General features: G+C 49.0%; 3 protein-coding genes and 1 long non-coding RNA gene across 9 annotated transcripts; 2 read left to right on the forward strand and 2 right to left on the reverse strand.

Moving 5' to 3' along the window:
- Nucleotides 1-29,892: 29,892 nt before the first annotated feature.
- On the forward strand, nt 29,893-210,358 carry lrp1aa (low density lipoprotein receptor-related protein 1Aa). 5 transcript variants are annotated; one of them, XM_088633603.1, is made up of 90 exons: nt 29,893-30,522; nt 58,784-58,906; nt 81,852-81,989; nt 90,703-90,822; nt 91,409-91,537; nt 92,815-93,078; nt 105,717-105,879; nt 107,014-107,236; nt 109,028-109,217; nt 109,639-109,782; nt 111,752-111,988; nt 112,720-112,900; nt 116,201-116,423; nt 117,235-117,424; nt 118,571-118,693; nt 119,342-119,482; nt 120,341-120,466; nt 121,516-121,632; nt 123,035-123,115; nt 127,950-128,117; nt 130,956-131,138; nt 131,262-131,462; nt 131,983-132,228; nt 134,249-134,446; nt 136,019-136,223; nt 137,013-137,177; nt 137,889-138,133; nt 140,069-140,200; nt 141,671-141,898; nt 142,569-142,743; nt 146,550-146,644; nt 147,188-147,337; nt 147,880-148,020; nt 149,006-149,131; nt 150,114-150,245; nt 151,281-151,415; nt 151,961-152,090; nt 152,176-152,302; nt 152,404-152,555; nt 152,785-152,909; nt 153,492-153,866; nt 160,225-160,414; nt 161,316-161,520; nt 162,235-162,427; nt 164,277-164,402; nt 165,902-166,030; nt 166,612-166,731; nt 167,176-167,289; nt 167,961-168,110; nt 168,397-168,519; nt 169,618-169,734; nt 170,887-171,015; nt 172,155-172,277; nt 173,370-173,510; nt 174,316-174,503; nt 174,867-175,050; nt 175,832-175,917; nt 176,742-176,861; nt 176,995-177,182; nt 178,471-178,676; nt 180,371-180,598; nt 181,081-181,229; nt 182,448-182,541; nt 182,736-182,852; nt 183,274-183,393; nt 183,541-183,663; nt 184,353-184,478; nt 185,026-185,142; nt 188,770-188,876; nt 189,820-189,952; nt 190,305-190,427; nt 190,696-190,818; nt 191,482-191,619; nt 192,789-192,926; nt 193,586-193,705; nt 193,791-194,059; nt 195,163-195,341; nt 195,794-195,900; nt 196,565-196,684; nt 197,286-197,462; nt 197,885-198,025; nt 199,640-199,813; nt 200,582-200,743; nt 201,163-201,346; nt 202,257-202,358; nt 203,023-203,096; nt 204,659-204,752; nt 205,124-205,162; nt 207,906-208,050; nt 208,521-210,358. In XM_088633603.1, the coding sequence occupies exons 1-90, from the start codon at nt 30,426-30,428 to the stop codon at nt 208,656-208,658; spliced, it is 13,737 nt and encodes a 4,578-aa protein (XP_088489729.1). In that variant the 5' UTR covers nt 29,893-30,425; the 3' UTR covers nt 208,659-210,358. The 5 variants fall into 5 exon arrangements, with proteins under 5 accessions (XP_088489729.1, XP_088489732.1, XP_088489731.1 ...); XM_088633606.1 differs by having other exon boundaries at nt 180,410-180,598; XM_088633604.1 differs by lacking the exon at nt 29,893-30,522 and adding an exon at nt 45,663-45,750.
- LOC148678481 (uncharacterized) lies at nt 71,352-78,457 on the reverse strand. The gene is made up of 2 exons (XR_015939179.1): nt 77,370-78,457; nt 71,352-71,911 (listed from the first exon to the last, which is right to left on the reverse strand). It is a non-coding gene; the product is annotated as an uncharacterized LOC148678481 (long non-coding RNA).
- Nucleotides 156,160-158,223, reverse strand: LOC148678482 (galanin receptor type 1). Its single transcript, XM_088633608.1, has 2 exons — nt 157,807-158,223; nt 156,160-157,289 (listed from the first exon to the last, which is right to left on the reverse strand). The coding sequence occupies exon 2, from the start codon at nt 157,244-157,246 to the stop codon at nt 156,218-156,220; it is 1,029 nt and encodes a 342-aa protein (XP_088489734.1). The 5' UTR covers nt 157,247-157,289; nt 157,807-158,223; the 3' UTR covers nt 156,160-156,217.
- A 10,746-nt stretch (nt 210,359-221,104) lies between the features above and the next one.
- Nucleotides 221,105-279,377, forward strand: nxph4 (neurexophilin 4). Of its 2 annotated transcripts, none has more exons than XM_088633609.1 (2): nt 221,105-221,854; nt 276,166-279,377. In XM_088633609.1, exons 1-2 carry the CDS (start codon nt 221,801-221,803, stop codon nt 276,979-276,981), a joined length of 870 nt encoding a protein of 289 aa, XP_088489735.1. In that variant the 5' UTR covers nt 221,105-221,800; the 3' UTR covers nt 276,982-279,377. The 2 variants fall into 2 exon arrangements, with proteins under 2 accessions (XP_088489735.1, XP_088489736.1); XM_088633610.1 differs by lacking the exon at nt 221,105-221,854 and adding an exon at nt 271,657-272,085.
- Nucleotides 279,378-285,742: the final 6,365 nt, after the last annotated feature.

Raw genomic sequence — 285,742 nt, forward strand, 5'->3', positions numbered from 1 at the left:
TATTTTTATGTTTTTTGTTCTTTTAGACATACTTTGTACCATTACCAAACCGGGAACATAAAGAGGTGGGAAGGGCTTGTTCCAGAGGCCCTCTTTTGAATAAAATGTGTTACTCTTTATTTTTATTAAGTGCCATTCATTTACACATCATGTCAAGTCGCTTTACACAAAAAAAGATAGATATGAAAGCACAGGAGTGATCTGTCTGTGAAAACCAGGAGTCAGTGTCTTTCTGTCAGTCTAGAAAGCAACATCAGAGGGAATCAGTTCAAAAAAACATGACAGTGCAGCTTGTTCCAGACACCCACCACCCTTGGTTTAAAGAGGTGCTTCCTATTTTCAGTCCTAAATGCATAAACTATACATTTCCATTTGTAACTTTGTCAGGCTTGTCTGTTTTCTTATGTCTCCCTATTTATCTGTCTGCTCGCTTATCAACGTGTGTGTGATAAGTTTAAATTTCTGTTTCTGTATCCAATATGTGTATCTATAAGCCTTTCAGGTCTGTGGTGTGCTTGAAGCGTTAGTGTCAGGCTTGCTTTAGTATGTACTGCTTTAGTGAATGTGATGAACAGTCTCAGTAAATACATTCATTATGTGAGTGGTTGGGAGGATTAAAGACAGGGTTTTGTTTTTGGAGAAAATAGAAAGGGAAAAGTGGAAGGTCAAAGTGACTCTGAAGGGGGTCCCAAGTGGTTCAGTAGAGACTGAGAGCACGAGTGGAGCCCTGTGACCCAGACATCACCGGTTCAAGCCTGGGTCAGGCCTATCGATGAAGCTTCCCCTTGTGGGGGTGCACAATCAGCAGAGCACCACCGGCAGGGGGTCTAACTGGCCAGGGCTCTCTCTGCTTGCATAGAATCGACGCCCCCCCTGCATCACCAAAACTTATCGGTGCTCCAATAGGCATGTGGCAACGTCCGAGAGAGACAAGCAGCTCCGCCAGGGGGTGCTGACTCTCCTGTCAGGGGTCATGGAAGTTGCAGTGCATCAGATGGCCTGTCAGAGGAGCATGTCGGCAGATCCTCCTTATCCCCCGTCACACAGGAGGTTCTGTCCTAAACAAGTGCCACTCCCAAAGGGGCAGAGTGGATCACGACAATAATCAGCAACGGCAATTTGATTTGTCTAATAGTGATGCTTGAATGGGAGCCATTGTATTTTCGGTTCTCTCTGAAAGTGAAGTGGATTTATTCATCTAGATTTTATTGTCATTTATTTGATCAGATAAGTTCATTAATCACACTCTGTTATTTTATAACCACAACCTGCCTGACCCTAGAGGGTTACAACAATCAATCCCAGAAATCTGACAGATGTCAGCAGCAGAGAAAACCAGGCCAACAAGCAGCGATTTATTAAATAATCCTATTTCAGGGCCTGCGCATATATGTTTTAAATTACGCTTGTTACTTAAAACATATACGCACATGGTCGGAGGTGACAATGACCACCATACCCAGCCGAAGACAGAACGCAGACAACCCACGTGTGTCCAGCATGCTCTCTGTCTCAACACATGCAAACAGCCATTAGGAAAAGGCACCAGTCCCCAGGAATTCTGTCGTATGGTGGGAAAGAGCTCAGAATTGACTTGCCACAATAATTTAAAAGAGTCCACCTTGCTTGAATATTGCTGTGGCTGATTTATTTTGGGCATTTGTAATGGTTCTCGGGGTTCCCGCCCTTGCCGATCCTGCCCTGCCAGTTCATCCCTCACTGCCTGGGCGCGAACCTGGGTCTCCGGTGTCACGCAACAGGGAACTTACCAGCTGAGCTAAAAGAGACCTCCCTCAACCTGGGCGGCTGAGATCCCTGTTATACGCAGGGGCATATATTCGTTACACATGCATCTTGAGTCATTCTGTCACATTTCCTTAAATCAGAGATTCTCAGAGGAAAAAAAAAAAACGATTCTTGCTTATTTTCTTGTAACGCAGCAAGAGGACCAGAGCTCCTGCAGCTCGCCGTGGACGTGGGGCTGGGAGAGGGGGAGTGAGAAAGCTTCTTCTGTTGGCTACATCTGTATGCCCAGAAACAGGCAGGGGGCATTTACCTGCAGACCCTCGCGTTGGGGCATCTGGCTATACAAACACAGCACAGCGTGAGCTGGGCCGGGGACCGACGCCTTTTTAACCTCATTGCACACTAGTAAGAATGCCTCGAGCAGGAAGGCTGGAAGTGAGGTGCCACAGGATGAGTGACATTTTCCACTGTGTGCATTTCAATGGAGGGTGAGCTCATGGAGAACAGGCTTGCCTCCTCTGTCACTCCGGGGGCGTGCTCCAAGTACCGGACAGGCGCTGCTGTAACTGTAGGACAGGACGTGCGCTCACTGTGACATTCGACTACGCCGTCATGTCTCTCTGGCGGTGTTATAAAAGAACCCAGATTCTGCCTTGGCCCTAGCTGCTCAGTAATCACCTCTTGTGCCTGTTTTGCAGTGCCTGGGCGGGCCAGGCCGGGGCCCGTCTGCAGAGGGACAGGTCCCATTGTCTGGGAAAACACACCCCCCATTCAGTTTTCCACAGCTGGATTACTGCCGTGGGGATTGTGTGCAGATGTGCTTGGAGGGTGGCCAGCCAGTGGCTCTCCGGCCTGCCCTGAGACAACATGTGTTCCTGGGCAGTGGGTCTGGGACTGTTTACACTGGCACTTTCACAACCTGTCTCCCCCGCAGTGGGACGCCGACTCCCCCGCCCGCGCCGGGACAGAACACAGGCTCGGCTTTCTTCTGCAGCTTGTGTGTTTACTGTAGAAGATGGAATCGCACAGAGTCACAGAGAAGTGGGCCTGGTCCATCTTTCATCCCCTACACAGTCGTCTGTTCCATCAGTTCCTCGGACGAACTGCTTTTTTGTTTCCAGTTGCTCTGGTCGCTTTCTTATTATGATTCTTCCGACATTAAAAAAAGACAATGCAGCACACATACCGCATTCCACAACAGTCCAAAACCAAGGACTCCCACAGCTCTCCTCTGAAAACGAAACAATCAATCCGCCTTGGGATTCCACGAAAGGAAAATACGAGTTTGGTTGGCCTAATTGTTCTCCGACGTCCTCTGTTTGTAAAATAACGGGCTGAATTCTTTTTTCTGGCAGCAAACAAAGGAAAAATAGCTGTCGAAGTGCTATTTTTAAACTTTCAGATCTGTATTAAAGGTGTAAAATGACCTTCCTGAATGAATCGATAATGGGTGTTGAGTGGGGACCTAGGAGGGGGCAGTTCTACCTTCACAGTTGCTTTGCTGGACAGAATCACTGGCAGAGCCCAGCTGCATCTCCTCCTGCCGTGCCTGTGCTGTATCCGAGCAGGGCAGTCTGCTCGCCATGGCAACAGCAGCAACAAACAGAGCAATAACTAGCGGAGATATTTACAACACTGAAGAGGGCCCTAATCTTTCTGTGTGGAACGTTGGCGTGGCGCACAGAATACAGTGCATGAATTTCAGTTCCCGACCAAAGGAAACGTTTCTTACCTGCCGAGGTCGGCTGTCTTCGAGAAAGCGGAAGACGCTGTCTAGCAGAAGTGCGGCGATCTCACCGCGATCTCACAGTGCCTCTCTGACGCTGGGGGAGGCACAGCCGCTAAGACCAGCAGTGTGGAGCTCACCCCAGTGTAGAGACCGGCAGTGTGAAGTTCACCCCAGTGTAGAGACCAGCAGTGTGGAGCTCACCCCAGTGTAGAGACCGGCAGTGTGGAGCTCACCCCAGTGTAGAGACCGGCAGTGTGGAGCTCACCCCAGTGTAGAGACCGGCAGTGTGGAGCTCACCCCAGTGTAGAGACCGGCAGTGTGGAGCTCACCCCAGTGTAGAGACCGGCAGTGTGGAGCTCACCCCAGTGTAGAGACCGGCAGTGTGGAGCTCACCCCAGTGTAGAGACCGGCAGTGTGGAGCTCACCCCAGTGTAGAGACCGGGAGTGTGGAGCTCACCCCAGTGTAGAGACCGGCAGTGTGGAGCTCATCCCAGTGTAGAGACCGGCAGTGTGGAGCTCACCCCAGTGTAGAGACCGGCAGTGTGGAGCTCACCCCAGTGTAGAGACCGGCAGTGTGGAGCTCATCCCAGTGTAGAGACCGGCAGTGTGGAGCTCACCCCAGTGTAGAGACCGGCAGTGTGGAGCTCATCCCAGTGTAGAGACCGGCAGTGTGGAGCTCACCCCAGTGTAGAGACCGGCAGTGTGGAGCTCACCCCAGTGTAGAGACCGGGAGTGTGGAGCTCACCCCAGTGTAGAGACCGGCAGTGTGGAGCTCACCCGAGTGTAGAGACCGGCAGTGTGGAGCCCACCCCAGTGTAGAGACCGGCAGTGTGGAGCCCACCCCAGTGTAGAGACCGGCAGTGTGGAGCTCACCCCAGTGTAGAGACCGGCAGTGTGGAGCTCACCCCAGTGTAGAGACCGGCAGTGTGGAGCTCACCCCAGTGTAGAGACCGGCAGTGTGGAGCTCACCCCAGTGTAGAGACCGGCAGTGTGGAGCTCACCCCAGTGTCGAGACCGGCAGTGTGGAGCTCACCCCAGTGTAGAGACCGGCAGTGTGGAGCTCACCCCAGTGTAGAGACCGGCTTTGTGAAGTTCACCCCAGTGTAGAGACCGGCAGTGTGGAGCTCACCCCAGTGTAGAGACCGGCAGTGTGGAGCTCACCCCAGTGTAGAGACCGGCAGTGTGGAGCTCACCCCAGTGTAGAGACCGGCAGTGTGGAGCCCACCCCAGTGTAGACACCGGCAGTGTGGAGCTCACCCCAGTGTAGAGACCGGCAGTATGGAGCCCACCTCAGTGTAGAGACCGGCAGTGTGGAGCTCACCCCAGTACAGAGACCGGCAGTGTGGAGCTCACCCCAGTGTAGAGACCGGCAGTGTGAAGTTCACCCCAGTGTAGAGACCGGCAGTGTGAAGTTCACCCCAGTGTAGAGACCGGCAGTGTGGAGCTCACCCCAGTGTAGAGACCGGCAGTGTGGAGCTCACCCCAGTATAGAGACCGGCAGTGTGGAGCTCACCCCAGTGTAGAGACCGGCAGTGTGGAGCTCACCCCAGTGTAGAGACCGGCAGTGTGGAGCTCACCCCAGTGTAGAGACCGGCAGTGTGGAGCTCACCCCAGTGTAGAGACCAGGAGTGTGAAGTTCACCCCAGTGCAGAGGCTAGATGTGATAATTTTTTAACTGTCTAAATTAGTAATTACCCAGTATTTTCCTGCTGTATCATGCCACACTTGTTTTTCATTTCCATCTGATGGCATACACACTCAGGTGATAAAAAGACCTTTGCTATTATTGCTGTTACAAATAAACCAATAATGTGCCCATTGGAAACTTTCTTTCCTCCAAGGAGATGTTATTCTGAAGCTAGCTTTAAAGACACATGCCTGACAGCAGCCTTCTTGTGCTGGAATTGAGTCGTACAGACTTCTGAGGGAACCAGTGAACGTGAGCAGATAGTCATGCATCCCCCTTCTCCTTATCTGTGGATTAATTCCTAGGAATGCAAAAGCCGGTTTTCCTCCTTCTTCCTGTTCCCTCCTCCGGCCCTCCTGAGCGGGGAGCTGCAGGACGAAGGGGAAGTGTGCTTGCCACCCTGACCTGTGAGCTGTGCTGGGCGCACATGCCTGACATGCCTCGCATTCCTTCCCACAGAGCTCCTGCCCCTCCAGCACCAGCACACAGGCCATCTGCTCAGCATGAGGCAGAGGGCGGCAGCTGCCCCAGTGGGGTCCATTTACCACCCTCCTCTCTCACCTCTACGAGTCCTGGCCTCCAACCTGCACCATGCTCTGGGACGCTCTGGTCTTCCACCATGTGGTGACTCTGAGAGCCTGCATGTAGTCATTGGTGGAGTCTTGCCATATCCTTTTGGGATCTGGGATCTTGTCCCTTTTCTCTTTTTTTCTGGGTCCCAGATCATTGTCTCCTGTGTATGAACGTTCCAGGACTGACTGGGCTGAGGAACGAGAGGATTTGGATATGTTTTGTCAGAGCATTCCATTATCTGTCCCGATCAGATCTCAGAGTCATCCGATCAGCGATTGATGGATTCTAGTTGAACCTGCACAATCTTGATCCTCCTGAGACAGAGTAAGCCACCTCTGCTCCAGCAGAATGATGTTTAACATGAGCTTAATACTTGTTTGAGTCATGAGGGACAGGCACTGTGCAAATGCTGCTATGCTTGTACGGACATTCCCAAAACTGGACATAGTGATGTAACTACTAATGTGCAAATGAAGGAACTGATTTTAAACCTCTAAAAGACCTGCTACACTTTTTCCTGCACAAAGTGATTCAAAAGTAGGTCATCCGGAAGAGCTAAGGTGTTCAGTGAGGTATTTTTCTTCCTTATTCTCCATACATGTCTGGGACACCACTGCCAGGGTTTAAAGCAGCAGAGTGAGCAGTGGTCTCTTCGGGCTGAGCTCCAGGTGACTCTGGGATTGATCCCTTCAGCATTTCGTCTCCGGAAGTGTGTGCTTTACCATGGGAAGCCAGTTGGGCTCAAATAGATAGATAAGACTTTATTGATCCCGAAGGGAAATTGATGTGTTACAGCAGTCCAGCCCAAGACAAGCAAAAAAACAGACATCAGAATAGACGAAAAATTAGAATACATACAGTCATATAAAATAAATATAAATTAAATAAATAAATACAAAGGTGTGTGCAAAATATGACCATAGTCACTGTAAAAACAATAAAATATGTGCAAAATGTGCATAGGTATATACAGATTGAGTGTCCAAAAAAAGTACAAAGGAGCAACATGCTGTCCATAGACGAGCAAATGAAGGGCTAACAGTCCTAGCCTAGGGCAGCGTTATACACCCTGACAGCCACCGGGAGGAAAGACCTGCGGAAACGTTCCCTTGAACACCGTAGCCGGAGCAGTCTGTTGCTAAAAGTGCTCCGCTGCCCAGTAACAGTCCCATGAAGCGGATGAGAGGCGTTGTACGTGATGGCTGTGAGCTTGAAATGTGCTGCTGCTGGATAAAAAGAACTTCAATCACTTGACAGTATGGAGCCATGCTGAGGCCCACTCAGGTCAGCATGACCTGAGTCTTGCCCATGGGTTTTAAGTTCTCTTTACTGCCCTGAAACGGAGAGACTTCTTCAATTTTGTGGGGTCAAGACTGTAGCTAATGTCTACATTCCCTACTCACCATTAACAATCAGGACTTTTTTATGATTAATTTAGAGATGGAAAATGTCCATACTCAAACTGACTGGCTCATCAAGGCTTATCCTAGTTTTGTAGCATTAAGTGGACAGAGTATATGACTCCCATGTGGATTGGATGACATGCTAGCACAGGGTGAGAATATAGAAACTGTCACACATGAATATGACCCATCTTTTCTGGTTAGAAATTAGCAGCTGATTGGTCCAGGGATCTCAGCTAGCTGTTTCTTGAAGGAGGGCGGGGTGTCAACTTCACTAGCTTGTTCCAGACTCCCACAACTCTTTGGGTAAAGAAGCACCTCCTGTTCTCAGTTTTAAATACACTTCTACATAGTATCTGCTGGTGTCCTCTGGAGCGTGTTTTGCTGCTAATTCAGAAGAGGTCCTCTGGAATGACTTTGCCAGTTTCTTTTGAAAATTTTAAATATTTGAATCGGGTCCCCTAAATGTGGTGTAGGATGGTTTCAGCCCAGTGCCATCTGGTTTATGGGCCCAATGCAGATCTGCTTTGCCACTCTGTTAATAATAGCTGCTACCCTGGCAATTCTAGTGCACATTTATACAGCTGGGTGGACTAAAACACCTTTCTTAAGAAGAATGTTTGAGAATGTACACTGCTGCCACAATTTAAAAGCTGTATGAATCAATTTTTCATTTAAAACACGCATTTAGACTCGTGCTTGAGATCTGCCTGTCTCGTCCCAGCTGACAAATGTAGCAGGCTGCAGTGTGTAATTTAGTCAGGGGCTAGAGAGGAAATGGCACTTTTTTTTTCATCTGTGCTCCTGCAGCCCACAGCCTGTTAGCATTCATGTGTTTGTCACAAGGTCAAGCATACCCTGCTGCACCCAGCTCTGTAATTACCCAAGTAGCAAGTAACCAGGGCCAGATGTTCTGTGCTGGCTTGATTACACTGACACCTACCCCATCGCCACCCCACCCCCTTCCTCCCACGGCTGTCTGGGCCAGGAAACGCATCCGAACTTTTAGCAGGGTTGTGTCACCCGGGGACCAATGAGCAACAGCGGAGCAGGTCCAAACGCCTTTTCATATTGCTGAAATAACGGCAGAAGTATTGTGCACATCCACATGGTGAAAATGGGCACCAGATAAAGAGAAAATGAGAATCGAGTGTGCAGTTTCTGTTAAATCCTGAAAATCTTACAAAACCTCCTACTGGATATAACGGCGTTGCACACAGGTGATAATCCATCCGTGATGAGAAAGATATTCACTCCCATTAAGCAATGATGCCCTCTCGGGGAGAGTACCGCGCAGCTCGGCCGTGTATCGTTCAGCCCGAACAGCAAGCAAGCCTGGGACAGTGTCACCCGTCCAGCACGGCCAGTGTCCCCAAGGCAGTGTGGACAGCTTGGTTTGGAAGGTAGTCAAGACCTGGGAGCAGCTGACTGTAGCCCACGCTGATGATCTCGAGCTGCCGGGTGAGGAGCGGGCCTCCTGCCTGTCTCTCTCTCGCAGGCGATGACGCACACATGCTGTGTCTCCTGCAGTGTCGGGTCTCTGGGTTGTGATGCTTTTTGCTTTTCTTCAGTTCCTCCTGACTTTGTGTCAGACTGGCGCCTCCACACTTGGTATCCAAACTGGCACGACCCTCTTTTATCCCAACAGCTTATTAAAACCCTTACACGTAACGCACAAACAGGTGTGCAGCTCCAGATTGAACAATACCCTGGTCCCAGAAAAACACATGATAAAACTCAACAGTGCTTCTTAACCTTTTCCGTCCCACAGCAGACAGATAGAAAAACACAAACCTCTCACAACACACACGTCAATTACCCGAGCACAAAATGCACAAAATGTTATTTTGGGATATGTTTAATCTGAGTTTGCCTCGAAGATGCTCTGTGTTTTCATGGCTGTCAAACTGAAAAAACTGAAGTAGTGTCTCACGTGATTCCCTCGTGAACAGGCTCAGAGCGCGGCCTCTGTCTTGCGCTTATACACCGAACTTACACCTCCACTCTGATAACTCCACACAACTGATATATATGTATATTTAGAAACAATATTTAATTTGTTGTTTGTGCTTGTGTGTGACTTTACCAACACCCCACAGTACGCTGGTTAATGGCTGAAGGCACATTGGGTGAGAAACTGATTAACCTGTTTTGTTTATTTTTAGGAACAAGTAAAGGCTTATTCCATGCTGAAAGGGAAAGAAAAGAGACACAACATTCTTCAGGTGTGAGGGAGAGAGGGAAACCAGTTAATGAAGAATGGGAGAACAAAAAAGAGGAGGCAGGGAGCGGGGGAGGTGTATCCACACTCTGAGAGAACTGGAAGAGAGGTGTGAAGTCAAAACCTGCAGATCAATAGGAGCTACTTAAACTTATTTATGTTTAACCTGACACCTTCGATCCGTTCATCCATCTGCTGTCCAGTGCAGGGTCACAGGGGAGCTTGAGGCTATCCCAGCAAGCAAAGACAGGGCTCCCCCGTGACAGGACGCCAGTCCACCACAGGGCGCACACGGACACTGACCTACTCACACTCACAGTTTTCCCAGAAGCCAACTAACCCACCAGAATGCCTCTGGACTGTGGGAGGAAACTGGAGCACCCAGAGGAAACACGAACACGAACACAGGGGGAACATGTGAACTCCACACAGACAGCACCCCTGGTCCGGAAGTGAACCCAGGGCCCCAGCGCCACAAGGCAGCAACTTAAGCTGTTAATGCATGCGGTGCGATGATAGGACACCTCTGTTACCGTGTACTGTGAAATTACTTTTTTATTCATGAGACTTAGTTTCCAGGTGGGTATTCTGTGGTCACATGGCATACGTCGTATGTCTTTAAAAATCAAGAGCTTTCGTTATGTTTTCTTATCTGTTGAAAGAGGTGGTTACGGTGTAATAGTAGCCCTTAATTTCGTAGTTCAAGACAAATGCAAAAACTGATATTAGAATGAATACTTTCAAATGAATACTCCCCGTGAATACTTTCATGTGGAATTTATTAAATTAATCAGCGTCTGAATTTAATTTGTGAATATTATTTTGGTTGTCATTACTTTGTTGTTTCGGCAAATAGGCTATGTGCATATTCAGTACTCAATATGATTTTTGTTTTTCCGTTTTCAGGTCCACTTGTCACTTTGTGGACGGTCCCTTTCTTGACGTATCATGGAATGGAATGCGCTCCTAGTGGCGGCCGACTAACTTTCTGGAAAAAAAAACGCGATTCCTTATCTTGCTGGCTTTCCTTTAAAACTGAACTCAGCAATACCCCTGCTAGAGCACTTCTGCCCTGGTTCACAGCGCTCTTTCTTCTGCTTTCTCTTCGCTTTACCAGATAACACGGTTACGACTTTATCTAACAAAGCACACAGCGCCATCTTCGGGTGTTTTTAGCATGTACCACAGAAGAAATTTCTGTGTCTGTAGAACAGTACCTTAGTACATTTTTTTATATCAGTACCACGAAATATCGGATTTATTTTTGTTACTTCTTATCCTTTTTCTTTAAAAATACTTTAGGTGTTTTAAGGTATGTTTCATGCAAATACGGGAAATAAAATGTCTGAAGATATTTACTATGATTAACATCCAGTGAGTCATCCATTTTCAATAACCAGTCCAGTACAAGGTTGCAATGAGCCAGAGTCTAATCTGGCAGGCCTTGGGCACAAGGTAGGGCACACACTGGGCGGCATGCCAGTCTGTCCCATGGTACACACACCCTCATGGAGGGCTGCGATTCAGAGATGCCAATTAAAAGGGGCCACGGGTCTTTGGAGCTGTAGGAGGGAACTGGAATGCGCTGAGAAAACACCCCCCCCCCCCATGTGGAACACATATGCAAACTCCACACGTAAGGGTAAATCAGAATTGGACCCGGCCTCTGGACTAAATGACACACTGTCCTGTCATAAGATAACATCACTTTATTGGAAGAGGTGTTAGTGAGGCCAGCAGGGGGTACTCACCCTGCGGTCCATGTGGGTCCTAATGCCCCAGTGTAGTAACTCTCTGTGGTCATTAAAAATCCCAGGGTGTTTCTCGAAAAGAGTAGGGGTGTAACCCCGGCGTCATGGCCAAATTCCCCATTGGCCCTTACCAATCATGGCCTCCTAATAATCCCCCTCTATGAATTGGCTACATTACTCTGCTCTCCTCCCCACTGATAGCTGATGTGTGGGGAGCGTTCTGGCGCACTATGGCTGCCCTCACATCATCCAGGTGGGGCTGCACACTGGTGGTGGTGGAGGGGAGTCCCCATTACCTGTAAAGCGCTTTGAGTGGAGTGTCCAGAAAAGCGCTATATAAGTGTAAGCAATTATTATTATTATTATTTATTGGCCATGTACAAGTTCTTGTATTGAGAATTTGTCTTTTCACATACCCCAGCTTGCTCTCCATGAGACACAGACAGGGAGAGAAGCTTGGGGTCAGAGCGCAGGGTCAGCCATTGTACAGCGCCCCTGGAGCAGTTGGGGTTAAGGGCCTTACTCAGGGGCCCAACGGAGTAGGATTCCTCTGCCGGCCGTGGGATTTGAACCAGCAACCTTCCAGCCACACTGCCACCAGTATAATGTACTCCGCTTCACCACACTGCCTCATGATCATCAGATCCTTTACTCAAAATCTGCTCTAGTGAAGGCAGAGGAGACAGCCGCATAACCTGGCCAGAGAGATGAATTAGGAACTGCACAAGCAGAGCGCCAGAGTTATTCCTGTGACTGGGGGCGATGAGGCTGAACTGGAAGCTCCCGGAAAACAGGCGGTTTTCAGTGCAGTGGGCAAAGGGGGGTGGCGTCCATGGACGCGGCTCATCCAGTGCCCTGCAGTGAGGCACCAGCGGGGCACTTCTCCCCTCTCGGGGGCATCAGGGAGACTCAGAGCACTGCAGCTGCAGGACTGGGGCGTTGCTGCTCCAGGGGCTGATCAAAAGGATTCGCTAGAGGGATCCTGGGTCGGAATTTCAGTCTAAGTCAGGGCTTTTGAGATTGTCTGCTTGATAGCTGCCGCCTCAGGGGACCCAGCCCACCTGTGTCTCCAGCCGCCGGGGGTGATGGGGAGGGGTTCTGTGCTTGTCAGGGCTTTGATGTTGCAGGTGACAGGTAAATCTGCCAAGGACGTCTTTTCCAAAAGAAGAGCACGTGCAGAGATGAGCTTGTGCAGCAGGAACACGTGGACAAGACACTCTTACACAGTCATGAGCTCCCCGCACAGACACACACATAAACATGCCCAGCCAGAACTCACACGCACAGTTCTGAGCGCCACAGTACACACTACTAGACTGTGTAGGTGCTTACCATAAACTCTCCTCCTGTTTTTCTGTAGTTTTTTATTTAGCCATCCATCCATTTTCTCACTGCTTTGTCCAGTACTGGGTGACAGGCAGGATCTTTAGTATTCCACGCTCCATTAAAATGATACTCCTCTTGGGGTGACAAAATAGACCTGGAAGACTTTTTGGCATCTAAGAATGTTTTTGTTTCATACTAAAAGCCATTTACACTGAGCAGAGGTCCCTACACTGCCTGTTTGTCAGGAAGTATTTTTATTTTGTTTTTGTCTTTCACAACCAGGTTGCCCCAAGGCGCTTAACAAAGCAAGTGACCGTACATGTTGTGAATACAGAACAGAAGAGACTAGGAGACAATGGAGGAGAGGAACCAAAAACTCCTTAGTAAGGAGAAAAAAACCCTCTAGCGATCCAAGGTCAACCGGCTGCCCAACCCCTTTGGGTATGCTAACATTATACAATTACAAAAAGGAAAACATGAATAAAGGCATTAATCCATCCATCATGTCTTCTGTATGTCAGTGCTCCATGCAGATCTCTGTAGAACAGCAAACTCCTCCTAAACGATAGCTATATCCACGATGTCTCGCTTGGATCCATGACATTCTGTGATTTAGGCGGGCGACTTGGATGGTAAACATCAATAACTTCCATTAGACAGACAGGTCCTTACCTCTGAGAGCCTTATAAGTAGAAGGATTTTGAAGTCCGTCCTGTACCTGACAGGAAGCCAATGAAGAGAGCTAAGTATGGGGGTTGAATGGTTGTACTTTCTGCTCCTAGTAACAATTCTAGCTGCTGCATTCTGAATTCGCTGTAAGGTGTTGAAAGGGTGGTGGGTGCTGCCTGATAGTAGGGCATTGCAGTAGTCTAACCTGCTGTATACAAGAGCATGTATTAATGTCTCTGTCTTGAGTGGAGAGAAACTGCCTTAGTTTTGCAATATTTCTTAACTGTAGGAAGCATGTTTTCGATGTAAAAGTATCTGTTTGTGGGAACACTTTGATACTAATGCATTCCCCACACACAAGCAGATGAACTTGCACAACTGAAAACACACAGATTCGTGAATAAGCATGCACTCCTCAGGCATGTATACAACATACAGAACTACCAGGCATACAGATCTATTGCTGCAGTGCCTGGTCATGTATGCAGTTATGGGCACCCTGCACAGTAACACGCACACACTCGTCTCCAGCATGTTGACACAAGCTCTGAGGAGGGAGAGGGCTTGATGTCATTACACGGGTCACAGATATGTTCCCCTCCGGAGTTTCATGCTCACTGCAAGACAAACATTCCCCAGGCCCCGAGGGGCTCCTCTGCACAGCTGCTGCCGGCTCTGTGGGCCGCGCTCCCTCTCTGCTCTGCAGCGCGGAGAGCCTACGGATGTCACGGATGTCGGAAGGGCAAACCGTGGAATGGCCAGGAGAGCAGCAGAGACCCTATGCGTAGCGGTAAAAGGGGACAACACGGAGGTTAGCCCAGGCTCAGGGGGTCAGACGATGTCGGTATAGAAACCTCTGCCCTCAGGCCACGGACAGGAGCGACCTGCTGCTAGGTGGGTCTCAGGACATCCGTACCCTCAAATGCTGAGCCAGGAGCAGAGCAGACACAGGAAGTAAATAGGCTACACAACAAGACACACCGGCAAGACATGAATAATCACAGGGAACTAGGAACAGGACAGAAGTAGAGCGCCCTCTAGGTGTACAGGGCGTGACAACGCATGCGCATAGGACGCCAGACCTGGGGGACAACCGGGGCAGAGGGAACAGCTGATGACTCGTGAGACACTTAACTGTACTTAGCGCCGGCAGCACAACCGTTACAGTATTGGATCAAAGGAAAATTCCTGGGCATGGCTGCAGGTGTTCAAACATCTTCCCAGCGCTGTAAAACGTTATCAGCCTTAGTCTCCGAGCAGCTTGAAATCTAAAGGCGTCATATTGAGCCCTGAGCGTCCATGTTGGGCCCTGTAGTCCATGCTCCACTGTTTTGAAACACGCCGGTCACTAAGCGACTGTATTGCCTCACAATGGCTTAGAGCTGGCATTGTGTTTGGTGAGAGGCGGCATCTGTGCCAGGGGCACAAGGGAGTTTCCTGGGGGAGGAAGGAAAGCAGCCGGCTCGATGTGGATTCATATATCAGTTCTGTCTCTCATGCTGTTGCTGGTACCATAACAGTGGGCCCAGTTTAGTAAGAGCTGCAGATTTCAAACCTGGGGGAGCCCAGTGAAAAAAACGCACAGTAAATCACATTTTGCTGCAGACTAGGTGTGAGTGGGGAGCTGCTAAAGCAGAAAAGCAGAAGTGATGCAGCCAGATGTGAAAGGAAATGTGGGGCACTGGCCCCCAGAGGTCCCGTGTGTCTCAGACTGGGAGGGCTGTGCTCTTGGTGGCGCTGTGTGAGTTTTAATCATGTTATGTGCTGAGGATTACATTATGAATGGAGATGTTGGCTTGTTCCAGTGTGGAGACTGAAACAGCAGAGCAGCTGAGACCAGGGTGGTTAAATATTAACACTTCAGTAAATGTTTTGAAGTTTCTGCTCTGTAATGTACATCAGGCCTACTGGTCCTACAGGTTTTCATAAGAGCTTAACTCTTAATTGACCCGTTGGCTTAATTGGACCAGTTTACCAATTTACCCCCATCCATTCAGGTGCTGCTGCTTGAACTGAGATGGAAGACCTGCAAAAACTCCAGGACTGGAAAATGCTGAGCTAGAGTAAACCATAGTATTGGAACATAAGAACATAAAAGGTTTATAAATGAGAGGACATATTTCAGCCCTTGTTTGAGTGCTATAGCAATCAACAGCATGGCTGGATTTGGCTCCACACTCTCACAATCCACTGTGCCGAGAGGTGTCCAGCTTTCCGAATACTCCTGAACGGACCTTCACCTGGTCATCCCCAGGTCCTTGTCTCAGTGCTGTTTGTGAAGATGTTCTTGAGACAGCCTGCGGAGCACTTTTCACAAGAGCAAATACCAGATTGAAATCCCCATGTCATTATCTCTGTGCACCCATGCAAAGAATAAGTTTCTTTGGTACAAAATCTAGTTCCTATACTATTCAGTAAAACGTTCCCTTCCAAAGACGATTTTATAATAATAATAATAATTAATAATTGCTTACACTTATATAGCGCTTTTCTGGACACTCCACTCAAAGCGCTTTACAGGTAATGGGGACTCCCCTCCACCACCACCAATGTGCAGCATCCACCTGGATGATGCGACGGCAGCCATAGTGCGCCAGAACGCTCACCACACATCAGCTATCGGTGGGGAGGAGAGCAGAGTAATGTAGCCAATTCATAGAGGGGGATTATTAGGAGGCCATGATGGGGTAAAGGCCAGGGGGGAAATTTGGCCAGGACACCGGGGTTACACCCCTACTCTTTTCGAGAAGCGCCCTGGGATTTTTAATGACCACAGAGAGTCAGGACCTCGGTTTTACGTCTCATCCGAAGGACGGCGCCTGTTTACAGTATAGTGTCCCCGTCACTATACTGGGGCATTAGGACCCACATGGACTGCAGGGTGAGCGCCCCCTGCTGGCCCCACTAACACCTCTTCCAGCAGCAACCTTAGTTTTTCCCAGGAGGTCTCCCATCCAGGTACTGACCAGGCTCACACCTGCTTAGCTTCAGTGGGTTGCCAGTTGTGAGTTGCAGGGTGATATGGCTGCTGACACATCTGATTTTATCTGATTCTTGCTAATTCTTTGTGCTGTGCTTCCTTCTTGTCCTGTTAAACATGAATTTAACTTTTGAAAATAATGTACTGCTTCTAGAAACAGCGGTATTTTTCCATGCATGGTTTATAGTTTTAATAGCGGTTTTAGAGTTTATTGCAATATATCATGATGGCGATTCTAGTCATTTTCACCAGGGAAAATACGAAGGCAACAGGACGCAAACTGAGCCCAATACATCAAGCAGACAACGAGACGAAAGCACGAAACACTGTGGTGAAACACTTCATTAAAACCGAGGGAGAAAGACCACAGCTCGACTGGCGAAAGACAATGTGTTTTTCTTCAGCGAGGCGTTGCGCAACCCAAGCCGAGCCCCACACAGCACACCCTGTCCCGGCCTGCTGCTGAGTCACCGAGCGCCAGTCAAAGTCTGAGTGCCATCGCAGGGTCCACATAGCCGCTGCCCTTTCTGCTGGATTAGAAACACCAGGAGCGCCGGGGTCTCGTCAGAAAACAGTTTGCAGATTCCTGAAACGGCTGCCAGAATAAATACCCCCCCCCAGCTCCCCCGATGAGACAGACCAGGCCTCCCAGTGAGCGCTTGTGAAGGATCTGATTTTTGAAGCTGGTCCAGACCCATCCATCACAAGGGGGGCTGGGGGAGCTGACGTATTGAGCAGCCGCAGCCAGCTGTAAATCATAAAGCCGCTGTTCTCCGAGGACCAGCCGTGCGCTCTGCTGTGGCTCTGAAAAAGATTTCGCATGTGCCCGAGTGATGGGGAGCCCATAGGCTGAGCTGTGTTTGCTGGCGCTCTGTGCAAATGAATGGAGGCCTAGTGGCCATCCAGTGTGAGGCTAAGAATGTTTTTTTTTTAATGCAAGGAAAGTGTCCAAGCACACAATGTTTTTTTGGTTCTGTTCTGCGTCCCCTGTGATGTTTACAAGAACAACAGCATGTTCCTGAGAAGGGAGCGCAGGCTTGAAACCACTTTTTTTTTCCCTGGTCTTTTTCTGTAGGACGTTTGATCAGCTTTCCTGACTCTCCTCCCTACTTCGTCATCTTGACATCTGCAGAGGACCCTGGGTGTCGCCTCAGCCCTGCTAGTTAGTGGTGGGCAGAGGCAGGATGGGGTGGGGGGGGTCAATGAGGGGTCTCCCCTGGGTTCTTACTCCGCATCTGAAAGGCAACGTGACCCTGACCCCCATGGCTGTGTTAGCTGTCGGATAGCTGGGGGGCCTCTCTGGTTCATCTGCTCATCCGTGCCATTTCAGTAAGGGAGGATGGAGCAGACTGTATGGTCTGTCTTCTGAGGAGGTTAACTGCGGTAAACCTGGGCCGTACTGCACTCATGTACCCGGCTCAAGTCTCTCTGTTCCAGAACGCACTGCACTGTACACCTGTCTCTTCTTCCTCATTTTACCACGAGTTCACTGCGCTTTACAGCACTTCAAACCGACAGCAAGCAGTCAGAAGGAAATGCAGCCAAGGCAATCCAGAAGCCCGGGTCTTCAGATACTGCTGTGAACATGTCAAAACAGCTGTAATGTAATAATAATAATAATAATAATAATAATAATAATAATAATAATAATAATAATAATAATAATAATGTTTCTTTATTAGCCCTATACAATTTCTTGCATTAGGAATTCATCTTTTCGCATACCCCAGCTTTTCTCCAAGGAGACACAGACACACAGACAGGGAGAGAAGCCTGGGGTCAGAGCACAGGGTCAGCCATTGTACGGCGCCCCTGGAGCAGTTGGGGTAAAGGGCCTCGCTCAGGGGCCCAACGGAGTAGGATTCCTCTGCCGGCCGCGGGATGTAGTAAGAAACTCTGCAGCTGCACATATCTGTAGGCTCCAGGTGACTGCTTCTAAACACCTAAATGCAACTTAAATGGTTCAAGCCACTTATAAAGTGTTTACAGTGTTATGTCTGAAGGTCTCACAGAACCAAACAGCACTCCTTCCAGTAGAATTGTAACGGTCTTGTTTAGCATCACCGAACCACAACCTTCCATCAACATTTGGAAATCTCATGATAGTCAGCTTACCCCCCTACTCCGTTTAAAATGGTAAGGCCACCAATGAACATGCTTTGACTTGCCCTTGATGCTGTGGAGCCTCTTGCTGGCTGCTTTTACTGGAGACAGGCCTGATTGCCGTGCTGTGATTGTGCGGTTCCGTCTCAGCAGTGCAGTGCCCTGTGTGTGGCTTTTTATCTGCAGAATATGCACCCAATGCATTGCACGCCACAGAAAAAAATTGTGCTGTTTTTAAACAGTACCATTTGCAGGTTGTGAGGTGAGGGTTAAATCATTCCCACAGTCACCTTGAGTCCCAGAGCATGCCCGTGTTTTAAATGCAAAGAGCTCTGGCAATGGTGTTATAGTAAGTGAGACGCTGGCTGGATGCAAGATGGCGGGCATGACCATGTGACTGTCTGTGCGGGATTCTGAGCGTAGGGCACATGGGCACCACAGCCAGGGTGGTTAAGATGGTGTTGGGTTATTCGCATGGCTCCTTTAAGGCTGGCGTGCGCACACACACTCACCCATGCTCCAGTAATTAGCGGAGTTGTGCAGGAGTCCCAGCTCTCCGCTGCCTGCTGCAGTCATGCCCAGAGCGAGCAAACAGAGGGAGGAGTCTGGGGGAAGGAGGAGTGGGAAAGGGCTGGGGGGGGGGGGGGTTGGAAGCTATTAGAACCAAGAAACATCTGGACTCTGGACTGCTCACTGTCAGCCCTTTGAATGTCTGCGAAAAGGAAATACAGGGGGGCAAAAGGACACTCAAACCCAAGGTGGGGGTGGGGGGGCTGCTTTTGAAATGCGGTCAAGGTCTTCTGCTGGCTGTTTCAGTCACACTTGTGATCGGGAGAGATCGGGCCCGCTGGGCCTCTGAAATGGTCTGTTCTCCATGTCTGTGTAGAATTGCTTTGAGCATCACAGTGTGTGCAAGTGTGTTTGCAACAGTGGCATCAGATGTTGGTGGGCAGTGGTGCTCCTATCTTACCCGAGGAGCGGACAGTGCTCTCAAAAAGGCCTGTATGACGCTATGAGCAGTGAGGTAGGGGCTGCCCGCTGTACATCTGGCAGAGATCAGAGACCTGTGTGCTTCTTGGCCCCATCTCAGCCCGTTTTCCCTCCTGCACCTTGTGCCTGAAGCCAGCTTATCTGGGTGTGAAAATGGCTGAAAGGGACGGGCTTGTTTGCTTTTAGAGCTCAGGCGTTAAAACGGCAAAGCCCGAGCCCCCTTCCCCCCGGCAGCACACTCTCGCTCTCTACACCCCCCTCCCTCGCCTCTTCTCTACCTCTCCGTGTGCTCCAGGCTGATGAACTGAACTCTCCATTAGCAGATTAGCCAGCACCCCTCTGAATGGCAGCTTCTCCTGCAGCCCCCAGCCGGTATGAAGAGCAGCGGCCGGGCTCTGGGCAGGCGCCCTCTGTAACGCACTGCCTTCCAGTCGCGCGGGCTCGCTTCCTCCTCAGTCTTCACTCCAGCCTGCGGGGAGTCGGGCACCCTCACCTCAGTCTGTGACCCGAAAAAGAACGAAGCTGACTGAGGGGGAAGAAAAAATCAGTGCGTTCTATACTGAGAAAAATGAAAGGAACAAAATGCCAAGATTGTCTTTTCCATATTGCTTGTATCTGATTGCTCGATTGCTCGGTTATTGGGATTTTTCTACAATATTTTCACCTTCAGAGCCATCAGGACCCCAGAAAACCTGGAAGCAACAAATAATAATAAGAATATACCTAGTTGTAAATTGCTTATAGTGTGGGAATGCATGTAGGGGGGCTTGACTCTGCTAACAGAAATTACTGTTCATAAAAACATAAGAGAAGTTACGAATGAGAGGGGGCAACTCATCCCACCTGATTTGTTTGGTAGTCAGTCGTTAATTGATCCCAGGATTTCATCATCCATCTGTTTCTTATTAGAAACCAGGGTATTGTTTTCAGCGACATGGCTGGGCAGCTTGTTCCATACTGTCGCCACCCTTTGTGTAAAGAAGTACCTTCTGTGTTTTGTAAGAGGTGTAATATACAGTATACAGGGAACTTTATAATTGCAGTGTGACTAAATATTCATCGTCACACGGGCAGAGACAGGCTTCAACAAGATAATGAATGGGTAGTGAACTGGTTATGACAGCCTCGCCTTTTGTGTCAACAGGGAGCAGACTTCCTTCTGTCTGTGACCTTTCTCGGAGGTCAGAGTTCATCGAGGCGGGTGACAGATTGGACGGGGGTTTGCGTTTTGAGATTTTGCAGTTCCTCAGCTCTGACGCTCGGAGAGCCACTTTCATTAACAAGATAGCTACCCTCAGTCCAATTGCTATGTGGTTCTTGTTTTTCGTGACCTTGAAATAAATCCATTTTTTTCCCCCGCAAGATGTTAGACTTCGAACACAGAGTAGGCAGATGAGTGATTCGGGAAGCGGAAAACAACGTCGCTATCGCGTGCCACACCTGTAGGTGAAAAACAGGTACCAGATTTTCCTTCTTCCTGTCAGCTGGCGTGCTCAAACCAAGGCTCTGTGGCTTGAAGGTTTTCACTGAGGTCACAAGTCCGACCTTGTGATATTTGGTCTTTTAGAAAGTCAAATATCCCTATGGCACCCTTATTTAAAATTTAAAATATGTAAAAAAACTGGCATATTTTCCATTTCCTCCCTTCATGCAGCACATATATTCTTAATTCATATATACACGCCAGGCAAACGGAATAAGAACAGGTCTTCTCGAGCTGTTGCCTGCTGTTGATTGTATTTCAGCTTGTTGTCATGTTTTTATGAAAATGACGCAGCATAAACAGATGTTGAAAACATGTTTCCCTGGAGTGCTGATTTCACTTCCTGGAAAACGGGTGGAAAAGCCCGCCAAAATGCTGTGACAATAAATAATACCCTTTGCAAACATCTCCCTCACACGCACAAGCTGTTAAATGACAGCCTGTTATTTCCACAAGAAATTTGTTTTTGGTAGCATGAAGAAAATATGGAGACTACCACTAAAGACCTAGTGTCTACCCTAGATGTGCAGAATTTAGTATTAGCTATACACCGACGAGTTTAACCTGTGTCCAGCGTACAGCACAAGACGTTTTTTGTGCCGTTGTTGCTTAGCGATATTGTTTCCGCTGGAACTATGCAGTAAGCTGTAGACACCACTGGGGGGCGCTCACTCATTGCGTGTTAAATCAAGGCAGCCTTTCATTTCTCTTGCCCCCTGAAACCTTCCTGAGATTTTTTCAATAACATTCCTTCCTACATCTGTGTTGTGGATGGCACGCACCAAAATTGTTGTATGCGTTATTTTGTTAGGATAATAAAAAGTACTAGCCCCGTCACAAACATCTCTCAAACTGTTAAAAGTCATTTTTAGATTTTTTACTGTGTATTTTTTTCCCTCGAAACCTTCATATTGTGGGGATAATTGCAGGGAAGCGATCCCGAGTGGGAGCAACACAATTCTCACAGCGGCCTAGAATGAAGTTTATTTATATAGACGACTGGTTTTGGGGGGGAGGGGTTCCCGAGCTGTACTGCAGCTTTGCGCCGCTGCAGCAGGACACGTTGTGCAAACGGAGACAGGCCGCCCAGGCCAGCCAGAGCCGCCCGGTTCACTGTGTGTGCTGCAGGCCTGCGGAGCTGTGGTTTCGAAACAGCGCGCAGCGCACAGCTCGGCCTGCGCTGACCCGGGAAGTGGCCAGCTGGTCGATCGCGGCGCGGTAATAATCCTAATTGGCATTCCAGGCATGGCCGCAGCTCCGTGGTCGCGGTCCAGGAGACTAGGCCTTCACGTTCCCCCGTCTGCCCGCCTGCGATGTCCCTTTTTAATCGACCCCTGCAGGCCCGGCGGGCCTCTCCTGGCCAGTTGCTGGCACGACGGGCCCAGACGTGGCAGCTCGCCCTCCCGTGGCACCCCTGCGGGCTCTCCCTGCACCCCGCTCTCGTCCCCGCGGCCGGCGCAGACCATCCAGGCCTCCGGGGGGAGGGGCACAGGGGTCCGAGGCGGGATCAAAAGTGAGTCGAAAGAAGAGCCTCCACACAGGAGCTGAATATTTCATGCCTTCTCACGCCTCTGCCATGCCGTGCTGGCGGCTCTCTCCCTCCTGCTGTAACCTAATTTTCAGCTGTCAGCTTCCACGGCAGGAGAGTGCAACACCAGTTCTCCAGGGACTCAAGGTCTTCTGCCTCCCCCTTTCATCTGAGCTTAATTGAGCTAATTACTGCGCTTTACCCTCCTCAGACAACTTTCGTGTGCCTTTTCTTTCAGAAGGGAGGCTTTTCTAGATGGTGAGAGAAACACGAGACACCTGAAAGTACAGGATCTGGGAAAAATGCAAGATGATTTATTTCTAATCATTTCTTCGGTCTTGAATTGGATGAGGTGACTTCCCCTCAGATTGAACTTCAGAGGAGCCAGCCTGTTGGCGTTCATGGACTGGCGCCTGCCATCGTACCGCGGCACACACCGGATACAGGTAAACTGCCCATTGCATTGCTGGTAGATCCATTTTGGGGTTCTATGCGCTGCAAGATCTGGCGCACACATCAGCTTCTGGACATGAAGAGTACATTCACAAAGGGTGGTGGGTGTCTGGCGCGAATTGCCCAGCCAGGCTGCCGAATCCAGTTCCCTGGGATCCTTCAACTTCAGCTTCAACACCTGGATGAGATCCCTCAATCAATCAGCCACTAGCAACCCCGAGGGAGGGGTCAAGAGACTTTAACGGCCTCTTCTGTCTGTGTTCCTGAGTACGGGTCCAACCTTACTCCCTCCACTCTGAGCAAGAAGGTTGATGTTCGTGGCTAGTGTGTTTGTCAGATTTTTGATTTGTCACCACAAATTGTGAAAAATGGGTGGTATGGTGGCATGGTATGGTATGGTATGGTTAGCATTGCTGGGACCTGGGGTTTTGTTCCTGGGTTTCTATATGCGTGGAGTTTGCATGTTATCCCATGTTCGTGTGTGTTTCCTCCGGGTGCTCTGGTTTCCTCTCACAGTCCAAAGACACACTGATGGGTTAATTGGCTTCTGGGGAAACTGGCCCTGGTGCGAGTGCGTGCTTGTACATGTTTTTCTCTACTGTGGTGGACTGGCGTCTAGTCCAGGGTGCATCCTGCCTTGATCCCATAGCTTGCTGGGATAGACTCCCGATCCCCTGCGACCCTGAATTGCAAGAAGCGGTTAGAAAATAAATAGCTGGAATGGAAAAACAAACTCTGTAGCTTGTAAAACCTTAAACATGGATTCCAGTGCCCTGCCATAGGAGCCCTATATCCGTCTCCATTTGTGTTTTCAGTGCATCATGAATTAAACCAACAGGGAGCATCCTTAGTCTGTGTGAGATCGGCAGCAGCCTGGAAATATGTGAGAGTGAGAGTGGGCAGCACTCCGAACGGGAGAGACAGAGGGAGGAGTTTCTTTCCGGTTGGAACTAATTCTGTTGATGTGGTTTTCGAAATGCCGGGCCTTCTTCGCAGCTGGTCTGTGTGCAACAGCACTCTGTATTCCTGGAAAAAATAATGGTTTCGATTAAACTGACAATACATATGAAACATGTGGATGAAGGCGCCCGCTGGATAGTACAGGATAGAATGGTTCTCACCTGCTTACCAATCACCCTTTAAAGTGGCTCCTGTTGCTCCAGGTTAACTGGCAGAAGGCTGTAGAATTTGAAAACAAGTTCAACTCAGAGCCAGTTCCCTCCACCAGCGTGCCTCCCTGGATCCTGCTTTTAACTGTGAAACACGAGGGTCCGCTTCCTTATGACATCTTCCCTGGCTTTTATCAGCCCAAGACAGGAGTCCGGGCGCAGAGTGATCATCGCACATGAGCCGATGTTTATTTGGTGCTATTATCTGTGTCCAATCTAGAGATATCAGGCCATGCCCGATTTATAAGAAAGAAAGACACAACAGCCCCAACCCAGGTGACTAAAGGGAGTAAAACTCTCAAAACACTGATGGACAACAAGTGACATATGGAAATTAAAATAATCAGTCCATTTTGCTAACGTTAGAATTTCTTTGAAAACAAGTAACCTATATTACAAAAGACGCTACACAATAACAGGAGCAGTGCGGTGGCTCTGTGTCTAAGGATCTGCGCCTGTGGCTGGAAGGTTGCCAGTTTGTATCCCGCGGCCGGCAGAGGAATCCTACTCCGCTGGGCTCCTGAGCAAGGCCCTTAACCCCAGCTGTTCCAGGGGTGCTGTGTAAATGGCTGACCCTGCACTCTGACCCCAAGCTTCTCTCCCTGTCTGTGTGTCTCATGGAGAGCAAGCTGGGGTATGCGAAAAGACAAATTCCTAATGCGAGAAATTGTATATGGCCAATAAAGTGATCTTATCTTATCTTATAACAGGGATGCTCTTGGCTATGCAGTGTTTTGTCAATTCTGTTGATAGGACTATGTTCCCACTCACGTGTGTACACACATATTCCTCTTTGCTGTAGTCCTTGACCTTTCATCTGAAATTCTTATACAAGTGTGCATTGTAGAGGTTGATATCACAATAATCACAATAATGATAATTCTAATTGTGTAATTTAATGTTTAACTAGAAGTATAACAGCAGTCAACATTTAATGGTTCTGCTAACCCTAACCCTACAGTAGCCTAAAATGGATCCTCTTTTAAACACCATTTCACCACCATTTTTCACCTGATTGAAAATGTATCTACAGAAAACAGATTACTGAATCTAATGAAAACTCTCATCTTAGATATAGACATTTAAATAAAAGAATCAATCTTCCTACTCCTTAGATCTGTTTTCCTCCCGTCACAGATGACCATGTGGCTTTAGAACATTTCTTCTCGTGCACTGGTTATCATCGCTGTCTTGCAGATTTGGGGCCCTACGTTGAGTTCCTGGGGTGTTATCTAATCGGCTACTGGGACAATAGGCCCTGGTGTGAGTGTCTGTGTCTGTGTGCCCTGTGATGGACGGGTGTCCTGTCCGGGCTTTATCCTTACTTACACCCACAGCTTACCAGGATAGGCTCCAGGACCCCCGCAATCCTTCACTGGATAAGATGACTAGAAAATGGATTTAGAACGTTTCGAATTGCCTGTTGCTCTTCACCCTGACTTTTTTGCAAAAAGTGTCATAGCACAGGGGAGCTGCTGTTAAGGGGACCGGATGTGCTTTGCCCCAGAACCTTGGTCCTGCTGGTTCTCACTGCGCCTTGCAGTGGCACCTGGATGGGCTGGAGAAGTGACGCATCGGTTACTGCCAGCAGCTGGCAGGAGCCCGGAAAGCACTAGGGGGAGCTGTTGTGGACACTGCTGTTTCCACCATCCTTTCCTGACTTCACCCTCTAGCCCTCATCTGCATCTTGGGGGCCAATAATGGAACCCAGGCTTGAAATGGTGATATACCTGGACTATAGGGCTTGACCCCCCCACTCCACAAGAGTGCGTTTACTGGCTGAGGTCATATTCATATCCATGTATCCTGCCATTGTCTGGAAACCACTTACCCCTGTGACAGTTTCTGCAGACCCGAGCCCAGAGGTATGACGCTGAAGGTAGGACTGAGAGCAGATGTGACTGCTCTCACTTTGGCCCATCTATCGCAGGGTTGTGATAAAAGGCCAATTTAAACTGCCCCCCCCATACAGTATGTGACCAGGAGACAGCATATGAATGAAGATGAGGTGCGCTTTCTTAAGAAAAAACAACTGGCGCTCTTTGAAAACCACTGCAAACGCACTGTGCTTCAAGCGATCGTTTGTGACAGGAGTCCTGTGCAGGACAGTGGGTTTCTTCTGAAAACAAAAACGCTCGAACAATGAAAAGGCTGTAAGGTGGTGTTGCTGCAGGCCCTGTGATAGCTGAACCATTACAGTCGTGTTGCTGGAGGGAAGGAGGGAGTTCCAGTCAGTCAGGGCCTGTGCCTGGTGCCATTGTTTGATCTGCGGCTCAACCCGGAGGTACAGCTTTGGGTCCCTTGCTCTATTTTTTTTATTTCCACTGTAATTCTATGTTTAACCAAAGCACGATCGTCTCGAACACCACAAATCAGCTGCTCGGGCCGCAGTGTGACTCACACCTCTCACATTGGTTGACAGCTGTTCTCGCACGGCCCCGACTCAGCGTGTTCTCTCGTGTGCAGCGTGTGGAGCTCAGCGTTCACCCTTGATGCAGAAACCCTTCATGCTCACGAATCGCTCGGGTTGGGGGTGGAATGCAAAGACAACCTGGGCTGGGAAGAGACGGAGACTGACATCAACAGGCATCTGAGATGCTGGATTGACAGCATGGGAATGAGTGTAATTACTCTCACGTCTACTCCCAAAGCCTGCCTGCCAAACCAGGATTCGAGCTGAGTTAGAAACTGCTGTTACTTCAGACGCAAAGGTTTGTTAGCCTTCACTGCACCATTTCTGTCTCGGTAGCCTCCCCCTGTCTTGCAACTCAGACCAGCCCGAGATCTTCTTTTCCCCGAAGCCTCTGCAGCGCAGTGGCTGTCAGTGTGCACGTTGGTTTCAAGAACACGGTGGACGTTTGCTTAGACAAGTTCACGCCTCTCTGTGAAACCGAGGAATGTAACGCCCCAGCCGGCCACACGTAATAATAATAATTCCTTACACTTATATGGCGCTTTAGAAGTAATGGGGAATCCCACTACCACCACCAATGTGCAGCCCCACCTGGATGATGTGACAGCAGCCATAGTGAGCCAGTCCACTCACCACAACACCCCTACTCTTTTTTAAGAAACGCCCTGGAATTTTTAATGACCACAGAGAGTCAGGAGGAGAGTTTTATGTCTCATTTGAAGGACGGCACCTTTTTACAGTATAGTGTCCCCATCACTACACTGAGGCATTAGAACCCACACAGACTGCAGATTGAGGGCCCCTTACAGGCCCCACTAACACCTCTTCCAGCACCAACCTTAGACTCCCATCCAGGTACTGGCCAGGCTCACACCAGCTGAGCTTCAGTCTTAAATTGCAGGGTGATATGGCTGCTGGCTATGGTAACAGTGAGCCAAGACCAGCCCTCTGTTCACCCAGGGTCAACTTCCCAGATCTGATGCAGAGATGCCCAACCTCCAATGCTCTTTGATCCCACAGATTGTCCTCCTGTCGGCTTTGGAGACTCTTTAAAAAACAGCAGCACTACTTCCGGGATACTGCCAGGAGATATTTGTGGCTGTCTCCCAGTGTGTGTGTTTTGAAAGGGTGTATTTAAGTAGGACACCGCTTATTAAGTGCACTGTTGTGGGTGGGTAAAGCACGCAGTCTCAAATTGAAGACTGGTGGACATTTCAGAAACGGGAGAAAAACAAATAAACATTGTGACACATACCCTTATGCTAAAAGGTTATCAGCAGAGAAACATCCTGCTGTGTGCATCCTGTGATACTCTAATGTAGTAATGCAGCAGTTAAAAAATGTAAAACACTAGGTACTGAAAGCCAGGCGAACTTGTATCTGAAATTACCATTGAAATTACTATTTGTGATAAAATCTCTAGAGCCTGATGGTATTCTGCCAGTTGTTCTAAAGGAAACAAGCTCATTCATATACAACTCTTTTAACGGGCACTCAAGACAGGGATAATGTCTGTTGAACTGAAACAGCAAAAGTCAGCCCCATGTACTATTTTGGAAACAAGGACAAAAGTGGAAACTACAGAACTACAGGAAAATGCTTTTAAAATTGAGAACAGCAGGCACTTCTTCACGCCGAGGGCAGTGGGAGTCTGGGACTTGCTGCCCAGGCATATTGCTGAAGCTGTTACCCTGGCTTCTTTAAGAAATGGCAGGAGGAGATCCTTGGATCAGTTAGGCATTAGTAAAAACAATGAGGTAGAAGCACAAAAAGGCAAACTCTTGTCTGTAACCTTTTTATGTTTTAATGCTCTCATAATATTTACCAAGATACAATTCCAAGAGAGTGGTGCCCTCAATTGCTTGCAGATGACTGGGCATAGTGAGACCCTGATGATGTGAGGGCTTTGGGTGATATCCACTGCAGAGACAGCAGTGTGGGACAAATCCACTGCAGAGACAGCAGTGTGGGAGACATCCACTGCAGAGACAGCAGTGTGGGACAAATCCATTGTAGAGACAGCAGTGTGGGAGACATTCACTGCAGAGACAGCAGTGTGGGACAAATCCACTGTAGAGACAGCAGTGTGGGAGACATCCACTGCAGAGACAGCAGTGTGGGAAAAATCCACTGCAGAGACAGCAGTGTGGGAGAAATCCACCGTAGAGACAGCAGTGTGGGAGACATCCACTGCAGAGACAGCAGTGTGGGAGACATTCACTGCAGAGACAGCACTGTGGGAGACATCCACTGTAGAGACAGCGGTGTGGGAGACATCTACTGTAGAGACAGCGGTGCCCTGTAGAGACAGCAGTGTGGGAGACATTCACTGTAGAGACAGCAGTGTGGGAGACATCCACTGCAGAGACAGCAGTGCCCTGTAGAGACAGCAGTGTGGGAGACATACACTGTAGAGACAGCAGTGTGGGAGACATCCACTGCAGAGACAGCAGTGCCCTGTAAAGACAGCAGTGTGGGAGACATTCACTGTAGAGACAGCGGTGTGGGAGACATCCACTGCAGAGACAGTAGTGTGGGAGAAATCCACTTAAATCCATGTGTGACGGTATTTCTTTTTGGGACCCTAACATTTCTATCTGGGGTCCCCCAGTAAACTAGTACTACCCTTGGGAATCTTGCACTTTACCTTCCTGACCTATTGAGAGAAAAGAGCATTTTCTATTACCACTATCCCATGTCCAGCATCATCAAAGGACAGGCAACAGCAGACATAGGAGCAGCCCTGCCCACACGAGGGCCAAAGGCCATAGTTTCTCTGAAAGTAAGGTTTCTTAATCTTTTGGAACAAATTGATAATATCAGTTGCTGATGAGCAAGTCTTCTTAATGTCTGCCTGAGACTGTGAAAGACTTTTTTCTTTGCTTTTTTGATTGATCAGCTCAGACGCTGGTCAGATAAGACACCCTGGTCCAAAGGAGGACATTCTGAAATCCCATGAAGCACGAGGCAGTGAAATATTCTTCCCAGTATTCCCGCTGATGAGCAGGATATACAGAGAGATTCTGAGCTGTACAGTTGACATTTCTGTGCAGCACCCTCTGAATTAACGTGTCTGCATACCTGCACTGGGCTATTTGAGGGCTGATCAGCACACGAACCAGGCACTGTTCTTTCACAAGAATTAAGGCACTTCTGCTTACATTTGCTGAATGTCTTCAATTTCTAAGCAGGAATAAGCGAGCCGTACAGAATACAAACTCATAAAGCACAAACCAAAATCCAACACTCATAAAATTCGTGTCGTGCTATTTTGTCCACCGTTGCAAAGTCACTTTAAACGAGTGAAAACGGAAGGAGAAATGACAGAAGGTTTGTTATGCATAAGACTCGCGCCGTGAAAGTCTCTCCCTCCCTGTGCCCCTTTCACTTCATGAAACTAAACCCATTTTGGCTCCAGTCCACGGGGCCGGCCTCTAACAGCTATGCCTGAAGCCGCCAGATCCAAAATGGGGGCAATTAGAGAGGCAGTTTCAAAAGGTTCTTGTGCGCTCGATGAAGAAAAAGGTAAAAAAAAAAACCCAGCACGCCGACCCCGGCGCGTGCGCACAGGGCGAGTGCCGCGTAGCTGCTCCTGGCTTCGGAATACCATTGGAGCGAGTGACGTCATCCCCTGCCCGCTGGGCTGTGTGGCTGCAGCGCCGCTCTTCTCCGCTCAATCCGTAACCACCAGCAACAGAGGCGGCGGTGGGGTGGTGAGGGGAGAGGAGCTTTTTAATTTTTTTTTCCTCCTGCAGACAATATCATCAACATTACAGTCACTGAGACAGAAAACAAAAACAGCCGATATCCATAGATCAGATAACGTTTCCTTTTTATTTTTCATGCGCACGATTTGGTCACTTTACTGACCACCTCAGGTCCTTTTTTTTTTTCTACGTAGATGTGGCTGCAAATCAATAAGGCTACATGATAACCACAAGACGAGCCGTAGCCTCACGGGGCTGAAGAAGCCTCGTTTGCTTTTTCAGATCAAAAAACGGCATTTAAAAAAAAAAATCTGAATATTGTCGTCGCACCTTTATTTCGAGTGTGCGTGCCGGAGGACGCCCGGAGAATCTCGTCGGGGATTCGAGTCCGGACTACAAAGCCGCGGTTCGGGAAGAACCGGAGTCTCAGCTGTGTGTTTCTTGAAATCTTTTTTCGGTTTTCTGTTAATCTGCCTTTTTTTTTTTGCACAACCATGGTGTCTCACAAGGCAGAGGCTCTGGCCACGGTGTTGCTTGTCCTGGGAATTTTGCACAGTCTGGAGGTTACGGCTCCCGCCAGAGCCGTCGATGGTAAGAAGCCGTGATTTATTTAAAAACGCTGCACCTTTCCAGACAGATGTACGCGTCTGTTTATCCGCTGCTGCCGTGGTGAACGCATTTCCGAAGTGGAAACGACGCTTTTATGTTCAGCTCTCGCTCGGTTTACCTGAATTGTCGTGCGTGCCTCGCAGCATTTCGTGAAATTGTGTGTTCCTAATGCGGGCGATTAGGGGATGGACAGTTGTTTTTTCCGCCTGTAAAAGAGACCAGGCAACGTTTTCCTCTGTGAGCCAGGTCACACGCACAGGCATCTGCCGTTAGCTCGGCTACCTGCATGCTTGTCATAAGTCCGGGTAAACGTGTGTTTTGTGCGCGTAAGTGCCTTTCCGAGAGTGAAACAAACCGTGCTCACAGGACCCCAGAACCCGTTTTTGCATGGCTTGAGATGTTGTTCTTAGAGGTAAACCGTCTCAATATACGGCTATCAGTTGGAAACAAAAGGCGGGTTAAGTGGATTTTTCTGCCGTGTGATTGCAGGCGGGGGAGGTCTCCAGAAAATGCATCAACGTGTTTTTGTTACATCTCCGCTGCTTCTCTCGCCTCAAACACAACAATGTAACATTCGCATGCACGGTTTTTCATCCTCACTGGTAGGGAATGTGAGGCGCTCTGCTGATTTTGTACCTAGCGAGAGCGTATTTCCTTGTAGCCCCCGTTTTTTAAAAATAAATTGCTTGTATAAACAGCGCCATAGAATGCAATGGGCCTGCTCCCCCTGTCTGATTAAGTAACCACAGCACACGGCTTTCTCCTGCGATCAACAGATCTCTGATGGTTTCGTGCCAGTCCTGAAATGCTTTTTTAAAAACACTTTCTCCCCCCTTTTTCGCGAGACGGCGCTAGGTGGGTTACAGTTTTCCCACCCAAAACGAAAAGGGCGCTTTTGGGAAAAGTCAAGTGCAAAGTCTCATAATAAAAAAAGTACGATCCTACTTGGATGCAGATTTTGAGGAGTGGGGAATACAACAGCACTGATTCAGAGACTGAAGGCGCAGGGGGCGGCAGGAGAGATTACGTGTGTAGTTGTGTAGCTGCCCGAGCGGTGACTGCCGTCGGAAACTTGTGCAGCTCCCGACTGCACGAGGCGAGAGAACGCGTGTTGCTGTGTGTGTTGACACAGTCGGTTTGGGGCTCCGCTCCCCTCCCGCGCTGATGGTTAATTCATAGCGTTCTTCTTACTGCCTTTGCTCACCAACCCCCCCTCCTCCTCCTCCTCCGATTTTGTGAGGGGCTCGGCGGGGAGAGGCAGTCCGGTGAGACCAGGGGGCCGCCGGAGTGTGAACGTTGCGGTTGTGCGTGTCAGGGGGACTCGACTCGCAGGGAGCTGCTCGGCTCGGCAGGGTCCTGTGAAATGCTGTGCAACAGGGAGAGGAGATTTGAAGCGGTGCCCGCCTTTTAAACTGAAGTGTGTGTTGTGTGTGTGTGTGGGGGGCTGTAGCATGCTGTGTTCCCGATGAAATGCGTTTATTCCCGAATAACGAAAAGCGTTCAAAAGTTGGCGATGCTGAATTTTGCACGTACGGTAGAATCGCGGTATTCGTATGAGCCAGGAAAGACAACCAAACGGGCTACTTCACAAACCTATCATTGCGCACAACTGTTGTTCATTATTTTTTAACTGGCTTGTTGCAGGTCAGCAACTGGCTCGTTCTTGCTTCGGACACTCTGCAGCACCTAAAGCACATCTGGAGCCAGAGTTACGAAACTCGTCCCACTGCCAGGCAGGCAGGAGGGTATTGAAAAAGCTGAATTGATTTCAGATAGCGTCGCAGATTCCGAGCTCTGGAAACAATTATGCGCGCGTCGCTCTGGGTACGTTTAGTAATGAAGGCGTGGGGCGTGTGTAGGGGAAGTGTTCGCTTAAGAAACATTTCTTTTCCTCTGTCGGCAAGTCGCGATATTGTCTGAACTTCCGAGTGAAGAGCAGCCCCCCTCCCCTCTCAGCTATTTTAATGACAATATCCCCACAATCCCTGCCATGTAATTAGCCTCACGATACCTCGTAATAAGCTACTCTAGAAACAGAAAAATACAAAGCGTTTTCTTTTGGCTTAAAGACAGGGCGCGCACAGCTGTTGAGACTTTTTCGTCCTTTCAGTTCCGACTAATGAGGTCTGAGTAACGTTCTGGAAATTCTTGGAAGCGATGCCTGTCGCTGTTCTAAGGTTGCAGGAGAGAGAATGGTATTTCCATATTTTGCTCCAAGACGTTAAGACGTATTTTGTCTGAGACATGGGGCAGGTCCTTTATTATTTTTAGTTTTTTTAAGGCGTTCAAAAATAGTGCTTGGGTACCTTTTATAGTACAAAATGTGCTGGAGCTACAGTTGCTCAACCTTAGGCCCTCGCTGCTTGCAGTCCATATTAAAGTGGAATTAATTTCGCTTCGCGTAGCCTGCCATTCATTATGCAGTGCGTTTCTGTTCCACACACTGGCCAACCCTTCAAAAATATCTTGAATAGTTTTCTAAAATGCAGAAATGAGACTTTTTTTTTTTAGGTAAAAAACAACAACCTGGGATTGTTTGTGACAGCTGTGAAGTCAGTGTATTACTACCTTGATTCTGTGTGGACTCCAACTACCTTAACAGTTTCATAGCAGGAGACTAAAGACACGTTGGAAGAGCCTGTTTTGTGTTTTTCGGTGGTCCTCTCAGCATGCTGTGCGGATGAGAGCTTGAGGGACTGTTAGAGGTTTTCTGTGTGAGGCCTTTCCCCAGCAGGGCACATGGGAGCTCAGAGGAGCGAGCTCTCGCCTGAGTGCTGGAGGGGGGATTGGGCTGTACTGCTCTGTGAGTTGAGTGTGCCCCTCCCACACACACACTCCAAACACCCGTGCGCCGCACTTTTGTGAAAATTCATTTTAAGGCCACCCACGATGAGGATGTCTCAGGCTTTATCCTGTGTAACCAACACCTCACAGTGTGTTTTGAGCTCAACAAAGGAGGCAAATAAATAGGTGTTGTCTGAGTATGGCGGGGGGTGGTGGGGTGGTTTCTTTCATTTCTGGGGGATGTGAGCGCAGTGCCACCTGTGTGACGAGCATCACAAGGCTCCCGAGCTGCCAGGCTGTCTGGGCAGGTCCTGAGAAAAGTGAAAGATCGGAAATGAAAAGCAGGCCTCTCACTCGGACAGGAGGGATGCCTACAAGTTCCACCTTCCTGCTCCTCCCTCCAGCGGGCAGCCACCAACGTTCGAATCGTCAGCCGCCGATGGGGAGGGTGAATCACTGACCGCCACTTTTAGAGCCGTTTTAGAACTGCCAGATCTGTCACAGAGGAGGGTACGGGGGTGTGGCACTCTCTCCCTGACCGGAGCTCTTCCAGGTCAGGGGTCGGGGGGGGGGTGGGGTCAAAGGTCGGGCCGATCAAAGGGTTTGGAATTTGCGCGGCTGCAGGAGGAGACCAGTTTCCTTCAGACCTTGGCAGCAGAGCCCGGGCATGAGTGGTTAACTTTTCCGCAAAATCGGAGTGCACGCTTCTGACAAAGACAGGGATGCGCTTGCAGGGTGGGGCAAAAAGAAAAATGCCACATCCACACCAAATCCTCACCATCCAAAAGCAGGAAACATGCTGAATGTTAGAGTTGTGGGATGTTGCAGTGATTTCGGGTTATAAACAGTAGACAGATGTCGACTTTGCTACTTATTGGTGTGGTTTTAAGAAAAATGACAATGCTAGGATATATTTAGTCAAATGTTCTTCTCCTCCAATCTGCATGGGAGGTGTGGGGCCTCCCGGGTTGTTGAGGGAGGTAAGGGAGGTGTTAGCGGGGCTGATGGGTGCTGAGAGGCAGGGCAGGGGTTAAATGGCTGTGGAACGCTGGCCAGGGCAGCTGTTTCCCTGCCTCTTGCAACATCTGGAAAGAGGAAGGCCGTTAATCCAGGAAGTGTCTATGGCTCTGGGGGAGGGATGCACTCCCAGACTAATTTAAAGTTTACTGCAGCGGCTCGGGGTATTTACAGGGTGGGTATGGACGCAAGCAAGGTCTGTTCTGTACTAGCTGGCTATGTGCAATGTGGAAAAGCTCAAAGAGCCTCGTATGTAAGAAGAGTCTTTAAATAAGGATAAAAGGTAATGAATTCTCTGCATACTCAGGGGATCTTATAAGCTCTTAACTTTAACCAATGTGTTCAGTTTTCTAGACATATTGGCTTTAAAAATGAATTGATTCTATTTAAAGGCCCCCCCTGCTAGATAACAAGGCAGGTCTTTAGGTAACAAGACGAGCAAACTCAGTGGAGGTGGTGGGGCGCCTCTCTGTGAAACATTTCCACAAACCAGGGGTTCACAGTTCCCCTGCTGTGGGGCTGCACTCCCGACACCTAGAGAACTGGGGAAAGGTGCTAAACAAATCTCTGTTAAGCCAATTATTTGACTGGTTAGACCTTGGAAGAGCTCGCGTGAATTGCAAACTCGCTGCTGCTTAACTTTGGGACTGGAGTTTTGCACCTCTGGTGTGACAAAGTGGGTGTTTTTGCATGGTAAGAGGTGCTGACAGTGGAGGCAAGAAAGTTCTGCATTTCATTACTACATGTCACACCGACTGTGGTGCCATCTGCACGCAGAGGCCTGGCTGGCCGCCTTCAGGTGCTGCTCTTCTCCATCGAGCGGAAGAGGGGCTCTTCTGACTGCTCCTGTCTTTGTCTGGGGTGGAGTGGGTCAGAAATGGAATGCGACGGGCAGGGTTCAAACGTGAGGCAGCACAGTGGCGCAGTGATTAGTGTTGCTGCCTCATAGCCCTGAGCCCCTGAGCTCAGTTCTGGACCTGGCGCTGGTGTGAGTGTGTGTGTGTGCCTTCTGATGGACTGGTGTCCCATCCAGGTGCACCCTGCCTTGCTCCTGTCTCTTGCTGGGATAGACTCTGGATGCCGCATGGCCCTGGATTGGATAAAATCCTTAGAAAATGGATGGATTGGTTCAGCCATGGGCTACAAAAAAGGACTAGAATGGCTGCAGTTAATCCTCGCTCCGCACAGCGAGATGTCCTTGACTGTAAACGTGGACCATTAGCGGGGTCCTGTCTTGGGAATCTTGTAGAAGTGTTTCCTGACTCTTGTAATTAGTTAATGGTCCAGGTCCCACCAGTCTGGAATTGTGTGCTATCACAATCTCTCCGCCTCACAGTGCATTTTATTACTAGAAGTGTTTCGGACTGGTGGGTTTTGTTTTTCCCCCAAGCAACTTACATTTTTACCCATTTATACGACTGGCCATTTTCTGGGAGCAGTCCGGGAGAAGGAACTTTCTCAAGGGTGCCACAGCAGTGCTCCGCTCCTGTTGATCTGAACCCCCAACCTTTCAGCTACCAGCTACAAGCAGCAAAGCAAAAAAGCAGCCAGAACTCAGTGCGAACCCAGGGGCCGCTACTGTATCCTGGGAACTACAACAAGGGGGTATTGCTCCATTTATACTACACATGAGCCGGCTTTAAGATACGAGACACAGAGCTGGCAGGCAGGCAGGCGGGCGAGCGAGCGCCAGTGGAAAACCCGAACGACAGCACAGATGTCCGAGCCCTGCCTCGGCCGGCTGGCGAGCTGGTGGCACGCGTGGTTTGAGGGCGGGCGGGGCCGGACCCAAAGCACCGGATCCGCCTGGAGAAAGTCAGGGGGCGGGTGGGGCAGCGCGCCCCAGGGTTAGCATGACTCAGCCGCAGCTTCAGCGCCGTGTGCCCTGCCAGCCGGGATGCAGCGGGGCGCCGTGGCGCAGCGACTCGGCCTAATAACAGCCCTCGCGGATCCCCGGCCCGCCGAGCGGAGGCCACACCTCCGCCCGTTGTCATCTCCCTTGCTGTTCTTAAACTTCATCAGAACCACCCCCCACCCCCTCCAGAAGGGGACTTTGTTTTGTTTGCTTGGACTTTTTGCAGCCCTGATCTTTGCTGCTATATCCGCAAGCCCCTGATCTCGTCTTTAACACCACAGTGTTGGTGGGGCACTCTTTAATGGCGGTGAAAAAGCGAACGATTTTCAAGCCGACTGGAAAGCACGTTAATCCATTATTTAGCAGCTGTTAAGCAAGACAGTAGACAAATAGCTTTTAGCCTCCCACCACCGTACTCGTATTTAACAAGGCACGGCAGTCAGACATTGCAGTTTATTGATGCCGATTGTGCGCTGTTAGTGCATGACTTTGTGAGCCGTGTGTGAGTAAGTGTGTGCTTTGTGCGGTGTCTTGGAATCTGTTTTGCACGGCTGCTCCGTTATTCTGCTAAGTTCCTTGCTGGCCTCCCCTCTGTTCCCGAGTGCGGCGGTGCGTCTCATTGTGACGTCGCAACCCGCTCTCTGAGAATATCCAGCTGCTGACATCTGGCGGCTGCCGCCCACCACCAGAGCTGAACCCTGTACCATTGTCACCCCAGACACTGGTGAGAGGCAACGGCACAAGAGCTTTTCTGTCTTTTCACTTTCTTCAATGAACAGAAATGCGCTGGGGTCAGATCCCGCCTGAAACCAAACGCAGCCGCTTTCTGTGAATTTGCTGGTGTTTACGATCTGAAGGCCGGCCAGGAAATTTTCTCTTGAGCGTGTTGTGCATTTGCAGGACTGTGCTCTCTTCTTTCTTGGCTCGGGAATCTGTTTTTGTTGTCCCAGTGTTTGTATGGAAAGCAGTCTGCTGCTTCTCTTGTTTTTTTTTTTAGCATGTTATGAATCCTCTGTCAGTGAGAGCTCGCTTGGCCAAGGGCTTGAATAACTTGATCTGCTTTGCATGACTTTGTGGCTCAGATTTGCTTTCCATTTTTTAACTGTCGTACACTGAGAGCAGTATAACAGAAAATACTGATTACATCCATTTGGATGATGTTAGGGCTTGAATTGCTTTGTTCTTTTCATAGGTGAAAATATTCCATTTCAAGACAATATATCTCCCTATTGCATTATTCTGAGCAATGCTGCATGTGATTACTAATAACTGGAACTATCTGCTATTGTCCTTCTTTTTGTCTAGTATAGACTTCTGTAGAACTAATCAATTTGAAATCTGGGATTGGCCAGCAGCCATATTATCACCCTGCAACTCGGCACACTGGCAGCACACTGAAGCTCAGCAGGTGTGAGCCTGGCCTGTACTTGGATGGGAGACCCCCTGGGAAAGCCAAGGTTGCTGCTGGAAGAAGTGTTGGTGGTCCCAGTAGGGGGCTCTCCCCCTGTGCTCTGTGTGGGTCCTAATGACCCTTTATAGTGACAGGGATACTATACTGTAAAAAGGCCCATTCTTCGGCTGAGATGTAAAACTGAGATCCTGACCGTCTGTGGTCCTGGCAAAATCTCCCATTGGCCCTTACCAATCATGGCCTCCTAATAATCCCCATCTATGAACTGGCTTCATCACTCTGTTCTCCTCCCACTGATAGCTGGTGTGTGCTGAGCATTCTGGTGCACTATGGCTGCCGTCGCATCATCCAGGTGGGGCTGCACACTGGTGGTGGTAGTGGGATTCCCCATGACCTGTAAAGCTTTGAGGGAGTGTCCAGAAAAGCGCTATATAAGTGTAAGGAATTATTATTAATTCTTTGATGCATACCAGACCCCTGGACCACACCCTTGCCCTTATTGTTTGAAATTCCAGTGCTGCTCGTGGCACTGACACTGCTAGAGTTGGTGGGCTCCATTGTCTGCTCTGATTGGCAGAAGACAGCAATGTGCCAGATGGCCACATGGCGCTAGAAACGTTTCTCTTTTGGGCATGTGGACACTGGCTCCTCTCCAGGCTGTTAGCATTTCCTCCAGATGTTTTGCGTTGAAATCAGGAGACGAATGTTCTTTAAATGTGTACGCACAGATAGAGCTGGGGTCGTTTTCCCCGTATCAGTATTTTGTTTTGTTCTGGTAGGGGGTGGCGGCTGGGGGGGCAGTCTTTGGCTTTGGAAAACATTCTCCATGTGGGCGAAGAGGTTGTGCAGCCATGGTAGGGAGTGGATCACTGGGATCCTGAAAGACTGAAGGGAGGGCTTCTCATTTAAGTACGCGTTTACCACCACTAAACAGCCTGCTGGTGCAGAAGGTAGTTCCAGCTCCACAGGAATCGATGATTAGTTTGTAGCAATCCAAATATTTCATCCAGCTGTTTCACGGTATTGATTTCAACAACATGGCGGGATAACTTGTTCCCTACTCTGACCATCCTTTGTGTAAAGAAGTGCTTCCACTGGCAGCGACTCCACTGGCAAATTTGGACAGACTACTTGTTATACATACCTGGTCCTAATATAATTTTCACACTGAAGTGGCACGATGGGATCTATTCAAAGTGTCTTGATGGTCTTGTTCTTCTTTTGGATCAGTCAGGTTCAGAGGATGGTGCACTTAATGAACCTGCAAAGTAGGATTGCGAGGTGGGCTTAGTTTAAGGACTGCTACCGGAGACGTTTGTCTTGGGGCATGCAGAGCGAACAGGAAGAGCGCACTGAGTGTCAGGATCGGGGTGGCAGGCCTGTCGTCCTCTCTGCTGCTGGATCTGGAGGCAGCACTTCAGGACGAACGGAGGGTACAGAGAGGAGCAACGCTCTTGTCATGTGATTTAGCAAAGTGATGTGAGAGGGAAGTGATTGCCAGTCAGCCAAGGGGAGAAAAGTAGGGACGAAAATCTCTCCCCAGTTAAAAATAAACCCTTCCAGAGCTTGCAAGCACTCTGGATTTCCCAAAGGTTAGCCCTAGGAGTCCGACTGCATCACTCAATGTTCCCAATTACAAATCTTGAGGTGTACACGTGGTTTTGAGACGTTCTGTTCTCTATGAAGCAGCTGGTGTTCCCTTTCGATGGTTTGTATCCCTAGAAGATAAATGTGTTGCCATTGGCTTTTCCAGCAAATCCCAGATGTCTATCCTCAATAGAGACTGCAAATGAACTAGTAGACATATCCCATCTTATCTGAACTGGAGCAGCACCACATGGCTTTATTGTACATAATTAAGTCATGAAGATCTGCCTTAAGGATGGTGTACTTTGTCAAAACTATGGAAGCAAAATCCTGTTTCTGTATTAAATCAAGAGATAAGCTTGGAGCATGATCAGAGCTGTATGGCAGTGTTGATGAGTAGATGCAGTGTGGTGGTTAGGGCTGCAGAGACTGCTCTTATACCCCTGGGCTATAAAGCATACTTTATCCCGGTCCCCACAACTCTTAACACCACAGACCAGGACAAGATCCAATTTGATGTCCTGTATATGGACTTTAACCTTGGGTGCCTTCCTAATGATCAGCCAAGGAACAGGACGTGTCCCTCCAGGCACACTCAGGTTCATCCTGGCCCCCTAAAGAGTTAATTTGCTTTAGAGAGGCTCCTCTCTCCCCCTCTGTGTTGAGACCTGCTCCTCCTAGAAGCTGTAATTACAGCCTCGTCCCGGGGGTGACGGGTTCGAAGTCTGTCTGTCGCTGTCCAGACAGTGCCAGGAGAGTCTCGCTCTCGCACTGTAATCAGCTAGAGCTGGAGACAGTGCTCTGCTGAAAACAGCTGCTCCCCTGTCTGTTTAACGAGACGCTCACCGGGCTTCCTCTGCCACAGTTTGCAGTGGAGGGATGGAGAAGTCATCTTAACAATACTGCACATGAAATCTTTGTTCAGCTGATGCGCAGACATTGGTGTTGTTTATGCACTATACAGTGTTGTTTATACATTTGTTTTGACTGTATTAAATATAGGAGGAAATTAAGAGGCAGTGATTTTTTAGACTGAGAGGAGCTGGCTGTGGTTTACACAAAGGATTGTGATTCTTTGGGACATGCTTTCTCAAGGTTCCACAAGACAAAGCTGAGCAAGATCCTTGAAAGAATTAGCCAGTAGCAATGCGCCCTTCTCATGTGCAACCTGTCTTATGTTCTGTTACAGTAAACAGGAAATTCTTTTTTTTCCCCGGACAGAATCGCAGTGTAAACACAATCCCGATGGTTATTGTTTGTTATAATGGGAGCATCCGAGGCAGCTGGGTTTCGTCTAGGTAGCGTCTTACTGCACAGCAGACCAGCTGCCCTCTCACTGTCCTGGGACCCCTGGCACAGCTGGATCTGAGCAGGGGCCTGCTGGGGCATTTCAGAGGACTGCTGGGGCCGGGAGCAGGCCTGAGCCCACTTGCAGTGGAGCAGATGTGAATGTTGTCGAGAAACAAAGAATTTAAAAGGAACGGACAGCAGGAGAGCTCATTTCAACTGGTACAACCTCTCTGTGATGCTCGGTTTTGCCTGACATTTCTATCCTGGGCACCAGTGTCCACCGTGCTGGGGCAGTCATTGGTAAGGGCCAATCGGAAATTTGGCCAGGACACCGGGGTTACGCCCCTACTCTTTTCGAGAAGCGCCCTGGGATTTTTAAAGACCACAGAGAGTCAGGACCTCGGTTTTTACGTCTCATCCAAAGGACGGCGCCTGTTTACAGTATAGTGTCCCCATCACTATACTGGAGTAATGGCGTTAATACAGTTTTGAATAAATCTGGAGATTGTCTGCGCGCTTGACTGGCGAAGAGGTCCTGATTGGGGGCGCAGAAGCCGACGTCAATACCGAAAGGCAGATGAAGGCACATGAAGGCTGTGTTGGGAGAAGCTCATGTCTTTTCTTCTTGTTTGACAATCAAAACGTCAGAAGCGTGAGTCCCGCCAGATGGCCGGGAACCTTTCTTGGTGTAAAAAGGAGGAGAAAACCCCCTCCCTGTGGTGTAGAGGGGCCAGTTACTCTGCGTGCTGAGCCTGAATGTGAATAAACAGTGGGCAGCTGCAGGCTGGGCAGTCTGCTTGACGCGATCGGATGGGCCCCGACGCCTTCGCTGGGGGGGGGACTAAGCTTTGGAGAGATCGGAGGAAAGCAGGTTGTTTGTTTTGCCACTCCTCATGTTTTCTAAGGCGCACGAGAGGAGTACCAGAACTTAGAGGAATAATATCTGAAATATAATGGTATTAACCAGCAGGAGCATTAAGAGCAGCTGTTCTGACTGATCCTTTTGCTGTTTTCCTAAAGCGCTCTGTCAGTGCAGCTGAATGCAGGCGATAGAGGAAAGCTGATGTAAGTGGCTTGATGACGTGTAATGGCATTGTTAAGCCCGCGTGCTCGGCAGTTGTTGGCTCTGGATATATAAATGCACGCCGTTTCGCTTGTCATGCTGTGGATTGTTTTTTTTTCCACACCGGTTATTCAAAAACCCGCATTCTTCCATTTTCAAGCCAAGATCGCTGGTGTTCCTGGTTTCTTTGAACACCCTGCAGCCCGCCCATGAAAATGCAACCGAGGAGTCGTTTCACAGCCCCCCCCGCCCACCGCCCGGTCTACTGGGCTCCAGTAGACCCACCCGCCAGCTGCAGAATCCCACCCCAGCACAGGGTCTGTCGGGTGCAGAAACATCTGGAATTCTGGTGGGGGGATGGGGGGAGAGTTTGTTGTACAGATTGAGCTCTAAGGCTTTCAGTTTCCAAGTCCGAGGAGTTGCGAGCTGGGTTCAGGAGTCTCTCCTGGGCAGCGGTTCTCGGGGTGCCCAGCCATCATGCGGCGCTCAACCACACAGCTGTGCAGTATCGCCACTCCTTGCTTGGCATCTGAGCACCCAATGAGCCAGTGTAAACCCAGCTCTGTTCCTCTAAATCAGTACCGCTCCGTTTGGACTAGGAGGTGTCTCCTCGTGGCAGGTGTACCACTCTCCCTGTGAAAGAAGAGGTGAAGGGTTTTACACGTCCCGCAGGAAACTGAGACAGCATCAGGCTCTGGCTCTGTATTCACACCTGGAGGGAGCCGGTCTGCTCTGCTGCAGATTTGTCTGAACGCTGGGCGGTTTCCAGGGGCACCGGCCCTGTATGAAAAAAGGGTCAGCTTTCTAGCAGTAGATCTTCCCTTCACAATGTAAGTTGAGGGGAGAGAGGGAAGAATTGTTTTGCAGCAGGGAAGGTGGAGTTGTACAGTCTCCAAACCTCCCTGCCTGGTCCTGTCGGCTGCTTCACTGGAAATGTGTTACACAGGCGACTTAAAATTACACTTCTGTTTACGTTGGGCTGTGCAGGTGTGCAGTGCCCATTGATTAATAAGGTGATTTATTTAATGGGGGGTTTTCTCATTGCAGATACCAGCACCAGCATAGTAAATGAGGTGGGGATTTCAAGTGATCATGATGGAGGTGTTGAGCAATTGGGCGGGATGATAATATTTGCAGAGATCTCGATCACTATGGTAAAGATGAGTGTCATCCCCTGAGAGAGCTTTCCAAACCATTTCCGAGAAGCACATTAAGAAGCAACCATTTGTTCCTCATTACAGGTACGCTTGGTCTGCATGTGCTGAAAGAATCTGCTTTGATTTCAAAGACTTCTGACTTGATCCCATGATATTTAACGTGAATTCCTTGAGAGCAGCACAGAAGCCTTGAGCGGTCAGATTTTCCATATCCCACTTGGCTGTTCTTTGTTTTCTGGTTGTATTTTTTTTTAATGAGCATAAAACTCCGTTCCCTTCTCCATGCAGCAAGTTGCTCTAGATGTGATTTCAGGCTTTTCAGTGGTATTAAGGTACAAGAGGTCTTTGTGGTAGGCCTCCTGGAATTGGGCACATTCTTCATGCACAGTGGACACGGGGAATGGATTCTTGTCCAAGTTTACAGCTTTCTTCCTTCTGCAAAGCAGGTGTGAGCCGGCAAGATGGGAGTCCCGCAGATCTTCTTGGATTTCTTTGTCCCACCCCTTGCCCCACGGATGCGTTAGTGCTCCGGGTCTTTGTTCCAAGTGACACAGCCGACCGTTAGCTTTTAAATCCCTACAGGCGCTGTGCCTGGCTGCAGGCTGGTTATGCACCAGGGATTCACAGAATAAGATCTGTTTTACAAGTAATCATTAGGAAAATGAAAACCTGGTCTACCAGGGTGTCCCCAAGGCTGGGATGGAATTTTCTTTTTTTCCAGCCTGTAAGCCAGGTGACCTGGCTCGAGGAAAACCAGCCTGTACTGGTTTAATGCTCTAAATCAGCCATGATCAGGGAACTGTTAGAACTACATCAATATTATTTCATTCTTTAATGAAAGTTTGCGGAGGGGAAAAAACGCTAATTGTTTCCTTTAAGGATTTACAAGTGATATTGATAGACATACTGCAGCTTCTTTAGTACAGACACAATTGTGAGGTTCCTAGCATACACTTCCAATACCATCACATGATACAACTCCAGGGTATCTGCCTTTCATGAGAGGTTTGATTTGGGCATTGTCAGCAATAACACTGATGGCTCAAGCTTTATGAAGCTGATGTTGGGAGCCTGTCTGTATAATCCACTTAAAACAATTCTGCTGCTTCCACACCTTAAAACTGACAGACACCAGTAAGGTGCAGCAACTAGCTAGCGGTGTTTGATTTGATCTGCAAGTAAATCTACATCAACGTAGCCGGGGTCGAGGATGGTGTGTGTAATCTGACCAGAGGCAACGTGTAAAAATATTAGATATTAAACAGAACAAGAAGGCCTCACACCTGAAGAAGGCTTCACAGCTGATACGTTCTTCTCTTTTCAACATGGAATAAACCTATTACTTGTTCCTTTGCAGACTACGCATGGTGGCGCGGCTACCCACCTGAACTAAATATTAAACTGTCTCTGAACCCAGAACTCTGTAGGACTTCTTGAGAAAGTGGGACGATACCGTATTTAAAACTGCAGTGGTATAAAATGTGGTATCCAACTAGGTACCAAACCAAGGGAAGGGAAGTACTTCTAGGGATCTCTAGACAGGTTTTGACTTCAATCCAGACCATCTGAGATTGTCACCAGCTTTGTCGGCTCTTCTTGAAGTTGCATTTGAATCAAACGGACTGGTGTTTGTGCGCAGTCAGTAGAAACCTTCCTTAACTCAACTGACAGGTTAATAGTATCGGATTTTATTTGACAAAACTTCCACCCGGGACAAAAGCGCAGCTGTGAAATGCGCGATGAGCTGTGCAGCCTGCCTACAGGGGTCATCTGAGGATGTGAGGACCGTCAGTCTCTCCCATGGTTTTGCTGTGATTTCCAAAGTGATTTGCAATTGACGTTTCCCCGTTCATATGCATTTCTGCTGTTAACATGCATGTTAACGAAAAATAAAGAATTCCTGGGGGTCCCGTGCGCAGAGCCAGAACAACAGCAGAGCAGTGAGCAGGCCTGCCGATCAGTGATGTGGCATTTCAGTCTCCAGTCAATGAAGCTCCTGCCAGCTCTTGTGTTTTTAAAACCACAATTGGCGGCAGCGTGCAGCGTGTTATCAGGTTACCACAGGGGTCAACAGTGCAGCCTTTGTTGTGGTTTGATGTGAAGAGGCTTTTGAGAGCATTCGGAAACACTTCCCCCCCCCCAATAGAAGTGAACAACTCCCTCAGCGGCCCCCTCCCCAGGCTGGCACTGTGTGCACGGGGGCTGTTAGTCAATAAGGAAAATGAACTTTATTGCTGTGACATGGTACACGGGTATTTACACCGCAGTTGTGCAAAATAGAAAGGTATTGCAGAATATGGGCAGTGTGGATACACTGCAAGACGCCCTAATGCACTGCTGCACAGCTCAGCACTTGACAGTGCGGTAGTGTCTTGCAGTATAGAGGGTCCCTCATGAGGAGTGGCACAGGGCTGTGTGCAGAGTTCATGCGCTGCCCCTCGGGCTGCCTGTGCCCATGCCTTGCCCTCTCCTAGTGGGAACCAGTGCTCAGAAGGCTGGATCTGCCCGGTCTGGGGATCGTGAGGAGGGGGAGTTAGGAGACGGCAGATCCCTGCTCGCGAGATCAGAAACCCCCCTCGGGGGCTTTGAATTCACTCGCTCTATTCATATTCAGATTCCTCCGTCCACGCCACCCGCGGCTTTGTAACTCGTCTTTCCAAAGAGGCAGCAGCAGCGGATCAATAATTTCCATTGGCTAATGTCTATGTATTGTGGCAGTGGGGCTATAGGACCGACAAGAAACCCGTCGTAGCAATCTGCGGCGTTTTGAATGTCTTCTGCGTCGTCAAGGAATCCGGACTCTCTTTTTTTTGAATAAAGATGCTGCCCTGCCTTTGCTGTGTGGAGGAGGAAATGGACAGAGTTCTCACATGCGTACAAAAGCAAAGTCAGCTCTCCAGCCTGTGTGTGTGATGTCACAATCGGGGCTCTGTTGAAGGCTCATTAACAACTCAATCACATTGCGTTGAGTAAATGGCCTTCTGCGGAGGGCTCTGTGCGCTTTCCCCATCGTCTCTCAGCTTCTCTGACATAGGAGATCCAAACAGTGAGTGTTTTTGGAGTTTGAACCCCCCCCTCCCCACACGAAAAACGAAACAAAGAAGAACCTGAAGTCTGTGAAGTTGTTGTGGGGGGGGGGGAGACGGGGCCGCTCCGTGGCTCCAGTTGACCGCTGGGCCAGCCCCAGGTCTGGGCTCCAGAATCTGAGCTCGGCTGGTACCACAGCCGGGGAAGCAGGCAGAAAGCGGAGGGGAAGGCCTCAGGCGATACTGGGGATTAATTTTTCGCTCTAGGCCCTGGCAGCTGCTGCGTCTTCAGGGCAAAACAACCCGGAGGGCTGCGGAGCTTGTATTGCTTTCACATATTAAAACCTGATGGTGGTTTTCAACCCCGAGCTTTCACTGCTGCTAATTTAAAACTTCCTGATGATTAATTTAAAGAGGGGGTGCGCGGGGGGTTGGAAGCCTGAGTTGTTGTTGTTTTTTGTCTTTTACAGCAGGAAATGAAAATGACCCTGAGGGTCTGCAAATGCGATGGGACTAAATGATGATAACCTCATTTTTTAAAACGGCCTCTTCGTCTGCAGGCGTTTTCTGATAGACTTGTCCGCTATCTGCGGTAAACGGCACCATGACCTTTAAAAAGAGCACATTGCAAAAAGCTTATCGACTGTTCCTGTCAAATCCTGTTTGCTGTGTAAATCAGTGACTCCTGCAGAGAAGCTGGACCAGTGTGTCCCCAAAAAACAAGATCAAATAAAGTAGGGCCGCCCTTCCAATCTTTTTCCCGTCTGAGATTTTTTTAATGCCAGCAGCTCCTTAATTGCTTTATTGAACCTGCGGATTATCCGTTTAATAATGACAGAACTGGTAGTTGTGAAATTCTGAACTGGATCGGAATATAAGGCCTACAGTTTGAGTCACTCTGAAAGAAAGGGGTTGGATGACAAGGAACTGGGCTTTTAAATGGATGTTTGACATGTTAGAGAGAGTGTTCAATGTTTTCTGTCTGTAAAAATCAATAGGTCAGTTTTATTCTTATACAGCGCCTCTCAATCAGATGGTTCTCAAGGCACTTTACATACATTATACTTAAAAATATACAGAAGCAGAAAAGGGAATACAAAAAAGATAGAAAATATGAAAACTAAATAAAAAAGAATTAAGTTAGGAATTGAATGCCAATGAGAACAAGTAAGTCTTGAGGCCAGATTGAAAACCATCAACTAGGGGGTTGATACGATCGCAGAAAGGGCTTGGTCTCCTAATGTATGATGTGAAGATGGGAAAGCTGGGAATGCTGGGGAGCCTGGAGCCAGCTGGCCACAGTGAACGAACAGGGACCTGTGGGGACAGTCACACTTGAAGGTCCACAGGAGACAGAAGGAGAATTTTAAAGTCAGTCCTGAAGGAGACTGGTAACCAGTGTGGGTCTTTGGCACCGGATAAATATTTTCAGATTGTTTAGACTTTGTTGATACGCGAGTAACACAGTTCTGGATGTATTGTAGTTTCTGAAGTCATTTCTTGGATGATTTAGCTAGCAAAGCTTTGAACTGAAATCCTTATGGGATAATTTTTTTTCAGAGAGTATTTTTTTTTACACTTTTTGTTTACATTTCCATTTTTAGGGAAACTATTTTGAATGAGGGTAGATGCTGTCAAATGCTGTACAGATAATGAGAATTGGACCAGATGTTCCCAGGTGCACAGTCTAATGATGAAGGTCTCTGGCAGAGCTCGTTGTTTCCTACCTCTCATGCTACTCGAACTGTTTTGGAGGTGCCAGAATACAGGTTTGTCATGGCCGGAATGAGGCTAGTGGGGAATCTTGAGCAGCGCGTCTGCCTTGACTGCTCCACCTGCGCAGGCTGCGTCTCTTGAAGCATGCAGCCTGCCTTGACTGCTCCACCTGCGCAGCCTGCCTTGACTGCTCTGCCTTGACTACTCCACCTATGCAGGCTGCTTCTCTTGAGGCATGCATCTGCCTTGACTGCTCCACTTGCGCAGGCTGCCTTGACTGCTCCATCTGTGCAGGCTGTGTCTCTTGAAGCATGCAGCCTGCCTTGACTGCTCCACCTGCGCAGGCTGCCTTGACTGCTCCAACTGTGCAGCCTGTGTCTCTTGAAGCATGCAGCCTGCCTTGACTGCTCCACCTGCGCAGCCTGCCTTGACTGCTCCACCTGCGCAGCCTGCCTTGACTGCTCTGCCTTGACTACTCCACCTGCGCAGGCTGCTTCTCTTGAGGCATGCATCTGCCTTAACTGCTCCACCTGCACAGGCTGCCTTGACTGCTCCATCTGTGTCTAGCCCCTTGGCTGCGCAGCATGTGCACTTTGCTGCAGCAAAATTATATATTTTCTCTGGTGTTATCATCCTTCTTTTCTTCCTGCCCTCCATATCTTTTTCTTTTCTTTTTCTGCCATTGAATAATTTGATCTGGAAATGTGTAAGGGAAAAAGAGTCCTCTTCAGAAGTAACTGGCACTGCCTTGAATCATTCGAGGGCGCTGTACTGTCCTGTACATTCCTTGTGGGTCGTATTATCTTTTCCTTGATTCAGGTGTTAGTGAACAGGAGGGAATTCCATTATGCTGTCGAGTGAATTCTGCTTTCAACGTGAACTGCAGCCACTTGGCTTCATAACTGATTTATTGGGTTTATGTGGGTAAGTCAGATTGTTATGTAAATTCATACGTCTTATTTTTTAAACCTGCAAGAAAAAGGCATTCTGAACACTGCTCTCCTGGATACTTTAATATAGTGCAGGGATGGTATCCTTTGTGTTTTATTTTCCATTGAGTTCTTTACTGTTTAATTACACCAAGCCACACAACAGCACCCAAGCCTTATCATGGCCTTGGCACACAGGCCACACAGCTGTGTGTGTTGGTGTCACGTCGCCTCCAGCTGAGACAGAGGGCCCAGACCCTGGTTAGCTTTAGGACTCTTGTACCTTTTTCCAGACAAAGCTCTATCAGGGCAGGGCTCTTCCATGTCTTCCCATGGAAATTAAAAAAAAAAAACGAATGGAATTTCCTGGTCGGAAAAAAACATAGTGAGTAGAGGGAAAAAATCCCGAAAGACACCAGCAAAGCTTGTGTCAAGGTGTGCTGTGTGTAGGGGAACAGCCCAGTCGAAGTTATATTTCTGCCATGTTTCTATGAAGCCAGTTAATAAGGTGGTAAAAGAGGGAGTGAAGAAGGGGTGAGCCCCAAGCCATTGCACGTGAAGAGTATTAACAGAGCTGTCTCGCTTCCTGGAAAAAGTGCTGAGTCACGCAACAGTAATGTCATTCTACCCAAGGGATTGTGCCCTGGTAGTCAGCAGCGCTTCAGCGAGGAAGGCCGAGATGAGCAGAGTCAGCCTGGGATCGAAGTGATCAGTCCCTCACTGTGAAGCATTCTGGCTGAGCTCAGCCACAAAGCCACAGGGTCCAAGGTCCTGCATTTCCGGTGTAAGAGTGGTAATTGTGATTCCCGGCTCCTCTTTAAAGCCTCTTCTGCTGCTGCCGACCTGAGGTCTCTCTTCTCGGAAAGAAATGCTGACTTGTTCTCAGTTTATATTGTCCTTCCGAGTGAGGCACTTGCTCAGGGCTGGCTAAGGTTGGCCAGAAAGGCCCTGTTGTGTCCGGGGAAAAGTGCTGAGTCAGGGAAAGTCAACGGGGAGCTATTCCCATGGGACGGAATGAAAGATTTATTTGTGTGGCACAGGAATCAAGGGTATGAGCTGGGGGAGCAGACTGATGGGCTTTAGGACCAGGGCAGGAGCAGGAGAAAAAAAACACTACAGAGCGCCCTGGGCCAACACGACCTTTAAAAAAAACAACCTGCTTTTAAACTGTTTTCATTCCACTTTTCAGATGGTGCCAAAGCAAAAACAATCGTAGCTAAAAAATACCCAAACAAGCCCTAGGCATGCACACAGTCAGGACAGGCTGTGTGGGCTTGTCTGCCTCTGCTGTCTGTGGAGTTAAAGTCCAGGCCGGATCTGAAGCCAGACACAGGGTGTGCACGGCGCTTAACCTTTTTCACACCCCCAGGTGTGCAGCCCGGACCGCCCCCAGTCCCGCAGGAGTGCCGGTTCTGCCCGCGACAGGCCTTGCATCCCATCATCCTCCGCCCCAGACCATCACAGAAATGCACGCAGAAAGGGCCGCGGTCCAAATGGATCGTTTTCATTCCTGTGTGCTTTTGGGAGTGACTAATTCACTTAGTAAAGTAAATACAGCCCACGATCCATTTTTGAAAAGCATGTAACCAAGATAATGATAATCGTGAAACTATCTAGGGCTTGTTTGCCTAACATATGTGACCTGATTTGCTTTAAGTCAGATAAAAAAACACAAAGCTCAGTTTACTGATAAGCCAGCCCCGAGCTCGTGGAAAGCAGCTCCCTCTAGTTGCTTGCCTGCCAGGGTTTAGTGAAATGGTTTCTGCCTCTGGAACAGAGGAAGCTCTGCCGAGAATGGAAGGCGTTGTTCACGCTGGGAACCCTCCTGCTGTGGGATCCCTCCCGATTTCTCAGCTCGGCTCGGTTCTGTGTGCCTGGACCACGAAGGCGAGCCGATCTCGTTCCTGGGGAGGCCTGTCCCGGGCCACTCTCCCTCCTGCGCGGAGACCGAGAGAGATCCGCCCGGAATCGCCCCACACAGGCCATTGAATACTCGGACGCGACTCATCCACGTCCATTTGTAAAGTTTTTGAATACAGTACTTCAAGTTTCCTGTTCTTGTTGGCACTTGACTTGCTTTAAAATGATTTGAATTATTTAGATTTAGGAATCCCTCCACTTTAATTTGATTCTAAAATAAAGAAGCTTTTGCAGGCCTTGTCTCTTAGCTAGCAGTTAACAATGCTAAGAAACGGTCTTTGGGCTGGGTAGATGTTGTAGGGGTGGATGTGTGGCCCTGACCAGCAGTACAGGGCTCGGGTACGACTCAGAGTTCAGATCAGTCTTTCGACATATTTATGGATGCAGTAGGGTGTGAAGTTCTGAGATGTGCACAGACTCCGTAGGTGTCAGGAAGGACAGGGGAGCAGCACAGCTGTTGGCTGGTCGCAGTGTAGGCTGTGAGGGGCGTGTTCCTGCAGGGTGGGAGCAGGCGGGTTTAAAGCCCTGTGCAGCGCGTGGCCAGTGGACCCGGCAGGGGTCTCCTGGACAGAGCTGTGCGGTACTTCCAGTCCTGCTGGTCTCTGAGGAGCAGTGTCCTCATCCCCGGCCTGGGCTGGGCTTCCGGCAGCGTCCCGTTTTCCCTGTCTGCATCCGTCCTTCTCAGAGGGCAAAGCCTCATTCATCGGCTGCCTGTATCCTCCAGGAGAATAGAATTCTGACTGTTGCCTGTTTCTGCTGCTTCCAGTACTTAATAGTCATTCACAGGAGTCCACTGTCTGACCCCAGAGAGGCTGATGGGAAAATGGAGCCGCCCTGCTGAGGGGATTAGAGTGAGACACTGGGGTCTGAGCATTGTGGTGTCCTGGTGGCCCAGAAATGTATGTCAAGGCCCTGATTAAGCCTTAGGTCTGCTGTTGACCCTCTGAGCAAGTTACTAAACCTCCCATGGGCTTTGGATTACTGGTCACTGAGGCGCTGTTCAGAATTTGCTCTCTAATTAGACTTGGGTGAAAGCTAAGTGGCTTTTCCCTTTCCATCGCCGTGGTCAGTATCATGGCGTCGGGCGGATCCGTGATCGGAGGCAGGAAGCCCAGCCGCGTCACGTGGTCGTTCATGAGTGTCTTACCGGTATTTGGAAAGCTGGGTGCTCTCGCTAGCCTGATAGCACAGAGCCGGCGGGATTTTGAGTCCTCTTACATGACCACACCTGGATGTGGAATGGGGTCACATGACTGGAACCGGTCTGTCTGGGATTGGAAGAGTATTTTTCCGCGGGGGCATGCAGAGATTTTTCAGTTGACGGCGTACAGTTTTATAGAACGAGCAGCAATTTCGTGTTTCGGGATGCGGAGTGGGAGTCGGCTCCACACGCGCCCGGAAAGCAGACTTGCAGCAGTCTGGTTTTCCCTTCTTTAAGGCTGTATTTAAAGGCCGTGAATAGCTTCTGTGCGCACTGCTTTTTAAACGGGATAAAGAAAAACTCCGAAATAAGCAAAATGCTAATCTTGCGAATAATAATGTGGCCTTAACGTCCTGTTCCCTGGTCTGAAAGTGCCGGTGTTTGTGTGTGTGTGAGCTGCTTTCTCTTGCCAGCAGCTGAAATAAAGCGCCTCTTCTTTCGGGCGTGTTTGTGAATTGCACTAAAATAATTCACCACTGAAGTTTGTTTGAAAAAAAAAAACGCAGTTCCTGTGGTCACTTTTAAAAAACGCAGACAGCTTGGCTGCACCTTTGGAAAACTTTTTTGGGCAGTTTAGTTTCTTTTAAATTAACAAACCTCCCCTGTCTGAGAGAACCTTTTCAGTGTGAGTCCAGGCAGTAGAGGAGGGCAGAGTTTGCTGGTGGACGTGACTGTGGGCTGGTGGTGCTGTGAAATCAGTACTCCCCACCCGAAGTGCTGACCAGAGATACTGCAGTACTTTTGCGGCTAAGAGTAATTTGGGGCCAGTGTGTGACAGCGTCAGTCCCATAGTCTGTAACGCACAAGGAGTTCTCAGCATACCCAGCCACGTTGCGGAAGCTGACACCCTGATTTCTTTCAAGAAGTGCTGGGATGAGGTCCTCTAATCAGACACACGAGCTGCATAGGTCTCTGAGATGTTTGTGAGCACAAGGGGCGTAGGAGAGGTTACAGCCGAGAGCTGGACTCTCTTGATCATTTCATTGAGTTAATAAGCTCAACACAGGGCTCATCTAGCTGTTTCTTTGAAGGATTGTAGGGAATTGGCTTCAGCCACATGTCTGGGGAGTTTGTTCCAAACCTTTGTGTCCCTTTGTTTAAAGAAGGGGCTCCAGGTGCCAACAGGGCTGGGTGGGTTGCTCCAGACTCCAACAACCCTTTGCGTAAAGCCTTAGGTGTTTAGCACAGCCCTGCAACGGATCTGACTGGTTAGTTGTGGATCCCTTGTATGTTACAAAAGCTGGGACTGATGCTGCCAAACAGTAGACCCAACTAATCTGTCCCATGGAAGGTCGTGTTGTGAGTCTTAAGGGGGTTCTAGGTTCAAATTTAGTTTTCACTTGGTTTACAGGAGGGAAAACCCTTGTTAGTGTTCATGCTGCGCAGCTTGTCTCAGATGTTGCAGAAATTAAAAAAAAATTCTTCTCCGCCCCATTCCCCGTGAGATACTTGATCAGTCCAGGACACCTGTTTCTCTCAGACGGGCCCTGATGGCGCTCCTGCAGGTCCTGCCAGCTGCCCAGGGCCCGGAATGGCTCCAGCTGCTGGCTGTTGAACCAGAACCTGCCGTGACGTCTTCCCTTCTCCCTCGGTCCATCCAATAGGAGCCCCGGTCACCAGGAGCTGCGCGGGTTTACACGCGAGGTCAGGACAGATTTAGATGGGCAGCAGTACACCACGGCTGTGTTGCACGACATCTGCAGAGATCTGGAGTGATCTGGTGATATTATACTAGTGATCCCGTGGGTGGCATGGTGGCACAGTGGTTAGCATTTCTGCCTGGCAGCGTTCAGGTCCTGGGTTCAGTTCCAGACCTGGGGGTGTTGGAGTGTGTATGTTCACCTGGCTTTCCTCTGGGTGCTCTGGTTTCCTCCGACAGTCCCAAGACAAGCCAGAAGGTAAGTTGTCTTCTGGGAAAACTGGCCCTGGTGTGAGTGAATGTGTCTCTCTCTGTGATGGACTGGCGTCCTGTCCAAGGCGTACCCTGCCTTGGACCTGTGGTTTGCTGGCATAGGCTCTGGCTCACCCGCACTCCTGTACTGGATAAAGCAGTTTGAAAATGGATGGTACTGAATCTTGTGATATAGAGTGCTATAAACAATCAGGTGCACTGACAATCAGTTGCCTGTTCAGAATGAAACCTAGCTCTGCGTCTGGTGGAAGTGTTTCTTGTAGTGTTTCATATATGTGTTTGCTTATTGGGGAGAAGCTTTACAGAGAGTCTTGATCACGAGAAGCTGTCAGTCGGGACTTGGCTTGTATCTGAGATCCAGGCTGTTGCTAACCAGTAAAGGGTTAACAGCAAAAAAAAAACCCCATCTGACTACCTTTGTGAAAAATTCATGCCATGCAAATTTCACATCTGAATGCAGCTTTGTTAAATGGCAAAGTAGTTATTTTCAGAGCGCTTGGTGCTTTCTCTTATTTCAAAATTAATCACCAAGTAGGAAATCAGATCTGTGACCTCTCTTGCGTATCAGAAAAGTAATTTGGTGCGCGGGGTGTGAAATATTCTCAGCTTTTCAGTTTTTTCCAGCCCTCCCTTCTCTGCCTTGGTGATAGATGTGGATGCTCATGTCCTGATGCAACTAGATTGTGGTACCTCAATACCCCCCCCCCTCACCCCCCGTCTCTTTCTACTGAGAATAGCAGCCCCTCCCCACTCCTGGCCCCTTCTCCTGTGATCTGTTGCAGTCAAGTGCCGCTTAGCCCCCCAGGTCTTAAGATAAAGGACAGACAGGAACTGCAGACAGTGCTTCACTCCCCAAGAAACCATGACCAGGAAGAACACCCTTAAAGCATAAGGACACGATTGGCCTGTGGGCAAACTGAAACTGTGGATGTGGCCGTGAGGATCCTGGCCTGCTGCAGACACTCTCTCGGATGGCTGATGCTTGCTCGGCTCCTGGCTGATTCGGCCGTGTTTCCGGAGAGTCTTGGATTTCACACACACACACACATGTGATGTATATAGCACAAACATGAGATGAAATGACCCAAGTTGTTGTTTTTTGTTGTTATTTTGGTTCTTGTCACTTCTCGGCCCGGAGGCCTCTGTTCATGATGGGCTTCTGATGTCTCTGCTCCTCCTTGGCTTCTGCGTAATGATATGCCGCTCTGATGCTCTCTCGGGGTCAGACACCTCCTGCTGCCCCCCCCCCACGCACTCAGGAAAAAAACTCCTGCCATGTGCGGAGCCGGTGGCCTATGTGTAGGGCCTGACTGAGAGCAACAGCCCCCTGGCACACTGGCACAGAGCTGTCAGGGCACAAGCTGCTGTCCTTTCCGGAATGTTTTGGAGCTGCAAGTACATACAAGTGATTCATTCTAAATATTTGTTTACTGATCTCCTTCTCTGATTTCTTTTTCTCTTTTTCTTTCCCAGTTGACACTTTGCATTATTTCTGATCTGTTATACTGCAGACAGAAGAGTGTAGGAGGTGAGTTTCTGGACTCATCAGTGTCAGGTCGTGGGATCAAGTCCCTGCTTCTGTTGTACCTTGCCCAGTTGTGTTAGCGGGGACCAGCATTGCTGGGGGAGCATTCTGTTCCGGGCTGCTGTCCAACATAGGAGGAAGAGTCTTGCTGTGGCTCTGATACAGACCTCACCTGTCACCTGTCTATCATTACTGCAACAGCTGCCACACTTCTACTCACCTATCAGCCAGCACTTGTTGCCTTGGTTACACAGTCAGACAGGAAGCCTGTTCCACCTGTGGGCAATTGATGTTCACTCCCCATCTCAGGTGGATCTGGCTACTTAAGGTGTGCTCTGACAGTGCTCTGGGCTCTGGGAGAGAGTTTTGTTCCTAGCTACTACCTTGGCCTTTAGTTTTGCATTCCCTGCTTTGTGGTTCTCTTTGGATTCTTAATCCTGCCTCCTTCTGCCCTCTGCTTTTGGATTCCCTTGTGTTGGCATTGCTGAACTTCTGTCTACTTCTTACCCATTTTTCAATAAATGTAATACAGGTGTTGTTCTAGTAAAAACTGATCAAGTGCACACAGGACTTTTAAGTTACTGATGTGTTCATTAGCGGGTTTAGTCTGTCCCTCGTGAAATACATTCTGTTGCTTCACCAGTAGGCGTTTGAGCTGAATTATGCTAATATAAAAGTCTTGACTGCGTGCAGAGACACACACACGTCTGTGTGATCATAAATAAGCAGAGGCATTGCAGTAGAGTAGGTCTCAGGCTTAATAGAAGCTTCTGTGTTTCTCTTAAATACTAGACCGAATGCAGCCCTTTATTTTAAATGCTGCTCCTGTTTCAAAGCTGAATAAAAGTCAAACGTTTCATTGAAATGACATTGCAGCGCAGAGCAGTAGGATTTGTGGTGTATGCATGTGTGCGATGGAGGCCTTGGGCTTGAAATCACAGCGGCAGGCAGGGCAGCTTTGGGATGTGAAGGCATGTGTGCGTTGTCCGAAATCAGGAATCCGGGAGTCGCAACTTGATCCCCTTCTCTTTTTTGAACCTCACATGAAAAATCTGGTTAAGAAAGCTTTTTTTCCCCTCAGTAATATTGCCCACATTAGGCAATTTTTCTATCAGTGTCTGATGCTGAGTGCCTGATTTTATACCATCAAGCCTTGATACTGCCATTCTCCAATCTATGGGCCTCTTAACGCTCTTCTCAACAAGTTGCAATATGTTTGAAACACTAGACCCTGGAAGCATATCACTCCTACACTTAAATTTCTTCACCGGTTGCCTATAAAGTCACGTATTCAATATAAGATCTTGTTACATTTAAGGCTTTTTCAGTGTACCTGGGACTAAATCAGCCTTTTACTGACGGTGCCTTCTCTGTCGCCACTCCATTCTTTTGAACTGCCCTTCTTTCAGCTCTTAAAGAGACCAGTTCTTTGAGCTTTTGTCAAATCAAAACTTCAAACTATGGCATGTGACTTGTCAGTGGTAGACGTGTAAAAATGTATGTGTGAAAATGCAAAAGGTGACGCCAGGGCTGGAGAGTCTCAGTGTTAGCTGTGTGTTCCGTAAGGGTGGAAAGGCACTGTACAGCAGAGGCTCATATTGGCCAGTCACTATCATTGTCGAAACATAAAGAGCAGTTACCAATGAGAGGAGGACATCTAACCTGTTTGGTAGTTATCAGCTAAGTGATCCGAGGATCTCATCCAGCCGTTTCTTGAAAGAATCCGAGGTATGGGCTCTAAGAACATGGCTGGGTAGCTTGTTCCATTCTCCCACAACCCTTTGTGTAAAGACGACCCTCCACTTATCAGTTAAATGCACATCCTTGTAATTTCTGCTTGTGTCCTCTGGTTTAGTGTTTTTCTGCGTTGACTCGAAACAGTGTCGATTCTGGGAGGTGGTTTCCTGCCTGCTTCAGCCTTCATCATTCATTCTGCCTTCTGATGAGACGTGGTTTCTGGAGGCTAGACCAAGCCTGTTCTGGAGATCTGATTCGTGTACAGCAGCAGGGGTGCAGAAAGAATAAACATTGTAGGGTGCAGATGACTTTGTCAAGTTTCCCATGGGGGTAGGGAGGAGGGGGGTGATGTGCATGTATAGTTAAATGTTCGTTCCTGTCATGTCTAGTTAAAAGTTTGTTCCTGTCATTTGAAACCTTTTTGTTATTACTCATTACTGCCTTTACTAAGTCTCAGCCTTTGCAAAATTGTTTGGGTCTGCACAAAATTTCCTTAGCTCATGGGTTTTACATCTGTGCTGCACGATGTGGTTGGTTGTGTATTTTCTGCCAGGACACCACACAGCAAGACATCCTGGCTGCAGTTCTGGTGGGCCCGATAACAGTCTAACCATCCAGCAGCTTCTAAAAAATGCCCAAGGCTGGAGTGGTGTTTGTATCATTTTCCCAAAGAGCAGATACACTTCTGTGAAAAGACACATCAGCAGTACGTGTTACACCACTGCTAGCACATGTCTAGTAGAATGAAAATTAATTTCCCCCTGTTAAATGCAGGCAGCCTCTCTAATAATAGAGTTATGTTCACTCTCACATGGTGACACTGAGTCAGACTGGAAGGTAGGTTGGAAATTAACACAAAACCCACAAAAAATTGCATCTTTGCAGCACATGATTTAGATCAGTACAAATCAAACACGCTTGATGTAGCTTGATGTGTTGCTGCATGCCTTGCACAGTTCTCCTGTGAATGTGTGGATCTGGGACCTAGGAGCACAGTCTATATTTTTAACCAACTGCCGAGGAGCGGCCTGGATTGATAGGGAGCAGATGCAGGAGAGCTCTGTCCAGGGGACACACTGGCTCTTGGTCCACAAGGAATGAAGCCAGTCTCTTCTGTGATGTGTGTCAGGGGTGTGACCAGCAGCACAGACTGTGTGACTGCACTGATCTTCTGTGGGGGTATAACTTCCTAGTAGCACCAAGATGCCATAAAAACCCTTATCATTCATCATTTTAGCGGAGACCGTAATTATAATGAGAGGCAAAATTCTCAAGCTCAGAAGGTGCTAAATTGTGGATGACGTTGAAGCAAGATGGACCTCGACAGGGAGACACAAGCTGGGTTGCAGTAGCAGGGCTGGACGAGGGGAAGACTGCAGGGCTCTTTATTTTGCCCGTTTATTTAATGTGCACTTTAACCCACATCTAAAGACAGAGAGGCCCTTGAAAAGGTCCCGCAACACTGAAGCACTCTTTTTACAGAGGGATCTTTGCATGAAATTGCAGTATGTGAGTGTGGGAGGATTAATGCTGTAGCAGGGACTGGTTTAATTACGGCTGAGGTTTCTCTGCGATCCCCGACCGCTGCCTAGTGCCCCTGTGTGGCGTGGCGATCCGCGATGGCGCGCTGCTGACGGGCTGTGTCGAGGCACCTTGATGATGTCCCTGGCGGTGGAATTGGGGGGGGGGGGACTTGCAAATAAAGGCTCGACGTCTTCCCCACCCACACCCCCCCTCCGCCCAGGCGTGGAAGAGACGCTGGCGCTGGTGATGTTTCAGTGAAAAGAAAATGGCTTCCAAGCCTGAAAACAAAATAAGGATGGATTTGCAAGGTGACCAGAAATGTTACGGAAGAGGGTCTGTGTTTTTCTGAATGCGGTCTGGCTGACTGTGGAGATCTGATGACCTGGCTTGCCCTCTGTGCAGCAGAACATGCCAGCTCCTGGGTCCTCTCTGCCTGCTGGGCACCCTGGGGTGGCTAAGCCAGGCCCTGTTCACAGGGTGTGGGGGTGGGGGTGGGGGGGGATCTGCGAGCACGGCTTGAGGGTCGGCCCGCCGCCTCTGCTGTCCCTGCGGCTCACTCTCCTCTCCTCTTTCTCCTCCTCTCGCCCAGCGCCGAAGACCTGCAGCCCCAAGCAGTTCGTGTGCAAGGACAAGATCACCTGCATCTCCAAGGGCTGGCGGTGCGACGGGGAGAAGGACTGTCCGGACGGCTCCGACGAGTCCCCCGACGTCTGTGAGTGCCGAGCTTCCTCTCTCGGGCCTGGCGGGTACTACCAGGCAAATCTGTGGTGCAGAAACTGAACCCCTTCCTCTGCTGAACGCCTCCAGCCCTCCCGAGGCAGTTTCCATCTGGATGCCCTTAAACATCTTATATTTACATTATATCATACACAGAAAAGTATAGACAGTACAGGCCTGGAAGGGCAACATTGCACAGGCAGCATTATAAGCTGGAAAGTATAGACAAGTCAGGCTGGGTTGAGGCCTTGAATTCGCTTTATTATCTTCACGTGTCCCTCGTCACTATCTCATGCAATAACTAGGTGCACGAGAATGCGGCTGTGTTCGTTCACCCGTTGCCACTGATGTACGTCTAGTATTGCGCCCACGAATGGCCTTATCTCCGCTGAACTGCGTCTGTTTTATTTTTATACAATAAAAACATAAACGTGTTAAGTGAGCCATTGAATGGTGAAAGGGGAGGGCGCCCGTAGCTCCCTGTCTAGAACCCTGGCCTTTCCAGCTCAAGACCGAGCTCGACGAGTGTCCTCTCCGCTCGAGCGGCGCCAGGCTCCGGGCGTTTCCGCGCCCCAGCCGAGGTGGCTGAGCAGGGTGCAGGGTGGGGGCGCAGGAGAAGGGAGACGTTGCTGTAACATTCTGGGGCACCTATGTAAACGCTGGGGCACGACCCGGCTGTTGGCGTCCCATAGGTGCTTGTTCCCGTTGGCTTTGTCTGGCGTGACCTAATCTGTGCTGGATTGACGTTGCCGGGTGGCCTTGAGCAGAGGCCAGCCTGCCTGGCGAACGCTCGCCTTTCAACGCCCAGTCAATGTCTTGCTTGGACGAGCTTCCCTTCGCCTCCTCTGCCTGCAGACCCTGTCTCACACCGTGTCTGCAGTGTTCATCCCCGAAGCAGGTTGTAAATATCCCTGAGCCCATCTCCTCTTCAGTGTTGCGCTTGTGCCTCCAGGGTTGAATGTATTTGAGGTTTGGTCAGGAGCAGAATACCCCAGTCCTGTGATTCCCCCCCCCATTAACACATAGACTGATTCAGGGCTGTTTTGCCCATTTCAGTGAACAACATTAGTACTTTCCCTGTAGTCTTGTTTACCCAGCGTTGTTAAGTGTCATGAAAGTCTCAGGAAATAAAAATCTGCTACAACCTTTCTTTAAAGCGAGATTCTTGCCAAATCTTGAAAACGAATCCTGTTGGCTTCTTTGTTAGTGTTACGGGAAAACATGTCAGTGGCACAGTGGCATAACATTTTGCATTACTGCCTCACAGCTTCAGGGCACCGGGCTTGATTCTTGCTTTGTGTGTCTGTCTGCGTGGAGTTTGCATGTTGTCACGTTTGCAGGGGATTTTGCTGGGGGATCCAGTTTCCTCTCCCATACCGGTGCAGTGCAGGCTGGGGTTGTTTTTTGCTTGGTTGCCCTCACTCTTTTTTTGAAACGGGAATTATATTCCCTGTGTGTGTTGGGGAGGTCTTTTGCAATTCATCATGAAAAAAGTGAACATGAAACCAGCAGTGCTTTGGCCTCTGTTGTTTGCTCATCCCAGCTTCGATACAGGAGAAAAAAAGTTTTGATGGTGTGTGTGCGAGTCTGCAGTCGCCTGCGCTCTGCAGGCCTTCAGGGACTCTTGCTCTTGTGTATTGTCTCGCAGTGCTAGCGGTAGTTAATTCACTTCTGGGTGAATTATATACTTTGAAAAAAGTGTGAAATATGATGTCAGGTGGCTTCAATCCAGGATCATAGCAGTCATTACAGGGCAGAAAAATCCTGAAAAAATATAATTACAGGTCTGTATATTCTGCAGTGACAGTAAATGAATAACACTGTATGGTAAAAAAAAACAGTTCTTTTTCTGTCCGTGAGGCTACTACCAATAAGATTCCAGTTTAATAGAGATGTTCTGTCTCACTGACTCCGCTGTCTAAAGCGCTCTCTCTCTCTGCGCCTCTCCTTCTCTCTCACACAGTGTCTGCCTCAGTCCTGCTCAGACTAACCTCTTTCATAGCCCAATTTTTTCATCTTTTTGAAATTAGGAAGCTTTTGTACTTTTACCCCCCTCCCCACCCCCCTCCCAAAAGAGCTTGTGTATCCGAATGTGTTTGGTAGCTGGTAAATAAGGGCTTTCTTCATTTGCTGTGTGTTTATTTGTAGTCTTGGGATGCCCCTTTGTAGTTACCATTTAACCAGTTTTATTTCCCAGTGAAAAACACTCAGAGTCGGCTCATTACAAAACAAACGAGCTGCTGTTGATGTAAAATTTCAGTTGCTACATGTTGTCGCCCCATCAGTCCCCCAGGAGACCTTTAAAGGTGATGCTGATCACTAATCCTTATAATAATAATAATAATTACCCACACCAGAGCAGTTTGGGGTATATCTGCCAGGACATAAGCAGAGATCTTCAGACAAACAGTCTGTGCTACACCAGAATGGAAATGATGGAGTATACAGCAATCCGGAGGGAACCTCACAGTTAAAGCCCCCTGGTGTGTTTGCTGGAGTGACCCCAAAAATGCATCTCTCAGGGACTCCTGCAGCATGTTTGCCCACAGGAGCGTAAACACTGTGTGGCTGATCATTAACCAGGAGGAGGAGGATTCCAGTGTTTTTCTATACTTGTGTAAGAGGCTGACCTTCGGAATGGGATCAGTGTAAACCTTTGCTAACATCAAAGAAATCGGCTTTGCTGACAAAACAAGAGCTAAAAGGCACAGGGGGAGGGTTAAATTTAGGAATACCACACTAGCAATGCAGTTGCTATAATGCTTCAACAGAAAGAGAACAAACACAGTAAAGCTCCATGCCAGATTTTGTGGAGCATTTTGGGCAAATTGTACTGACGCAGAAGGAAGCACCTCGTTGTGTCTGTGGACGTTTGCTAAGAAAAATAATAGGAACTGCAAACCAGTGATGAACTGGCATATATAAGAGTTTGTACCAGATTAAAACCTGAAATGGATCAGACTGCCGTGCAATAGGAGTCTGGCCTGTTTCCCTGGAAAAGCAGTGAAGGTAATGAATGAAGTCTACTGCTTCTTTACAGTGGCAAGATCCCTTACATCCCAGATCCTGTAAAACTGAGCGTAATTCGATTTAGTCACTGATGAATGAAGCTTGTTCAATTTGTATGAAGAAACAATTCCACTTTTCATCTTGCCAGGCCCTTAAGGAACAGAGACGCCATTAGTTCCTCGCTCATCTTACTTAGTGTTGTAATTTCTTGATTTGAAAGTTGTTACTGGAGTGAAAGAGATTTGTCAGGCTCGTTTGCAGAAAAGCTAACTGCTTCCACCCAGAAGAGAACTGGAAGGCAGGCCTACCAAAAACTGGAATGGACAAAGCATCGCTCCCTTGTATGAAATAATGAAAAGCAGTCATAAACCTTACAGCACGGCTGGGAGGATGTGCTTCAGAGCCACACGATACTGTTTCCCCGGCACCAGCTAATGCTGAGTTCATTCCGCGAAGCAGTAAAAAAAAAACCTGAAGCTCACTCAGTCTAGACACAGAGGGGAGCAGCGTAGATCCGTGTCAGTCTGGAAGTTATTAAAAGCTGGCTCGCAGGAATGGAGAAACCTGCTGTTTTTCACCATTTCAGCTTTTCCCGGTAGAGGACTGCATTTTTTGGAGTCCTGACGGGCTTTATCTATCCCGGGAAAAAAGAACCAGACACATTCAGCTTGGAGGAGAGCCCTGCAGCTGTGCTCCAGCTTTTGAACCCCAGTATTACTGTTGGGGTATCCCATCCCAGAGAGCTGGGGCATCTGAGTACACGTTCATTTCAGTGCTCGCTGTACGATTGCTTACGATCTGCTAAAAGTCCAGAAAATAAAGAATCTCAAGGGTCCATCCCGATTCTATAATTCCTCCTGCTCTGCCATTTCCTTTTCCAAGAGTGGAAAACAACTTCCCACCATTTGCGAGCCCGGTTCTGGCCCAGACTGATCCGGATCGGGCTCTCGTTGTCTTTCGAGTCTCTGATGGGGACAGTTTGACCAAAAAGAACCCCTCCCTTTTTTCCAGTCACAGAGACCCCCGGGGGGTTTGAAAACTTTTTTTTGTGAGGTTTTTATAGCAGGGGCTGATGTCTTTCTGCATTAGGAGAAGCTCACAGTTGTGCCTGTTGTGCCTGTTGTAAAGGCTGGTACTAGAGAACAGACTGCCTTTGGGGAGGTGATGCAGGCGTGTTACGTTCTTGTTAAAACAAGGCCCTCCCCTCAAAAATAATAAATAACTGGCACTGCAAGGCATTTCTAGCTCTTCCCTGGAATTTCAGACTTGGCTGTCGGTCACTCAGTAGTTATGCATCCTTCTGTAAGAATAAACCCGTCTGTTTCAGACTGAAAGCTTCGAGAAGTTCGGGGAGGTGCTCACCCTTTGCTGCAAGGGTGAAACGAGTTGTTGTGGTCTTTTTTTATCATCGTCACCGACACCACCACCCCACACCAGTACACAGGAGCGACTCAAAGACTCCAGTTATACAAGACGGGATGTCTTTGGAAGGTGGAAAGACGCCTGTGCAAACATGCTGCATGCAGACTCCACACAGAAGGTGCTCTTCTACGGATATCGGGACCCAGGAGCTGTGAGGCTGCACTGCTCATTGCTACGCCTCCGTGCCTCCTGTATAATATTATTGACATTAAACATTAATGACTATGTTCATTAATATACGGTCATTAATCAAGACAGGAGCCCAGCAGCGAAACTAGTCTTTTACACTGCGTCAAGGATATGAGTCTGTTGAAAAGATCATCGCCGTGGTTTGCTTCTTTAGCTTTCACAATACAAAATGGAAAGACAGCCACGAGCTTCCACCCAGCCCGGCAGTGCAGGTGAGAACGTGGCCACCTGTCAGACAGAAGCCAGTCAAACCAGAGAGCCGTCCTGTTTTTAATCCCGCGCTGGGAGAACGAAAACAGCAATCACTCCCCTCCCACCCACGGATAACGACAGATCCCTTGGCCGAATTCCCACTGTGGCTGATTAAACCAGTGATAATAGCTATAGTAACAATAACACAAAGATGTGCATCATAGGAATACCTCATTTCCTCAGGACTTATAGAACGAGGTCTGCTGGTTTTACACATCTGGCAGAAAGCTCTGTGGCTAAGGATCTGCGCCTGTGGCCGGAAGGTTGCCGGTTCGTACCCTGCGGCCGGCAGAGGAATCCTACTCCGTTGGGCCCCTGAGCAAGGCCCTTCACCCCAACTGCTCCAGGGGCGCCATATATAAATGGCTGACCCTGCGCTCTGACCCCCAGCTTCTCTGTGTGTCTCATGGAGAGCAAGCTGGGGTATGCGAAAAGACAAATTCCCAACACAAGAAATTGTGTATGGCCAATAAAGTGATCTTAATTTTCACCACAGAGGTGAGTGTCCAGGAGGGTGCTGTCATTGCAGTTGCACAGAGCTGTCCGCTTTCACACGGTGATGTGCATTCCTCCAGCCCACTGTCCTGGGCGTGTGCGACTGGGCCCTTGCTGTGTTTGCCTCTGCGGCTCCATCTGCGCTGGGGAGGGGCGCGTCGTACAGCCCTGTCGGGGTCATCTCAAGCCTGAGACATTAGAAACCGCAGCAAGGCAGGGCCTGGGTTCTCTCGCAGACCCTCCACGATTGCAAATTGTGAGACCTCAAGCCTGTTTGGTTCCAGGTAGTTAACTGGCCCGAGGATCTTGCCAAGCAAGCGTTTGTTTTTTTTATAAAAGCCTGGATTTAAGCTTCGGCAACGTGGCTTTGCAGCTTGTTCCACGCTCCTCCAACCCTTAGGGTAAAGAAGTGCCTCCTGCTCTCGGTTTTACATGCATGTCAGCTTTGTTTTCACTTGTTTGTATGGTATATGTTATGGTTGATATGTCACTGTTGGTTTTGTCAAGGCCTGGGGGGATTTTGTATCCTGAGTAATCGGGTTCCAATTTAGTTTTCTTTGTTGGAGGCTAAAAATCTTTAGTTCAGTTGCCCGTCTGAGTAGGCTATTCCTCTAATCCCTGGAATGTCTTTTTTGTATGGTGACCAAATTTTACAGTTCCGCAAATAAGTACTACACGTCTACCAACACATCCTAACATCTCCTTTTTCTTGCTTCAGTAAGTGGTCCTTGTACAGATCCCTGTGGTACTCTGTCAGTTACGTCACCCTGGCTCTGAGAATTCACCCTTTATCACTGTCACATTAACCAGTTCTCAATCTAATTATACATATCACCCCGAATGTCTGCTGCCTGTCATTTGAGAATGAGTTATGACTACTTTATCTAAAACCTTCTGAAATCTGAATTCCCCATGTTCCCTTTATACCCATTACTGTTTTTACTTGTTCAAAATCTTTAACCAGCTGGTAAACAAGGCAATCTGTGATGAATCTCCCTGGAATCCTGCTGCCATACACCTTGTTAAGTCCTGATTATTGTTTCTATAACCTGCGGTAGAAGACATTTTGGCCTGAAATTACCTGGTTCAGTTTTGTCAGCCTTTTCATGGATGGAAGCTACATTAGCGATTTTCCAGACACCGGGTGTCGCCCCCTGTCCTCGTCCTCGAAAGAATTTTGCTGCCAGTCTGCGAATAACACCTCTTGTTTATTTATTTGCGATTGCTCGAATCCCAGGCACTGTTTATCCTAAGTGTCTCTTGGTTGCAGCCGTTTTGTGGACTAATCATATTTAATTACATGACATCGCCTCTCTCTCTCTCTCTCTCTGCCTCGATTTATCTTCTCATTGCGTGGATGTTAGTGAGACAGGCCTATCTGCCAGTCTGCTTCTGCCAGCAGGTCTAACTGCTGCAATAAAATCTGTCCTACAGAGCTGGGTGAGGACTGAGGTGCCCTTAAACTCCATTTGTCTTCACTTACAGAAATGCGTAATGGAAAGAAATGTGGCCATGAGGTGCAATTCCAATTGATTTGCTTCAAAAGCTCGAAGAGGGAGTGCAGCAGCCTTTTCTGGACTTAAAAATCCAGGGAATTAGCTGGTTGTTCTTTTTACTGTCAGCGTGAGCTCCCGTTGCTTTTTTGGAGAGTTACTGCGATCTCCTCTTCTTTTTCTCTTAAAGGGGAAGAAGAATGTTTTTTTTTTTTACTTGAATTTGCCTGGGCTACCAGCTGCCTTTTAACTTTCCCCCTCCTGTCAGAAAAAAACCCCAAAGAAAGAATTCAGGGTTCCCAGATGTGAAAACTGCCTGCAGATGATTTTTCGCGAGCGGGAGAGGCCTTTTCTAAGACGGTTCCTCCTCTTGCAGAGCTCCAGATCCCTGCTCGCACAGGAAGTATTGCAGACGCAGTTTAAAAAAAAAAAAGTGAATAGAAAACCTGCTATTGAAATTCCTCGTCATTAGCTCTCCAACTTCGGTTGTTTGTCAGCGGCGCGGGGATAAAGGAGCAGATTTTAATGTGCTACAGGCTGTGTTTCAGCAGGGAAGCTGAACTTCTTTTGTGAAAATCCAGGCCAGCCACGCAAGGAGCTCAAAATCTTTTTTTTTTCTTTGCTTTAGTTTTCGTACTCTGTGAATCCAAGGAGCAGAACCACTTTCAACACTGCTGCTGGATAATTTGAGTACCTACAAGGAGTGGCTCTCATTATTCCATTATTAACAACTGTAAATGCAATAACCTTGGTGGGTATCATACCTGAATATTAAGTCTACGGTATTCTTACTTTTTATTTTTTGTGTTTTAAATTCAGAGTATTTTGGGGGAGTAATGACTCTTTTAGATCTGAATTGTCCCTTTCGTTATTGAAACACTTGTATATTTGGTTCATGGAAAGTCCGGTAATTTACTTGCAAGACTTACTTTTTGATTTCGTGATGTTTTGTATATTTTACGGTCTTCTTCCTCTTCCCCCTTATGCTCAGAGGTTAGAGGTATAAACTAGCACCTGGCTAAGTCTGTTTGAGGCACAGCTTGTGTCCAGAATGTGCAGAATAACCGTACCCAATAAATAACAACAAGTTAAAACACTGTTCTCTGAGTATGCCTCAGACACGACCCCACAGAGAGAACAGGTCTCCTGTTGTTTGTTGCTCAGGTCCAGGATGGAGGCCTGACAGGAAGACGTCAGCCATTCCCAATAGATTTTTGTGATTTTCCTCCCACTGCATGATTTTCTCCAATGAATGGAGCCTCTCTGCGAGCCGCATCACGCAGCTCCCCAACTATTAAACCTCCGGTTTTGTTCCTGAATCTAACCGTGTCGGAGTAGGCCTTCTGGGGAGAGCATGATAAGCCATTTCAGTCTCGGCCTCCGTAACAGTTAACCTAATAAACAGGAGAAAAAATGTCGCCAACAGGCGCAATTCCATTGTTATCCCAACAAAAGACAAGCAGTTCAGTCAGCCGGGGTTTTTTCTGATTCACACAACAATACCGACTGAAATACTGTCGTATTATTATATTTGTATAAAATGGCATCCTTAAAGTCAGTCGTGTGTTACACCAATAGAGTGGGGAACTGGTTTTTGGATGATAAATAACAAAAGAAGAAAGATCCCTGATGCAGGTGAGGGTACAGAATGATGTGACTTCGGACTTTACGGTGTAACGGGCCCCATTCACCTGTAAGGCTGTGTTGGTCTGCTATGCTGTACAGCAGCTGAGGTGCTTGGGACACAGATGTGGACTTGAACACACCTGGAGGCAGAGCCTCTGTGTTAACCCTCTGCATGTGATGTCTGGTGCTGTCCCAGGGTATGTTCCTGATCTAGGAGGTATGTAACAAATGTTAGTTGTTCTTTCTAAATTGAAAAGACAAATAAACCTTCTCATTGTAGGAGAACGGAAGAGAAATTTCTTCTTTTTTTTAATGAAAAGAGCTGTTTTATACAGAAGTGCATTGCTACCACCAAGGAAAAAACATATTTTGTATGTTATCTTGTAATTATGAGCAAATCTTATTAGGTACAATATTTCTTGTTTAAGTATACATGCGAATGTCTGCATGCTTTTTCTGATTGTGTTCACATTAACTTGAACTTTATTGCCATATGTAACTGGTACAATGGAATTCTTTCTTACAGAAAGTCTCTCGATTGTTAAAACAAGTGCAAAAACACAAAGTGCAGACAGTGTGTCAAGACAATATACAAACAAACAGTAGACAATGTACAAGTAAACAAGTAAACAGTTTGAATGTAAACAATACAGACGTGTAAACAATGACTGGAGATGTGCAATAAATAAGAACTCATAATGAGGTAGGGTATATTAGGGTATACATTAGGGTAAGAAGTGTAACATTTTGATTATGGATAAACCCCAGTCGAAAGTTAGTCCTTGCGCATTCTGTGGCGTTGGACACCCCACAGTTCCTTGATGGTAACAATTCACCTCTGTATTTTAACACCAGATGGGAAAAGGTGAAAGGTAGCAGTAGCAAGGTGGAAGACACAGAGGGCTGCATTGTAATACAGGTTGGGACAGGATGGTAAATGGAGCCCAGAGAGCCTGTCGAGTAGCAGCCGTTAGAAACCGTGGGAGGATTAGGTACAGGTACAGGCACAGGCAGGGGCTGGGCTTAAGTCTTCACAGTCAGCTCCCTCCACCATGACCTAAACCATGGCTTAAACCGCAGGGCTGAAGTATTGTCTGCGTTTAGCGTGTAGCACAAGGCTGGTCATTGCCCTTTCTGCAGGGGGTATCCCCTTCCTAGAGAGCGGTCCTTTCACTGTCAGTTCATGTGATTCCCCCGCCAGTTCAATCTCAATGCTTCTAGCCAGCATCCCAGTCTTGGCAGATGTCTCCTGACCTCAAGCCACTGAGGGATCGCTTTTTTGAAGAAATAAACTCACCTGAGGCAGGATGACTTATTGAAAAATGATCCAGAGCCGCAGTGGGGGGCTTGCTTTGACTCGGGCCCGGCAGTAATAGTACGGACCAGGTTTTAAAAAAAGAACTGAGGAAAGAGAGCCCTGTCCGTCTGTAATATTTTGTCTTTGACACCCAGTGGGAAAGAGGGATAGTGCTCTGTGCCATCTGGCTAGGCTAGTTTATATTGGTCAAGCTGGATGGCTTCTGAAGCTCTCCTAAACTGGTCCCTCCGGGTGATAAGTACTGAGAGCAAACAGGTGAGGAATTACTGCTGAGCCTTGGCGTGAGGCTTGGTGAGCTGTGGTCATCATGTAGTGTGAGACCCTGCTCATGGAGAGTCTGTCCAGTCGTGTTCTTGGCTTGGTGAGCTGTGGTCATCATGTAGTGTGAGACCCTGCCCATGGAGAGTCTGTCCAGTCTTGTCCTTGGCTTGGTGAGCTGTGCTCATCATGTAGTGTGAGACCCTGCCCATGAAGAGTCTGTCCAGTCTTGTCCTTGGCTTGGTGAGCTGTGGTCATCATGTAGTGTGAGACCCTGCCCATGGAGAGTCTGTCCAGTCTTGTCCTTGGCTTGATGAGCTGTGCTCATCATGTAGTGTGAGACCCTGCCCATGGAGAGTCTGTCCAGTCTTGTCCTTGGCTTGATGAGCTGTGGTCTATTCTTGTTTGCTAGTTTTCTTCTTGGTCCAGCCTTCCGCAGAGCAGCTTAGTGCAGCCTGGAGTGCAGCAGCTGACTCTGCTCATCTCCCAGTGTTGGCTTGTTTGGAGCTTTTCTGTTGGCTGACTAGTGGACAAACAGCAGCCGCTGACCAAGAGAATCTCGAATTAGCCAAGGAGGGGGGAAGGGGGCAGCACTAGTTCCTCTCAAGAAAATACTCTTCAGTATTTGTCATGCCCTACAGAGGGGAAAGGTGTGTGTGGCATGTAACCCCCTTGGCGACATGTGGAGTTTTCAGTGTGAGTGAAATCAGAAACCGTCTTGTGATTGTTTACTGTATTGAGTGTGTATGTGTGTCAGGGAGTAGCTGATAAAATTCACGAAAGCAGAGAAATTTGATGCAGCAGTGGCTGACACTGAAGCGATGATTCAGATGGAACTGAGGTGCTGCAGGGGTGGTGTGTGTGTGTGTGTGAGGGGGTGTTAATTTGCTTTCCTGTTTTGTTTCTTCCTCCAGCTTGCCTGAATAGCACTAGCCAGCCTGGGTTTTGTTTCCAAAAAGCACTGAGTTTCCTTTACCTTAGAATGTGCCAATGACCTACTTTACTGCGAGCCAGCGAGGGAAGTTACTTCACAATCCTGGCGTTGCAAAGGGAGTTTTTGATTCTCTCTATGCAAATTCAATTATATATTAATTGCATTATTTTATTTAGTCTTTTATCTTCCCCCCCCCTCCCTTTCTCCCCAGAAATGCTCTTTCTTTCATGGCAGGATTTCTTCTCTCAGACCAGTTTTTCCATATGGATTTTCTGGAGGGGAGGTTGTGTTTTCATGGTGAGGCTCCATAGGAGGCTCTGCCTGCTGGCGAGCTTGAATCTGCTGTTGTGTGGAGCGACTGGTGATAGAAGGCCGAAGCTCGGAGCCTTGCAGAAGGCCGACGGCCCGCTCTTGTTTTTCCAGGTTTAGCTGGGGCTGGATTTTGGTTGCCTGAGCTGAGACCAGGTAGGGTCAGTGACGAGGAGTAAGACGTAGTGCGTTTGGGGTGGCACGGTGGCGTGGTGTTTTGCATCACAATCTCACAGCGCTGGGTCCTTGGTCCAGCTCCAGGCCAGGGGTGCTGTCTGTGTGGAGTTCATATGTTCTCCCTGTGTTAGTGTGGGTTTCCTCCCACTGCCAAAATGCTAGTAGGCTAATTGGCTTCTGGGAAAATTGACACACGTGTGTGTGTGTGTGTCTGTCTGTGTGTGTGTGTATGTCTGTGTGTGCCCTGTGATGAGGGTGTATCTTGTCTTGCACCTTTTGCTTGCTGGGGTAGGCTCCAGCTCCCCCTGTACTGGATATAATGGGTGGACGGACAAGAAGTTTGGTGAGAGAACAGGATGCCTCTAATTGATGGAAATGTAGGTAGTGTGGGATTGTGAATAAAGAAGGAACATACTCTTGAAATTGGAAGACCTTATGCTCTCCTCACCGAGGTGCTGCACTGTAGCCCGATGACATTGCATTGCTGCAGCTCAGTAAGGCTGGGCCTGGTCAGTTCTGGGGTGGGAGACTTAGTGCTGTAGGAGGTGCCATCTTTCGGATATGATGTTAAACAGAGGTAATGGCACCTTGGTCATTAGAGATCCCATGGCACTGTTCAAGGAGCAGGGTGGTAAACAACTCGAACATGCAAATGGTTATAAACTGCCAGATGGGCCAAATAGCCTCCTTATTTGTAAATGTTTGGCTGCTGTGGAGTGGGGCTGCTGCTGCAGAATGGCTGCTGTGTGGAATCCAGCCGATCTTTGAAACTTTCTTTCCTATTCCCAGTCCTTCCATTACTCATAGCCGGTTCATCCTGTGGAGTTGGGGCCTCAAACCCTTGACCAGAGAGCATGCAGACTCCACACAGAAGGCACTGCAGCTCTATAGTTGAACCACAGACCCAAGAGCTGTGAGGCAGCAGCAGGCCATTGTGTCACACCAATTCAGCCTGTAGTACAGTATTAAATTAGGTTTTATTTCAAATACATTTTTCAAAGAATTCAAAGCACTGTACAGTAGGGCCACCTTCATCAAATCAGAAAAAATAAACATGGCAAGTTTGTTGTAGCTCTTTGGTGGGTCAACACCGGAGACTTGTAGTCAAGCACAGTCTTACCCTGAGAGTGGACTGCTGTTATCCTGCAGGAGTTGGTCAGTCCTATAGACAACAATCCCACCCATTTATCTGCACAGAGCAGACATGGCCTGGAAGGAAAGAGTTACGGTTCAAGTAAGGAAAAAAGGAAAAACAGTTCCCTGGAACATGTTTAACTGGAAACATTTGGATGCAGGGCAAAAAAGGAATTGGAAACTATTCCCTGGGCCTACTCTGAATCTGAACAGAATTTTCGGAGTGTGGTATTTGCTCAGCGTCGATGATTAATCTCAGTGCTTCAGCGCCGCATGCTCGCTGGGTCTCTCAGTCAGCAGGGTGGATTGCGGCTGTCCGAGGTCCTTCTGCTTCACAGACGAGCCCGAGGGAAGGAACTGGAAAAGTTAAGAGGTAGCCCAGGTCTAGAAAGTGGAAAATCAATAGTTCGGTTCAAGCTTTATTATGCTTTGGGGGACATTTCCTTTACAGCACAGTCCAGAACAACAATAACAACAAGGAAGACAAACATTACCAACAGAGAAGACGGTAAAATGCTGTGACAGGAGATGAGAGGGTTACTTTACATTGTTTGAGAGTGATTATTGCAGTGGGAATGAAAGACTTCCTGAGCCTGTTACTTTTACACCTGCAGACACAGAGGCGTCTCCCAGGTGGGAGCAGTGGGAATTCACAATGGAGGGGGTGAGACACGCGCTCCATAATGCTCTCAGCTTCTTTATGACCTTTTGTTTGTAGGGGATATTTAGGTTGATTTGATTGGCCCCCAATTATTTCACTGCTTGCTTTCATTGAATTTTCCCAGCCTTTTAAAAATAACGATACTGATGTTGGTGGCAAACGAAACAGCATGTTAAGACACTTTCAACAAATGACTTCTAGGAAAGTGTTAAAATAGTTCTATCTTGAGTTTCCTCAGACAAACGTCTGTGTGGGCCTTTTTTATAAACCCTGTAACAACATATGTCCTGTCTTAGGTTTTTCTGTCTCACCCGTCCCAGGTGCTTGTAGCATTATGTAGTTACTGACGATGTCCACAGGCTGACTGTTAAGTGCAGCCAACAGGTTGGAGGGGTGTTGCATCTTTCCTAAAATCAGTGACTAGTTCCTTTGTTTTCAAGGCATTTAACTTCAAAGAGAACTCATCATTTGGAATGGGCCCATGATGATTTTCTGGGTGCTTTAATAAGATGGCCAGGGCTGTGTCATCAGTATATTGAATGAGATGTCTCTCTGTATGTTCACTGTTAATATCATTAGTGTACTAAATGTACAGCAGGGGGAACATCACACAGGCCCGGTGGAGTGTAGCGAATGTCAGATAACCATTTCCCCCATCTGTCCTCCTGAGCCCTGTTTGTTAAGAAGTTTAGGACCCGTTTCATCAAGTTACTCTTTAAACTGCAGCTCTTCAAGAGTGTCTGTGCAGGTTATGAAAATAATGATTTTCATCCTCATAAACGCGCTCTCGGGGATGAAGCAGGCGGCCTGGGAGGTACTGCTGCCACTTCGCAGCTACAGGGTCCTGGGTTCGATCCCGGATGTGGAGTTGGCATGCTCTTCCCTGTGTCCTTGAGGACTGATGGGTGGGATTTGCAGGATGGGGTAAAGTGGAGTTGAGGGGCTTCTGGACTGTGGGACAACTCCTGCCTCTGGTCAACTCCTGCCAGCGTGTGAGTCTGCTGCCTGAGCCCAGGGCCCCTGGGGGCTCTCTGCCTTGCTTGGGTCAGCTGGGATTTTCACAGCATGTGCCACCCTGGCACTGGAGCCCTGCCCAGCGGTCTGTCTGCCCTCCCTCACCTTTTCGATCCTTATCTCTAACCCTCCTGCCCTCTCCAAGGCCGAGCTCCTCCTCCCTGTGCTTTAATCTCTTTGCCGTTTCATCTCCCTAAAGGTGGCAGCCCTTGCATTGTCTCCGTGCAGCCTGCTCGCAGTTCTTTCTTTTCTCCCATGTGTCTGTGCCCTCCTCTCCTCCTTCCTCCTGTGTGCCCCGCTGCTCGCTCACGATCTGCCCTCCTCATCCTCTTGCGTGCTCCTTCGGTCACTCCATCTGTGGGGCAGGCACCGGGTGAGAGTCTGGGGCTGGTGGATTCAGCACGGTGTCATGCAGGACACGTGGGGCCCCGGAGCACTCCAGAGAACAGCCGAACACTTTTAAAAGTCTCTGAAGGGGTGAGGGAAGAAGGGACGCAGCTGGGAGTTGGGGTGGTCATCAGCTGTTGGCCAAGAAAGCGAACCAAATCTACAAACTTTTAAAGGGGAATCTCAGTCCCAATTTTTCAGACCCGTTATTAAATCTCAGTAAGAACATAAATTAATTGATGCTATAGAAAAAAATGATTGATTTCGAATTATGCACAAAATCGTGAACTTAGTGGAAGTACTGCAAGTCGCCAAGTTGTTACGAACTGTTATCCACAAATTGAGACGTGACGTGGCCCTTCCTGCTCACTAGTTACTGTAGTGAGTAATGGAATGTGATGTACGAGCGAATAAGTACAGGTTGTGCAGCAGATATTTCACCGCAGAAATGTTCCAATGTGATCTGCATGCAGAGTTGACAGGTTACTGGAAATGTTGTCGCCTTGTTCCGAGTCGCAGAACAGGGGGCTGCACATACCTGTAAATGTCAGCTATTTTGTGATGTAAATTGGAGCTTCTACAAGTTACTGTGTACATCTCACTTTTATCGTGGTTTGAAATGCGCTCATCAAAGCTCATTCTTTCTAACCCCAAAATGTGAAGATAGCGCTGCAGTTCCCCTGTATGTTCTCTCCAAAACATCTGCTTTGAAACCATTTCCACTTGTAATCCCCCCCCCCCCCAACCCACGGGTGTAGAGGAGGACATGTGAGCTTTTTTGGGATTTGCTTCAGACTGCTTCTAATCTGTCACCAGCTTCATTGGGGATCCCTGTCTGTTGGGGTTCAACTGATAAAAAAACATATGCACTTTTCAAGGGGTCCTCCACTCTATTCCCAATCCTTCCATTACTCGTAGCCGCTTTCATACTGCTCTACTAAGCTTCTGGTTCAATAAAAAGGGAGCAGCTTCAGGATGCTGTTGGAAGAGGGGTGCCTCTGCCAGAACCGGCTGGTGCTGGCTCCGATATCACTCTTGGTTGTGGAACTGGCTGGTCCCCTGGGTCTCTGTGTGCCTCCGGCCCTGTTGCTCAGTGGGTCCAACGCTTCAAAACAGGAAATATGCCGGTGGAGATGCGAGCAGATTTAGTGCTTTTTACCAAGAGGGGGTGCTTGCTTGCCTTCCCGAATCAGTTTCGGACCTGTCGCAGTCAGTTTTCGCCACTCCCGGGAGTCCAGGGAGAGGAGAGCTCAGACAGGATCAGCACCAGCGCAGACAGGAGAGCGCCGCTGCACTCACTGCCTGCAGAGCTCAGGCCACTCCCTGCCCAGGCCTGCAGACTGCAGGTGCGGCGGGGCTCTGCTTCCGGGAGCTCTCGGAGCCGGCCTGCAGCTCGCCCGCTTCTGGGAAGCAAGACCCGTGAAGAGGAAATCGTGTCTTGCCAAGCAAGGAAAAAAAAAAACCCCACACACTTTCAAAAACCGTCACTTAAATAAGAAGCAAAACAGCCGCCCGTCCTTCAGGCTGCGCAAGCAAGCAAAGAGGTGGAAAAAAATAATTTGTTACACAGTGGAACATTTTCATTAGCTCTTGACAGCAGTTAAATCAGATTTCGAATCTGTGCGGACCCCCGAAGCTGGAGGATAAATGTCCTCCTTTATACCAAGGAGCAGAGCGTGGCAGGGAATTAAAATTGAAGGTCATTATATAACCACAACAGTGACCCCAGGGGAGGAAGGAGAAGGAGGCGGTGGGGGTGTGGCCTGTCTGCTAGCCAGGACCAGATGCAGGAGGCCCTGATGGCCATGCCGAGATGAGATATTAACCCTGTTCTGGTCCGGTGGGCTCATTCCCTGCTCCAGTAATCCCTGTCTTTGTCAGCTCAAACACTACTATTGCTCCCTGGGTCTTGGCCAGAAGAATAGAGAGAGGCTTTATTGAGAAAAGAGATTGCTTTTGGAATGGATATTACTTTTGTCAGGGTTTCAGAACTATTGAACTATTGCTCTTGTTCTTTATGCTGTTTCCTCCCTGTCCTCCTGTCCATATTTATTTAGCGGGATAATTACAATCCAGGCCTTTATAGCTGACAATGCGCAGTTGTTTTAGTAGTGCTTCAAAGTCGCAATCTCTCGCACATGGCTTTGTGGCCCAATTTCTCCCAGGGTGCCCATCTTGACACATGATAAGATCCTGGCTAATGTACTTGATGTGAGACTCGAGATACAATTTTAATTAATGAAAAATATTTTTTTTTAATTTAGAGATTAAAACAAAACCATTTTACATATAAACCACCATTATTCAGCCTTACTTTTACAGTACACTTTCGACTGTACATCACAACAGAAAATGGTCTATTCCTGTTTGTTTCCCTAGTGTTTTACGATTATATAACTTTTAAACAAAAATATATACATCCAAAATGAGGACGATGTATACATTTATGTATAATACAGGGTGTATAACGCTGCCCTAGGCTAGGACTGTTAGCCCTTCAGTTGCTCGTCTATGGACAGCATGTTGCTCCATTGTACTTTTTGGACAATCAGTCTGTATAAACCTATGCACATTTTGCACACATTATATTGTTTTTACAGTGACTATGATCATCACATTTTGCACACACTTATGTATTTATTTATTTTGATTTATTTTGTTGTCTTTTGTTTTATAACTATTCTGATGTCTGTTTTTGCTTGTCTTGGGCTGGACTGCTGTGACACATCAGTTTCCCTACGGGATTAATAAAGTATTATCTATCTATCAATATGAAGAGGGAGGAGACTATATAAATGTACCTTATTGAAATGATGATTTCTAAGGGTGTAGAAAGTGAATGACATAAATGCAGTTGGCCCACGAGAAGGAACTCCTTATTCTTTTTTTTCCCCCACTAAGCTGCCTGAAGCTTTGACTTCCAGTCTCTTGATTTGTAAGTCATGATCAATACACGCCCCACCAGTAGCGAACAGTGTTTTGCCAGAGTGGAGCCAGCACCCCTAGATCAATAGATTTAGAACTGGTTGGTTCTTGTTGAGCACCACAGGATCAATCCAGTGACTGCACGCCGTGCTGGAGGAGCGCTGTGCGTATTACCGAGGAAAGGTAGCGAGACGACCTTACCAAGGCTCTCCCCAGCATTTATTATCACCATTAAGTGATCAGCGAGTTCATTAGAATAATACAATTATCATGATTAGCCGCACTAATAGGTTTTCAGGATGTAATTTACTGTATTCTGTGATGCATGAAACGTTCCCCCTCGTACCCTCTCTGCAGAGAGGGCTTTGCCCACTGTGCTTTGTGTCTTAATAACCTGCTTCTGCTGCACTGCTAGGCAAGGGTGAAATTAAAAGGCTGGATATGACACAAATTTGAAGGGAAAAAGTGAAACTGTAAATCTGAGGGTTGTGAAAGTATTATAATTTTCTCTGTACAGTTCTGAGATCTTAGTTTAAGTGGCGGTGAAATAATGGGAACGCAGAAATAGCTGAACCTGTAAAGCCTGTTTCAGCGGGTGGATGAGCAGAGACTTGCTTTATGATCGCTGAGAAGCTGGCTGGTGGTTTGGACGTACAGTAATGTGGTATGAAGTCAGCACCGACCCACTGGAGATCAAAGTGATCTTCTGCATTTATCAGTAGTGCAGAGCACGGGACTTGTGTTCTGTATTACTAACTGCTAACTTATCTGAGTGACGGTTTTATGTTGCCAGGTATGTTGCTGGTGCCGTTCGGGTGATGTGTCTCGCTCCAGGGAAAGAGAGCAGTGTCTTACCTGGGATTTGATCCCACGGTCTTCAAGCGAGTCCAAAGCCCACAGCATTCCTCCACAGTTCCAGCCCCCTGTGCTCACAGTCAGCACTGCAGATGGCTTGTTCCTTCTGCCGGTACGCGTTGAGGCTCAGTGCTTGGGTCAGGAACAGCCTCCAGCAAACACAGTTCCATCTCCTACCAGCTGTCACTGTCATGTGACTCCTGGCCATTGGCTACCCAGCAGGTTTTGAATCATGTTCATAAGAACATAAAAAAAGAAAGGCAAGAAGCTTGAGGGGGCTGTTTGACTCTTCTGCCTCTTTGCTCGGCAGTGGGGGACCAATTTGACAAGTCGGCATCAGTTTGTTCCAGATCCCCCACACTTCGTTTCCACTCGATTTCCTCTTGTGTGCCATGGTTCGTGTTTCACTGTGGATCCCGAAGAAGTCCACTGGGTTGGCTTGATCAATTCTCAACCTCTGAGAATTTGGACCACTTCCAAAGTCAAGATCAGGAAGACTCTTGTACCTCTCCTCTGTGATGGCTGACATGGCAGCCTGGTTCTTTCTAATTGTGGCCTGCTCATATTTGCTGTGCTTAGGAAATTGGCACTTACTGTACAATAAGGTTATTGTCCAGGACAGTGCAAATCCCTTCTTGTGCAGTTTTTAAAACCGTGATAGTTACCTGTATAATCGACGTGCAGACAGTGCATTCAGGGAATAATCCCGGGGGAAGGCGTCTGTTTTTTTTCCTTAAAAGCCTGTTTATAATTTGCTTGTGTTTATTGTAAATACATGAGCTTCCCGTGAATCTGTGAAGAGCCTTGTACTGAGTCATTTTTCAGCAGCTTGTCCGTTGATGTGGTTGTGAAACCGATGCGGTCGTAGATTCCGGACAGTCCAGTCCCTGGAGTTTGCAGGCAGCCGTGACTGCTTTGACGGCATGGCGTTGAGACAGGACGCTCTCCAAGAAGCAGGCTTCTCTCTCTGCTGTCCTGCCTGCCCTGTTTTTCCGATTGCCCTAACCCCTTCCCAGTGCTGAGTCGTGCTAGGCGTGTTCAGACGCACCCCGGGCTGCAAGAGGAGGCTATTTTCTGCTCCGTCAGTCTCCCAGGAGCACAGGGGTGTGTGTGCGCAATTGCTAGGGCAGCCATTCCTCTCCAGGCCAGCCCCATGCATGGGATTTGGTGACAGCGCAGGAAGGAATAGGCTGCCATGTGTCTCAATGAGCCGTCGCTAATAGAGAGACAATGATTTCCTGAAAACCAGAAGGGGTCACAAGGGCAGTGGAAATGTGCTGCTGCCTTTCCCCCAGAACACGAAACGGTCTTTGTTTCGCTGCAGTCTTGTTCAAGCTCGCTTGTGCACCTCCTGTGCCGCGTTTTGTAGTGTTCCGGTCCCCTGTTTCGGGAGCGCCGTGTGAGCAGTCCGCTGCTACCTGCTCTGGGGCTCCTGAGTGTGCCACCTGGCCTCCACACGGGCCGTGTTTTCAATTGGCAGCAGTGCAGATTGGGGATTGCTGAAGTGCTTGTGAGGCGCGAGAGGATTGGGTTTCTGTTCTTCCTGTCTCTGGGCCAGTAAGTGATGTCACCCTGGGGGGTGGGGGATGTGAAAATCTGTGCAGGGCTCTCCTTGGGCAGGTGCCGCTTGCCATGCTGCTGTGGAAAGTGGTGGGAATATCACTGGATTTGCTGGGACAGGTGTCTGGGCTCCCCCACACCCCCAGATGGCTCTTTGCAGGCCTGCCAGGGCAGGGATAAAAACACCAAGCTGATCCAGATAGGTTGAATGGGAAAACAGGGTCCCATTGGAGCCTGGTCATGGGGTACAGTCAGCCCTGTCAACAAACAGATGCCCCTTCTCACCATATTGGGCACATTTATAACCCCACCAATTGTGTGGAGAGTTACGTATGGAAATAAGTACCTCTTACGTAAATGCACCTGTGTATGTTGTGAATTATATGTTACAAATAGCACGTTTTCCCCTCCATTAGTGTGATGCTAATGGCACTTTAAAGGTGAAGAGTAACGAAAGATACATGTGGGAAGCCCTGTGGCACCGATATGAATCATGCAGAATCAGCAGAAGAGCAGACGCCTCTCTTCCCAGAAACCGCGGATGAACTGAAGGAACCCACTCCTGGCAGGAACATTTTTAATTTTCTGTTTTATTTATTTAACCCCCCCCCACGCTCCATAGGAACAACTTAGACGGGTTAATTCAAATGAGACTCCAGAGCCGGAAATAATATTGAGCTAGATTAAATAAGTCCCAGCAGTTAGAGAGCTCTCAGTGATTTTGCGCCTGTACTATAGCAGCTTAGTGGCAGTAAGATTGTTTGGCAATTCGTTCTGTAGTGAGAATGTCACTCATGCTTCTCGTGGATACTTACTGCCTGCTCGTTTGAGTTTGTTAATCAGCTTTTACGGCACACAGGCCTCCTTGTTTTCTGTGCTGCTTTTGTTTTTACACTTTAATGCTTCTTTAAAGCATCCTGTCTGAAACTGCAGAGGCGGATAACTGTAATTATCATAACTGCATAACACAGTAAACCCCTCTCCACACCAAAAAAATATCTAAAACATGAAGGTCTTTGTAAGAAAGCACAGAATCTAAATTGTACATTGCTCCCCAGTCACAATTGTTGTGGTTCCAAATAAGAACTCCAAGCAGCTGTTAAGACCAGACTTGCATTGTCAAGAGAACCACCGTTGTCAGGTATTCTCAGCAAGCAAGAGAGCAGAGCGATCTTCTGAAAAATGCCATGTTTGTTTATGAATGTGGTTTGTGGCGCTTGTACAGTTTCTAAAAGCCATGGGATTAGTCTTCTGTTGAGAACTCCTTTGTTCTCTCACTCTGACCTGTGTGCTGAAGCCAGTGACAGCGCCCCCTACTGGCTGTGAGCTACCATGCAGTCCCCCCCCCCAAAAAAAATAAAAATGCATCTGTTTGGAGGACTGGAGGAGAAACTCCCTGCAGCGTTGATGTCGTTACTGCACTTCAGTTCGGCAGTGATTAAAGGGGTGGGGTGGTGAGGCGGTTTTCAAAAGCTGCGCGGTCTGCCTCCCAGTTGTGTTTACCCGGTGATGGTGTGGGTGTGGTTTTGGCAAGCTCGACAGTCGGCGCAGCTCCTGTTAGACCTGATCGTATCTCGGTGTAGAGAGCCGTGCCAGTGGCAGAACAAGGTGGAGCGCCGGCGCGGCGTTCTAGACATCGGTTAACGCTGGCCCTCCTCCAGATCGCTCAGATAGCGGCTGACTCATGTTGCTGCTAGCAGACAAGATCAAGGGCCGCATCCCCTCCCCCCGCCTCAGGTGCCTTCGCTGGGCTCTGAAATGCACTCCACCCTGGCAGCCGTCTCGGCGGCTGGCTGGTACGGTTTTGCGCGGTGGCAGGGCCCGTGAGCTCCCGATAGCTTTCGTGGTTTTGTCTTGTGATTCTTCTTGTGCACAGCAGCAGCGCCCGGCTGGGAGGTGCAGAAAAAGCCCCCAGCAGACCCTTGGTGCATGTGATTCAGGGCTATAGTAAACTAAGGCAGTCCTGAAAAAGCACAAAAAGGATGTCCACACCTTTGCAGCCAGAATGTTTTGATGGTAATAAAAGCATGCACTGTTATTCTTCTCTGTATTTTTCTTTAAAAAAGTATTATTCATAACCAAAATTGCATGCCCTGTCTTCTATTTATTCACTGTGGGCAAAGGCCTTTATCCAGGCCGACCTCTGCAGAGAGTAAGCTCTGTCCCTGACTGTGTGATCGCAGAGGATTTGCACTGCCTTTGTGGAGGAGACTTGTCTTGGGCTGGTCAGGAAAGCACAACACCAGGACTCATGTAGATGCAGTCAGTTAAGGACAAGTCACCTAGGTCTCGTTCAGGACAGGCTGTGCCCTTCTGGAGAGGCTCAATGAGTGAGAGCAGCCAAGCACCTGGACTCGTCAGGTCTGTGTTATTGCTTGGATATAAAAGAAACGTGGGCATCACACAAGGCGTTTGAAGGCTACATCACAACTGACCGGTAATGCTCAGACTGGCAGTGATTGATGAGCTCGTTCTCGGCGCATGGCCGTTATGATGCTTTTCCACTGCGTTGTTTGTTTTGCATTACAGGCAGAGGGAGTGTTTTCTGCTGTCTCTTCTCTGAGCTCCAAACTTGTGTACTCTGAGAAACCACCGAAGTGTTTGGAAGTATTTCCTTTGAGCCCGAGTGAAAAATGAGACTTCGGAGTTGTTGTTTTTTTTGACTGCTTTGAAGAAACTCGAAAGTCACATTTTTCCTCGGAGAACAAGCAGAGACCCGATTCGTAGATTCCCCCTGTGTCTCAGATGATGGGCAGACCCGGAAGGACTGTGTTTGGTTTCCATGCTTTTGTAGGCTGTTGCAGGTTTGCCCTAGCATTGCAGGCAAAAAAAAAACATGATAGTGATGCCAGATCTCGATAAAATCACTTTTCTCGCGCTGCAGGCCGATTCCTTCCTGATCCGCTCGACTGTGTCTTGCAGGTCCCCACAGCCGGGTGTCCAAGTGCCCTCCCAACGAGTACCAGTGCCTGGGCACGGAGCTGTGCATCCACCTCAGCAAGCTGTGCAACGGGGTCCACGACTGCTCCGACGGCTGGGACGAGGGGCCACACTGCCGAGGTAGGGCTGACGGGCGAGGGCGAGGGCGTGGCCATGGGTAGAGACAAGGGCAAGGGCTGTTTCCAGATACATGCCAGGTTTCTCCACCTGTGTGTGAGGAAAGAAATCGTTCTTGTTTGGCTTGATTCGGGCACAGCTGTTTTGATTGCCAGTTTTATTTTGTCAGTGCACTGGTGGGTTGGGGCACTGGTTTATCAGTGTAGTAGTGGACTGGGGCACTGGTGGATTGGGGCACTGGTGGATTGGGGCACTGGTTTGTCGGCGCACTGGTGGATTGGGGCACTGGTTTGTCGGGCACTGGTTCGTCGGCGCACTGGTGGATTGGGGCACTGGTTCGTTGGCGCACTGGTGGATTGGGGCACTGGTTCGCCGGTGCACTGGTTTGTTGTTGCACCGGTAGATTGGGGCACTGTTTTTTTGGATGTGGGTACAGGGTTAAATGGTCTGTTACAAAATTGTTACCTGTATTTTAATTTCCAGTGAGTGGATGGGGGATTAACTATTAGAGACAGTTCTGGGTGAAAAACCAGCTGAAAAAACCTGATCCTTTTGGTGTCTCAGGAGATTGTGAAGCTGTGAAACCTGCCAATTTGTGGAGGGCTTTCAGCCAAAGCACATTTTATTCATATCCCAGAAACAATTATCGGTTTACAGATCCCTTCTGATGTATTCATACCTGTGATGAAATAGGATAAAAAAACATAACAGAATGAGTTCCAGATTTAATGGTATATCTTTCCTAAAACAATTCTAAAAATGACTGTATTGTAAGTAGAATAGGCTTGCACAGAGTAAGGTTATGATTGATTAAATTTCAGCAAACAAGAGTCACATGTTTTCACGACTCTCTTTATTTCTGTGAATTCAATTGAACAGAAACTAACGTACTCTCTGGAACAATGTAGAGGCCTCAGAGGAGTTCCTGTTTCCCTGGGGTATAAAAGGAGGTGACACACAAGACGCGCATGTCATCATGGCTGAGGTCGAAGTACTCTCCAGAGACTGCATACAAATGATCACTGTCGTCCCCCAAAGCTGGTGTCCAGGGAATCTGGTCCTAGTTTCTGTTATGTTTTTGAGTTGCCTTCTCTGGCGTTTTGAACATCAAAATCGAATCTCGGTCATGTTCTTTTGCATTGTAGGTTAAAAAGATGGAGTAATTTTTTTAGTAAAAAAAAGAGTACCAAAGCAACTAGTACTTTGTGGCAGCGATCAGTCAGCAGTTTGATAAGGGGTGGTCTATATGTAGGCTTTCTCAGCAGAGTGAACCTAGCACTCTGTAGGGCAGGTGTTGTGTCCGTAGAACAGGGTTTTACAGGAGAGACTTCAATTGATTGGGCTGTCTTTATTTTCTGAAGTGTCTTACTAGGCAAGTGCATCCCTAGAAGAGCTTACAGAGTGTATAAATCAGACGTCACCGGCAATCAATCAACCAGTCATATAAAGCACCCAAATCCCTGGGCTGTTGTAGTGCAACGCACCTTGCTGCTGACTTTTGCATAAAATGTTTCTGGACTTTTTTAGAAGGGGCTGAAATGGATTTTTGGTTTCTAGCTTTGTTTGGGAATCAAGGCGTTTTAAAGCAAAGCAGAACGGCGCTCTTGAGTTTAAAGAGCCAGGCAGGTAGTGGTAACATTAACCCCATCTTGTGCCGCGTGGGCGTGTGGGAGTGAGCCCTTGAGCCCCAAGGACGGCGGTCGGACCGTGTGGAAATGTTGCAGGCTCGTGTGCGTGGAGCGTGGCGGGCTGCACAGCTCTCAGAAGGTGTTTCCTGATGGGAATCCGAGTTTCCCGTGGAGCTCCTAGGCAGTCGGACTCGGATTTCCAGCGGCGACGCTTTCCTGTGAGCTGTCAGAGACTCCTTCAGGGTGGGGGGGTGGGGTGGGGGTTGATTCACTGCCACTGACCGTGGCGCAGCCGATGGGGGTGTGCGTAAACCGCTCCACCCCGGCGTGTATGGACAGGTAGCGGGAGAGGAAATGGGGTGACTGCAGACAATGGGAGACGCAGGGGCAGACAGCCTGGCTCTTGAGCTTCACCTTTGGAAGCAGAGGTTGAAGGGAAATAGCTGCAGGCTAGTACTTCATTCCTGACTTGCAGTGAAGACGCTGTTCCGAGGAATGAATGACTCCTAGCCTGAGCACCCGAGGGCTGCAGGGAGCCTGATACTAAACTCCACCACGCTGTTTTGCCAGTGTCCAGTTTTTTTAGTTTGTATGTTGCATTTTTTCCCATCACTTCAGAAGTGTACGAAGGTTGCAGGCAGGAGGAGAGGGGCGTTGGGGGATCTGCAGGTCTGTGTAAAACGAGTGCGGCGAGGCTGGTAGGTCTCCGTCTGAAAGCCCCGTTGACGTTTTCCAGCCTGCAGGAAGGTGAGCTGGGAACAAGGCTGCAGCGCAGGAAGGTCCACATCGGTGTGGTTTGGAAAGCGTCGCAGCTGAGGTCTGACCGGGAGACCGAAGCTAAAAACGCACATTCCAGTGGACAGCAGGGGCAGGGGGGAAGGACAGAGAGAACGGAAACATCCTTCTTTTGGGTGTAAGCAAGGAGGCGGCAGGGGGCCTGCCGAGAGAGCACGACAGAGCTGAGCCTAAACGAAGTCCGTGTCACCTTTCGATGCCACTGTTCAAACCAGGATCAACCAGTGCAACTCCCACCAGCTCAGGGTTCCTGATCATGGAACCGGGTTTGAAAGAGGTCTGTGAGCTAATTGGCGGCATCGGTTAAGCTGCATTCAAAAGGAAGAGCTGCCTGGTGCTGTGTAGTCTGAGAGCTCATTGTTTAGACACATGTCTGTTCAGACAATACCAGCTGTGTGTCAGCTTCTAATATTTACAGTGCTTCAAGCCTGATTGTGTTTCAGACAGTACAGGCACTGCAAAGGCAGGCAGAACATGATACGGAGCAGGAAACGGGGGAGGAATATGCATTTATTGTCATTGCTTTTATTTGTCTGTAATTTTTTCCCGATCTGCTTCCAGTTCTCTTGACACCATGATAGATAGCTCAGCAGCACTGAACCCGTCGACTTGAAAGCCAACATTGAGCAAGTTCTTGTGTTGATGATTATACCGCGTGGTAGGGTATGATGTATTACAAGAAGCTGCGTGAGTCAGAGATCAGAAAAAATCATTTAAAAAAAAAAAAGAAGGCCGTAAAAGAGAAGCCAAATTGTTTTGCGTGGCGTGCTGTATTACAGCCCATTTGTGAGACTGAGACCGCGGTGTGCACGCCACAGACCTGGCTGACAAGGCCCTGTCCTCCCGCGTGTCTGTTTCGGCTCATCCCAGCTGGGGCAGGAGCGCTCCCCTTCTCCGCCGTGCTTCTTCGGCGCTCTGCTGAAGGATGAGAAAGTTCAAGCCTTTGCAGATGTGGAAATGGCGCTGCCATTGGTGGATTCTTGCCCCCCAAGCCAGCGTTATTCCTGGGCTTAGTGTGAATGCTAGGAGCACAGGAGCAGCGGTCAGTGGTGTGGGGAGAACAGCCCAGGGAGATCAAGGAAAAAGATAAAGGAAGATTTTAGTCTGACATGGTCCAACCACTTTTGACCAGTCTGTTTCATATACATGTTTTTTTCCGTCTAGTAACATGGTTGCTAGAGAACTAACCAACACCCCCCTCCATAGTTGCGAGTTATGAGCTGCTTCAGGTGTTGTGCATCACAGGACCTGATCTGATCTAGCTCAGGTCAGTGTCTGTTTCCTGTTTTGAGTGTACCTCCGAGGTGTGTGAAGATAAGACAGCGTTGCTTCTTTGTCACATCCGTTGATGTGCGCTGGGCCCCCGTCCGCTGGATGTTGCGCGACTCCTGTCTCCTCGGGGATGCGGGAGCGAAGTAGGTTGAAGGGAGCGAATCTGTAAGATCTGTTTCTCGCAGAGTCCTCTCCTTGTCACTCCGCGCGGAGATGCGTGTTAGCACGCCGCCGCTGAAATATTTATAAGGAGCGGCAAATGTGGGAGGAAGCATCAAATTTTTATAACATCTCACTGCCAGGCTTTGAATTTGTTCCAAGTTTGGTCTGCTGCCATTCCATTGCAGATTCCCATCGTTTCTCCCCCCCCATGTTATTCCTTGCGGCTCTGGGCTCAATTACTTCTTGATGCAAGTTAAAGTGACTTACCCTGTTTGTAAGAGCAGGGGTGTTAATCCTGGTGTTCTAGCTATATTTCACTTCAGGCTCGAGCAGTTTGGCCTGCCTGAAGTTCTCCCTTAATTATACTGAGACAATTTCAGCTGCTCTGTGTCTCCCAGGTGGGGCTACTGGTGCAGACCGGCTGCTGTGTGTCTCCCAGCTTGGGCTGCCGGTTCAGAATGGCCTCTGTGTGTCTCCCAGGTGGGACTGCTGGTTCAGAACGGCTGCTGTGTGTCTCCCAGGTGGGGCTGCTGGTTCAGAATAGCCTCTGTGTGTCTCCCAGCTTGGGCTGCCGGTTCAGAATGGCCTCTGTGTGTCTCCCAGGTGGGGCTGCTGGTTCAGAACGGCTGCTGTGTGTCTCCCAGGTGGGGCGGCTGGTTCAGAATAGCCTCTGTGTGTCTCCCAGGTGGGACTGCTGGTTCAGAATGGTCACTGTGTGTCTCCCAGGGGGGGCTGCCGGTTCAGAATGGTCACTGTGTCTCCCAGGTGGGGCTGCTGGTTCAGAATGGTCACTGTGTCTCCCAGGTGGGGCTGCCGGTTCAGAATGGCCTCTGTGTATCTCCCAGGTGGGGCTGCCGGTTCAGAATGGTCACTGTGTCTCCCAGGTGGGGCTGCCGGTTCAGAATGGCCTCTGTGTATCTCCCAGGTGGGGCTGCCGGTTCAGAATGGTCACTGTGTCTCCCAGGTGTGGGTGTTCTTTCATGTGTGTCTGAAAATCAAGGAGTGTCTTAACTTGTACACGCAGGCTGCTTGATTACACCTGTGTGAATATGAATAGGAAGAGATTGAGATGTATGAGACTGTGTATTAGGATCAGTGTTGGAATCCAGCTCCTGTCCATTTTGCTGCACCATGAGGTAACAAAGTATCTCTAGGGTATCTCAAAATCGGCTCGCTGAACTCTTGGGTTTCCCTTCAGAAGAGAAAATTAAGGAATGCAAGCTCGTTCTGTTTTAGTGAAGTTCTGTTTTTTCACTCTTGGTGTTGAGAAACCTGCTTTGTAAAGAAGAGCTGTTTTTTAGTCAATTCTTTTAGCCATTCCTGTGATAAAGGAATTTTCTCATTGTGTCTGGTAACAAATATGTGCTGGCAGTTCAGATATGAATCACTGTAAATCTGCTGATGTAGGGGAAGAGTTTGTTTTTAGGGAAGTCTAAAATGGTTGTGGTGATATGATAAAGTCTGGTCGGTTGTATATTGTGACATATTTAGAGGACTGGATTGCTGTAGGAATGGGAACCGTTCACAAACGCAGAACCTAAACCTTTGTGTTTTTACTTGAGCGCTGGACAAGGCAGGGAGTGAAGAGCAGGGAGTGTGGAGCTGGCCTCTCAGGGATCAGATCCCTGACCCTGGCCAGCCAGGGTTCGTGCTCTGAACAGCAGGCATTCCTGATTTCCTGATGGGAAATGTGCGTGCCATGTCATTTGTACTGTTCGCAAACACACTTTGTCCTCTAGTACGGAAACATAATTAGCATTCATTTTCATGAGGTAATTTTAAAAATGCTCTGTTTTTTAATATACCTACAGATACCTACTCCTGAGTTCTAAAGCTTGTAATATCACAAGAGAGGTTGCAAAAGACAGGAGGAAACTGAGCTCGTCTAACCAGTTACTAGTTAGAAGCAAACTGATCCAAGGATCTCATCCAGCCAGGCTTGAAAGAAGCTGCAAATTCATGGCTGGGTCGCTTGTGCCAGACTCCCACCACAATGTCCTGATTAGAGCATCTCATCCAGCTATTAAAAGAAACAAGAGTACCGGATTCAGCCACATGGCTGGAGGGATTGTTCCAGGCTCCCACCACTCTCCATGTAAAGCAGTGCCTCCAGTCCGGTACGTAGGATCACATCTAGCTGTTTCTTGAAAGAAGCCAGGCTACCTCCTTCAACAACCAGGCCTGGTGACTAGTTTGAGGCTCATGTGACATTCAGGGCTTTTTGTGTAGCAGCTCCAAACAAGACTTGTTTGCGTGCAAATTCACCACCTGTCTCTTGCGCGGGGAGCTCGGGGGGGGGGAGAAGGGTTAAGCAGGGAAGGGAAGTCCGGCAGGAGTGCCAGTGGGGGAAGGAGGGAGGCCCTGCTCTGCGGCGTCCCTTGGCACAGGCTGGCGGTGGGTCTCGGGAGCTGATTCGATACGGGCGCAGCTCTGGCCTGCGGGACCGCGCTCAGAGCTGCCTCACAAAGACCCCATTGTGCGTCAGAGCAGGCTTGGCTTTGTGTAATGAGGACCCTTCACTGCATAAAACTGTGCTAAACCCAATTCGTTATCCGCTAATTGATCAATTGAACTCCTTATCAAGGTTTTTTTTAAATCCTGCAGCACTTGCTCAGTGCCATGCTTCTGTAACATGTTTCGTGTGTGCGTGTGTGCACTTTTTTGTGTGTTTTTTCTTCCTTTTCTCTGGGTCCCTGAGCTGTCGAGGCCGTTTTTCCATCTGTCTTAGAGCCCCACATTCTGACATCTGCCCCTGACATCAGTAGAAAAGGCAGATAAGCGAGATTAGCTGCAGCTCTTCCGGTGGAATGTTCTCTGTTTTCAGCCGAATTAACTCTTTCCCACAGCACCTGTGCATTTATCTGTGTTGGTCTCTCCTTGTCTCCTGTTTGTCTGTTCATCTTCCCTCCCATCCTTCTATCTTTGTATTTTCACATTTCAGCGTCTCTGTTTGTCTGTTTTGCACCAGCCTTTCTGTCTAGGTTTTTCTGGATCACTTTGTTTCTGTCTCTCTGTGTTTATCTGGATTTGTCTCCGCGTTCGTAAACACGCCCGACGCCCCCTCCCAATATCATTTAATCCACAGCCCTTTGGTAGCACGTCCATATTCATTGCTGTTTTCGAAACTGGAAATCACCGTCGCACCTCAGTGATCAGCGAACACAATCTGTGATTGTGTGCGCTTGTGCGCCCAGGGGAACTCATCTGAACCGTGATTTGGAAGTCAGGGGTTGTTGAAATGCGTTTCTCAGGCTGCGGCGGGCCGTGTTTTGTCTTGGCTGGTGTTATTGTTGTAGGGCAGCGTCGCAGGAGGAACGTGTTCAAGGTTGTTCTCGCCGCCGGAGCAGCCTGGTTCATGAGAACATGACAAGGGCCCGATGGTCACCTCCTCATTTGCAACCCGTCTTCCTCGGTTGGTGCAGCAGCTGGGTGAATCTAAAGCTTCACCCCACTGCTGCCCGAAGGAGCCAGGAGCTTGGGCCTCAGCCAGCTGCCAGGGATGTCTGCTGTACACACAACGTTTTTTATTGTCTAAGTTGACTCCCTGTCAGTCTCCAGTTGTGACCCTGTGTCCTGGATTCACTAGGATAGTCCCCTGGGTTAATCTCCTGGATCAGCACTCCTCCTCGCAGCTTCCTTTGTTCTAGACTGAAGAGATGTAGCTCCCTCTGTCTGCATACGTCAATCCCTAGAGATGAGGAATCCCATTGGGCTGCTTTCTTGGAACTCCTTTCTTAAGATAAACAGAATTGCTTTTTCCGTCAAATATTCTGATGCAAGTTCTCATATACGCGGACGGCGATGATAAAGAAAAATAATGCGGGACAAATTAAATGATGTGTGAAAAATCAAATGATGGGGGAGATTTCCCAAATTCAAATCTGGGGCGGAATGCTCTCGAGCTTTGGGAACTAGTTTCAAACCCTATCGCATGCTTTCTTTATCGTGCAGCATCGCTCTCAGTAGGGCTCGTAAACCAAAAACAAGGACAGAGGGGAAAGGCAAGTCAAGAGAAGTGTCTGATAGTTAAAAATCGAGATTTTAAGGGGTGGAGGACAGTGAACAGGTTTGGCACATATATATGGCAAGAATGAATCTTCGATCCGTGCAATAAGTGACAGACAGAAGGCTATGCACAAGAGCTGTGCATTTGCTGTTCATTCCTTTCCCTGCATTTTATTATTATGACATTTTATTTAATCTGTTTTATATAGCGTATAGTTGTGTTATTGCTGTATTGCCGTTTTCATATTAATTAAACTACATAAATAGTTTAATAGGGCGTTGCCCCTTTCTCTCTGGTTTATGCATTTAAGTGCATCTGGAAACACACCTCCAGTTTCCATTTTCCTCTAAAAGGGCCGCTGAGGTTTGTGTCATCCAGACCGCGTGGTAGATGAGGTGGGATTCCACCTGAGCTACAGTTGCAGTACTGAGGCATCTGAGCCTCAGTTCGCTGGAAAGCAGTGTTGCCAGTCTTCAGTTTTCAGCAGGGTTCAGAGTACTGCCAGGGTTGTGGTCAGATCATCAGGGCAGACCCTGGACCCCAAATTTGTTTTGTGCCTCCAAACGGAGGTCCAGGAGCTTAGCTACAGTATAATGGTGAAGACTATACGTGCTTGCAGAAGAAATTGAACGATGATCAGTTTCACAACGGGATGCATGAACTTCTAAACGCTGCTCTGCGACACTAATGAAGACAGGTAACACAAATTGTTTCCTGCTAGCTAGTGATAAGTGCAGTTGTTGTAATTGTTCTGTTTGTGAAGAATACTGCACTTGATGTTGTTAAGAGGAGATCATTTGTCCTCTAGCAAGAAGCAAGAGTCATTTTCTCACTCTTGTGTGTTGCTTTGCAGAGTTTGCCCTGAACTGCACGCACTTCGGGTGCCAGTACAACTGCTCGGTGACACAGAATGGACCGGCATGCTACTGCAAAAGCGGGTTCGAAATCGACGCAGACGGACGGACCTGCAGAGGTGAGCTGGGACAAGGGCCGCCTACTGGCCGGTCTGCATGACAGCGTGGCGAAGGAGGGGAACTTCATGCTACAGACTTCATTTTCTTCTGTCTCTCTTCTGGACTTCATTTCCTTTTTTCTGAATATTCCCTCTTCCTTCCCTCTGTCTTCCCCTGTTTCTTTTAAGAGCAGTCTGTCTTTCTCCAATGTTCGCTTGTTTCATATTATCCATCCATTATGGCTTAGGCAGCTTGTTCCAGACCTCCACAACCTTTTGCGTATGGAAGTGACTCCTGGCCTCAATCCTAAATTCCCATCCTCCTGGGTTCCCCTTGTCTCTTTGGGTTAAAGCTTCACTTGCATTGGTCCTGTAGGTTGACTGTCAGCAGCCTTTCAGGATTTGAAAAGCTTGTGGGCATGTCCTTCTGGTATCGGCTTCCACCACATGGCTGAAGGGTTGTGCCACGTTCCCACCACCCTTTGTGTAAAGTAGTCCCTCCTGTCCTGATTGGAGATTTGAAACGCTTGTGTCATGTCCCCCAGGTAGTTTCCTCTGTGAGTCAGATGTCACTGTTAACAGTAGCGTGGGCTGTGTCGATTTGCAGATTCCGATGAGTGTGCCGTGTATGGGACCTGCAGTCAAACGTGCACCAACAGCGAGGGCTCCTACACCTGCAGCTGTGTGGAGGGTTACCTGCTGCAGCCAGACAACCGCTCCTGCAAGGCCAAAAACGGTAGCTCCCTCTGCCTCACTGCAGCACACCTGCACACACACACACACACACACACACACACACACACACACACACACACACACACACCTGCAGTCAAGCGTGAGAACTGAAGTCCCCTTTCCCAAATGAGTTCTTTCCATCAAGTGCCACAGCTCAATGTGTACACTCTGCCTATGGAAGACCACATTGGAATTAATGATCCCCTTGAGTTCTTGCGTGTTTACCATCCTCAAGACATCACTGAAATGTCAGTGAAATGATTTGTCATGTTTTCCTTTCAGTCCTCCGGACATCAGCGTCTAAAGTAACACTTATTAACAAAAAAGCACCAATCACTGTAAAAATGCATAAAAGTTCATATTAAATGCAAAAAAAAAATCTACAAAAAATCGAGTTGTATTAAAATATGTAAAGTATATTTTATGAGTGACAGATTATGTGCATGCTTTCTTACTAACATTCCAGGTGCACCATCAGTTTAAAAGTAAAAATTCCGACATGCTGTCATGTTTATCTAAGAAATCCTGGGTGATTCCTGGTCTTCCCTGAATTTCCGTCTCTGGCATCAGGCTGTGTCTGATGCACCATGCATGAGTTTTGGTCGTCTACGAGATTGCCACTCAGAGTGAAACAGGAACCCCATTTAGTCATAGTTTTGCAATCAGGTATTCGAGCGCTGTTTGTGGTGGATTTCAGGCTTGTTTAATATAAGCCAATAGACCAAAATAGCACTGGAAAAAAACAAGTGAGATGCACATTTTTTTGTTTGGCCATTTTCGCAAAGCAGTTTAAAAAAAAAACATATGATAGACTTACTGCTTTCAGCGATTGAAATGGTAATGAGCAAAATTCTTGGCATCAGGTAAAGATAATGAAAATTAAATCCTGCTCGGCCCATACAAAACTAAGTGGATACCAGAATGAGTCGGAATGAATATGTAGTGGGAAACAAAGTTGTTGGGTATCAATATGATAAAGTATAAGAAAGAAAAGAATCAGTATAAGAAAGTCAGTATACAGTATAAGAAAAAAAAGAATCAATTTCATGCACGTTGATGTAGGAACAGGGAGTATCATTTAAGATCTTGTCATCAGAGATTGCAAAAAATAAGGAGATGAATGTATCTGGTATCATAAAGGGAGGTCTTTCTCTGTGATGAATCTCGGAACAGAAAATCAGGATTTGGCCGGGTCGTGGGTGCAGTTTTTGTGTTATCCCAAATCCTTAGTCGCCCATCCCTTTCCCTCTTCCTGTCTCTCCGTGGTGGCGCCTGCAGAGCCGGTGGACAGGCTTCCCGTGCTCCTCATAGCCAACTCCCAGAACATCCAGGCCACCTCCCTGAGCGGCACCCCGCTGCACAACCTGCTGTCCGCCAGCACCAAGCAGACCACGGCCATGGACTTCAGCTACGCGGAGGAGACGGTCTGCTGGATCCACGTGGGCGACGCGCCCGCCAGCACGCAGCTCAAGTGCGCCAAGATCCCCAACCTGAAGGGCTTCACGGACGAGAGGGTGGTCAACATCTCCCTGAGCCTGCACCGTGAGTACCCCCCTCCGTCGCCCACGGAGCGCCCCCTGCAGGGCGGTGCAGACCCTTTTCTAACCGCGGGGCCGTGGCGGGGCCGTGGGGGGAGCCGGAGCCTATCCCAGCAAGCGAAAGTGGGGCGCAAAGTGGGGTACACCCCAAACAGGATATCAGAGGGCACACGCAGACACAGACGCGCGTACACGCTCACACGAGAGAAAAGTCTTGCCAGAAGCCAATTAACCTGCCAGCACGTCTTTGGACAGTTGGAGGAAACCAAAGCACTGAAAGGAAACGCACACAAACATGGGGAGAACATACGAACTCCACACAGACAGCACCTATAGAATTGAACCCAGGGCCTCAGCATTGCAGGGTGTCTACTGTGCCACCCCAACATATATAGGAAGAAAAAACTTATAGGGTTCTTTTTTGATAGCCTGGGTGATGCTCAAAAGTGAAAAATCAGAATTTAAATTTTTTTACATTACATTCATCTACGAACTGCTGGGAAGACATTGCTGAAAGCATAGCTGCACAGTTGAAGGGTGGTATTATGTACTATGCTGAATTTGTTTCACCAACTCTTTTATCCAGTGTGTTTTACACTTGCTAACATGTATACAACTGAGTAGTTTACAAGAGCTAATCTGTACAGTACCTTGCTTAAGGGTACAACAGCACTGTCTCGCCTGGGATTCGAACCCACAACCTTCTAGCTCCTAGTCTTCTAGTCCAGAACCTTGCTACTGCACCACAGTGCTTCTCTGTGTCTGTAAGATGTCTGCATGCCTGGAAAAAGAGACACCTTTATTTCAATAGCTACACATCTTAATAGTGCTCTTTTGTTCTCAAGGATGACTGTGGCCATACAGTGCAAGTGTACTCTCATTGAAATGTACAGTATAATATTACATCTAATCTCGCTTCAGAATGTGGATGCCAGCAGGTATTTGTTCCTGATGGATTTAATTGTTTTTAAATGCTGTGCATTGGAGCACAAGTGAAACCATATCCTTGCATGGAAAGTGACCCGGAGAGGGTGGTCACTGTTTGGGACAGTTGGTGTTAATAGCTGTTGAGTCTCAGCCTCTGCTAACAGGGAGAGAGTTCAGGATCATCCTTGCAGAGGCTTTAGAATGGGGATTTGCAAACGTTGCCCCTGTATTGTGCAAACAGCTGTGTGATTTACAAGTAGCCACGGACATCAACACATCTCAGGGCCATCTTTCTGCAAGAGCATCATAACTTTTCCAGCCTCCGTTGTATAGATGAAAGCACATGCAGAATCGTTCGTTCAAGTGCTCTCGAAGATGCTTAATAAGAACACATGCTGCTCTAATCAACACCAGACCAGCTGCAGGCCAGTCGACCAGATCTTGTTTTATTATTATGGTGCTGAAGGAGGACTGTCTTGGTGCACTTTGCAGTGAGTCACAGCAGGACCTGGTGGTGAACTTTTAGGAAAGCAATCTAGAAATGTGCATAGGTTTCTAAAGGCAGTTGCACAATAGGCATGAAAAAGTGAAGTGATCTGACGTAACCTGTATTGACTAAGCAAAGATGCTGACCTTTTTTTTCCCAATTTGCCTGAACTTCTGGATTCTCAAAGGCTTGACACGGAGCCACAGCAAAACCTCTTTTCTTTACTGCAGGAACCTGATTGAACTGAAGTGATTTAATAAAAGAAGATAGAAATAATGTTGTGATAGTCGGTCCCACATGAACCAATTGAACAAGAGCATAAGAAGCCTTGAAACCAATTAAAAGAAAACCGAACTGGTCAACTCTGAGGCAAGCTATCAAGTATAAGAATCAGAAAATACAGTGTCAGCTTTAGCAGAATAAATCCTGTTTTATGGGCTTGTTTTGTAGCCCTGTGGTCGCTTTGCTGGTGTTTTAAGTTCTGCCCAAACAGTGCTGTCTCTCTGCGGGCACAGCATTCCTCTGTGCTCCAGACAGGGGGTTGGAGACGCTGTGCCCGGTCACTTAGCCAGCGTCAGGGAATCAAAAACAAGGCAGATGGGATCTTCTGCAAGTTGAACTCTGTCCCTGCCCGTCGTCTCCAGCCCCACGGAGATGCTGCACAGAAACAGCAGTCGACAAAGCCGTTTGCCCTCTGCTCAAGGAGCAGAAAGCGATCGTGCTGGCAGCCTTGAGCCTCTGTAACAGGAGGCTGAAAAGAAGACACAAAAAAACCCATGCAGACCGTGGGCGGGGTGCTGCTGTGTACGGGGGGGATTGAGGGCGATCCGGGCTGGAGCGGGCCACACTCTTTCTCTTGGATCTGTCGTCGGAGCCTTTAAAGATCTTGAGGGGTGAGCAGAGGCGTCAAATACTGGTTCAAGGTAATGTCAATACACTCCGACAGATAACGGAGCCTCGATCCAGCCCGTCTCGCCTTCCTCCTGCTCCCTCTCGCCGACAACAACCCCTTGTCCTGTAGAACCACTCCCTTTCCAAATCCCAAATCCCACACCCCCAATCCTTATCCTTCTGCTGGAGAGTTGCCAACCACCTCTCCCATCCCCGTTCCTCTCGCCTTTGTTATTTGGAAATCAGAAGGGCCGGAGCCCAGTGGAGCAGAATCCGAGATAGGCGTCCTGCCGCTGGCTTAATTAATTGCCTTGTTAAACGGTTATTAAAGCACTTTACTGAGATTCCCCCCCCCCCCCCCCCCCTCCCCAGTCTAACACAGTGCCATGAGGTTAAAGCTCCAGCCGGTGGAGTTTGCTGACTCCGGCTGGAGGAATGTGCAGGAAATTCCTTTGGTTTCACTGGGACCCTCGTGCCGCCCCTCGCGTTAGCAGCGAGAGGCCGGGGGCCGACGGGAGGCCTGTTTAATAGACCATTAGGTATGCACAAGTCAGGGTATTGCCTTTCGGGGCACTGCCAATAGGAAATAATGAAGTGAAGTCGATCGTGAGGTTAGAAGGGTTCGGCTCTTCTGTGTGTTCAGTGGGAGGCCAGCAGCCTTCTCTTTTCGGTGTCTTCTTTGCACGGGTTTCCTGTTGGAAGCATGTCTTCCCTGTCTCTCTGCTCTAGAGGAGTAGCCCTTCTGCTTTAGAGTCAGGGAAGGTTGACCTGCACCAGCTTGAAAATGCTCAGAGGTTTTGCCTGCAGCATTACTGCCTGGCAAAAAGTGCCCCGCCATCGCAGGCCATTAGCTGCTTTCATTTTTTTTTAAGTGCAACCTACATTGTAAGTGTGGTGCTTGGGATGCACCAGAGTGAAGAGCCCGTCTCGCCCCGTTGGAAAATAATCTGAGGCTCCCAGCAGCTCGAGCTCTCCCTGATGGCGAGAGCGGAGGTGTGGGGCAGTCAGTTGCTCACCGAACCAGAGCATCAGACGGGAGCAGCTAGAGCAAGCGGGGCACTGCCGTCTCTGCAAAACCCGCTTGGAGTAAACAGGAGGAGGAATGGTGCATGTTTCAGCTCTCGCCAGAATCCGACGTTCTCTCAGAAACTCGTTGCCCCTCTTCCGGCCCCGTGAAGAATTGACCTCTTCCAAATCGGAGGATTATTGTTCAAGCGCCGTTCTTGGCTGGGTTTGGATGCAGGATGTGATGTTCGGCGCTGATTTACAGCCATATATCTGCAGAGCAGATGAGCCTTCCAGATGTGGCTGCAACTGTCTTGCAAAGAAAGTGTAAGGGGAAACTGTGATTTCAGGCCCCCCGTTTCAAAAGCCTCGGTGTGGATGGAAAACAAGATCTCTTCCATCTATTTTTCATGTCTAGCAAAACTAAATTGAAAGCCTAAGTGGAGAAGAGGCTGACAGTGGGAATTGGGCACATCCGTCTCTCCGAGCCTAGCAGGAGAGATTCTGGTCACCAGAGGCTCTTTAATTATGCATTGCTCTTCATGGCTTTCTTGCTCCCTAGCTTGATGAGATGTGCTTTTTGCTGTCTGTATTGCATCCAGCCTGTGATGCTTCATATGCTTATTTTATTTTAGAATGAACCGGCCAGGAACCTGTACGCACTGGGAATCAAATCGTACACATGCCTGTACACACTGGGGATCCCACCCTTACTGTACCTGTAAGCACTGGGGATCCCACCCTTACTGTACCTGTAAGCACTGGGGATCCCACCCTTACTGTAACTGGGGTGCACTGGGGATCCCACCCTTACTGTACGTGTGCACACTGGGGATCCTACCCTTACTATTACTGGGTGAACTGGGGATCCTACACTTACTGTATGCCCTTGGGATCTTTCATTTATTAAGTCAGGATGTTGAGAAGCTTTGCTGATCTGATCTGCAGTGAAGGTTCAGTTACTTTTAAAACGTTTAACATCTCTAGAGGTCGTTTCATATCTCCTGTAACAGGCTGCAGAACTAAGGTTTTACAGGTGTAGCAGATGTCTGAACCAGCTGCTCTTATATTCTTAATTGGACTTGGTGCTGTCCCACACGTTGGCCTGGCCACGCAGCTCCTTTGCTTGTTCGGCATGCTTCTCCCCCTGCCTGGTCTTTGCTCAGGCCCTCTAATCCATCTTCTCTATTCCCTCGCATTGTGGTGTTCAGGGCAAGAGAAAAGTTGCAGCCGGAGTGGGCGCTGGAGTATGAATGCCCGATCTCTGAGCAGCCCTCCCCCCCACCCCCCTTAATTTAATCCTTCAAAGAATTTCCACCCCAGTCCGCAAATCTGCTTTGATTTACATACTTTACAGATTGTTGCAGTGCAAACTATCTCCTCGGGGAGATCTTCCAGACTGTGGCTCAGCTTCATAGCCTTAACTTCAATTCATCCCAAAAGAGTGACCACGAAAGTCACTTTCTAAACAATAAACACTCTTCAAAAGAGTTTCTTTTGTCCATTTTCTTACACTTTTATTTCCATCTTTTTTAATAGTCAGTTTCAGATCGCTTGAAGAAGAAAAAGTTCTGGCACCGTTTTTGTGGTGTTCGTTTTGTATCACGTGCCCCTTGACTGTGAATTAATACCCGCGGACCTGATCAAGGGGCCTTCCGGGAACGTGCTGGTCTTGAAGGAGGATCGGTGAGCTTGGTACGGTCTTTGCTTTTAATCCACTTAAGTCATCATGTGCTGAAAAGAGCAGCTAGCTGTTTCTGGCTCAAGACGTGTGCTGCCTTGCTCAGCATTTAATCATTTTTTCCTTGCTGGAGTGCCCCAGCTGCTCTGTGAAAAAAAAAAATGTCATTGTTCTGGCAGTTTTCGTCTTCAGCGGCTTCCCCTCTCTTTCCAATATGGTCTTGGTCTTCAGATGGTAGCCCAGATTCACGGGAGCCAAGTTGGAAGATGTTTGCCTTGCAGCAGCTCGCGTGGAAGTGCTCTGCAAGTTGCCCGACATCTTGAAAATGCCACAGAGGGCTGAGTAGTTATATATACAGTACATCCAGTCTATCTGTATAAGAAGGGGGTGGCACAGTGTCTGCCTGTGTGTCTGTGTGTGTCTGGATGTCCTCTGGGTGCTCTGGTTTCCTCCTACAGTCCGAAATCATGCTGGAAGGTTAGTTGGCTTCTCGGTAAGCCGGCCCTGGTGTGAGTGTGTGCAGGTTGGTGTCTGTATGTGCCCATCCACCGTGTGCCAGGCCTTGTGCCCGATGCTTGCTGGGACAGGCCCCGGCTCCCCTGCAGCCTTGAACTGGACCAAATGGCCTGATGCATGGACCAGTCTTGTTAAGAGGCATCAACCAGCCCTGAATGATGTCAGTTTCATCTTAGCAGTGTTTTGTGGGAGAAGGAAATTGTCTCCAAAAAATGGGTGGTTATTTGAAGCGTTCATTGGTTTTGTTTTGCAAAAAGAATTCCAATAGGCCTATCACACAGTCTAGCTTCCAAAGAGCCCTTAATGTCAGATGGCAAACAAGTAGTAGATAAGTGTCTAAGAAAGTGCCGTGGGTGTTGCGTTGTTTTTGGCTTTTCCGACGTTGGTTTCCATTTACCGGAATTGGAGCGGGAAAAAGCATGTAATACTGGAAAAATAGTGACCCCCCGCCCCCCCCCACCCCCTTCTCGGTACACATGTGTTTTGTGCCGATTTGGAGCGTCGCTCTACACTTCTGTTTTTTATCTTGGAGCTAATCAATGCCGTTTGGAACAAGCAGATGGAATTTATTTGTATTGGAATGTGCATTTAATGAAAAAAAAGCCTTTTTGGGAATATCCCTGTCCTAAGTCTTGTAAACCTCAAACCTTGTTCAAAGGCCAAGTTTCCTTTTTAGAAATCAAAAGCCTGGTCCCATTTTTGTACAGCGCTCAGTAAGAGAGAGTTTTTTCTTGTTAAGTTTAAAGATGAGTTGCTTTTTGTTTCTGACGTAATTTTTTGCGCGGCTCTTCGCTGTACGTGTTGCCTGAAACGCTGCAGGACATGCTGTGTGATTTGTGGCTCAGCAGTTGTATCAGATGTTACCCAGCTTTTTACAGTTTAGGCTGTGTGCACATTGCTGCAGGCCTGTTGAGCAGTTTATTTATATAGAAAATGCAAAGTCCCTGAGCCAAGCAATAGCTCCTGGTCCAGCTTTATTGAGGGACCATGGGCTGGGCAGTCCTCTAGGATGTACTGCCTAGTTTTCTCCATACCACAGGATCAAGGACAGCTTGCACTGATTCCCCATATATAGAGACTGGCAAGACATGGACTATGACCAGTCCTAAAGTGGCTTAGAGTGGACCACTCTTTTCTTGAAATCCAGGGGGATTTTGGGTAGGCATGTGATAGGGTGCTTGTCCAGTGTCCAGAGTCCATAGATACTCATTCTTGAGCTCAGGTGGAGTCTTGCAGATTGGCTTTCTTGAAGGCAGACGTGTCTTCCGTGGATAAAATTGTGTCCTTGTGTAAGGGCGGGAGAGGAGCTTTTTGGACCTCTTTATGAGCCGTGACATACCGGGTATCAGTGGTTTTAGCCCCGTTTCTTCTTCGAAATGCCTGATCCCGAAGTGCTGACACGAATCAAGCACCAGCCTATAAAAACGTGTTATCTGCTGAGGTAGAAAATTCTTTTTTTCAAATGCTTAAGAACCAGTAATAACAAAACAGTTCCATATACTAATAATATTGTTTTCAAAATAGTCTGGCACAGCCGAACATCTGGTCCATGTGTTATGACTATCTAGAATAAGTCAGTTTTACTCATTTTCTTTGCACAGTGTTCTATAAACAATGCGTGGTTGGCTGACTTTCCATAAATCTACCATCTATGAACGGGCACGAGTGTCAAAAGATTTTTTATTTTTTAGCATTATTGTATGCTGGCTATAAAGGGAACAATCTATTTTTCATTGAATTCCACTGACATTCATTGCAAAATTATGTGCGATTACAGATCAGGCAACCTGATCTTCAAGCAAGACGTATCGAAGATAGAAATGTAAAACTCTGTAGACTCTTAATGACCTATTATCGTTTTATTTCATTTTTTATTCACTTTCTACTATTCACTTTATTTTAGTAAACAATCAAAATCACCAGTCGTAAGTGAGAACAAAAGTCTGATAGACATTGGCAGCGTGGAGACCCTTTGATACAGCTGGGATTAGAGTTCCCCTGGTCATTGAAAAAAACAGTGTGAACTGACGCTGTCTGGACCAGCAGCAGATCTTATCAGTTAATTAAAACTTTTCAATAAGATATCAGTCTGCATCAGACTTTTCAAAAGAGTTTGAGAAACAGAAATAGGGAGAGAATTGTATAACGGGAAGGAAAGAGGTGTTTGCTGGATGAATTCTGAGCCCCGTGTCATGGAATTGGCCTTTTGAGAAATTTGTAGTTCATCTTCCAGTCAAAGGCTGCTTTGTGAAGAGCGCTGCCAGCTGATGACACATCACCTTGTTGCTGTCTAGTGAGCAATTCTGTCACAACACCAAGCTGAATACCCGTGTGACCGGAGAGTTCGGTCTGCGCTCAGTGTTCTGAGAAAAAAAAGGAAGTGTGCTGTTGAACCGACGCAACAAGAGTGTGCTGACGTTGCTCGTGATGACCTTCAGACGAGTGGACCGCTCCCGACCTGACCTTCCTCCTTGCGTGGTCAAATTTGATCTTCCCTTCCAGTTTGGAATAAGTGTAGCCAAGCCTTCTCTTGGACTGGAAAGAGTTTCTTCATAGCTCCTTTCCATAGCTCCTTAAGTGCTGGAAGGAGTCCGCTGGCGCCCTGGTCGCACACTGCAGGCCCTGGTCGCAGACTGCAGGCCCTGGTCGCAGACTGCAGGCCCTGGTCGCAGACTGCAGGCCCTGGTCGCAGACTGCAGGCCCTGGTCGCAGACTGCAGGCCCTGGTCGCAGACTGCAGGCCCTGGTCGCAGACTGCAGGCCCTGGTCGCAGACTGCAGGCCCTGGTCGCAGACTGCAGGCCCTGGTCGCAGACTGCAGGCCCTGGTCGCAGACTGCAGGCCCTGGTCGCAGGCCCTGGTCGCAGGCCCTGGTCGCAGGCCCTGGTCGCAGGCCCTGGTCGCAGGCCCTGGTCGCAGGCCCTGGTCGCAGACTTCAGACCCTGGTCACAGTCTTCAAGAGGGGATCCGTAGACTGGCACCCAGGCGGGGGGCGGTGTGTGCTGGATATCAGTGTGGAGCTTGTGCTTAACGCACAGAGGGGGAGGGGAAGGAAAACATTTTTTAGAAAGAAGGGAGAGGAGGAGGAGGTGTGTGTGTGGGGGGGAAGTTAGACATAAAGAGCTCCCTCAAAGGAAGAGCAGTGCCAGCTGTGAAAACAGGAGACTGTATAGGAGGCACAGTGCCCAGCCTTGCACAGCTGGGTGCAGAGAGTCCCACGGCATCACAGCAGCAATCCAGCTGTGGCCCTTCAATAAGAGCAGTGTTGTTGGGGGGGGGTGTCTCTATAGTTCCATATATTAATAATACTGTTTTGAAAAGTGGGGGATGGGGTGGAGGAATGAAAAAAACCTTTTGGAATTTTGAAAAGGGATTATTTTTTTTCCGGCGTCTGTTATAATGTCGCTTGAGCGTCCGCGGTTTCTCGTTTCTCACAAGTCTTTTAAAATAGTCTGGCACGGCGATGGAACTCGCCTAACATCTGGTCTCCATGCTGCTGTGCAAACAGCTAGGATGCGGCCGCAGGGGTCGCTGTAACTGTATCCCTCTGCCCCCCGTGGGGCCCGTTTGTTTTTATACACCCTCTCTGACTTTTATTCCCGGAGGGCAAAGGGCAAGGGCCTGTTCTTAATGCCAGCTCCTTGGGAATGTTCTGGGACCCCAGTAGTGCACACCTGCGAGGTGCAGTGACGATGCCTTGTGACCTACGCCCCTTTGCACCCCCCTAATGACCCTGGTTTGACAACAGCCACTGTCTGTTTGTACAACTAAAACCCCATTTCCAAACATCGTAATAGGTGGTCTGCAAAGGGTTCATGGAGTCAAATCCATCATGTAATCTAACACGATTGTTCTCGTAGATAAAAAGATAGACCAGCGGTAGGCTGGGGTTATCCGTTGCAGTTTTTTTCCTCTGATCTGTTTTTTTTTTCCCCCCTTTAAAAAGCACTGTCTGCTTTGTCTTCCTGGCTGGCAGAGTAACACAAGAAGTAACCCCAGTCTGAGGTCTGGCAAAGTTTCGGTTGCCAATTAAGACGTTTGGGAAGAGGCTGAAAAGCGCCGAAGACGTAGCGTTTTGGAAGAGTAGAGTTTCTGGAAGCGTGTGCCTGGCTTCTTGAGCCGGCTATTGTCTCGCTGCCCTGTTTGGATCGTTGCTCAGCGATGTCTTGTGACAGTGAGTCAGTCGGGGTGTCTTCACATCCCGTTTCTGCACAGATGCTCCCTCTCGCACGCGGGCGCACACACACTTGTGAGGAGACTTTTCCCTTGACTCTCTGTCTATTTTAATTATTGCATACGCCGCACACAAGGTAAAAATAGACCAGAAACAAATAGCTCTGGTAATTTCAGATTGAAAAGACGGAGCCTTTTGGTTTATAAAACAATTTCATTGCTGACCATTCGCCTGACCAGGTTTGTATTATATTTGTAGGAACATTACCCCAACCTTTACGTTCTCAGCGATATTAATGTACTGAGTATCAAAAGAAATGTCACACCCTGCTTATTATTTGTATTTTTTTAGAAACTAAAGTATATACACTTGTTTAGATTGGATTAGCATCATTGTGATTAATTGAACATCTCTATTTGATCATGATACGCTCAAGTGACTTTGTTCCTTAAGCGCTAAATTGCTTCATTAGTCTGAGAGTTAATTGGGCACATGAGCCTCGTGAAAATCAAGAAAGAAAATAACACTCAAAAGCCTATGTACCCTGCTGATCAAGAGACCATCACCATGAGCATGTTAGAGGCTGGGATAAAACTGTATCCTTCCTTATAGAGTGTTCACTGACAGCAACGTTTAAGTTTTCTGAGCTGGAAAGATATAGCCAAGCTCCATTCCACAGCTGAATTACAGAAATATATAAATTATGCAACCCCCCCTTCCCCCATCACACTAGCCTGAGCACTTTGTATTATTAATTTATTTATATTAGAAACCTTACTTATTGTGGTATTTAATCTGTTTGCCCCATCCACACGTTTTTTAACCCTCTTTATCTAGTAGAGGGTTGCAGGGTAGCTGGGGTCTGTCCCAGGACCAGAAAGGCACAAGTCAGACACCAGTGCATCACAGAGCACAGACTCACACAGGGCCGGTATTCCCAGAAGCTAACTAACCTACCACCATGTCCTTGGACTGTGGGCGGAAACCAGTGCACCCAGAAGAAACCCAAGCGAACATGGGGGAGAACATGCAAACTCCACACAGACAGTACCCCGGGTCCGGGATTGAACTCGCTGCCCCAACACTGCAAGGCAGGAGTGCCAACCACTGTGTCACTGTGCCGCCCCTCCCCAAAACGAACCGTCAGTTCGGAAACACTGACCTGGTCCGTCACGGGGGACGTGATCTGGGGGGAGCGCGAGTCACAGCAGCTTGTCTTCGGAAGCCAAGTCTTCTTCAGCGGATGAGTCATCTTTATGAGTCATCTTCATCGTCAGTGGCTGTCCCTCCTCGCCTCGTGAATGGGGAGGACTGTCTTCCATGGATCCAGGTTTCTGCATGGATCTGGCATGCTCTGCAGGTGTTGTCTGCGTCGCCAGCGTGGCACCGCGGTGCTGAGCGAAGCCCTTGATAGTCCAGAGCAGCAGTCTGACCGACGGGGGAGCCCGTGCGTGATGTTCTGGGTGGCAGTGTCTGTTCAGCACTTGCAGTGATTGAAGGCGTCTGACTGCATCGTGCATCATTGATCGTGTCCTTGGACCCCACCTGCCGCCTTTCCTCCCCGCAGGATCGGGCCCTTCCCCATGCTGCTGCTGTAACAGGGGGGCTCTGCTCTCCAGACTTGTCTGCGCATGCGCACGACCACACGTGCACAGTAGCTACCTTGGGTGTTTCGTAGTAGTGAAAAGCCTGGCACAGCAGCCTGCAGCAGGGCGGTGCATGCAGTGCTGCCCTTTCAGTTCATTCGGCCTCCAGGAACACTCGGGGGTTTGTCTGTTATAGCTACACGTGCTAACTAACTGCTGCTTGGTGGCATGCATTCACATAATTGGAATGCCATTTGTGTCCAAAAGAGTATTAAACAGATATTAAGTCATATCTAAATGTACCATAAATATGCAGGTGTCTTTGGAAGCACACAGTAGGATACTGTTTACTGATGGCAATTCTGGAACAAACCTGATAACATTTATGTTAGTATTACCAAACAGACACATAAACAATTCCTGAACAATACAGCATTTTGGTATGCGTGTGCGAGCTGGTATGTGTGTTCAGCTGTCTTATGCTGTTTTTGCTGTGCTGGATTCCCTGACTTCACAATGAAGTCAACAGCCCCTTTAAAGGATCAGTTCTACATCCATTTAATTCAATTAAAGATTTCTTATTATTTATGACACTCCATAATGCTATTGGCCTTCTTTACAACCTTTTGTTAGTGGAGGATATTTAGGTCAATTTTGATTTGTCCCAATTATTTCACTACTTATTTTCATTTACTTTTCCCAACCTATTGCAACTGCTGGTACTGATGTTGCCAAACCAACAACTCAGACAGCATGTTAAGACCCTTTCAATAAAGGAAACAGTTAAAATAGTCCTATCGTTCTTGGAAAAATTGAGTTTCCCAAGAAAGAAGAGTCTCAGTTGGTCTTTTTTTATAAACGCTGTCACGAGGTTTGTCCCATCTTGGGTTTTGGTCTTTGACCAGTGCCAGGTACTGGGATCCGGGGATGTGGGAGGGGAGCTGTAGGATCTAACTTTTGAAAGTTGGGCTACACATTAACTGCCCAGGCAGGAAGGTGGAAGACAGATATTACACAATGTAAAATCAAATTAAACATCAGGCTACAAAGTTCACACAAGCAAGCTGTTGTAGTGTCTGCAGGCCCTACTCCCACAGCATGAGAAATAAGAAGAGGTTAACGTTCCAGTAATGGCAGTTTACTGGAACATTTTGTGAACCTTATTGATCTGTGTGAACTCAAAGTCCCACTTTCCTCTAAATTCCTTGTTTTCTGTTCACCGTCAGCGTAACTTGGACAGTGGTTCAGTACATGTACATTTAAAAGTAATGAGTCATTTCTCTATTTATAACACAGCTGCCTGTAGCTCCACTTGTGGTTTTGTCAGTGCACTCCCAGTTCTGACCTCTGCTCTTTTGCTCACTTTCTCCTGTCCAGATGTTGAGCAGATGGCCATTGACTGGTTGACGGGAAATTTCTACTTCGTGGATGACGTGGATGACCGCATTTTTGTCTGCAACAAGGATGGGGCGACGTGTGTCACACTGCTGGACCACGAGCTTTACAACCCCAAGGGCATCGCCCTCGACCCTGCCATGGGGTGGGTGAGCCCGTCTGTCCGTCTCTCTCTTGCGTTGTTGAGGTTTTAGCTAGGGGAAAGCAAAGCTCCCTCAGTTCTGCGTTTCCCCCAATCACAGCGCAGGCCTCCGCAGTTCCACCAATCATGGTGCACTGTTTCTTTTGTTTTCCACCAATCGGTGTGCACCCCCCTCCACCAATGACATTGTGTCCCCATGTGTTCCATCAGTCACAATGCTGTTCACTCACACCAAGCTGTAAAAGAATCTTGTTTTTTTTTTGTGTGTGCATATCCATAACATGCAGCTTTGCAATTTATTGAATCAGTCATATAATTAAGCAAGCATAGTAGTGGGGGGGCTACAATGAACAGGAATCCACTGAGTACCACCCTATGAAATTTCACAATTTTGGTAACCAAACAGATTGAGAAATATAGGATGAAACCTCAAGGAACAGAGATGATTCACCTAAAACAATTAAATCCTGGAACAGATGGTTAAACGATTATACAGACTCAGCAGTCTCCTTGAACAGGTTTTGGCTGTTTTTCTGGACTCGGCATACTGACAGAAGAAGAGTGGAGGATCAGATATACAGTACAGGCGATGACTTGGCACACGCAGTCATGTCCACTGCAGGGATATAACCCGTATGCAGCAGAGTTAGTCAAAGGCTGTGACCTTCCAGCAGTTTTCTTTCCAAGATTTTAACAAGCTGAACTTGGCTAAAGCAACGTACAGTTAGGATTGTAGTTAAATGGCAAACAATTTTACACATCCAAAGAGTGTGTGTTTGCCTTCATCAGAAATGTAGACACTTTTCTTATTTCAACAAAACACATGTACAAAAGGCATGGATGAGTCTGAACTGTTTTTTTTCTTTGGCGTTTTTTTTGTACTGTTTCTACATATTCTGTGCTGTTTTTATGTTATTTTATGCAAACACAGTTTTGGTAGTGTTATGAACATTTTCACAGTCTCTTAAAATCCTAAGAAAATGCCTAATAATGCCAAGTGATGCCAAAGCCAGGCTGAGGAGGCCTGGTGTTAGAGTGTCCTGCCCTGTGTTCCTGTGTTTCAGTGTAGCCGCTCTCTGAAGTGTGAATAATGACTGCGGAGATCTCATTCCCTCCCCTGTCTGCTCCATTCCCCAGGAAGGTGTTCTTCACCGACTATGGGCAGATTCCCAAAGTGGAGCGCTGCGACATGGACGGGCAGAACCGCACCAAGCTGGTGGACAGCAAGATTGTCTTCCCCCACGGCATCACGCTGGACCTGGTCAACCGGCTGGTCTACTGGGCCGACGCCTACCTGGACTACATAGAAGTGGTGGACTACGAGGGCAAGAACCGGCACACCATCATCCAGGGCCTGCTGGTGAGTGAGACCGACCGGGGGGCCTGATCGGGGCGTCGGGGCTGCGGGCGGCGCAGCCCTGCAAGAGCAAGCCGGGGCGTCCCCCTTGAGTGGCTGGGAAAGGCAAGGGGAACCCCTCTTTTGGAAAGAGTGATGGCGGTGGGTGGTGGGGTTCCATGTTGTCGTTTCGGGGGACAGTTCACGGGACAGACCAAAGCAGAAAGCTGCATTGTACCGTCAGCCGCGGGTCCTTATGGTAAACATGCGGCATTGGGTGGCAACTTGAGAGACACCCCCCCCCCATCAGTGCTGCCATGCTCTGCCTCTTATACCCCAAAGCCTCCGTGACAGTTCACTGGTGCAAGACCCCCCAGTCAGGCCGAGGGGAAGTGAATGATAGGGAGCCATCAAATAGAGAAGAGGGAAATTCCCACCTAGCATGAGCCCTGTACCTGCAGAGCACTGCTTGGATCTTACTGCCAAAGGTCCAAGGCTGTGGACTGGGTCTCTGAAGGGCTGTGCAGCTGACTTTGGCAGTGTGGTTGGAGGTCCGGATGCCTCACCGGATGATTGAAGATTCAGATCCTAGCTGACTCACAATGGAAACAAATGATGACATTATTCCGGACAATATAACTTACAAAGAGGTGCTACAAAAAGTATTTGGTAGGACCTGTAGATAATGGTAATCCCCAGTAAATCATTGCAGATAAAAGCATCTTCCTGGATGAATGCTTTAATTTGTAATGCAAAAACACAATCCTGCATGCACATTTATCCATGTGGTTGGAACAAGGAGAGCACACAGCTGCGATAAAACAAATAGTACCAAGTGAAGCAGTCACAAACACGCCTCGCCCCGTCAGCTGAGCTGTGTTGGTCATTCAAGGGCCTGCAGGCATGTACACCAGCGGTGTGGAGGCATTGTGAGAAACCCAGACAGCCTGGGATGCTGCGATTTAGATAACGGAAGAGGGAAGGTGCCCATTTATCCAAATGGGAATTCTCAAAACAAAATTCCCAACAAATGGTGGCAGATCCATCGTTACCATTTAGCAGAAGAATAAAAAAGTGAATATGCATTTCTTTCTTTGTTTTGTTAATTAGCGGTCTTAGAAGGCAGCTAATTAACTGTGATGATGGAGGTGGCACCTCCATTGCCAGGCTGTCACTGGAGTGAGATATGTTTGCTGTTCAAACTCCAGGGACTTGTCTTTTTTCATTTGGCCAGGCTACTTTTTAGGTAAACAACTGCATTGATCGGCCAGTGGATTATAGCGCTATGCCTTTCTAAACATATTAGCAGTTCCTGATGTACTGCCCAGCTGTCACCCATCCAGGGGTAATGATGTTAATTTAGTCTCCCGGTTTTAAAAGTGGAGAATGTTAAGTAGCCCAAGCTATTTGTCTCTCTTGCTGTATGAGTGAGAGGGTTTTGACAGAGCGGAGTCACTTCGAACACTAAATTATCGAGCGCTTGCAGTTGTTAGCACTGATGGGCTGATATTGACAGGGTGGTGTGTGCATGAACAAAAACACAGAGAGCATGCAAAACATTGGGAAGGTCCATGCAGCCACTGGCATAACAACATAATAACACAAGACAGGCTACAGGTGAGAGAAGGTTGTTCTGTCTATATTGCCCGTGTGGCAGTAGTGAATTGAGCTGCCTTGAAGTGCCTCCTGCTCCGCTGGGCATGGGTCAGACGCCGAGTTCGGACAGCCTTGGACCGGACAGCTGCGCTCTGCTGGACCGGCGCTGGCAGCGGAGATTTCCATCTGCCCTCACCCCTCTCCCTGCCTCGCCCGCAGATCGAGCACCTGTACGGCCTGACTGTCTTCGAGAATTACCTCTACGCCACCAACTCGGACAACGCCCACATGCAGCAGAAGACCAGCGTCATCCGCGTCAACCGATTCAACAGCTCCGACTACCACGTGGTCACTCGGGTGGACAAGGGGGGCGCCCTGCACGTCTACCACCAGAGGCGCCAGCCTACAGGTACGTGGGATTGTCCCTGCATGCTTGTGCGTGCCCCTTGATGAGCTGGCATCACATGTGGGATATATTCGCCCTGCCCCCCCTCCTCCCAGATAGGAGCTGCCTGCCGTGATCCATGAATCAGGAATTCGGATAATGGCCAGATGCATGATTTCTGTAGTAATTCATCAGTGAGAAACGAAGAAAGCGTCCACTCATGCCGGCTGCAACCGTGGGGCTTTTGGAAGACCGGGCTGGGGATTTAACGCTACGCATGGGTCGTGGACTCGCTTGCTCAGTACATCCGTGCAGTCGCCCTTTCCATTTGATGACTTCACTGGGCACGGTGGAAAGTTCCCTGTTCACAGCCGCCACCCCAGATTGCCGGCTGGTTCTCGCGGTCAGGCTGACCCCCTCTCCTCCCTCCCTCTCTCCCCTGCAGTGCGGAGCCACGCCTGTGAGCCGGACCAGTTCGGCAAAGCGGGCGGCTGCTCCGATATCTGCCTGCTGGGGAACAGCCACAAGACGCGCACCTGCCGCTGCCGCTCGGGCTTCAGCCTGGGCAGCGACGGCAAGTCCTGCAAGAGTGAGTACGCGGGCACCGGGCACGCTCAGCCGTCTTCGTTATCTGATTCTCTCACTGTCCTCTACTACAGCAGCAAATACATATACAGAGAGGTGGCTCTGTGGCTAAGGATATGCGCCTGTGACTGGAAGGTTGCCGGTTCAAATCCCGCGGCCGGCAGAGGAATCCTACTCCGTTGGGCCCCTGAGCAAGGCCCGTAACCCTAACTGCTCCAGGGGCGCCGTACAATGGCTGACCCTGCGCTCTGACCCCAAGCTTCTTCCTGTCTGTGTGTCTGTGTCTCCATGGAGAAAAGCTGGGGTATGCGAAAAGACAAATTCCTAATGCAAGAAATTGTATAGGGCTAATAAAGAAATATTATTATTATTATTATTATTATTATTATTATTATTATTATTATTATTACATAATGTTAAGTGTTGCATGTTAAAAATCAATCCGAGCCGTGCAACAATACATATACACACACCTCGCTCTGCCCATATTATACTCCCAGTACGCTAATCTGATAGATTCCTACAGGAAACAGACACTTGCTTAGTGTTTAGTATACCGATTGCACAGGGAGCAAAAGATTTCTTGTATATGTTTTTCTTGGCCACTGGCATTCTGCAACGCCTCTCTGACGATAGCAGGTGAAACTGGGAAGAAAGAAGGTGGGAGGGGTTATCAGTGATCAGCTGAGCTGAAATACGATACGGCTCTTTATGCCGTTTCTGTGATCGACCAATTATTTTACCAGCATGAACAATTCTGCCCAATTTCATTACTATTTGCATGATACCTGCCCACTTGACTGCAATTGGAATAGGCCATTGAGAGTAGATCGGATCTCAGTTCTTAGCTACAAACCCCTGTGTCCGCACACTGCGGCGAATGAGGAAGGGCAGACATGCTCCTCCAACATGCCCACCTGCAGGGCCATTCCCCATCTGACACACTGAGAGATCAACAGTGCTGACAGGAGAAATACAGCACTGAATGGAGACGGGGTGTAACTCTTACTGATCTGACTGCATGCCTCCAGGTACACAGTTGACTAATGTCCCCCCCCCCCCAAGCAACACTGTAGCATCTGTGCTGTGCCACTAGCAGAGTCCTGGCCACAGTCAGATAGCAAAGTTCTCATGTACCTTGCAGCGTTTCTTTTTTCATCTGCTCTTCTTTTTCCCCTCGGTCTTTTTGGGTGCTTTCTCTCACCTGGTTGTCTTCCACTACCAGTTTCTGCTGTCTCTCTCTCCTTGCCTTTTCTTCACGGAGTCTCTGTCTGTGGCTGCGCCTGTTCAGTCTGCCTGGCCTTCTCTCTCTTCCTTTGTCTCCCTCTTGCTCTCTCCCTTTGTGTCCCAGTGGAATTAGGAAGAAATGCCGTGAGATAGACATAGGGACTTTGTCATAGATTCGCTGCTCTCAGACTCTAGGCAATGCATAGAAGCAAAAACTGAGGACCAGCAGATGAATTAGGAAGACAATCTGGGGGAGCATAATCTATTCAGTCTCAGTATCTATATACTGTACACAGAGGATCGGATTAAGGTCTTCAGGGAATACTTCAAGATAAATGCAGTGAGGACAATGTTGCAATGTTGGGACATGACTAGGAATTGGTTAAAAGCTAATTTTGCTTTAATGTTTGAGACATTTTCAGAGAGAGGTATGGAATGTATTAAAGCATTATTAAAGTATGGATTATTAAAGAAGGGAATGCATTACCGGGACACGTCCTGGACATGGAGGAGCTGAGCGCTCCGAGTCTGGCTGTGATGCTGTGACACATGGCCTGTTGCTCCGCGCACAGCTTGCTGCCACTGAGCGCTCCGAGTCGGGCCGTGATGCTGTGATGGACGCCCTGTTGCTCCGTGCACAGCGTGCTGCCAGTGAGCGCTCCGAGTCGGGCCGTGATGCCGTGACACACGCCCTGTTGCTCCGCGCACAGCGTGCTGCCACTGAGCGACGCTCTCTGCCCCCGCAGAGCCCGAGCACGAGCTCTTCCTGGTGTACGGCAAGGGGCGGCCCGGGATCATCCGCGGGATGGACATGAACGCCCGGGTGCCGGACGAGTACATGATCCCCATCGAGAACCTGATGAACCCGCGGGCGCTGGACTTCCACTCCGAGAGCGGCTTCATCTACTTCGCCGACGCCACCAGCTACCTCATCGGCCGGCAGAAGATCGACGGCACGGAGCGCGAGACCATCCTGAAGGACGGTAGGGCCAGAGGGCCACCGCGGCAGCCGGCGGGAGTGCCAGTTGCGACTGGCATTACAATGCAAGCAGCCCTGTTCCCTGAAAATGCTCACAGATGTAATGCCAGTCACGGAATTGCACCTGAAAAAAGAGCCAGCAATAAGAACTATAAGGGGCTGGCTGGATTTGAATAAACAGCAAAGATCCATTGTGGAAGGCAGTGTAAAATACTCTACAGTATTACAGGCAGACGTTTTTGGTACCACAGTTGGATGAGTAACAGGGTAGAGAAACTGCAGTTTCTATCAATAAAAATCTGTTTGAGATTTGGTAGTATGAGTTATTGAGACAAGGGGTTCCTTATCCTGGGCCTTGGGATCCCCAAACCTGTTGGTTTTTCTTCTTGCCGAGCTTTCCGTTGCATAGTTTGGCCAGGAATAAGATTTGAGATCTTTATTTTCTCTTCAGCACTCCGGAGGTTGTCTTTTAACTATTGTGTTCTGTAAGCGGCTCATGAGTTACATTCTTCCGTGAGCAAACCTTTTAACCTTCAAGAAGAGATGAAAAGGGCCCCTCGAGTGAAGTAATGAGCTCGGCCGGAATGAAAGCCAGCCGGCGTGCAGTCGATTGCCCTGGTTTTGCCGATCGATCCTTTCCTTCACGTTTGTCGAGGCAGTGGTGCCGCCGCAGTCTGACTGCGGTCTGGGGCGGCTCGGTCCGAGTGTCACAGCCTCCCTCCCCTCGCCGTGCAGGTATCCACACTGTGGAGGGGATCGCCGTGGACTGGATGGCCAACAACCTGTACTGGACGGACGACGGCCCCAAGAAGACCATCAGCGTGGCTCGGCTGGAAAAGGCCTCCCAGACGCGCAAGACCCTGATCGAGGGCAAGATGACCCACCCGCGCGCCATTGTGGTGGACCCCCTGCACGGGTGAGGAAGAGAGAAAGAAGCTGACCGACGGCGTAGGAGAGCAGAGACATGTCCCACTTTCCATCACTGTTAGTACAACACCAACACTTGAACAGGGCTCTGTCAGTGTGAGTACAGCACCAACACACTGGTGCTGACAGAGGTGTGTTCAAGTGCAGTGTGAAATCACCTCTGTCGGTGTGAGTACAGCACCAACACACTGCACTTGAACACGCCTCTCGGTGTGAGTACAGCACCAACACACTGAATTAAAATGATACATCCATATGCTATAAATATAAAAAAATCTTGATTTATGCACAAATTGTTTATATCAGAGTTCAGAAATCTTACTTTATGCGAGCTCAGTGTGTACCTGTAACTTTGTTTCCAAACAGATTGTACACATGTACATGTACAGATGATATTCTTAAATCATACTCCACATATCCCATCCCATGCAAAAAGACAGCAGAATCTCATAGACATGAAATGACTGCTCAGCACAGCGGTTGTGACTGGGAAACATGGCAAACGAATCTGGGCGCAAATAACTGGAAGGCTATAACAAAATAAAAGCTGCCTGCAAACGTGTATTGCGTCTTGGAGAGATGAGATGATGCATGAAGACAGACACCTCTTTCAGGGAAGAGTGACATTTCTGGATGTTGCAGCCTGAGCAGTTTTCCTCTCTGAAAAAATGGTACTTTGTACTTTGAAGCACATGTGAAAAAGACCAGGTTCATGCGATGCCCCCTACAGGTCGTCGGTCCTGAGCACGTCTTGCACTCTCCCTCTGCATCCTGCTGGCTCCTGAGTGACAATGACTCTCCCTTCTCTTTCTCTTGGGCTTTCTGGCTCTGCTGCCTCCCCAATCAGACCTCATTACCTCTGCTGGTTGTGTTATCCTTGATTAATGACTGCTTTTTCAAATTTAAATTAATCTTCATTTATCATTTCGGAGCTGCTGGTGACAGAAATAGATTGGAAAATTGAACCCCCTCCTCCCAGCCTGCTCCCCCCTCTTCGCTGAATGCAAAGGAGCGCCACATCCTGGCCACCTGCCCTGTCGCTCTGAATATCACCCTCGCCATCCTGCGGCATGTTCGTTATCACCTCCTGTCAGTTCAGCCTGCTTTTGCATCTGCTTCTAATTCCTCTTTTACTGTGTTTTGAAATGCTCCTCGTTCGGCATTAATATGCCTGGCACACCTCATGGTATCTGTGTGTTTATGGCCTGTGTTTCCTGCTCTGACTTGAACACTGTAACCCAGTTAGCTAGGAACAGGAGAGCCACCTTGCAGGACACCCGATGGTTAGGAAGGGGATTCAATCTTTTGAGGAACTGATACTAGGAGAGTCTGATCTCTGAGCCTGAAGTGAAGGCATCCCCTGCACCAGAATAAAAATAAATCAGCTGTTGAAGCATCCTCATCATTCTGTTCTGCAAGGCCACAATTAAATCGTTTTGCATTGAGATTTTTCGTTTCTGTTAAAGCTAATGCGATTAGTAAAATCAATAACATTTTTTCAATTAAACCAGCACAGGTAGAATAGCAGCAGATCTAAGAGCAGGATAAAAGGACTACCCTTCAATCACAGTTGTAAAGAATTTGGGGAAAAAAAGAAGTGGTGAAAAGTTATAACTTAGTGATTCCCCTGTACAAATCACAGCTCTCTGATCCCTTGCCCCTGAAGCATGCATGGTGTTTGGGCCCTTGTGGAGGACTCGCCCTTTACCCCCCTTGCCCTGTGCCTCGTTAGAGTTAATGCAAAGACTAAGAAAGTGACTGGGGATGTTCCTGTAACTTCGAAAGGTCGAGCCCTTTTTACAGCAGTGTCGATTTACACAAAGCTTTTGCCCCCCTTGTGCCAACACAAGGATCTTGGTGGGCAGAACAGCTGGGTAGCACTTTCCAAACTGGGCAGTCGTGAAATCTCAGCATTTTTAAAAAGAAGAAGTTTGGGCGTGTTACACAGTGCTCCCCCCTTCCCTGGAGCTCGATGGCTTGCTGTATAGAAAGGCACGACTCCCCTTATGCTACAGATGGACGTCTGGTGGTGTACTAGTGTCCTGTGCAGGAGGCAATCCTGCTATCTCAGTCCTCTTAGTGCTGCGGACACTAGGATGTGCTCAGGACTGACGAATGTGGGTTTCCCTGCTGCAGAGATCTGGATTAGTGATGAGAAGCAACGTCAGGACTGGTGTGGAGAAGGGTGTGGGGAATTGTCTAACTCGAGCCATGCCCAGCTCTGTCCTCTCATCAATCATAACACCTTACAGGCAAAAACCCAGATCTTCCTGAGCATGTCTGGGATTCAGAAATCAAATCCCGATCAATCAGTGATCTGCTCTCCTCAGCTGGCGCTCTGCATGCTGCTCAGTGTGGATGCCTGCCCTTCCAAAAGAAGTCCTGATCAGAAACTGATACTGGGACACCATGTGGTTCTGATTAGTGGGGGGGGGGGACTGCCATTGGGCCTGCATTCCAGTGATTCCTGTTAATGCAGAGCGTGCCCAGGGCTTGCAGGGATCAGCAGCAAAGGCCCTGTTGGTTAATCGTGACCCCGCCTCCCACTGGCACTGAGCACTAGAATTCACAGAGAGAGGGGCTGTTATCCAGTTCACCAGCGCCAGGCCTGGCCACTCCAGTCGAAGGGAAAGGGACTCAATGAAATTTCAATTAGACATTAGGAGAAGAAGATACCCTGTTGCTCAGTCCCTTGCTCCATCGCCTCTAGGTCACTGCTGAAGACCACAAGAATTGTATGCTGATACCTTTGTAAATGATACCTTTGTGAATGAGTGGATTTATTCCACTTCTTTTGTCATGACTAGACATCTGAAGGGGCCATACAGCAGCGCTCCTGGAGAGATCTTGCATTTAGTTTGTGACTTCATTAAAATTAATCGAGATATCATTGTGCTTTTGCTGTCATTGTGCTAATGTAAGCATATTTAATTCAGTGTTCATTAACGCACTCATTTTTTTCTGAATGGTGGCTTATGAAGAAGCAAATGTCAGATTTCATCACACAGACTGTATTCTTGCACATCTTGGTTCATTCTGCCACAATGCTGATGTCGTCACTGTGCAGATCTGTCGGGCAGGCCTGTCATTGTACAGGTGCTGTATATCGGTACACCACACCTTATTGTGACTGGTTAGGCAGAACCCAGGTGTTGTACCACAACTTGTACAGCTTGGATCGAATGTCTTGTTACCAGTATTTCCCTTCATGTTAAACGCAGTAGGAAAGGGCACTACCTTATATTGTAGATGGGTTGGTTGATGGATCCTGTGCCCGCGGCTGTTTCAGGTGGATGTACTGGTCGGACTGGGAGGAGGACCCGAAGGAGAGCAAGCGGGGGAAGATCGAGCGCGCCTGGATGGACGGCACCAACCGCAATGTCTTCCTCACCTCCAAGACGGTGCTCTGGCCCAACGGCCTGAGCCTGGACATCCCGCAGGGCGTCCTTTACTGGGTGGACGCCTACTATGACCGCATCGAGATGGTCTACCTCAACAACTCGGAGCGCAAGGTCTGCCTCACCCGCTCGCTCCGGCTTCCGGTTTACAGCACAGGGGCCCCCAAGCCAGCCGGCGTGCTGCCTCTTCAGAACGGATAAAGGGTTACGCTGACGCAGTCATGCATGGGGCGGAGCGGTGGCCCTGTGGCTAAGGATCTGCGCCTGTGGCTGGAAGGTTGCCGGTTCACATCCCGCAGCCGGCAGAGGAATCCTACTCCGTTGGGCCCCTGAGCAAGGCCCTTAACCCCAACTGCTCCAGGGGCGCCGTACAATGGCTGACCCTGCGCTCTGACCCCAGGCTCTCTCCCTGTCTGTGTGTCTCATGGAGAGCAAGCTGGGGTATGAGAAAAGATCATTCCTAATGCGAGAAATTGAAAAGGGTTAATAAAGTGATGTTGTTATTATGAATCAGCGGCAATCTGACTCCCTTCTCTTCAAGTCTGAAATGACTGATTTAGTGATCCCCCTTTAGCTTCTGCACTAACTGAGCTTTTAATCTTGGGATGGGTTTTCCATGTCAAACCCGAGACTTTCAGTTTCAATAAAACCAGCAATACGTATCTCTGTGGTTAATAAGCTAGGACTGTCTGAGTCCAGGAGGGTCTCCGCCTTGGAGAATTGCTTAGTTCTCTCTTATTGCTGAAGGACTGAAAATAAAGATAATCTGTATTGCAGCTTGATCCCCAAGCTCCTGAATCTGGAAACCTTGTTATGAATGTTATACAACCTTGCTGTGCAAATCTTCTAGGGGAAAAGATGCTAGAACTGCCACTGACCTTTAACATTTGATCTCTGACCCTTGCCATCTCTGTGATTCTGGCAGACGGTGTATGATGGGCAGGAACTGAACCACGCCTTTGGCCTGTGCCATTACAAGCATTTTCTGTTCTGGAATGAGTACCGCAGCGGCAGCATCTACAAGCTGGACCAGGAGACCAAGACCGTCACCCTGTTGCGCAACGAGAGGCCGCCCATCTTCGAGATCCGCATGTACGACGCACAGCAGCAACAAGGTATCGCTCCCCGTCTCTCTCCTGGGGTGTCAGATCCCCACGCAATCCCCCCTCCCCCCAAATTCCAGCTACTTCCTACTGAATCCTATAGCCTCACACTCTCAATGGGAGCACAGCTAGCATGTGATTCCTGTAGTGACTCTTGCCTCTCCAATACAGGGATGTATAGGATCCTTTACATAGGGAAAAAGCCTTTCATTGCACTTCTTACACTTCTGTCTTTTAAGGCATAATCAGCCGTCTTGCACACTCTTTTCAGTTTAATTTCAGCAACACATGCAAGGATGCTAAACGCCGTATTGAAATTTTAGGTTATTTGGTTAGCTTATTTTTGCATAAAGAGAGCTTGTTTCTTTCGTGTGGATCCACAGGGCTGGGAAGGGGGGCTGTTTAAGGGGGGATACGGCATCAGACACCATCAAAGGCTTCTTATCTGTACCACGAAGACCCGCGGTCTGATGGGGACTCCCTGTAATTGGGGACGGAGGAGTTGGCCATCTGTGGAGGGATGATGGGCTGGGGGATGAGGTGGGGGAGGTAGTGTGGGAGAATATGGGATCAGTTTTCTCATGTTGTCGTATTGTTCTCCTCCAAAAAACAAATGATCACCAAGAAGAAAGGCTGTTGCACACTCCTTGATGTTATATTTCAAGCCATATTTCTTTTTTTTAAAAAAAGCTTTAGCAAAAGTCAAAAAGCTCAAAGAGCATGTACTGTATGCAAGGTTCTGGGGTCCCTGCACTGTGATGGTGTTGCTGGAGCTGTGATATAGAGCGATCTGTGGTGCAGTGACAGTGTCAATGGTTTTCACCACATTGTAATCCCCCAGTTTGAGAAACACACACACACACACACACACACACACACACACACACACACACACACACACCAGGGTCAGTCCATCACAGACACAGACACGCACACAGTAAAAACTGAAGGTGCAAACAGCCGATTTGATACCTCGTAAACACTAGCTCCTTAAAAAGACAACCCTTTGGAAGAGAGAAGGTTGTTTGTACTGCGTTTGCTCTTCAGTGTAGTTATGGGATTTCTCGTTCTTTGTCCGGGCTGAGGAAGAAATGCCAGATCCTAAGACGGTGGGGTCTCTTTCCTTGAACAGTCTGTGTGCATTTGTGTTGTGCTCAGGCTCCAACGCGTGTCGCGTGAACAACGGTGGCTGCAGCAGCCTCTGCCTGGCCATCCCGGATGGGCGGCGGTGTGCCTGCGCGGAAGATCAGATCCTGGACGCGGATAACGTCAGCTGCAAAGGTACGCCTGTGGGGTCCCGGGCAGCCCAGTGGGGCCCACAGGGACAGCGAGCGGTTTAAGGTGAAGCCCAAACAGGCTGTGCAGGCTCTAGCTGATTAAAGCGGGCTGGCAAATGTTGCCAGAATGTCACCAGTCTTGCTTCAGCTTGCAGGCGCTCATGAAACATGTGCAGTTTTTGAGCAGCTGTACAGAATCTAATAGTTATTCCTTACACTTATATAGCTCTTTTCTGGAAACCCCAGTCAAAGCGCTTTATAGATAATGGGGAATCCCACTACTACCACCAATGTGCAGCCCCACCTCACTGCACATCAGCTATCAGTAGGGAGGAGAACAGAGTGATGAGATGGTTTGGAGGAAATGGACTGTGCTTCTGTGTGCGCTCTCTCTGGCCGGGCTTTGCCGGAATGATTCCCAAGATAAAGCTCCTTCATTCTGGGAATTCAAATCTTGGAGACAGCCTGGCGTTCCAAAGTCAGCTCTGTAGATGGAGTCAGCGGAGGCCAGCTGCCCCCGTGGCTCCTGTGAATCTCTCTGCTCCCGGCTTGTCTGTGTGATAAAGCGGAGCGCGCAGATGTATTATCCGAGAGGTTCCTGCGGGAGCGAAGACGATTCCGGCCTTTTTTGTCCCCCCCTCCCCACCAACAGCGAACCCGTCCTACATCCCGCCTCCGCAGTGCCAGGCCGGGGAGTTCGCCTGCAAGAACAGCCGCTGCATCCAGGAGCGCTGGAAGTGCGACGGCGACAACGACTGCCTAGACAACAGCGACGAGGCCCCTGAGCTCTGCCGTGAGTGTGCGCGCACGCTCTGCCACCGCCGTTACCGTGCAGACAGCGGGGGCGGGGCAGTGGTTGAGGTCAGGTAGTAAACATCCACATAGGGAAGGGGGCATAAATAAGGCATAAAGACTGGGCACATACAGCTCTGGGCAATGAACCTGGCCCCTCCCCCACGCTCTGTTACACTCTGCCTCACTCTGTGCCCTCTGTGTGTCAAAGTGCATAGTGTGGGACACCTGAGAGGTGCACACTTGCAGCACCTGACCTTAATGCACTCTCTCAGTTCCTCCCCTTACGAACAGGTGGGGACATGCCACCAGTCAGTCAGTGTTCTTTCTTCTGCTTCAGTCCACATGGTTCTATTTCAGCAGACACTCCTGAATGTGGGCAATCTTGAAAGTCGCTGATTAGCCCAGGGTTCACGTCTATTACACATCTCATTCGGCTTTTTAGGAAAGCAAATTTAAAAAAAGGCCTCATATAGAAAATAATAACTGATCAATTAAGGACTCACCAACCAGAAGACACAAGGGTGACCCAGGACCACAAATGAGAACCCTGTACTAGAGGAGTTTTGAAACCAGGGCTTAAGGACAGTAATAAAGCCCAAACAAGCAAGCAGATCAGTTCCTGGCAGCAGTGAACACACTGGTGAGTACAGGCCCAGTAGACACAGGTGTCCTCTAGCACCAAGATCACTGATCACTGATCTAGAATAAAAGACAAGTCCTGTGGGACTGGGAGGGTAGAACTCCAACTGGGACATAGTGAGTGCAGAGTGTACACATCTGTATGTGTCCCTGATCTAAGGAGAAGTTGTGGGAACCACAAAAGAAACTTTCTGCTACCCTCCCCTTCCCCTCCCAGATCAGCACACCTGCCCCCCGGACCGCTTCAAATGCCAGAACAACCGCTGCATTCCCAACCGCTGGCTGTGTGACGGAGACAACGACTGCGGGAACGACGAGGATGAGTCCAACACAACCTGCTCAGGTAAGAAAGAGGACAAGATGAGCCCCACCCCGTCCCCTCTCTTCACATCATTACACTCAGGTAAGAGGACAAGACGAGCCCCACCCCTCTCTTCACATCATCACGCTCAGGTAAGAGGACAAGACGAGCCCCGCCCCTGCCCCACCCTGCCCCCTCTCTTCACATCATCACGCTCAGGTAAGAGGACAAGACGAGCCCCGCCCCTGCCCCGCCCTGCCCCCTCTCTTCACATCATCACGCTCAGGTAAGAGGACAAGACAAGTCCCGCCCCTGCCCCGCTTCCTCTCTTCACATCATCACGCTCAGGTAAGAGGGCAAGACGAGCCCCGCCCCTGCCCCGCCCTGCCCCCTCTCTTCACATCATCACGCTCAGGTAAGAGGGCAAGACGAACCCCGCCCCTGCCCTGGCCCGCCCCCTCTCTTCAAATCATCACGCTCAGGTAAGAGGGCAAGATGAGCCCCGCCCCGCCCCCTCTTCACATCATCACGCTCAGGTAAGAGGACAGGACGAGCCCCGCCCCTGCCCCGCCCTGCCCCCTCTCTTCACATCATCACGCTCAGGTAAGAGGGCAAGACGAGCCCCGCCCCTGCCCCGCCCCACCCCGCCCCCTCTCTTCACATCATCACGCTCAGGTAAGAGGACAAGACGAGCCCCGCCCCTGCCCCGCCCCGCCCCCTTTCTTCACATCATCATGCTCAGGTAAGAGGGCAAGACGAGCCCCTGCCCCTGCAGGACAAGACGAGCCACGCCCCTGGATTGTAGTCTTTTCCACACAAAGCATCTTGGCCTAGCAGATTGCAGAGGCAAGTCACATTAGTGCTGTCCCAGTTCCATAGACAGCCCTCTCACGGGCAGCTTTCTGTCCGTAAGGAACCAGTGTGAGGAGCGAGTAAAGGCCACGAGAAACACTATTCTGAAGTCACTGGGACTCTAGAACTAGAGCTATCACAGCAGGTCTTTCATTCTGCATCGGTGGATAAAAAAGTCCTTGTGTGTGCAGGATTTCTGTAACGTGGTTTGTCCCCTCTCCTGCCCCTCTCACCCACAGCTCGAACCTGCCCCCCTAACCAGTTCTCCTGCGCCAGTGGCCGCTGCATCCCCAACTCCTGGACCTGCGACCTGGACGATGACTGCGGGGACCGCTCGGATGAGCCTGCCAGCTGCGGTGGGGCGGTTTTTTCCTCCTCCTTTCCATGAACACCTGGGGAGTCTGGGGTGTTCTTAGAGGATCAGAGTATTCCAGGTCTCGCACGTTTGAGCCTGGGTGTTGTCATTAGCTGTGTATTAGTGTATTCCGCTGGGGGAAGGGCTGGGATCAGCTAGTTGGGGCTCTCTCGGCTCCGAGTGGAACAGGGACCCCCAACTTTCAGGGCTTCAGGATTACAGTCCTTTCCGTGAGCTAAGATTTAAGGCCCGTAATTGCTATTCCAGATGGGGTGGGTATGAGATGATTAATTATTGGCGGTTGTAATTTTTAAACAAAGAGAAGCTTCCTTGCCAAATCTGCTGCCGTGTTTTATTGATCTGAGAACGTGTAGCAGATCTGTGGCACTCTGTGTAAAGCAGTGCCTGTTTTCAATCCTGACTTCACTTCGGCTTGTGTCCCACAGTCCTTGTCTCATCACGATACTGTCGGATTGCCTGCTGGCCTTTTAAACAGACCTGGAGCAGACTCTGCAGTATCTGGATCAAACACGAGGATTAGCAAACACTGCAGAAGTCAAAGAGACTTCAGCAGAAGTTGAGACTAGGCAAACGCCTGGCAGATGGCATTTAGAGTAGTGCTGCATTCAGGTGGAAGAAATTAAAACTAGAATTTTAAGATGTAATACACAAGTAATTGGTGACGTACCATTTTCATCTTCATCTAGACCATGTGGGCAAATAACAGAAAAAGTACTACTACAAACGAGTAGTTATGATGTATAGGTAAAAATGTAGAAATCCAATCAAAAGATGAGATGTTATCATTGTACAATGACCAGGTACAACTTCTGTTGGAATATTGTGCGCAATTTTGGTCACTACCCTACAAAAAAATATCATGCTGCTCTGTAATCTGTCCAGGGAGGAGACACCAGATGTGCTTCTTTATTTTTAAAGGAATGTCTATCTCTGACAGGCTCAAATAACTGAATCTGTTTAGTGTTGCGCAGGACAAGATTCAGGTATTTACAATACTCGAAGGCCTTGAAATATCAACCCAGTGGCCTTCTTGAGTGCCAGCAGGGAAACTTGAATCAGAGGGCACATGTGGAAACTATGGGGAAGTGTGTTCACCAGAAAAAACTTGGTTAAAGATCTGGGAGAGTCTAGAACAGGCTGCCCTTGAGCCGTTGCTCAATGAATTGAGTGTGATAGTTTCCTCATGGTAATGTCTCATCGGCATGGAGTCGGTGGCCTAGAGCGAACTTTTATTAAAAAACAGGGCAGGCAGCTAAAAGCCTCTAGGGGCGCTGGGATGCAAAACCCAAAACGGGGACTGTCTGAGATCCGTCTAAGATCGGGGTGGTTAGTAGGCTTTTGCGATGTTACACAGTGAAAGAAACCCTCCCTTCTCTCCACAGCCTACCCCACCTGCTTCCCCCTCACCCAGTTCACCTGCAACAATGGCCGCTGTATCAACATTAACTGGCGCTGTGATAACGGTAAGTGCCCCCTGCCCTCCAGTCTCCTGCTTTCCTCTCCTGCTTCCGTCTTCGTGTTCTCTGTTCCCCAGCGCTCGCAAACCGTCATCAGGAGCAGAAATGAATAAAGGGCAGCTATCCCATCTCCTCCCAGGCTCCTCAGCTCTATTCCTCCAGGGGAACAGTCTCGATGGCCTGGCAGATCTCTGTTAAAGCATCAGCAGCACAAGAATTTCAGCCACTTTATGGGGCTGCTGTAGCTTAAGAAGACTGCCAGAACCTGCTGGACTGGACAAGGAATGGATCTGAGGAGCCCTGATTTAAACTGACCTGACTCTGTTTTTTGGTTCGTTTTGATCAGTATGCCTGTGTATTGTACAGTCGGTAACATCGCTCGGCTTCAGCTGTTGCCCCTGACCTGAGATAGACACTTATCTCTTTCTCTGCCCTGAAGTCCCGCACACTATATCTTGTGCTGACCTGCCAGAGAGGCACCATTTGCGCAGAGTGAGGTCTCCAGGAAAAACAACAAATTGTTCTTCATTTGCTCCATTGCACAAAGTCATAATCACTAGAAGAAAAGCAATATCCCTCCCCCCATGACAGAACAGAAGCATTTGCTGATTTTATAGATTTTGTTTTCCTTGTTACACACAGGACAAAAGATCTATAAAAGCAGTAAGTAGTAATGCCTTGATTAGGGTTTTGTCTTCAACTTTAATGATCCAAAGTTCAGAATTGATGTTTCTCCCTGCTGCCCGGCTGTGTAAGCAGGTGTGATTGTGTCAGCTCTTTGCCCAAACACCTCCGATTGAACGAAGTTAAAAAATAATTGAAGATGTTTTTGGTACCTCTGTTTCTCATTTTACATTTCATTTTAAAGCATGCCTTCCGGCTGACTTGTTCTTTTCTGGCCCTGATGGCTGTGCTGTGTGGTTCTGCACTGTTCTCAGGGGGTATGTCTTTGGCAGGGTCCCTTGCCTCGCTCTGCTGCAGTGCTGGAGAATGGTGTAAACGAGCCTAACGAAATTAGATTTTTTCTGCTCTTTTTTTGTATTTGGATGAAATTACTAGTCTCATTTTTCTTCTCAGTGACTGTCATTGAACATATTGAGATGGAGCGGTCTTTTTGTCAGCAGCAACACAGTGTATACTGACAAGGAGATGGATATCTCCGGTATTTGTATACATATTGAGCATTATAATAAGCCTATCACTTATAACGGCAAGAAATTTACAAAGTCACAACCAGAAAATAGCAGTCTTTTTTCTAGCTATTGCATTGCCATTTGTTTGACCAGATGCAACATAAATAGACCTTAAGAAAAAGACCAGTGCGAATGTCTGAAGGGAATATGTAAATGACAGCAAACACCCCCCAGTCTTCAATCTCAGATGGTGCATTGGCATCCTGAATGGCCTTCTTCAGTTATTTTGACTCTTTAAATAACTCCATACAAAGCTGCAGCAGCTACTGTACCTAGTAGAAATCACTTGAATGACTTTCTTTGGCCACTCTGCCATTAATTGATTAACCTTAAAGAAAAACATAGCACACACATTAATAAAGGAATAAAGTAGAAGTTGTCTCCCCAGATTGTTTACAGACCTATGGGAAAAGCTGGTTGTTCAATTTTAGATGTTCATTTACACTTAGTAACAGTCCCCACCAACTTGCCTAATGTAATCTGAAGAACAGAGCTCAGAAAGAGGTTTTCATGTCCTGTGCAAGACTGTGTTGGGAGCTACAGTTTGCAGTCTGTGCTCTGATCTCCCTAGAGAGCTGTTTTCCAAGTTAATGTGCACAGGAAGTGTGACCCTCCAGTGAACTGGGGATACAACCTTCCAGAGAGACAGCTGATTGGTGCTGTGTGAGAAGAGTAAGGAATTAAGGGCGAGGGAGGAGTTCGAGAAGGGCTGATTAAAGCCAGCCTGCTTCAAATTGTAAGCAGCTAGCTGGGTGTCATGGGCTCAAGACCCATGTCAGCTGATTTGAGTGCTGTTGGAATCCAGTTTGGAAGATATCAGACCTGCATTTGCAGCAGCAAACGTCCTATTCCTTGGAGCAGCATGAAGGTGTGGTCATACTACAGGGTTATGTAGGGGATTATGTACAGGGTTATGGGTTCAAATCGCATGTGGAATGCTGCTTTTGCACACTTGAGCAAGTGCAGTTTGGTCTTAATTGACCTAACTGGTAAAATAAAGGAATAGTATCATATCGTAGGGCCTCCCACGTGACCTGGTAAGGGTTAGCTGACTGAGTGGGATGCCCCGAGCAGCAGTGCACCTTTGTCTGTAGGATGCAGTGGGCTGGGGCTCTCTTGCCCTCAATGTGGCATGTGGTCCGGTCATTGTGGAACACACCTCTCCCATGCAGCACTGAATGGCTGGTGATGTTTTAAAAAGATGGGTCGTTCAGAGGTGGGAGGATCAGAGGGGGCTGCCTGCGCTTCCTTAGTCTTCCCCGTGTGCAGTTGCAGGGTTTGTAGGTCTGAGCCGAGAAGTGAAAAACAAAACAACTGGTTTCAGATTTGCTAGGAATAACAGAAATAATGTCTCGTCAAATCATTTCTTTGTGATCGCGCACAGATTTTGCTGCCATGGTTGTAAAGACATTTGTCTGGCTTCAGCAGGTCACCTGCACCTCCAGACTTAAGCACAGCCAGCACTGCCAACGACAAACCCCTAAAAGGGAAGCTTCACAGCATCTTGGGTTTCAGGTTGTCCAATTTCTTCTTTCCCGAGCCTCCCAGAATTTGGCCTCCCCCTAGTCTTTCAGCATTGTTTTTCACCTACTTCCCGCCCCCCCACAGGCAGTCTTTTAGATTAGGTTGGAGCCAGGCTGTCTCTTTTGAGGCAGGTCTGCCTTCAGAGAACCCACCAGATGTGTCTTCTGCTCTTTTGCTCTGTTCTGAATCCCTCTTTGGGAATCTGGACGGATGTGGCCGTAAGTGGTTTGTGTGCCAGTAATCGGGGATGAAAGTACGGCACAAATCTGACAATGAGGATATGAGGTGCTGTGAAGGCTCTTCCCCAGGCTGCTGTTCACCCTCCCTCCACCTGGTGTCAGTGTGTCGTCTGCTCGCATCTTAATGTCGGAGCTGCTGTCTGTGTCTTCTGTACCCTGTGTTTGTGCGTGCCCCTTGCCCACTCTCCTGTGTCTGGTTGATTCTGTGTTTCAGAAAAGGATTGTGGGGACGGCTCTGATGAAATGAATTGTCCCATCCCTACCGGTTAGTGCATAGATCAACATGCACCATCCCACACTGCTCCGGGCTGAGCTCATAGGCTGGGAAAAGGAGGGTGGGGGGGCTGCTTCTAAAAACTAATGGCAGCTTGGGCTTCACAACAATTATTGATCAATTTATTATTTTCAAGCTGGATGGTAGACTGCTTTTTCTCAGCTTTTTTTGGGAGGAGAACCAAATAATTTCAATAATAATGAGTAGGCTTCCATTTTATAGAGCTAAACAGTTAAACATTCAGCTGAGCTAGAATGTATTGTATTGATCCATTATTTGGAGACTGTTTTAAATTGGGAAATTTTGTTGGGGAAAAAAATGGCATTCGATTTTGGATTATACAGTACGTGCAAACAAACCCTCTAGTTTTGCCTAGTTTTTTCCCCACAAACCCTAGCTCTCCCTTGTAGGACTAGGCAATTAGAAATTCAGTTTGCCTTCGAAAAGGAACCTTCTCTTTGGTTTGCCGTTTTCGGAGGTGGTGTATGCCCTAGTTAATTTGGATTTCTTAATGTCAAGTCAAAACAGAATAAAACTACTCTGGCATTTAAAGCAAGTCTGAACAGACCCAGGTGTAAAGGGTTAATCTCTTGTACACAAAAAAGTGTTTGCAAAAATTCAGGCTTTCTGGGGTTGCGTTTTAATCCAGCAACGGCAGTTATCAGTGCCTCTGGTGCCGAATAAAGGCACTTTGCTGTCTTTTTAGTGAGTGATCTCCCTCAGATGTACTAAATCTATTATTTTGCCTTCTGAAGCATAGCTTCTGTGTGCATTTCTTTTGCTTTTCATTTAATTTTTGTTGCTGCCAAGCTCAATGTATCGGACCCAGGTACATTCTCTCATGGTGCATGGGATGATCTATGCAGTTTCTGTGATATTTTTCTCTCTTTCTCTCTGCTTTTAAATGTACGGTCTGTTTTTTGCACTCCTGCAGGTTGTAAGTTGGGGTTTATTTAAAAAGAAAGAAAACAAGACGCTGCTTTAACTGCTTCTGTGATTAAAGACTAAAGGCTAAACAGTATCTGCTTGGTAAACCCAAAACTGCTCTGATAGCTGTTTGAGCTCAATGTGCCATTTGATTACAAGTAAAAACGTTTCGCTCAGGGGTTCTTAGGAAAATGCAGGAGAATGGAATAGACATTTGGAATAAAATACAGTGCAGGTCAGAACAGAATGGACGTTCCATATTGCACACTGCCAGTAGAGTTCAGGGCATGGTCCAAATCTGCAGAGCTGGTAAAAGGAGTCAGTCAGTCCCAGCTGAATTGTGAAGTGGCTTAGTTTAGCTACTGAGACCTGTGGAGCTCACTTTCGAATGAGACATTTTTCTAGAGGATATTTACTAAGGAGAACTAATATATATCACACATTAATGTAAAACCACATACACCATAGACCACAGAACACATGCATACAGTATATGCTCTGTATCCGCCTCCTTGGCAAAATCGCAGTTACGGAATTCTGGGATTAGCGAATGGGCTGCAGGAGTGCTTTCACAGTGCAAGGCAGGGCTTGAACCGATTTGCCCCAAGTGGGCGGCGGGCAGCTCGGTGGAGCCGTGCCCTGCGGCGTGGATGCCGTGTGCTGTAACGGCGGCTGTGTTGCAGATAACGACTGCGGCGATAACAGCGATGAGGCAGGCTGCAGCCACTCCTGCTCCAGCGCCCAGTTCAAGTGCAACAGCGGGCGCTGCATCCCCGAGCACTGGACCTGCGACGGCGACAACGACTGCGGGGACTACAGCGACGAGACCCACGCCAACTGCACCAACCAGGGTGAGAGCTTGGCTGGACCCATCTTGAACGTCTTGCAGTCTCTGGGCCCGGGCCCGGTTTCACAGGGGTGCAGAATGCATAGCTAGGAGAAAAGAGCGGACATTTAATTTAGAAAAAAATGTGATTTTGTTTATTGGCAAAAGACTTTGGTCAGTGGTTGGCACTGCTGCCTCGCGGAGCTGGGGCCCTGGGTTCAATTCTGGATCTGGGGTGCTGTCTGTGTGGAGTTTGCATGTTCTCCCCATGTTCACATGGATTTCCTCCAGGTGCTCCAGTTTCCTCCCACAGTCCAGAGACATGCTGGTAGGTGAATTGGCTTCTGGGAAAATTGGCCCTGGTGTGAGTGTGTGTGTGTGTGTGTCTGTGTGTGCCCTGGACTAGTGCCCTGTCCAGAGTGCGTCCTGGCTTGTCCCAGTTGCTTGCGGGTATAGGCTCCGGCTCCCTCACAAATATGATAAAGTAATTAGAAAATAGATTAATGGAGCTAAACAAGTTAATAAGAGATCTGAACACCTGGTTGAGAGGTCTTCTGGGCAGCCCACCCAGTAAACAAACTCTCTGGGAGCACTGGCTGAACTCTGTGGCCCAGACACCACAATTCAAGCCCAAGTCACATCAAAGAGAGGCTGTGACTGGGGTTCCCCAAGTTGTGGTGCTCACCAGTGAAGAGAGGTAGAGATGGGATTGTTCAACAAGGACTCCCTTGGACTTGCCTGGTGCCTGCGGTGACATCATCGAGCGACAGGCTGCTCCCCCAGTAGGAGCTGTCAGGCGCTGTGAACCCCTCAACACGTCAAAGGACAGAGGGCTCTGCAGGTGGACACTCCCATGTGTTGGAGATGAGGGCCTGCTTGTCCTGTTCTTTTCTCAGTCCGCAAGCTGGTACCGGGCTTGTTGTTGGAGAGCCAAGTCTGGAAATAATTGGAGATTCAGAATCAGAATTTCAAAATGTTTCAGCTTGCTTTCTCATTAATAGTTCTAATTAAAAAGCAGATGTGAAGACAGTTAGAGACATCAGAATTAAACACTGAAAGCCGTGAACTGTTAAGAACCATTGACCTTTATAGCTGTGGGCAAAAATGTAGATCCTGTTTTCAATCTAGGACATCTAAAACTCACCCTGGCCTCATTCCAGCGCTTCAGAATATTTGAGTGTTTTAGTTGCACTGTTTTAGCTTTTCCGTCTTCTTTCTTTGCGGTCAGAGAGACTTGTGTGGGATCTGAAAATAAACGCTGGCGGTAAAAGCAAACAAACGGGCACCCCCCCTCCCCTTTCTCTGCTTCCCCGAGCTGCCCCCTCCTGCACGGCGGAGTCACCCCACATCCTGCCCGCGCCGCCCGGCTCCTCTGGCCCGCAGAGGGGCCGAGTCAGAGCCTGCGGTTTCCAGGAGGGGTCACGGGAGGCCACTCGGGCAGCGTGCCTGCCACGGGCTTGAAAGACCGTCCTCGTTTTGGGCCCTTAGGGGAATTGTTGATGACTCGGGAGGTTTTGCTGGGTGAACTGACGCTCGGATGACAAGAGGGGGGAGTTTTTGGGCTGGTGCCTGGCCTTTGGCAGTCAGTTCCCCTCTGCTGAGTCCCAGCCAGTGCCTCATGTCAGGTCCCACACATGGGCACATGCTTATCTATCACCTCTAGCTGTGTCAGCCTGTAAAGATAAACTTCATTGTCTCCTAGGGGAAAGTTGTTATGGACACATAGTGCTTCTGTACATCTAAATACATCACATGTATTCCACATGCATAACTTGTTACAACCGAGTCACAACAGAGCTTATTACAGCATAATCGGTTTATACTGATACAATTGCATTTACCCCTGCTACTTATTTGTGTTGGTTGCTTAAATAAAAAGGGAGCGAATGAATATTTGTATATATTTGATCTACATTTGGGAACCCTAAAGATAAATCTGTTGATCTCGCTGCTCTTTCATTCACTTGATATTGTGAACTTGTCAAGTTAGTGTGAGAATGCCTTTGTCACAGTCAGATCTAAATCATTCTCCTCTTCCTTTATTCGTAGGCTGTGTAGCTTAATGGATATATTATTTTCAAAGAGCTCTAAGACTGATTTACCCTCTGTGACAGTCTGATGGGCGTGTTGTAATGGGGTTTTTAAAACAGGCGGGTCCCAGGATAACAGGCACAACAAACAGTTCTCTTTATTTACAGTGTGGAAAATCACAAACGGTCACCACAACCAAAACAAAAGGCACAGCTCTTTTCTAAACTCCAGACAAAACTGCTACATGATGTCCCTGACTATCACGGTTGGGAAGCTACACTGCTTACAAGCTTCAAAACAATCACAGCACCTCAGTCTCACCCCGAGACTGGGCAGTTGTAACTCGCTCGTCTCCGCAGAAGACGATGGTCCACACTGAAGCACAAGGAAGGCAGACATGGATCTGCGGAATTAATTTGATCCCACAGAGCATTTTCTCATCATCTCCCAATAGCAATTCCAGCATTGTCGTTGTCAGTATTTACTGTAGTTCAGCGTTTTGTTCAAAATCTTCAGAAGAAGTTTTTTACAGGTTGGTCGGGCACAGGGAATAACTGATGAGACCTGATTCAGGTCTAGGGGCCCGAGTATCTCTCTCTAGGCAGTGGGGTTTTTCAAAGTTGGTCCTCGTTGGCCCAGGAGTCCAGTCCATTAGTGAGTGTCTGACACCACTGTAACACTATTGTAAGTCTTCTCTGCTGGTAGTGTGTGTATTCCTTGTTGTGTTGTCCTACCGGACTGTGCTGTCAGACGGATCTCCCCCTGGGGATCGTGAATCCCTGGCTCTCTTCCCGGGGGAGGTAACGGTGCGTGATCTCTGCCCCCGCCCTAGCCACGCGGCCCCCGGGCGGCTGCCACATCGACGAGTTCCAGTGCCGCATGGACGGGCTGTGCATCCCCATGCGCTGGCGCTGCGACGGCGACACCGACTGCATGGACCTGAGCGACGAGAAGAACTGCGAGGGCGTGACGCACATGTGCGACCCCGCCGTCAAGTTCGGCTGCAGGGACTCCGGTGAGTACAGGGGGCCCGGCGTGAGGGGGGGGCCCGCTGCTCCAGCCGTGCGGGTAGAGCGGGCCCCGGCTGGGGCCGCGTGCCGGATGGGGGGGTCCTACAGTAACGTCCTGCATCCTGCAGCGCGCTGCATCAGCAAGGCCTGGGTGTGTGACGGGGACAGCGACTGCGAGGACAACTCCGACGAGGAGAACTGCGACCCCATGATGTGCAAGCTCTCCTCCCACGTCTGCGCCAACGACTCGTCCATCTGCCTGCCCGCCGAGAAGCTGTGCGACGGCAAGGACGACTGCCCTGACGGCTCCGACGAGGGGGAACTGTGCGGTACGAGGGCGCAACCCCTGCTTATCTTTCCAAACCCACTTTCTTGAAAATATTCAGACCGCAAATCAGGTTTGAAGACGCCTTCCTGTAGAGAGGTTTGTTGCATCAAAAGACCACATGCAGTGAATGAGAACAGGAGATGAGTCTCATTTGCAACCTGCCTTGCTTGAACATGCAATGCTTGATGTAGTTTAAAGATCTAAGTGTCCCATCTGGTTGTGATTTTGCAGGAAGTCAACTTCCAACGTGTTTCAGTCACCTGCACAGCTCCTGTGTAAAGACAGCAGTGACAGTTTTCAGTCTTAAATGTCCTTTGTCTTGATTTTTGCTTGGACCCAAGACTTTGGGCCTATTTTGAGCGCTTCTGCCTGGTCCCCTTGTAACTTTCCCTGTCCAAGACTACAGACGCCATGCTGTAGCAGCAGTGTTAACTCCTCAGTCTTGGTGAACGTGGTAGATATACTCCCAGCAAGTTCTGGAGCCCCGTTCCTCTCTTACTCTCCTCCCCTCTCACTCACAGACCTGTGTGCTCTGGGGAACGGGGGCTGCAGCCACAACTGCACGGTGGCACCAGGAGAGGGGATCTCCTGCTCGTGCCCGCTGGGCATGGAACTCGAGGCCGACAACAAGACCTGCCAGATCCAGAGCTTCTGCGCCAAGCACCTGAAGTGCAGCCAGCGCTGCCAGCAGGAGAAGTACCTCGTCATGTGCTCCTGCTATGAGGGCTGGGAACTGGAGCCGGATAAGGAGAGCTGTCGGAGCACAGGTCAGGAGGGATGTGGGTGGCCCAATCGGAGGGAGGCAGGCTGGGAAGAGAAGAATGTGGGACACTGAGGACAGGGAGACTGGGAAGAGAGGAAAGTGGGACAGGGAGACTGGGAAGAGAGGAATGTGGGGGTCTAGGAAGAGGAGAATGTGGGATAGTGAGGAGAGGGAAACTGGACAGAGAGGAATGTGGGATAGTGAAGATAGAGGAATGGGACTGGGAAGAGAAGAATGTGGGATAAAGAGGACAGAGGGAGACTGGGAAGAGAGGAATGGGACTGGGAAGAGAAGAATGTGGGATAAAGAGGACAGAGGGAGACTGGGAAGAGAGGAATGGGATAATGAGGGCAGAGGGAGACTGGGAAGAGAGGAATTAGGTGGAATGAGGAATGTGGGAGAGAAAGGTGATGGGAATAGGAAGTAAAGGCAGGCAAGGAATGTGGAAGGAGGGATGAGAAGGAGAAGAGAGGGTTTGGAGAGGGCAATGAGGTGCAGGGGAGGGCTGATCAGTGCAGAGCGAGGTATCTGAATGGAAGAGGAATAGAAAAGAAAAAGTTGGGAATGGGCTAGGGTTTGATGGGAAAGGCCTGTGGAAGAAGGAAAAGAGATATTTTAGAAAGCAGGACTGTGGTAAAGACGCGGAGAGGGAATGAGAAGAAAGCAGGGAGCAAGGGATTTGCAACAGGAGGTGGTGAGAAAGGAGGATGAGGGGAGGGTTGGGAGGAACAGGAGTGCTGAGAGGAAAGGGGCGATGGGGGGAGATGGAATAGGGAACAAAATGGAGAGCAGGGAAGACCGGATCTGCCCATGAAAGCTGAGATGACAGGATGGGGGTGTTGAAGTGATTGGAGCGCAGAGGGATGTGAGAAAGGAATGCTAACGGCCAGAAACAGGAGAACACGGCAGGATTCCTCACTGTTTGCTCAGGAGCAGAGTTTGATCTTCATTTGCAGATTGTTAAGTCTTAACATTTTAAGTTGCCAATCAAGTCCGAAACAATATAGAGAGCAGTAACAAAATGCATGTTTTTAATTTTAGGGTAATTTGAAGAATTGAAATGTGCTCTGTTTGGAGAAAAGGCAAATAAGGAGGAGCTTTTTTGGCAGAGTGCAGAGAGTTGGCCCCCAGCTCCCCTTCCAATACATTTTTCCCTTAAAACTGAAAATTGGAGTAGAAGCATTTCTCCTGAACGTGTCCTGGTCCTGGGATTTGTAGGCCCCTCGCTTTCTCAGTTGCCTGCTCCTGGCTCCCCCCCCCCTGCAGTTCGAGGGGATAAAGCCGTGAGGTTCTCAGAGGGGGGATCTCTTCCAGCAGGCTGGGCCTGAGCCAGAGTGAAATTAACTCCATGTGTGAGACAGGGCGCAGGAGCAGGACGCTTGCACACTCTATACAGTATCAACACACAGGCTCATACATGTCATATATGTCATATACATGTCTCATATATGTCACCTACAGGCTCGTACTATACATCATCACACACTCATCGACACACCCTGACATACAGTAATATGGACACACTCATATACTGTCATAATGGATAGGTAAAGACTTGTTGGGAGACTCTTATTGACACACACTTGGCCTGCTGTGCTGATGCACAAATCTCAGTCATGCACATGGCCTGCTGTGCTGATGCACAAATGTCAAACACAACCCATGGCCTGGTGCACTGATGCACAACTGTCAGACACAACCCATGGCCTGGTCCACTGATGCACAACTGTCAAACACAGCACGTGGCCTGGTGCACTCATGCACAACTGTCAAACACAACACGTGGCCTGGTGCACTCATGCACAACTGTCAAACACAACACATGGCCTGGTGCACAACAGTCAAACACAACACATGGCCTGCTAATGCATATGTGTCTGATGCACAAATCTCAGACACATATGTGGCCTGGTGCACTGATGCACAAATCTCAGATACATGCTGTGTAAGCTGATGGAGACTGGCCTAGCTGTCTCCTCATTTATCATTGCAGCATTTCCAAGAAAAATGCCCCTTTTTTCCAGATCCCTTCCAGCCCTTCATCATCTTCTCCAACCGTCACGAGATCCGCCGCATCGATCTGCACAAAGGCGATTTCAGTGTGCTGGTCCCCGGCCTGCGCAACACCATTGCCCTGGACTTCCACCTCAACCAGAGCACCCTCTACTGGACAGATGTGGTGGAGGACAAGATCTACCGCGGGAAGCTGCCTGAAAGTGGAGGTATGGGCTGCAGCACCCTCTGCCTGTCCTTGGGGGAACTGCACTGCACAGACGTGTTTAAAAAAGCTTCACCTTGTTCAGGTTATTTCTCTTTATTAAAAAAAGCTCCTCGTTGTGAGAGAAGGCTGGGCTCTGTGGTCCAGACTAGCGCTCCACAGCTGGAGCTGACTCTCCTGTGAGGTGCTGTGGATCTCGCACAAAAGGTCAGAAATCAAGTCAGAGAAGCCTGTCGTTCTCCCTGTGACCAAGGTGTGACGACATAATTTGCAATTCGACAGTGGGTGCAAAATAAAAAAATGGAAAAAACATTGTTTAAGAGGCGAAATCTTGTGGCTGTCCATTGCAAATTCTTTTGCCATGTTGCCCTGTGAACTGTAAACAACATCTGTTTGCCAACTGGGGTCGTGTTCTTGGGCAGAACAGGCCGATTTCTCAGAACAGCTCCTCTTTTCCTCCACCTCATGGTGGTGTGGTGTGGCACAGTAGTTCTTTGTGTGCAATCAGACCACAAATCCATAACTCAGCATGAAGTGCTGTATTTGTCCTCGTAAACGGATTTTAAGGAACAGCGGGGCGGCAGCGGTTTCGTCCTGCGGGGCCTTGCGTTCACGTTTCAGTTCCTGTTCAAGGGAAAAAAAACCAGCCCCTTTCAGAAAATGACTTGGCATTTTGCTAGGCAGTCAGACAACAAAAAGGAGGCTTCCTGCTCATTATTATGCGAGACACTAATTAGCGTTTTCAAACCTTCCCATAATGGTAATAATTAGCTGGAGACGATTAGATGTTTTGAGTTGATTAGGGTTTGGAAAGAAAGAAAGGAGAGGGGGAAGAAAACTGTTCGTTTGCTATTCCAGACATCTGAGTTTAATAGAGACTGTCTAAACAAGCGAGCGTCTGCTGCCTGCCTTCCTGGCAGTGTGTCTGAGGGCTGGGAGTCTGAGACCCGGAGTCCCCGCTGGCTGCGTGTGTAAGATCCTCACAACGGCTCCTCCACAGGCTTACCTTGTGGGACAAACCAGGCAGGAATGTATAAGAGTAGCAAAAGAGCTGTTCCATTCGAGCAGAGCCAGGCAGTGTCTTATCCCGGTAAGCGTCTTCTAAAAGTGGAACTGAGCGTCCAACGTGGCTCCAGGCACAGCATGTTGGTCAAACACCAGACACCACCGACAGCCTCAGAATCCTTCTTCTCCTGAACAAACCAGATTCAGATCAGAAACCAGTGTGTAAGCAACAAAAAGCATTTGATTCATGTGGCAAACAGAGCCCACATCTTTTATTGCCCAGTCTAACGTGAATGGCATGAAACTTCCTACTGCCATTCTGCTCATCTAGCCCAATTCGTAGTTAGGAGCGAATTGACGAGGATCTCCTCTAGGTGTTTCTTGGAAGAGGACAGGGTAGATGGTTCAACAAGATGGCAGAGTGTCTTGTTCCATACTCTCACAACTCTTAGTGTACAGAAGTAATGACTGGGCTTTCCCAGTAAGCTCCAGCCCAACCACAGCCTGGCTCCAGACGCCTGCTCCTGCTCAGCGCCCTCTGACCTGCGTCTCTTGTGTTTGTCCTGGCCAGCTCTGACCAGTTACGAGGTGGTGATCCAGTATGGCCTGGCCACTCCCGAGGGGCTGGCAGTGGACTGGATCGCCGGCAACATCTACTGGGTGGAGAGCAACCTGGACCAGATCGAGGTGGCCAAGCTGGACGGCACCATGAGGACCACCCTGTTGGCTGGGGACGTGGAGCACCCCCGGGCCATTGCCCTGGACCCCCGCTACGGGTGAGCCCCCCGCCTCCCCCGATACCCCCTAAACCAAAACAAAGGCTGCAGTACATCCAGCTTTGCAGGTCGCTTTTGAAGCATCAATTTCTAAAGATGCAACTTCAATAGCTTGCCATCCCAGCACATCTTAGAGGTTTAATTTGCAATCCTAACACATCTAATAAGTTAGGTCATCCTTCGGAATGAAAAAAGGACCGCTCTTCTTGTGTCACATGGCTGAACGCTTTCCCTGTTTAACCTCTCAAAAACCTGCCTTTAACTCCCTTCAAAATTGACAACTGGAGCAGATCTGTGATCCCTGCCAGACTGTGGCCCCCACGAACTAGAAGCATTAACACGTAGGAGCCCAGGCGACGAGAGCCATAGGTGTACTGTCCCACAGCCCCGCGCCATTTCTCACACAAATGCAACAGCGCGAAGCGACGCAGAGCAAGATGTAAGTGTTTGAGGAGCTTGTACTGAACTGTGCCCCGACCTCGTTAGAGCACGTTAGGGTAATTATTTCTCCGAAGCTGCAGCTGGCACATGCCTTGCCGCAGTGTTAAACTGGTCCCCTGTCCTCAGGCCTGGGCTGTATGTGCTGTTTCTCGCTGAGGGCTGAGCAGGTGCTGCTCATGAGCCGCGGGCTGACGGATCGCGGGGCGGGTGACACACCCCCTGCCCCTGCCCTCCTTGCCCACAAGGGGAACGAGTGGCAAACTGCATGGTGAGGAGGTGGAACTGGCCTCGTTCACTAACCAAGATCCACAACTCCCCCCCCCCCCCCTTCTCCGTCATCCTTCCCAGGATCCTCTTCTGGACGGACTGGGACGCCAGCCAGCCGCGGATCGAGGCGGCCTCCATGAGCGGCGAGGGCCGGCGCACCATCCACAAGGAGACGAGCAACGGCGGCTGGCCCAACGGGCTGACTGTGGACTACCTGGAGCTCCGCATCCTCTGGATCGACGCCAGGTCAGCACCAGCGCCAGCGCCTGGGCTTTCCAGGCCCTGTCCTCTCTGCTCGGAAGCCCGGATCCGTTCCCCCTAGTTTTCAAGTGAAGATAACAGTCAGCAGCTTGATTCCTATTCTTCCTGTTATATCTATGTGTCTTTCCTACAAGCAGCGGCCTGAGGTTCGACGGGAGAACCCATGTGCAGGGCAGAATTAGCAACCGAGTAGGCAGCAGGAGGCAGGCCAAGCGCAGCTCGGAGTCGGAGCCTGAGAGCATAGCAGAGCTCGTAGCCAGGTTGCAGGTAGATAAGGCGAAAGCATAGATGAACGCAGTCCAGAATCAAAGTCATGGGCTGAAACCAGGAGACGCAACACAAAAGGTAAGTCCAAAGCCGGATGTGAGACAGGAGATCCAGGTTCGTAGCCGAGTAGAACAGAAGGGACTCCGCAGCCAAGGTCAGAGCGAAGAGAGAAACACAGGCAAGGGAGACAAAGTAAGAGAGTAAGGCAGTGGATCAGAGCAGAAGTCTGTAACGGAGCCAAGGGCACTGCCAGAGCAGGCCTTGCAAGACGGGTGGACCAGGCGTCCTGTCTGATCGTGTAATCACGGCAGCTGACATAACGCTAGCTTGCTTCACAGCCCTCCGGCGGGGGCGAGCAGGACAGCATTGGAGCTGTCTGAATTTCTGTGGCATCAGTTGTGATTTCTCGGCCTCCCTCTGAACCTCCAGGTCGGATGCGATCTACTCGGCGCAGTACGACGGGACGGGGCTGATCGAGGTGCTGCGGGGCCACGAGTACCTCTCGCACCCCTTCGCCGTCACCATGTACGGGGGGGAGGTGTACTGGACAGACTGGAGGACCAACACCCTGGCCAAGGCCAACAAGTGGACGGGCCACAACGTCACCGTGGTCCAGAGAACCAACACGCAGCCCTTTGACCTGCAGGTCTACCACCCCTCCAGGCAGCCTGAAGGTAGGACAGTCCCTGTCTGGTCCTTTGTCTGATTTCAACCTGTCCATTTGGAGTCATGGGGGAGCCAAAGCCCATTCCAGCAAGCAGTGGCTGCACGGCAGGGTACACCCTGGACAGGACGCCAGTCCATTGCAGGACACGGACTCAAACACACACACTCACACCAGGGCCAGTCTTCCCAGAAGCCAATTAACCTGCCAGCATGTCTTTGGATTGTGGGAGGAAACCGGAGCACCTGGAGGAAACCCACACAAACCCAGGGAGAACATGCAAACTCCACGCAGACAGGACCCCGGCTCGGAGATGCTGTAATGCTATCCGCTGCGCCACCACGCCGCTCTCGGAAGATTCAAATCCTCTTTAATTCCAACCAGTGCGGCATTTGCGAAGGACAGCCAGTCTCGATTTACAGAGAGGAGATAACAGTGGCCTTGTAGGTCACTTTTTGGACACGTAACCACCGAACAGCAGTGAGAACCCTGGAGTAGAGAAGGGTGAATGGGAAATGGGTGGAACAGGGCATTGTGAAAGCAAGACTTTTGGTGTCTGTTTTTTTTTTTTGTTCCTTCCCATTCGGATACTGTTATGCAGAGCATGAAAAGTCAGTCGTCAGCCCAGTGCAGTAGTGAGAGCTGTGGGCGGCGCAGCCTGTCCTGGTCTCTGTCACTAATCTGCTGAGACACCCCGGTACCCACCAGGGGGAAGCAGGGAACGAGGAGACGTGGTGATTGACAGCCCGCCCCCCCTCACCCTGTCAACAACAGTGAAGCTAACCACAGCTGACAGCTCCCGTCAAAACCATTAGGCCTCAGATCTCTGGCTGCTAAACGGCTCCTGTTTATTTAGAACTTCTCCCTCCTAATACGCACGCAGCATTTTTAATTTTTAATGGGATCGGAAGAGTGTTAAATCACATTAGTGGAGAGTCTCCGAGCTTGACGTCAGAAATGACCGATTGTGTTTTCAAAAGCACATCTTTCTTCAGTGTACGTTAGTGAGAGAGAGCACTGAGGCAGGGAATACGAGGGAGCTGGTCAGAATGCCACATGCCTCATCACCCTGGCTGGTTTATTTTATGTTTTACTTCGGCAACAATTTATAATGCCCAGTTTGGATCCTGCAGTTCTTTCTTATGGATCATTTTCAGCAGAGGCAGCCCGAATCTCATCTCTTCCAGGCCATTCCCGCATGGGGTTTTATTTGCCTATTTGTGTGGTAATTGATTGTGTTTTTGTAATTATACAGCACTGTGTTAAAGACCCACATAACCAGTGCTAGCATGTAAGTAAGCCCTGCTGTATCTGTGGGGCTCTGCCATACTGACTGATCGAGGGTCCTGTGGCCTGGCAGCCTGTCAAAACAAGCAGGGAAGTGCTGTCCAGGGTGTCATAACAATCTTCCAGATACTGTGCTGGAGGGCATCAGTCAAACTTCTGCTACTGTAGGCCCTGTGACAGGAACCATCTACAGTGTTTGTGTCTCAGGGTGCACTCTTCAGTACAGTGGCCGTGATCTGCATTAGTTTCATTGGTTTTCATGATCACTTTGAGGGTAACGAATTGTTCTTCTCATTTCATTAGTGAATAGATGTACAACGTGACTGTTGTCCGCATGAATGACGCGATCAGGGGGGACTGTTCCATTTAAGTGCGAGTCTTAATTACGGTTTAGCTCTGTGATCTTTGATGGCAGAACCAATTAAGAGTATATTCATTAATTTCGTAGTTATAGATTAATTAAGCAACTGGTCGAATTGAGCAAACTTTGTTCACCCAATTACTTAATTCATCTCTTAACTTAATTGCTTCGTTGGTTCAAAGTTTGCATGCAATGGAAGTGCCAGGGTTGACTGTCTGTGGTCAAAACCAAGACCCCCCATTGTTTCTTCTTCTCCGCTCTCCTCCTGTCCTCCTCCCTGCTATCTCTCCTCCCCAGCTCCCAACCCTTGTGCGGCCAACGGAGGGAAGGGCCCCTGCTCACACCTCTGCCTGATCAACTACAACCAGACCCTCTCCTGCGCCTGCCCCCACCTCATGAAGCTGAGCCCGGACAACCACACCTGCTTCGGTGAGAGCGCTCCCACAGGATGGCTCGTGAAAGCAGCTGCGAGCTGCGGTATAACGCCTGACCCATGCCTGTGCTCACTGCCTGGGAGTCTCGTTCTGCTCGATTTCTCTTCATTACGTGCAAGTGCTGCAAGTGCGATTGAAGACTGGGGGGGGGAGGGGGCGATGGGGGGGAGGGCTGACAGACCTGTCCGCCCAGCAGGCGGAAGTAAACGTGTTCCTCATGTAAATGAATGAAACTCATTAGCCTGCTATTGTGGCCGTGTCGATGCAGTCCTGGCTTCTTTGCGGGTGGATCCATTGGCAGGCCAGACTCATCAGTCACAGTGTGATGAGAAGAATCGGGCTGCTAATCGGAAATGACCTTGCCCTTTGCTTCCCTGCCTGCGTGGGGAAAAGGCCATCAGTCTGATTGGCGTTGTGGCTAGCCAGGGAAGCAGCAATCCTGTAGGAAAGCAACAATAGAACCTCACGGTCACATCGGATTGGCTTATCAGTGTTTGTCTGAGATCAGCTCACCTGTGTCAGGAATATTCATCCTGGAGTTATGATTGAGTGTTTTTCAGTGTGTGGCCTGAGATCTGGGCCACCTGCATGATTCGTGTTCTGCTAACAGCAGTGCTGCTTCAGTAGGCCAGGTTTGTGCCCTGTGTTTTAGCACATTGCTCACAAGGTGCTTAGTATTCTGGTGCTTGGCTCCAATTATACGGCTGCAGGTCTAAGCTAAATTGCGGCAGAAGGCCGCAGAGGTGAAGCCGCCCATTAACTCGCAAAGACAGATTCATTTCGAATCGGTTCGGGTCTCCTGATAAAGTGCGCGGGCAGCTTATTTTCTCCCGCCCGGCGACTCTGTTAATTGACTCCTCGCTGCGCAGGCCTTTTTCCCCCGATTGCTGTTCGCATTCCGAGGTCCTCGTCTCCTTGCCAGACGGGGGGCGCCGCAGGAGATAAGGCCGGCCGAGCGGAGTTATCGGCCTGCTCCTGACGTGTCCGCTCTTGTCCCCCTCTGGGAATGTCGCACGTCTCCACCTCCTTTTATAGCCCTGGCTCTGGGCTGCAGGTGTCGGAGAGCTTTGCGGCTCCCGGCGTCTGCTCCAGCTGAGCTCTCTGTTGCATAGTGAGTCCGCCTATTTAATTAAGCACGTAATTGTGATACTTCTAATTGGGCTCTGAGATGTTTTACATGTAGCAGTACCTGTGAGACAATGTTTTTGTGATGAAGTGCAGCTGAAGAAAGATCCTGTATTTAAGACAATAATTAGGTTAATCACTGCATCATTGCTGGTTGGACATGAAATGTGATGAGCCCTAGACTCGCCAGGAATTTTGAAACCCCTGCATTTAAGCTGTGGTTAGATTAGGAAACACAGCTGTGTCAAGTTGCCTCTGACGTCTCTCTTCTTTACCCACAATCCCTTCCTTTCCTCCTTCCCGATTCTTCTGCTCACCCCCCCTCCTCTTCTTCCCGCAGAGTCCCGTCAGTTCCTGCTCTACGCGCGGCAGATCGAGATCCGGGGCGTGGACATCGACAACCCTTACTACAACTACATCATCTCCTTCACCGTGCCCGACATCGACAACGTCACCGTGGTGGACTACGACGCCCAGGAGCACCGCATCTACTGGTCGGACGTGCGCACCCAGACCATCAAGCGCGCCTTCATCAACGGCACGGGGGTGGAGACGGTGGTGTCCGCTGGTAGGAGAGCACGACGTCTGCCTCTTGTAGTGCTCACTCAGCTTTGTAATCGGGTCCCCGGACCTCAAGCACGGACCAGGTCACTACATGTCCTGCTGTCCATTCTTAACCTGGACTATCACCTGCGTCAGAAGTAGCCTAACTTTGTGCACACCCAGAGTGGAAGTCCAGCATGCTCCAGACCTGATTGTCAAACTTGGGGCAATTGTAGAGGTTGTGCTTTATCGTGCTTCGTTTGAGTGTTACCGTGAGAGTCATCCGTGTTCTAGAAGTGTTAACTCTCTCTAGTAATAATAGTGCTTCTGGACGCTCGGGTCCACTCAAAGTGCTTTACAGGTAATGGGGAATCCCACTACCACCACCAGTGTGCAGCCCCACCTGGATGATGTGCCAGTCCGCTCACCACTTATCAGCTATCAGCGGGCAGGAGAACAGAGTGATGAAGCCAGTTCATAGATGAGGACTATTAGGAGGCCGTGATTTGGTAAAGGCCAGGGGGGAATTAGGCCAGGACACATTGTGGTTAACACCCCTACTCTTTCCCAGAAACGCCCTGGGATTAACACATTAGCTTAGATCCCGTTCTTCCATGCGCCCCGGCCTCGTGTTCTGTGTGCCTGCCTGCCTGTCGGGAGATGGCGGTGTAATCCGCTGCGTTCTGTGCCCTCAGACTTGCCCAACGCCCACGGCCTGGCGGTGGACTGGGTCTCCAGGAATCTCTTCTGGACCAGCTACGACACCAACAAGAAGCAGATCAACGTGGCCCGGCTGGACGGCTCCTTCAAGAACGCCGTGATCCAGGGGCTGGACAAGCCCCACTGCTTGGTGCTGCACCCCATCCTGGGGTAAGAGAGCCTGCCACGCTGCCCATCAGCCCCTCCTCAGCAGGAGTGGGAGTGCGCATGCGAGGATTGCTTAAACCAGTGCTTCTTAAACTGGGGTTACGAAAATTCCAGTGTTTTTGTTTCCAGCGATTTTAAAGCAAATCACTTAAAACACAAACGAAGCTCAGGCACATACAGTAAGTACGACTAGTTTGCTTCATCAAACCTAGGTCTTTTAAGGTAAACCTAAAAAAGTGTAATTTTTCCATTTATTTGTAATTTTACGGCGAGATTAAGATAGAATTATGTATTTATTTCTTGGGTATATCTTGGGTTTAAAGAGCTGACCTACTTCAGCGATTTGTGTTGTGGGGTGCAAGAACATATTTTGAGAACCATAGGGGTGCAGGCTGCAGCACAGGTTCAAAACCACTGGTTGAAACTAATGCCTTTCTCTGGTTTACTAGGGACAACATCTCTGTTGGCAAGAAAACTGAAGGGAATGGGCTTTTCCCCCCTTTATGGCATTTTTCGAGGGTTTAGGAATTGGGACTTGCCATCAGCAGCGTTGACAGAGCACGTTGGGGAAAACCTACGGTTTTAAAACCGCAGAGAGCAGCAGACCGTCCGGGCCATCTGCGTCTCTTCTGCACCAGCTTAGCAGATGGCCGTTACTGTATATCCAGCATGTATATTTTATTTACACCCCCCAAAGTCTCCTCACAAGGCCCACTCTTGCCCGGCAGTACTGTACATTCAGTCCAGCTCTGGCCTGGACTGCGCTCCTCCTCTCTCTGTCTCTCCCTGCCGGGCCTGGTGAATTGCTGACAACCGCAGGGGAAGAGGAAGAGGGGTATTTTCTTTTCCAAAAAATTGCTTCTTTTACTTATTTATTTATAAAGACCTACTTAACCCAAGGAATGTTTCCGGTTTGGGCTCCTTGGCGTGCAAAATGAGAAGCAGATGCTCGCTCGCTCCGTGTGTTGCTCAGAGCAAGGATGCAGGGAAGAGGCAGGGTGTTTGTAGAGGCGGGAGACGGGAGGCGGGAAAGACGGCTGCGAATAGTCCGTCGGGCACGGTGGCAGGAAAAGCAAGCGGATCAAGAGGCCGGAGTGCGGTTGGGATGAGCCAGCTGTGCCTACACTCTTCCTGCTTTCCCTGCACACGGCACTGAGCTCCCGCACACAGTACTCCTGCGGGAACGCCGCGCGCCCCTCCTAACCCTCAGTCAGGCCAGTGCAGACGGCAACGGGCAGCAGCAGAACGATTTCATTCCTTAACAGACTCTGCTTACAAATAAACGGCAAATAAGCATTTAAGAGCATCTCCTAGTACATCTTTACATATTCGTACAAGTGACGTCCATTCATCCCTTTTTCCAACCGCTTCAGCCAGTTCAGGGCTGCAGGGGAATCGGAGCCCATCGCAGCAAACAGTGGGCATGATTCTCCCTGGACAGGACTCCAGTCGCAGGGCACACACACACTCACACCAGGGACTATTTTCCCAAAAGCCAATTAACCTCCCAGCATGTCTTTGAACTGTAGGAGTTAACTAGAGCCCCCTGAGGAGGGGAACATGCAGACTCCTCACAGATTGCACTCCAGGTCCAGAATTGAACCCAGGGCCTCAGCAGTGTGCCACTCTGTAGCCCCTACGGGTGATGTATCGTTGTGTGCAAAACGTTTGTAAGTGAAACTTTGAATCTGTAAGTGAAAAGTAGTTGTCACATCCTCTGCATGGTAGAAATGTAAATTTTAATACACAATTAGTAATTATTTCTAGTTTTGTAGATATTTGTAGATATACAGTATATATCCAGGTGGGGCTGCACATTGGTGGTGGTGGTGGAGGGGAGATCCCATTACCTGTAAAGCACTTTGAGTGGAGTGTCCAGAAAAGCACCATATAAGTGTAAGCAATTATTAATTATTATAATTCTATTCAAAATAATAAGAGTGAATTGACACATGTAAAAGTCACTGTCAGTCAGTGCTTAGTCACACCATCATTGGCCGAAATCACAGCTTCCAGAAGTTTCATGTAGCCAGCTTTTCTATTCTTGCTTTTGGAATTTGATATATATATATCACTGCTGCCACGAACGGTAGGCTGGAATAAACAAAGAAGCAGCTGACAAGCCGAGCTGCATGCTTGCGTTAAAGGCTTGCTGCTTCATTGAGCGGGACAGCGAGAGCAAGCCTGTGAGAGAAATTCATTGCCCACAGGTGATCAATTAGTGGGAGCCTCTCGGCTGAGGCGCTGGGGAACAGCAATCCGTGCCTCTAAGCTGCCGAGACGGGAATCTGTCAGAGATTCTGGCTTCACTCGGATTCTTGCCTCCCCGTATCCCAGTGGCAGCTTCGAACACCAGGCCCGTTCCTGTCTGGAGCAGGGTGGAAACCCTCTGGCAGGGGTAGCGCGGCTGGGGGGGGCGTGCGGCCAACTGGCTGATGAGAAGCAGCTGTTTCCGTTGACCGGAACGAGAGGGGGCGTCCTTCCTGACGCACACACGCACACACCGAATCCCACGCCCGCTTCCCGCAGTGCGACGCACACGCCGGCGTGCTTCACTCTCGCCAGCGCGAGGTTTTCACCCCCGCCATTGACACAGCACAGCGGGGACACACATTCCCGTCTCGCCCCTCTCTGTCTTCCACTACGCTTAAGGTTTTTCTTCTGTTTGATCTGGGTTTATTTTGGCAGCAGCGGTTAGTACTGTGGCCTCCCAGAGCTGGGCCCCAGTACCTGACCTGAGGTGCTGTTCGTGTGGAGTTTGTATGTTCTTCCTGGGTTTGTGTGGGTTTCCTCCCACTGTCCAAAAAAGGGTTGGTAGGTTATTTGGCTTCTGGGAGGAATGGCTGGAGATCTGAGGAGATGAGAATGTTGTCCCCACCATGTGTCCTATTAGTTAAAAGAATTTCTGATGAAGTTGAAGCTCACCTGGTTTACCGTGAGCCTCGCTATCCTGTAACAGGTCCTCTGTTGCAGTACCTCTTCCTGTGCCCAGCTGAGGGCAGCATAGTTACTTCCTGGCCTTGGAGGAATGTGTCACAAATTGCTGTCGCAAAGATATCGGTGTCTTCAGTCATGGAGGAGACTACAGGGGGATTCGTTCAATCTAATCAAAATCTCAGGAAGAGCTGAGAAAGCACTTCAGGCCTAACAGTGAAACTAAGTGAGCACACAAGTGGAAGCTAAGAAGAAATGCACATAAGACTGAAAAGTGGAGGCATAACTTTACACAAAGGGTTGGGGTGCCTGGAACAACATAATTCAGCCATGTTCAAATGCATTCTCATCCTTTCAGAAACCGTTGGATGAGATTCGTTCTAACATTATCGTACTTGCTGCCAAGTGAGTAAGATGGGGTGAATGACATTCTCAGTTTGTAGCCTTTCTCCTCCTCTTCTGTTGATAGAACATGTCTGTACTCTAATTCTAACTGTCCAGTGATCTCTTTCTTTTCTTAAAAGCACAGGATAGACATTGGGCAAAAGAAAGCTATTTATGCGCTTTGGCTTATATGGTCATCAGTATCTTAATTCTGATTCTTCTCTCTAATCTTCAAACCTAGTTTATTTAGTCTAGAGACCCTCCTCTCTTTCATCTCCATTCAGGACAGATGTTCAGCAGCTGTTCCTCTAGATGAGGATTCTGCTTAGGGAGGGGTGTTGGGGGAAGTTGTCTTCACAAAATTCTTACACAATAAGTTAATGCATTACTTAATGGCATTTTTTGACAGCGGTTTCTTTTCTTTTAAGTGCCAAAGGAGGGACGATGTAAGGTTTTAAAATATTACATTCCCCTGTTGTTTCCTGTTCTAGAAAGCTGTACTGGACAGACGGGGACAACATCAGTAGTGCCAACATGGACGGCACCAACCACACCATCCTCTTCACCAATCAGAAGGGGCCTGTGGGTGAGTGTTGGACCAGCCCTGGATGGACTTTCTGTACGTGCTTGCAGAAGAGAGCTGCTGTGAAGACGTGAACCTGAAGCTGACCATTCTCTTGTGCTGCGCCAGCACCCCCTGGTGGCTGACAAATGCAAATGACACTGCAGGCGCTGCTGTGCTGCACAGTGTCACTCTAGGCTAGAGAGCTGCCCTGCACCAGCAGCACAACCAGAACAGCTGAGCTTGAGCACAGAGACGACGTGTTTATGTACAGGTGCAGATGTACAATAAAACACACCATAAATAAACTTCCTGTGTGCAACTGGGTATAAATTGCAATATTATTGCAAGACCAGGTGCCTTTTTTCCCAGCATGGAGTGCAAAAGGTTTATCACATGTAATGAGCCTCTTATTGTTCTCCTATTTTTCATTTCGTTCTCCCCCTTCAGCCCAAATCTAGGTCATTGTTTCTTTTCTCTTTCTCCCCTTGTGCTTCTATCGCTTCCTCCCGATCTTTCCTTCTTGTCACGCATCCTGTTTTTCAAAGCCTTCCCTCTCTCCGCCAGGTCTCTCCATCGATTACCAAGAAGAGTACTTGTACTGGATCAGCTCGAGAAACAGCACCATCAGCCGCTGCCGGCTGGATGGCTCTGCGCTGGAGGTCATCGAGGGGGTGAGGGGGAAGCTGACCAAGGCCACTGCGCTGGCCATTATGGGTAAGGGAGTGGGGGAAGTGTTCCCATTGGCTGCTTTCTGAAAAGGGCCTCAAGCTGATTGGCTGCTTTCTGAAAGGGGGCTCAAGCCGATTGGTTACTGCATGAAGCATAGTAGTGTGCCCATTGGAGGCTGTGTTAGGAGGTAGTATCTTTTGGCTATTTTTACAGAAGAAGTACAGGTCACTGAAGCACAATGAACAGGCTCTGTGCCTGTTGTTTAACATCACTTTATTAACCCTTTACAATTTCTTGCATTAGGAACTATCATACCCCAGCTTGCTCTCCATGAGACACACAGACAGGGAGAGAGCCTGGGGTCCGAGCGCAGGGTCTGCCATTGTACGGCGCCCCTGGAGCAGTTGGGGTTAAGGGCCTTGCTCAGGGGCCCAACGGAGTAGGATTCCTCTGCCGGCTGCAGGATTTGAACCGGCAACCTTCCAGCCACAGGCGCAGATCCTTAACAGAGCCACCGCTTCGCCCATTATTGAGCCTAACCTCCTGCAATTGGCACTGCCCTCCTGGGTGGTGTGCTGTCTGTGCAGGGGACAAGCTGTGGTGGGCCGACCAGGGCACAGACCAGATAGGAACCTGTGACAAGAAGGACGGAGGGAACTGGAAGGTGCTGCGGAACAGCACGTCTCCCATGATGCACATGAAAGTGTACAACGAGACTGCGCAGCAGGGTGAGGACACCATGACAGCCATGCCTGGCTGCATCTTGATACTGGAACTCGGGGTCCAGAGAAAACCAAGGGGGATGTGGCTGCAGGGTGAAGCCCTAGAGTCCAGATTTTGGTGGTTAGAGACTGGGCTGACAGTGACTGGAGCTTCCTACGGCGCCAGGATTGTGTGTTTGAATTGGCCAGGGAATGCACAGTTAACAGTGTGTGTGATGGTGGTCGACACTGCTGCCCATCAGGTCTGATTGACGATACTAAATGTTCTCCGTCTGTGGAGGGAGATTGTTTTCCTTATTGCCACCTCTGGTTATAGGACTGGAGAAAGAACCAAATGAGCTTAATGGGCCAAATAGTTAACCTCTGCATTTGATGTTCTGATGCAGTAGCGATCCTACTGCCTGTGAGTCTGCAGTGCTGCAGTCCTGATGTGTCTGTCCTCCTCTGATCACTTGCGATGCAAATGGCGCCTCTCACTTTTCTCTCCCCTCTCCCCTCTCCCCTCTCCCCTGCCCTCTGGTAAGCGTTATAGGAGCATAACGGCTTGCAGCTCTAGATTCAGAGATGGTTTCTTCCCATAAAATGTCGGATTATTGAGCTCCGCCTCTACCACCGACTCACACTGATGTTTGTTTCTTGCACACTGCTTGTGCTGACTTGTATTTAAGTTGTATGTTATTGAACTCTGCTGTCGTTGCTGCTGCTGCTGTTCTGTGTTTATGTTTAGGCGTTACCTTAATGTCTTTGTATTGGAGCGTACATGCAAATGAGCATTTCATGGCCTTGCACAAATGAACTGAACTGAACTGACAAGCACTTCTCTTGGAGCATAGTTGAGCTGGAGACCCCAGATCATTTGAAGAAAACCACAAGGATTTAGGAATAAAAACCATTGCAGGATGCCGTGGTGCGGCAGTAACCTTGTATTTTTCCGTGGATGCTGTGCGGGTGTCGGGATCAGGTGCTTCACTTTCACCTGCCCTCTCCCCAGGTACCAACCTCTGCAGCAAGAACAACGGGGACTGTTCCCAGCTGTGCCTGCCCACCTCGCCCACCACGCGCGCCTGCATGTGCACTGCGGGTTACAGCCTGAGGAGCGGGCAGCAGTCCTGCGAGGGTGAGGCGCCCAGCCGGCGGAGTGGACTGAGACCGACCTCCACTGGGCGGCTCGTCCACACCTGCCTGAATGTAACGCTTTTGGAAACCTTAACAAGGGCTGACCTCTGTGTGTTTCAGGTGCTCTTGTTTGATTCAAGGCATACTTAAAAGGGGAACTGCAACGCTATTTTCATAATTCGGGGATTAGAAAGAATTAGCATTGCTGAGTGCATTTCAAACCACAATAAAAGTCAAATCTACACAGTAACTTGTAAAACGGCCAATTTACATCACAAAATAGATTTGATTTCCAGGTACGCACAGCCATGTTCTGCGATTCAGAACACGGCAACAACACTTCCGGTGTTGCAGCTGTATGACATTGTAAACAAGCAGGCTGGTGAATACATTGCTTTTAATCCAATAGAAATATTGCATTCGAAATATTGTTTTAGATTTCGAGATGGTTTTGGAGACAAATACTACTTACTTGTCAACTCTGCATGCAGATCACATTGGAACATTTCTGTGGTGAAATATCTGTTGCACAACCTGTACTTATTCACTTACACATCACAGTACATTAGTCATTACAGTGACTAGTGAGCAGGAAGGGCTGCATCACAACATGGTTCATGGGAACTTGAATGCGAGTTTGTGACAGCATGGCGACTTGCAGTACTTTCACAAAGTTCACGGTTTTGTGCTTAATTCGGAATTTGTAATTTTTTTCTAGAATGTCAATTCGTTCATTTTGTTACCGAGATTTGATAACCCGTCTGAGAAATTGGGACTGCAGTTCCCCTTTAAGGACAAAACTGCGAGGAACCTAATTTGTTAAAGAAAGTACTACTAACATCATGGTTTTTAAAAGAGGCAAAGGTCGTGATTATGAAGCAAAATAAATTGCAAAGAAATCAGGTGTTGTGCTACACGTCTCTGCTTCCTGCCTCTCCCACTCAGCCACCTCATGGAGTTTTCTGTCCCTCTGTCTGTGCCAGGTGTGGGCTCGTTCCTCCTGTACTCGGTCCATGAGGGGATTAGGGGCATCCCCCTGGAGCCCACTGACAAGTCCGATGCCCTTGTGCCAATGTCGGGCACGTCGCTGGCTGTGGGCATTGATTTCCATGCTGGTGAGTGACTTGCTGTCCCCCCGTGTCGTTCTCCAAGGCTGACTGCGACCGGTGGAGTTAGTTGCCCAAGGCTCTCTCCCTCTGAGTCTTACTGGACGTCCGCAGGCTGGCATTACTGAGCGTTGCACCTCTTCTCCTATCAGTGCTGGTCCTGCTGTATCCAAACTTGTAGAGTAGTGCTGCCCAGTCCTGTCCTAGGGGGGTCAGTGCGTCTGCAGGGTGTCCAGTCTGGTCCCAGGGGTGTTCAGTCCTGGTCCTGGGGGGCTCAGTGTGTCTACAGGGTGTCCAGTCCTTATCGCCGGGGGGTCAGTGTGTCTGCAGGGTGTTCAGTACTGGTCCTGGGGGGCTCAGTGTGTCTACAGGGTGTCCAGTCCTTATCGCCGGGGGGTCAGTGTGTCTGCAGGGTGTTCAGTCCTGGTCCTTGGGGGTCAGTGTGTCTGCAGGGTGTCCAGTCCTGGTCTTGGGGGGTCAGTGTGTCTGCAGGGTGTCCAGTCCTGGTCCTGGGGGGGGTCAGAGTGTCTGCAGGGTGTCCAGTCCTGCTCCTGGGGGGGTTAGTGTGTCTGCAGGGTGTCCAGTCATGCTCCTGGGGGGGTCAGTGTGTCTGCAGGGTGTCCAGTCCTGCTCCTGGGGGGGTCAGTGTGTCTGCAGGGTGTCCAGTCCTGCTCCTGGGGGGTCAGTGTGTCTGCAAGTTTTCCTGGTGTCTTTAAAGCAGCAGAACCTGAAGAGCTGGGAGGAGCTGTTAAAACATGTTGCTGTTAATGCAATAACCAGCTGATTTAGGTTGATTTAGAGTTGGCTTGGAAAGAACCTGTAGACACCCCAGCTCACTCTGTCCATGTGAGTTCAGCAGGTGTAGCACTGAGCTGAGACATGAAGAAACGGTTGTTGATTCCAAGTTGTTTATGTGCATTACGAAACAACAAATGATTTTACGTTGTTTTGTCTGGCCCAGTCTTGCGGATTTATGGATTTGTGCTGTCTGTGGTACAGTGCAGTATGCTATCTTGATTGCTACTGTCGCCACCCCACACACAGAAAATGACACCATCTACTGGGTGGACATGGGTCTGAGCACCATCAGCCGAGCCAAACGGGACCAGACCTGGCGCGAGGACGTGGTGACCAATGGCATCGGGCGCGTGGAGGGCATCGCCGTTGACTGGATCGCAGGTAAAGGGAGGGGTAAAGCTAAGTGAGTCCATATGACTCCCCTCCCCTTCGTTGTTGGTGGCGACAGTGTCTCCCCCTCACCAGACGGACCTTTCTTGCTCATTTCCAAAATGTTGACTGAAATTAAATCTGTTGGGCTGCCAAGCACAAACCATTAAGGAAACCTGCTGTAGCAAGCAAGGTGTGTCCTCTTGCTTGCTACAAGAAAGGTTACAAACCAGAGCTCTTGGTTATTAGCAGCTGATTCGACCAAGTATCTCATCCGGCTGTTTCTTGGAGGAAGTCAGGGAATTGGCTTCAGCAGTGTGGCTGGGTAGCTTGTTCCACACTCCCAGCACCCTTTGTGTAAGTTAGTGCTTCTCATTCTGATTGGGGGATTTTGTCTAGCTGTTTCCTGAGGGAAATCAGGGAATCGCCTTCAACAACATGGCTGGAGAGTTTGTTCTAGACTCCCAGCAGTGCAATAGTCATGTCTGTACTCTAGAACCTTTTAGCGGGAGTTTTGCAGACAGCAGAGCAATCGTTTTTTCTCTCCCTCTTTGAAGGAAATATCTACTGGACCGACCAGGGTTTCGATGTGATCGAGGTGGCCCGGCTGAACGGCTCGTTCCGATACGTGGTGATCTCGCAGGGTCTGGACAAGCCCCGTGCCGTCACTGTGCACCCAGCGAAAGGGTGAGAATGTGGGGGGAAAAAAAAGCCCAGCACCCCATCCCCCTCACTCTCTGTACGTCTCACCCCTGCCTCCCTGTCTCTGCAGATACCTGTTCTGGACAGAGTGGGGTCTGTACCCCCGTATCGAGAAGTCACGTCTGGACGGCTCCCAGAGATCGGTGCTGGTCAACGTCAGCATTAGCTGGCCCAATGGCATCTCCATCGACTACGAGGTCCGAACACACACACACACACACACACGCTCTCGCTCTCTATTGCTCGTGCCCTTCCTGAAAAACTCTGACCATCTCTTTCTCCGCTGCGTGTTTTCCAGGAGGGCATGCTGTACTGGTGTGACGCCCGCATGGACAAGATCGAGCGCATCAACCTGGAGACGGGGGAGAACCGGGAGGTGGTGCTGGCCAGCAACAACATGGACATGTTCTCTGTGTCCATCTTCGAGGGCTACATCTACTGGAGTGACAGGTGCCTGGACTCAGCAGGCTCGTCATCTGTCTCTCCTCTTCTCTCTGAATCCCTCTGCTCCCCATTTAACCCTCCTTCTATCTCTTTGCACACCTTCTCGATTCTCCCTTCTTGTGCCGTCTCTTCTCTCATCCCTCTCCCCCGTTCTTGTGCACAGTGTGCCGAGTTCCTCTCTTCTGAGTGAGCACCCACCCTCTCCCTCTCTCCCTTCCAACACGTCTGCCCGCAGGACCCACGCCAACGGCTCGATCAAGAGGGGCAACAAGGACAACGCCACCGACTCGGTGTCCCTGCGAACGGGCATCGGGGTCCAGCTCAAGGACATCAAGGTCTTCAACAGAGCCAGGCAGCAGGGTGAGGGAACCCCTGTGCTCATACTGTGGGGCCGTTCATTCTTCAGAGCCAATTAGTTGCCAGATGTGCAATTGCTTAATTGGCCTTGCCGCTGTTGACCAGTAAAATTGTGTTGGATTAGTAGGAATCGAAACTTTGCATTAGAACTGAAAGGAAGTTCCAAGAGCATGAGCATTTGCTCCTACCAATAGCAGTCAACCAATTATTGTGGCATTGTGCACCACTATAACAGACACCTTATCTTCCCACTTGTATCTTGCCTCAAGGGGCATGGATTGAACCTTGACCTCTGCTGTAAGCCAGCAGTATGTAGGAGCTGTGTCTCCAGTCCATCTGTTTTGCAGACGAGTAATACTGCAAAACAGATGGACTGCAACAGAGACCAGGAAAGATCTGATGATGTGTAATTCTGTATCATAATGGAGTCACTTATATTTAGAGCACTAGTCACTCTTTCGCCTGAAGATCATACCCACAGTGTCATCTTTTTAGTTTCTTGTTAAAGGCCTGTAGCGTGTGTGCAGGATAAAGAGTGACTGCATTGCTGTCACTGGTGAGTAACCCCTCCCTCTCTGCCCCTAGGCACAAACATCTGCAAGGACAACAACGGCGGCTGCCAGCAGCTGTGCCTGTACCGCGGTAACGGGCAGAGGACCTGCGCTTGCGCCCACGGCATGCTGGCGGAGGACGGGCGCGCCTGCCGCGACTACGACGGCTACCTGCTGTACTCGGAGCGCACCATCCTCAAGAGCATCCACCTGTCGGACGAGAGCAACCTCAACGCGCCCATCAAGCCCTTCGAGGACCCGGAGCACATGAAGAACGTCATCGCGCTGACCTTCGACTACCGGGGCGGCGGGGGCAAGGGCGCCAACCGCATCTTCTTCAGCGACATCCACTTCGGCAACATCCAGCAGATCAACGATGATGGCACAGACCGCAAGACCGTCGTGGAGAGTGAGTGGCACCAGCTGATGCCCTTTAAACCCCCCTAGGTCCCCACTGCCCAGTTCCAGAACATCAGAAGGGTCACAAGTTGTGAGGAAGACAATTGGTCCAACAAGCTCATTTGGCCAGTTCTTATTGTATTGGGTGCATTTATAATATCAATTAGACCCGCCAATTAAACCATGGTTTGATTATTTTTTAACCATGGTTAACAAATTTAACCATTAGGAGGTAAATGAGGGAACTGGAGATCCCAGCAAAAACCCACATAGATACAGGGAGAACATGCAAACTCCACACAGACCGAGACACCCCCACCCCCAAGATGAGCTTAAGCCTATAACCCTGCAGTATCATTACCTGCCCACTGTGCTTTCTGTGTCTTCCCACTACTTCTTTTCCTGCTTTTCTCCTACAGCATACTGTGTAGCTGTGTTGGAGGTATTTCTGTGCATTGCATCTATACATCTATTGCATTGATCATTCCTTCCCAGATTTTAAGTAGTAAAATCTCAAGGATCTCAATGGCCAAAGCCAGTTGAGGAGTGGAAGCAGTAGTAGTCTACTGAACCTAGGGTTTGCTTTGTACTTGACGGCAAAATCAAGTGTTATTGCTGTCCTCGTCTGTCGTTTATCAAATTATTCTGTTGACTTGCTGGTGGATACAGAGCTGTCCCGTATGGGAGGGGATTACCAGCTCACAGTCCCATGAAGGTTTATACCCCTGGACTCCCTGGCTCATATGAGAACAGGGTCAGTGAATGTAAAATGTTCAGCATGCAGTATTATCAACTGAGGATGTTACATCTCTAGCCTAATTTTCCCATCTGTGCAAAGCAATAGGGATATTCTGTTGGGGCGGCGCGGTGGCTCCGTGGCTAAGGATCTGCACCTGTGGCTGGTTCAAATCCCACAGCCGGCAGAGGAATCCTACTCCGTTGGGCCCCTGAGCAAGGCCCTTAACCCCAGCTGCCTCAGGTGGCGCTGTACAATGGCTGACCCTGCGCTCTGACCCCAGGCTCTCTCCCTGTCTATGAAGCAAATTAGTAGTTGTAAACAAACAAGGAAACTGATATGTGATTAAGGATGTTCCTTTATGTGAGCAGATAGATTGCTGCTTGGTTATTTTCCAGCACCTTTAACACTTGAGCTGCAGATCTGTGTAACAGAGCTAGAAATGAAAAGCACGCATTTAGATACCAGGTAATTGATTCAGGTTTAATCCCTACAACGTGTTTGTCAGCCTTACGGTTAATTGCTCTGGCTGTTACCTGTTTTTCTGTCTTTCCGATTTTGCCGGGAAATGGGAGCCTGGCTGTTGACAATGTGTCAGCCTGTGGCCTGTCTCCCCCCCCCCCCGCTGAACAGAGAGCTGTGACAGCTCTGGGACTGGATGATGAATCCATTCTTCACTGCGCTGTGATGGCACAGACCCGCAGACTGCTGCTGGGAGCTTCTAGCTTCCCCGCGTCTGAGCCGTAGATGTGGGAATAGGAGGCCTCTCCCACCTTATAGCCTGTCGGCTTTTTTTTTTGTTTTCCAGCACGTTACAAGCTTTCATAAACGTTGACAATGAAAGGCAATCCCTAACCATTTCTTAGCAATGATTTCACAGCCTTCCAGCGTCCTGCGAAAAAAGAAACCGCTTAGAACTGCTAGCTGATGTGGGGAAAAAAGTGATTAATTTCTGCTCTTTACCTCCAGTTGTCCCCTCAAGCAGTGCAGATTCATTGAGACAGGTGCAATTGAAAACTTTTCACAGTTTTGCAAATCAGAAGGCATCGGGAATGGCTGGAAACCTTTCTTGTGACCTTAATATGGATACATATTAGGTACAGCAGCCATGATTGTCAGTCATCAATGCTGAAACTTAAAACTATTCAAAGGCAGTAACCTATCTTGGATCTTTTGCTCAGATGGGCAGGTTCAGATCTTTAGTCCATTTTGCCCGAGTGTTGTCTCCATATTTACTCAACTGCCCTGTCTGGAGAGATGTGTTCTGTCTGGTGCTGAAATATTTTTTGTTGAAGCCGATAGCCTCCCAGGTGTTACTGTAAATGGTGCGTTTCGGCCCTGTACTGTTGTCTGGCTTGCTCCGAGCCTGCAGTCAGTCTTGGTTAGCCCTGTACGTCTGCAGCTTTGTCAGTGTGCACCCAGGATGCCATGACTGGAGTGCGAGGCTCGACTGCAAAGGCAGTACAGCGGCCTTCTGCGTTCTGTAGGTCTCTTCTTTCTTGGAATTAGTATCCCTTCAAGTACAGGTGTACTGGAGAGTTCCAGGCACATGCAGAGTTAGAGGAAGACACGTTTCACAATCCCATCCCTGCCCCTGGGTCTGGAATGAGCTCTGTAACGTCCTCTCAGGAGCCCCGTGCAGGAGGTCCCAGTTCGACCGAGTTAAAGGGCTTGACGGTGTCTCTGCCGCTCTTTGGACAGCGGCAGCACCTGCCTCTGCCGCTCAGAGCCCAGAGGTCCTGCCTGAACTTCTGCGAGATGAAGACGTACAGGATGGGGTTTGCTACGGTGGAGGAGGAGGCCAGGAGCCTGGCCGAGATGGGGAAGGCGCCGTACCGGAGTTCGGAGACGGTGCGGCCCACCAGCGAGAACATGAGGATGTAGGAGGGCAGCCAGCACAGAGTGAAGACCACGACCAGCAACGCCGAGGTGCGGGTCACCTGGGCCTGGTAGCGCTCCACCTGGGGGGCGTGGCCCTGGCGGCGGGCGCGACGCAGGAAGCCGTAGATCTTGGCGTACATGAGGACGATGATGGCGAGCGGCAGGGCGAAGCCGAAGAGGAAGAGCGCGGCGCTGTAGACCAGCTGGCCGAGGTCCGACAGGAAGGTGAAGCAGTAGACCTGGCCGGTGGTGCGCACCCGGCGGAGCGCAAACTGGGGCGCCGCCAGGGCCACGGCGGGCAACCAGAGGGCCGCCGCCGCCGCCCGGAGGCTGTGGGCGCAGCGGGAGCGGTAGGCCCAGGCTGGGTGGACCACAGTGAGGTAGCGGGAGACGGCCAGGGCGGCCAGGGTGAAGACGCTGGCGCACGAGCAGGCCACACCCAGGAAGCTGACCAGCCTGCAGGGCACGTCTCCGAAGGGCCAGCGGCCCAGGGCGATGGCCGCCGTGTTGAAGGGCAGGCAGGCCAGCTGGAGAAGGTCAGCCAAGCTCAACGCTAGCAGCAGGGTGTCGGTGCCGTGCCGCCGCTGGCTCCTCCTCCTCCTCAAGAGGATCAGCACCACCAGGCTGTGGCCCACCGCCCCCGTCGCCAGGATGAGGGCGTCCAGCAGGGGCACCACGATCCGCTGCACGTCCGACAGCCCAGACGTGCCCTCTGGGCCGGCTGAGCCGTTCTCCGGAGGGGAGCCTTCGAGATACAGAAACCCTTCTTCCATGGGGACTCCCTGACAGTTCTGACCCTGCACAGCCCTGCACAATCTGAACAGAGGTTACAAAAAACCCTGCTTAAAATGTATTGATTGCTGTATTCACCGTTGGTGCTTTCAGTCATTGTGCAGAAAAATCCCAGTGGTCATTAATAAGGAATAATTTGCCGGTTTCATCTCTGAATTTAGTAAAAAGCCGTACAGCCTGGAAAACGTCCACTGTTCTGATTGTTTGGACTTACCTGTAGATTGCCGTCATCTCTCGGCTCTCTCTGAATCGCTGTTGTTACAAAGTAAGTGATCTCTGCAAGGTCTGTACGCTGTACTAACTAACAAATTAACGAAGCAGTAATAAGTTGACCAGAAGGAAGTCTGTTCTCATAACAAGCAATACTTGTTACAAAACTCACTTTGTAAACCTAATTATCGCTATTCAGCACCAAAACCTTCCCCTCAGTGCCTAATTTTAAAATTTCTTAAACACCAATACATTTCATGAAAAAACAGTGTCCGAAATTCACGTTCTAATTCTAATTTGTTCTAATTGAGAGAATGAAAAAAAGGCTTACCTCCTCCTGGCACTGAAGAAGTATTGATTTCTGCAACTAAGCAACACTGTACAAATCACTCCCTGGGCCTGATCACGCAGTGATTCCCACGTTAACACCGGTCGATTCGCTCTTTAATATTTCATTGGAGTGCCTGACGTTCACACTTGAGCGTTTCTGGGATCAGCTGTGGGTCAGTCTGGCTGCCGTGACCTTGGCGGTGATGATGAGCGGCCAAGTGAGCTACAGAACCCAAGCTCAACGCCGTGTGCCTGAACCTCGATCTCTTCTCAAATTCAGGGCCAGGCTGGAGACCGCCCGCAAGGCGCCTCGTGTCCCCTGCGAGTCAGCGGCTGCCGGGCGCTGACTCCCGTGTCTGCGGCAGTGCGGGCGACTCTAAGTCCGCAGCGAGACCTTTTCGTCTTCAGTCATCATTCTCTGGTGTTCCTTTTCGCGTTTATCTTCGTACGCAAACAAGACCTCCCCTAGTCTTGCACGGGCCGCCAGGGTTCTAACTGATTAATTTGGCTGTTTTTCTCCTTAAAGCAACAGAACTGCTCTGGAAAACCTTGTCCGTTCTGTTTGTAGACTTACAGTGTGTTTGCTGGTGAAAAGGGGACTTTGTCCAGTGAATCAGATTATCCCTGAACTTACTCCATGTGCTGGGTGGCAAGTTTTCACGCTGCGTCTTCAATGCAGCAGGTTTGTGACGTGACTCCTCAGTTCCACACCCACCTCTGCACTGAACTCTTGAGAGAAAAAAACACAGCTTTATTGCCTCTTGCCAAAGAGCAGGCTCTAATCTTTAAAGTGTCCAGTGCTTGTATTGCAGCCATAAAAATAAAATGTCCATTATGGTGATTGCAGATGAAGAGAGAGGATGGAAAGCCTTGAAGTGCCTCTCTCTCCTGTGCGCTTGTTTGCACAGTATCTGCTGGGCCTTGAGCTGTGGGTTATCAGGTGTCTTGGGGATGACTGCCAGCCGTTGTGAGGGCTCCTTTGTTTTGGAGTGTTACGTAGGGAACTCTCAGCGATGCGTCTGGGATAGCTTCCGGATCAGGAAAGATTATAATCCGAAAATTGGTGATGACATAAATCCAAGGTCCAGTTACTCTTGTTACTGGGTCTCTAAATGGAAACCTCACCTACGTCATTGACCAGAGTTGAATTTGTCTTTAGAAATTGGTGATTTTGATTTAGGGGTAGCTGTAATACCTGTTGCTTTGCAGCTACCCAGGACTAGTCTTCCTGGTCCCTGTCATAAACCTATAACTACACTTGAAGAAGTTTTAAGTAGGTGCAGTAGCTGCGTCAGCACACGTAGGCTGCAAAGGAACTGGTAAAGGTTTGTTCCATGCTGAAAGGAAAACAGATGCAAGGTTTCACCACCAGGCTCCACAGAAGGAATAAACCTTTACTTGTTCCTTTATAACTACACTTTGCAACACTGACTCCCTCACCCCACGCCTCACATTTCTTAGCAGTCATGTTTCACAAATACTCTGTACTTGTACTTTTGTGGTGGAATGGCCAGGGGATTTCACGAGCTGCGGTCTGAACCGGTGCCTCAGCGTGGAACTGTGTAGGAACACCTTACTGTCCGAGAGGTCTCCCAGGAAGCCCCGGGAGCATGCAGGCTCCATACGGCAGGCCCTTCCCAGCGCGTTCCGTGTGCCGGCACTTGAGAACAGGCTGGTTTCTCCACTGGTGCGGCAGGGCTGACCCCTCCAGGCCCCGCAGTGGGAAAGAACTGCTCTTTTCCCCCGGTCTGTCCTTCGAGAATCTCAGGGTCTGATCTGAAATAGCAGCTGAACCCAGTGTCCTCTGCCTCTGTGACCGTAAGAGAACTGAGTCTAGAAACTACAGAAACCTTTTAAAAAAAATAAAAGTAGTTTATGCTTTTGAAATCCACACGGATGTGCAATAATTGGACAATAATTCAGTACAGTGTTAGGCCCAGCATTCCTATACATAGTGAGACACTATTTGTCAGATTCTGACCTCCAGTACAGGGTTTCCTGTATTTAAATATGTTTCTTACGTGATCCTCATGATTTTATTTTCTTTATCATTGCAGTCAAAGTAAGGGAAGCTTTAACAACACTGGTGAGGTCACACAGTAAGATACAGTAACAGGGTTTTATATAATCTTCACAATGTACCTCTGTTCTGTATTCTCTTCTTTATTAGTACTGTTTTTAGTCTTAGTTAATGGTTTAGACATTTTAATCCACTGTCTTACTTCAGCTCTGTATAAGCATTATCCTGGATGGGTTTGGGTGAAGAGTCTTGCTCAGTGGTAAACGTCAGCGCTTCCTGCCTTGGTCTGGACTCTCCAGACCTCCCGGTTCTGAGTCCAGAGGCCTGGCCGCTGCTCCGCGCCCTCCTCTGGCCAGTGGTCAGTGCGAGCGCTGACCCTGCCTGTCTCTGTCCCTCCAGACGTGGGCTCAGTGGAGGGCCTGGCGTACCACCGGGCCTGGGACACGCTGTACTGGACCAGCTACTCCACCTCCACCATCGCCCGGCACACCGTGGACCAGACCCGCGCCGGCGCCTACGACCGCGACACCGTGGTCACCATGTCCGGGGACGACCACCCGCGCGCCTTCGTGCTGGACGAGTGCCAGGAGTAAGACCCCCAAAATCCACTTGCACCTCGTGTTTAGACCAGGGAGACTTGTCTGCTTTGCTCTTTACTTTCCTCAAAGTACAACCTCGTTAAACATCAGATGATGTTTTTTCCTTGTTTCCTGTGCTACTGTAGATAGTAGATAATAGTAGTTATCACTAACTCAGCGAATCAGCGAAGTGTTACATTGGTCTGTTTTAATATTCAAGTTATGCTCTTTTGGACAGTTTAAAGCAGAGGTCTCCTACCTTAGCCCTGGCCCCAGTCCAGGAGGTTGTACAGATCACCTTAAAATCATTTTGTTTCTGGGGTAGAAACGTTATTAATCAATTAAAAAAGTTATTAATCAATGAAGTAAGTAGTGTGTTCAGTCAAGCCTTGAGAGTTGCTGGACACTTTTGTTCCAAGCATTCTGTAAATTGCTTAATTTAATAAATCAACAGCTTGATTGATCCCAGTTCAGTACACCCTGTACAGGACCCCAGTCCATCTGGGCACATACTGTACACACACACACACACACACACACTCACACAAGGGCTAATGTTCTCAGAAGCCAGTTAACCCACCAGCATGTATTTGAACTGTGGGGTGACACTGGAGCACCCGAAGGAAACCATGCGAACACAGGGAGAACGTGCAAGCTCCACACAGAGTACCCCAGGTCCCGAATTGAACCCAAGGTCCCAGCGCTGTGAGGCAGCAATGCTAAGCACTGCGCCATCGTGCCACCCTGTCAGTTATTCCAGTTCTATAGAAATTGACGGTTCTTTGCTTCCCTGCTAATTTGGGGGTTTTATCCAGGATCCGAGATCGAGAACAGAGAACAGTTTCTCTTCCCGTCTTCACTGTAGTCTTCTGCTGGAGCACTTATGTCATGGGGCCGCGCTTCTCTCCCCAGTCTGATGTTCTGGACCAACTGGAACGAGCAGAGGCCCAGCATCATGCGCGCCACCCTGTCCGGGGGCAACGTGGTGGTGATCATCGGCAGCGACATCCGCACGCCCAACGGCCTGGCCATCGACCACCGGGCCGAGAAGCTCTACTTCTCCGACGCCACGCTGGACAAGATAGAGCGCTGCGAGTACGACGGCTCCCGGCGCCACGTGAGTCCTCGCCCGCGTGGGCGTGCCCGTGCCTCCTGACCGCCCGCTCGTCTCCCATAGCGCTTCCCACTCGCCTGTTTCTCCAACAGTGGGCACACTGTGCCTTTCTGCTTCTTTGTTGTGCAAATTCAAATCGAAAAAAAGCCCTGAAACCTGGAAACCTTTTCTTGCTAGTGGACAAAAAAATAAAAAAGGCACCGTTCCTCCGGATGAGATGTAATACCGAGGTCCTGACTCTCCATGGTCATTGAAAATCCCAGGGCATTTTTTGAAAAGAGCAGGAGTTATTACCCAGGTGTCCTGGCCAAATTTCTCTCTGGCCTTAACCAGTCATGGCCTCCTATTAGTCCCTGTCAACGAATTGGCTTCATCACTCTGTTCTCCTTCCCACTGATAGCTGATGTTCAGTGAGTGTACATGCGCATCATCCAGGTGGGGCTGCACATTGGTGGTGGTCGTGGGATTCCCCATCACCTGTAAAGCACTTTGAATGCAGTGTCCGGAAAAGTGCTATATAACTGTAAGGATCCGTAGAATTTCCATCAAAATCCAGAAACATTCAATCAAAAAAACACGCGCATCAGCTCTGATTCCGCCGTCACATCATTAAATCTGCTGATTCCATACATCTGTTGTCAAGTAGACATGCTGCGCCTTCGAGAGAGAAAGCATGTGTGGGTGCCTGACTGCCTGTCTCTCTCCTGCCCCCTGCAGGTGATTCTGAAGAATGAGCCTGTGCACCCCTTCGGCCTGGCGGTGTACGGAGACTACATCTTCTGGACGGACTGGGTACGGCGGGCCGTACTGCGCGCCGACAAGTACGTGGGCGGAGACATGAAGGTCCTGCGCGCGGACATTCCCCAGCAGCCCATGGGCATCATCGCCGTGGCCAACGACACCAACAGCTGTGAGTCTCCCGGCAGGGCAGGACCCGGCCCGTTCTCTCACCAGGCTGCCGGGGTCCTGGCGCCCCCGTCTCCTTCAGCGCCCCAGGGAGCTCCAGACCCCCCCCATGCCTTTTTCTGAAGAAGTGACTCCTCCCTTCTTCTCCGCCATTTGGGATGGTCAATACCCTCCTACATATTAAGTTCCCAATCTGTTGTGCTCTAGGAAAAAAATATTCCGTCCCCTTCCTCTGCATGAGTGCAACATTCCTCTGGGTGCAGGTGTTAGTCTGGCTGTTCTCCTTTACACTGCCTCCAGGGAGCCTTATCCTTCTTGTATCGTGGTCATCAAGAGGGAACATGGCGCTCAAATCGAGGGGTCTAATTTCAGCTTTCTGTAATTTGCTGTACAATTTTTGTGGAGGTCAGTGAGGTTCTGCTCTGTGGTTCTGCAGATGTCAGTGAAGTTCTGCTCTGTGTGAGGGAAAGGGGTTAGCAGGGCTGCGGTATTCCACCCTCTCCCTCCTGTCTTCCCCAGGGGTGAGCGAGTGCGAGAGAGATTTGAGAGCTTTCCTCAGGCTCATTGTGCATGGCTGTTCTGCAGCGGCTGATGTAATTAGGTGACAAAACCAATCTCCCTGAGGAACGAAGGTGCCCAGACACCTGGGGCCTTCTGACTTTGCCTTGTGAAATTGAATTTCTACCCTTGACTCTGTTCTGCCTGCACCCCTCCTCTCTCCACGTCCTTCTCCCCCTGTGTTTCGCACAGAAGTGCTGTCAGTGTCCGGCTGCTTTTCATATGAAGATTTCAGCAGCCGTAGCGAATCCCATTTAGATCCATCGCATTGCATTAGTGCCGTGGAGAGGGCTGTGTTAGCGTCTGTCGAAAGGCTGCACTTCACAGGGGATCTGCTCCAATTCAAGGAACAGGCCTGCTTGCAATTTGCAGAGCCCCCACTGTGCATTTTCCTTTTACTTGTTTCTTTCTATGGCCAACTTGTAAAACCCAGAGTCCTGCATTCCAGAATTTCTGTTGGAGGTGTAGAGAGAGAGGGCCACGAACACTCTGCTAACGCCCTCGTCTGCTGGCCTCCTGATCACAAATATGACCAGCAGACCAAAAGAAAAACTCAGAAAGCCCCTTAAAAGTGGAAAGGTGGGGGAAAGAGTTAAACACATTTTAAAGATATGAGAAATTGTCTCTCCATGCTGTCGAATTTAGTTTTGCCATAGCAAAGTGTAAGTAAGCCAAACTCCATTAAGAACAATTTTATCTATAGACTGCAGCCAAGTGTGATATAATCCTTTCCCCCTCTTTTTAGGGTGTATGAGTTGAGACACGTCAGGAGGCTGTGGGCTGTGTTTCATGGGTCCTAAAGCTTTTCTAGGGAAGAACCTGAAATAATAGTTCACTACTATGGATACTGATTCATCTTTCCAGGGAAGCAGGGTGCTTTTCTGTGGGGCGGGGGGGCCTACAACCCTCCCACATGTTCTAGCACATGGCAGAATAAGACATGCCATTAGGAAATGCAGGTTCACACCTCTCTGCCCCATGCTGTGATTCATCAGATTGCAGGGACGCAGGGGCATGATCGTCACAGGCCACTTTGCCTTCCTAGTTTAAGCATAACCCCAGCCGTCGATCATGCAGATGAAGCAGATGAGGCGAATGTGTGTTTATCCCCATTTCCTCCTCCTCTCTGTCCACGCAGCCCTCCCTGATGGGAGGAGGCATAAGTGTGTTGTCCAGCACGTGCCGGGCAGGATTGTGTGCCAGAGCCCTGCAGCTGGCGCCCGAGGCGTGCCTGGCGTTGCGGTCTCGTGGCGTCTGAGCTGACCCTTTCTGTGATCTCTCCCCCGGCCCCGCAGGCGAGTTCTCTCCGTGCCGTGTGAACAACGGGGGCTGCCAGGACCTGTGCCTGCTGACCGCGGAAGGGAGGGTCAACTGCACATGCCGCGGGGACCGCAAGCTGATGGACGACACCACCTGCAGCTGTGAGTGACTGGCATGCACGATGCACGGCGGGGGGGTGGGCGTTCTTGGTCAACGATGTTGGCTGGCAGGATTGTGATTGGCCCCTTCATGAATAGGTTAATACAAAATTAATTAAAACTGATTGAACGGTGTTCAAAACCTGAAAAACCTTGGTTTTACTTGGAGGAGTTAAAACTGATTGCCTAGGAGGGGTTTGTTCCAGTCTGGTGAAAATTACTGTGTGACTTTTGCCTTTTGATGAGCACCGGCCAGTAACCTGGCATGCAAAGTCTTTCTGCAGGTGAGTCAGAGTCTGTTCTTCCCCCACATACAGAGTGCTGATTGATCAGCAAAGTCTGGCAGCAGCTCCTGAGTGCTTAAGTATCACTTTCCTCAGCCAGGATCACTCTAATCATCCTCCCCCCATACCTCTCCCAGGGAACTCTGTCCCGGTAGTGGGAAATACATTTAATTCCACACTGACACAAATGACAGCGGGTTTTGCAGAGGTCTGTCAGCTGGTGTGTTTGAAAAGGCGCGGAGGTTCTGAGCACACAAGAAGTCCTTCCGTTAACTCCTGCTGTCGGCATCAGGACAGCGTTGTTAACTGTTGTGAGTTGTGCGTGCATCAGAGCTCATGCCATTACACCCCCTGCCCTGCATAGACAGTTAGGGGTACCTTTGTCTGGCTGAAAAAACACCATCACATGTTTTTGTTGTAAAGGGAGCCTATTGATGCATGTCAATATAGTACACATTTTATTTTATTTTGAGAAAATGATGCCCAAAAAGGGCAATTTGTAAAAAGTACAACTTATGCTTTAGGTGGGACTCGAATCCGAGAATTCTACCTCTGAACCTCCCATGTGTCACTCTGAGTAGACGAGCTAAATTAAAAACTACAAGCATTTATTTTTCCATTACAACAATAACAGGAGCAAGTATTCATGTGAAATGTAGTGAAAATGAGCATGTTATTATATTTCCCAAAATAGCCAGAGCCACAGCAAGTTGACTGAGTTAAGGAATTTGATACATAAAATGTTTATGACGAAGGTGGATTACTATGGTGTACCTTTTTTGTTTTCAGCTTCCACTGCAAGCTATATAAATATATTAATATTGTTAAATTAACATTGTTCAGAAATATTATTTTATTACTATTTATTTTTATTTTCAGCTGCCAAAATTCATATTAAGTAGATTTAAAGAACTAATACAATAGATTAAATGAAGCAACCATTTCACTAACATCTAACGCACACAAGTGCCACCTGTCCATCTTCTTGGGCAGTGAAAAGCTGAATCCGGCATGCTGAATAATACCACGATACAGCACAGGTAGCTTGCCACACACAAGCTACATTTTAACTCTGTCTTTTATCCTTTTGCACAAACCTTTTGGTGTCTCTTTGGGATAAACCAGCTGTTTGCTGGTCCTGAAGCAAAGAAGCATGTCCCGGCGGTCTCGGATTTTTTTTCTTTGTTTGATAAATGGCGCCGCTTTTCCATCCCCCAGCTGTGAACTCGACCTGCAGTGTGGTGGAGCAGTTCGAGTGTGGGAACGGCGACTGCATCAGCTACAACCTGACCTGCGATGGAGTCGCTCACTGCAAGGACAAGTCTGACGAGAAGCAGTCCTACTGCGGTGAGTCTGCCCATCCACGAGAGAGCTGGGCATCCTGGTTCTCTCCCCGCTGCAGGAATATTTGTTCCCAGCCACAGCCAGCATCCAGGCGCAACAGCGGTAGTCGGATCGCTCCAGATCTGAGCTCCCTTAGAATCGGAAGGATCACTCTCGCCTTCAATTTGAAGGATTTAATGTAGTACTGCAGATTACAGTTCTTCCCATCCCTAATTTAGTGGATCATTAATCCGAGACACAGAGACAGTTTTCCTATTAACTGGATTGTTACTTATACCAATACTTTACTGTAATAAAAACTTGGAAGAGATTAGAGAGGGGAGCTGCAGCAGCATGCCAGCTGTGAAAGAAGATTTAAAGGTTAAGTCCATGCTGAAAATCCCCATGAAGAAGGCTGATGCGAAACCTTTCTTATTTTGTACTTGCAGCATGACGATAGCCTCTGCTTGTTCCTTTTGAACATCTTGTCCAGATGCAGATCAGGCATTAGAACGTGGTCTTTGGCTTCTGGCAGACATTAAGGGTTTGTGTTGCCCACAGCAGGCGGGAAGAGTGTCACCACAACGCTGTCCTTTTCTCTGCAGCCAGCCGCATGTGCAAGAAGGGTTACAGACGCTGCATGAACGGTCGCTGCGTAGCCCACCGCTACTGGTGCAACAGCGTGGACAACTGCGGGGATAACTCGGACGAGCTGCCCTGCAACAGTGAGTACAGCGCTCACCGGTTTTACCCCCGGCTCCTGAGACACGTGCCATAGTGCCTCGATGTCACCGTCTACCAATCCTGGGCGGTGGCAGTGCTGCAGACTGGGTAACAGAGGCTGCCATAACCCCTTTTCTGGGGTGTATCGGCATTCCCGTATGCTCCCCATCACCGTGTCCAGGTGTGAGAACCCCTGATTTAAGCTTCCATCCATCAGCTTCCGTCCATCCATTTTACAATCACTTCTCCTGTGCAGTGTCACGGGGGAGAGCCGGAGCCTATCCTAGCAAGGAATGCAATCACCGCTGCACTGCCGTGCCACAGGGACTTGTGTCTGAGAGAGCCTAGCCTCAGCCTCTCTGGAGTGAGCCCTGCACGGGGCTGTGTTCGTGACTTGCTCTGGTCCCCGATGCCTCTCTGCAATGCGTCTGTCTGACTCCCCGCAGTGACTCTGTGTACCATGGAGGAGTTCCAGTGCCGAGACGGGAGCTGCATCTCCAGCTCCGGCCGCTGTAACCAGGTGATTGACTGCGAGGACGCCAGCGACGAGATGAACTGCAGTAAGTCTCCATGGGGGGGGGTGTTGTCAATATCTTTACAGGCAAGATATGCAAAAGCTTTGCAAAAGAGCTACTTTCTGCATGGCCTTACATAAATCTGGAATGTATGCAAGCCAGAGTACATTCTTCTACAGTAGGTGCATACTTAGAGCCATTAACATTATCATTATTATTACAGTACTGTAACCATACAAATTCACACAGGTATAATGTACAGTACTTCCATAATACAGCTGTGCTCTTGCAGAGCAGTTTACAGCACACTGACACACTTCTTCAGCAGTGAGTAAAAGGTAACACTTTCAGGAGATGGGCTCACGAGGCGGAGTGGAACCAGACTGTCGCGGTGCCTTGGGCTGACGTAGGTCTGTGCGTACCTGCATTAGGAAAGAACAGAAATGTCAAAGGAGTCACTGCCTAGTACAGCCACTCAGTCCTGCTTTTCCATTTTGCATGCCAGTGGTAAGATAAAACAGCCCAGCTTCTCTGTGAGCATCTGTGTCAGGCCCTACATAACACACAGGGTATGTTGGTGAGATGTCGTTATTTGTACTTTGTGTTGGTATTGTGCTTCATGCACACTATTCCTCGATTAAAGCTGCACGTTGTAGACCTTTTAACCGCGAGAAGAGTTCTGATTTCGATTATTCTTTGCTGTGCCTCACGCGAAGCCTCGACGGACTGCTCCAGCTACTTCCGCCTGGGGGTGAAGGGCGTGACCTTCCAGAAGTGTGAGATGACCACCCTGTGCTACGCACCCTCCTGGGTGTGCGATGGCTCCAACGACTGCGGGGACTACTCTGACGAGAGGAACTGCCCAGGTACAGCTCTCCCGCCTGGCCTGCGGCCTGGTCTGGGGCGTCCCGGGACACTCAGTCACTATGGAACTCCAATGCGTGTATCCTCTCTAAGGACAGGCCTGCGCTTGCTGTCGTGTCTTCTCCAGCCCAGTCTGTCCCATGATGCTGTGCTGCCTTCCCAGAAGGCAACACTCTGCTTCCCCTTTCTCCATCCAACGGGTATTGTGCTGACACCCTCTTGGCGTTGTTTGTGTTGACGTCTTTTTTTGTGTATGTGTGCGTGTGTGTCTTGTGGCCTCTGGAGCAGACAAGCAGAAGCTGAAGTGCCCAACAAACTTCTTCGCCTGTCCGAGCGGCCGCTGCATCCCCATGAGCTGGACCTGCGACAAGGAGAACGACTGCGAGAACGGGGCCGACGAGATGCACTGTGGTCAGTAGGGCAGCGGGCCCCTCTGGGATCTCCGCAGGGTGTTCTCGCAGGCTTTTCTGGAAGCGCAGGGGATAACCCATCAGGGGTCACTGGCCATTCAAGTCTGCCGCCATTCATGTTTTATCATAATGTGGGCTAACGCTATGGCTCCTGTCTGGCCAGCACCAGGATTCTTTTCAAAGTCCTCTCAGGTAGTTCTAAGCAGATCCACTACGTGTGCACACAGGAGACCCGATCACCCGTTCAAGATCTTTCAGATAGTGTTTGGGCTTTCATATACAACTTTCACTACACTGCCTGTCCTAAACGGACCAAGATCTCAATAAAGTGAGGACACTTTCCTTCTGAACCCAGTTTTAGGGTCAGTGGATCAAAAAGAAAAAGATGAGAGAGAATATTTGTCTCTTAAGGGGAGGATTGGAGTAACAGTAATCGAGCAGATGTCAGCTATTTAGAGAGATGAATGTCAGTGAGCAGAGGGTTAGGATTACGGTATATCATATCCTATAGGGTCACCCTAAAACAATTTACGGTTACCTGTTGTATTGATAGACTCATTTGGTACTTGTTTATATGGATGGGCTTGCTGTCTAGATTGCAGGGCCCTTGTTCCTGCCTGGGATGTGAACTCTGACTCTACTCAGCAGTCCAGAACCCTAACTCCAGCTGTCCCAAAGTAACAAGCAGAGGCCGATCAGCATTGCTGTTTTCATTCTGGCTGCTATGTCCTATTGAGAGACCTTAAGCCGATCTCAGACTCTTAGTGGTCACACTGTTAAGCCAAACTGCTTCTCTGACCTTTGTGGACTCCCTTGCTGATCAACCTGATCAGATGCTTGTTTCACAAGACAGAGCGCAGTACAGAACGCCAGCTGTGCAGCTCTCCTGCTGCATTTCCAAGACCTGCCAAATGGGGGCACTCAAGAGGTCCATAATGTCCACGGGTGTTTTACACTGCAGCCTAGCAAACACTCCTAGCCAGGGATCGGACTGCGCTCAGTACGCAGGCTGCAGTGACTTTGATCTGTCGCATGTCGCCGGTTCGGTTCGGTCCGGGCTGCTCTTGACGGGCCTTTCCCCCCTCGTCTCTCCTCCCAGATAAGTTCTGCTCCTCCACCCAGTTCGAGTGCGGCAACCACCGCTGCATCTCCAGCCGCTGGGTGTGCGACGGGGCGGACGACTGCGGCGACGGCTCGGACGAGGACAGCCGGTGCAGTAAGTGGGAGAGCGGGCGGGCTGCTTCAGAGGGGGCGCGCCTGCGTGTGCTCGCTGGCTCCCCCCTGTGGTCACATTGAGCAGCTGCGTGCCAGGCTGCAGGCGCAATAGTCACGCAGGGCCTTATCAAAGCCAGGTTCTTAGTATACTTTATTCATGTAAAAACACTCAGGTTTATTCATATTTAATGCATCACAGTATTTAGGACTAAGTATACTCTATGTGCAGATGTAGCTGGAAAAACAAGTGCATGCATGCACTCTACATCCAAACATCTGGAAATTTGTCAAGTTCCATGTCTGGTGTAGAAGATACAGGCCACAGCTTCTCAGAGTCCAGTTTGATCATACTCAGAAATGGAAAGGCTTGGTTGCATGCCGAGTTTGGCACTGCTGGTCAGTGGCACTGCACAGTTGGGTTTCTTTGGTTTGTCATTCCTTGGCACCCTGGCATTTTGACTGCTTGGTTGAGCCTTCCCCCAGAGGCATGGGCTCTCTGAGACAGGTGAGCAGCAGGCACAGACCTGGTCTGCTCGTGGGCAGTGAGGTTGTGCCCTGTGTGTTGGCGTTAATGGTCAATCAGGGGGCTCTCAATCCTGGGTCTGGAGAGACTCTTCTGCTTGTCGTACCAGCTGAGTTCTCAACCTCCCACAGCTAATTGACCCTTTTAATTGAATCGTCTCCACTCAGAATGGCCCCACTGCAGGTGTGGGGGGGGGGGGGGGGGGTCATGTTCTTCTGTATTCTTCCCTAGATGTAAAGTATAACAAAAGAGGAGCCCTTCATTCTGATTCACGTATTGAGTGGTTGCTCTCTCCCTTTATGTCTGATTAACCATTAACAGGTTAATTATCCATTAACAGGTAATTAATGGAGTCCAGGGTTGATGTTCATTCCAAAAATCCATTTAATTTTCCCAACTGCTAAAAGCTGCTTGAAAAAAGGTGTCAAGAAGTAATTAGTTCAATTAAATGGATCAGTGAGTGTCGGTAATTGTTAGTGCCAACTGGAACTACTAATTGCTAGTGCAGGGGATGCTTGAGGCCGAGCTTGAGAATACTGCAGACAGACAGAGAGCTGGAGAGAGTGGGCCAGCTCTGCCGTTTCGCCCTTCGTCCTGCTCATGAGGCCCTCCACACTCTCGCCTCCCCAGAGACGAAGACTTGCAGCCCGGAGGCCTTCCAGTGTCCCGGATCCCACATCTGCGTCCCGCAGCGCTGGAAGTGCGACGGAGACCGGGACTGTCCCGACGGGGCGGACGAGAGCACCAAGGCGGGCTGCGGTGAGTGTGGGCTCCCCGTGCTGTCCGAGGAACCCTCTCCCGACAGCAGCACGTCTGCGCACGTCTGCGCACGTCTGCTCGGACACGTTTTGTGGCCAACGGGCAGGTGCAACAAAAAATCTGTCGTTTGTGGAGAACCCATTTTCAAAGTAGTCACTGATATATCTTCTATACCCAGTCCTCTCTGCACTTATGTTTCAGCAGTGCACAGAGTACCCCAGCAAAGCCCTCCACTTTTTTTTCCAACTTTTTATTTAGCGATGAAAGGAACATAACCAAACAGCAGAATAAACATTTGCATTCATCTTACATTTTTGTCACATTGTACATAAAATGAACTATTTACATTATGCCAGCAGGGCCATACAAAAAAATATACAATTTGATAAGAAACACAACAAACAAACAAAAAAGTCCACACAAAGCTATCACTGCATATTTTCTTATAAACTAAAATCAGGTCCCTGTAGAGAGATCAATTTAATCCATGTTTCCCAGTATTTACTAAACCTCTCTGCCTGCAATCTGAGAGAAAAAGTTATGTTTTCCATTATATAGATCTCAATCACAACAGCCCTCCACTTGTGAAGTTTGTTTCAAACCAGCCGGCTCACCGCACGCTTGCCAAGAGGTTCTGGGGGCCTCTGCATTTCAAGTGTAACTCTGTTAATTAGCTGTTTAATTTATGTGTGTTTAATTCAGTCACGCTGGGGTAGGTCCATCTTTTTGGCCTTTTTGGGGGTTAGTTACTGAATCCTTGCATGTCCAGAAATAAAAATCAGTTTTACAGGACTGCGCAGAAGCTGTGTGATGGCTTTTAAAGCGTGAAGGAAGTTTTAAATTGCCAAGTGCAAGTGTGGCCAAATAGGTCGAAACAGGCAAGTTAGCCTAAACCCTGCGGGTTGCAGGGAAGGGTTTCGCCGCAGTGTTTCGGCGCTGTGTTGAAAATGAAGAAGCTCATGCACGCTGGCCCAGGCGAGGCTGCAGGGGGCACTGAGTGGTGGGCTCGGACAGTGCACCGCTGCCCTGCTGCGGGAATCAGCTTCCCGGTCAGTGCTCTTAGCACCGTCCTCGGGGCTCTGTCTGAGAGCAGGGCCAGAATTCCCCTCTGTGAGTTAATCCACGTCGCCTCTCCTCAGTGTTCAACAACACGTGCAGCGAGCTGGAGTTCATGTGTCAGAACCAGCAGTGCATCCCCAAGCACTTCGTCTGCGACCACGACAGGGACTGCAGCGATGGCTCAGACGAGTCCCCGGAGTGTGGTGAGTCCTGGCCCGTCTCCCCGAGCCACTGCCGGTCATGGGGCGTCTCCCCATATCGGTGCAGGATATCGATTTGTGTGTTTGTGTAGGGGGTGTGTTCTGGTTGAATTCCATGCGTCCAGAAGCAGGCAAGCGGGCACCTGTTGTGTGGAATAGTTACTGGTTACAGAACGTACAGTAAGGGGATAGAAAGTCACCACCCCCTTTCAAAATGTTCACCTTTTGTTGCCCTTAAGCCCAAAAATGTTGTGTGGAAAAGTTACAGAACGTATATAGGTCCCGACTCGCTGTGATCTTGATAAATCCCAGGATGTTTCTCGAAAAGGTTAGGGTTGTTGCCCCGGTGCCCTGGCCAAAGTTCCCCCTGGCCTTTACCAGTCATGGCCTCCTAATAATCCCCATCTATGAACTGGCTTCATCACTCTGTTCTCCTCTCCACTGAGAGCTGGTGTGTGGTGAGCCTATAGGCGCTTCACCTGTACATTGGTGATGGTTGTGGGATTCCCCATTACCTGTAAAGGGCTTTGAGAGGAGAGTCCAGAAAAGCCCTATATAACTTGTATGAGGAATTTACAGTATACGTGTGATATTTCAGCTTTCAATAGCATACCGACATCCATATATGGTCATCTGAATGTAAAACATAAAGGTTAATCCTGAATATATACTGGTCCTGAAATACAAAAAACTGATGTTTATCGGAACTGAGAGAGATTTTTATAAAGCATTAAAGCTGTTTTCTAGCTTTTACATGAACCACAGACAGGGGGAGACACTTGTGTATCTGTGTTCTCTGAAGAGGCCTCCCTACACTGTAACAGCCTGCGCTCCCTGGCTGAGCTCTTCAAGTCAGTGTTGATTATTTATTGCGTTCTTAAAACAGTTTTAAAGAACCTTAGGTTGTCTTGTATCATCGAGCCAAAGGTTAGCGTCATGCAAAGTAAATCACTTTAAAGCTGTTGATCGGAATTGGAGGGTTGGGCTTCGGGGTTCTGTTTGCTTTGAGAAAAGCCCGATTGCGGGCACTCTTCCTCGCGTTACCGACCACATTTCCTCGTCCTTATGCGGCGCGTGCGGGTTCCTCCTCCTCAGAGTACCCGACCTGCGGGCCCAACGAGTTCCGCTGCGCCAACGGGCGCTGTCTCATCAACAGACACTGGGAGTGTGACGGCGAGTTCGACTGTCACGACCAGTCCGACGAAGCCCCCAAGAATCCCCGCTGCACTGGCTCAGGTGAGAGCGCCCCCTGGCAGGACGGCACGTGCAATGGGGGGCTGTTCGAGGCCTGGCCTCAGAGTCCTCTGCATGTCGTTCCTCCTCTGATCTCCAGTTTCTTAATAGGCGTAATTATTTGGAGTGGAAGTTGTTTTTCATTTGATCTGTTTTTGGATCATGTCTTCCATCTGTTTCCTATTAAAAAAGACCCTCCAAAAACCTATAGGAATTTGGCCCTTGAATTGCCTATGCTGGCTGTAACTTAACACTTCCTGTACCTGGGTCAGGACCTGTGGACTGTCTTCTCTGTCTGTGACACCAACTCTTGTTTAGTGTGTTCACCTTAAGCTCTCTCTGATATGCAATACAGATCCAACAGCAGCATCTGTGGTTTAAGAAACTGTCACTCCAGCGTGGAAACTAGCTGACATGCGTAATTCTGCAAGGACAGGAAACAGACCTTTTCCAAGCAGTAGTTAGAGATCAAAATCAGGGACGATATATCTGTAATATCCATATATACAGTATACAGTAAATATATAGTATTATACTTGCTATATTATTAATGTATAATTTAATGTGTCTTTATTGGCAATTATGCAAAGTAATTTCTTCAGTGATTAACAGTCCCACTGGGATGAAGTCCAGGTATAAAGTGGTGGAATGGATGAGCTGAGCTAGTAAGATGACACCCAGATAGTTGCTCTCCAACTTTCAAATTCTTTCCTGGCAAGCAGCGGTAAGATCCCTCCTTGCACCTGCAAGGCTGTTGATTAAGGCCCTTTCCCAGCGTGACTTTTTCTCTTCTGATGTGTTTTTCTAGAGAAGAAATGCAACGACTCCTTTTTCCTTTGCAAGAATGGCAACTGCATCAACGAGACACTGCTGTGCGACCGCAACAACGACTGCGGTGACGGTTCGGACGAGCTCAACTGCTTCATCAACGAGTGTCTGAACAGCAAGCTGAGTGGCTGTTCCCAGCTCTGCGAGGACCTCAAGATTGGGTACAAGGTTGGTGCAATAACAGGTTCTCAGGTTCAAACTGATAACAGGTTCTCAGGTCCAAACTGATGCAGCGGCTCAGTGCTGTGTGTTTCTGTCTGAACCCCAAGTGCAGGCTCAGCGCTGTGTGTTTCTGTCTAAATCCCGTGCGCAGGCTCAGCACTGTGTGTTTCTGTCTGAACCCTGTGCACAGGCTCAGCGCTGTGTGTTTCTGTCTAAACCCCGTGCGCAGGCTCAGTGCTGTGTGTTTCTGTGTGAACTCCGTGCACAGACATGGGACTGTGTGTTTCTTTCTGAACCCTGTGCGCAGGCTCAGTGCTGTGTGTTTCTGTAACACTGCAAGGTCTGAGGTATCTCGTGTTGCCCCTGCAGTGTAGGTGCAATCCCGGTTTCAGGCTGAAAGACGATGGGAAGACGTGTGTGGACATCGATGAGTGCAACACCACCTTCCCCTGCTCCCAGCGCTGCATTAACACCCACGGGAGCTTCCACTGCCTGTGCGTGGAGGGCTTCGAGGTGCGGCCCAGTGACCCCACCAGCTGCAAGTCCACTTCTGGTAAGCCATTGTGGCCCTGGGGATCTGCCTCTGTGCCCTGTACCGCCCTGCATGAACACAGCCCCCATGACTCCAGTATCCAGCTATATCACACCACGATCACTCCCAAAGTGAAGCAGAAACATTTATTCTGCCTCCAGGGACAGATTTCACAGACTAATATAGGAAGCTTTACAGCTTTGTTCTTTGTCTTTGCAAGACTGCAGGCATGAGCTTGGTCTGGCAATGAAACACTTGTGAATTCGCTCTTACAGCAGCCAGACGGCGCCACTGTCACGCCCTCTGCAGCCAGGGGGCGCTCTTTCTCTGTCCTGTCCCTAGTTTCCGGTCTGCTGTCCTTCCTGTCCCTCTCTTTCCCTTGGGCTATATATTTCCGGGTCTTGCACTCTGTCCTCGCTCAGCATTGACGTTTGGATGTCCTGAGACCCGCCTAGCACCAGGGCGCCCCACGTCCGCTCCCTGAGGGCATAGGTTTCTATACGGCATTCCTGAACTCTTTGCACTAATGAGCCCGGGCCTTTTTCCCGTCTCGCCGCTACGCATATGGGTCTTTTTCCGCTCTCCTGCTCCCCACGGTTAGTCCCTTTGGACGTCCGTGACAGCCCCCTTGTGCAAATCTTCGTCTCCCTCCGAACTGTGTCTTGCATTGTGGTCTAATCGTGTTGATTCGAAGAATGTAATTACTTCATTCCTTTTTGATGTTCACAAGCGCCGAAGCCTGCTCTTAATTTTTACCTCTGAATGCTCTGTCGCTCTCTGTTGTCCTCCATCTCTGCCGCAGACGAGGAGCCTTTCCTCATCTTTGCCAACCGCTACTACCTGAGGAAGCTCAACCTGGACGGATCCAACTACACCTTGCTCAAACAGGTGAGGGGCTCCCAGGGTCCGTTCAGAAGCCTGGACATGCAAAGCAAATCGGATGATCTGCCAGGCATCTGTATGTGTTAACAGTTCTCCAATTGTGCTGTTTGTGCTGGCTTGTGCCATTGAAAGTAGCGTTTGTGCCGCTGTTGTTCCCAAGACATAGCGCCACCTTCTTTCAGGGATATGATGTCACTCATCCAACCCTTAGAACAGCACAGGAGAACTGAAGCACTATGGTTCCTTTGTGCTCCGTTTGTCTTGTTTTGTGGTGTTGAAAGTAGCTTCTGAGATGTAGCGCCTTCTTTTTTTCTGGTTGTGATGTCACTCAACCGCCATACAACTCCCCCAAAAAAGAAGGGGCGATGTTTCAGCAATGAAAGCAGCTCAGACTCCAGTTTCAGTAGCACAAATGGAGCACAAAGACACCAGTGGGTTTCATTGTCTGTGCTGTTTGTAGGGGATCAACATCGGAGAGCTTTGATGGGGATGTGATGCTGGCACGTGTGCAGGTTTCATTAAGAATGAATTGATTGATCATTGCTCGGGTCAATACAATCCCGGAGATGCTTGCAGTGAATTCCTGCACTGGCTGTAAAGTCAAGTGGCCGTGAAGGTTAATGGAAACGCAGGCTTGGCTTAGCGGCTTTGTAGATGCAGTGAATGTGTCCGGAGTCGCCACCTCCTGATGGGAGACAGGTGATTTGGACTAGGGGAAAAATGGATCCAATACATCTGGCACAGCTCATTCTGTGGTTGTATGAAGTGTCTCTCCGCGCGCCGCCGTGTGGGGTGCTTTCTCACCCGCCTCGGTGTGTTTGCCGAGACAGGGGCTGAACAACGCCGTGGCCCTGGACTTCGATTACCGGGAGCAGATGATCTACTGGACAGACGTGACCACGCAGGGCAGCATGATCCGCCGCATGCACATCAACGGCAGCGATGTGCAGGTGAGCCGGGGAGGAGGAGGGGTGCGGGGGCGGGGGTCTGTGTCCGCGACCCCGGACCGCACCGGGCCGGCGCTCCTCCCCCTGCCCTGCCCTGCCGTGACGCTGCGTGTGCCGCTGTGTGCGCTCTCCGCAGGTGCTGCACCGCACCTCCCTCAGCAACCCCGACGGCCTGGCGGTGGACTGGGTGGGCGGTAACCTCTACTGGTGCGACAAAGGCAGGGACACCATCGAGGTGTCCAAGCTGAACGGCGCCTACCGCACCGTGCTGGTCAACACCGGCCTGCGGGAGCCCCGAGCCGTGGCTGTGGACGTTCGCAACGGGTAAGATGGGGCACCCTCTTTGTGTCAGTGCCCCCCCCCACCCACCCAGTGTTTTTCCCCACAAAGTGCATTCTTCCCTCTTGATCACGCTGTACCCTAATTCTCCCGGCACCCTGACTCACACCCTCTTGCTCTCCACATCTCTTCCTCTTGTTCTCACCCTTGGCTAAAAGTTTTCTGGGTGCCGAGAGTGATCACACCACGCTGGTGCGTACCACAGCCCGACAGGATCCGCCACTCGCGGGCTCTTTACAGTCTGGCAGCTCTGTGTGAAGAGCCGGTCAGCCCTGCGTTCAGTCTTTTTCTGAGTCTCGGGGCACCTGTGGAGGAAAAGGCATCCACCTGACATGGGTTTGAATGCATATCCGTGAACACTTCTAATACAGTTGCATGGAAAAAAGTATGTATTCACCCCTTGCAGATTTCCTGAATCAGGTGGGTCCGAGTGAAACATGAAGAGTTGAACAAATAACATTTTCACACTGGATATCATTGACTCTATGAAAACAATGAAACCAGCAGCAAACTCTGGTGTTACTTCTTCACTCAGATCCCCTTTAAATTTCGCTCGCACCCACGTGAAGCTCTGATAACGTTCAGCGGTGAAAACCTACACAAATTCAGAAAATCCAAAAGGGGCACATAAATTCCCCTGCAGTTGGAGCTTCAAAGTTTTGTCCGCTACCTGTCCAGCGTGGCATTGCCTTTAAAACTGGCACCTTCAGACTCTGGTGAGGACGTGAGGAGGGGAGTGTGAGTTGAAGGGATGGTAGCTGAGGAATTGTGTTGGCAGATCTCACCTTGGTGCTCGATGTGGACAAAACCTGAAAACCATCTAAACACTGTTCGCAAACAATTGTGAAACCAAGTCTGTTTGCAGTGAAATAGATCCAGTATGCTCAGTTTTCTATCTGCTTTTTCTGATTCAGGGTCACGCCAAGCAAAGGTAGGGTACACCCTGGACAGGACACCAGTCTTAGGGCACACACAGACACGCACTCTCACACCAGGACCAATTTTCCAATTAACCTTCCAGTATGTCTTTGGACTGTGGGAGGAGACTGAAGCACCCAGAGCAAACCCATGCAAACATGCAAACTCCACACAGATAGCACCGCAGGTCTTAAACCCAGGGCCCCAGCACATCAAGTCAACAATGCTAACCACTGCGTCACCAGGCTGCCATGTTAGGCAGTATTAATTATCATATGATTTGGTAGGATATGGTAGTAAAAGTGGGGTTTTTGGGAAGAGCCTGGGAAAACAGAAAGTCTCTTGTCCCTCGCAGGTACCTGTACTGGTCGGACTGGGGCGACCATCCCCACATCGGTAGGATTGGCATGGATGGGACTAACCGCAGCGTCATCGTGAAAACCAAGATCACCTGGCCCAACGGTCTCACCCTGGACTTCATCAACGACCGCATCTACTGGGCTGACGCGCGCGAAGACTACATTGAATTCGCCAACCTGGACGGCACCAACCGCCACACAGGTCAGAGCGCCACCGTGCAGGCCCTGGTGCCCCCGTCGCGCCAGCGGCGCAGACAAGACATTTAACAGAACAGCTGAAGTGAAGGAGTACGCCTGCATTGCTTCTGAGCCGTACAGTTGCACTGGTAACGGTGTGCTTCAAGCTTGTTACTAGTACAGACGCATTTAAAACGTGTGATGCAGGACCGAAACTTATTTCTCTGTTGCTATCCCACGTTTCAAATAATAACTGGGTACTTTAATAATGGTTATTTTACAGCATTTGCCTTAAAGGCAGTGAATCTTACAGTGTGCACTCCTAGCGATTTCTTAAAATAGAAGCGCTAAAGCACATGTAATTGGGGAGTTATGTGAATTGCAGTTATCTAATCTGGACTCTAATCAGTAGGTCTAGGCCCATTTCCAGTACCTGGGGCACTAACAGCACTGGACAGTGCTGGACTTTGCCTGCCTGCTCTACTGGAGAGCTGTCGGTGCCCCAGCTGCCTCCACAGAGGCAGACGCCCTCTCAGTCTGCTGATTAGCCACAGATAACATCTCTGTTCAAAGTCCTCCTACGAGTTAATATTTTTTTTTCCCAAAGTGAACATTAGCTGGGTTTTATTAAATTTTAAATCTTCTACCTCCTCCAAGGAAATGCAGTTGAGCAGCCCAGCCTTTCCCACTGTAGTCCAGCACCACTGTTTATGAAACAACTAATGTTGTCGTAATCAGCCTCTGTAGAATCGTCTGTGTTGGGCCATGCTGAGCCATCCCGGGTGAGCTCTCTTACCTGGCTGGCGTTCTCCTAGTAATATTATCTCCACATCATTGTTGCTCCTTGCTTTTTACATTTACATTTATTAAATGTATCTGTGATCTGGCCAGACAAGATATATTTATCCAGGATGTACAGGACGTTAAAAACGAACAGCTCACCAGACTTCTGGCTCACACCAGGGGCTGACTGAGACTGGAGTTCCCCAATACCCCAGTGTCACCTGGATTGCCAGCTGAGCTCTGTGGCCCCGAGACTAGGTCACTCCAGGGGCTGACTGTAACTGGGGCTCCCCATTAGCCCAGTGTGACAGAGGCGGAGTAGTGCTGGGGTCAGTTGGTCAAGGTAATGGGGACCCCTGGCTCCTCCAAACCTGCAGCAAGGTGGGTGTGGGGCACGTCACTGGCCCACTGAGCCCCCAGCTCTGCCTGACAGGCTCCCACAAGCAGCATTGAAAACCTGTGTGTGCTGGGGGGCTGGTACACACTCATCTAGAAACAAAATAGCTTGTTCGAACCAGGCTGTTTTTATAGCAGGGGGTTGATTACTGTCTGGGTTGTAATGGACACATTCTTTCAGCTTCTGCATGTTCCATCATATCTCACTTAACATTATTATAAGACCATGTTATCAGGTTTCATAGAGAACATCCAGACGCTATGCCAAGATAATAAAAAGGGAAAAATAATTACACAGATCCATGGTTAAGAAAGCATAGCTGGTAATTCAAACTGATTCAGCAGGATTTGTTTGAGATCAAATGAAAAAATATCATAAAATGTTATACAGAGAACAGGTCAGTTGGCCAAATAAGTCTTGCTGCTGTTCTCTGAATTTAAAGGTCTTGATGGTAATGGAGACCGCAGGTTGTTTAGACAGACCTGGAAAGGCATGGTCTGGGTGAGAAGGGATAGCAGTGTTGACCCCTGCCCTTCCAGTGCAAAGGCTGACGAACCTCCCTGGCTGTCTGCCTGCAGTGCTGAACCAGGACATCCCCCACATCTTCGCCATGACGCTCTTCGAGGAGTTCATCTACTGGACAGACTGGGAGACCAAGTCCATCAACAGGGCGCACAAGACCCTGGGCACCAACAAGACCATGCTGATCAGCACCCTGCACCGGCCCATGGACATCCACATCTTCCACTCCTACCGCCAGCCAGAGGGTCTGTGAGCCCCGTCTCTGTGTTCCCCTGCATTAGTGCCCTCCCCCCCATCTCTTATGCCTTGTTCTGTTTGTGTCCCTCTTTCTCCATGCTCCTCTCCCTCCCCGTCTGTCTGGTCTCTCTCTCTCTGTCTTGCGTGAATCTGTCCCAATCATTTTGCCTTTTGGCTCACTTGTGCTCCTTCCTGTCCCTTATTTACCCTGCGGCGGTGTCTCAGAGCGCCCTACCCCGACAACGCAGCGAGATCTCTCATTTATCACCCCACTCTCGCGATCCGTCTGTCCCCACGTTACTCCACTGACCCCAATGACAATTGCCCCCCTCCCCCAATGCTGGCTCCCATTGACAATGACAATGACCCCCAGCGCTGTCTCTGTCCCTGGGTGACCCCAAGGACCTCCATTGACAGTGACCCCCCCATGCTGTCCATGGGTGACCTGGTGGCAGGCTATTTTGACAGAGCATATATTCTCTCCTTTCAGTGTCCAACCACCCCTGCCAGACTGACAACGGAGGCTGCAGTAACCTGTGCCTGCTGTCTCCTGGAGGGGGCTACAAGTGCGCCTGTCCCACCAACTTCTACCTGTCCAACGATGGTCGCACCTGCATGTCCAACTGCACTGCCAGCCAGGTGAGCACCAGGTGCCTGCAGGACCCAGAAACGAAGCCTCTTTTCTTCACTGCTGTTACTCCGCTTTCTGAAACCTCTTTCAGCGTGACTGTACTAAGAACACAGCATTGCCGCGCTTGCGTTCCTGGTGCCTCTGCTGCCTCCTAGAGGCCATAGTGGAGCACTACTTTTACATCCTCCAGTTCTTGATCTGGCCTGTTCAGCACATAGAACTTGAACTTGAACTTTATTGCCATATGTAACTGGTACAATGGAATTCTATCTTACAGAAAGTCTCTCGATTGTTAAAACAAGTGCAAAAAGTTAAAACAGTGCGTCAAGACAATATACAAACAAACAGTAGACAATGTACAAGTACAAGTACACATGGTTCTTCAGGTCTGGAGTTTGAAACCACCAGCACGTTCAATGTCGTATTCCTGCCTACAGTCATTTACCCACTAGTAGCCAGCAGCCATGTCACCCTACGACTTAAAATTGGCAGCCCACTGAAGCTCAGCAGGTGTGAGCCTGGTCAGTACCTGGATGAGAGACCTCCTGGGAAAAAGGTTGCTGCTGGAAGAGGCGTTAGTGAGGCCAGCAGGGGGCGCTCACCCTCCGGTCCATGTGGGTCCTAATGCCCCAGTATAGTGACGGGGACACTATACTGTAAACAAGCGCCGTCTTTCGGATGAGACATAAAACTGAGGTCTAGACTCTCTGTGGTCATTAAAAATCCCAGGGTGTTTCTCGAAAAGAGTAGGGGTGTAACCCCGGCGTCCTGGCCACATTTCCCATGCCTCCAAATAATCCCCCTCTATGAATTGGCTACATTACTTTGTTCTCCTCCCCCCCCACTCCCCAACCAGAGCGACGCGCCGGTTGGAGGATTCTCGGTCGCATTTAATGGCAACGTCAGCTCAAAGATTTGGTTCAAACCACCAAATGGAGACGGGCGTGCCGACAAGTGGACCCTGCTGATGCGGGTTTCACACTAGGATGAGAGAGAGAGTCATTTACCTGCTAACTGAAGTGTGTGGTTTTAGCAGAACTGTGCAGCAGTAGTGGGAATACTGCATCTTGGGCAGATGCATGGCCGCAGTGCACCTGTTCGGGTTGGTATCGCATGGCTACAGAGTCTGTAGTTTTTCTTCCCATCCCCTCTATGCCTCCTCCCCAGTCTCCAGTGCAAGCTCGCGTCGGTCTCATGTTCCTTTTCTTTCCTGGCTTGTTCCGCAGTTCGTGTGCAAGAACGACAAGTGCATCCCCTTCTGGTGGAAGTGTGACACGGAGGACGACTGTGGGGACCGCTCCGATGAGCCGGCCGACTGCCGTGAGTGCGGGGGGGCCTTGGCTCGCTCTTTGAAGTTGTGGGGTTCCAGAGAATGTCGGGGGGGACGTCCTCTGGTCGCTGAGTGGAAGAAGATTACCCCCAGTAATCCAGAGGCACTCTCAGTTACTGGGTAAAGGCTCTCGTTCAGGTGATGCCACCTTTTGATTTGCAGTTTTTTTTTATTCTGCTTGTAGCTGAATTCAAGTGTCGGCCCGGTCAGTTCCAGTGCGGCACGGGAATCTGCACCAACCCAGCGTACATCTGTGACGGAGACAACGACTGCCAGGACAACTCCGATGAGGCCAATTGCGGTAATGTCCCCGTTTCTCCTCTCCCCCAGTGTCCCACACTCCCTCACAGTGTGTCCTCTCCCTCTCTCTCAGTGTCCCACACTCTCTCTCAATCTTCCTCATTTTATTCTTTTCTTGTCTTCCTTGATTTTTCTGTTTGCTTTCCTTCTGTTCTTTTTAATCCTGCTTAATTCTTCCAGTGTCTGTCTCTCCCTCTGTGTTAACCTCCTTTTCCCTGGATGCTTAAAGATTTTCCACCAAGCAAAAGTTTTTTTTTCCTCCTAAAATGCCACCTTTGCAATCTTTTCAGCCTCTTTTCTAAGCTCTTGTCACTGGGCGTGTTTTGTGTTTTTCCTCCTTTGGAAACGAGGGGTGGCCTGCGCCTGCATGCCTGCTGGAGCCTGTAGGCCTGTGCTGACCGGCGCGCCTGTATGTGTTGCAGATATCCATGTGTGCCTGCCCAGCCAGTTCAAGTGCACCCACCCCAGTCGCTGCATCCCGGGAATATTCCGCTGTAACGGACAGGACAACTGCGGAGAGGGAGAGGACGAGAAGGACTGCCGTGAGTGGAGCCTCTTTGTCTTGCTGTCTTATCTCCTCCTCCCTCCGTCCCCCTGTGTCCAAGCCCGGCGGTCCCCTGTCTCTCCCAGAATCGTGGGCTCTCTCTGGCGGTGACGCCCCTCTTCCGATCTCTCTCTCTGTCATGCAGCCGAAGTCACCTGCGCCCCCAACCAGTTCCAGTGCGCCATCACCAAGCGCTGTATCCCGCGGGTCTGGGTCTGCGACCGAGACAACGACTGCGTGGACGGGTCGGACGAGCCGGCAAACTGCAGTAAGACTGGAGACTGAGTACCCTTCCCCCACAAACCCCACTCCCCCAGTCACCCTCCTGCCATCAGGCTCCAGGCTGCCTCTCAAAATTATCCCCTCATCCTCCCAGCAGCGCCCTCTTCTGGCCATCACCCTTGCTTCTAGGGCTTCCCCAGAATTCTCAGGGTTGGCACAGGAAGTACTTCTAGTGTCCTGGGCGTCATGCCCACACCCAGCCCAGCCGGGAAAGGGAGAGTATGGGCCAGTTTCTGGCTGAGGGCTAGGCCATGGCGATGGCTTTTCAGAGTGCAGAAGTTCAGAACTCGACATTCCATGGGTTCATTTAGATCATTTGTTATAAAAAGAGCTCCAGGTAGCTACGAGCAAGGCAGCTGCTTGTCTGCTTTCAAATGTGATCCTGAACACTCGTTCTGACCGCCAGACGTGATCTTCCCAGGATCTTTTGGCTCTGACAGATGAGCCTGGAGAACTGCAGATCCCCTGACTCAATTGGGTGGACGGGCAATAAAGCAGAAAGCCGATCAATACGATTTGCAAAAGCTCGAAGCTCAGCAGGGTCAAAGAGCAGAAACCGGGCGGTGGAGAGAGTGTTCCCAGTGAACCGCACCGAGATATCTGGGCTCTGGAGAGGAGCGCCTGGGACCCAAGGGCGCGCAGGGTGACCCGCTGTCTTGTGTGCCGCCTCCGCAGCTCAGATGACGTGCGGCGTGGACGAGTTCCGCTGCAAAGACTCGGGCCGCTGCATCCCGGCGCGCTGGAAGTGCGACGGCGAGGACGACTGCGGCGACGCCTCCGACGAGCCCAAGGAGGAGTGCGGTGAGCGAGCGGGCGAGGGGGCGTGGGGGGTGAGGCTGGGGGCGCGGGCCTGCCGGGCCGCTCTGCACAGAGAATTTCCTTCTTTTCCCCACTCGGAGTACAAATAAAAAAATCCCCTGCTTTTCTTAGAATCGGCTCAAGCAGGGAGCCGCGTCAGCGTGCGTAGGCTGCAAACGAACAGGTAAAGGTTGATTCCCTGCTGAATAGAGAAGAATAGAATCACAACGTTTCGGCAGCCGAAACGTTGTGATTCTATTCTTCTCTATTCTTCTCTTTTCAGTATGGAATCAACCTTCTTTTACCTGTTCTTTTGTTAGAAACGTCAGTTCTCATTCCCTGTCCCAGCTCCCATTCCCTGTCAGAGAATCCCAGTGCCTTCCACACGTTGCTGGGTGGGGGGATTTGGGCCTGTGAGGTCCTCCTGTCTCTAGAAAGGCCTTTGGATCAGGGTGGTGCCTGACGGCGCGTCGCCTCTTGTACGGCGCCCCCCCACCATGTTGTCCGAGGTCTGACGCCCTCCTCTCTGTGTGTCCCCGCGCTCGAGCAGACGAGAGGACGTGCGAGCCCTACCAGTTCCGCTGCAAGAACAACCGCTGCGTGCCGGGGCGCTGGCAGTGCGACTACGACAACGACTGCGGCGACAACTCCGACGAGGACAAGTGTGGTAGGTGTCCGCGGGGAGACCCCGCCCCCCCCCCCCCCCCCCAGGTGCCCCCAATCAACCCAAGTCCTCTGGAGGGAGCAGGTTCCGAGAGAGATGTGTCTGCAGGTCTTTCATTGGCACTTAATGAGCAGGGCTGTGCTGGAGATCCAGCCTTTTCATGTCTTTTGGATGCAGGAGTTAAAAAGCAGCATTGAAGTAATGGAATAGATAGACGGCATGGCTGGGTCGTCCACTGTCCAGCGGGGAAAAGAAAGAAGACTGCTCATACAGTTTGAATGTTTTATACCCCCAACAAACTGGGAGCCTGCTGCTCAGTTGTTATTACCGCAGGCCCTCAGATTGTCTTAAACAAAAGCAGGACACCAGGTAAACAGAAGATGTGGACATTAACAAGTCTAGGAGCAGATGAAGTGAAAGATTGGATTGGGATCTCGCGCACGCTCCTGCAGCCGGACCTGTCCTAGTCAAGCCCAGTGCTCCTTGTGTTGCCTGTGTGTGTTTTGTGTGCCTGTGTGCATGGGCTGCTCGCCGTGTGACTGCCTTCAGCTTGCATGACTCCCGTTCTCACTCCGTCCGCCTGGAGGACTTAGCTGGAAGAGGCTGGGGTTTCTCCTTTGGGATGCCTTTTGTGTGCTTCCATTGTTGCAAATCATCTCAAAAGAAATGAGAGAGTGAGGGTTAAAGACCACACCACGGTGAGGGTGGGTGTGCTGGGGGGAAACCTGGAGCTCACTATGTCTGGCTGCCTCCAGGTTTGGCTTGATGGCACTCCTGCTGTGTCTGTATGCACCTGAATCCCGCTCAGAGCTGCCAGCCCCTCATGCCCACCTGCCCAGGACTGCCCATGTGGCTTCATCGCTCCTCACCCTCTCCCTGTCTTCCTGTCTCCCCGCTGTGCCAGGCCGCAGTGCTCCAGGGTCCTGGAATGGACTGGACTGGATTGGTCCAGCTGAGGCTGGTGGTCTCGTCCTGCTCTAGTAGTGACAGGTGCAAATTAGGTAGCATTAATAAATCTGTTAGCACGTCTAGATTAAGAGACACTGATCAGAATATTTTTAACGTGATGGAAGGGAACAGTACAGACTGAGCTGTTCCTGCTGCATTGCGGGCGAGCGGTGCTCTCCTTGTTGCCCTTGTTTTTAAAATGAACTGGGACGTTCCAGGAAGCAGGTAAGCTGGGTGAAGCCACATCGGTAGTGGGGGTAGCGGAATGTGGCCCTGTGTCCGCTGTGCCATGTGTCCGTCGGTGAGTGTGTTGCGTGACGTGGGCGAGGTGTTCAGTTCGATGTCGTGGCTCTCGTGGTTTTTTGGAGTTGTGACTTTTTTTTTTAAGCCATTGACACATCTCACTTCATCTTATGTTAATGCTTCATTTCACACCGACCCGTCAGCGCTGTTGGAGGTAGGTCTCTCCACCTTCGAACCCCTGCCTGCCCGCTGTGTCCCCTTTCACCTTTGCCCTTTCACCCCACCTCCATCTGTTCCTCACCTTGCTCCAGCAGTGCTCTGGCAGGGCCAGGGGCACCATTTTTTAGCTCTGTCTGTGGTGTCTTTCTAGTATTGTTGTGTCTGTGTTTTTTGTTTTTGTTACAAATGCCTTTTCTTCTGAACCCATGTTGTGGCTTTTGCTGGGTTGGGGAGCAGGGGCTGTGTGCTGCTTGGGTGGATGTATTTCTATGCATTATTCCACTTTGTCAAGCGCTGTCAGTGTCTATATTTTAGACCTTGACTTAGGGGAAACGGCAACTTGGTTTGTCCCGTTAAGCCTGACTGTTCCCTCCCAGTTTTAGTCTGAAAGAAAGCAAAAAGTAAGATCTCCGTCTGTCCTTCCTGTTTGGAAAATTAAAAAATCATCTGGGCAAAGCATTGAAAATCGTAACATCACGGAGAGGTGCAGAAATGATTGGATTGCTGGGTAACTTACTGTCAGAAGTGAAACACAAGGCAGAAGGTTCATGTGAAAGTCTAGGAAACAGAGTAGGGAGATTCTCGTTCCTCCAATCAAGTCTTAACTTGTGCAGGATTGCAGTATGTTAGAAAATTGCTTAAGAGGTGCTGCCGGAGCTGGTCAGTGAAAATCAACAGTAGACTTCATCTTAGACTTACTTTAGACATCAAGTAGACTTGCTGCAAGTGGTCAGGAGCAGCAGCACTTCAGAAGTTTTGCTGGGAGAAATCCGGATGTACAGATCCCGTTTTCAAAGCTCCAGCCTGTCGGGGCTTGTAGAAATCCGTGATGTTGAGAGAACAGTGCCCTAACGGCTCTCAGCTCTCAGCTCTGATTCATCACCAGCAGCGAGGTTAACGCAGTCCTGTCCGAGCGGCTCCAGCAGGGGCCTGCGCCTAGAGCCGAATCCCCCTGCCTGGCATGCCATTCTGGGCACCACTGGGCTCTGCAATCTCTGTGAAAGAGTGATCTTTGGTCTGTCCCTTAATGCTGTAAAGAAACAGCATTGATCAATATTCACGTTAACAACCCTGCTGAGTTCTAGACTGGGCAGGGTATTGGAATGTACAGTACAGGACTAAATTTGCCGGCCCTGGCGTCTCTGAAATGTTCTAGTCTCACAGATCACTAGAAAGCAGTAGCAGAACTGAGAGACCAGGGTCAAGACCCATCGATTCACTTGCTCCCTGTCATCCCCTTCTCTACCTTGCTGGCCCTTGTTGTTCTTTGCTTCTCTCTGCAAACCCAGATTCCCCCAGAAGCATTCCCCAGTTTTTCCCAGGCTTCATCCATTGAGCTTCTCCCAAAGCATGCCTTGCCGGCAGATAATTACATGATGTTGGCACCCCATCTCCTGTTCCCCACCACCTAGGACAAGAACCCCTCCCAATGTGGATAAAAAAACATTGATATAGCTGATGCTCAAGAATCATTTTTATTCATATCAGGACATTTTTTTCACGTGATACATTCAGCACTCCAGTACTGTGGTGACTGCTGTTGTAACGATAGAGAGGCTTTATATGTTCATATCAGCAGTCTGATTCACTGTGTTGTGTTTTTATTGTGCCTGCCCATTGTCTTTCAAAAGTTCAAGAACTGTGACAAGAGAAAGGACAGAGTGAGATTACAGTGAAAGCATTGTAAAGTATAGAGAGGTATGGTGTAGAGAGATGCAAACTATCTAAATTCATAGTCAAGTGAAATAAATTCATCTAGGAGCCAAATTAAACCATGAAAGTGCCTGGAGAGCAGAAAATCAGGCCTTAACTAAGAATCGATTCCGGTCGTCATGCTCAGTTGTTTCTGTTTGTCTGTGATCACGTAACCAGCACTGGTTGTACTGTGAACAAACCCACCCGAGTATGATATCTCTTTGAACCCCCCTGGAAAGCCAGTGAAGCTGTAATGTGCATGTCTCTGGGAGGTGGGAGGAAGTCTGCCCTCATCACACAGACAGGGAGCCCAGACTGAAACCTGACTTGGGAAATAACCATCCCTACCAGCCTTGCAGACGTGGGAAATGTTCGGAAGGGTCAATGGAATCACCAGTAAAGTGTCGCCTATCTTTTAATGGCGGCTCTGAGCATTGAAAATGGCGCCCCCTCGCTCTCGTGCATGCACGTGTGCACACCTCTCTCCCTCACCTTCTTGTGCCCTCTCCCACCTCCCCGCTGCAGTGCCTCGGCAGTGCTCCGAGAGCGAGTTCGCCTGCACCAACGGGCGCTGCATCGCCGGCCGCTGGAAGTGCGATGGGGATCACGACTGCGCCGACGGATCGGACGAGGTGAGGGGCGATCGGATCGGCCTGGGCAGCCCCACATCAGACTGAAAAGCAACGAGCCCTGCGAAAATGGGAAAGGGAATTGAACCCCGAAATCAGTCTTACTTCGGGGAGAAACTGCTCTTTAAGAACTGGGGATCTCGACCATTGGGGCACCCTGCCTATGGGCGCCCATAAGGGGGTGCAAGAGCTTTTTGCATACAGTTCATTTTAAAATACGGCCCAAATTTTTCCAACTATAAGGCAGCGTTTTTTACAGCAATTTATAAGTCGAACTCTTAAGACTCGTCTTCTAATTGAGCTCCTCACGATATTTGGCGTTTTAGTCACTAGCTTGTATTTGCTGCTAACCAGCAAGTTCTTGGAAACCAAATTTCATTTGGCAAAATATCCCAGAGTCTGATTGAATCACAGTAAGTTAATACTAAAAATTGTTAATTAAACCTTTCATGAAGACTGCATTGACTTTGGTCCCCATTTTCTTGGATCCAAGCAAATATGGCTGTAGCTGCACAGACGCAGAACTTACGCAGGCATTGAATCTTACAATAACGACAAGTAACTTCCACTCTAGCGGCAGTATTAGGAACTGAGCCTAGTTAAGGTTTCTTTCCATCAACGTCACGTTATGATCTATGGCAATGCACGCTACAACTTACATATGCAGTTTCATACATGTTAGTAAACGACTTGACACCACGTGGAAAGCAGCAATAAAAAATATTTAAATGAAATTATTATCCCATACACCAAGTGCTGTGGTTTTCTGTTAACTGAAAGGGCGGGGCGTAGCATTTCAGAGGTTCAGAACCTCTCCTTTAGAAGCTCGTTTTAAACCATTTTGTGCAGGGGAAGAGCAAAGCTCATTGTTGGCATGTTGAAAAGAGGAGCTCTGAGCATCACCTTCCCATGACACTGTTCTTGGTTGTCTTTGCACAAACTGTAGAACGGCTGTGATGTAAAGTGTGACAACGACCAGTTCCAGTGCAAAAATGGCCACTGCATCCCCATCCGCTGGCGTTGCGACAGGGACGCGGACTGCATGGACGGCAGCGACGAGGAGAAGTGCGACAGTGGTGGTAAGAATGGGCGACTTGCGTTCCCGCTCCATAGCATGCAAATGCTGCGTAGCATTAGGAACATGATGGCGTATGCCAAAATGTGCCCCTGCGTGCAAACACAAGCCATGCCACACACAAGCCATGACTTGCAGATACACATGCGCATGCCAGCTGACCCATCATGCTCCTTGTTGCCAGTGAAGGATAAGACTGTTCCCGGCTTGTTAACCGTCCCCTCGGCTGGGGAGCTGGGTGGAGGTGCAGTTCCTTGGGAGGATGAGCAACTGGAATGAGATTTTGTGGGGTCGCCAGGGCAGGAAGGCGTAGAGTTCATCTAACCTGCGGTCCCTCTCTCTTCCTCTCCGAGCAGCCGGGAGGAACTGCCCCCTGGACGAGTTCCAGTGTAACAACACTCTGTGCAAACCGCTGGCCTGGAAGTGCGACGGCGAGGACGACTGCGGGGACAACTCTGACGAGAACCCCGAGGAGTGTAGTGCGTGTCCCCCCTTTCTCTCCCCTTTAGCCTGTCTTCTTCACACCCCTTCTATACGTCTCCCTCTTACTCAGCGTTGTCCTCTCGGCCCTCGCTGTCCCTCTCTCCATCTCGCTGGGTCCCTCAGCCTCGCTCTCTATCTGTCCCCGTCTGCCTCTCTCCTCTCTCTGTCCCTGCCCGTGTCCGTCTCGACAGCCTTGCCCTGAGCTCCGTTCCCGCTGGTTCCCGTCTCTCCTGCCCTTAACCCGTCTGTCCGCTCTTCCCGCAGTGAAGTTCCAGTGCCCGCCCAACCGGCCTTTCCGCTGCCACAACGACCGCGTGTGCCTGTGGATCGGCCGGCAGTGCGACGGGATCGATAACTGCGGAGACAACACCGACGAGCAGGACTGCGGTGAGTCGGGCCAGGGCCGCGGATGGAGCAGGGTCTCCGGGGGGGGGAGGTGAACGCCGCGCGCCATGTTGAGCCTGGGGATGGGCAGGGAGCTGTCAGCCACTGAAGCTCTGCAGGGGAACAGATGCAGAAATTCATGACTCGTGGTCCTGGGAGATGTGATCTGTGCTCTGTGAGGTGGGGTTGGAGCGGTGTTGGAGCAGAGTTGAATCTGTGAAGCAGTTGGTTCAAAATTTGGAAGAGCTCTGGACAGGGGAGACCGACACCTGTTGTATGGAGTGTCTATGGACAAAATCACGTGACATTTCAGAGCAGCTGGAAGCCAAGGATAAGCTCTGTCAGAAATACCATTGCACTGAATGTTGAACCTAAATGTTAATCCTAAACACATATCGAAAGGCTTCTCTAAACCGACATTTACTGTAAAGTAGGCTTGAGAGATGCTCTGAAGAGGAAGACCTGGTAAGTGTTTTGAGTGCAGAGGAGAGCTCAGTGTGCTCCCGTTTGTTCTTTGTTCTCCGGCCCCTTTCATAACAGGTCACAGCATTTCCCAAACCCTCACTGACCTGCGCTGTGACATTTTGCGTTGCTCCGCGGGCGTGAGGATTGCTGTGACCGCCCTGCGGCCCTGACGCCGGCCTGTCTTCTCCCCCGCTCCCACAGAGCCGTCCGCAGCCACTCCCAGCTGCGAGAAGGACGAGTTCCGCTGCTCCAACGGCCACTGCATCAGCTCCACGCTGCGCTGCAACTTCTTCAACGACTGCGAGGACGAGGGCTCCGACGAGTTGGGCTGCAAGAAAGGTAGCTGGGGGCAGGGGGTCGGGGGCCGGGGGCCCAGTGGGCAGGGAGAGAAGGGAAGAGACCTTTTCCATTTCCTCTATTACCATATGTCTAAGGGAATTTATTTAGGTGACGCCTTTATCCCAAGACACCTGCATGCATGCAACTTTTGGCACCCATTTATACACTGGAGCACCCTGGGTAAAATACTGCTCAATATAGCTGCACCCGTGTCCCCAGTTTGTGTGTGGAGCTGCAGCACACAGTGCTGTTTTCGTTTATTTAAAAAACGCTGCCATGTTCTGTACGCATCTCAGAAGATCCAGTTATATCTCTGCACCAGTAACTTGTTTCACTGCCAGCTTATCTCAGGAGAGCAATGGAACACTGTGGCTCTCAGAAGCTGGGCTTTTGTGCCAGTTGTCCCGGCTGTACACCCAGCGGTCAGGTCAATATCAGTGTGCTTTCCACAGAGGAAGAAACTGACCCAGGCACACAACAACACAACATTTTCTCGTCTCGTTGCACTGAATGGTACATCGGGCCATGTCACTCTGAAGACCATCATCTGAATGGCCAGGGACAGGATTTGAACCCTCAACGCCAGCATTGTCGGCAGACAAGATGCCCAGGGCCACTGTCAGGCTGTGAACCGGTGCTTTCTTAGCCATGACTGCCTCCTGTCAGAAACAGTCCTTGTAGAGCCTCAGAAAACCCTGCTTTTAAAACTGCATTATCCAGCAGCTGAACTCCCTCATGCTGTGCAGTCCCTGTGCTAAATCACAGAATCCCTCTTAGTCTCATCCACACAATCTCTGTGCAGAGAATGAGCCCTGATCCCACTGTTCCTAGCAGTGCCGTGCTCTGTTCAGTCTTTCAGCCTTGGAGCCGCAAAGATAGGAGAGCTGAACTCTCAAGTCAGCCCTGAGAGGAGGACAGTGTACAGATCTTTTGCTGTGCATGATCGCCCCCCTACAGCTCAGTATTCTGCACCAGGAGGAAGAACCAGTATGTCTTTATCAGGTCGACTGAAGGTGGTTTTCTTTTAAGTGCACTTCAGAAGAAAAGGATTTCAGGATACCTCTGAAGGGCTAAATTGTCCCGTTTGAAAGGGACTCGGATGGCCTTGCAGGTTCTGTGGGGTTGTTCACTATTTCTGATTCTTTCTGTCTTTTCTTTTTGGGGTGCAGAGTCCAGTAAGAACCACTGTCAGAGCAACCGGACGGTCTGCACCGAGTGGGGCGAGGCGCAGTGCGTCACCAACGGCTCGGACTCCTTCTGCTCTTGCAAACCGGGCTTCCAGAAGACCGAGAGCAACCGCTGCGAAGGTGCGTAACCGCCCCCCTCCCGCCTGCCCTTCCTCAGGGGGGCGCTGAGGGGGGTCTGCAGATGCACATCCCCCAGGCAGCGGGAGGAGAGCGGTCTTGAAAACTGAGCAGCTACGATCGGCATAAGACAAAGTTTTTTTTTGATGGCGGGAGGGACACCACTGGGCACGGATGCTGGGTGCTGCACATTGGTGGTGGTGGAGGGGAGTCCCCATTGTTGCGTTTTGAGTGGAGTAACCATAAAAGCTCTGTAGAAGTGTAAGGAAGTATTATGAATTATCATCATCACCCAAAGGTTGGTGGGAGTGTGGAATCAGCTGCCCAGTCATGTATTTGTTTTGAAGCCGATAACCTGGCTTCTGTCAGGAAACACCTGAATGAGGTCCTCAGAGGGATGAGCTGCTCCCAAGGGGGCTGGAAGGGCCACATGGGCTCCTCTCTGCTGTAACCTTTCTTATGTCCCTATAAGAACTTTTCTTTTTACTGTGGAACCAGGGCAGATAATGCAGTGCAGGAGCAAAAAAAGACTTTCGACAGCCCTGATTTCTCCATGGCTATGGCAGCTTTTTAACACCCTTTCTCCCCCTCGAACCCCTTCCAAGTCCTTCACGTTCCCCAGCCGCAGGGGGGTCAGCCTGTTCCTATTTCTGTGTTTTCAGATAAGAACGAGTGCCTGCAGTTCGGGCTCTGCTCTCACATCTGCAACAACACCCTGGGCTCCTACAAGTGCAGCTGCCACAAGAACTTCATCAAGATCAACGATACCTGCAAGGCCGACTGTGAGTGTTTTTTTTAAAAAGAATCTGCACAGCTCATTGTTTGCAGGGCACCGTCCTCACCCCCCCCGCTCCCTGTCCCGAGCAGATCACAACCGGCAGGTCCTGTACATCGCCGACGACAACGAGATCCGCAGCCTGGACCCCAGCCTGCCCAATTGGGTGTACGAGCAGACCTTCCAGGGAGACGCCAACGTGCGCATCGACGCCATGGACCTCCACCTCAAGAGGAACCGGATCTTTTGGACCAACTGGCACACGGGCCGCATCTCCTACTACGAGCTTCCCGAATCGTCTCCCAACTCCAACTCCAACCGTAACCGGCGGCAGAGCGAGAACCGTGTCACTGACCTGGAGGTGAGACGCTGGGGGTGGTGCAGGGGCGTGGCAGAGCCCAGGGGGTGGGCGGAGTGAGGCAGAGCCTGGGGGGTGGGGCAGGGGCGGGGGATTGGTGGGGGCAGAGAAGGGGGTGGGGCAGGGGAGGGGCGTGGCAGAGCTCAGGGGGCAGGGTGTGGTGAGGCAGAGCCTGGGGGTGGGGCATGGGCGGGGTGTGGGTGGGGCCAGAGACAGGGGCCGGGGCAGTGGAGGGGCAGGGTGAGGTAGAGACAGGGGGTGGGGCAGGGGAGGGGCGTGGCAGAGCTCAGGGGGCAGGGTGTGGTGAGGCAGAGCCTGGGGGTGGGGCATGGGTGGGGTGTGGGTGGGGGCAGAGACAGGGGGTGGACCAGGGGAGGGGAGGGGCGGGACAGCTCCTCAGACCTGTCGTTTGGTGCTGGGATTTCTGCTCCCTTTGCCATCCCTCCTTCACCTACCAAAAACCAAAACCTAGTTAACCAAATCTGTTGACTTATTAAAGACACAGCTAAAACTAAAAAGCTGGAAGCTTACCAGGACTTTCCAGGATCAGGACTGGTCATCCCTGGGATTAACTCTGACCAGTTCTTTTCTGCACGAATTGGATCTGTTAAATTCGCTAATGCCGTAGTCGTCTGCCTTTTCATTCAAAATCCTTCAGTCAGTGATGCAGATTAGCTTCTGTAGACGTCATAATTGTGCCACTGTGTGTTACAGTTAATTAGTATTTTATTTGGCTTACACTTCATCAAAAGCCACTTTGCACATTTATACAGTATTATACTTTGGGTGAAGTACCTTGCTCAAGAGAATAGCAGCAGTGTCTCACCTGGGATTCGAACCCACAGCCTTCTGATTGCAAAGTCCAGAATCCTGACCACTGCTTCACACTGCTGCCCATTGTGATTAGCCTGTCGTTGGTGTGTTGCTTACCGTCTTGTCAAATCCTACCACATGCACCAGTCAGTGAGGACATTGGCTGAAGGCGATGTCACTGCAGCGTTGCCCAAGAGAAATGCTGTGGTCATCAGGATCGTGGTTTCTGTGGAACTGGTGTGAAAAGCATCACCTCTCATTCCTCCTTCTCTCTCTCTCTCACTGCTGCGCAGATTCCTGGGTTGAAGATGCCCCGGGGCATCGCGGTGGACTGGGTGGCCGACAACATTTACTGGACCGACTCCGGACGGGACGTGATCGAGGTGGCTCACATGGACGGCCTCAACCGCAAGACCCTGATCTCGGGCATGATCGACGAGCCCTACGCCATCGTGGTGGATCCGCAGAGAGGGTGAGCGAGCGAGGAGGGGGGTAGGGGTGGTGCCAGCAGACTGGTCATGGTCCAGCCTGGGGGGGCCTGGTGTCCAAGGCAGTGGGCAAGGGTCTGGACAGGGGGATCGGGGGACTTTGTCTCCTGTAAAGTAGTGCATTTCAATTTATACTCCAAAAATCAGTGAAAACTTTGTCTGATTTGAAGGACACAGTATAAAAATGCCTTTTAAGATCAAATGCAGAGTCTCTGTGTAATGTAACCATAGTTAACTTTTTTAAACTACTCTGTAGGGAGCTGACCTGACTCCATATGGTAGCCGACTCCATGGTTAATAGCTGGACATCCTACGGTGTCACACACCATTATCTACCTGGTTTTGCTCTGCTCTGTTCGATTGCTTGGTCACCCGAGCTTTGTCTCCCCGAATCCTGCTGTGTCCTGATGGGCCTGTCCCGTTATTGCCTCCCCAGGACGATGTACTGGGCAGACTGGGGGAACCACCCCAAGATCGAGACGGCCGCCATGGACGGCACCATGAGGGAGACGCTGGTCCAGGAGAACATCCAGTGGCCCACAGGTCTGCACCTGAAGAGCCGGAATCGGACAGCAGTGACGCGCACTATCCACAGAGCCGTCTCCCTTAGAAAACCCACGCCAGCACTAGGAGGGAGTGAGGGGGGCTGTGGGATAGCCTGTTAGCTCTGCAAGCCTGAGGCCGGCACCTCCTCAGACTAAAACTGAAAGTAGTCTGATTGCTAGGGAGTAATCAAACAGTCAGCAGCTGTTATTTTTGGGGGGGAGGGTTATGGTTAATGTCTTGCCTTATTTAAATGTTTCTTATAGTGAAACTAGGGCTGAAGCTAGCTGAGGTTCTTGCGCATGTGGTGGTGTATTGATGGCCCAGTTACAGTTTTGCACATTGTGCAGTGCATTTGCAAGCAAGATGCTTGGTTTATGGAGCGGATGTAGTCAAGGCAGGCTGGAAAGGCCTAAAGGTTTTGGAAATTACAAGAGAAATCCTGAGACGCAGCCTCATTTTCCTCTGTCTCTTTCTCTTACTCTCTCAATTTCAGTAATTGTGAATTTGTGAATTTTGAATTTCCAAAGCAGTCCACCTACCGCTGATATTCTTCTGTCTGATTCCTCTGCCCTGTTAAAGAACAGGGAGAAGTCTCGAAGAATCCGCTGGCGTGGAGTCATTCTCACCCTTCTCGTCTCTCGCTGTGTCCTTCCTCCTGCAGGTCTGGCGGTCGATTACTTCAACGAGCGCCTGTACTGGGCTGACGCCAAGCTGTCGGTCATCGGCAGCGTGAGGCTCAATGGCACCGACCCGGTGGTGGCCATCAGCAGCCACAAAAACAGTTCAGTATGGCTTTGCTGCTTTAAGGGCTGGGAGGAAGGAGTGTGGGCCTGTGTTCACTCGCCCCAGGGCTGGCTACACGCAGCGCTGACAAGACCTCTGTTCTTGTGCGCAGCTTGGACAGACCCGACTCCAGTACTCACACCACAAATACTGGGGTTGTCACTGAAATGCATTTGGAGAGACTCATTTATGAGAGCATTGCACATATAGGAGTGTCTGGGGCTGATCCTGCATTAGAATATGGAGAACCCACTGGCCATGCTTGACCATATTCATGTGCACAATGTGAATGTTCCATCATTAACTAAAAACTTTCCCTAGTTTTATACCTGATTAGTTCTAAAGGTGCAGGTTTTTTGGAGACGTGACTTTGGGTTTCTAAATACAGAACAAAATCCTGTTGCTTTTCCAAAGCTAAAGGAAAACTCGGCACAAAGCCAACGCTTGATTTCTCATGATTTCTTTATACCATCCCAGTCTGGCACACAGACCCTGGAACTGCAGGTGTTATAAAGGGGGCTGACTTCAGAAAATCCTTCCCGAATCTCGGCTCCAGGCCCTTGAAATGACTTTGCTCTCTCTTTCCTGTGCGCTCTCAGAGCTCCACCACCCCTTCAGCATCGATATCTTCGAGGACTACATCTACGGCGTCACCTACATCAACAACTTCGTCTTCCGGGTCAACAAGTTTGGCAAGGGCCCCATGGAGAACCTGACCACGGGGATTAACCACGCCACCGACGTGGTTCTGTACCACCGCTACAAGCAGCCCGAGAGTGAGTGCCGCTTTGTTTCGTGTCGGCAGGCACAGCTGCTGCCCGCGTCGTCTTGCTGTCCCGGTGTGCCAGCTGAGCAGACGGGGCACCCTGGCGCCACCGAACAGGCTGATGTCCTTCTGAATGTGCCCCCATGTGTTTTGAAATCTTCCAGAATTAGAAAAGCTGCACAATTTACTCAGAGACATAAATCCAAAGTAAACTTATTAGTCCATGATACCCCTTTGCCTTTTGATGAACAGTCATTCACCCTTGCAAGGGGTAGTCTAGATGGCCTAGTGAAAAAGCACATTTAGGACACTGCAGCTGCACTAGGAGGGACTAGAGAGGATGTACCAGGACATACCTGGGTCTTTTCCAGCACGGCCGCTGTTGTGTCTGCAGTGGGGCACACAGGTCTCAGCCTTGCCTATGTGTTTCAGTGACCAACCCCTGTGACAGGAAGAAGTGTGAGTGGCTGTGTCTGCTCAGCCCCAGCGGTCCTGTCTGTACCTGCCCCAACGGACACACCCTGGATAATGGCACCTGTGTGGAGGTGCCATCTCCCACACAGTCCCCCAGCTGTGAGTATCTGTCCGTGCCTGTATCAGTTACAGTTACAGTATCTGTATAGCTGTATCTGTAACTGGACCCCAGCTGAGAGTACCTGTCTGTGCCTGTATCTGTAACTGTACCCCAGCTGTGAGTATCTGTCCGTGCCTGTATCTGTACCTGTACCCCAGCTGTGAGTATCTGTCCGTGCCTGTATCAGTTACAGTTACAGTATCTGTATAGCTGTATCTGTAACTGTACCCCAGCTGTGAGTATCTGTCCGTGCCTGTATCTGTAACGTGCCCCAGCTGTGAGTATCTGTCCGTGCCTGTATCAGTTACAGTTACAGTATCTGTATAGCTGTATCTGTAACTGTACCCCAGCTGAGAGTATCTGTCCGTGCCTGTATCTGTAACGTGCCCCAGCTGTGAGTATCTGCCCATGTCTGTATCTGTAACTGTACCCCAGCTGTGAGTGTCTGCCCATGTCTCTATCTGTAACTGTACCCCAGCTGTGAGTGTCTGCCCATGTCTGTATCTGTAACGTGCCCCAGCTGTGAGTATCTGCCCATGTCTGTATCTGTAACTGTACCCCAGCTGTGAGTGTCTGCCCATGTCTCTATCTGTACCCATGTCCCAGCTGTGAGTGTCTGCCCATGTCTGTATCTGTAACTGTACCCCAGCTGTGAGTGTCTGCCCATGTCTGTATCTGTAACTGTACCCCAGCTGTGAGTGTCTGCCCATGTCTCTATCTGTAACTGTACCCCAGCTGTGAGTGTCTGCCCATGTCTCTATCTGTAACTGTACCCCAGCTGTGAGTGTCTGCCCATGTCTCTATCTGTAACTGTACCCCAGCTGTGAGTGTCTGCCCATGTCTCTATCTGTAACTGTACCCCAGCTGTGAGTGTCTGCCCATGTCTCTATCTGTAACTGTACCCCAGCTGTGAGTGTCTGCCCATGTCTGTATCTGTAACTGTACCCCAGCTGTGAGTGTCTGCCCATGTCTCTATCTGTAACTGTACCCCAGCTGTGAGTGTCTGCCCATGTCTCTATCTGTAACTGTACCCCAGCTGTGAGTGTCTGCCCATGTCTCTATCTGTAACTGTACCCCAGCTGTGAGTGTCTGCCCATGTCTCTATCTGTAACTGTACCCCAGCTGTGAGTGTCTGCCCATGTCTGTATCTTTAACTGTACCCCAGCTGTGAGTGTCTGCCCATGTCTGTATCTGTAACTGTACCCCAGCTGTGAGTGTCTGCCCATGTCTCTATCTGTAACTGTACCCCAGCTGTGAGTGTCTGCCCATGTCTGTATCTGTAACTGTACCCCAGCTGTGAGTGTCTGCCCATGTCTCTATCTGTAACTGTACCCCAGCTGTGAGTGTCTGCCCATGTCTGTATCTGTAACTGTACCCCAGCTGTGAGTGTCTGCCCATGTCTGTACCTGTGCCCCAGCTGAGTCTCATTCTGAGTTAGTATTGTGCTCTGATCTTGCTTGATTCCCGAGAGCCCAGCTCTCTAAGTCACTGTAAGTCACGTATACCTGTAACAGCCCCTTGTGTCTGTGTGCCTGAGTGTCCGGAGTGCGCATCACCTCTGTCCCCGTATTCCTGCACCAACCCCTCTCGCTCTCTGCTCCTGTCCCCCCCAGCCCCCACCACGGGCACCTGCAACATCCAGTGCCTGAACGGCGGCAGCTGCTTCCTCAATGCCCGCAAGCAGGCCAAGTGCCGCTGCCAGCCCAACTACAGCGGCGACAAGTGCGAGATCAACCAGTGCCGCGACTACTGCCAGAACGGCGGCACGTGCACCGCCTCGCCGACAGGTAACTGCCCCGGCACAGCGGGGGGGGGCAGGCCTCGCTCTGGACAAGGACAAACCTCCCCCGCTTGCCTGCAGTGTGGTCATGTCCCAGCATGCCTCGCTGCAGACTGACTGACAGCAGTTCCTTTTGAAATCTCTTTTAACATGAAACCTTCGACTGTAGTGACTAGAGCAAGAATAAACCCCATAGGCCCTAGACTTTGTGTTTTTACTCTAAACATTAGGATAAAGTACCGTAATAGGGGGGAGAGAAGTTTAAGGGGATGGACTGAAAAATGAATGAGTCGTTTGAGAGCCTTTTACTCCTGCTGTGCATGTAGCCTAGCCCAGCCTGCAGCGCCAGATCATTTCCTGTTCTCGGAGTGCCTCACTGGTCACAGTCTAGTACTGCTAGGTGGGTCTTATTGGCTGATCCGATAGCTGGAAAGAACACTCCTTGTGTTATAATCTGCTCATGTCATCTGAAGGCTGGATGTTTCTGTGTGTACTTGAGCTGAAGTGTGACCCACTCAGCTTCACCCTGGCGGTAATGCCAGCTGCTCTTCCCCCTCTGCAACCGCCTCCTATCCTGTCCGCCCAGTGGTGGCGCTGATGCCCCTAGTCCTGCAGAGAGGGCTGCTGGGAATGCAGAAAGCCCCTTGCCGTGAGACAGAAACGTTTGGGCTGGTTTTGTTTCCTTAGGCGCGCTACTCTGGCCTGGAAGGAGAGCAGGAGTGCAGAGGAGGTTTGTCCTAAGCATGTCTCTTCTCCCCCCCCCCTTCTCTACCAGGGATCCCCACATGCCGCTGTCCCACCGGCTTCACGGGCCCCAGCTGCAACCAGCACACCTGCAAGGACTACTGCCAGAACAACGGCAACTGCACCGTCAACCAGGGCAACCAGCCCACCTGCCGCTGCCCCAGCGACTTCCTGGGGGACAAGTGCCAGTACCGTGAGTGTCGGGGTCCGGCTGAGGGCCCAGGGGGGCCAGCAGAGTAGCCAGTGGTCGGCCTGGGTTGTTTTCGCTTGTCCTGGGACTTGCTGGGCGCCTGCAGGCAACCCAGCGCTCGTGATAGACTCAGTGCCCCTTGAATAGGCTCTGCTCTTCTCCTGTAGCGCTTGGTATGTTAGCTCTGACAGGGCACGTCTGCAGGGTGTTTAAGGCAAGCCTTAGACAGCTGCTCCAAACTGAGTGGGTACGCTAAGAAATAAGAACTGGGGGATTCATTCAGTTGAGTTAAGTATCTGGGTTTGCCACTGATACAGGTGTACAGGGGCACACTTGAGCTGAATCTAGAGTGCCGTGTTTCCGGTGTCCCGGTGATGCCCACACAGCAGGGCTGATGTCCTCTGTTTGCACCTCCTCCGCAGGAAAGTGTGAAGGGTATTGTCTCCACGGCGGCACGTGCCAGCAGACGGCCAACGGCACCAAGCTGTGCCGCTGCGTGCCCCAGTACGACGGCTGGATGTGCGAGATAGACAAGTGCCACTACTGCAAGGAAGGGAAATGCATTCCTACCAACCCCAACAAGCCCACCGGAGAGGTCACCTGCAAGTGAGTCCCGCTGCCACCCGCGGTGTCCCGTCCACAACATACAGTATGTAGCTAGAATGCCACTCCTATATGGAAGCAGAATGTTTGTCTGTGATGTGCAGGCCAGGTGACGGCACCTAGAGCCCACTTCGTGCAGGCTGTAGGCGAGCTTCCTGCTGCTATTTGTACTGAAGACAAAATGCAGTCAAAGGCGGCGCACGGGCTCTCCGCCAGTGCGAGTGTGGCACGACACGACGCGTGTTTACTGTACATCGCTCACCTAACAGCAGCCTTGGGCATCCCGGTCGCCCAGGCTGGAGGGGTGCAGGCAGACGATGGTTAATCTGCACAGGCTCTGAGTGGACTGGTGCAGAGCCAGATGTTATGTATTTGTAACGTCTTAAGTAAGACCATACACAACGGTCTTTCAATTAGATTCTGTGGTACAAATATCAGACATTCTGTTGCAGATACTGTACTTATTAGGAGGCCATGACTGGTAAAAAGGCTTTTCGAGAAACACCCTGAGATTTTTAATAAGCACTGTGAGTCAGGACCTCAGTTTTACATTTCCTCATCTGGAGGACGGCGCCTTTTTAGTATAGTGTCTCCATCACTATACTGGGGCATTAGGACCCACACAGACCACAGGGTGAGCGCCCCCTACTGGCCCCTCTAATACCTTTCAGCAGCAACCTTAGTTACATGGCTGCTGGCCAAAAAAAGAGGGAGGCACTGGCCCATCTGGGGTTTAGCACTGATTCCCACAGTGCCCCTTTCTCAGGAGCGCTCAGCACACACAGCCCTGGAGGGCAGACTGCTCTGTGCTGTGGCGCGGCCCACTCTTGAGATGGCGCATTAACTGGACCAGTTCCTTGCAGGCTCTCGCTGGAGGCTCAAGTGTAATATAATGCGACCCGTCTGCTTTCAGCTGCAGCAGTGGAGTCATCGCGCCCAGCTGTTACACGTGTGCGGACTACTGCGTGCACGGGGAGTGCACGACCAACTCGCGCACGCGCCTGCAGGAGTGCAAGTAAGGAGCGCCCCCTACAGCCCCGGGAGACGAGGGGAATCCGCTGGTCTCGGCCTCAAGACAGCCGGCTGACCATCCCAGTTTCTATGAAACCCTGTGCGCAGGAAGTAACGATGTTGGAGCGTACACACATGGGCAGCAGTGTGCGGCCGCTCGTGTAGAAGACGCCAACACCTCTTCGCACAGAGAGCCGTGGGTGTCTGGAGCCTGCTCCCAGGCCGTGTGATGGAAGCAGGCTTCGCAGGATCCTTTACGAATGGGATAGATGGAATTCATAAATTTGTAAGCTGCAGGCAACCAAAGGAGAAAGATGGATCAGCAGATGACCTCTCATTTGTAGCATTTCATACTTTTTTGTGACACATTCAGAAACACAACTGGGCATTATGTAATACCGGGGGCTGCAGAAAGAAAAAGAGAAAGTTGAAGGCATGCTTGTCTTCAGTGCTTTCACTCTCTTGAGTGACATCTAAACCCCAGCAGCAGGAACCTGGTTATACTGACATAAATGTAGGTTGTAAAGACCTACTGTGCAGGTATAGATAGAGCCATTCAGGGCGTTGTTGCCTGTGGTGGAGGCAGTGTCGGTGAGTGACCTCTGTTGTTCTCTGGGTACTTCGGTGCCTCTCATCACTACTAATCCTCTGCTCACGTCTCCTTGCAGGTGTCAGGCAGGGTACGGTGGCCAACGCTGTGAAGATAAAGTCACGACCTTGGATTCGACAGAGAACAGTGGGCGTACGTTCTCTCTCGTTCTCTTCTTGACCTGATTTATCCCGTGCCATCATGTTCTGTAGTCCATCACAGGAGCCCTTTATTATCCTCCGATAACGTTACTTAGCGTCTGTTTTTTTTCTTGGGGAAATGAACTTGTAAACAGCTAAATCTGATACTCATCTGACACTGGTTGAACTGTAAGGAATCAGAACAGCGCGTGCATTCCCAATAAGCAATGGATTGTGGGAGTCTCGAAGATGTTACCCAGCCATATGGCTGGATCAGATCCTTGGATCAGTTATCTACTAACTACCTAACGCGCTAGGTGGGCTAACAGGCTAACAGTCCATCCACTCATTTGAAACCTTTCTTATGTTCTTGGATTAGAGCACACCAAGCTGCTTCACTAGATCACTAACCATTCAGTGTCTTTGGGGGGGAAGTGACGAAGTGGTGAACACTAGTGCCTCTCTGCTTCAGCATCCTGGGTCCAGTTTTGGTCAAGGGCTCCTGTCAGTGTGGATTTGGCCAGCTCTCCCCATATTAACGTGACTTTTTTGCCAGAGGCTCTGATACCCTCTTACCTCCCAAAGACGTGCAGTTTAGGGTTGATTGTTTACTCTGAACTGTCAGTTTTCATTGGAATTTCATACTTGGCACGATAGAGGGGGTTGCAGCCAGTTCAGTTCAGTTCAGTTTCAGGGGGAAATCTGTTGTGTTTATGGTAGAACCCAACACAACAATACAACAAGGAAGATGAACGTTTCCAACAGAGAAGACAGTGCCGTTTGTTACAGGAGATAAGCGAGTTAGTTGACATTGTCGGAGAGACCTATTGCAGCAGGGATGAAAGATTCTGAGTCTATTACATTTACACAGAGGCATCTCCCAGATGGGTGTAGTGTAAATTCACAGTGGAGGAGGTGAGACACACATTCTGTAGTGGTACTGACCTTTTTTTACAACCTTTCTTTTAGAGGATATTTAAGAAGATTTAATATGCCCCGATTATTTTGCTACTTATTTTCACAAATTTTCTCAACCTATTAAAATTAACAGTTCTGATGTTGTGAAATCAACAACTGAGACAGTATGTCAAGACACATTCAATATGTGACTTATAGAAAAGTGTTAAACTAGTCTGTCTTGAAGATAAAGAGATTCTCTGTTGGCGTTTCTTTATAAAATGCTGTCACATTTGTCCCATCTTTGGTTTTTGTCTTTGACCAGTCCCAGGTACCTGTAGTTATTGACTATGGTTGCCGTCTGACTGTTAATTACAGTAGGTTGGAGGGGCGTTTGCATTTTTCCTAAAATCAATGACCAGTGTCTTTGTTTTCAAGGTGACGAAACTGGTCATTCAAAGAGAACTCGTCACACCATGTAGTAAAATCATTTGTAAATGGCCCGTGATGATTTTCCAGGTCTTTTCAGAAGCTGACCAGGGCTGTGTCATCAGCAAACGTAATGAGAGAAATGTCAGTGATGAGCCAGTACTAACAGCAGAGAGGAAGAGAGTGCGATGAGCTTGCTGGGCCTCCTCTCCTTTGACAGCCTTCTGATGTTCTGCTCTGTGCCTGCAGGAACAGCCTCCATCGTGATCCCTATCCTCCTGCTGCTGTTGGCGGCACTGCTGATCGTCGGCACAGTTGTGTGGTACAGGAGGAGGATGCGAGGGTGAGTGAGATGCATTTTGGCTGGGCGTGGGATGCCTGATCAGAAGATAGCAGTTAGGAATGTAACAGGCAGAGAAACAATCCTGAGGCTGGGCGTTAGGGAAATCGGTGTACAGCAGGGATCAGTGCTGGGACCACTGTTGTTCCTTTCTTGTATAATAGAGTATATTGATCAGGGAATTAGTAGCAAATGAATTGTGCACACAAAGGCCTTTGTTCATCTCTGTCAAGTACTAGCAAAACCTAATATGTTTCTTGATGGACACATCCTTATGTACTCGACTCGTACAGCCTGCCTTGCTTGTTTTCAGAGAATGGGTTAATGGGCCCGTGACAAGAACTGTGATTAATGCCGTCTCTCCTGTCCCTCAGGTCTATAAGGCCAGGGAAATCGCGCTCCAGATGCTTGTGGTAAAATACTTAGGGTTTCCTCCTCAGTCTGCTCTCATCCCTGACCCCGCCCTGCACCCCTCCCCTGAGCCAGCTGAGCACAGCTGTAGCTGAGTGGCACAACCAGAAACAGCTGTCTGAATGAAACTGTCTGAAAGGAAACCAGTACAATGCTCCTGGAATGCATTCCCGTTCCCCACTCCAGTAACACAACTCCCGCTTACAGAAGCTCAGCGACGTTGTATTTAAACCTCCACAGTAAAATACATAGTAGCAGCTCTCATGGGGCAAAAGCAAACGAGATTTTAAGAAAAACAATTGATGTGATACTTTTAAATTCAGAGTAAAAGTGTTTATGCTGAAACTGAGATGGAACAGTTTCATAAATCACAAAGCCAAATTGTCTCTAGGCGTGGCCATTTTGAAAATATGACCTTGTTCTAACACATGGGATGTATCCAGCAGGATATACAACCTCATATGCTCCATGAGAGGTGGGTTGGCAGGCGAATGCCTTCACAGATCAGGACCTTGTACTGATTATTCAGCAGCTTCAAGTCCTTGGCCTCGAGCGTTTGCCGAACATGACTCCTGGATTCCTGACATTTTTTGTTTTCATGCTTCCCTTCCCGAGTGATCCTGGGAATGAGATCCTGCCCAGCATCTGGGTGTTTCCTCTGTTCCAGTCCCCGATTTTGTGTCTTGTGTTTCAAATACCCGGTTCAGCTCTGAAGCCTGCCAGCTGTCAGTACTGTGGCTTCTCAGTTTTGTTGTGAGATTTTTCTTTGCTGCAATCTGTTACAATCCAGCCTGCAGATTGTATTTTTCCCATTGTCCAAGTCCACCATTTTTCTTTAAATGGGCATTTGGAATAAGTCCTGCAATCACTAAGATACTGAGCAAGCTGCATTTGACAGTTTTTCACATCAGTATTGCAAAGGTAGCACAGTCATTTTTGTGTTTTGTGTAGCACCATAACATAGTATTTTAGTCCCTTTTGTGATAATTATAGCTCTTTATAGAATTATAATTATAGCTCAATTGTAGAAGAAATACATTTACGTAATAGATGGATCAAAGTGTATTTGAAAAATGCATTCAAAGAAATGTGAGGGTGATTAAAATGTCATTTAACTCTTAAAAGGCTTTTAACTGATCAGTATGAACTTTACTCAGTTACTTTAACATGCTAATATCAGAGTTCTAAAAAGCCTAGTGAAGAACTTCAAAACACCAGGTCCCTGAATGGGTGCATCCATTTAAAAATTGCAACTTGGCCACTGTTGGATTTTTTCCAATGCCTGTGTGAGGTGCTGCTGTTCCAGTTGAGTGAGCTGTGTGTCCTGTGTGCTGTCCACAGTGCAGCGGTGTGGAGTGTCTGTGTGTCCTGTGCCCTGTCCTGTGTGTAGCAGTGTGGAGTGTCTGTGTGTCCTGTGTGCTGTCCACAGTGCAGCGGTGTGGAGTGTCTGTGTCTCCTGTGTGCTGTCCACAGTGCAGTGGTGTGGGGTGTCTGTGTCTCCTGTACCCTGTCCTGTGTGTAGCAGTGTGGAGTGTCTGTGTATCCTGTGTGCTGTCCACAGTGCAGCGGTGTGGAGTGTCTGTGTCTCCTGTGTGCTGTCCACAGTGCAGTGGTGTGGAGTGTCTGTGTGTCCTGTGCCCTGTCCTGTGTGTAGCAGTGTGGAGTGTCTGTTTGTCCTGTGTGCTGTCCACAGTGCAGCGGTGTGGAGTGTCTGTGTCTCCTGTGTGCTGTCCACAGTGCAGCGGTGTGGAGTGTCTGTGTCTCCTGTGTGCTGTCCACAGTGCAGCGGTGTGGAGTGTCTGTGTCTCCTGTGCCCTGTCCTGTGTGCAGTGGTGTGGAGTGTCTGTGTGTCCTGTGTGCTGTCCACAGTGCAGTGGTGTGGGGTGTCTGTGTGTCCTGTGCGCTGTCCTGAGTGTAGCAGTGTGGGGTGTCTGTGTGTCCTGTGTGCTGTCCTGACTGTAGCAGTGTGGGGTGTCTGTGTGTCCTGTGCGCTGTCCTGAGTGTAGCAGTGTTGAGTGTCTGTGTGTCCTGTGCGCTGTCCTGTGTGTAGCAGTGTGGGGTGTCTGTGTGTCCTGTGCGCTGTCCTGTGTGTAGCGGTGTGGGTGTCTGTGTGTCCTGTGCGCTGTCCTGTGTGTAGCGGTGTGGGTGTCTGTGTGTCCTGTGCGCTGTCCATAGTGTAGCAGTATGGGGTGTCTGTGTGTCCTGTGCGCTGTCCTGTGTGTAGCAGTGTTGAGTGTCTGTGTGTCCTGTGCGCTGTCCTGTGTGTAGCAGTGTGGGGTGTCTATATGCTGTCCTGTGTGCAGCAGTGTGGAGTGTCTGTGTGTCCTGTGCGCTGTCCTGTGTGTAGCGGTGTGGGTGTCTGTGTGTCCTGTGCGCTGTCCTGTGTGTAGCAGTATGGGGTGTCTGTGTGTCCTGTGCGCTGTCCTGTGTGCAGCAGTGTTGAGTGTCTGTGTGTCCTGTGCGCTGTCCTGTGTCCAGCAGTGTGGAGTGTCGGTGTGTCCTGTGCGCTGTCCTGTGTGTAGCGGTGTGGGTGTCTGTGTGTCCTGTATGCTGTCCTGAGTGTAGCAGCGTGGGGTGTCTGTGTGTCCTGTGCGCTGTCCTGTGTGTAGCAGTGTGGAGTGTCTGTGTGTCCTGTGCTCTGTCCTGTGTCCAGCAGTGTGGAGTGTCTATATGCTGTCCTGAGTGTAGCAGTGTGGAGTAGGCGATGCAGTCTGGGCTCACCGTGGGGCTGTGTCTGTGTTTCAGTGCCAAGGGCTTCACGCACCAGAGGATGACCAACGGGGCCATGAATGTGGAGATCGGAAATCCTGCCTACAAGATCTACGAGGGAGAGCCTGACGATGACGCGGGGGAGCTCCTGGACTCCGACTTCACACTGGACCCTGACAAGGTGACACACTCCTACAGGGCACCTGGCCTTCCTTTAGAGAACAGGGCACCTGTTGGGCAGTGCAACATGCAGACTGTAGAAAACTCAAACATTATGGAATTGTGTTAAAATCATAGACAAGCCACGGTCAGCTCAGTCCAAAAGAATTGCAGAAGCAATTGAGCAATTGGTATCCTAAGATCACTGAATGGCAATTCACCCTCAGACTCCAGACAAGAGGTGCCAGTGCAGCTGGTGGTAATTCTATACGTACCGTCCGTAGAGCTGTAATTATTAAACGGGTATAGTTTTAAGAAACTATTTCTTGAGCTTAGCATCATTCCTGGCAGAACAAGTGCTGGAGCTCACGATCGCTGTATTGCTGGTGTGCTTCCCGCACCTCGGCGGGTAGCTTCGATCTGGCTCTCTGTGTTAATCGCGAGCGAGTCCAGGGCGGGGCCTCACCGCGCCGCTGTCCTTGACTTCCACAGCCGACGAACTTCACCAACCCCGTATACGCCACGCTGTACATGGGGGCGCACAGCAGCCGGAACTCGCTGGCCAGCACGGACGAGAAGAAGGAGCTGCTGTCTCGCGGGGAGGAGGACCTCGGGGACCCCCTGGCGTAGACTCGTGCCTGCCCCCTACAGACACCAGAGCGCCATTACACCATTTTAGATTCATTTTTTTTTCCTTTAAAAAAAAACAAGAAAAGCAACAAAAAAAGAGAGAACACTGTATAAAATGTACAAAAATGAAGGACTACTTTTGTATGTGATTGCAGTATTATATTTTGTTCTTTTAATTCTTCTGGTCAAAACATTTTTCTATAAGAATTTCTGTTTTTCTTTTTTTAGCCCCTTTACCCAAATAGCCACTACCTCTGTGCAAACAAAAATGAGATGATGATGACAGAGCAATTTTTATTTTTTATTTTTGTATTAATGTATAGAAACCATCGTTCTATTTCCATAATGCCATTGTCTTGTCAATGTGAGGTGAAAGGGGAGGGTGAGTGCAAAGGTGAAGGGTCAGATGTCAATGTTGTAGCTTAGGTCTGGGTTGGATTCACTGATTTTGTTTTTCTACGGTGAACTGTATCGAGAGTTAAACTGGGGGTTAGATTTGAAAGAAACAGTGAAAATGTGTGCAGGGCAAGCGGGCATTTGTACAGGAGTCAGCAGTGGTGGCTTCCACAGTATTTTAATTAATTTTATATTTTATTTTCTCAGAAAACAACGTAATAGAGTGATTGTTTTACTCCTTGCACAGATGAAATTTATATATATAAACGTATATATATAAATATCTATTAAGTGTCTTTTGAAAAAAACCCACATGAACACACACACACACAGTAAAGAAAAAATATATATGCAGGAAAAGTATTTTTGTTTTTGCCTTTCAAAAATCTTAGGGCTCCAGAGACATAGGAGTTGTGAGTGAAACACAAAAAATAAATAAACATTCCAGGTCTGTTATGCTTCCAAGTGGGAAGACTTGGGAACGATCTCGGCGCCTTTGCGGGAACTCAGAGATTGGACACAGACAAACTCTCTGCATGGCGTCCTAAAGTGAGGTACTTTCGAGAATCCAGTGTCTCGATTCACTGGAATGAAAGAGATAAGTATCAAGGTAGTTTTTTTTTAATTTTCTGTAAGGGCTGGATAGCGTATAGATGTGACTTTATGTAGAAATTACATTATTTTCCTTTGTCACTTTTAATCTTCCGCTTAAATGTTGTTGGGGTTTTTTTTCTTGTCCAGGCTTATTTTAAGTGCGTTCCTAAGAGAGGTTATGTTTGTGTCTGATTGTTCTTTTTTTCCCTTTTTATTCTGTTTTCGTCTTCTTCGCGTTGCTGCTAATACTGCCTTGTGTCCAGTACATTCTCGAGCTCAGCTCTTCCTATAGTCACGCTGAGACGCTGCTTTTGTGGGAGGTGACCAGCCATATCGCAATGCATGTGAACTAAAACAAGAACTAGAATAACAAATCCTTATTGCTTACCCGAACACTATGTAACAGTATTCATACAGCGTGATTTTCGTTTATTTTTTTAATCGAGAAAAAAAAAATTAAGGAGTACAATCATTTTACTTTTTTAAAAAACACTTTTCTCCTACATGCATTTTTTTGTTAGATTTTTTTTGTTTGTTTTTTATTTTTTAAATAAAAAATACAAAAAATAGCTTTTATAGTAGAAATGCATGGTGGCTCAGACCTTCTTTTGGAAAGAGAATAATGTTTTAATAATTTTTTGCTGGAGTACTTTACAACTAAATAACAGATATTGTTATAAATAAAATTTTAAAAACTGTACAGAAAGAAATCTGTGCTGTTTCTTTGTACAGATTCTTTGTGGTGTGTTTTATCGCTGCCTCATTGCGTACTGGAATCATTGAGTTCCGGCATCAGATTCATCTTGTTCTTGCTTTGGATTCGTCACTTTCCGTGATCGGATTCACCAAGATCCGGAATCGGACTCATCACATGCTGGAGCCGGGTTCAGCTCATTCCCCAGTCGGAATTCTTTCAAAAACGAAACCCGATGGGACTCCTGGATTTCACCCCAGGTCTGGCCTAGTTCCTCTCATTCATCTTGCTTGTTATTCTGCACAGTTCGGCTATGTGCTTATGGCCGTGGCTCCAGCAGCACAAGTAGCCGGAAGTGGACTTGACTTAGGTGTCGACGTGAAGCGATCACAGTTGTCATTATTTACTTGCATCAGTGTCTCGACTCTTTCCTGTTGTACATATGGGCCCCTTGCATTACAAATAACCATGTGTTACAGTCCGGTACTCAAGAGCATAGGCCTATCAGAGGCCTTTGTTTTTGGTCCTGAACCAGTGCGCAAATTGAATTTGTTGATCTGGGTGATGTTGGTGGCCTGTTCGTCTTCCTGGGCAGCTGTTGGAGTGTGCACGGGGCAGGGGGAGGGGTCTCTTTGGCTCCCCTTTGACAAACGGGCGTCTCTCCCAGCGAGGGTTCCCAAGACTGACTGCAGGCCAAAACTCAGAGAGCCCATGCCCTGGAGCCGAGCTGTGTCCTGGGTCACAAGGCCTTGTGTCCTTGATCGACGAGGCCTTCCCACACCTGCGATACTTGACGTCTCCACTTGTCTCAAGGAGGGTGACACTGAGGTCGTGCCCCCAGTCTGCTCTCGCAATGCAGTCTGTCTGAGGTGCTTCAGGCATTATTGACCATGCTTAGGTGTAATTATAGATTGTCAGATTTGGAGAACACGTAACGCAGAAGATCCCCCTGTGACCTTGATATTGGCTGATGCCATATTGATGCATAAAGGGTTATAGGCGTATAATGACTACAGTGCCGAGTTTACTGCAGGGTTCAGGAGAAGCAGATGATCTGCCCTCATCTTGAAGAATCCTTATTGTAGCTGGATGCGACAGAGCGAGAGATGTTGGTTTCCTGTTTCTCCACCGGTTCACCTGGATCCCTGGGGGGGGGTTGCAGCGCAAGTTCCAAAATGTTTTGGCAACGGTGTGATTTCATTCACATGCATTATTAAAAACACTCTCTGCAAAATACTTCTCTTTGCTTTGGAAAGGGAGAAATCATCAGTCTTTGCATGCCCTCATGCAACAGATGCACATACAGCCATGTGAAAAAGAAAGTACACCCTCTTTCAGTTCAATGGTTTTACATATCAGGGCATAAATAATAATCATCTGGTCCTCACCAACTTCTATAATTAGACAAATCTAGCCTCAGATAACAACACAACAGATTTCACAATGTCTTTATTCAACAAAAAGTAAGCCAAAATGCAGAAACCATATGGGAAAAATTAAGTACGCCCTTACTGCTTCCATAGGAATTAAGAAGGTAATTAGCAGCCAGGTGCTGCTAATCACATGCACTTGATTAGTTGGTCATCAGGAAGTGTGACCACCTCTATAAAAGCAGAACTTTTTCCAGGTTGTTAGTCTGGAGCATTCAGGTGTGTGTCGACACCATGCCAAGGAGGAAAGACCTCAGCAATGAACTCGGAGAAGCGATTGTTGCTGCTCATCAATCTGGGAAGGGTTACAAGGCCATTTCCAAACAACTTGAAATCTATCATTCTGCAGTAAGAAGGATTATTTACAAATGGAGAACAGTCAAGATGAGTTCCCAGTCTTCCCAGGAGTGGGCGTCCCAGCAACGTCAACCCAAGTTCAGACCGTATAATGCTCAGAGAAATAGCAAGGAACCCAAGAGCTACATCTAGGGATCTACAGGCCTTGGTTAACATGTTAAATGTTAAAGTTCGTGACGGTTCGATCAGAAAAAGACTGAACAGGTATGGCTGTCATGGAAGGGTAGCCAGGAGAAAGCCCCTTCTTTCCAAAAAGAACAAGGCAGCACAGCTTAGGTTTGCAAAGTTGCATCTGAACAAACCACAAGATTTCTGGAACAATGTCCTGTAGATAGACGAGACCAAAGTGGAGAAAATGTTTGGTGAAAAACAAACACAGCCTATCACCACAAACACCTCATACCAACCGTCAAGCACAGTGGTGCAGGGATGAAGATTTGGGCTCGTTTTGCAGCCACAGCACCTGGGCACCTTCCAGTCATCGAGTCGACCATGAACTCCTCTTTATACCAGAGTACTCTAGAGACAAATGAGAGGCCATCTGTCTGACAGCTAAAGCTTGGCCAAAATTGGGTCATGCACCAGGACAATGATCCCAAGCACACCGGCAAATCTACAACTAAAGGGCTGAAAAAGAAAAGAATCAAGGTGTTGGGAGTGGCAAAGTCAAAGTCTAGACCTCAACCCCATTGAGATGCTGTGGCGAGAGCTGTGCATAAACGAAAGCGCTCAAACATCAATGAACTGCAGCAATGTTGTAAAGAAGAGGGGGTCAAACTTCCCCCAAAATGGTGAGAGACTGATAAACTCATACAGAAAACAATTACTTCAAGTTATTGCTGCTAAAGGTGGTTCTACAAGCTACTGAATCATACTTCGTTTCTCACATATGGCTTCTGCACGTTGACTTATTTATTGTTAAATAAATAATGACATAGTGGAATCTGTTATGTGTTGTCACCTGAGGTTAGATTTAGCTTATTTTAGGACCTGGTAAGGACCAGATGATTTTTGGTTATGTCCTGATATATAAAACCATAGAATTGAAAGAGGGTGTACTTTGGTTTTTCACATGAGTGTATTTCAGTAGCTGCTCAATGCTCAAATGCAGGTCAAACCTAGTTTAGTTCAGGATTCCTATGGGGCTGCTGCACTTGGACTGTGATGCTGGGTAACAGTAACAGTAAACAAGCCTGGTGCAATGAGGGCTCTTCGGAGACCCCCAGCTGGTAAAGATGCCCCTGCTAGGCACAGTTTGAGCTCTGTGATCCAGGCATGGTTGGTTCGAACCCAAGTCATGCCACTGGATGACTGGGCCTGAGGTTCCCCTGGTGGAGGCGCTTGATTGGCGGCTGCTGTCGATCGTAGAATGGGTTTTCTCCCAGGGCTCCCCACAAAAGTGGCCTATGACCTCTCTGGCACCTCTTGGCAAGGGGGTGTGTCTCTCCTCCAGGCGCCTGTGCCCTGTCAAAAGACCGCTCTGTTAAATTGTTTCTTACGGGTACCCTACTGGTGCTGTAGGGTTAACGATAAATTGCCAGTTGACTCTACCATCCCAAACCCCCTTATCGGTTCAAGTCGATATCCTGGTTTCTTTCAAGAATTGGCTGGATGAGATCCTTGGATCAATTAGCTACTAACTACTAGAGCAGCCATATCACCCTGCAGCTCACAGCTGGCAGCCCAGGTGTGGACAGTACCTGGATGGGAGACCTCCTGGGAAAGCTAAGATTGCTGCTGGAAGAGGTGTTAGTGAGGCCGGTAGGGGACGGTCACCCTGTAGTCTGTGTGGGTCCTAATGCCCCAGTATAGTGGGATGAGACATAAAACTGAGGTCCTGACTCTGAGCGGTCATTACAAATCACAGGGTTTCTCAAAAAGAGTAGGGGTGTTACCCCAGTGTCCTGGACAAATTTCCCCCTGGCCTTTACCAATCATGGCCTCCTAATAATCCCCATCTCTGAACTGGCTTCATCACTCTGTTCTCCTCCCCACTGAGAGCTGGAGTGTGGTGAGTGTACTGGCGCACTATGGCTGCTGTCACATCATCGAGGTGGGGCTGCACACTGGTGGTGATGGAGGAGAGTCGTCATTACCTGCAAAGTGGAGTTTCAAGAAAAGCGCTATATATGTGTAAGTAATGATTAGATTAGTATGGTCCCCAGCTGTTTGTAACTGTAAATTCGTAATGCAGTGTTCCTACAGGGTTGGCCTCAGATTAAGTGGTGTGGGTACCATGCTCACATTAATCCTGTTGCACTAGATTTTTTGCAGTTATAGACTTGGGGGAGGGGTGTTTGTTTGGGTAGGGTAATTTAGCATGAACTGTGGATCCTGTCCCTTTATTCAGGTTTTCAATTTGGTACATTGAGATGCAATAGTCTTGCTCTCAAGAGGACAAGTGCGAGATGTGTCTTATCGTGTGCTATGAAACTGGGCATTATCCGCAATCTGCAAGGCGTTGCGCAGAGCTGTGTAATGTGGACATAGTATCCGACACCTCTCCTGGAATCCGCTGTGAGGAGCTCTGGGTAGTGGTAATGTTTAGGAACTAGTCTAACATGGGGCTGAAGTGATGAAGGCTAAGGTTCGTCTTTTCGATAAGCAGGCCTCCTCTGTAGCGATAGCCCCGTGCACTTCAGACACTAAAAGAGGACAGGCCTTGACTCACCTGGTAGGTCGTCTCCTGCTCAGAGCGTTTGTTTTCTAGGATGCTCGACAGCGCCCTCTGCTGTTCACTCGGGGAACAGGGAGTTGCCCTGCTAGCACAGCCGCGGGGCAGTGGGGAGACTCTGAGCACCTCTGGGACTTCAGTGACCTGCAGGTGAATCGACACAGTACCAATGTGTTTTTAGAAAATGCCCTTACTGGATTATTGTGTTGGCCGTGATTCTCTCCCCGTTTCTCATATTTCATTTAATCACGACATCACAAAAAAAAGCCCGACTCGATTTTAGGTGTTATGCTCAATTCAGACGCACGGTGGCACCGTTGTCTTCAATATCGCTTTGTCAGCACGTTGCAGTTCTGATTGGTCCTTTTAAAAATTTGGCTTAATTTTCATTTTAATTAAGGTCCGTTTTTCCATTAATAATCCAGTCACGCAATTGAAAACAATGTCATCTCCTCAGGTAGTAAATTAAGCCTAGTCTGAACTGCTCACGAGGCAGCCTGTAGACAAAGCTACACTTTCCTTTGTCCTGTATCTAAGATAGATAGATAGATAGATAGATAGATACTTTATTGATCCCGTGAGGGAAATTGCAGTGCAACAGCAGCTTAACACACACAACACAGCCACAGTGTAACGAATTATATACTAATAGTACAATACATACAATACAATACAAGAGTTACTCACAGTCCGGACACACAAGAGGAAACTAGAACAGAACAGTACACAGAAAATCGTATCACACGTATGAATATAAATATAGATGTAACCATAGATATAAATATAAATATAAATGTATTGCACAGGTCCCTGGCATATATTGCACAAAAGTGGTTGTAAACGGGAAAAAGAAAAAGAAAAAGAAAAAGAAAAAGAAAGAGACCAGATGTAGCAGTATATGTGTATATGCGTTTAGTCCAGAAACAGGTCACTGTCGCTGTTGCCTCTGCCAAGACGCAAGGTGGATGCGTTGTACAGTCTTATGGCAGACGGCAAGAATGACCTCCTGTAGCGCTCCCTGTCGCACCGTGGGTGAATCAGTCTATTGCTGAACGTGCTCTTCATTCCTGCAAGCCTGTCATAGAGGGGATGGGAGAAGTTGTCCATGATGGCCTCCAGTTTGGACATCATTCTCCTCTCAGCCACTACCTCCAAGGGGTCCAGGTCAGACCCAATGACAGAGCTCGCTCTCCTGATGAGCTTGTTCAGCCTTTTGGAATCTACTGCTCTAATCCCAGAGCCCCAGCACACCACTGCGTAGAAAATGGCACTCGCTACCACCGACTGATAAAACATGTGTAGCATCTTACTACACACATTGAAGGACCTGAGCCTCCTCAAGAAGTAAAGTCGGCTCTGTCCGTTCTTATAGATGGCCTCGATGTTCTTAGACCATTCCAGTCTATCGTCGATGTGCACTCCCAGGTACTTGTACGAGTCCACCATCTCCACGCCACTCCCATGGATGTAGACAGGAGTAGGTTTGACCTTTTTCCTCCTGAAATCTACCACCAGTTCCTTTGTCTTTGTAACATTCAGTTCCAAGTGGTTCACCCCACACCACTCCACAAAGCTGCTGACCAGTCCTCTGTACTCCTCCTCCTGCTCACCCTTGATACATCCAACAATCGCAGAGTCATCTGAGAACTTTTGCAGGTGGCATGACTTTGAGTTGTACTTAAAGTCCGAAGTATAGAGGGTGAAGAGGAATGGAGAAAGAACTGTCCCTTGAGGTGCCCCTGTGTTACTCACTACCAGTTCAGACACGCAGTTCTGAAGTCTCACAGACTGTGGTCTGCCCGTCAGGTAGTCAGTGATCCACGAGGTCATGGAGGCATCGACTTGCATCTCCTCCAGCTTCCTCCTTAGAAGTAAGGGCTGGATGGTATTGAAGGCACTGGAGAAGTCGAAAAACATGATCCTTACAGTGTTGCCAGCCCTGTCCAGGTGTGAGTAGGCCCTTTGCAGCATGTAGATGATCGCATCCTCCACACCAACACTGGGCTGGTAGGCAAACTGTAGGGTGTCCAGTGATGAGCTGACCATGGGTCTCAGGTGGGATAAGACCAGTCTCTCCAGTGTCTTCATGATGTGAGAAGTCAGTGCAACTGGTCTGTAGTCGTTGAGGACAGAGGGGCGCCCTTTCTTTGGTACCGGGACCAGGCATGATGTCTTCCAGAGCACCGGGACTCTCTCCAAGCGCAGGCTCAGGTTGAACAGTCGCTGGAGCACTCCGCTCAGCTGATCAGCACAGGCCCTCAGAACTCTGGGACAGATGTTATCTGGTCCTGTGGCCTTACCCCCGTGCAGCCTCTTCAGCTCCTTCTTCACCTGGTCAGCTGTGATGGTCAGCCTGGCCCGGGGGATGATGCTCATAGTGCTTTCAGTGCCGGAGGTGTTAATGGCGGAGGTGTTGGAGAGTGGCAGCTGTGGGGGATGTGTGGGTGAGCAGCCGTCGGGGGTTGTAGCTGTAGGCGGCCATGTTTGTGGGGGGATGGAGGAGGTGTTGGGCAGTTGCAGCTGTGAAGGGTTAGGGAGCGTGTGGCTGTGGGGGGATGGGTGTTGCGCCACAGAGGACCCAGAATCAAACCTGTTAAAGAACTGGTTCAACTTGTTGGCCATCTCCAGGTTCCCTTCTGTTGCAACCCCAGCCTGTTTGAAGCCAGTGATCTCTCTCATGCTGCTCCATACATCTCTCACCCTATTCCTTTGCAGCTTGTCCTCTACCTTCCTCCTGTAGGCATCCTTGCTCTCTCTTAACTTCTGCTTTAGCTCCCTCTGTACACGCTTGACCTCTTCCTTATCTCCCCTCCTAAAGGCTCTCTTCTTGTCATTCAGAAGAGCCTTCAGGTCGCTGGTGATCCAGGGTTTGTTATTTGAAAAGCAGTGTACGTCTTTGGTGGGGATGGTGTTGTCTACGCAGAAGTTAATATAGTCAGTGACACAGTCCACCATGCTGTCTATGTCCTCCCCATGTGGTTCGCACAGCGCATCCCAGTTGGTGGCCTCCAAAGCACCACGTAGATCCTCCATAGCCTCCTGAGACCATCTCCTCACGGTCCTCATGGTCACATAAGTAAACATTAATACACTTTCAGGACGGAATGAGACGCATATAAGGGAAATCAGCTATCGTTCCAACCGCTGATGAAGACTATTCGTTGGAATAGGCACGCAAACCCCTCGTGTGCCAATTTACCTTAGATTGAAACACGAAGAATTTATCGACCAACTGATTCCCGTCAGTTATCCCAACACGACAGTAAGGAACCACTCTTAGATGATTATTATTACAATATATTTTATTATTATTATTATTATTATTATTATTATTATTATTAAATAACAACAATAATAGTAGTAATAATGATTAAGCAAAGTAATAGGTTGATTCCATGCTGAAAAGAGAAGAAAGAAAGAAAAACGTTTCGGCCGTGGAGCCTTCTTCAGGTGTGAGGAATGTGATGATGATTATGATGATAATGATGATGGAGAACCACTCTTGCATGATTATCATTACATGATGAGTGAATGCACTCTATAATTAATTGTTTAATTTAATTCGCTTAAAATGCCCACTTCTCTGCCGGTCTCAGGTGAGCTTTTTCTGTAGGTTGTGCGAACGTCGGTGTAGTTTTCCGACCACACGGGGGCGCGGTTTCGCTAGAAATGAGTCACTTCACTGGCTTGGTGGATGTACACGTCAGGCCTCGATACTCGCCGTCGCGTCTGGAGTACAGATCAGAAAAGCTCCTCAAGTATCAGGCGCGCTGTACGAGAAACTATTTGTTTATCTGTACAGCAAGCTAGTGCCGCACTTGAGAGGAATGTGCACTAATGAACAAGTCTTGCTCGGTAAAACTGAGGAAATCGCCGAAACGCTGATCGATAAGGTTGTCCAATGCAGCTTCACGTGGCGCCTTTTTAAAAAGAAAAACTGATCGTGTCGTAAAGCTCAATTAAAATGTGTTGGATGCAAGTAGTGGGAAATATGCTACAGCTCAAGCAGGGAGCTGCGTCAGCATGCGTAGGCTGCAAGGGAACAAGCTAAGGTCTATTCACTGCTGAAAAGAAACATAGCTTTTCGGCCAGGCATAGCATATTTTCGAAGGAACAAGTAAAGGTCTATTCCAGGCTGAAAAGTGAAGAAAAGAAAAAGTTTTCGGCTGTGGGGCCTTCTTCCTGCTTGTGCCTTCCGAAATATGCCTGGCGGGGCATGGCATCGGATTTCTTCCTGTGGCCTTGAAGCGCTAATAACGCCGCCCTTCTGTTATGGAGGTGTGAAATATCAAATTATAGTTCGGTGGGACTGAGTAAGAGAAGAAGACACCCCTGTCTGAAAAGCTGATTGTATTGTCCTCTATAAACTTGATTTATGGCCCATATGCTTCTAACTGTAATTCCTCTCAGTTCAGCTCCATGGCAGTAATTTACTCTAATCGACCTTAAAAGTGTACTTAAGTTAAGGGAATACAATAATGTTGCTTTATATAGCACGTTTTCTCTTCTGGTGAGCTGGACAAGGGATGGTCATTTTGAAACCATGTCACCTATTTCAAGCGGTTGTTTTTCTTTTCTGTAGGCAGATCTGACCTTTATTCGCCCAGTCTCGTGTTTCGAATCCCCTCGCTAAAATATATGAACGACAATTTCCGCCATCCCGAGAAAGGAAGGATGTTATTCACTCATGGTGGGCTTATCTTCCGCGTGCAATAGGGTTTAGAGGGCGGTGATAAAAGTAAGAACAGGAAACGTCCTGTTCTATAATAACGCCGGGTGGATTTATATTTAAAAAAAAACGTTCACGCTTCAGCTTTTGAAGAAACTGTGCTGCTCAGGGGCGCTGCTCATTGAAGAAATCGGCCTCACTTTAGTTATGCGCCCCTCGTAGGGTACACTTCATTCCCGCCTGTTTCCATCACCTGCCCTTCTGTGAGGGGCCTCTGTCCTGCCTGGCGGAGCGGAGAGCGCCGGCAGTCCCGGACACAGTGTTCTGCAAAGGAGTTCGGCTTCCGAGCTTTAACCGTTTAGCGAATTGCATGAACCCGCTCCAGGTGCCTACAGCTATAATACTATACTATTTATGTCTGAAATTAACTCCTTTGTTGCCGATGTGTGCATCAAACTATGGTCCAATCGGTATGAAATAACGCCGCAGCTTCATAAAATGTAACCCATCCTCTTCATGCAGTTCAGGGTCGCGGGAGAGCCGGAGCCTACCCCGGCACGCAACGGGCACAAGACGGGTTAAGGGCGGCTCCCTGATTCTGAAACCACCCCGTTCTCATTCCTGCGGAGGGGCGTGGCCACTCGGAGCCCATCCCTGAGGGGGGGGGGGGGACACGCCAATCAGCCTAGGCGGCATTTCTCTGGGTGAGCACCCCAGTCGAACCTGGGGGAACATGCAGACTCCCCACAGAGTAGTCAGGACGGAACCGCACCCGGTACCCAGTGCCGAGGCACCGCATCCCCCCTTTCCCATCTCATAGGATAACGGCATAAGAGTAGCACCTTGATTTGATTTGCGCGTCTTTACATGAGAAAGAGTACTCATTAAGAGCTGGTCCTCGGTCCCGAGCGGTCCCGAGCATTCCCGCGACCGGGTGTAGTTTAGAGTACACTGCGCTCATGATATCGCCTCGTTTTCTATGCCTTCTGCACGTCGAAGCTGAATAATAATAAGAAGAAAACTTCAAATAGGGTGCCACGGGGGTGCTGTGGCTAGCACTGCTGCCTTGCTTCGCTATGTCGATGTCTGTGTGGAGTTTGCATGGTTTCCCTTTGTTCACGCGTGTTTCCACCGGGTTCTCCCAGCCCTGGTGTGAGTCTAATAGTAATAACAATCATGCAGCGAAGAGAACCAGCCTTTACTGACAGGACTTGTCCCCGGAGCGCTGGTTTGGACGCCGGCTTTATTACACAATCGAGGTCATATCCTCATGAAAAGTCTATTGGTTGTCGCGTAGCGCCATGAAGGAACTCCGGGGTTTTTTATTTGAATTTCAATGTTATAGATTCACAATGAAGAAAAAAAATGTCTCTCACACACACGCCAAGAGAGCCGTGGAATGTGATGGAAGAGATGTAGTCGCGGCTTAATTACAGACAGAACCTGTGGTTAGGAATCACGGAGTTATCCACTCTTCGAAGCTTCGGGGGTATTAGCTGAAAACCGGCCGCCAGCTGGAGTGCTGCCAGCTAACACCATTTTTATTAGCTGCCCTTTTTCATTAAAATGTAAAAAAAAAATCGTTTTAGGTCTACCGACCCGACAGCAGCCACAGCTGCCGACTTCTGAACGGTACACAGACAGAAAGCAGGCCTGCACAGAGTGAGCCTCTATCTGAAATCATGACACCTGTGAGCTGTACGCCTTTCATCACGCCAGTCCCCTCGCAGCCGAGCTCTCTGAACGCGAATGCGTCAGCCGGATACCTGTGGTGTTTCTTCAAAACCCCTCTCGGCTCGTGAGCAGCCGACCGAGCCGAGCCGCCGGCGCGGTCCGATATGACCCCTCCGGACGGAAAGAAACGATAACAGGACCTAGTTTCACTTCACGAAGTGAGAAGGATGGGTGGGGGGCAGGTCTCTGCGAGTGCGTGCGTGTATGTTTTAGACTGAGAGAGAGAGACACTGGGAACAACACGAGAGACGTTTCTCCTTTAATACGGGCAGCGCGCGCTGGCTGGAGACTGGAAGTCGCGTCTTCTCGTGATCGCATCAGTGTGCTTCTCCCTCGCTCGCGCTGTGATCTACCTCTGGAGCAAACTTCACTCCTCGCCTCCCGGATCGCAGACATGGGTTTTTTACTTCTGTGAGGCGGAAGACGAGCCGCTTGATTTTTTCCTTGTTGTTGGTTTCTTCTTTTTTTGTAGTTTTGTTTTTTCCTTGCTGTCCCTTCGGATTGTGCGGTCCCCCCCTCAGTCTGCGTTTTCCCGATCTGTATGTGCTAAGCACGGGAATTCTGTGACCTTTGGTCGGCTGTCGGGGAGGAGATATGAAGGTGTTCTGTTGGACCTTGGTGCTTGTCAACCACTGGATCATAAGAAAGGTGAGCAATCCTTTTGAGTTACCGTTCGGTGTTCAGAAAATGATGTACGTAAAGAACAAAAAAAAGTTTGTTATGGCAAATACAATTTGGGGTGCGTGCTCAACGCCAACGGCAGAAATTGCAATCCCAGGATCAGTCTGCCAAGATGATAAAAAGGCGCATATTGCCAAAACCTTGTCACTTAGCCTCCTTCTAAAGGCGAGACCCGCGCGTTCTGATTAAACTGCGTTTTCATGAGCCCCTGTCTTAGCGCGATGCAACGGTCGGGCTCACAGGAGGCACAATTTAAGTTTGCTCGCCTTTGAGCGCAAGGAAAGTTGATCTGCACCAATAGCACATCCTGTGAGCTCCACCTGTCCGCGAGTCCCGCTTCACATACTGTTCCCCTCTCCTTCGCCGTCTGGGAAGCGGGGAGTCTCCCGTAAAGCAGTCCCAACCGCTGGAGCTGCTGCCGGGGAGTCGCCCTGTCTCGCCACGGGCGGGGTGTTCAGTCGGGGATAACGCCCGCCCGCGAAATTCCGGCGGCTCGACGGGGATGCAGTTTCGGAAGAAGGACGTGTCTGAATCTGGAAAGGGCTTTGAAAAGTTTGTTATTGTTGTTTTTTTTTTTTCCCCCTGCTTTGCGCGTGGCCAGCGGAAGCGGCGCGAGGGGGTGTTTTTCCCCGGCGTCGACCGGCTCGCTGTCGCACGCAGCGCGCGGCTCTTGAGGTTGGCGACGTGTAAATAGGTTTTCATTGACAGGCGACGATCCATCCCGCAGCCGGGTGGATATAGCGTCTTCGGTAACATGTTTGGGTTGTTAGAAATGACAGGTTCTTGCTCAAAGGAGAGGGTGAACCTTCGAGGCAGAGCTAGGCAGTTGTACCAGGCAGCTCGGCGTCTCTAAAGCGCTCTATCGCTGTTACTCGGGACTGGTTTCTGCTTAACCGGGAGTTTCATCTGTCCGCTCATTGACTTCCGCTGAAGTTCAGTGTCGCGGCAATCACGTTCATGACTGTTAAATCCGCGTTTCAACAATCACGGAGCATGTGTTCGCACGACGGCGCACACGCGGCTCACGGTTACTGACAGTTTAGTCTTTTGCAGTTACGGTTTTCTTTTTTAATTCAAGTGTCACCTGAAGCAGCAGCAACAACAACGCCAACAACAGAAAACCTATAAAGAAAAACACTACAGTATTTCTTTTTTCAGAACAGAACGCCTTTGAAAAGCTATCGAGCACATCTTATCAGCGGGAGGTCAGGGCAGGACTGGTTTGGCAGAGTTACCGAAGAACGCATTCGAGGTTCCTGTGTGAACATCCCCACACTAGAGACGCTTTCTACGTCTTAATTGCGCCATCGTCCCCAGCAATACTTGTTGAGAGCGGTATTCTTGAAAGGTCTTGCCTTAAAAGAATCCTTCAGCGGTTCCCTTCCGCGCTGGCGGAAGTTGGGAGTAGAGATCGCCGGCGGGAGAGAGACGCGCCACGGGGCCTACCCAGGTGACATGGTGGGACAGGGCCTTCTCCCTCCCTTTCAGCGGCGGCGATTTCACGGGTTGTGAGTCCTTCCAGTTCCCGAAGGACAAAAGCCTCCGCTTCCATTCCCCCCGGTGGATCCGTTTCCGTCCCGTCCGGCCATTTTTCACTTGGCCCCCTCCTCGAAACACGACGAAAAAAATAAAACAGTCCCTTTAAAACCGCAACAGGAGAGGGTGGGCTGCGGGCAAGAAGCGTGCTTTCAGCTAAGAGGGGCATCTTAGGGAATGAAACCAGACGGCTATGGTCTATTTTAGTCGCCACCGCCTGTGCCGCACAAATAAAGTTGTTTTCCAGCCAGTCCCCCCGTCTGCCTAAATGAATGTGGACACGGCCTCAGGCTTCAACGTGCCCGTCTTTAATATAACCCAGGGTGGTTAGGAGACGAAATCCGTTTTGTTCTTACGATTTTTATAAATTGTCGTGCGACACTGAAGCGATTTAACGTTAAAGAGAAGAGATGAAAGCGAACAGCACGCTGAGGGGGTCGGGTAGGGACGGAGAACTAAAATCGGCGCATCTGAACCCCGTTCTCTCCTAGTCGGTTTACTGTCTCACGCGGCAGATTATCCACGTCTCTTGAAGATGATACCTGCACGTGTCGTCCCCCTTGTCTGATTTCTTACTCAGGCCTGCAGTTAAAATAAGCCCCCCAACACACCCCGACACCTAAGCTAGGTTCCGGGGAGGCCCTGTCCAGTTAGTCTGCTTCTAAAGCCTGCGAGTTATTGATCCCTGAAGACAGCAGTCTAATCCATTAAGAGAACTCTGACCGCAGAGGACTGAAGGGTACTCGGATTTTGATCCCAAATGATCTGTCAAAGTGCCGAATTTAACAAGTCACCTGCTTAACTGAAAGCGTTGAGTCAATGTTGACCTGTAAACGCAGCTGTAGCTTTGCGGAACCGGGACTGGAGAGCCCTGGTTCACGGACTAGGCAGTTGTCAAGAATCACTCCGTTCTAAACAGTGTCGGCGAGATATTTTTTTGTTGGAGCAAAGGAGCCGGCAGCACACACACACACACACGCTGTAAGCTTTGTGGGATCGCTGGGGCTTGCGGTGTCCACTGACACCCCCGCCTCCCCCTTTTTACTGTTTTTGCGTCCTGTAGCCTTGCGGGCGGGTCGAGATCGACTGACCCCACGCGCACACACACAGCACACGCGCGTGTACAAGACCGGGCGGCCTGATCACCGCCGGAGAGCACGAGCGCGCCGGACACCAAACCCCCTCATCCTAGCGGTCTCGAGCAGGGCCGGAGAGTAACACCTGCACGCTTACGTGGCTGTTGCCATTACGTGACCCATTATCATGTTCTGTATAATTCCCCAAAGAAACATCTGTTGGTTTTTCCTTGGTGCGTTTGTTGGTGTTTTTTTTTTTTGTGTGTGGGGGAGCTGCGCGAAAAATATCAATGAGGCCCTGATAAAAAAACGAAAAAGCAAAAATACCCAATTAGGAGAAAAAAAAAGAAAGAAGGAACTATCTTATTAGGATCGGACTCCTTTACTGATACATTCTTAATGTGCAGCGTTTTGGTTTTGGAGAATCAATTAAAATGAATTATGTAAGGTGACCTGACTTCATGGGGGGCACAGCGGTTCACAGGCCCTGGTGATGCTTTTGTAATTAATTTTCATATCGTCCTTTTATCGTGTATACGATTATACCAAGTCCTTCGTTACACTTTAGGGGTGTGTGTGTCTTTCTTAGCAAGAAATTCCGGGGTAGAAAAAAAAGCTAAAGGTTAATGCAAAATGAATGCACTAGCATTACAAATAGTGAAAGGAGTTCAGGGGCAATTTTGTGTTACATTGGCGGGTATGAGCTACAGCCGCCTTTAACGTTTCTTTTTTTTCTAATATGCCTACTGTAACTCTAACCACGTTTCGCGTCATTCTGAACATTTATAGAGGGCTGTAAGCGATTCTGCGTTAAGCGCTCGGAGTGAATTCCGCTTAAAGCGCTAATCAAGCAACGCGCAACGTGCTTTCGGACGTCTGAACCGATTCTCTTTTTGTCATATTTTTGACGAGACAGGCTTGCTTTTCGATCAACAAGCAAAAAAATCGTTAACAGGAGAAACCAACGTCGCTCTAAATATCTGATCTAAAATCTCTTTAAGAATATATACTACCACACAGTTTGTAGCCGTAAAACCTGCATGTTCTTGAGGCGGGTTACGGTTATTAAACCATTCGTATTCGTATACATGTATAATTCCGTAAACAAAACAACAAGTGGAATTATTTTCCTTTGCTTGAAAAAAGTGCAGATTTCACCTTATTCTGTCAAACCTGACGCGCTGGGGCCCTGCTGAAAAATCCCGTTTTGCTATTTTTGAGCGACAACAAAGCTGTCCCCGCGTTTAAAGCGACGGGTTGACAACGCTTATTTCATAATGTCTCATTTGTTCCAGGAGAGCGGGGGACGACAGGAAACGTAAACTTTGCCGCTTCTACTTTGATGACGCTCAGGCTTGCCGAGGACTGACACGCCGTTTTTTTAAAAAAAAACATTTCTGTCTTAAACTCGTCGTGTTTAAGACTACAAGCGCGTTCAGACGGCACGGGGGCGTGTATTTATCCACTCCGCCGTTCCCGTTTCGACAACTTTCCTGGAGAAGTTACACACCGCCTTACAACTCCGCGCTCGCAAACCCCGATTTTTACTTGGAAGTGTGTAACGTTGTCTTAGCCTTTTATGCGTTATTCTGAATTCCGGGTTACAAAGTCTGTGTATCTTCACCCAGCCCTCCCTTACTGGCCGAGTATACAGTAAGTTCCTGAACTGGCCGTAGATCAAAAGAAATACACGTGTACAGGGAAAAAAACTCTCATGAATTATATATTATACACCAGCAAATAATAAAAGAAAGAACGTTAAATACAGTACTGCTCAGTTTTCTATTATGCAAACGAATATTATAAAGTTCTAATCATAAACGAGGCGCGTTCCTTGGGTTTATGAGTGAAGTCATCTTCAAGGTGGTGTGTGACGAGGTGGGGTGGGGAACGCGGTGAAAAACGCGCTCGCGCGAACGTGTTCTGGAAGCTGCGAGAACGAGTGCCGGGCCGGTCCGGCCCTGACGCCGCGAGCACGTGAAACCCCGGAAGAGACGGAAGGGGAAGTATTGGACCGTCAGATCAGAGCTGGCGATATGCCGTTAGCGAGATGCAGAGGTAATTAATGCGCCAGTGCATGAATACTTTTCGTAGAACGTCAAACACGACGTGTTTTTACAACGGCACCATAGATTTAAAAAAGGCTTATGAACCCCCCTAGACTTTTAAAAGGAACTTGCTAATGGACAAAGGAAACAGCCGCAAACATTGTCAGACACCTCACGATTCTAGATTCTGGATATGCATTATTGTTTACGTAATTATCAAAACGCCGATAAGGATGTCGAAATAAATCCGAGATTAAAAAAAAATCAGTTTGCAGACCTTGTGTTTTCCTATGTGACTTATTTCTTGACGCAGTTATCAGATGGTGAAAATAAGGCCAACAGTGTGGGCCTAATGCAAAAAACGCCCAGAGAAGAGGGCTCCTCTAGCGCGCTCTGTCCATAGCCGGTGGTGCTGAATTTGTAGGTCCTCGCGGAACACAAAACCGCAGGGAAGGAATAAACACTTCGATTCGCTGTCGTAGTTTTAAACGTATCTCAACTGCGTCACGTAATTAACACTTTAGAAGCAAGCAGAATAAAATAAATCACCATTACACGCGTTATTCATGGAGGTTATTCCGTTTTTTTTATTTCTCGCAAAGTACTGTACGTCCGCCCGCTATAAATTCACAAAGGTCTGATCTTTGCTATAGATATGTGTTTTTCGTTTACTTTTGGATACCTTTTTTTCCGACCTTGTTCTGAATAAACACATTTTAATAACTGTCTCTACATCTGCAGACTCTCAGTAAAATCATTTTACTGAAGCAGACCTAAACAAGACTTATAGATAACCTCTTTATGGATATCTAACCCATACTCTCCAAGAAAAAATGAACCCTGGTCCCTCTTACGTAGCTCATTGACAGAATACTCTACACGACGTCACAGTGTCGCAATCGTTACTGTACGCTTGGGCACGCGTTGCCAGTTCAGCTTCAGGGGGACGGAATTGAAAGAGCGGCACGACTGCAGACGAGCCTGGCGGGGGGCCGTCATTTCGAAACCTGAATTAAGCCTAAGCGCGAGTGAGCTGCACATCTGAGAGGGTATCGAGGAAGACGTTGATCACAGAACGTCATCCAGCCGTTTCTTGAAAGAAGTCAGCCTCTCGGCTTCAACAACATGGCTGGGCAGTTTGTTCCACACCCCCACCACCCTTAGTGTAAGAAATGTGCCTCCTATTCTCTGTGTTAAATGCATGGTCCTTCAGCCCCATTCTGAGGGATATTGAGAAGGGTTCTTATGCTTTAATTTAAAGAAAAAAATCGATACTTCAAACAAATGAACCGATATACTGTACATACAGATTCTGTGTTTTTTTTTTTAGTTCCTCAGTGCCGTGCATAGTGCCCTTCATTGCTTATGAAGACCAGTTATTCTGTTTAAAAAGCTATAGATCCCATTGTACTTGAGCAAATAATAAAATGATTTTATAGCTTCCAAACTTAATACTGGGCGTACATACGAAACGCTTGAATGCACTACAGTGTTGTGTGTCCTCTCAAATTTATCATCCATCTGCTTCACGGATTATCACGAACTGCGGGAGAAATCGAACAATTTCGGCTGTCAACGTATCTTAACGGACGCTTTTTCAGACAAGAAGCACAGACAGCCTTTACAGCGATAGTGAAATACTACATGGAGTGAAACATCACCTGCACCAGAAGTCTGTTTCTAGACAAGAAAACTACTTTATCGCTAATGAGAGCCTCAGTCAGCAGCTGATTGAGATGTGCTGGATTAAAGAAGAGAGGTTTTTTATGTTTGTCACTGTTCACAAAAAATGCCACAACGAATAAAACTGTAAAAACCGAAAAAGTATAAAAAGCAGTTTTGTTCTAAGCTTGGCTGTCTCTCTCAGAGTGACAGGGCAAGGAAGACCTATTGTCTTATAGTCTGTGCTGCATGCCGACATCACCAAAAATATTTCCGTATCTGCCTGATACAATCCCTTTATCACACAGCAAGAATGCCATCCTCTTATCTCTGGGGCTTTAAAACGATTGCATCACATTAATTGCTGTTTCTCTTTTGTGTGTGTGTGTGTGTGTTTGTGTGTGTGTAAGAAATGAAATACTCCTTCTACTGTCTCTCATCATGTGTTATATCTGCAAAGCCTCTGTCTCCTCTTCCTCCTCACGACAAGAGCGCTCTGAGCAATTCTGATTAAAATACTAATGTATGGATGTGGCTGAAAAAAAACTGAAAGAGAAGTTTGATGTTTCGGTGTTGGAATTAGATCAAACACTCAGTGGCTGGAGAGCTGTTAAATGCTACTGTATGTGGAGATTTGTAAGTGGTGATAATTCAACCACAGTCATTCTCAAGGCTGGAGGGCAAAGACAGGCCTTGCTTCAGTGTTAATTATCTTTATATAATAATATAATTACAGGCAGCAAAACCATTGGCTACAGCCTTGTAATGGAGTAAGTTGGAGTTATGGGGGCAATTACACTGCCATAAAAGGGATGGATTGAGTTTGCTCTCTCTGTTTGGACCTCAGACCCCTGACAGCTCTGTTCTGGAGCTCTGTCTCAGTGCCTGAGCTCGACAGTGGCGTTGGTGGTGGCGGGGTGGGCTGCGGATCTTGGGGCGCAGGTCAAAGGCTTGGGAAACTGGTGGTGGGCGCAGGGAAAGGGGGTTTTGATGAGGCCGATCAGGGCAGACGAGGGTTCTGTTGTCAGCAATGCGAGAGTGGAGCCAGTCTGCATTGGACGTGAACGTCCTGTTCCTCGGGGTGTCCGTTGGCATAAACCTGCAAGATGGGCAAACCTGATTGTGTGGAGGGCAGGACTCGTGGCTCTAAAACTGCCTCCACAGCCAAGCCCTGGACATTGAGCTTCACAAGAAATTAGCACACTGGAAGCGTTAAGTTCCTTATAGTATACAGTATGAGACTGGTAGGTGAGGTCGTTTGAAAACTCTCCAGTATAAGCCAGAAGGCTCTTTTATTTTTATCTTTTATTTTCATTTCCTCGTGGCCCAGGGGTCATGCTCCACCTACAGCCGGTCCAGGTCAGTGTTGGGCCTTGGACTGACAGTCTAGGCTTGAAAAAAGAAAATAAAACAGAATAAACATCATCATTTCTGACAGTAGCATAGTTTTCAAATCGTCCAACCATCCATTGTGTAACTGCTCAATCCAATTCAAGGTCACGGGGGAGTTGTAGACTATCTTAGCAAGCAAAAGGCACAAGGCACAGAACACCCTGGGCAGGAGGTCAGTCCATCACAGGGCCGACAGACACAAACACACCAGGGCCAGTTTGCCTAGAAGCCAGTTAGCATTTCTTTGAATTCTGGGAGGAAACGTGGGCACCTGGAGAAAAACCCATATAAACACATGGAGAACATGCAAACTCCACACAGACAGCACACCAGGTCTGGAATTGAACCCAGGGCCCCAGTGCTGTGAGGCAGCAATGCTTACCACTGAACTTCCATTTTTCAAATGATGGAGCTAATTGTTGATATAAGGTGGGTTCTATTTCATTATTTTTTTGCTAATTGTTTTGTTTGAGAGTGTGCAGTGGCCCACGAGGCTGGCGGAGGGAGGCAGGTGCTGCTCGTGATTTATTTTATGTCCCCAACACCAGACCTGACACTGCTAGGGTCACTGCCGCCTTGTCTCTACTGCTGCACCCGGCGGGGCGAAGACAATATTTTATTTCGTTTAGGTCTGTGCATTCTTATTCAAATTGGATTTGCCTATGATATTATTTTGGATGTATGACGGTGCATATATACTGTATATATTAATTGTAAACAAAAGTATTTTCTCTGTGTTTTAGTCTTTTTATTAATCTTTGCCAAATCTGGCTGCTCATTTGGGGTAATTTAATCTCATTATCATACCGGAGTAATTATTGATTTCATTACGGTAGATAAAGGATAATTTCAGGCTTTTGCAGGTGTAATAGATCTTCAAGGGCTTGCAAACACTTGTCTGAAGCAGCTTTTTCTAGCGGCAAACTGGTTCAATCTTGTTACCAGTTACTAGGGCCAGTAGCTCACAAAAATCATATATATTTTTAAATTCTAAATTATACTCCACCATGCCTGTGCATTGTAAGGGGCAATGAAGCCAGATACGCTTTTGCCACTCAATGTGAATTTGATGATGAGAAACGCAGAACCTTTGAAAACCATTGTGTTGGGTAAACAAGGTTATTGAACTGCGGATCATCCAGAGAAGGAGCTTAAGTAACGGAGACAGAACATTTCAAGATGGAAGAAGGTCGAATTCTGCCCTCACACTTCTGCTCTCCTACTCGCTGGCTGCCCACACCTGTTCTAGCCCCTCCCCCCTCCCCACCTCCACCCCATCTTCACTGTCGCCGCACCCTCCCTGGCTCATTCCTCGACACTCAGGGGGGCTGGGATAGCGCCCGTCTTCGGCCATTTCCTCAGCCAGGCGAGCTCACGCCAAAATCTGAAGCACGCCCACTCCCTTTATATGCGTCGGCCCGGTTTGTCGTTCTCAGAATTCGGCCCGAACTCCGGGAACCCTGGGTTGTTATTGTGCTGGTTACAGTGGAGCAAAACCCCTGTGTTACTTCCCCAGGGAGGCAGCGGAAGCACAGGCTGCTGGGGCGCCCGTGGCCAGTCCAATCACAGGGTCACTCACAGCGCCGATAACCCCACGGGCGAGGAGATTTCATCGGGCACCGAGCTAGGCCTGCTCCCTCGGATCAGCTGCGCAGACGCCAGCTCTGTTTCCACATGGATCTTTGCTGCTCTGCAAAAAGAAAAAAAAAATCCGGCAACAGAAACGCTAGATTACTCACTAAGACCTGTGCTCCAGCCATCTGTATTATTTCACGTCCCGGCCTTGGCTAGCTGCTGTCTGGGCCTCGCCGTACGTGCTATTGACTTTCTTTTCCTTTCGGTAACCACTGCCGAGAATCAATCAATGATTTTAAAATGACTTTTATTTACTTGAGCGGAGCTGGTGAAAAGGAACATAATATCAGGTTTATTATTAGGTTGTTGTTGTTTTTTTCAGTAACACCTGGTCAATTGCATCACCTTGTGTCCCCAACATCAATTAATACCTGTGCTTTTCAACTCCTTGCTCTTTGAGTGTGTTTTTGGCAGGAGCTTATTTTGCGACTCAGTTCAGCAGCTAAAGTGGTTGGTCGGTTGGCATTTTGTTTTATTTTTTTGCCTCCATCTTCCCTCTACCTTGTCGTTCTGGGGCTGTTCCTTTCAAACGCTGTTGTGACTGTTCAACCACTAGGTGGCAGCAGTGGTTAATTAGGCCAGGGATTATTTTAAAATAGCTGGATGACTCTCAGGGTGGTGCAGTGATTAGCATTGCTGTCTGGCTGAACAGGGGCACTGGGTTCTAGACCTGGGGTGCTGTCTGTGTGGAGTTTGCATGTTCTCATGGGTTTCCTTTGGGTGCGCCAGTTTCCTCCCACAGTCCAAAGACATGCTGGTGGGTTAATTGGCTTCTGGGAAAATTGTCCCTGGTAGGAGCATGTGAGGTTCTGTGTCTGTGTGTGCCCTGCGATGGACTGGCTTCCCGCCCAGGGTGCATCCTGCTTTGTGCCCACTGCTTCCTGGGACAGGCTCCAGGTCCTGCGTTATTATCCTAGATCGGGTAAGCTGTTATTGGAATTGTTGGGATGATGAAAGGCTCTCCCCAAGACCGCACATCTGCCTGTACCCTCTCTTTCCCCGCACTGCCAGCCCACGTGACGTAACTCTGCAGATCCTGGCTGTGGCAAACTGTTCCCCTCCCAGGAGCACAACTGCCACAGCAGAAGTTTGCATTTCCTTGGGCTTTCTTTGTGTTCTTCCACTGTGTCGTTTAGCCACTTCTAGTGCTAGTTTGGACTGTAGCTAGGGAGGTGAGGGACACCAAGGGCAGATGGGAGGAATGTTTAGTTTTTTTTTAATTAGTGCAGACTAGCCTTTGTACTGCAACTCCAGTATCATGGCTTCATCTCACAGGTGAATGGCTGGAGCTGAATCAAGCAGCAGAGAAAACAATTAAAATTCCGCCTGCATAGCGGTCTGATCCATCTCGGGTTTTGCGCCTGGTGGTGGGTATTCCATATCTTGCTACTTTAGTCTCAGTCAGATAGCACACCAGGACATACGGTGCTAGAAAAATAGGAAGCACATTGCTGCTGTTCTTCATCTTTGCTGTTCTCATGCCTACAATTAGTAAACTCTGGAATGGATCAAATTGATGTGCATTAGGAGTCACCTCATGCCTCATGTGCACCTCTGGGTTAATTTCCTGATTTTGCTGTCAGGCTATATCACCTTTACTGCTCGCTAGCCCACGGCGAAAAGAGAACAGTGCTGAGCTAGATTCTAGGAGGAATTGAGCTGACCTGCTGGCTGCTGTCCCTGTCAAAATCCTTGTAATACTGTGCCTTTCTGCACAAGAGCCTGCCACCTCCCACATGCTGCAGAATTTAGCACAGCCTGTTAATAAGTTAAACTCATGTCCAGATCTCACAGAACCTGTCTCGCTGGACAAAATGTTATTTCGAAAACAAAAACGAATTCCCCTTGAAAGGCAAAGGCTACTTGGCACTGATCTGCAGGGCAGATTTTGAGAAATGAATGTGGAATCAGCCACTTTCATGCCTCCCCTCTCCTCCGCCTGATCTTTCCACACAGTGTCTGGCAAGTGTGTCGTTCTGGACTGACAAGGCCATCCAGCAGGGGGCAATGGGCTGACAATCTACGGCCCCCTGACTGAGGGATATGTTCATTCCTGTAGTAAAAAGACAGTACAGCAACATGGCAGCAAGTGGTGTTGTCTCACAGTACTGGTCCATGGATTCGACTACAGGCTGCCAAGTCTTCTGTATGGAGTTTAAATGTATTTGCGTGGGTTTCATCTCACCTCTCTGCGACATGCATGTTACGTTTGATTGGCTGCACTGAATTATCCCCCTGTGTTTGACCCTTGGTCCCTGTTAGCTGACTGAATATGCTCTGAAATGCTGTATCCTAGTCACACAATAGATACGTAGTGCTGTAGATAAATTCAACATAGGTGTTGCTGTAACTGCCAGTGATACAATCCTTTCAGATAAAGCTGGGAGAGTCACCCTGACAGTGTAGGGTGAACCATTCAGAGCAGAATGAGAGTTATGTCTCGTAATCCAGATCTCATCTCCTGTTCAAACCTGGGCCATGCATTAACTTCCTGTGAGAGACATTCTTCCTGTGGCTGAGCCCTGCCAAGGTTGGATGGAGTAGAGCAGGTCGGGATATCCTTAAATTGTCCCCGGGGCCTGTCTGGTGCCTGCCATGATCTTGTAGCATGGCATTGCTCTTTTAATTAATGCCAGCTTTCCTTGAAGTGTGGCACCTTAAATAGCAGATGGCCAATTTGCTGGTACACATGTGACGCCTATCCCTGGTTGACAGTTTCCAGAAACAGAGCGTCATCCAAATAAATACAATTTGCCATTGCATTCTGGATTCTTTTAAAGATCTCGACCAAAGTGTAGAGGAAAGACTTTCAGCCTTACTAGGTGCTTCTTGACATGCCTGATGGGACTGCCAATCACAGCTCTTGCGAACGAGAGGAACCCATGTGACCTCATGTGGTTATGTGACACGCCCACTTCCTCCACGATGACCTAAACTGGATTGAGGCGAAAATAAACAACAGCTCCGGGGACTTTTGATATATCTGCTTCCCAGTTTGATTGGGCTGAATGCTCTTGCAAGATGCCTCCCAAACCCGCTTTCATCTTTGGCCAGAAGCTGGATTTCAGCTGAGGGCTCCAGAGTGGATAACACAGGACACGAGGCAAATTAATCCTCTTCACCAATCTGCCCCCCTTCCATCCCAAAATGCTGCTCTGAACAAAATTAAATCTGGAGGAAAAAAGAAGAAAAATTACAATAAATTATGACATCTACAAGGAGAATCAATTCACCCATATTCTCTGCAATAAAACTCATTCTGTACAATTGGAAATGTGACAGAGAGCCAATTCATCACAGTGGGATGAAGGGCTTTGTGGAAATGAATACAGCGAGGACAGAAATATATTACCGCCCCAAAGGAAGGCAAATGACGAATATGAATACCGGGATATAGGGAGATGTATAGGGGGTGGGGTGTCGGGGAGGGAGAACATATTTATTACGATACGATTACAAGTGAAGGATTGCAGCCCTAGCTGGAGTCTTGAAATGAACACTTTGGAAGAAACAGATAAAAAGACATTGTAACTCCATTTACTCCACGCACGATGTATTTGTTTCCGCTGCTAGAGTGAAATCGGGCCAGGAAGGCCATCTGAAAGCATCCTGGAATGAGCATCCCGTCCATTGATCTTGCCCTGTGTTCTGTTTGCCATGAGGCCCTGTCTGATTGGCATTTCCCCGCCACTCGAAAGGAAGCAGGCAGCTTGGGTTTGCATGTTAGCGCTGCACGTGCAGGCTAATGTCTGAAGCTTGCTGCCGCCTCACTCGGGGGTCCCTGCAGTGTTGGGGTAGTCAGTGTGGGCAGGGGGACCCTAGCCGGAGCCTGGCCTCCTTGCGTGTTGTGCTCACCAAGCTGAGTGATGGGTGAGCACCCTGTAGGTGCCAGGCGTGCATCAACACCCAGACCCCTACTCCGCGCTGCCAGCAGGTCATCTGGGGAAACAGGAGACGCTGTCATTATAAAGCCTGAGCCGATTTTCTTACTGACATCTTTGGAGTGTTTTTAGACAGCAGCCATGGTGTTATCTGATCCGGCGAGGTAGAAACTTAAATAAACTGTTTAATGTCTTTTGCATTTTGTCTAAGACAATGTCCATACATGTATTTTTGTGTATTTACAGTACTTTGGGAAAAGCAAATGCATTTTGAGTTATTAAGGAGCCAGGGTTTTCATGGAGAGCCGCGTGATTAATAGCAGCACACCTGTGAGAGTCCTACACAGTGCATATTTGTGCATGTAATGAAATATTAAAGTGTAATCCGACAGACACCGAATATCATAACTCACCATCGCGCGCTGAGGTGAGGCTCAGGGTCAGCTGACAGTGAATGTGTGTGTGTGTGAGAGAGAGAGCGAGCGAGAGAGAGAGGGATGGGGATTATTTTTTTAATAACTCTGCCATGTTTTGTATTCTATTAATTCAGACAAGCTTTGTGTTTATTAAAAAAAAGACTGAAATCGTACATCCTCATCTGCAGTAATAACGTGCGCAAGCAGGGGGTTGTACCTGTTAAAAAAAAACGGAAAAATTAAAAAGCGCCAACAAAATCCTTCCGAGGTACAGCAGTGCTGGAGCTTATATTACACTATTTTAATATAAAAATCTCTTGTAACTCCTTACATCAAATCATGGCTAGGAGGAAAACAAAAACCAAAGAAACAATTTCCCACTGTTCTTTCAGTGTGCGGATTTAACCCTTCCACGTCTGGAAGAATCAAGAGGATAAGGACTGGGTGTTACTCATCCAGTTACAGGAGCATTTGTATCAGCAATGTAAGCCTGAACAGACCAAGACATTTACAATAACTCAACTGTAGTTGCCATGGTGGCACAGTGGGTATCATTGCTTCCCCTACAGGTCTGGGGCTCTGGATTCAATTCTACACCTGGGGTGCTATCTGTGTGGAGTTTGTATGCTCTCCTTCTCCTCCCTGGGTTTCCTCCAGGTGCTCTGACAGTAAGTTACTTCTTAAAAGTAATCCATTACAATCTCAAGTCTCTTCTAAACGCTACTGAGCACACCCAGTTTTTTCGAACTTCATTTGATTGCTAATGGCTCATCGCTTACAGGGTTTCATCCACAGGCTTTGTCGAGACATCAGGCCAGCTCGCTTCGGGCTCCTCAGCTCTTTGTGTAAAGATGTGCCTTCAATGTAAAGACGTTTGCAGTTATAAATGCACCCCCACCCCCCCAATATTCTCTGGTGTCCTGTAGTTGGCGCTCCACTGTTCATTCAGAAGACACTGGCTGGGCTGGCGTTGTCATGGCCTCTGAGGACTTCAGGACTTTGAATTTTTGCATCAGGTTGTAGTTATCTTTGCTGCAGACTATAAGGTTGAGTTCTTTTGGCCTGTCTCAGCAGGGCTTTCCTTTAGGACTGGGGGTATGTCTGGATACCCGGCTCTGGAGCTGCTCCAGCAATAATATCTTTCTTGTAATGCTGGAACCACAGTTGTACACAGCCGTTTAAATGCGGTCTTACTGTTTCAGTGGACAATTTTATGCAACGCTCTTTGGTTGTGTCTTACTGTACACACGTTTGGTGTCTTACACACATTCCCGTGGCCTCATCGATCTTATCTTATGTATGGCAACTTTCCAGAGTTATAGATACAATATAATGTTGTTTCTTATGCTGTGATTGTCCCTTGTCCCATGATCCATCTTTCTGGAAGGTGCTGTATTTTATTTTTATCTTTCCGTTGTTGTCTTACTTTCCATCTATATGCGCAGAGCCACCAAGCGAAACCAGGCACCGAGCCTCCAAATTAAAACATCGCTCCTGTCAGAATAATACATTGTAGTGCACTCAGTACCTTCTTAACTGCTCACAGGCTGTTCTGTCAGCATGAACCTCCAAGGACGTAGTTGGACAGGAAATGGCAAATCTCAGATTTTGGATTCAGAGCTTAGGGGGGAAAATCTCTCCCTTCCCGCTTTTTTAATGAACTAGCCAGAGGAGAGCTATGAGGGAGAACAGAGTCATTTCCTTCAGCAGGGTCCAAGTCCCCCTCCCCCCCTTCCCACAAGGACAGGGGGGTGTGGTGAGGAAGTACAGAGAATCATGTTGAATTCAGCGGATCGCAAACAGAGGGCAGCCTGACCTGTCCTGTGTCTAGCCCACTTTGAAGCTATAAATCATGAAGAGGGGGGAGAGGAATCACCAGGCCTGGCCCTTTGTAAACCTGCATTACCGTCCTCACACTAGCAGAAGACCACCTCTCCGATTGGGGTCACCACCATCCGCCGCCGAGTACGGCTTCAGCACGGAGGGCTTCAGACACACGCAGAGCGCCCCCCATCTTAGTCACAGTACTGCTGTATCTGCAGTAACTGCAGTCCTTGCACAGCTTCTCCGAAGACAAGCTCGCCGGCAACTGACAGCACAGCAAAGGGAAATAAATACTGCACAGCGCCACGCTTCCAGCACTTGTGAAAGACGCAATGAAGCGAGATTGGGAAACAGATTAAAAATAAAATATTGTGGCTCATTTAGATGTTTTTTTTTTAACAAGGGTGAAGGAGCATGTTTCATGGGATGGGCAGCTTCTTGCTTGTACGTTTTTTTCTAAATTTACATAGTAAAGATATTAGAATCCACTGACTTAGTGTAAAAGAGCCGATCTGGCCAGACTGAAGTTTTCAAAGAATCTAGGTCTGTCACTGGCAGTGGGAGACCGCCAGTGAGCTGCTGTGCGGTGGCCACAGTGAGGGACAAGGTCTGCTCTTCCTCTGCTGCCAGTCTCCCGAAGAGGGGATTAGGGGAAATTTTGTGCTTTGTGGATCATGTCTGGAGAGAGCATGTGCTTAGGGAGCATGACTGATTTCTGACAGTCGCCCAGTGACCTGGCTTGTCTGTCGGCTTACTGCACGTCAAGTCTTCCCTGGAATGTGAAGCGTGTTTTGGGTCTTTGATTTGCGTGCCATTGGCCGTGTTTGTGCGAGTCCCTGTTGTGTGCAGGGGGTTCACGTTGGTCTGCAGTCCTTAAATAACAGCGGGAGCTTGCATGGTTGACTTGCCAGAGAGCAGAGGCGTTTTAAACTTTCCCGGGCGTGGGGAGGGAGAGGGAAACAAGAAGAGGTCCCTTAACGTGCGGAACAGAATTCGCTCGAAACGTGCCTTTCTACAAGCATTGTCCAAGCACTGGAACAGGACGGCTTGGGAGACCAGAGGGCTTCTTCCCTCACTTGCCTCCCAGCCTGTGGCCCGGGGGGGAGCTCATTCAGTCCTTTGGGCTGATGGTAATGCCCACTGGGCACTATCTAGGAGTGCTGCTCCACTCCTGTCAGTAGTTTGCAATCACTGCTCGCACCTCACCTGAAACATGATGAATACTACACCCCCCTCCTCTCCCTTGCTTGCGTCTGTTTGCACCCCTCCTCCACCTCTGCCGCTGCCCCTTGGTCACCCCTCGCTCTGCATGGGTTTTCATACTGATATCCCCATCTCCAGAGCTTCCACTGTAACCCGTGCTCAGATGCATGAGGGTTCCAGTTTTGAGGTAGTCACGGTTACGTGCCAAATGTAGCTGTCCGTTCGATCCGTTTGCAGAAGTTGCTTGCTCCTGGTGAGAGTGGTGGAGCCTAGACACAAGGCCTGACTCCACAATGGACCAGAGACCAGGCTATTACAGGGCACAGGCCTCACACACTCACACACACACAGGGACAATTCAGAGACACCAGTTACCCTAGCCAGCTGGGAGGCGGGAGGAAGCCAGAGTGAATGGAGAGACCTCAGAAAGACACAGAGAGAACATGCAGGCTCCACACAGAAGGCAGCCCAGCCAGTCCGGTAGCGAACCTGCACCACTGTGCTAGATGCGTTAGCGTGATGAGGGGGGATAAAAAGAAATCCAGCAACAATCGAACCGGGAGAGGAGCGTGACTGGGTTGGCAGTGGCGCTGTAGTGAACAAGACGGGCCAGCACCAAGAGTTGCGAGTCCTTTCTAAAGCAACAGTCTACAGAAAGTTCAGGCAGCGAGCCGTGTCAGCCTGGGCAGGCGGCAGAGGAACAGCTACAGTAAAGGTTCATCCCCTGCTGAAGAGAGACACGACGGCTCCCTTCCTGTCCGCAGGGAACAAACCTTTGCCTGTTCCTTTGCAGTCTAAGGAAGAGTGGGTAAACAAGTAAATAAATAAGACAGGAACTCAGCCCTGGTGCAGGGCAAGAGGAAGAGCTCTCAGCTCAGTAATTGACGGGATAATGAAGGAAGTGGCGATGGTGGTGGTCTCGGCTCGAAGCCCCTTCGCAGGAGGAGGGAAAGCGTTGATCTTTTTTTAAAATAAATCCTCCTCCCGCCCCACACAGGGATGCTGGAAATGAGGCAGGTCGCCTGCCTCGATAGCACCTGATGCAAATTGCTAAAAACGAAAAACGCAGGGCAAGAGAGTGCCCAGAGAAAAGAGGCTGGGGAGGAGGGAGTGGAGAGATTTCATTACGACTCATTTCAACAGTCCTCTCCAGATCTATTAAGCCTTTTATCAGGCAGACGGTTGCCGCGCGTTTTTGCATTTTTATTTGTTTCTTGGCTCCTGCTGCTGAACGGTAAGTTATAACCATGCTTTACAGCAGATAATGACCACTTATTGCGCTGCTATATTCAGCTGGTTGTTTTTATTAACGCACACAGTAGTGTACTGGATTTTCTGTTATTGGGGGGTGGGGGGAGAAGGAAAAGCCCATTCCCCTCTCCGTCTTCAAAATCGACAGCCCATCAAAGGACTCTTTTGCTGGGGGGAAAGAATTCTTTTCCCAGTGGGCCTACTGCCGCCAGCTCTGTCCGAAGTCAGCTGCTAGCAGAAACCCGGGAAATGGCATTGGAGTCGGTCTCCGTCTCAGACCCGATATCGCCGATATCAATCGATGGGAAAGCGAGCGGTGGATTCGTAGCTCTGTGGTGAAGCGGGCGGGAATCTTGACTTACGTTAACTGTCTACATAAATCTATAGGAATATTCCTTCAGCATTATAGACATACTATAGAAGCTGAAGTGTCTCAATCACACAGCACGGCCTTTTTGCAAGGGCTGAAGAAGATGAATACATATTCTTGCCTGAAGCAATAATTATATGTATGTAGTACATAACTGCAGTTTTGCATTTGTATTTTGAAAGTAGCACCCAAGATTAAAACCATGCAGTGAATTATGGATATAAGTAATAATTAACAGCACCACTGGGGGCAGGAGTTTCTTACCACTCCTCATCTGTGCCTCTTGTGGAATATGTATATATACAGTTATACAGAAAGGAAGGTGTGTAGAACATGTGGTCATAGCGCTGACTTTGGCTATATGTGGCTGGCAGCAATGGAAGGCAACACAATCCCGTCTCCCCTCGCGCGCGGTGATTGCACGAGCGCTAATTAGCTTTCGTATGTATAGTGTGGACACTGTAGACGGTATGTGCGTGTACTGTAGGTATCCGTAAATGTGTGTAATCAGAAATATATATTAAACAATATCCTTATTATACAGTGTATATATATATACACACACAGCATATACAGGGCAATAAGAAAACAGGAAGGAAAGAACAAGCGGTTCTGTCCCTAGAGCAGCTGGTTAGGGAGGGTGAAGAGGGGGGACAAGAGCGAAATAATAAACCTGGGCTAAATTAAACACAGCAGAAAATGAAATAAAGATGAGTACCCTCCGCGAGCTGCCTGAATATAACAGACGCCCATAAAATATATATCGTGCGAGCGGTGCAGAATGTTAAGCCGGCTCAGGCTCGCCAGCACGCGCGCTCACCTCCAGCGGTTTATTACTTGGCTAGCTAGGGCAGGATCAGCGCGCAGATCCTGCTCCCGAGGCAGAGCTTTACTCGCGGATCTGGAGCTCTCCACGTGTCGGCTGTTACCTGCCGCTCCGCTTGCCACAGTTCAACAACGCGCGGCGCGCGAGTTGTTCCTCTCCTCCCCGTAATGATTTTGTTATCGCACAGGCTCATCGCCGGCCGAGCGCTGGAGCCGGTGTGTCTTCGCGGTCATGAAGGCCCTCGCACCTCTCCGTGGAGCGGAGAGCGGCGTGTTGCCGCCGGGCGCGTCTTGGGTCGAGGAGGGCGGGGGAGGTCTGTCCTGAAGAAGAGTTCGTTGGCGAATATCAATGCCCGGAGCTTCCGCTCATGGGGAAATACTGGAATCACTTGACATGATGTACAGTAAAGTCGAGTTATCACTAATTTGTATTAGAATACAAAAAAATGATGGCAATTCATTCCAGTGCTAAATGCATGAAAATGGGGTGGCTGGGTGGCCCAGTGGTCAGCATTTTGCCTTGCAGCACTGGGGGCCTGGGTTCAGTTCTGGACCCGGGGGTCTGTCTGCGTGGAGCTTGCATGGTCTCCCAGTGTTTGTGTGGGTTTCCTCCCACAGGCCAAAAGACACATTGGAAGGTTAAATGATTCTGGGAAATGTGGCCTTGGCATGAGTTTGTGTGTGTCTGTGTCTTTGTGTGCCCTGCAGTGGATTGGCGTCCCATCCAGGGTGTACCCTGCCTTGTGCCTGTTGCTCACTGGGATAGGGTTCACCTCCCCCACAAACCTGTACTGGATGTAAGAAAAAAAACAGCAGTTGGGTTAATCATGCGCCACCAGAGGACCTATTTCTGGCCAGGTGAGTTTGTGTGCTTGGAATCCCAGCACACCAGAATTTGCAGGCCAGCCCTGGTTCTGTAGGTTCTGTACGAGTCTCGTGGATCGGCGAGATGAAGAGCATCGCCGCCCAGAGTGGCTGGTGCAGCAGTGACAGTTGGAGAAGACATATGAATTCATCACATTAGGGAGTTGGCACAGATTGCCAACTGGATTTGGCAGCCAGAAAAATACGTACTTAAATAGAAAAAGCATCTCCCACGATGCAGTGGTTCTGACATGATTTTTTTTTTCTCCACAACTATTTCTTGGAGCCACAGCAAAGATGACCCAGAAAACCGCAAAATCAGCAGATTGAGTCAAAAATCCTGACTTGTGACTTCATTTAGAAGTCACACCGCCTGTTCTGTGTGTGGTTAGTGTGGAGGACAAGTATCGGGTTTATTCTCCACGGATCCAGGGAGAATCCGGGTGCCACAGATGAACGCAGGGCGCGACGCTGAGATTGATGTTCAGGTTCTGGATTTTGTGTTGGTTCAAAATGCACAGCCTTAATTAAAAAAAGGTTAGTTTATTGTGCGTTTTGGCAATGCCTGCACTCTCGGTGTGATGGTTCTCTTCTGCAGGGATTATTCTTTACTGCCCTTGCCTGCTTGTCCGATGTAAGGTGTAGAGCATGCTGGGAAAAGAACGGGCTAATTTTCAACCAGGTATTAATAGATACCTGGTGATTTGGGATGCCGCCACATGTTCTCTCGGACTGGGTTTGATGACCTGGTGACCCTGTTTGCTTGAGGGTTCATTCGACGTGTGCCAAGGGAAGAGGTGCATCCTGGCACCTCAGATCAGTGCCACGGCCCCCCGGCCCAGACGCAAGCCGGCAGGCCGAGAGAGCAGCCCCGCCTTCACGCCAGCATGCATGGATGAGAAAAACCAGGGGGAGGAAAAGAAGTGCTCAGATAGGTCAGGAAGACACTCCTGTGCAAGGGCGGGGTTAGGCCAGGGTTTCACACCTGAACTGTCTTTCTGAACATCTGCAGTCCAGGGCGCTGAGCACTCACCTGGGTCGCGCTAGTAAAGATCCTTCCTGTCCTGTGCCAAGACGCTGAGAGAGAATGCTCTTATCCAAACCTGGAGAATAAGAGAGACCCACGGGCTCTCTGCAACATTTCACAGTGGGTGTGAGGGGTTTCTTGACAAGAGTATGATCCCTTTTATACCAAACACAACACCACTGTTTCAGCTGATTTTTTTTCAAAGGGATACTTAGAGGGTCATATTTATTCCAGTCTCTTGTTTTCTCAAATGCAGGTCCTTGACAAATATGAGTGCTCTGTGCAATGCTATTATAGGTACAGTAGAATATTTGATTTTTTAAGTAAGATGTATTATCCAATTTATGACTTTGTTTCTATAGGATGTTTTTTGTTCCTATTTCATTAGGGATATGACTAAATCTGGAGAGCACTGTATCTGAACTCATCTGCTTGAAAGAGCCAGCTATTGGCTTCAACAACACAGCTGGGCATGAAGTTGTTTCACACTCCCACCATCCTTTATGTAAAGAAATGCCTCTTGTTAATGCTCTTCCATGCCTTGTCCACTTGCGTCCTCTGGATTGTCTCATTGTTGATTCTGACGTTGTATGTAGGGTCAAGTTCATCAATGTTTTTGAGGATTTTGAATACATGAACAAGTTCCCTTGTGCCCTTTTATGTTAAAGTCCTGAAAAGGTTGAGTTATTTTAGCCAGTCAGTGTGAGACTTTTCTTTAAGCTCAAGAAAGTATATGGTTGTTTCTCCCTGGACTGATTTGCAGTCTTTTTTTTTCTAATGTGGTGAACAAAATTGCCCACAATATTCTCAATACATTCCTGCTAGAAAATTGTACAATTTCAACACCACATCTCTGGATTTACATTTTATGCTTGAAATCTATAATTAACTTTATAAGGGCAATATTTTTCCATTTTTATTGCTTCCCCATACTGTCTAGAAGAGGTAAAAGCTGTCTGCAGCTTTTACATAAGATTTACCGAAATATTTTATTTTAGTTACCCAACAAAAGCAGAGCAAAAGGTGTTTACAAGATTATGTACTTGCTCTAGGATAATTATAGCAGCTCTTGGCTGTGCTCTTTCTGCTGAAGGTCACTCATTAGAAAGGCTGGCTGGGAATTGTGTCCCAGGCAGGGGAACCTTATAGATTAATGGCTTGTTTGTTTTGGGGAGCGTCATGGTGGTGGTGGGGGGTGCAGAAAATTCTTCCAAGTGCCTTCAAAACCGATCCGTCAATTGTTTTCACAGAGCCCTTGGATTTACCACCCTCCCTTTCAAACACAGAGCCTTCCAGTCAGTAGAAAGGGGAGAAAATAAAACTAGCTGGCAGTTTAGATGTGTGGTCTCTTCTCTGTTCTCATCACATCACATACCGCAAGCCTGCAGTCTTTTTTTAAAGCATTCTTGGCCAAGAGCTTTCTAAAAAGAAGCGGGGTAGAGACGATACGGCTGTCTTGGTGGTTAGTCCACCTCGTTATAAGTTTTGCATTAATTAAAACTTGGAATCTGGAAGCCGAATGTTCTGGAGTGTGACCTGTAGCTCAGGCCTAGTCTCAGCTCTTTGCTTGATATTGACAAGTGTCAGGCCCTGTGTAAGACACACCCCCAGTCAGCCAGAGCCCGGCCAATTAGATCGTCCTACGGGGCCACGCCCACGCCCGTGGGTGGAGCCAGTGGCATACCCTGCTGCTGTGCTCTTTTCCCATGATCTCTTTGCACTTTTACTTTTGTTTGCCCAGGAGGGAGGCAGAAGGAAGCCTCTGAGGGAGATAAATGGGCTCCAAGCAGGTATGGGAATACTCAGTGAAGGGCCAGTGGAGAGAAGCCGCAGGCAGAGCTGGTGTGGGGGAGTCAGGGGAAGGGGGTGACTGCTGTAACACAAGGCTCTCCAAGTCTAACACTTAAAAGCACCTGCCTGACTGTTCCCAGTCTCCTTCAAATATCAGCAGCAGAGGTCCTAAGGAAAAGTTCATTGAGCTCAATTAAGGCTTAATTGAATCAATTTCATCTACCCACATGAGCCTGAAGCTGTTAATCATTTAAGCCGTCCGGTGGCACCTACTGGTCTGGTGACCTTGAGGGTGGGATTCTGGGGATCCCTGTTCCTAAATCTGGAAAAGGGAGATATGGAAAATGAAATGTATACTAATCGTGGATCTATATACTACAACCTTCCTCAAAATACTTATGGTCTATTACAGCATATGAAGATCGCATGGGACTGAATGCAGTGTCTCAGTTATGGAGGTCCTGAGGGGAGACACCCAACAGAATGGCCTTTCATACGTCCTCATGCTCCAGCTCCATTATTCTGGGAGAAGTACCTGCTGTAACTCAGCAGACTGACACCATGGATTGGCTTACAGCGTCAGGCAATATTTTGTGGAGCGTCTATGAACCTCGGTCTTACCCTTTACTTCTTCAAAATCTGTCACCGAGTCTACAGAAAACCTCACAAGAGGCCTTGTAGAGAGAGTAGTCCCTGCTCACCAATTAACTAAATACCTACTGATCTGAGTCTTGGTTAGCCTGCATTCACAAATTTCACCTTTGGGTTTAATTTTCTATAACGCTCTTTCAAACTCCCCCTGTCAGCAGGGAACACACAACTGCTGGGGTCGCACCTTGTCCAGGCTTGGCCGAGAAGGGTGGCTTTTGTTGATGGCTGCCCCAGCGACGTGGCACAGGGGAGACAGGTTTACTGGCAGAGATCAAATGGCCGCCAACACCTCCCCCCCCCCCCCCTCCAGAGTCATGGCTGTCAGAGCTCGGCAGCTCGCTGGCGATGTTTCCCCAGCGCCTCAGACAGTTCCTCTCCGCTTCGCTGCCCGCGTGAGCCTCTGTCACGCCACGCGGAGGACAAATGGATGAATCACATCCTTCTGGTACGCACACACCTTGTGTGATGTGTCATTGAGCCACTGAATGCAAAGAAGCACGAGCAAGTCACTTGCCAGCTTACCGCAGGCGATTCGTCAACTGCGGCAATCTTAGAAAAATGATCAGAATTGACATTATGGACAGCATAAACCCTCACTGTCAACGCGGTCCTGCTCTCTGGTTCTGAACCTACCAGCTGTGCTCCGTGCTTCTGACATCACACATCACATCACTTTCTAGAACGGCTTGTGCATTTCAGGGTTGTGGAGGAATCCGAGCCCATCCCTGGAAGCCAAGGGAGCAAGGCAGGTACACCCTGGACAAGATGCCAGCCCACCCCAGGGGGCACACAGACACCAACGCAGCCAGGCACACACTCTTATCCCAGGGCCAATATTCTCAGAAGTCAATTAACCTGACAGTTTGTCTTTGGACCGTGGGAGGAATCTGGAGCACCAGCGAGAACCCAGGTGAACACGGGGAGAGCGTGCAAACTCCACGCAGACAGCAATCGAACCCAAGACCGCAGCGCTGCACGGCAGCAGTGCTAACCACTGCACTGCCCTGCTACCCAGTTCTGGAGTTGACCAGCCAAATTACTAATCTAGGGCAACCCCAGGCTACCCAGTCCTGGACCTGGTGACCCCAGAGTCAGTCAAGCCTTGTGCTCTTTATCCCTCAATTGAGCTCCCTTTGGACTAAAAGATCTGACTGGCCTCTTTTTACCAGTGTTGTCTCATCTTCCGCTCTTCAAGGTTGCATCCTTTTTGTAATTATCTAATTTTGTAAAACATCTAATTGCATAATCAATCAAACCTTTAATTGAGCTAATATTTTAACAGACGGGTTAGGCACGAATGAAAGGCAGCAGATACTAGGGTCACAAGGATCAGGAGCTGGAACTCTTTAGGGTTTCAAGAGTGACCACAACCACCATTCTGCCTGGCAGCCATATTGCTAATTTTTTAGTCGTCTCTGAAATGTGATGTGAGAGAGAGTGGACCTCAGAGTGTGGCTCTGCTAGGGTACTCATCCTGTATGTGCTTGCTGTCTGACAAGCCTTGCCAGTAGATGAAATTGGAAAGCATGAATGCAATGCAAACGTATGGGGTACTTATATGGCCCCTTCAAGCAGCTGTTGTGAAATGTTACAAGAAATGGTGGCTTGGAGGTACATGCCACTGCCTCACAGCTCATTCATTTAAGGGCACCTCCAAGTTCACCGTAGTTTTTCACTTGCCTTCCAGAAACATGCTGGCTAGGTTCAGGGCTGTCTCTAAATTGTTCCTGTGTGTGTGTCTTCTGATGAACCCGTGTCCTGTGCAGGGCGTAGTCCTACATTGTGCACCTCATGTGTATATAACACTGTCCACTGATGGCTTACAGGCCTGAAAAGAGATAGTGCACACCCGAGTGAAGCAGTCTAGTTGTCCAGTGAATTTTCCTCTTTCTGAGCATTCCAGGTTAGACCTCTCCACATTGTGCCACTTTCACCTCTAGGCCACTCCACAGGGGTATATGAATAATGCAGGCAACCATATAAGTTATATTTCACCTGGAATGACAGCAGCAAATCGCGTATGTAGCATAGTGTCTGGAATAACCTTGCGTTGAGTGGTCTTGTTTTTGAAGAGCAGGATTGCTCTGAATGGGTTAAACCGTAACCCTAGGCTCCGAGCGCTCTGTCTCCTGTCCTAGCCACTGAAACACTACTAATTCCAAGCACACACTGTGTAATTATACTGGGGTTCCCTCTGCCTTGTCCAGACAACCAGCCAGCATGCAAAATCAGATTGGCACAGGCCAGAGGACACGTTCTTAAAATACTGCTTGGAATTACTCACAGTACCTTTTCTTTTTTTCCAATTTTGAAAGGGGAAGAGGGAAAAGGGTTCACTGGACCAGCCTGAAGGTTTTTTTTTTTAAAAATCCTCTTTTGGACATTTTGGTATTCAAAAGTGCTTTGAAATTGGGGGGCCATCTTCATTGGTAATAGTACATGCATGAGTGAGGAAACTATGAGAAGTCAAGATGGGGAACAGCTCAGGTATAGAGTTGATATTTAAACAGCATTCTCCTTCTCTTTCTGGGGCTTTGTGGGGGCGGGGAGGGGATACACAGATTAATCAGGATCAGAAAGGCCCTTTAAGTCTGCATTAAACTCCTGAGGAAATTCTGATGAATGCATTATTTATTCATGTGTTATTCAAAATGAAATCATGCGTAGCTCCTGACGAGTAATATTAAACTGAATAAGGTTCCCTTATTGCCACTTCCTAAAAATAGTAAAGGCAAAAAAAAAAGTCAGGGAGAGAGGTGCACCAAACCAAATCTGTTTCCCTGCCTGCCTGTCCTTCTTGCTGTCTTTGAGAAGATGCACCGAGGGAGAGCAAGCTGTATTTTCACATTAATAGAACAGGACGGGCTCGGTAAATGTAATGCACCTCTCCTGATCTGTTCCATAATGGAAAATCAGACAATCACCAGACAGGTTTTGTTTAGGATCCAAACAATATGCTTTGGGCACAGACAGACTCCCTTTCGCAGAGCGGTTTGGATCGGGTTGGGATTTTAAGAGCTGCACGCGCTTATATTCGCACTGACACTTTATTTTGCGTTCATTTGCATACACGCAGATGGAGGCAAAACCCATAGTCAATAGCGACCCACCCTGCCACAACAAATCCAACAAAAAAACAGTTCCCACTGCTGAGTTTCTTTAATCTTGCCAACAAGCAGAGTGTTAACGGAACCTTAACAGACATCTGGTATCTGCACTAATTTTGTAGATGTGACCTTACAGAGCTCTAGCAAATTGGGAAGAAGCAAAAACTGTAGACTTGAGAACTAAGCTGAAAGACTCTAAGTGTCTGGCTCTGAGGGAGCAGGAAGGACTGTCTTCTCTGCTTGGGGCTGTGTACAAACTGGTGAGACCTGGAGAGACAATCACCCTGCAGCTTGATCTTGTTAGACCTCGGAGGCTAAGTAAGAATGGACCTGGTTGTTGCTGGGATGGGAGAATTTCTCAGAAAAGCTCAATTGTAGCAGTAAGTAGTGATAACGGACCAGTAGGAGGCAGTCTTTCCTCTGGACTGGCATTGGCAAACCAAGACCCTAACTATCCATAACAGCCATCCATTCTCTAATTGCTTCTAATTCAAGGTCACAGGGGAGATGGAGCCTATCCTAGCCAGCAATGGGCACAAGGCAGGGTACACCATGGATGGGACACCAGTCCCACACACACACCCACACCAGGGCCAATTTTCCCATAAGTCAATCGACTTACCAGCATGTCTTTGGACTGTGGGAGGAAACCCATGTGAACACGGGGAGAACATGCAGACTCCACACAGACTGCAGCCCAGGTCTGAAGTTGAACCCAGGGTACCAGTGCTCGGAGGCAACAATGCTGACCACTTTGCCAATAAGCTGCCCATAAGCTTAACTATTTGGTCACTAAAGATCTTGGTGTTTGTAAGAGTAGGTGTGTTAACCCCAGTGTCCTGTAGGATTGCACAATCTGGCCTCCCTAAAGTCATTCCTTCCCATGGTGGCTGTGTATCACCCAGGTAGAGCTGTAGTTCGTTGAGGGAAGTAGTGATGAAGTGGATCCTGTGATCCTTAGGTATAACATAACATCACCATATTAGCCCTATACAATTTTTTGCATTAGGAATTCGTCTTTTCGCATACCCCGGCTTGCTCTCCCTGAGACACAGACACACAGAGAGAGAAGCTTGGAGTCAGAGCGCAGGGTCAGCCATTGTACAGCAGCTGGGGTTAAGGGCCAACAGAGTAGGATTCCTCTGCCGGCTTCAGAATTTAAACCGGCAACCTTCCAGCCACAGGCGCATATCCTTAGCCACAGAGCCACCGTTCCGCCCCATATGTAAAGCATAATATAAATGGAAGGAATTATTAATTAATTACAGTCTGCAGGGACCCAACCAAGATGCCAGCTTGTAGCCTTCAGACTGTTCAGTTCATCCTAAAACTGTTTTTTTCCCTACAAGTTTATTTACTCAGTATTTCATATCTCCCAGTTCTCCAGCCTCTTTCCAATTCTTTATCCTGAAAGCGCCTTGAAAGTGCCTTACCTCATGCTTCCTTTCAAACCCAGTGATACATGGTCTCTGGGCGGCACCCTGCTCAGCGCGCTTTTGAGCTCTGTCAATGTCTCAGAAAGCCTTTTGCGACAGCAATGTCTCCAATTTACAATTCTCAGCTTGTGTGACACACACTCGAACGTGGTGGTTTTGACGTGGCAGTGTGGGTATTGTGTTCAGCGCAACACGCAGCAATCAGTGGGAGCCCATGCCGACAAGCTCTAGTGAAGTTAATGTCTCTTAGATGGACCTTGATGGGATAAGTAAGAGGTTTCAGACAGTGTTTTCCATACAATATGCTTATAAAATCTAGAAGTGGCTGGATAAGTTGAAAATTCTCTAGGTAGAAAATAGACGAGCGTGATCCCTGATTATCTCCCAGATTTTACATGGAGTCCCTCTTCTTCCTCTCCTGTCTCTGCTTCTGGGATCAAATAATCAAGTCAAATTTGATTTCTTCACCTTGTCATCTCCCAGTCCCTGCCAACCTCCTCATAGGATTGTTGTGTATTTCATGTTTTTTTACACTTCTCTTTTCCCATGATCTCTTCCTGCTTTTAACCTTATCCTAACTCTTTCCTCAGCTGCAATGTGCAATGTGCTTCCTCCTACCATCAACACTATACCCACACATTCCATCTGACACGCCCCTTCCTCGTCTACAGAGCCTCTGACACACCCCCTTCCCAGTCTACAGTGCTTCTGACACGCCCATTACAACCCTTGAAGCTTCTGACGCGCCCCCTTCCCAGTCTACAGTCCTTCTTGACGTGCTCTTTTTTATAGCCTCTAGATCTCCAGGGCCTGGACCAAGGCCTTTCTATAAGGCTGCAGAACCTGTCGTTCTGCAGTTCATAAACTGTCAGTGACTCGAACCAATGTGCTGAATTGGACAGATGAAAGAGTTTCCAGGTACATGAAATGACCTGCCGACCCTGCCATGGGGGGTGGGAGTGGAGTTGAAGTACAGCTGTTCCAAGATTAGACTCCAAGGCTGTTGGGGCCTGTCTATCCTCATTTCCTAAAACCCCCCTCCCTCCCTTGATGCCTCCCCAAGCAGACTCATCTCGTACTCCAAAAACTATTCCCAGTCTTCACTTCCCCCCAACATTATACCACCCCTAGACATGCAACCCCCAGCCCAGTAGCTTTCCTAGTCCCCTGTCCATCTGTTCTATAGTCCCCCAGTAATTCATGAGCTAAAATTGCAGAACATCTCTCTGTGTCTCAATCTCCTTCTTTGCTGTAATGACTGAAGAACCCAGAGCATTGCAGTGCTGTATATTTTTGCATTAAACAGGACTTATGAAATTCAATTTCTCTCCCTCTCTTGTTTTAATCTTCGTACTTTCCAGTTTGCCAACCTCTTCCAGCAACGAGGGGCAATACATCATTGTCATTTCCACGCTGCCTTAGCATATGGGGAAAAAAAAACGTAAGCAAGTTTGCGCACACGCACTGAGGAGAGCAGCTCGTCTCCCTGGGGCTAGGAGAGCAGAAGAAGAAGTCGAAACGAGCCCAGGTTCAGCCTGATGTGCAATTATGCTGAAAGGTCTGCAGAAATCAAACCCCTCTCCCTCCAGCAACATAGCTCGATTGCTGCAGAGCCCCAAATTCAAGGGAGAATACAACCCAATCGAGCAGAAACATTGTTTAAAGACTCTTTTCACTTTAACCTTTAACACATCTTTCAGAAATTATTAGTACAGTACAACAAAGTTTTTGTAATCTTAATTATTTAAATTAAAATAGCAAGAAGGTAGTATTAAATTTACTCTTGGAGCTATTGGGTCAATTTAATGTGCTTTTTGTGTTGATTGTGTACTGTACTTTGAGGATTTTATATAAGTGCTTATAAACAAAATACGTGTTACAAAAACACATTGCAATAGGTGCAAAGACTACTGCGTTATTAGAAAGTTAGGCAGTGTACTCAAGCTCCTGTATCCTGAATACAATGACCCACAGGGCAATGCCATTGGGCGCACACACAATAGGACCAAGGGCAACAGGATCTCAAGTCTGAGGATGGGCCACATGCTGTCCTCTCACAGGGCGCTGTTTGTTCTCACAGGTCATGAGGCAGTGGCTTGAATGAGCCGCTCTGCAAGCACCCTGTACGCAGCGCAGCTCCTCGTTCTGACCTAGCAGCCCCATAAAATTCCCTGATGCCAAGTCAGCAGCAGGTCTTGGTCCTGAGCACCGTCTCCTGTCAGGTGGGCAGTCACTCCAGGTGGCACTAAGGCCTGGCGTGAAGCCAGCTCTCGGGCTGCTCCCCCACACCTCCTGTCCCAGTGTGCCATCTGAGCAGAGGGCTGGGCCTCTCCGGGCTCTGGGACGTCCGTCACCAGGCCCTGAGCTGTGCTGTCGCTTCCTTCCCCTGTCCTGCACTGGGACGGCCAGCTGGCACTTTGTTACAGCGGCTCATTCCAGGTACGACCGTGTCGTCTCAGAGCTCTGCTGTACAGCCCACTCTGGCGGAGGAGGAGAGGGGGGAGGCGTGTGGGTGGGGTGGCTCTGTCCTGTGCCTGGCTGGAGAGACACTGACTCAGCTTATCCCGGAATTCCCGCTTTCCCAGTGCACAGCTAGTGTCCCATTCCAGGAGTCAGTTGAGCTACTGTAAATTTACCACATGAGGGTGAGTGGGGTTGCTCTGACTGGAGAGACAGGACACAAACCTAGGCACTGACTCATCTTAACTTTCCCTGTGCATGGCCTACTCTCCCATACCAGGCGTTAACAGAGCCAGGTGAGCCACTGATCTCAAGCCTGGGTTTCAAAACTCGCAAACGGTACATTACGCCCAGAAATGAAACTGCCCTTTCCAACTTTTTGTTAGCGGAGTTTGGAAACTTGTGCCGCTCTGCCCGTGTGTGACTGGGAAGATGTGGCATTGTGAGTGACAGAGAGCAAACCCAGCTACTGGCACTGACAGTCTCTCGCAGAGCAACCTGGCCTCTGGATCCTCCCTAGATTTAGTTTATTTTTTCTTATTTTTGCAGGGGTGGGTTTGAAATGAATTGATTGAAGTGTGGAATAGCCGCGCAGGACAATCGGTTATCTGTGGAATATGTGAAGAGGCGAGTTGGTAGCATTTCAGGTTTTATTTGAAGTCATTTTCCTTGTCGCACACGGTCTCACTTGGGTGCGTTCCTTTCTGCTCCGCGTTCTCTTGTTTTTTCAATCTTCGGTTCAAATTGAGGATTTTTTCTTCTCTTTCAAAGCGCAGAACTGCCCCTTCCTTAAAGGTGAAGGAACATTCTGGAAAGATCTTGTGGCCGTATGACCATCAGCAGGGACTGCTCGGCTGTGAAATGTTTGTCTACTTCACAATTGTCCGAATTCTGAATGAGGTCTGCCAAAGCCCATAATCCTCAGCAAACCATTGTTATACAAATGAACAATTTCGCATGTGGTGTGCGCCAACACAAATGGTAATGTGTTAGGTTGTATAGTGCATAAATCTCGTAGTTATAGAGCTCTGGACATTCCTTTAATAACCTTTCAGGAGCCATCGCTCCATGCAATATTACTGGCTTTAAGGAAGGGGGTAAGGATTTTGACTTGATTGGAAGGCAAATCGTGATTGAAGCGAACATCACAGTCTGCATCCAGGGCCAGCGTTTGCTTTGTTCCCCTCGTCCTGGCAACTCGTAACAGGCTTCTCCCAGCGATCGGCGTTTCTCCAGTAAGACCTGGCCAAGCCTTGGAAATAGCCAGGAAATCTGCATTTTGAGGTTTTTGGAACAGGGGGTCTCCAATTCCCTTGTGGGGCGGCCGGTGTCTTGTCGAGTTTTAATTTTAGCCTAAAAAAATGGGTGGATTGCTTGAACTGATTTAACAGCCTCTTGCAGGGCTTCAGAACCCTAGAAAATGGACAGGTGCACTGGAGGTCCAGGAGCAGAATGGGGTACCTCTAAGTGTTACTCAATGGTAGTATGCATTAAAAAGCATCTGATGCATTACAATCATTTTGAATGCCTTCTGGTCAGCTCTTGCAGGGGCCTGAGCACTGGAGTTATACATTTTGAGAGATGCATAAGGCGACATGTTTCTGAGTAGGCCTAATCCTTTCACACGATTCCAGAGGCCACAGCCGTGCGATATTGGGCGTCAGTTGAAATACCCCTCATCTCGCCTAACTACGGCCTCGTCCGTGAGTCCCTGGCCAGCTCTGGCCCAATGGCACAAGTGTCTACCTCACGAGACACTCGGGATCACCAGAAAACGGCTGATTCCAGGGAAATGCCCCTATTTTATTGGCCTGGTGGCTCAACACAGCAGACAAGCTACCAGAACCACATCAGCCATCAAGTTGTCTCACAGCTGAAGCCGAAGGCAAATCTGCCGTTTCAGCCTTGCTACCTCTGTGACTGGTCTTGCTTTGCAACACATCAATTTAGATTGTTCCAAACCCTTCTCCACTTTCATGCCAATTATAATATTTTTTCAGATTTACAGCTTATTGCATTCTTTATGCAGATAGGAGTTTCATTTTCTGGCCGGGTTTGAGTTATTTGGCCGTTTTCTGAGTGCGTGTTCTCCATTGATAAGTTCTGATCACACAGGGCATCAATCACTGTCACTTACTGGGGGTGACGCGCCGCCTGTTTCCCAGCGCAGCAAGTCAGCCTTCGAGTCGCGCCTACCTGCGATGAATTTCAAGTCAATAATACAGAAATCTGCGGAGGGCACAGTTCAGTTCAGCAATCTGAGAAAAATGTATGTTTATACGTTCACAAATGAGAGATTCGGTGCCAGAGCTTGAGTCTTATTCTCTCTCCCTCACCAGCTCACTTTCCCCACACTACCACCAGCGCTGTAAGTTTTGCAACAGTTATTTAGATGAATGATTAAAGTTAAAACGCAGCCAGGAGTCTCGCCATTCTTATTTAAAGAATGGAAAGGCTGTCATTTTTTGATTCATTGCCTGGCACCTTGCATGCAAAGAGTGTACACTGAGGGCTTTTTTTTTAATACATTCCCCGCTTTGCTTGATGTGCATGATTGATAAACCCCGATCTGCTCCAATGCAGGTGAAGGATGAGTTGTGGGGCCGGGAAGGAACTGGCCTTGAAGTTTAAGCGATTCCGAGTTCGCTCTTTTGCTTCTTTGACCGGAATGTTCAAAACCCTGACCGGAGAGCCTGAGACAGAGCGATACGGGCCGGGGAATCAGATTCAGAATTGATCTCGACCTCTGTGGTGCAGAGCAGCATGGCGGTTCTCATTATGTAGCTTTTTTCCTGCACCTGTAAATGAGGTGCTGAGGAGAGGATGGCCTTTCCTTTTTTGCTAGGACCTTTTCGGGGCTCTTTTGAACTATTTCTGAGGCAATTAACCAGCTTCAGCAACAGTTCAAACATGCTTTCTCATTCACCACACGTCTCGCACTCTGTCAATGTCTTAGGAACTGGACAAAGATCAAGAATTTTCTCAATCAGATACTTTCTTATGTTCGTGTAAACAAGCTCCCTGGGAGTCAGATTGACTTTTCTTACACAGCCCTGCCAACCTGACATGAGGAGCTTTAGTGCACTGATAACACAGATACCACACAATGCCAAGCACAAAGGGGAGCACACCGCAACCCCCCATGCAGTTTGGCAATCAGGAAATTCTTAGGTTTGTGTATGTCCTGTAGACAAATCTCCTATAGAATCAGCCGCCGTAGCATTTCTTTTCAGATCTCAACTTATGTACAGTACAAATGACAGACAGCACGGGTGCAGAAAACTGGCCTCTTCCTGTCAATGGAAGGTGATGCTCTAGGAGGAAAGCACTCTCTGTGAGGTACCAGTATCCTGAGCCTGTGCTTGCGGTGACTGGCTCCTTTCCAGAACCTCACCACCCGTTGGTCAGAATCACCCCATTCCTCCCTCTCTCTGCCTTTCGTGCCACACAAATTTGTGTTTCCCTGAAATTGTTTTGTTTTAATTTTGAGGGGGCTGGCAGAGTGCCGGCTGCAATCGGACTCGTTTTGAAACCCCCCCCCCCCCCCTCTCTCTCTCTCTCTCTCTCTCTCTCGGCCTGTCTCCAGAGGCCTGTCAAGTGCCCCTCTTGCTTCGCGTTCCTTCCTCTGGAAGAGCAGTTGCTGCTCCTCCTGTACATTGCGGCTAATGAGGCAGCAGCTGAGGAGGCGCAAGGCAAACGTTCTCGCCTGCCCGTGAGAGGGAGCCTCCCGGTTTTAAAGTGCCGGCATCCTCTCAGATTCACCCGCCCCCTTGGAAGCCTGTATCTTCCTGGGCAAGCAATGAAGATCCTTCCGACTTCTCCTCTAAGGAAGGCATGCTTCTTATGATTTATTAGGTTTCCGGATAAGAAAGATGCACGCAGCCTTTTCAGTGCTTTCTCTCGGGTTCCTCGGCCATGTCTGAGAAGACAGCTGAAGCTTTAATTCAGGCGGTTGGCGGTAAAATATTTCACACAGGTGGCATCCCCAGCGAGCCGCACGGTGGTGCCTCTAAGGGCTGGGGCCCCGGGTTCAGTGCCTGCTCTGGGGCGCTGTCTGTGTGGAGTTTGCACGTTCTCATTGTGCTCGCATGGGTTTACTCTGGGTGCTCCACCCACAGTCCAATTTTTCTAACAAAATAAACTTTATTTCACAATAGACATCCTATAAGCCACGCAATCTCTACTGTAATACAAACGCTCCTAACGGGAGAGGAATCCTACTCTGTTGGGCCCCTGAGCGAGGCCCTTAACCCCGACTGCTCCAGGGGCGCCGTATAAATGTCTGACCCTGCGCTCTGACCCCCAGCTTCTCTCCCTGTCTGTGTGTCTCATGGAGAGCGAGCTGGGGTATGAGAAAAGACAAATTCTCAATACAAGAAATTGTGTATGGCCAATAAAGTGATGTAAATACAGGCTGGTAGGTTAATTGGCTTCTGGGGAAATTGGCCCTGGTGTGAGTGTGTGTCTGTGTCTGTGTGCCCTGTGATGGACTGGTGTCCTGTCCGGGGTGTACCCTGCCTTGCGCCTGTTGCGTGCTGGGATGGGCTCCAGGTCCCCTGCGATCCTGTACTGGGTAGAGTGGTTAGAAAATGGAGGGATGGATGGATCCCCTATGGAACTCATTAAATGAGCTGGGATGGCCATTGTTACGGTCAAGCCCGGAGGCAGGAACGTGCGCTCAGCCCATTCCCACTATGGCCCAGTGAAATCCGCGAGAGGAAGGAGGGACCACTGGAGGAGGGGGTGCTCCATCAGCCTCAGCCTTGCGCTGTCTGGCATGCTGGAATTTGTCCACAGTGACTCACCTTACAGGCTCATCCCTCTCTCCTTCGCTGGACAGCTGAAGTGCCTGTCATCAGGCGACGGGCCGGAAGTTGTATCCAGTAGGAATTCTGTGCAGTCACGTGAGCGTGGAATCGATCAAGTGGGGACGCTGGTCCCCGTGTCAGAGTGTTATAAACGCTTGGGCCAGGCTCCAGTACGACAACGTGAAGACACGCCAGACCCCAGCGGCGGACTCGCGGCGCGCTGCTCGCGTTTCTGCGACAGAACAGGCCGTGGGGCTCGCGGTCTGCACAGTCACTGGAGTTCTGATTGCAGGTTCAATGACTTGCGAAGCTCCTTTGTGCCAAACTGCGTATTGCGTGATTGTGCACATTTGTCCTGTGAAAAGTACCAGACTCCCATCTCTATCTACCCCGTTTCCCGGCAGGTACTGTAGATAACACAACGCATTTATAAAAACCGACTCATTTGTAGCCATTTCTTCCAGTTCAGGGCCCCCGGGGGATCTGGAGCCCATCCCAGCAAGCAACAGCATAACACAGATAGCGCCCAGTGCTCCCGCGCTGCGAGGCAGCGATGTTCATTGCCGCCCATTTTAAAAAATGAACAGCTGCAGTAAAATAAATAATCAGGGGCCCGTTCTCTCCCAGTGAAAAAATACAATAGCAGTGAACGCTCACTGCCTCCGCGCTCAATTCTGTGTGTTATCAGCAAGAGCGGCGTTTCCCCTCTTACCGTCTTCATGGGTTTCATTTTTATGATAAACCAGTGATGACATCAGACCGCACTACTGTGCACACACACGTTTTTCATTCTCTCCCTTTATCTCCAGACGTTCGGGACAGTTCCCAGCCTGTAATTAAATGACATTTTCCGGCTTTATATTTTCCGTTGTGTCAAAGGGTGTCTTATTATGATGTCATTATTGCTCAGGTCTGTGTGGAAGTAGTTCATATTGAAGAAAGCGCAGGGCCAGACCTTTGCTGTACGGCCTAATACAGTCTGCGAGATGGCTGTGCTGACCATTCAGGACAATTCATCTGTCCCTGATTACAAACACCGAGACCTACAAAAATCTGCAAGACATGATTGCAAAAACGCATAAAAACTCATACTTTACAGCGCGTGTCCTTCGCAGTGTTTAATTAAAAATGGAAGAGCTACGACCTACTCAAAGAAATTGGACCTAAAGGGTTTAAACCCGCACATTCCTCGCACCTGCCGCACCGCGTCCTAGCAGCTGATGCAGCGTCTGTATCAAAGCCCTAACGAACGCAAAAGGCTCATACGGGCCAGGACGTGACAGTATCGCGCGATCTCTTCTGCGCAAACACCACAGCATGGCCTAGTACTGCGTGACAGCACGTCTGCAAGTTTATTTACAGTACTACTTATTAGGGAAGCAATAAGCTCATGTTCTGTAGGCGGTTGTGTTTGTGTTACCCGGAGGCTGTCAGCCCCGTCACATCCTTGATCCAATCGGTGATGTCGGCGTGTTGTTTGTAAAGCAATCGTGTCCTGCTACTGGTGTGTTGGCGCCTGCTCCTTTCTATGCTTGGTGTTGTGTTGCGGAAAATCTCTGGTCTCTTAGAAAATCAGTTTCACTGTAAAGCAAAAAGGGCCAGTTTCTACATGCCCTATCATCCTAAAAATGACTAACCTTAGATAAGAACATAATTTACACGATAAACTGGCCTGGGATTCAAGTAATTTAGTTTTTGTTAATTCGTAGTGTTTACTACAATCATAGACCTCCGATGCCTGGATTTAAACAGCTCTCTCGAATTACGTGCATATCAAGGTTTTAATAGTGTCTTGTATGAGGAAGATAATCTGTCTCAGTAAAGCACGTTTTCGAGAGGACGATAAGACGTCTTCTTTACGCTGTCAGACGAGATCGGGAAGTCGGTTGCGGGTAAAATATGAAACTTAAAATATGAAACCTAAATACGCGTCGGGTCCAAGTTGTGCAGAAACTGCCGGCTTGGCTGCCTTGTCTCTCCGGTGGCGTCTTCTGCTATAGGGCGGGGTGCTTTTTCAAAGACTGATACAGCCGTTTAAAAGGCTTTTAGCTAACGGGTACCGAAATGAAGTTAAAGATTATTAATGTTCCACTTCGGCGGAAAAGACACGCGGGCCCCCTCCCTGCTCCTCTTCCTCCCCGTCTCCTCTTTCTGCTTCTCGCTGTAATTACATTTCTCCCTGCTTCTGCCTGCTCGCGCGTCTCCGGTAATCTGATTTCCTCTATATTAAATACCCCGCATCATACATATGTATACAGGGCATCCCGAGCCGGGCAGGGGGGCGCTCCGATGTCGTTTCGGCGAGCCGGTTTTCACCCCGCCCGAAGATACCACGCAGGAAGAGGGAGACAAAAAAAGAACGCATCACCGAAAATACAAGTGCGTAGGTGTGTGAAGCGCATTTCGCGGGATAGATGTTTTTAAACTTTAATTGTCTTTATTCCTTGCCTTTTTAACGTTTCCGCAGTGCAGCGAAGCAAACCAATAATTATTTTTAATTTCACATCTCAACACAATCCCGTTTTTCTTAAATACTAGATATGTAAAAAATTCATTATCATCCGAAATACTTTGAATAACCAAGTGTAGGAATAATTGGATCTAGCTCCTGAACAGTTATGTGATGCTAGGCATAAGAAATTCAACCCGCGCCTCCTTTCAGTCCTAGTGCAGACCAGCACGCGGTCCCGCTGTGTGTAACGCGAGTTTTTGCAGGATTTAGGAAATTACAAGGAGTGGTTCAGTCGGTAATGAACAAACCAGCCCGCCAGGCTGAAAAAACACATTCTTCTGTCTCAGCACTGATATAACTTATTTTTACGGTAATCGAAATGTAATTCGGATTCGGATTCCAGGTGATTGATCAATTCGGCATCAACCTCAGAAATCGGCACGCGGTGTCAAAATCTTCCCCCAACCCCTTCCACTCTCAGGGGCGGGTGAAAATGATTACATTCTAAAATTATTTACATGCATCACATAAGGACAAAAAGATGCACGTAGAATTCGTGTGCTTTATGGTTCCCCTGCCTTCTGGAAAGATAACTTAAACTTTCATTGACGTGGCGGCGTTAAAAATTACCCTCATGAGTTTGCTAGGGATTAAATACACCAAAAGATCAACAGGACCGCGTCCGGACAACGGGCTCTTTTCATCCATATCGTAACTGGGGGGAGCACAAGCACTGGGTCTCTTGTGACGTTTTGCGAGCGCGCGCTCATTTCTGAGTGGGACACAGCTTTCCGCGGGATACTGAATTGGATACGACACGCGTGTCATTACATTGTTAACTGTGATCGGCCTGGCTGCTCAGTGTCACATACAGGGCATGTCCACGTGGTGAAGTATCACCCAAACCCCGCAGCGCTGCAGCTGAGTGAATATGCAAAGATGCGCTGCTCTCTGTCAATCAGACTCGCTCCTGGCCCCACTGGGTCCCCCTCCTGGGGGTACTCGCAGCGACTCAACAGTCTCAATTGCTCCAGACCTGGAAGCAGAATTCACATTAATCAAGTCAATAATTGATTCAGTGCCGTCAATTAGAACTCGCACTGAGTGTCTCCAGGTGAGGATTTGCTGCCCATGTGATCCACATCAATATTTATACAGTATGTGAAACCGCAGCAGCAGGGTAGTGGAGTCCTGCTCTGTGCCTGGAGGGGGTCAGTTTTGTCTCCTGTGTCTCTCCAGTCAGGCACGGAGCTGAGCAGTACCAGGAAGCCAACTTTCCACACTACTCTCCCTCCCTCAAATTCTCTCAGTTCCATTTCTGAGCATCACCTACAGTTTGCTAGTTATTAAACCCAGGCTTGGGAACAGTGGTAGATTAGCCCAACTGACTCTGTTAGCTCCTGGAATGGGACACTAGCTGTGCACTGGGAAAGCGGGAATTCTAAGATAAGCTGAGTCAGTGTCTCTCCAGCCAGGCACAGGACAGAGCCACCCCACCCACACGCCTCCTCCCTCTCCTCCTCCGCCAGAGTGGGCTGTACAGCAGAGCTCTGAGACGACACGGTCGTACCTGGAATGAGCCGCTGTAACAAAGTGCCAGCTGGCCGTCCCAGTGCAGGACAGGGGAAGGAAGCGACAGCACAGCTCAGGGCCTGGTGACGGACGTCCCGGAGCCCGGAGAGGCCCAGCCCTCTGCTCAGATGGCACACTGGGACAGGAGGTGTGGGGGAGCAGCCCGAGAGCTGGCTTCACGCCAGGCCTTAGTGCCACCTGGAGTGACTGACCACCTGACAGGAGACGGTGCTCAGGACCAAGACCTGCTGCTGACTTGGCATCAGGGAATTTTATGGGGCTGCTAGGTCAGAATGAGGAGCTGCGCTGCGTACAGGGTGCTTGCAGAGCGGCTCATTCAAGCCACTGCCTCATGACCTGTGAGAACAAACAGCGCCCTGTGAGAGGACAGCATGTGGCCCATCCTCAGACTTGAGATCCTGTTGCCCTTGGTCCTATTGTGTGTGCGCCCAATGGCATTGCTCTGTGGGTCACTGTCTTCAGCATACAGGAGCTTGAGTAGATCACCTATCTTTTTAAATGTGATGGTTCCTAAGCAACTGAGCCAGCTGCAGAGGTAATGTCACCTCCCTCTGAAATCTGGAGAGTGCGGAGCTCTGGTGTGGCGTCTATGGAGTGGAGCTGTCTATGCTTTGAGCCTGTGAACGACTGGGGTGGAACCCCAGCAGAGTCAGGGGAGAGATGCCCTTGTCACATAAGCACTCCATTGTTGTCAGTTTCTTTCAATGACAGTGACCCACCCCTGGTGACCTGTCCTTGACTTCTGGGCAATGCTAATCAAACCTTCAGTGACACTTCTGTCCCCCTCTTCCCTACGGTCTGTTTGACTTCTGTGATTAATGACATGATTAATATGGCACTTTATTTAATAGATTGCCAGAGACACAGGTTTCCACTTCATTAATGCTCTAAAGAGCCCTGGGAAGGATCTTGTTTTGAAATCCTGGGATCTTGGGTATTAATAGCATTCATGTAGGAACTCTGCACATTGATTTTCCAGCTGTGTCTTGTTTACAAGCACCTTATGTACAGCATAGGCATGCTAGGTGTGACTTCCTATATGCAGACATGTCAGTGCTCTTTTGCCAGCCTCCAGTCCTCACTAGAGGAACATGAACCTGTTTCCTTTATCTATCTTACAAACAGCAGATACTGGAGTATCAGGTCTCCTGTTCGCCACAGGTGTCAGTTCTGCAATCTTGCATCAATCGGCCTTGCCTGATATCTCTTGCTGTACTGATCCGTCTTGCTGTCTGTGAGGACCTTGATTCACAGACCTAAGCAGCAGCCTCTGGGAATTGCACTGCAATTCTGAGGAGCTTCTCTTGCCAGACGGACGCTTCAGCACCACAGCCAGATCAACAGCAGACAAGCACCGTGTAACAGTCTCGGATCTGAGAGACACACGAGGCCGAATCCACAGAGAAAGGAACATCATGGGCTGGTTTAGAAGGGGCGCATCCAACAGCAGAATCATGACAAACGCATGCCTCATGCATTTTGATCCAGCTGTTAATTACTTAATGATTTTCCGAATTGGACCACTTCCCCATGATTTCTGCATGATTCCCTGAACGTTTCACAGAGCAGATTTATGCAGCGCATTGATTAGTTTCGTCTGTGTGTTTTCATCATGATTTACTTGTGCTTTGAACATGCTGTTTTTTTAACTTGCCCCAAAGGCTGGGTCAGGCTGGACCTTTCCTCTGTACGGCTCAGTCTCAGATTGGTAGTTCCATCTGAGCCACACACAATGGTTCATCGGGCTGGGTCTTCTCCTGGTTTTCTAGGCGTGAAGCGATCAGGGGGCATGTGACTGCCAACTAGATGGGACATCAGTCCACCGCAGCGATTTCCAGCTGGTCTCCATTCACATAGCTGGGTGGACTGGAGTACCTGGCCTAAAGTTCCTTGCTCAAGGCTCAACAGCATAATCTGCGCCAGGGACTCGAACCCACAGCCCGACTGTTATGAGTCCAGACATTACCCACAGTGCTGCGCTCACTGTGAAGGTTATAGAGCTGGTGATCTGAACATGTCTTAGAAAATGGTTGGGATAATGGCCACTGTGATACAAGCCCTAACGAAGCCCAGGTACCTCCAATGTCATCCTGGAGTTTCCTCGAGGAAGACAACAGATCCAGCTGGAGAAAGACAAGGGTCTTATTTTTGCAAGACGAGCCCCCAAGCCCGTTTCCCCGCGCGATGCTTCTGTCCTTGATTCCACTGGGATCGGCGAGCGCCGACCGGGGCAGAGCGTGGGAGTTCTCCATCTCTCGTCGAACGCGTTATTAAAACAAGCGGCGAGTGCGCGTCTGCGTGGCGGCGTGTACGTTTCCTCTCTTCCCCGGAGAATGACAGCCGCTGACCGCGTCTGCCCCTTGCTCGGCGCACGCTCGCTGACACGGCTAACGCCCGCACAGTTCAGCTCCTCTGCGGCAGAACGGTGGTTAGCCGGGATTCTCATTTTAAAAACTCATTTTGTGCTTTAAGGAAAAAGCACAGCTCATTATGCGCTCAGCAGGATCGAGCTGTTCTCTTCTTTCTGTTTACTCTCTAGGTGTTATAGAGACAGCTTCTTATACCACTGCTACAGCAGGGTCTTGACATCCGCAAGGATTTGGTGCAGAGAATAGCTGAATACACACATAACCAATTATATAGTGTGTAGGGTTAAAAGACGTATATAACTTGTGTCTTGTTCAGCATTAGCAGCAATCAGAGACCTATTTGTTTTTGTGAGTTACCTCCACTTATTTCTATCCACACCCAACACTGGGGTGTGACACCCTCCTTTATATGATAATGACAGTACCAATGCATTGGCCTTGAGTTAATTTAAGTCAAATTGATTAAGTAAGAGAGACAATAGTAATCACATACTTATAGTAATCAGATAAAATTAACAACATGAATCCTTCCACTGTGTCCAGCGGATGCCTGCCCTTGCTCTCTCATCCTCTGTGATCAGCACATACTGTAATGAAATGGGCAATACTGCCGTCCGTGACCCTCTAAAGTCATCTCCAGCCTGTCATCCCCCCACAATGCTGACATGGAACCTGGAGTGTTTTGTCACGATTGCAAACCCCTCCTCTTAAGGGCGCTCCAGCTCTTCCTTGTTTGCCTCATTCCCCGCACCTGTTCCTTGTTCCAGCTCCTTTTCAGTTCCCCCTTAAAAGCCAGACGCTGATGCAAATCAGGGCTCTGCGTTGGTTTCCGCATCATTCGAGCCTGAGACCTGGCTCCTCCTGGCTCTGTTACGGTTTTAAGTTTAAGTTTAAGTTTAAGTTTAAGTTTAAGTTTAAGTTTAAGTTTAAGTTTAAGTTTAAGTTTAAGTTTAAGTTTAAGTTTAAGTTTAAAGTTCCCCCTGCCGGTCCCGACCCGGTTCTGGTTTTTAATCATTTGTCTCGGATGGATCGCCGGCCTTGGACTTTTTGGATTTCTCTTTGGACTCGTCCCTGGATCGTTTGCCTCGGCCACACCTCCCCTGCCCACCAGCACTCCATGGACACGCCCCCCCGTTTTCATCCCTGCTTCCTGCATGCCTTTTTCCCTCATGTGTTCTCACTCAACTCCGGATCGTGTCGTCTGCATAGGGTCCGGAAAGAACTGTTCCTGCCATGTTTGTTACAATACAACAACTCGACCACGTTGAGATGCAGATGCTGGGTAGTGGTACTTGGGCAGGCAGCACAGACGGGCACACTCGCTAGCGGGATTCGTCACTCGATCTTGGTCAGGTACGCTGCCTATTTAAAAATTGCACTTAACAACCTTAGGCTTGGTTTTATCCTGCTCTGCTCTTCGTCCAGCCCAGACTCTGTCGGCTATACCAAATCACGAATAAAGCAAATTTGCGAATGATTTTTTAATGCATTGATGTGTGTGTTGAGGGGAAGGGCTTGTTTTAATGAAGAAATCCATTCATCGTATAGTCCATTCATTCATCATTCATTTTGTCATTCTATTCATTCATGCTCCTAAAATCCTTGAGAGGTATTGACAGTCAACCTAGTGGATGATGTTATGTGCAGCAGCAAAGAAGGACTTAACTTCAGGGCTGTGAACAGGAGGCACTTCTGTACACAAAGAGTAGTGGGTGTCCAGAACAAACTCTCCAACAACGTTGTTGAAGCAGGTATCTTGGGCACCTTCAAGAAAAGACTTAAAGACCCCTGAGTTAATGAGATACTAACAACCAAATGACTGCAATACGTTGTTATAAGAATGCCACTTTCTTATGTTTGTCTGTTCTATGCTGAAACTGTCTACAGTAGAATCTTTTGAAAATGAATTCTTGAAGGATAGAAATATGTCTCAGACACTTTTGGTTTCATAAGATGCAGGCTCTAGTTTCTAAGCAAGCATCGGGCGCAGGGCACTGCACGCCTGTAATCAGTGATTAAATATGCATAAAAGAAATATGTGGGGTTAAAATGACCTGTGGAATTATTTAGGGTTAGCACTGCTAATCTGAATCTGGGGTGCTATCTGTGTGGAGTCTGTATGTTCTTTCCAAGTTCATGTGGGTTTCCTCCCGGTGCTCCAGTCTCCAGTCCAAAGATTTACTGGTAGGTTCATTGGCTTCTGGGTAAAATGAATGTGTGTGATTGTGTCCTTCTGCCCTGTGATGGACTGGTGTCCTGTCCAGCTTGTACTCTGCTTTGCGCCCATTGCTTACAGCACAGGGTCCAGAACCCATGCGGCCCTTGATTGGATAAGGAGTTTGAAAATGGATGGATATGTAGAAATAACGGGCTTGATTTATCAGTGCAGCCTGGCTGTGTGATTTGTAAATCACAAAATGAATCAAACTGCTGGCAGTTGATGTGCTAGCAAGAGAAGAGAGAAAACCTGCTTGAGAAAGGAGTGCCACCTACTTTGTGAAAGACTGAGAACACTACAGAACTGTTATTGTCCCTGCAGCTAATCTAATTCTGCATAATCCTTTTAATGCCATTTTAATGTCCGTATCCATAATACCTGTAGCCCATTGAGCTCAGTTTCTGTCTTAGTTTGAGCAGATTTGCATAGACAGCAATGTGCAGTTAAGTTTTGTGACCCTCTTTGATAACAGTTGAGGACGTTCTAGTCCGGTTGGTTTCATTTTATCACAGCTCAAATTAAATCATTGTTGGGATCATTGAGTCTTAAATACAACAGTTTCTAAATCTGGGGTAGTTGGGAGATGGAAACTATGAACCCTTTGGGGCTGTGGGTCTCCAGGAGCAGGAATGAGGGTCATCACCCTACTGTAATACACCACCTCACGGCTCCAGCGTCTCGGGTTCGAGTCTAGTTTGGGCCACCTGTGCGTGTGGAGTCTGCAGGTCACCTTCGGCTTTGCGTAGGTTTGTTCCAGCCTCCCAAAGACATGTAGGTTAAGTCTGATTGGCTACTCCCATGACCTGCCCATGAGCCAAGTCACTTGGCTTCCTGTCTTTTTTTTTTCTACAGGAAACTCTTAAGCAACTACAGCACTGACAGTATAGTCCCCTCTAGTGGTAAGCCTTCAAATCAAAGAGGGGCTCTGTCTGGGTGTGTGGTCTGAGCTATTGTGATTGATGGCAGAAGTTTAAAAAAAAACTTCTCTGATGAGAGATACAGTCAGTACTCTGTGAGTAATCACACTGTTACCGTATTAAATTAATGGAGAAAAAGTTTCTGCCTAGATGAGCCACCGTCCCTATCCATCAAACTCAAAGAGAACTTGCTGTACCATGTAAAATAATATATATATAAATTAAATAAAAACATAAACGTGACAAGGATTCGCATAGGAGATAAGCAGAGGAATTTCATCATGAGGAAGAACATAGCATGTGCTTGTCTGTCGCACAGTAAGAGACAAGGTCCAGAAGCCAGGAAACGAGACAGAGAGACACTGGAGACAGGAGGTGGTGTTGGTGAAGATGGTTTGGACAGGTTTAATAAAACAGTGTCCAGGCATCACTCATGGACTAGCACAGCAATGTTCTGCCACCAGCAAGACACAAAACTAGCACTGTCAACTTGAGAAATGGTTTCCTGAAGTTCAGTCTCCTCCATCTAACACTTGTGTCATACGAAAGCAGTTTGTACAGGCTGTATCTCGGCTGCGTTCTGGATCTGCATCAGATATGACTGCCTGCTCTTCAGACAGGAGGTACATTTGCCCCTGGAGATTTCTGCGGTGTAGGTATGCTACTGCACAACCAAGCAGGCACTGTTTGGATGGACAGAGATCCATCCATCAGCGGCTGTATCCTTGACTTGATATGTGCAAAAGGCCGGCTCTCCCTGCAGTGTGTGTTCATACACCGTTTGATCTTCCTCTTCTGATCTTCCGTCTCAATCTGCTTCCACCCTCACCCCCACTCCACCCCAAGAAAAACATCCCCCACACCCTGCGGGGTGAGATGAAGGGGGTGTTGTAGGGGGCTTGCTTAATACCTATGTGCTAATCTAACATTGCCTAGAAGTTAGATTTTAGGCAGTTCTGTAATTTCTACCTGTCTCAATCCACCCAGTCCACTCAAGCCAGGGGCTGTCTAAAGTGGGGTACACCCTGGATAGGATGGCAGTCCAAAACTGGGCACCCACAGACGCACACCAGGGCAACATTTTCCCAGAAGCCAATTCACCGACCATGAACACGGACAACATGCAAACTCCACACAGACAGCACCCCTAGGTCAGGAATTGAACCCAGGTCCCCAAGCGCTAAGAGGCAGTAATGCTAACCACTGTGCCCATCTCAATCCATAATCCCGGTTCTTCGGAGCACCAGGGAGGATGCCAGGGAGGATACAGGGGGCGATCAGGCTGGAGACCTACTTGCCTCTTGATTAAGGCTTGTTTTGGGTTCCTGCTTAGCAATGAAAGATGCTCCTTCCACCTGCCGGCACGACTGTCCCGCTCAGGACCACCCTCTCGCTAGGAGAAGCACCGGCCTTCTTCATGCAGTCTGCTCCTCCCCTGTGTGGAGGCTGAACACATTTTTGTGTGTGCTCATCCTGTGCCTGTGTGCCTTTGCATTTATCATCGCGTTGCACCCCCACCGCGGGGAAGTCAGACTCAATTTTCCAGAGGAGCGCTCGGTAATTGGGGATTGCACTCGAGGGTCAGGAAACAAATTGCCCTATCTTTGCCGCTGTATTAGTTACGCCCGGGATGGCGGATGCACGGGAAAGTTTTTACAAGCGATAGCGGGCTCGTGTCGGGGTGCTCGAGAGCGCACTTCTCACTGTGGAGGGGCGGAACAAGCAGCGCGGCCACGTTGTTGAAGCCGATACCCGGCTGCGTGAGATCGTCGGATCAATTAGAACCCAGGATGTCTCCCTCGAATCTCAAATTCCGAATGTTGATACCATTTTTAAAATATATTTAACTGAACCGTTATTTCCCCCCCACAGCATGTCTCATTTTGTTTTTTGGTGCGTTTTTGTATGCGTGTTTCATTTTATTTCGTGGAGAGTGGTAGCGGCAGTCAGTACAGTACCCTCCAGGTGAACTTTGAATCCCCTTTCACCTGCTGTCACATCCTGAGCTCGCGTTAATATTTAAGACTGCCGCTGCAAAAAAAAAAAAAGTCGAGCCACATTAAGCCCACGGAGTTGTTTCCATTTTCCAGCGAGGGGTCTGACTCCCCAGGTTTTGCGATTGCGCAAATCGGACTTCACGCCTCGAGTTAAATAAACCCGATATAACGGGAGCTGTTTTTCTTGGAGGGGTGGGGGCAGAGGGGGTGGTGACATTCAGAAGCGGTCATTAGCTCGCTAATATCCCCTCGATCCACGAAGAGCCCCGCTCGCGCAAAAAGCCCGTTCTTCACGCCTTCCAGCCGCGGCGCGCTTTGACGCCGTCCACGCGACGCAGACGAATGTCAGCGCGAGATCCGTACAATCCATCTCCGCTCCTCCGCCTTCACGCTCCCTCGCTTCTCGCTCGTGCGTTCTTGATAATCCCCAACACCCACCCATCCCAATTTCGTATTTCACAGTTTGTCCTGTTTCTTTTAGCGGTTCGATCTCAAAGAAAACATTACAGTGCCGCCGACACCATTTAAAAATAATAAAAATAACTCATGCAATAAAAAGTAGAAGGATTACGGACGGGGCCAATAACCGCTCCGCGCTGTCAGGATGTTCTTAGGTTTCTAATGGGAAGATCTCCCTCACGGCGTCTCCGCTTGAGACGCGACTGCAGGGCCCATTACCTCGATCTCTTTACGCGGTGTACTTAAAGAGGAGCTGGCGACTTAATTTACTGTGTCTGAGCTGGTTTATCTGTGCAGCTGCCGCACGCAGCGGGTAGGAATCGGTCTCGTCTCCAGCGCGGAGGCTCGGGTGAAGGGGTTCGGCACAGAACCCGCTCCGGCCTCTCATTCCGAGGCGAGCTGCGCCACCCAGCTCCAGTTCTGCTGCGCCCCGAATGTGAAAATAAAGACAGGCACAGTTCGTCATCCTGGACTGCGGCGGCCCTCCCTGAGCTCCCTCTGCGCTGCTGGGCGGCGGTGCAAAAAGAGAGGCAGGAGACGGGAACCGCAGCTCACCGGTCGCTTGCCCTTTGGAGTACAGGGGCGGCCAAGTCACTCGGGGCGGAGAGGCAGGCGGGGAGAGCGGGAAAGGCTACGGAGCCCTCCGCTCTGTCGGGGGTTTTACCGCGAAGACTGGGCAGAGGGGGGAAGGGGTCCCCTATTTATAACAGAAGAGGATAAGGCGAAGTGAATGTGCCGGAATTGTCCGGCGGGGTTTCCGGGACAGCCCGCTCCCGGAACGCCACAATACCGTCCCTCCGGGTACAGCAATGCTCTCCCAGCTGCTTCGACGGGCGGTGATCGGGTTTTCACTGGTCATAGTGGGAACGAGGATGGCCTCATCCACCAAGGTGGAGCGTGCAGGGCGGCCTCGCGTGGGTCTTCGTCGCTGTTGGCCCGTTGCGTCCGGGGCGCTCGTTATGTCCCGTGGGTGGGCTTTTGGTGTCTGAAACAGCGCCAGCCCAGATCAGAGTGAACACCCGCGGTTTGGTTTGAAAAGAATGGCGTCTTTGGAAACCTCCTTCGAGGGAACTTCATATCGTGTAAGAAAATGTGTTTTTGAGCTCTTTTTCGTGAATGTCTGCATTGTTTTCTTAAATCTAACTGCCGGGTTCTTGAAAATGAGTTTGAGTGTTAGGTGTCTTTATGCATTGTACTGTAGAACCGTGATCTCCAGTAGTCAAGTCAGTATACATGTTACAAAGAGATTTGTCGTTCTCAAAATCGTACGCTTGAGAAAAATAAATCTCCGGAGTCTGTTTTTTTTTTAAGGAAGCAGTTAGTTCGAAACGATGTATTTTTACGCTTAGATATGTTCCTGAGTTTGCAGACGCTCTCATTATCGTTAGCACTGCTAAGCGTGCGCCTGTCACGCACGTGTCCCGTCACGTCTCCGCACGTTCGCGGGAGGACATCTGTTCCGACAGGCTCCGCATCAGGAGCTCTTCATCGGGTCCTCACCGCTTCGTTAGTGAACACTCCCTGATGTCTTCTTAATGAGTCGCCTCTCTCCGCTGGGACGTTCTGGTCGTGGCTGGTACCTGGGAAAACGGCACCCGGGAACTGAACGCTTTGTGAAAGCTCGGAGTAGTTGGTGAGACACTTGCGGTTCGGCCAGCTCGGTCAGTGGGCGGGCTCCTGGCTGCAGGGCGAGGAGGCGTGAAGCCCGTTCACACTGAGGGAACCGAGAGGCAGCTACAAGGTCGAGATGGGGCGGAGGAGAGATGCTTGGGATCAATTGAGACAAATCCCCCCCTGGCCTTTACCACTCATGGCCTCCTAATCATCCCCGTCTCTGAACTGGCTTCATCTCTGTTCTCCTCCCCACTGAGAGCTGGTGGATGGTGGGTGGGGAGCGTACTGGCTGGTCATCCAGGTAGAGCTCGGTGGAGGAGAGTCCCCATTACCTATAAAGCACTTTGAGTGGAGGGGCCAGAAAAGCGCCGTGTAAGTGTAAGGAATTATTATTATTATTATGAAATGCGAAGGGAAGCGGTTAAGCTAGTTATATATATCCACTGTAAATTCTTAATGATGGAGATTAGGTGCATCTGTGCGAGATTGACGTGCCGTTGTTATACCTCCTGATTTCAGTTAATAGTGTAACGCAGACGGCCTCCATTGCTTGCGAGAGCTGGCTAACCAGAGCGGTGACGTCACCGCCCTTCCCTGCGGATAGCAGGGACCGCAGCCGCCGGGCTGACGGGAGGTTTCCCTTTGGCTCAAGTGGCTGGGTCCCTGATGAGTGACGCCGGAGGCCCGGGTTCGAGTCACCGACGGTGGGGGGCCGACCTGAGGTGGCAGCGGCGAGGGCGCCCACGTGAACCCCGAAACGTTACAATAGTGTGCCTTTATAGGGATTTAAGTGACGGGTGGGGTGTCCCGGGTGGAGTTGTCCCGAGATTCATTGCGCCGTTACGTTTTGGGGGGGCGGGGGGCGAGGGAGGCCCCACCCGTGTCTAAGCCCCTGAGCGCTCGCGCCAGCACCTCTAACAGAAAGGTACTGAAGTGTTGATAACTTGACAAGTCCCACGAAAGGAGGTGGGGGGGAGGGGGTGAACTCCGAGCGCAGCTCTTCGGGCGAAAGGAAAATCACTTCCGCTGGCTGCTTATAAATATTAAGGACGAGGTGCTGCTCCTAATTCTATTAGCCCACTCAAAAAAATAAAACAGAGGATCCCATTTCCATATATATTATTTTTGCTTTTTCAAACTTGCTGGGTGAGGGAAATGACAGGCGTGATGAATGGGGATTGTTGGCTCCTCGGGCGAAGACGAGCAGAAGCCACACAGCGGCGCGCCACGCCTTTCTGTTCTCCGAGAAAAAGAAAAATATTAAAGGGCACTCTGAACCTCAAGCCGGGTGTATTGGTTATCCCCAGCCCTTACTGGTAAGTCTCCGGTCCCGCAGTTGGTGGATTGCGGGTTCACCTCCCTGCTGAGGGTACTGCTGTTCTACCATAAGCGGGGTACTTTCCCGGTGCCACGTGCTCTCTGTTGGCTGCGCGCCATGGAAACCTGGACGAGCTCCGGCTCGAGCTGGGGGCTCGGGTGCGGAAGTGCCCTACTCCGCTGTACACGCGGCGCTCGCGGGGGGCTGCGTGCGAGCAGCTCGACACACCGAATGTCGCTGGACGAGAACGGCTCCAGCCTGCCACGCCGTCCTGAAGTGAAATTGCTCAGCTTTCAGGGCTGTTTCAAACGCTTTCACCCTTCAGCTCGCTCATACGCGCAAGACCCTGCGCGTGTCAGGGTCTCTAGGTATCCATTCATCCATTTTCTAACTGTTGTTACCAAATCAGGGTCATAGGGCAGCAGGAGCCTTTCCTGGCAAGCAACGGGCACGAGGCTGGGTACATATCAGACAGCATGCCAGTCTATCACAGGGCACGCACAGAAATAGACACACAAACTCACACCATGGCCAGTTTTCCCAGAATTCCAGCAGTAGTTAACCAGTTAACCAGCCCAGTTAAGCCAGCAGTACGTCTTTGGACTGTAGGAGGAAACCAGAGCGCCTGGAGGAACGGGAGCACGAGGAGAACATGCCAGCTCCATGCAGACAGCAGCCCAGGTATTGAACCCAGGGCCACAGCACTGCTACCCACTGCACCACTGGAAGAACAGAATGCAAGAACAGTTTACGGAAGGAAAGCGATTGAGTAGGGTTGAGGTGAACATGAGGTTAAAAAGACCATGAAAACCCAGTGCTTTTCTTCTCATCGACAGGTCAACATGCAGAAGCAACAGCAAAATCTTTTGAATGAACACCTGCTGTGCAGTGGGGCTGCTGTGTCTCCCAGGTGGGCTCTGCCCGATATAGGAGGGGACTCACTTCATGTAAAGGGCATTAGGATCCTGTGGGATGATAAGCACTGTAAAATGCACATTACCACTACCAATACTCTTTTGTCAGGGTAGGGGTTTTCTGTCCAATAATCCTTGGAGTCTCCTCTTGAACTGGCTGTATCCAGGACATGAGTTGGCCTTGGATCCAAGCAGGCGCACAAAAAGTACTAACTTGTGGTGCGGACTGTATTATGGCTTCCAAAGCACCAGGGCCCCTCCCACAATGCACTGCGCACGCCCTCCCTAACGATTCCTATCTGGGATGCATTGTGCTGTTGAGAAAGAACAGTTTCTCTGCTCCTGAAGCCTGGCCCACCAACCATTCAGAAAACCATTCAGCCAACATATGGCTTGTCTCTCTCATTAAAACGTTTCCCCAAAAATACTATTAATGCAAATGTCAGCTCATTAGTACAGCCTATTAAATATTGCTGTATATGTCTAAGAAAAGTTGCTTAGACTATTTTTCAAGTGACTGCTACCTCTTTACAAATGTTCCATTTTTTCCCTATGGATAAGGGATCTCGGGCGTGCTATACTGAGGAAGCAGAATGGTTCAGCTTGGCTTCTTTTTTCTTTGTCCTTCGTAAAAAATTTCATGACCTAAGGATGAAATGAAGCATTACAATGTTTTGGCTTTAACCTGTTTGCCTTGTACAGCCAGGTTATCAGATTGAGCAACATGGCTGGGTATCTTGTTCCACACTCCCACCATCCTTTGTGTAAAGAATTAGCCGCTGTTCTACGTTTTATTGCATTTCAACATCATTTCTGTCCACTGATCCAAGGTTCACTATTGATTCTGCATTCACTTGATTGATTTTGTAGTCTTCCTTCTTCAAGACCAAAAACGTCAGTTCTTTCAGCCTGTCAGTGTAAGACATTGCTTGACGTCCCAGAATGCATCAGGTGGCTATTCTCTGGACTATTTCAAGAGCAGCAATATCTTTTCTGTAATGTGGTAGCCACGATTGTTCAAAAATATTCTAAATGGGGCTTTACTATTCCATTGCACACTTTTAGAACCTAACATCCTTTTGCGTTAAATTCTGAAGGTGTTCCAATTCTACTGTCCCTCCAAACAGAGCTGGGCTTCACAGCCTAGCTTAAACTGGTGGCTTAAAAGGAGATGCATATTTGTCATGTAGGTAATGATTAATTATCCATTACACATATTTTGTCTGCAGGTCAGACAGCTACTTATAATGGGCACTATAAATATCAGTGTAACACTGACAGCTGTACATGTTGAACACAACAGATCGGTGACCATTACACATTTGTAGTGCTGAAAGGAAATGTACACGTATACAGACTGTTTAATTAACTAAGTGGTGTCATATGTATCTCCATTTCACTCCCCTGAAGCTATTTCTTTGCTCTTGTTGCTTGGTGTTTGGATATTTGGATAAGCAAAACTACAGTATTCAGAGGGGGGAAGGGAGGAAATAATTATCACGATGATGACTATTAATCACTTTCCAGAGTATTCCACTTGGTTTTTAGAAAGACTAATAAAATAAAGGGAAAATCCTGTGTATGGGTATTCTAGAAGAGACCTTTTTTTTGTAATCATTATTAAAATTACACAACAAATCAGCCATTAAATATTCTGCATTTGCCCTGTAATGGGCACATGCACTGTCTGAGGGATTAGGAAATCCAGGGATTACAGCACAGCCCCCACTCTCCAGGTACAGGAGGCGTGATTATCCCAGACTGCCTTTATTTCCTATAGCCTGATCATTATGTTTGTCTGAAGGGAAATAACACACCAGTGGGCAGCACGCACGATGCCGCAGTGGTTAGCATTGCTTTTTTGCAGTGCTAGGGCCCTGGGTTCAATTTTGGACCTGGGGTGCTGTCTGTGAGGAGTTTGCATGTTCTACCCGTCTCAGTGTGGGTTTCCCCTGGGGGCTCCGGCATCCTCCCACAGTCCAAAGAGACACTCTGGGACATCAATTGGCTTCTTGTGTGAGTGTGTGCATGTCTGTGTCTGTGTGTGCCCCGTGGTGCAGTTCAAAATTCAGTGTCTACCATTTTGTCCAGCTGTCCAGAAAAACACATTATCTTCCGCCCCTCACAAACACCAACAGCGCTGTTCCGTACCGCGGGAACCACACCCTTTCTATCACAGTGCCATCAGCACTCTACACGGCGGGATGTACAGTAGGTCACAGACAAGCGAAGGCTCATGATGGTGACCTTTGTAAGGGCAGATGGCGTGGATGTCCAGTCTTGTTTGAAGTTTGGAGACGATCCCTCAGCCGTGAGAGTGTGGTCCAATACTTTTCTCCAATCTCATCTCCTGCTCTGCTGCTCCCTGCCCCGTGTGGCACTACAGCTGCAGCATCCTCGTGTGTCCCTAGACATCGCGCCGGGTTGGATGGCTATGTATCATCTTATTCTGGAGGAGGGCGCGAGGCTCAGGAAGCTACTGGCTGATATTTTGAGACCGGCAGCAAGACCTCCAGCAGGGAGTTATGTTGCGAAGGATATGATTGCTGTGCGATAACAATAAATCGGTTTCTTTTCCATTCTGGGGGTGCGTATCTTTGGGGAGGTGGGTGGCAACACCTCACCCACCTCAGGGGTGGACTGGTTACTCTCCAGTGCATTCTAACTGCCTTTGGTACAGTACATCTGGTGTTGTCTGGGGCTTTGCGGATCCCTGGCTCTTGACAGGTCTCTGTGACAGTAAAATGAATCTGGGTACCAACTCCATACAGCACACGAACAGTCTGCTGAGACAAGACACGTCAAAACCCAGTCCTGGGCAGCTGGGCAAAATTGTTCACATATCATAATTAGCCTGGCAGTTCGGAATGAACTAAAAAAAGGAAGAGCAATGAACACAGTCACATTCAAAATGTCTGTGTTTGGTCAACCAGACTGGTTGGTAAAAGGTTAGGCTGTTCAACGAAACCTAACGGACTTTACAGTAGAGAACAGACAGGCCTGGGTGGGTGAAACAGCCTTCTGCAGTTTCAGTCCATTTCTAATGTCCTTGTGCTGTCGTGGAGCACAGCAGGAGTCTGATCCAGGCTTGACGTTTGCTTCACCACTCTCACTCTCGCTCTTTCTCTCTCTCTCTCTCTCTCTCTCTCTCTCTCCCGCTGCAGGTGGTTGGCTTGGAAAAACATGTGGGAAAGACGCTGGAGTACCTGGAGCTGGGGGCAGCCGTCAAAACCCTGCCGTATGGCATGGCAGAAGTAGGCGGGGGAGGAGGAGGAGAAGGAGATGGAGGCGGCGGGGTCATCAAAGCTCCTTTCCACACCTCCCGGATATTTTCCACAATGGACCACAACCCGCTGAAATCCAAGCCCCCGACCTACAGCTTCCTGAACCCCTACGACTGGGCCAGGAACCAGTCTCTCCTCCTGGACCAGACGGGCTACCGCTCCAAGCGCAAGCCCTCGCTCAAGACGGCACTGAAAACCAAGAAGATCTTCGGCTGGGGCGACTTCTACTTCAACATCAAGACCGTGAAGTTCAGCCTGCTGGTGACGGGCAAGATCGTGGACCACGTCAACGGCACCTTCAGCGTCTACTTCCGCCACAACTCGTCCAGCCTGGGCAACGTGTCCGTCAGCATCGTCCCGCCGACCAAGGTGGTGGAGTTCGAGGTCCTGCAGCAGCAGCAGCAGCCGCCGCCTGAACACCCCCAGCAGGCCACCATCGACCACAAGGAGTCCAAGAACTTCAACTGCCGGGTGGAGTACGAGAAGACCAACCGGGCGCGCAAGACCAAGCCCTGCCTGTACGACCCCTCGCAGACGTGCTTCTCCGAGCACACCCAGAGCCACGCTGCCTGGCTCTGCTCCAAGCCCTTCAAGGTCATCTGCATCTTCATCTCCTTCTTCAGTATCGACTACAAGCTGGTCCAGAAGGTCTGTCCGGACTACAACTTCCAGAACGACCACCCCTATTTCGGGTGAAGGATGGTCGCGGTGGCAATGGCGGTGCTTCGATGATGGAGGGGGGGGAGGGAACCGGGGGGGTGGTGGGGGGTGGGTGATGGCTGTTAGGGAATGTGGGGCAGTTTGGTGACCGTCCTCCAAGATGGGATTTTATTTTACTCCTCATTTCCCCTCCCTGCTTGGGAATAGTGCTGCCCGCCTTTGTGCGCCCCTGGGAGACACCCGGAGGTGGGGGCTGTGATATCCAATTCCAGTTAGAGAGACTGCATTTTCCATCTGTTTCTTTTTTCACCCCTACCCGAGTTTCCACCTGTTTTGTCAAACCATGGGGAGCATTTTAAGGGACTTCTCTGTGAACCGCATCTGCCAAGAAATCCCTGAACCTGAACAGAGGGCCTTTCTTCTCTTTTTCTTTCTGTTGTGACCATTGCTTGAGCCCTGGAACGTCTCCTTTCTCCCTCCTGGAACTGTAGGACTGGGTTGGAAACATGCAACTTTAACAGAAATGCAGAGGAAGAACTTTGACTTGGTTTCTGTGGCAGAACATACGCAAATGGAAACACAACAACAACAACAAAAAAGACAGCAGGAGTTCTGATGTGATACTGCAGGGTTTTGCCTAAACAGACCCTGACAGTCTGAGACTTGGAATTACGTGATTACTGCAAAGGATACGGCTCTGAATTCATTTGCTCTTTCCTTCCTGGCTTTTGTTTTAAACGAGGCGCCTGCTTAGTCCCCTCTGGGTCATGATGAGCCTGCAGCTGCACTCTCCCCGCAAAACGGACCCCTTGGTGGAGAAACAGATGGGAGGCGAGCCGAGCAGTGGGAGGTGAAACATCTATCAGATCATCAGCCGGGCCTAGCTGAAGCTCTCCTGCCTTCGGCAGACTTCTGGGGAGTTGCTGGCTGTTATTCATGACAATAGCATGGGGAGGGTTAGGTTGCCTCCAAGACTGTTATGTATGCTCTGTCTTGTTATTTGCATAGAACCCTTTCATTTAATGACAGAACCGTTTCCAAGTCCTCTTACCTTTTCAGAGAAATCTCTGCCCCACAGCCACCGAAACCCTGAGGATTAACATAGCAGCCTTTGACCGAACTCTGCCCAGGCATTTGTGTTCTGCTCCAGTTTGCAGAGATTACATCACACACTGCCAGGTTGCTGCTGTTGTCCTGAAAGCAAATTGGCACCCAGCCGTTTTCAGTCCACTTCATCCAATTCAGGGTGGGAGGACAGTCGGAGCCTCTCATGGCAGGACACACCCTGGATAGGCTGTCAGTTCATTGCAGGGCTGGCACACACACAGACACACACACTCACACCAGGGCCAGTTTTCCCAGATGTCAGATGGAGCGCCTGGGGGAAGCCCAAACACAGGGAGAACATACAAGCTCCATGCAGACAGCACCACAGGTGTAGAATTGAACTCAGGGCCCCAGTACTCTGAGGCAGAACAATGCTGACTCAAAAGCAATTCATATGTATCATGTTGCAGGTTACATGTTTATCTAGAATATAATATAGAGGCCTGTAATTAAACAGCCAGTAGAGCATCATGATAGTGAAACAATCTTTAACGCCCCCTAATGACATACAGGTGAAGGGGTGTTTCTGCTAGTGTTCTGTTAGTGGGTCTGGATCTTGTGGCGCTGAGTTAGCTAGCATGTCTTTGGAGTAGCAGCAAGATTCAAGTCTGTGCTGGGATCTGGGATCTGCCCCCTGGGCGTTTTAATTAAGATTGGCAGCATTCTGATAAAAAATACCCAAGTGTCTAGCCTTGAGATAGTGGACCACAGACATGCACTCGAAAGTGATAATGCATGAGCAGTTATGGAGACTGCATGATCCACAATTGTGGTAAAGCAAAGACAATGCGTGGCAAGAACTAAGAATATATGAGTCCTCACAGCACAGCTGCAAACTGGAGGCGGAGACAATCCACAAAGGCTCCTCACCTTCGTCCCTTCTGAGCTTCTCAGCTGCCAGCTGTAATATTGTTTCCCATGATTCCTGGCCCAGCTGATTGCTGATCCGCTGATTTTCTAGTTTTAAAAGTGCTGGACAGCACACAGTCGTGGGGAGCGACTCCCAAAAAGGAAAATTGTTTTGACTAATTTACGAGACATTAAAGGGCTTAGAAATGTGTTTTGGTTTGGCTTAGGGTTTCTTTCTATCTTAAAATTGTACTTTGCTCTTTTTGTTTGTTAAATTTCACCTGGGAATAAGTGGATTTGTGAATTGAGTCCTGCTTGTTTGTTCAAAGACTATCTGGCTCTGGAGAGATGCAAACAGAATTTTGAACCACCGCTAAAGAGCATTGTGCTGCTGTAACCAGTATGTGTAGAAAATGTATTTCAAAAGTACAAGATCTGTATATATGAAAATGACTATTAAAATTGACTAAACTGTTGCTGTGGGATTCTCATTTAAAAAAGCACTCCGTAATGATGAAATACTTAGAATATAACAATGATAAAGGGATACTGGAAAAACACTGTGTTCATGATCTCAGGCAGGCTATCAGTACAGCTATCCTTTCATTTCTTATATCAGGAATAAAACGAATAAAACAAACAATTTAAAATTTCTATGGCAAAAGAATCCTTGATAATGCACAAGTTGAAAGGAGAAGTACTGTGTCTCTTTACTTCATTCATTAATGTCCATTTAAATTAAAAACAGGGGTAGGCTTTAGTGTGGCGGCTTTATTTTGTCTCCCCTATTCATCCAGCTCAACATGGTTGTGGTTGAACACAAGTCACTGATACGCTTTGTGTTGCTCTGCATCTGCACAGCCTAAAGTAGTGCTATACCAGCTATGCCAAAGGGCCAGTCCCCCGGTCCTTGGAAGTGATGTCACAGTAGAAGCCTCATCTTGGGCTACGAGACCAGTTGTACCAACTGCCAAAACTGCAATCTGCAATCCAAATAGTTTCCTCTTACTTTAGACAGACAATGAGATAAAATTCATCTCTAGGGCAAAAACATTTGCTTGCCTTTAAGAAAAATCCATTAACAACAAGCTCAAAATAGCCAGCAACCCTCAGCAGTTATTTTTCTTTAGTTGCCTGTTTCTCCCTTATGTACAGAGTTTGAATTTATAAAGAACACATAACAATGAATCCTTCTTGCACCTGGGAGAGAACATTCAAAATCTGAATGATGTAATCAGGCTGCTGTACACCTGTTGTAAAAGTGTGTGGGTGTATGTCTCATTCTCTGTCTCTGTAGGTGAGTGCTTGTGTCTCTCCATCCGCATGTACTGGTCTGAGTGACGTCTGGGCTGCAAAAAACACAATCTCTTCAAATGCAGTAAAACTAAACTGTCCTTTATTACCAAGGCTTTTTACCTGCTTAGTTTGGACAACTGATTGTATACTGTATATGTTTGGGGTTTTTTTCTCTTCATACTGTACATGTTAAACATGTATGTGTTTAATGTGTCTTTTACCTGCCTGCAAAGCGAATTTCCCTTGTGGAACAATAAGGAGGTAATCATGGCACATGTGCTGGTGTGGATACCAGCTTACGTATGTTGTTGTATTGATGGCTTAAACCCAGGGTCTTAGACCTTCCTGTGCATGTCTGCATATTGGCTCTATAATCTCCAGTTCATTCCATTTCAGCACTTTCCAAATGCTTGATTTATGGGTTAAAGAGTGTTGTATTGTGTGGATGGCCATTACCCACAAAGGCCTATTTCAAAGAATGGGTACCCCAATGTTTCAGACTCCATCTTCCACAACTCCATCCAAGTTATAATGCGCAGCAAAAGTAGACAAGAAGATATACTGCAAGAAATGGATCTTTCAGTATCGAAGATTGGGTGATTTCGATTTAATAATAATAATAATAATTGCTTACACTTATATAGCGCTTTTCTGGACACTCCACTCAAAGCGCTTTACAGGTAATGGGGACTCCCCTCCACCACCACCAATGTGCAGCATCCACCTGGATGATGCGACGGCAGCCATAGTGCGCCAGAACGCTCACCACACATCAGCTATCAGTGGGGAGGAGAGCAGAGTAATGTAGCCAATTCATAGAGGGGGATTATTAGGAGGCCATGATTAGTAAGGGCCAATTGGAAATTTGGCCAGGACACCGGGGTTACACCCCTACTCTTTTCGAGAAGCGCCCTGGGATTTTTAATGACCACAGAGAGTCAGGACCTCGGTTTTACGTCTCATCCGAAGGACGGCGCCTGTTTACAGTATAGTGTCCCCGTCACTATACTGGGGCATTAGGACCCACATGGACTGCAGGGTGAGCGCCCCCTGCTGGCCCCACTAACACCTCTTCCAGCAGCAACCTTAGTTTTTCCCAGGAGGTCTCCCATCCAGGTACTGACCAGGCTCACACCTGCTTAGCTTCAGTGGGTTGCCAGTTGTGAGTTGCAGGGTGATATGGGTTCTTTCCCTCTTTCTGTGATCAAATCCAATGGGATCTGGCAAAGTGGAGCCTTTTCCTACCCTTCCACCAGGAAAATGTGTTACAGATGGGTATTTTCAATGAATGTTCCCCAACGACCCAGAGTCAGAGAAAGGTCTTCACATGGGCAGTAGAGAGGTTTTGGAGGGACCGGTGAGAAACCGTGCGCTGGGGAATTCGTATAGCAAAAAAAGAAAGAAAACTGAACAATCGCCAGTGGCTTTAGTTGAAATGAGATTATGCATGTTTTCCCTCTCTGCAATATGTGAAGGATGAAACTCAATCGAGAGAAAAGAGCAGCTGTCCGTTGTGTTTGCAGGAAGGTATGACTTCTTCTCAGAAAGCCAATTAGCGTAAGGAAATCGCTCCGGTGCCATGACCCAGCCCCAGAATAGCAGGCTCGGCTCGCTCTCGCAGCTCTGGAGGAGGAAGGCTGTGATTGCTGCCTCTCTCGGGATGCTCTGTTTAATAACACAGTCAATACTAATTGAATCTTCGTTTTGCCTCGCTCGATATCCTATTATTTTCTGGATCAATGGCCCTGAGATCGCAACGCAGCTGGTCGATCACAATGCTCTCCCTGGGGTCCAGGAGAGGGTTCTCGTGTTTTTTTTTTGTTCTGGTTGTTATTTTTTCAAAGGAAAATCGCAGCAATGTCAGAGCTCCTTGTCCGTAGGAGCAAAAATATTCAGGGATGAGCTCGCAGAGACTGATGCAGTAAGCATGCTTTAGTAACAGAAGGAAAAATATGGCCTTTACGTAGCGCTGCCTCTTACAGAAAGTATTTAAAAGAATAATTCCTTTGATTTACGGTGCCCCTTTCATCCCAAAGGATCAAAGCACATAACATAGAGGAGGGGACCCACTTCATCCACAGCTGAAGCTCAGCGCCACCTGGGTGACACACAGCAGCCTTTCGGCGCCAGCTGTCCCGTTGCACAGCAGACCAGAGGGAGAAATCGTGTCACCAGCTGAATTAGGGGAGACCTTTCCTGAGGTCAGATGCTGGATGTCCCAAATGCAATACACCCCCGGACACTGGGGTTATCGCCCCTCCTTTTACAAGCAGTGCCAACGGGATCTTTAATGACCGAGCACTCAGGACTTCGGCGTAACAGCTCATGTAAATGACAGCACCCCCGACAGCACAGCGACTCCTGGTCATCATCATGGGTTTGGAGGTCAGAGCGCCACCTGCTGGTTGAGGAACCAGTGATAAGTGCACTGTAATAAGATCAGTAAGTGTACAGCAAATGTAACTGTAATACGGTCGGCCTTCACTTTAGCAAAAGACTGTCAAATTGTGGTAAAAGCACCTGATAAATTGTAATTGCAGATTGCAGGGAGTCGTCATTTGCAGACCGTGAGAAATCAAATGTAAATACATTATATCAAATTGGAAAAACAGGTAATAAATGCAAATCAAGTGTAAATTTATCTCATTCAATTTTCACATCGGACCACAGTCTGTGGCTTAAGATAGAGCAGGAGCTGAATTTAAGTGCCACAGACTCCAACATGCTTTCTGGATAGATGAACAACAATCACCACAGCACATATTTAATTCTTTGTGCATTGCTGATGTGAATGACAATAAAATGATTTTTTACGTCTCTCCATCCCTGAATACGGAACAAATTCAATTAGTTTTCCGTCTCTTTTTTTCAGAATGATTTCGTTTTGCATGCACGCATGTGACGCACAGCGCCGAATCCAAATTTGCTCAGCACTTGCAAATTAGGAGCAAATGTAATAAGTGTGGCAAACAGTACGAAGAGACTTACAGAAGATCAATTACGAGAACACAAACTTAAACATTGGCGTGTTTTATGGCTCAGGTTAGGGGTATACTGTAGGTTTGCATGCTCCAGTTTGATAACAGTGGCTGTATGAACATGAATTTCTTGACCTCGCCTGACCCCTGTTCAAGGACACATTGTACTTTTTGCTGAGAATTGTTGTTAAGCTTTTTTCCCCTCTCTACCTCACTCTATTTTGAGGAAAGCAAATGTAAATATCTTTGACACTTTCTTTTTTTAATTTGGAATCGCCAGTTATATTTTTTCTTATATTGCACACCCAGGTAAGTGTGGAATTGTCCACCAGACCAACAACAACCAGCGCACGTTTCTACAATATGGTGGCCTTTAGGTCTTGGTCAGCTGATCGATGCGTTGCGCGAGCTCTACATGGGGGGTTAACGTCCACGTGTGACGCCGGCATGCCGAGAGCTCGGGTCGACTAACTGAAGCTCACACTTACAGCGCCCATATTAGAACATCCTCCCCCAGTCCTGTGTCCCTCCCACTGCGATTCGGCAGCTGTGCACCGTGACATGAACCCGGCTCGAACCAGCGGCAGCGAGTGCGCTTCTTGGCACGGCCACGTCAAATCAAAGCGTTTGAGCTCAGCGCGACATTCATTCACTTCATGGGTTCGGTGACGTAACCGATACCTCAGCTGTGATGAACTTGGTAGGGCCAAATAGCTTTAATCATGGTAAGATGTCTTCGTCAATTACAGTATATTGGCACATGGTTGTACAAATGAATCACACACGTGCAGAGTTGTTGTCTTTCAACGAAAACATACAGGGTGTGTGGAAACAGTTCGCTGGTAGGTGCTTCGTTAATACAAAGCGACATGAATTTCCTGGCAGCAACCTGACTCAAGACAGCGATGTTCCGCGGACGCAGAGACAACGCGGTGCGGTCGGCTCGCTGCTTTTCCGCCGTAAAGCTAATCCTGCTGTATGTTCGTGCTGTGCCGGGCGGCTCCCTAACCGTCCTTCGATAGATTTACATGTCCCTAGATTTACAGTGTTTCTCAACCTGTTTTCTACCAGGGACGGTGTCCCAATTTAGAACCATCTAACCGCTTCACCCAGCTGAGGGTCACGGGGAAAGGGCGAAGGCAGGATACACCCTGGACAGGACACCAGTCCATCCCAGGACAGACAGACACAGACACAGCAGGGGCAGTTTTCCTAGCAGCCGACTAACCTACCAGCATGTCTTTGGGCTGTGGGAGGAAACCGGAGCGTGGGGAGAACATGCAAACTCCACACTGAGAGGTGAGATTTTGACCAGGGCTCCCGGAAGCATTTCTGATTACAAGAGAGCCATTTAGACTACAGAGCTATCTGGGCTCTGAGGCAAAATAACTCTCTCTGCTTCGGTCCGTGGGGGGGGGGGGGGGGGGGCAAAGGATTGGGCAGCTTTGCTCTGGTAACGGCGCCGAACCAGAGACGTCAAAACCAACCGCCTCCTGCCTTCTGGGTTTTATTCCAATACGAGTCGTCAATTAAACAATGAACCCAATTATTAACTTACTTAGAGGATAGTTCAGGTGGGTAGCTGCGTCAGCGTGCATAGTCTGCAAAGGAAGAAGTAATAGGTTTATTTAGTGCTCAAAAGAGAAGAGAGAAAACACAACGTTTCGGCTGTGAAACCTTCCTCACAGCCGAAACGTTGTGTTTTCTCTCGCCTCTTTTCAGCATGGAATAAACCTATTACTTCTTCCTTAGACAGAGGAAGGTTCTTAAGGTCGTTTGCAGCTGATAACACAAAGCGTTCCCTTCCTCAGGAGCGAGTCACTGCCTATACCTATAAACACCCATGAAACAGTTTGGGATGGAGATATTACAATTATGCAAATAATTAAGCCCACTGTGTAACTGAGAGCTGTTTCAACCCCGACTTTCCCACAAAGAGATGCTGTTCAGTGCCAGACAGAGAGACAGACACAACTCCTACGCCGAGAGATGCAATTTGTTTGGCTAGCCGCTGGGGTTTTTTCTGAGCCGGGACTAATTGGCATTTTAAGAGAATTGTTATAATAAGTCTGTTTGAATGGCTTGACTTCCATCTGCAGTCTGTCGCATTTGCAGTACCCCTTTGAACTGAAAATTGGATGGAAACTACGCAAGTCTCCGCTCCAAGCTGGAACATTTCATGGCTTTTAAATGTTTCTATTTCTCCTCCTCGCTGGCGCTTTAAGCAAAATGAAGAAGGAGACTTCAAATAAAGGGAAATGAAATTAAATCTTAACCGCAATTATTCATTTATTTTGTCTGGGAGGAGTTAAAGTGTGAATTAAGAAAGAATTGGCAACCGCTCGTCTCCTCTTCATTCATTGTCAGTCTTTCCTGTAGTTTAGTGATGTGCGTGTAAGTATGTAGTAGTAATAATAATAATTACTCACACTTAATAGCTCTTTTCTGGACACTCCACTCTATCACCACCACCAATGTGCAGCATCTAGCTGGATGGTGCACCAGTACTCTCACTGCACACCAGCTACCAGTGGGGAGGAGAACAGAGTAATGAAGCCAATTCATAG

Source organism: Lepisosteus platostomus, chromosome 1 (assembly GCF_059453375.1).
Source record: "Lepisosteus platostomus isolate fLepPlt1 chromosome 1, fLepPlt1.hap1, whole genome shotgun sequence".
NCBI classification, from domain to species: Eukaryota; Metazoa; Chordata; class Actinopteri; order Semionotiformes; family Lepisosteidae; genus Lepisosteus; species Lepisosteus platostomus.

What these genes read in the sequence shown, in the direction of transcription:
- nxph4 (XM_088633609.1), top strand. Translation starts at nt 221,801, where the DNA reads ATGAAGGTGTTCTGTTGGACCTTGGTGCTTGTCAACCACTGGATCATA. An exon ending in ACCACTGGATCATAAGAAAG is followed by an intron (nt 221,855 to 276,165) that starts GTGAGCAATCCT and finishes CTCCCGCTGCAG; the next exon opens with GTGGTTGGCTTGGAAAAACA.
- LOC148678482 (XM_088633608.1), bottom strand. Translation starts at nt 157,246, where the DNA reads ATGGAAGAAGGGTTTCTGTATCTCGAAGGCTCCCCTCCGGAGAACGGC.
- lrp1aa (XM_088633603.1), top strand. Translation starts at nt 30,426, where the DNA reads ATGGTGTCTCACAAGGCAGAGGCTCTGGCCACGGTGTTGCTTGTCCTG. An exon ending in ACTGTGCACCCAGCGAAAGG is followed by an intron (nt 152,091 to 152,175) that starts GTGAGAATGTGG and finishes CTGTCTCTGCAG; the next exon opens with ATACCTGTTCTGGACAGAGT. An exon ending in GGCCAACGACACCAACAGCT is followed by an intron (nt 162,428 to 164,276) that starts GTGAGTCTCCCG and finishes CCGGCCCCGCAG; the next exon opens with GCGAGTTCTCTCCGTGCCGT.